The following is a 288,358-nucleotide window of genomic DNA, read 5'->3' as shown; positions in this document are numbered from 1 at the left end:
CGGCCATGCCGTTTGAAAGGAACCATCCCGGCATCTGCCTGAAGCGATTTAGGGAACTCACAGAAAATCTAAATCAGGATGATCAGATGCGGGTTTGAACTGTCGTCCTCCTGAATGCGAGTCCAGTGTGCTAACCACTGTGCCACCTCACTCAGTCAGTGGTTTGGCCCAGAATTGTTATGCTAGTGGTGTGGGGGGGTGTAGTGCACCACATGTAGTTTTTTTCTATATATTTTGAATATTTTAACATTGAAATCAGTGGTTTAATCAATTGTAAGTTATTACTACTACTAGTATTATTGTATATTATTAATATATAGTTACAATAATAAAACTTTATTTATGTATTAATTACTGGTCACATATGAGTTGTGAATATTGAGTTATACAACACTGACAATTTTTACGTGCAAAGCTATTGTACTGAAATGACTGAATACATCAGATTTACAACAAAGATCGATGTAATGTATGAAAACATAAAAACTCTAATTTATGTGTCATACATTTGCTTGTTATTGATTACAAGGCTGCAGTCAACAAAATATGTTTTTGGTGTAGACAGTACCATAACACACTCATTACGCAAATAAAACAAAATAAAATAAAATAAAATAAAAAATAAAATTCATGACTCATCTCCTTATTGACACAATCATCACACATTACTATGAAATGGTCCATACATAAATATCTGTCACATCTCTTGCAAGTATATTTTCTTTCTCAGTCTTCATTCCTTGGACATTTGACACAATTACTTTGTTTTTTCTGAATTTTGTTATAAGGTCGTTGAGGTAAAGATTCTATTGAATGTCATCGGACACTTGCAGTGAGTTCTGTAGGGAGATTCAAATTTTGTCTCTGATTCACTTGGCTCCTAATATGCTGAAGAGACAAATTCTTCAAGAACTTCCAACATATATATTTAGTTATTGTGTTAAAATCATAAATTATTTGAGAATTAATTCCTGACACATTCATTAGAGCAAAGAACGAGGTCAGTGGCCACTGCCTACAATTTCTTGATTTATCATATGAGGCAGAAAGTTAATTTACAACATCAACACCACATTTTGTAATATTGTAGAAATTATCGATTGCCGGCTGAGTCCTGTCACCTGTGGAATCATCAATGGCAGCATCATGGTGCACTGTTGACATCAGTAATACCACTTTATTCTTTTTGCGAATATACAAAACCGAAGTTTTGCCCTCATGAAAACCGAAAATGTTTGAATGAACTCTTCATCCTTGTGTGTTTACGAATGATGGTGGAATCTCTCTCTTGTTTTCCCATGTTGTACCAGCCGTTGTAAGTTTATGTTCCTTTAGAGGTTTGGAGGCAAGGCCGCAACTTGTGAACAACGTATCTGTCATAACATTCCTACCAGAACCCGAAATTAGTTGTATAAATCGTTCCACTAAGACTTCTGTTTTATTGATAACTCTGAAAGTCCCGTCTGGCTGCTGATCTACATTAACTTGTAAGTTCATGGTGTAACACACCCTGGCAACCACGCAACACTTCTAATTTTTCGTCTAGTGTGACATATTCACTGACGGAGAAATGTTTCTTACAGTTACCCACGGCCTGGGTAAGAATATCTCTAATTGGAGCCAATTTGTCTACTTCTTTTCTGGCTGCTCGAGTACCTTGGTCATCAAAGCTAAGGCACTGCAAGAGTAATCGGAATCTTTGGAGGGGCATAGTTGCCCGAAAAATCTCTATACCAGTTGCATCAGATGCCCAAAGATCTTCCAAATTCAACCTTCTTGCCTTTTGTGTCCCTGCTAAGTACTGGAGCCCATGTACTACATGTTTCGTTGCAGGTTTTAGTAGGTGTTCTTGTGAATACTTCCCTTTCTGACTCTCTATGCGCTTATTTGTACACAAAACAATTTGTTCAAAAACATCAGGGCATACGAAGAGACTGAAACATCCTAATAGTGTAGCACATTGCTTGGTATCACCAACGATGCCTGGAAGGTGGATAATAATACTGCGCGACCTTGTTTTAACATTTGATCATGGGAATTCTCTACATCATTTAGTAGTTTCGTCTTTTCCATCACTGACCTCATCTTTATAATTTTCATATTCTTCATGCTCTGATGATGTGTCGTGGTCACTTACATTAACAGCATTTTCTTCATCATCGGAATCGATAGGCCTCTCGTCAAGTACATCACCAATCAACGCTCGTAGTTGGTCTGTAAAAATATTTGCTAATAATAATTATACGATTAAATGTTTTATCTTACGGAAAGACGTTCAAAAATGCAATGAATTGTTATCTTCACTTTTCTTCTTGCGGGAAAACAGTGTGTGTTGGGGTTTTACAAACCCCAATCTGCTCCAAATTGTTTCAATAGCACCTCATGAAGACCTGTTCACAATTAAAATTATGGAAACTCACTTGTATTCCTCTACGGATATCTCGCGTCAGCTAACTGGAACAACAAAGCAGGTCGACGTGACATCTAGCGATTATCAACAGAAATTCGTTGTATGGGGTGCATCACACCCCTACACACTATTTCTGGGTTAAGAAAGTTTTGTTCCCGTTGCGAAGGGGAAGTTGTTCCCGACTTGCAACGGTGGACAGTTAAGGTATCCTAATGCAGCATGGCGCATACAAATGAAGATTAAGCTGTGTTACTTACTGAAATATAGTAGTAAGGAAGGGACTCTCGACTACTTTAACAACCTTGTTACTCTTCTCTGCGTTTGGAAGAGCCTGGGGCACGTAAAACCACGATGAAAGAAAACACTAGGCACCTACGCTCGTGACACACGTACAGTTATATAGGACGCTACATCGATCGTCTGTGGTGGATAAAAAACCCAATTGCCGAGCTGTGGACCGTACGTTGCATTATACACCCATGTACGTGCCAACATTCTTGCCGCCCGACGAACGTAGGGACAAGGTGAATTTTAAAATCTGAAGCGCAAAGACACTTATGCAAGTGCGTATTGAGGGTTTCTGGAGAAAAGAATAAATGTACCCACAGTAAAAGCTCGTGAGTTAACACAAAAGAAGAAATCTCGAGACTTTCCATACCTAAGATTACTGAGAATGAAATGATGATTTAATAAAGGAGAACGTACTATTTTTATATATTAGATAAGTTACAATGATTTTCTTGTGAATAAATACAATGTTGTTACTATAGTTGAAAGAACATATTACTGTAAAAACTGATATGTGAAAGAACCACGTACGTGGTCACCAAATATCAAAGAAACATGGACTATAATGAAACGAAGATTTTGCAATGCCCGAGAACACTCTGGCACAAATGAAAGACAGTATGTAACAAACATTTCGTGAAGTGAATCATTGGGCTCAGACGTGTGAGTGTAAACTGCCCGGCTTCGCCCAAAGGGGCAATGAAGCGTTACAATAATTAATTCCGTTGTAAGATGGAGTATTATGATCTCTGTAGAAAAACAGTACCTATGTTAAGGTTGACCTTGTTTTGTCACATTCTTCTATCTTTGCCATTTTAGCGTTGAATAGGACTTGGGCGCCGACCGGCGTGGCCGAGCGGTTCCAGACGCTACAGTTTGGAGCCGCGCGACCGCTACGGACGCAGGTTCGAATCCTGCCTCTGGCATGGATGTGTGTGGTGTCCTTGTTCTAGGGGACTGATGACCTCAGAAGTTAAGTCCCATAGTGCTCAGAGCCCAGAGCCATTTGAACTATTTTAGGACTTGGGCAGGTGGGAGCAATTCCTTTCGTTATCTAATAATAACCATTAAAGCGAAGAAATCGGTGTACACAATTATTATGATTGTCCGGTGGCATCTTTTACTGTAGAGAAGGAGAAGAAGTTTAGCTGTTCTTCGAGGCTGTAAGAGGAGGTAAGTGAAAGGATTAATTCCTGGTTGGCTTTCATTGTGTCAAAATAGCCTCTTGCACAGAACGTAAAAATTACGCGCGTATATTCTCACCCTTTTCAAGAGCTGGCAGTCTTTAACTTTCCGCTTTCACATTGAAAACATAAAAGGAATAATACTTTCCTCCAGGTCGGCTCATCAAAGAAGCCCTTTGCCTCCTGCCTATCATACCGATCTAAAGCGAGACAGGTTTTTCTTTCTTTTTGTTTTGTTTTTTAGATCGTAAAACTAACCACAATCATTAAATATGACACTAGGAAATAACCCGTTCGTACCTCTCTCGCTAATGTAAATCCCTTTTGGGTGCTGCGACTAACGATTCCATCGAAAATCATCCTCAAATTGTGGGAGTGCCTGATTTTCCAAATTATTAAATTATTTTTTTCTCACTAAACAGTCAACAAATCTTCTATCCCTATCAGCAAACGCAAGTAATGTAGAAGGGGATTTTACACAACCCAATTATTGTTGGTCGTGGCTTGAATCTACCCTCTACATGTTGGTATGGAAACGAGCGTTTGGCGTCATTGGCCGGGAGGCCCCTTGTGGGGCAGGTCCGGCCGCATTGGTGCAGGTCTTGTTACATTCGACGCCATTTTGGGCGACCTGCGCGCCGGATTGGAATGAAATTATGATGAAGACAGCACAACACCTAGTCCCTGAGCGGAGAAAATCCCCGAACCAGCCGGGAATTGAACCCGGGCCCGTAGGACGGCAAATCCGTCACGTTGACCACTCAGCTATCAGGGCGGACTATATGTTGCTGAAAATACATGTTTAAAGTCGGTGATGGACATAAAACGACGCCCGAACTCGTACTGAATGCTTTTCTAGAAAATTATATTGAACAATTAGTTCAGAAGCCCACTCTAAGTGTAAATGGTTGCGAAAACATACTTGACTAAATTACAGACCCGTATCACTAACATCGATTTTCAATAGGATTTTGGAACATATTCTGTCTTCAAATCTTTTGAACTATTTTGAATAATCCTGAGCAAATAGGGAGCATCATGATGGGTACCGGGATTGGTGACAACGAGGTCGTGTAGCAAGACTGAATACCGTAACATATAAAAATATGTTTAAAACAGCAGATAAGAATTCGTTTGACGCCTTGCTAAAAGACAGTCTCCGTTCCTTCTAATCTGACTAGGTAGGCGTAGAGCAGATGTGGCTTAAATTCAAAGAAATAGTGTAACTGAGAGATATATGACAAGTAAATTAACAAGAGATAGTACTGATCCCCCACAGCACAAAACAAGGTAGAACACTGTTGTACAAGCAACGTAAAAGGCATACCAAATTTAAAAGCACGCCAAATCCCCAAGATTAAGTTTTACAGAAGCTCGAAATTTAGAGCGATCTTCAATGCTAGATACTTTTAATAGCTTCCACGTCGAAACTTTATATCGAAATCTGTCAGAAAATCTCAAGAGGTTCTGGTCGTACATGAAGAACACTACCTTCTAGACGCAGTCAATATCTTCACTGCACGATAGCAATGGTAATGTTACTGTGACAGTGCTGCTAAATCAGAGTTACTAAATATGGTTTTTCGAAATTCCTTCACTAAAGAAAACGAAGTAAATATTGCAGAATGGGAATCAAGAACAATTGCCAGCAGAGGAGCTTGAACATAGACATCCTCAATATAGTGAAGCAGCTTAAATCACTTAATAAAGGCAACGCCTCCTGTCCAAATTATACACCACTTATGTCGCTTTCGGAGCATACTGACACAATAGCTCCGTACTCAGCATTAATATACAAACGCGCGCTAGTCGCAAGATTCTGGAAAGTTGTACAGATCATATCAATACTCAAGAAAGGAAATAGGAGTTACCTGCTGTACTACAGATCTGTATCACTAACATCTATTTGCAGTAGGATTCTGGAACGTATACTGTGTTCGAACCTTATGAATTACCTCCAATAAAACGATTTATTGACAGATAACCAACAAGGATTCAGAAAATATCGTTGTTGTGAAACACAACTGGCATGGACAGGGGATCTCAGATTGATTCCGTGTTTTCAGACTTCCAGAAGACTTTTGACTCCGTTTCTCAAGAGGGACTTCTAATCAAGTTGTGTGCCTACGAATTATTGTCTCCGTTCCGCAATTACATTGGTGATTTCCTGTCAGAAAGATCACAGTTCGTAGTAAGTTCCAGAAATTTATCGACTAAAACAGAAGTAATATTTGGCGTTCTCCAAGGAAGTGTTATAGACCCTCTGCTGTTCCTTACCTATATAAACTGTTACGGTGTAAAGTCAGCGCTGGCACGTCAGTCGAGAGCGACAGAAGAGGAGGCTGTGAGAAAAGGTCACCCAATCGTACGCTGGTTGAGCTCCCCTCCAGAACGACAACGTGGCAGCAGTGGCCCCTTTGTGAAGAGGACATACGCGCCGCGCCCGACTGGTGGCAGCCCACTTGGATAGCAGCTTTAACGTTAGCCACTTCTGAGCCATGGCTGGCTCATGTTATCCGTTGGATTAAACCTTGGTTGCTATTCTGTGTTTAGCCTCCCACGAGTGGCAGCAGCAATGTGTATCTATATTCGCACATTGTGCTATCTTTGGCCTGGCGCTTATACACTCCTGGAAATGGAAAAAAGAACACATTGACACCGGTGTGTCAGACCCACCATACTTGCTCCGGACACTGCGAGAGGGCTGTACAAGCAATGATCACACGCACGGCACAGCGGACACACCAGGAACCGCGGTGTTGCCCGTCGAATGGCGCTAGCTGCGCAGCATTTGTGCACCGCCGCCGTCAGTGTCAGCCAGTTTGCCGTGGCATACGGAGCTCCATCGCAGTCTTTAACACTGGTAGCATGCCGCGACAGCGTGGACGTGAACCGTATGTGCAGTTGACGGACTTTGAGCGAGGGCGTATAGTGGGCATGCGGGAGGCCGGGTGGACGTACTGCCGAATTGCTCAACACGTGGGGCGTGAGGTCTCCACAGTACATCGATGTTGTCGCCAGTGGTCGGCGGAAGGTGCACGTGCCCGTCGACCTGGGACCGGACCGCAGCGACGCACGGATGCACGCCAAGACCGTAGGATCCTACGCAGTGCCGTAGGGGACCGCACCGCCACTTCCCAGCAAATTAGGGACACTGTTGCTCCTGGGGTATCGGCGAGGACCATTCGCAACCGTCTCCATGAAGCTGGGCTACGGTCCCGCACACCGTTAGGCCGTCTTCCGCTCACGCCCCAACATCGTGCAGCCCGCCTCCAGTGGTGTCGCGACAGGCGTGAATGGAGGGACGAATGGAGACGTGTCGTTTTCAGCGATGAGAGTCGCTTCTGCCTTGGTGCCAATGATGGTCGTATGCGTGTTTGGCGCCGTGCAGGTGAGCGCCACAATCAGGACTGCATACGACCGAGGCACACAGGGCCAACACCCGGCATCATGGTGTGGGGAGCGATCTCCTACACTGGCCGTACACCACTGGTGATCGTCGAGGGGACACTGAATAGTGCACGGTACATCCAAACCGTCATCGAACCCATCGTTCTACCATTCCTAGACCGGCAAGGGAACTTGCTGTTCCAACAGGACAATGCACGTCCGCATGTATCCCGTGCCACCCAACGTGCTCTAGAAGGTGTAAGTCAACTACCCTGGCCAGCAAGATCTCCGGATCTGTCCCCCATTGAGCATGTTTGGGACTGGATGAAGCGTCGTCTCACGCGGTCTGCACGTCCAGCACGAACGCTGGTCCAACTGAGGCGCCAAGTGGAAATGGCATGGCAAGCCGTTCCACAGGACTACATCCAGCATCTCTACGATCGTCTCCATGGGAGAATAGCAGCCTGCATTGCTGCGAAAGGTGGATATACACTGTACTAGTGCCGACATTGTGCATGCTCTGTTGCCTGTGTCTATGTGCCTGTGGTTCTGTCAGTGTGGTCATGTGATGTATCTGACCCCAGGAATGTGTCAATAAAGTTTCCCCTTCCTGGGACAATGAATTCACGGTGTTCTTATTTCAATTTCCAGAAGTGTAGTTTCTGGCTGCGCTGTGTGCGACCAGTTGGTCGGTTGGCATAGAGCAGCGAGGAAATCTCTGCGGTACGTAGTTTGGCTGGGGCCGCTGGCGGCTTCTATGTGTGGTTGCAGTGCATGGTGCTGTTACCATTGCGATGAGGTCCGTGGCTCACCGATCCTGGATATGAAAGTTGAGTTTTGACTCAATCTACCAGCAAGTCACGACTGTTCACATAGTGTCATCTGGATTTTGTTTTCGGCTGTTGGGACATTACCGCGAGCAACAACGTGTGTTTTCAAGTTGGTTAATCTTAGCCACCCTCCGGTGGGGTTTAACTGTGTTTGGTTATTTTGAATTAAAATGCAGCAGCGGAATTATCTACCTTGTGGCCATTAACGTTCCGGTTACCTGCCCTGGCCGTTGATGTAAATTTAGGCAGTGTATTTTCCTCATCGTGTTGTCGCTGTCCAGCACGGTGTGTAGTTTGACAGCTCAATGTGTGATTGGTTGTGGGCACCAATACTTTCTACGTTGTTCCATTGAACTCCCTGTTGTGTGCTGGTCAGGTGGAGCGGCCTGCTAAGAAAGGACCACCTTGTTTACGAGTTGGCAATAATGCACACACCGATTGAGGGCAGTGTTCCGGAATAGGAAGCCCGTTTGTGCACTGCCATTCTTCAGCCAGTTGACGTCACGTCAGTGGTGGTGGGTGAGACAAGAGCGGCAACTAAAATTTGTTTGAGGCTATTAAAGGCCTTGAGGACACTATTTGTCTTTTGGAGGGAACCCAACCTAGTGACAGTCAGTTGCGTAGGGTGCAGGCACAGCTGATGAATTTAACTAATTGGATAGCGGATCTAAGTACATTAGATTTGGAAGATCATCACAAAAAATTAGCCATAGAGTTGGCAACTTTCATGAGCGCGTTACAGTTTAAGCTTTCGAATTGGATGGGAGGAAGGTTGAAGTTCGGGACTTGCGCTGTCAGGAAGAATGCCAGCCTGTCAAGTTAGATGCTGTGTTTGCCAAGGCTGGCCTATTTCTTCCGAGATATTACTAAATTGGTTGTGGAGCGACTCAGTCAGGTGGAAAAATTGCTGTGGTTATTGGTTCGTCTAGAACAACATGCGACCACCTTTGCGTTCCACACCAAGTTATTTTGTCGTCGTTGTACCCGTTAGCTAGAAGTGAGTTGCAGAACCTTCTCTCGCGAGCCATGGCGGAGGGGTTTTCTTTGCAGCAATTAAGGGAACTCGTAATGAGGCAAAGGTTGACCACTGGGGTTTGTAAACAGCTTGAGTGTCGTTACATTTGGGAAGTGCAGCGGAGTGAGGAGCAATTACATATGTCTATAGAGTTCAGACAGCCTCTTTGGCCTTGCTAATTGACTTACCTGGACAAGAATTGGTCTCTATCGTTCTTAGGGGAATGCGTGTGGTGGATAAGTCACATTTTGTCTTCCGTAAGCAGCCTTCAACCAGGGAAGAGCTCCGTGACATGGTCATAGCAGCATCCGCATTAACACTTGAGAATCATGTAGATCACGAGGTTAAGGGGTGAGACGTCGGCGCTAATTCCAGAGTATCTACATCCGCTGAAGTTATCAAAAGGGAACTTCGGAGTTGTTTCAGGTGCAGCAGTACGGCTCATTTGGTGTGCACTTCACCCTCGTGCACCCAGAGCCAATAGATCACACAGGGTTGGGCCACGAACTCAGGTTCGAGCATTCAGACATTGACGTACTCAGGTGGTCGCTCCGTCATCCCCCTTGCCTAACATTTGTTTTCGGGTAGGTGGCGAGCTGATTTGTGCTCTTTTGGATTCTGGTAGTTCCTTTTCGTTATTGAGCCTCGAGTGGTTTTTGGAATTTAGGCATCTTACGAAACTTCAGTCAGTTCCTTCGCCGGTGCAGAGATGTTGGGTGGCCAGGTGTTGCTTTTGGATGGTTGATTCTTGGGAAGTATATCGGTCGGCGATTTTTCCTGGCCTGGGTCCTTAGCCTTGGTTAAGGAACTGCCCGTTAATCTAATTTCGGAGTGTGATTTCATCAATAAAACTGGGTTGGTCTTGGATAATTCCGGACACACGTTTTCCTTAAAGTTCGCTCCTGAAGAGAAGTTCGGCCTTTGCGAATGCGCTAAACCTATTGTGCATCCAACTGTCGGATCGTTGGCTGTTGCTAACGAGTTCTATCTGGCCCATCTCTTGCCCCATCAGGCTTCTCAGTTACACAATTTGTTGCACAATTTTCCCCAGCTCCTTAGTGATAACCTGGGTGTGACTAACGTTCTTGATTATCATATCCGTCTGTCCGACAATATTCCGGTTAGACAGTCCCCATACCGCCTCTCACCCCCTAAGGTGAAGATACTTAAGGCTAAAATATCTCAGATACTCCAACAAGGAATGATTAGGCCTTCTGTATACGCTTATGCTTCCCCAATATTTCTTGTACCTAAAGGTCAGGGGTGTGATTTCAGACCTGTGGTTGACTACCGTCGTTTAAACGCCAAGGGTACCCCTAGCTGATCTGCATAATTCTTTTACTTGGTTTCCCTCCGCTAATTGGTTTATGATCCTTGATTTCAATCAGGCCCTATTATCAGACTCCATTGGCTGAAGAATGTAAAAATGTTACCGCAATTTGAACTGATTCGAATTTGTTTAACAGAGTTCCTTTTGGGCTAGCAACTGGAGCGGCCATGCTTACTCGTTTGTTGAATAATATCCTTGTCTGTGTTTATAATTATTTGGACGACTTGGTCATCTATAGTCATTCGTTTGAGGATCATTTGGTGCATATCCAGCAAGTTCTTTTGAGATTACAGGGAGTCGGGCTGACCGTTAAGCCTAGTAAGATGACGCTAGCCAAGTAGCAGGTATCTTTCTTAGGTCATATAGTGTCGGGTCAGAGTATTCGCATTGATCAAGAACGAACTAAAGCCTTACGGGCTTTGCCTGGGCCGACGGATAAGCGTTATTTCAGGCGTTTCGTACCCAATTTCGCTCAGTTGGCAGCACCCTTAAATCAGTTACGCCGGAAGGGCACCCGTTTTGAATGGCGACCCGACCAGGAGGCTGCCTTTGAGCATATTAAAACAGTGATAGCCAATCCTCCGGTCCTTGGGGTACCCGATTTTAATAAAAGGTTTATTGTTCAAACTGACGCTTCTAATGCTGGTATTTCAGCTGTTTTCCTCCAAGAGTTTGAGGGGCAGAGACGGCCATTAGCCTACGCATCTCGTCAGTTAACTGATGCCGAACTCAAGTACTCCGACTATGAGTGTGAGGCTTTGGCCATTTTATTTGCATTAGAGAAGTACCGCTTCTACCTTGAACTACGGGTTTTCCAATTAGAAACCGACAATCAGGCTTTGAGCTGGGTGTTGTCTAGGCCGCGTAAAAGTGGCCGTATTGCCAGGTGGGCAGTACACATTTCGGCATTTCAGTTTGAAGTTAAACATGTGAAAGGCTGTGAAAATATCCTTGCGAATGTCCTCAGCCGGATGTTCGCCGAAACTATACCTAGTGAGAGAAACCAGCTGGTAGAGGGAGACAGTCTTAATTGTATGGTGTTGGGAGAAATTCCCCTCTTGTTTGAAGATGTTGCTCAGCATCAGGATCAGGACCCTGTTTGGGGCCCCATTAAGTAACGTGTGTTGGCAGGAGAGCTGTCGGATGAGTATGTTGTTAAGAGTGGTGGGCGATACTAAGCAGTCTAAGATCTGTTTGCCTGTAACTTTGGTGCGCCCGGTATTTCGTTATTTTCATGTTTCGTTGGTGGGTGGCCGTACTTAAAGGACTTTCCAAAAAATGAAGGAGCATTTAACTTGGCCCTCCATGGACGGGGATGTGGGAGAGATGATATCCCAATGCCGCTTGTGTAATGTAGCCAAACCCAAGAATTCTCTTCATCAGGGTTTGTAGAGTTCTGATCGAGAGTCCTGTCCTATGCACAAGCTCTATATTGGTTATTTAGGACCTTTACCTCGTACTAAGAAGGGTCGTCGATATGTACTAGTTATTATCGATTCGTTCTCCAGATTTACTTCGCTGCTCCTAAGCCGTAACATTACCGCTGCCACCACTATTTATCATTTAACTAATGTCTTCAGTGTTTTTGGCCCACTCAAGCAGCTTGTTAGCGAAAATGCTCCTGCTTTTCTTTCGGCTTCTTTCAAGGCCTTCTGTTTTCAGAACGGTGTCAAGCATATCACGACCACCCCATATTATCCACAGGGGTCCTTTGCGGAGGGAGTTAAACGAAATCTTAAGTCCGCATTGATTATTTATCATCAGTCTTCCCTGGCTTAGTTTTGCCTATAATACCACCAGTTATGAAGCTTTGCAATTGCGAGCTACGCCCGCTTCCTTGATCCTTTCCTACTCAGTTAATTCCTCTCATTCGCACTTGTGGGGAAGACAAGATCTTATTCCAGCCGCTATTAGTCCTCGTGTTATCAAGGAAAACTGGAACCGGGCCAGGCGTAATACATTCAGAGCCCATTATAAAAAACCTGAGCGTTATAATCGTAATCGAGAAACCTTTAAGGGCAGGCCAGGGGATCAAGTTCATGTCCGCAATTTCCCCCCCTGCGGGTCCGGGGATTAGAATAGGCCCGAGGTATTCCTGCCTGTCGTAAGAGGCGACTAAAAGGAGTCCATCCCCCTCACGGGGGTAGTTAGCGCCTGCGTCCGGAGACGGACGGTTCCACGACCTATAATCGTGGTCTTTTTGGTTTTTCACTTCTCGTTTCTTCCTTCCTTTTGTTGGTTACTTTCTTTGCTCTTCTCCACCTCACTGTCTTCTTTACTCTTTCCCTTGACTTCTCCTTGCCTTCTCCTTGCCTTCTCATTGCCTTCTTCTCCTTGCCTTCTCATTGCCTTCTTCTCCTTGCCTTCTCATTGCCTTGTTCTCCTTGCCTTCTTCTCCTTGCCTTCTCTGGTCTCCGCCTCGGCGTTTGAGACAGTCTGTCCTCTTTCTCCCTCTCTCTCTTCTTTTTCCTCTTCTTCCTTCCTCCCTGTGCGTGCCTGAAGGCCGACCCACGCGTTCGCACGCGTAGCCGGTGACGGAGTAACGCGTAATTCCCCGCCCTGGGTAGACATGTAAGGCACGCGCGTACCCCCTGGTAAAGGCCAGGCCCGGGGAGGGGTGATTGCCTGAGCTGATACCTTCTGACCATGCCGATTGGTCCCTCCGTCTGTTTCTCGGGAGGTGTGACCTGAGGTGTAAACATTCACCTAAGGCGGAAGTGCCCTCTGAGAGGGTCCCCACAAGGAAGGAGCGCGCCATCGGAGACGCTGGCAATCATGGGGGATTCCTCCGCAATGGATTCTACTCCATCTCTCTCGACTTCTGCCCAAAAACGGAAACGTGACCAGCCACCAGTGACAAAAGTACTACCGCCTGCCCCACAGTTCCTCGTCGTTTCTCGATCTGAGGACGGAAAGGATTTTTCCTCTGTCAACCCTTTCGTTATCCAGAAGGGCGTAGATGCCATAGCCGGATCTGTCAAATCTTGTACCAGGTTGCGTAACGGTACCTTATTACTAGAAACTGAGAGTGCCTTTCAGGCACAAAAACTGCTTCGGGCCACACTCCTGTACACGTTCCCTGTCCAGGTGGAGGCCCACCGAACTTTGAATTCGTCTCGTGGTGTAGTCTATACTAGCTCCCTCGACGGATTGACTGACGAGGAGCTTCAATCTTTCCTCGCTGAGCAGGGCGTGACGGCTGTCCATCGGGTCATGAAAAAGGTCAACAATGACCTTGTACCGACCCGGACACTTTTCTTGACCTTCGATAGTGTTAAGCTGCCATCGCGCATCAAGGCGGGCTACGAGGTTATTTCTGTTCGCCCCTATGTCCCGACACCTACGCGCTGCTACCGGTGTCAGCGTTTCAATCACACTCGACAGTCTTGGTCCAATGCGGCTAAATGTGTCACTTGTAGCAGGGATGCCCATGAGGGTGACTGTCCACCTCCGTCTCCTCGTTGTGTGAACTGTCAGGGTGACCATGCCGCATCCTCCCGCGACTGTCCTGTCTATAAGGAAGAACGCTGTATCGAAGAAATTCGGGTCAAAGAGAAAGTGTCCACCTCGGCTGCTCGCAAGCTATTGGCTAGTAGGAAGCCCGCGCTGTTCCCAGCGGGGAAATACAGTACTGTCCTCGCCTCTCCTCGGACTACCAGGGAGGTAGCCACCCAGACATGCGATCTGACCTTCAGCACCACGGTCGTCCGTTCGGCCAGTGCTAAGATCGCACGGTCGACGTCTCCTCTTCCTCCCATCACCCCACAGACACCAGCCCCTTCATCAGCTTCTGCTAAGACGAAGACCCCGAAGTCAGATGCACGGGCCTTCAAGAAGGAACCATCCCGTGCAGACTTCATACGTACCTCGACCTCCCAGCCTTTGACCGGTACTTCCACCAAACGTCCTTCCAAAAAGGCTCATAGGAAGCACAGTTCTCCTTCTCCGCCACGGCGCATTTCTTCTCCTGCGCCACCCAGCGGTTGCCGCCCCAGGCCGTCATCCGTTTCGCCTGGCCGCACCGCTGGTGGCCGTACATCTGGCCGTTCACCGGCGGAGGAAGCTCCCCCTCCCGGCCATCCTCCCGAGATGCCCGATGAACCTATAGACCCAATGGACGATGACTGTCCGCCTACTGATAGCGGCGGCAGTGCTCGCTTGAAGCCAGGCCCTAAGCGGCCTTCGAGGTGACCCCTTCTTTCATCTTCCTTTTCTTACGATGGCACTTATTCACTGGAATATTCGCAGCATTCGCTCCAACCGAGAGGACTTGAAGTTGCTGCTCCGCTTGCACCGTCCGCTCGTCGTAGCCCTCCAGGAAACGAAGCTACGCCCATGCGATCAAATTGCCTTGGCACACTACACCTCTGTGCGTTTTGACCTACCCCCTGTGGTAGGTATCCCAGCTCATGGAGGGGTTATGTTGCTGGTCCGGGATGATATTTACTACGATCCCATCACGTTGTACACCGGCCTGCAGGCAGTTGCCATCCGAATTACTCTCCCCACGTTCACGTTTTCCTTTTGTACCGTTTACACTCCATCGTCATCTGCCGTTACCAGGGCAGACATGATGCAACTTATTGCTCAGCTACCTGCACCATTTTTGTTAACTGGAGACTTCAATGCCCACCATCCCCTTTGGGGCTCTCCAGCATCCTGCCCGAGGGGCTCCTTGTTAGCAGACCTTTTCAACCAGCTCAATCTTGTCTGCCTCAATACTGGCGCCCCTACTTTTCTTTCGAACACATTTCACACCTGTTCCCATTTAGACCTCTCTATATGTACTCCCCAACTTGCACGCCGGTTTGAGTGGTATGCACTTTCTGATACATATTCGAGTGACCACTTCCCGTGTGTTATCCATCTCCTGCAGTATACCCCCTCTCCGTGCTCATCTAGTTGGACCATCTCCAAAGCAGACTGGGGGCTCTTCTCTTCCAGGGCGACCTTTCAGGATCAAACCTTCACAAGCTGCGATCGTCAGGTCGCACACCTCACGGAAGTCATTCTCGCTGCTGCTGAATATTCCATCCCTCACCCTACTTCTTCTCCACGTCGCGTACCGGTCCCCTGGTGGACCGCAGCATGTAGAGTCGCTTTACGTGCTCATCGACGTGCTTTACGCACATTTAAACGCCATCCTACAGTGGCGAATTGTATCAATTATAAACGATTACGTGCTCAGTGTCGTCGTATTATCAAAGAAAGCAAGAAAGCCAGCTGGGCTGCTTTCACAAGCACCTTCAACAGTTTTACTCCTTCTTCCATTGTCTGGGGTAGCCTGCGCCGGCTATCTGGCACTAAGGTCCACTCACCAGTTTCTGGCTTGAAGGTCGCGAATGAAGTCCTTGTGGCCCCTGAGGCTGTCTCCAATGCCTTCGGCCGCTTTTTCGCAGAGGTTTCGAGCTCCGCTCATTATCACCCTGCCTTCCTCCCCCGCAAACAGGCAGAGGAGGCTAGGCCACCTAACTTCCGCTCCTCGAATTGTGAAAGTTATAATGCCCCATTCACCATGCGGGAACTCGAAAACGCACTTGGCCGATCACGGTCCTCCGCTCCAGGGCCTGATTCTATTCATATTGAGATGCTGAAGAACCTTTCTCCTGCGGGTAAAGGTTTTCTTCTTCGTACATACAATCGCATCTGGATTGAGGGACATGTTCCCGCATGCTGGCGCGAGTCTATTGTTGTCCCGATTCCTAAGCCGGGGAAGGACAAGCACTTGCCTTCCAATTATCGACCTATCTCGCTTACCAGCTGTGTCTGTAAAGTGATGGAGCGAATGGTTAACTCTCGATTGGTTTGGCTGCTCGAGTCTCGACGCCTACTTACCAATGTACAATTTGGATTTCGTAGGCGCCGCTCTGCTGTTGACCATCTGGTTACCTTGTCGACCTTCATTATGAACAACTTCTTGCGGAAGCGCCCGACCGCGGCTGTGTTCTTTGATTTGGAGAAGGCTTACGACACCTGTTGGAGGGCGGGCATTCTCCGCACCATGCATACATGGGGCCTTCGCGGTCGCCTCCCTCTTTTTATTCGTTCCTTTTTAATGGATCGACAGTTCAGGGTACGTGTGGGTTCTGTCCTGTCCGACACCTTTCGCCAGGAGAATGGGGTGCCACAGGGCTCAGTTTTGAGCGTCGCTCTCTTCGCCATAGCAATCAATCCAATAATGGATTGCCTCCCAGCTGATGTATCAGGCTCCCTTTTTGTGGACGATTTTACCATCTATTGCAGCGTGCAGTGTACACGTGTCCTGGAGCGCTGTCTTCAGCGTTCTCTTGACCGTCTTTACTCCTGGAGTGTCGCCAATGGCTTCCGTTTTTCTGCCGAGAAGACGGTCTGTATTAACTTCTGGCACTACAAAGAGTTTCTCCCACCGTCCTTACGACTCGGTCCCGTTGCTCTCCCAATCGTGGAGACAACCAAATTTTTAGGCCTTACATTTGACAGGAAACTTAGCTGGTCTCCACATGTGTCATATTTGACTGCCCGTTGTACCCGTTCTTTAAATATCCTCCGTGTTCTCAGTGGTATGTCGTGGGGGGCGGATCGAACCGTCCTACTTCGTCTATATCGGTCGATCGTCCGCTCCAAGCTGGATTATGGGAGCTTCGTATACTCCTCTGCACGGCCATCCATCTTCCGCCGCCTCACCTCCATACAACATCGGGGTTTACGACTTGCGATCGGAGTATTTTATACTAGTCCCGTAGAGAGTCTTCATGCTGACGCTGGCGAATTGCCACTCACCTACCGGCGCGATATACTGCTTTGTCGGTATGCCTGTCGGCTACTGTCAATGCCCGACCATCCGTCTTATCGTTCCTTTTTTGACGACTCTCTCGACCGTCAATACGAGTTGTATGTCTCTGCCCTGCTACCCCCTGGAGTTCGCTTTCGTCGCCTCCTCCAACACCTTAATTTTTCACTCCCTGCAACCTTTCGAGTGGGCGAGAGCCACACGCCACCTTGGCTCCAGGCTCAGGTCCGCGTTCACCTTGACCTCAGCTCGCTCCCAAAAGAGGTTACCCCCGGTTCGGTCTACCACTCCCGTTTTTTGGAACTTCGTTCGAAGTTCATCAACATGACTTTAATTTATACAGATGGCTCTAAGACCAATGACGGGGTCGGGTGTTCCTTTATTGTCGGGGCACAAAGTTTCAAATACCGGCTCCATGGCCATTGTTCGGTCTTCACAGCTGAGCTCTTTGCCCTCTACCAGGCTGTTCTTTACATCTGCCGCCACCGACATTCTGCTTATGTCATCTGCTCAGATTCCCTGAGCGCCATCCAGAGCCTCAGTGATCCGTACCCGGTTCACCCTTTCGTACACCGGATCCAACGCTCTCTTCAGCAGCTGGAGGTCGTTTTAGCCCGGTTAAGAATTGGACACTGCCGGTTCAGCCATCGCCATCTGCTGACGGCTGCGCCGGCGCCGTTCTGCCCATGTGGGCACTTGCTGACGGTTCGACACATTTTAATGTCCTGTCCAGATTTTAACACACTGCGCCTAGATCTTAACCTGCCAAGTACTTTCGATGCCATTTTAGCGGATGACCCACGAGCAGCTGCTCGTGTTCTTCGTTTTATCAATTTGACAAACCTCTCTAAGGACATTTGATGATGCTGTTTTTTAATCCTATGCCTGTCAGTCTGTCTTTTATCGTGTTTTCCCTTTTAGTTGTTGTTGTCAACTTGTGCCTCGCGGTGCATTCTTAGTCAGGGCGCTAATGACCATTGAAGTTGTGCGCCCTAAAACCACAAAAAAAAGTCCGTAATTTCCCAGGGAGGCAGGTGCATGGCGAGAATCTTAGTAAATTTACTCCTCGATTTCTGGGGCCTTGCACTATCGTGACAATTTTAGGCCCGGTAAATCTGTTGGTCAAGGAGAACAGTGCAGGTAAGCAATATCGGATTCACCTTAGCCAAGTTCGGGTAGCTCAGGGGTTGAATCACCCCCTCCCTGTGTTAAGTTTGAGGGTGGGGGGAGGGGGAGGTTGAACCATTGCTGGCTCATGTTATGCATTGGATTAAACCTTGGTTGCTATTCTATAGCGCGATTATTCTGTTATCCTCTCTCTCTGTGAGTGGCAGCAGCGGTGTGTATCGATATTCGCACCTTGTACTATCTTTGGCCTGGCGCTTAAGTTTCCAGCTGTGCTATGTGCGACCAGTCGGTCGGTTGGCGTGGAGCAGCGGGAAAATTTCCGCGGTGCATAGTTTGGCTGGGGCCGCTGGTGGCGTCTACGCGCGGTTGGACTGTGTGGTGCTGTTTCCATTGCTATGAGGTCCGTGGCTCACCGATCCTGGACACGAGAGTTGAGTTCTGACTTAATCTACCAGCAAGTCATCAATGTTCACATTGTGTCGTTTGGATTTCGTTATCGGCTGTTGGGACATTCCCGCGAGCAACAACGCGTGTTTTCAAGTTGGCAAATTTTAGCCACCCTCCAGTGGAATTTAACTGTACTTGGTTATTTTGAATTGAATTGAAGTGCTCCAGCGGAATTTTCTGCTTTGTGGCCATTAACATTCCGGTTACCTGCCCTGGCCATTGACGTAAATTCAGGTAGTGTATTTTCCTCATCGTGTTGTCACTGTCCAGCAGCTCAATGTGTAATTGGTTGTGGGTGCCAATACTTTCTAAGTTGTTCCGTTGAACTTCCTGTTGTGTGCTGGTCGGGTGGAGCGGAAGTTATCTTGTCGGTGGGTCCATAGACTGTCTGTCGGTTGGGTTGTCGTCAGATCGAGAATGGTTGGGCCGACTGCCTGTCTCACCTAAGCGAGCATTAGTGTTTGAATTCCAGACCGACCCTCGGAAACTTCTGAGCGCCTTTGGGTGTACTGTCTTTTCTTATTTCTTCTTGTTGTTTGTATTTGTATGGCTTCTAGACGATTTTTAAATTAGGGTTGTTTTCCCCTTAAAGCGTAAGACTTTTTGGGCCATCAGCCTAATTTAAAGAACTATTTTAAGTAAGGCCTTTGGCCTTTCTAAAAATTTAATTTTGTTGAGTCTTAAGTGATGGGCCTTCAGCCGATTTTGAACTGAAGCTATTTTGCTCTTAAGGTAATTAATGAACTGTTTTAAGGTAAGGCCTTAGGCCTTCTAAAAATTTATTTTGGTTTGAGTTTTAAGAGATGGGCCTTCAGCGGTTTTTTTTTTTATTTAAAGTTGTTTCGCTCTTAAGGTGTGAGATCATTTGGGCCTTGAGCCTAATTGAAAGAACTGATTTAAGATAAGGCCTTCTGCCTTTTAAATTTCCATTTTGGTTTGCGTTTTAAGTTATTGGCTTTCAGCCGATTTTAAATTAAAGTGGTCTTGCCCTTAAGGCATGAGTTTGTATGACGTATTCAGCTGGTTATTAAGTTCCAAAAACTAATGCTGTGTTTTTTTTAATTTTCTTGGATCTTGTAGTGTTTGGTCAAATAAATAATGTTGTATGTTCGAGTGTAACTGACAGCCGCTTATTTTGGCCCCTTTCCACAATTTAAACTACCTGTCCTATCCTGCAGGTTTACAGGGCGTCTCAACTTCCTTAGAAATCTTTAGGCAGCACAAACTTGTGTTTGTCTATACTGAAGACTGATTATTTTGTATGTCGACCTTTGCTTGCGACACGTCTTCCAATGTTAAGTACTGTAATTGTCTTTTGTAATAAAACTCATTAATACGAGTTGTTTGAATGTTTGTCTAGCAAACAGAGTATGCAGGATTCCTAGACACAACGTAAACAATTTGGAGACAATCTGAGCAGCCCTCTTATGTTGTTTACAGATGACGATGATATTTACCGTCTTGTAAAGTCATCAGATGATCAAAATCAATTGCAAAATGCTTTGAATAAGATATCTGTAAGATGCGAAAAGTGGCAATTGACTCCAAATAATGAAAAGTGTGAAGTCGTTCATACAAGTAGTAAAAGAAATCCGCTAAATTTTGGGTACACTATAAATCTCGCAAATTTAAAGGTTATGCGTTCATCTAAGTACTTAGGAGTCACAACCACGAATAACTGAAACTGGAACTATCACATAGATAATGTTGTGGAGAAAGCGAACCAAATACCGCTATTTATTGGCGGAACACTTAGAAAACGCAACAGGCCAACTAAAGAGATTGCCTACACTACGTTTGTCCATCCTCTTCTAGAGTAATGCTGCCTAGTGTGGGATCTGTATCAGATAGGGCAGCCGGAAGATAACGAAAAAGTTCTAAGAAGGGCAACTATCTTTGTATTATCACGAAATAGTGGAGAGGGTGGCACGGATATGATATGCGAATAGTGGTAGCAGTCATCAATGGCGTTTCTCTTTGCGGCAGTTGCTCCTCATGACATTTCAGTCCCTAGCTTTCTCTTCCGAGTGCGGAAATATTTTGTTGGCGCCCACTTACATATGGAGAAATCATCTTCATAATAAAATAAGAGATATCAGAGCTCGCACGGGAAGATTTCAGTGTCCGTTTTTCCCGTGCGCTGTTAATGTGTGCAGCGGTAGAGAAATAGAGTGACGGTGGTCCGATGAATCCTATGCCAGGCAGTTAATTGTAAATTGCAGAATAATCATGTACATGTGGAAGATTTTGTGCAGAAACTTTTAACAATCGGTCTTCTCGTTAGCTATTAATACAAGACCTTCATGTGGTCAACAGACGCATTGCCACAAACTTTACTATACATACCATTACATACTGAGATTGTTTACGAGATGTCGATAGAATCAAAATGCAACTTTTGATCAACAAGATTTCCATGTATTTCCAGTGTAGTCTACGTCTGTCCCTGGACTCTCTGTGTCTAACAATTATATAATCTCTCTGAAATCTTCCGATGGCCCCAGGTTTCTTCCACGTATACAATTGTTTTTCGCGACACTTATAGCAAGTGTGGGAAATAATGAAATTGTCTTCTGTGGAGAAAACATACCCTGCAACTACCCCTTTCATTCCTTCCCTCAGTCCCCGTTGTCCTAATTTTCCATCTCTTCCTCTCCACCCCCCCCCCCTCCTTCAACTCCCCCTGTCGCCCTACACCCTCCCGCCTCGGTACAATAAAATTTTCGTCTACTTCAACTATCCGAATAATTTCTTTTATTTCATCACACATTCTTTCAATTCCTTCATAGGGTGTATTGCAGCTGTATGCAAACACATTGAATAATTTTCACTGACATGTAAAGAAAGTCGTGCGGAGTTGTAGTGGGTTCGAAATACATTTGAATTAGTGAGAATTTTTGGAAATGGGACAGAATTAGTGAAAAAACTGCAAAAAATTCTGTTGGATATCGATGACACGAGATAATAAATAATAACACATTTGTATAACAAAAAGCACTGTAAGAACAAAGCCAAGAAAATAATGTAAAGAATTGCTGTATTTAGGAATCGAAACTATGAAATATAGATAATATGCGCCAAAGTGGCGTGATACGTGCATATAATAGTTTGAGAGTGAATACATCGAGAATGCAGAGAAAAGTCCAGAAATTAAAAACAAAAGCGCCAGCACATAAACCCGCGGCCTCTTGGGAGGAAAGCCTAGTTGGACAGTTGGAAGTTCATAGGACTGAAGGGATCAGAAAGGTCTCTTGAACCGCAGGGACACATTCTCAAACCTCCATAATACGGTCGGTTGTTTCCGACAGTCGTGGATTGCGTATTGGTATGACACTGGGCTGGTTCCCGGGAGGTTTCGGTTCAAATTCCCGCCCAGACATCAGATTTACGTTTTCTGGGGTTTCCCCTGTGACTCAAATAGTCAGGTGGGTTCCTTTCAACGGGACACGGCCGATTTCCTTCCCTATTCTATACGACTCCTAATTCGAGCTTACGCTTCTCCCTTAATGACCTCGTCATCGACAGGACTTCCTCTTTGTCCGAACATCGATATAACGCTGCTAACATGGTGTAGCATTAACGTAACATTCACAATGGGACATGTTTGGTGGAACCAGTATCCTCGATGAGAATTTGTATTTCTAGCCCTCGGTCTTCCCAAACGCTAATTTAATGAATATAATAAAGCTGTTTTATTTCATATTACTTATACTCAGAACGTTAAACGCAATAAAGTTGTTACACCAGTTGTCAGATAAGTTTTATGCGTGTTCTTAAGCCCAGGAGGTTCAGTTAATTTTACACTGTTTTAAGGCCAGAGCTTTTACATTCTTAAGAAGCAAGGAGTTCCTATTTAACAACGCTCTCGAAACTACTGCTTACCTTGCCTGAGGGAGGTGTTACACATAAGCTTTAAAGCTGTACCACCTCCTTTATGAGGTCCTGGGCACAAAAAGCTGACAGCCCTGATTTTATTGCATCGCTAACAACTGTAAGACACTTTTATACACTGCCAGTTGATGACCTCCCTGTTAACTTTCCTGAAGCTGATTCCATTTTTTGTACAGAAGAAATACACTCCTGGAAATTGAAATAAGAACATCGTGAATTCATTGTCCCAGGAAGGGGAAACTTTATTGACACATTCCTGGGGTCAGATACATCACATGATCACACTGACAGAACCACAGGCACATAGACACAGGCAACAGAGCATGCACAATGTCGGCACTAGTACAGTGTATATCCACCTTTCGCAGCAATGCAGGCTGCTATTCTCCCATGGAGACGATCGTAGAGATGCTGGATGTAGTCCTGTGGAACGGCTTGCCATGCCATTTCCACCTGGCGCCTCAGTTGGACCAGCGTTCGTGCTGGACGTGCAGACCGCGTGAGACGACGCTTCATCCAGTCCCAAACATGCTCAATGGGGGACAGATCCGGAGATCTTGCTGGCCAGGGTAGTTGACTTACACCTTCTAGAGCACGTTGGGTGGCACGGGATACATGCGGACGTGCATTGTCCTGTTGGAACAGCAAGTTCCCTTGCCGGTCTAGGAATGGTAGAACGATGGGTTCGATGACGGTTTGGATGTACCGTGCACTATTCAGTGTCCACTCGACGATCACCAGTGGTGTACGGCCAGTGTAGGAGATCGCTCCCCACACCATGATGCCGGGTGTTGGCCCTGTGTGCCTCGGTCGTATGCAGTCCTGATTGTGGCGCTCACCTGCACGGCGCCAAACACGCATACGACCATCATTGGCACCAAGGCAGAAGCGACTCTCATCGCTGAAGACGACACGTCTCCATTCGTCCCTCCATTCACGCCTGTCGCGTCACCACTGGAGGCGGGCTGCACGATGTTGGGGCGTGAGCGGAAGACGGCCTAACGGTGTGCGGGACCGTAGCCCAGCTTCATGGAGACGGTTGCGAATGGTCCTCGCCGATACCCCAGGAGCAACAGTGTCCCTAATTTGCTGGGAAGTGGCGGTGCGGTCCCCTACGGCACTGCGTAGGATCCTACGGTCTTGGCGTGCATCCGTGCGTCGCTGCGGTCCGGTCCCAGGTCGACGGGCACGTGCACCTTCCGCCGACCACTGGCGACAACATCGATGTACTGTGGAGACCTCACGCCCCACGTGTTGAGCAATTCGGCGGTACGTCCACCCGGCCTCCCGCATGCCCACTATACGCCCTCGCTCAAAGTCCGTCAACTGCACATACGGTTCACGTCCACGCTGTCGCGGCATGCTACCAGTGTTAAAGACTGCGATGGAGCTCCGTATGCCACGGCAAACTGGCTGACACTGACGGCGGCGGTGCACAAATGCTGCGCAGCTAGCGCCATTCGACGGCCAACACCGCGGTTCCTGGTGTGTCCGCTGTGCCGTGCGTGTGATCATTGCTTGTACAGCCCTCTCGCAGTGTCCGGAGCAAGTATGGTGGGTCTGACACACCGGTGTCAATGTGTTCTTTTTTCCATTTCCAGGAGTGTAGATATAACCAACTGGTAGAACATGCTCCAAGACGCCTCGTTAACGACGGTTTCATCATTAAATCTTGCTCTGAGACAGACAAATGCCTTATAAACGTGCCTAAAATCGTCACCTAAACTACTACGCAATGCAAAATGTGACTCGTTCTAATCGACTCAAATGTGTATTCTTAATCAAGCATTGTAATCATTACACAGATACACATCGTTATATAATAAATAAAAGAATTTCTAGAAACTGCGGAATAATATTTTAAATTAATGTCTTTTTCATCTCCCCATTCATTGGGTATAATGATAAAGCCCGGTGCACTGCAATTAAGGTGAGAGTGTATTTACATTATGATGTCACCTATAATTACAATTTAGTTATGTCTTTTGATTTTTGTAAATAACAGAGCCATGTCATCAACTGCTTAGATGTACAAAGTGAAGCACCTACCTGCTTCACCTCAAATGTTTTTGACCTGTCTTAAGGATATTGCTTAACTGTTTTCACCAAGGCGAAGAGTGACAAAAATTTAATCAAATAGCTAAAAATGTTTTTTCGTAACCTTATGAACTATTCACGTACAAGCTTCAACTTTTTTTTCTCAGGTACGACATACTCTGTCACTGGAACAACGGTGTGAAAGAATCTATGATAAAACTACAATCATACTTGTTAAATTGCAGCACCAGGATGTATGCATGAGCTGAAAGCAACATTGTACTGCGGATTAGCTACGTGACAAGACCCAAAAGACTGGAATTGTAGAGCTATTATGATCTCTGACATTGAAAATTCTGTATGTGATAACCAAACCTTCTAAATGACTTCGCCTTCCAGCAAGGAGCTGTTGAGAAGTTAGTTTCACATCATCAGTATCTTTATGATTTAAGGCATCCAGAATTACCTCCAACGCATTTCAGGAATACTTTCCACTAGAAAATAAAAAGAAAACTGAAAAAATCGGTCAAATATTTTGTGTAATCTACATGATTTCGAGGATCATTCAACGGCTCGTCAAATGCTATTTTCATTTATTTCTCACTTTTACACCAATCATTTCGCAAAACATGTGACAGATTTTTTTTTCAACTTCTTTAATTAATTTTTAAGTATTATTCAGAAATCAAGTTCCTACTTATACCTCATTTGCTTTCCTAGCGGCTTCCGTTCTCGAAATGTCTTGAATTTAGTACTTGATACGAGAAACATCATTCTGTCAATTAAGGATCACACTAATGTAACTTTTTGTGCACAAAATAGCTACGCCTTGAAAAAGATAAACTTTTTGACACCTCGTTAGCCTTTCTAGCATCTTCTATTGTCGAAATGTCCGAAATTTGGTATTTGATTCGAATGAAGTCATTTCGACAGTTAAATATCACAGCAACGCGATTTTTTTTTCCAAAAATTGCTTTCTTAACGAGATGAGCTTTTCTGGCACTTCATGTTCGCAACATCAGTAGCTGTTGGTGAAATATTTTGATTTTTCTTCAAATCACTAAATAAGGTTTTCTTCATTACCCTTATTACTTTCAAGCAATTAAATAAATTTTTGCAAAACTAGACCTCACGCTGGTTGGTTTTATATCGCACTTGTTGATTTCTCATTTTTCGTTTGAGTACGAAAATTCGTACAAAAATTTATCGTGTAATTTTCCCTCAAATTACAAAGTTTTTTTTATAAATGTAGTTACTTTAAAACAATTAAATATTTTCCTGTAAAAGTAGACTTCACGCTGGTCAGTTTGATATCCCATTTGTCTGTTACCCAAATCTTCATATGGCTCTGAAAATTTGTGCAAAACCGATTGTGTAATTTATATGAAGTCTTGTTTTGCTCTGCTCAAACATTTGATCAAATATAAAATTTAATTAAAAAATAATGAATATAAGCTCGTTAGTCTTATTTCACAGCAGATTTGCTTTTGACAGTATAAACCGAGAAAGAAAAGTCTTTAATGAAATGAATTATCTCAGTAAAACATGTTGGTTAGACTTCAGCACTTGGATCACTGTTGTTAGTCATCACAGCAGTTAAGTTTTCGCATTTTGACTATTGCATTTGTCTCGTCATCATTACAGTGAAGCTGTCGATGGTGGGAAGCTAAATGGTTTATAAGATTTCACCGAAATTGCTACAGAAGTGGCGATTTATTTTTATCAGTCCTGATACCCTTCCTTTTGTCAAAATACAGCACAGTCTACAAAACTTCACGTTGCCCACCTTATAATACAGTAGCAGTTAAGACTGAATCCTGAAACAGAGTGATTTATTGTCAATAACTTATGAGAAAAATCATTACCGGCATAAGAACACACGTGCAGTTTCTTCTCTTACACTGTTGCAATCCCTTAAAAATTACATTATAACATTGAAATAAATAATTAGTTCTATATCTCGCTATGTAAGAAAGTTTCACATTTTAATCATTTGACCAAATGTTCCTGTCTTTGTTTGTTTATCGAATCGTTTGAGAAGGATTGCAGAGCAACCTCCTCCAAGCGTAGCGAGTCGGCCACTACCAGCTGTGAAAGTGGTGAACGCCAAAGGATCAGTTCACACACGCGCCCCTAATGAATGGGTCATAATGCAACACATGCACTGGGAAAAATCGTCATCCCAAAAATGGGGAAGTTGCTGAACATGCATTCTCCTTAATGTATGATCACAAACTACCCAAATTTGATGCCCTCTTACCTCCCCTCATTCCTCCCACTCCCTTCCTCCTCCACCAAAGGGGGATATACACGCTTTTTCAAACGGTCAACTGCTATCATACTCCACACATTTACCTGTGGCTTACCGCCTTCCAGCTGCCAGATGAGTGGCACCTGGCCCACCTTAAGGTGACAGTCCAGCATCGGCCAACACAAAACGATGTGACGTCAATTAAACAATACGAGATAAACGATGGCCGCCACGCCCTGGTTGGGGCACAGCTGCTTAGGTCAAACCTACCCACCATCCCCCACACACACACTTATAATCAAACACCTGTGAAAAAGAAAAACGTAATTGTGACGATAATACAGGCTTATTACAAATGATTGAAGCGATTTCACAGCTCTACAATAACTTTATTATTTGAGATATTTTCACAATGGTTTGCACACACATACAAAAACTCAAAAAGTTTTTTTAGGCATTCACAAATGTTCGATATGTGCCCCTTTAGTGATTCTGCAGACATCAAGCCGATAATCAAGTTCCTCCCACACTCGGCGCAGCATGTCCCCATCAATGAGTTCGAAAGCATCGTTGATGCGAGCTCGCAGTTCTGGCACGTATCTTGGTAGTGGAGGCTTAAACACTGAATCTTTCACATAACCCCACAGAAAGAAATCGCATGGGGTTAAGTCGGGAGAGCGTGGAGGCCATGACATGAATTGCTGATCATGATCTCCACCACGACCGATCCATCGGTTTTCCAATCTCCTGTTTAAGAAATGCCGAACATCATGATGGAAGTGCGGTGGAGCACCATGCTGTTGAAAGATGAAGTCGGCGCTGTCGGTCTCCAGTTGTGGCATGAGCCAATTTTCCAGCATGTCCAGATACATGTGTCCTGCAACGTTTTTTTCGCAGAAGAAAAAGGGGCCGTATACTTTAAACCGTGAGATTGCACAAAACACGTTAACTTTTGGTGAATTGCGAATTTTTTGCACGAAAGCGTGAGGATTCCCTACCGCCCAGATTCGCACATTGTGTCTGTTCACTTCACCATTAAGAAAAAATGTTGCTTCATCACTGAAAACTAGTTTCGCACTGAACGCATCCTCTTCCATGAGCTGTTGCAACCGCGCCGAAAATTCAAAGCGTTTGACTTTGTCATCGGGTGTCAGGTCTTGTAGCAATTGTAAACAGTAAGGCTTCTGCTTTAGCCTTTTCCATAAAATTTTCCAAACCGTCGGCTGTGGTACGTTTAGCTCCCTGCTTGCTTTATTCATCGACTTCCGCGGGCTACGCATGAAACTTGCCCGCATGCGTTCAACCGTTTCTTCGCTCACTGCAGGCCGACTCGTTGATTTCCCCTTACGGAGGCATCCAGAAGCTTTAAACTGCGCATACCATCGCCGAATGGAGTTAGTAGTTGGTGGATCTTAGTTGAACTTCGTCCTGAAGTGTCGTTGCACTGTTATGACTGACTGATGTGAGTGCATTTCAAGCACGACATACGCTTTCTCGGCTCCTGTCGCCATTTTGTCTCACTGCGCTCTCGAGCGCTCTGGCGGCAGAAACCTGAAGTGCGGCTTCAGCCGAACAAAACTTGATGAGTTTTTCTACGTATCTGTAGTGTGTCGTGACCATATGTTAATGAATGAAGCTACAGTGAATTTATGAAATCGCTTCAATCATTTGTAATAGCCCTGTACACACATTCTTCCCACTAAGATAGGCGCAGTCCATTTTCTTTTAGTTTTACGAGCAAAGTGTATGTAACTTTTATGTTCGACTTCAGGATACAACTCGCATCTCAGTTTTTTTCGACATCCAACGAAGTGCACCACCGCCGATTACAAACGATCAGATTCCAGAGGCTATACATGTCCGCCCTGCATGAAATTGGGGGAAAAAAAGTTCCACTATTTTGCTGCGAAAACTACCAATAATCACACACTGTCATAATTATTTCGAGACCATCATCTAAATAAAGAAAAAGATAGAATCTAAACTCTGAAGAAAACATATTTATGTTGAGTAACTTTTTTCAGCTCGATGGACAAATTACACGACCTGAGAGCATCTCTCGCATTCAAATAAGTATCTGTAAATAAACTGTCATACACCTGTGTACTACAAACATTACAGAGTACAATCTTTCACATCATTTGGTCACATGTGGGACAAAAACACAATCATTTTATGTTTGACAACAAGCTTAATTCCGGAGTATGTTGCTGTGTTGTACACTACGGCAGGTTCCGTTTTACCAATGCTAAGCAACATCACACTGGAGTTTACGAAACAAATCGTGAGAGCCTGTCTTGTAATTGAAACTCCTACAAGATTTTACCATGTCTCTCTCTCTCTCTCTCTCTCCCGATACATCGAAACCAAATACCGGTAGTGTGGCTATATTTCACATTTTTTATGCATAACTCACCTCTACCTACCTGTCTGTAAAGTTTCTGTCATACAGAAGACAATGAATCGCAATAGCCGCAGATTCATGTGTTCTAGTTTTGTAAGCAATTTGATCTTCACAGCCTGTTCCACACAATATACTCATATGTAAGGAAAAACATTATGATTCTAGGTTCCACAGTGAGCTATAATTCAAATGGTGTGTTCTTTACAATTAGATTTTATAAAGTATGAAATAACATAGGACTTGCAGTAACACCTAGTTTTACACATGCAATCATGACAATAATAATAAAAATATCATGTTTCCACAAGAAGAGATACAGCAAATTTCCATTAGTTTTATGAGAAAAATTGGTGAAGTTTTGAGAGAACTATCTCCATACTAACTTTAACCAGTTATGCCTTGTAGTAGAACTTTGTATAAGATTTTACCACGTCTCTCTCTTCTCATCTATCGAAAAACAAATATCGTCTGCCTGTTGACATTGAGCATATTACATATAGACGTATCACTCCATTGAGGCCGGTGACAAGTCGTCAAAGTGGCCTGCACAGACCTGCATGAAGTTTTATTGACTGTACTGGAGGAAGACCATATCCAACAGACTATCAGTCACACAAGACTGTACCTGTATTGTTCCTTCTCAAGCACTTTAATACATTCCTTTTTTTTCGTGTGCAACATATCCAAGCCGTGTACGACTAACTACAGCTTTGTACACAACTACTCGCTTTGTTCTCTACCATGACTTCGAGCTCTGCGTCAGGTGCTAAAATGACATAACATGTTTCGATCCATTGGCTCTCACAGAAAACTGAACATCACATGGTTTAAACTACGCAACTCCCACAACACACAGATTGGTAGAAATAAAACACAGAGACTATGTTTCTCAGTGACAAAAATGTGGAAGATATCGTAACATATGGAAACTGGAAGAGTTTTTGGCACTGTAGAGCGTTTCCAATAGCTATCCGAAGATTATGACCTATACAGTTAATTTAATCTTCCACAGCAACAGGGTAGCAGATGTCTCAATGTTCAATTCCAGAGAGCATTTTCCCCCATTTTACAGTCATGTGCATGATTACTGTCCCGGTGTTGACCATTGTCAGAAAGTGCTGTTCACATCAAGCATAAAGAAGCAAAAATAAAAAGAGGTACTGTAATCTTATTGGTGAGAAAAAAGAACATGTGGAGGGCATCGCAGCATACGGAAACAGGATGAGTCTACAGAATTGAAACGCTACCAAACAACTATCTGAAGGTGATGACGTCTACATTTAATCCCATGCTCCACAGTGACAAGTAGCGGATATCCAGTGTTCCGTCAAGGCTCCCCCATCTCAACAAAGTGGTGTCAGTCAGTCATTATGTGGTAGTCAACAGCGCACCAGTGGACAGACGGGATTGAAAAGTCACCATTCATATGGGACGATGTACTCTAATATGAGCTGCATTTGATAGAGCTATCAATTTTTGCAATTTTACCACTTGTTCCATAACTTCAGTGCCAGCCAATGACACAGCAGATTGCTTCTCAGTGTCTGTATCATCGCTAAATCACCACTCTACTACTTTGCAAGTTCTTTATACTAGATTGCAAATACAGATAGATGACTGTACAGTACATCCATTTGGCCACATACACCAAAGTATACCAGACAGCGTCCTATACCGATGCAATTAGGTTACTTATACATTTCCAGCGCATCGACCATAGTGCAGATTTTATGATTACGACAGGCCACCTTTCCCTGTGTGGGTGAGTGTTACAGAGTATTCTCATATTCGTAGGATGAAGTCGAGACAGACAGACCCATCCCACATTGTCGTTGACCAATCCTCCCTTCAACATCTATTTTACCCACAGCACCCACTGAAATGCACTAGATCTCACCAGATGCTGTGTGTCAAGGAGGGCAGCACCATTTATCAGTGTGTAATAGACAGGAGAGTGTTGCAGCGATGTTGTTTCTGTATGATGGAGCCCATGAAGGATGAAGTTTAAACATTTCACGTAAATCAACCGTGCTATCAATTCAGAAGCATTATGCCACGGTCTGGAGTAAGTACCAGGAAGGTACCGGCATGAGAGAAATGATTGTAGAGCATAAGCAGACACTGCTCTGGTTATACGGTTCTCCACCTGAAAATTATATTTTGTTAAAACAATATGGTTTCCAAAGTGTCAGTCATGATGAATGCAACGCTCTTAACACTCTAATGCAGGATGTATTTGTCCAACATTAGACATACAACCACCCCGCACGTTCCTACCCCTATCACTATTGTGATAAACTTTAAAATGGTAATACTACTTCATTCTACACTATTCTGACGTCGTAGGAAGGCGTTGTCTGTGTATATCCGCCGCTCGATCTCGTTATAAATCAACCAGAACGAAGTCAGGAGACTGCTGTTCGGTCTCTTAGGAAATCAATGGATTTTATACGTATTTTTAAGCTGGAAACGTAATTATACCCAGTCACACTTCCCACGTCAACCATGCTCATCATTAGTAGTAATAGTATCGGTTTTGCGTATGGGCTATGTTTCACTTGGAAATAGAGCGAGGAAAAACCGATATGAATATTTCCGGTAACTGACACGCTGAGGTACCACCTAAGCCCTGCTGCACGAAAATGCACACGAAGAAGCAGCAGTTTCTTTCGAGGGAGTAAGCCACAATTGGTAGCCAGAGGATATGTAACAGTCTTGTTACTGTTTACAGTAGCATCACCACAGCTCTGGTATCATTCCTCTTGTACAAAGAAGTCCTAGTCTGGTGTTAGGTAGTTCAATATGTTGTTGTTGTTGTTGTGGTCTTCAGTCCTGAGACTGGTTTGATGCAGCTCTCCATGCTACTCTATCCTGTGCAAGCTTCTTCATCTCCCAGTACCTACTGCAACCTACATCCTTCTGAATCTGCTTAGTGTATTCATCTCTTGGTCTCCCCCTACGATTTTTACCCTCCACGCTGCCCTCCAATATCAAATTGGTGATCCCTTGATGCCTCAGAACATGTCCTACCAACCGATCCCTTCTTCTGGTCAAGTTGTGCCACAAACTTCTCTTCTCCCCAATCCTATTCAATACTTCCTCATTAGTTATGTGATCTACCCATCTAATCTTCAGCATTCTTCTGTAGCACCACATTTCGAAAGCTTCTATTCTTTTCTTGTCCAAACTATTAACCGTCCATGTTTCACTTCCATACATGGCTACACTCCATACAAATACTTTCAGAAACGACTTCCTGACACTTAAATCTATACTCGATGTTAACAAATTTCTCTTCTTCAGAAACGGTTTCCTTGCCATTGCCAGTCTACATTTTATATCCTCTCTACTTCGACCATCATCAGTTATTTTGCTCCCCAAATAGCAAAACTCCTTTACTACTTTAAGTGTCTCATTTCCTAATCTAATTCCCTCAGCATCACCCGACTTAATTCGACTACATTCCATTATCCTCGTTTTGCTTTTGTTGATGTTCATCTTATATCCTCCTTTCAAGACACTGTCCATTCCGTTCAACTGCTCTTCCAGGTCTTTTGCTGTCTCTGATAGAATTACAATGTCATCGGCAAACCTCAAGGTTTTTATTTCTTCTCCATGGATTTTAATACCTACTCCGAATTTTTCTTTTGTTTCCTTTACTGCTTGCTCAATATACAGATTGAATAACATCGGGGAGAGGCTACAACCCTGTCTCACTCCCTTCCCAACCACTGCTTCCCTTTCATGTCCCTCGACTCTTATAACTGCCATCTGGTTTCTGTACAAATTGTAAATAGCCTTTCGCTCCCTGTATTTTACCCCTGCCACCTTTAGAATTTGAAAGAGAGTATTCCAGTCAATATAGCCCCACAAAAAGCAGTCGCGTGTGTTCAGATCTGGAGAATATGGCGGCCAAACGAAACCCATGCCAGTGGGTTCTGGCTGCCTGAGAGCCAGAATGCAGTCGCCCTGCTTCGATGAGGTCGAGCTCCATCTTGCATGAACTACATCTTGTCGAAATCAGGGCCACTTTGGATAATGGCGATGAAATCGTCTCCTTGTACTTTCGGTAGTTACCCGTACTGTGCCAACAAGGAATATCACACCAGTTATTCCATGACTAGACATTGCACACCACACAGTCTCCCATTGAGGGTGAAGAGACTTCCCGATCGAAAAATGCGGATTCTCAGTCCCCCAAACACGCCAATTTTGCTTAGTGACGAACCCATCCAAATGTAAGTGCGCTACATCGCTAAACCAAACCATACATTGCATACCAATTCCCCCATGCCTGCAGCCACCCATGCAGTTTGAGCATCCAACGAAAACCGTTCACAAGTTGTGACGATTTCATTTCATATAGTTCAATAACTATCATCTCGTACTTACGGGAAAAAGTAGATCAACGAGAAGAGGGGAATTGTTAGGATTTTCTTGTAGTTGGTGTACATGACACACAAATATCCTCGTGTAGAATCAAACAACAAGCGGGTATGCTGCCAATGCGACCATATACATATGGAAAACTCTCAAAAATGGAAAAAAATGACACCAAATTGGTAATAATCGAGAAACACCTGGAACAATTACAACAACTTGATGGGAAATACGTAAAATTGAGGGGAATACGGTGAAACATGTAAAATCACGAAAAAAACTTCCAAAATTACGTAAGTTGACTGAGAATACATAAAATTAGAGAAATAGTACCATGAAGTGCAGGGAATTGAGGTGGGTTGGTAGTACCCAGACACTCAAGACAGAGAAAAGCTTAAAAATTATGCTCTGGCTGCATTCACATTTAACCCTCCCCTTCCCCTCTAAACTATGTGGGTTTTCGTAACACATACTTCAAAAAACGTGACATAAGTATTACACAGAAGCGCCATATTAAAGCAGGGAAAACGTACATATCTCAATCCAAACTGTGTTCTCACACATGCAGTCGAATATAGATATTACCGACTTACAGTTGGTTCTTACAAACAATTTTATTCCTTAAGCATTAAGGAGAAGAATCGATGCATTTTTTAGAGTGATTTGTAGGAGAGTGGACTGATGTCATTTAATAGTGTGAGGGGGGTGTACTCAAGAGTGTAGTGTTACGAGAAAATAGCTGTGTTATCCTACACATGAGCAAAACTACCTAACATCAGATTAGAACTTCTTTGTGCAAGTGGAGTGCTACCAGAGCTGTGGTGATGGCTGTGAGCACTATAGGACTTAACATCTGAGGTCATCAGTCCCCTAGAACTTAGAACTACTTGAACCTAACTAACCTAAGGACATCACACAACACCCACGCCGGAGGCAGGATTCGAACCTGCGACCGTAGTGGTCGCACGGTTCCAGACTAAAGCGCCTAGAACCGCTCGCCCACCACGGCCGGCTGCTGTGGTGATGCTACTGTAAACAGCAGTAAGACTGTTACATCTCCTCTGGCTACCGATCACGGCGCTTACTCCTTTGAAAGAAGTTGCTGCTTCTTCGTGGGTATTTTCGTGCAGCAGGACGTGGGCGGTACCTCAGTGTATCAGCTATCGAAAATATTCATGTCGATTTTTCCTCGCTCTATTTCCAACTGAGAATAGCCAAATACGTCAAAACTGATACTACTGCTCTACTACTAATGATAAGCATGACTGACGTGGGAGCAATGATTAGAGGGTACTTATGTCTCTGACTTAAAAAGATGTATAAAATCCATTAATTTCATAAGAGACCGAACAGCAGTCTCATGACATGGTTCTAGTTGGTTTATAACGAATAGAGCGGCGGAAGTGCACATGCAACGCCTTCCTAGGACACCAGACTAGTAGAGAATAAAGTACTATTATCATTTTAAAGTTTATCACCATAGTGATCGGGGTAGGAAACGTGTTAGGTGGTTGTATGTCTGATGTTGGATAAATATATCCTGTATTACGGTATTAAGAGCGTTAAATTCTGAATGGCTGACACTTTGGAAACCACATTGCTTTAACAAAATAGAATTTTCAGGTGGAGAACTGTGTAACCAAAGCAGTGTCTGCTTATGCTCTACAATCATTTCTCTCATGCCGGTACCTTCCTGGTACTTACTCCAGAGCGTGGAATAATGGTTCAGAATTGATAGTACGGTTGATTTACGTGAAATGTTTAAACTTCATCCTTCATGAGCTCCATCATACACAAACAACACGTTTCTTCTTAGCTGTCTGTTGTTTCACCGCAACACTCTCCTGTCTACTATACACTGATAAGAGGTTCTGCCCTCCTCGAAACACAGTATCTGGAGAGATCTAGTGCATTTCGATGGGTTCCTTGGATAAGATTGGTGTTGCAGGGAGGATTGGTCAAGAAAAATGTGGAGGGACCTGTCAATCTTCGATTTTATCCTATGAATGCAAGAGTATTCTGTGATGCCTATTCACACAGGGAATGATAGCCAGTCATAATCGTAACTTTTGCATTATGGTCAATGCGCTGTAAATATGTAGATAACCTAACTGCACCGGTGGAGGACGCTGTCTGGTATACTTTGGTGTACATGGGCGAATGGATGTACTGCACAGTTGTCTATCTGCATTCGCAAGCTAGTACATGGTACCTGCAAAGTAGTGGAGTCGTGATTTAGCGATGATATAGAAACTGGATAGCATTCTGATTTGTCATTTTCTGGCATTGAAAATACGGAATAAAAGTACAATTGCTGAAATTGGTATTGCTACCAACTGCCTTGCATATTACAGTACATCATCCCATATTGACAGTTTCTTTCCCATACCATCTGCCCACTGGTACACTATTGATTACCACATAACGATTGACTGGCACCACTTCGTTGAGAAGGAGGGAGCCTTGACAAAAAACTGGATATATGCTACTTGTCACTGTGGAGCATGGAATTATGATTCAAATGGCTCTAAGCATTATGGGACTTAACATCTGATGTCATCAGTCGCCTAGACTTAGAACTACTCGAACCTAACTAACCTAAGGACATCACACAGTCCATGTTTGAGGCAGGATTAGAACCTGCGACCGTACACAATCAAGGACACCAGTAGCTGTATTTGAAGAACAAAACACAACTGTCTCATTCCTTTCATCACTTTTAGTGCTGCCATCCTCAACAAGTAGTGGTCTTAAAGTCATATCTTCTTCTGCATGCAAAAGCATGAGGTCATTGTCACTAAATTTGGTAGGATTTAGAGGGAAAATTGTTTTGCTGAAGCCAGGGATACCCTTTTCACTATTTGCAATCCACATGAAATCTTTGCTAAAGATATGACAAATGTCATAGGGTGTTATTTTTATTTTCTGGTGGGGGTTGGACTTCATAAAATTGACACATTCTTGAATAAATGAAGCTTTCAAGCTGCTGAAAAAGGTGTAGCCTGTGATAGCAGTGAGGTGGTAGTGTTACCACTACTAGTCCATTGCCCTTGCAAAATTTGTAGGTTTCTAGTAACACATGGCTAGTGTGATTGTCTAAAATCAAAAGAATGGTATTGTTCTTAGATGCCTTGATAAAGTTAGCAAAATACTCCCAATACTTTGGAAAGAGATCTCCAGTCACCCAAACATTATTGCTACAACTTTGTGGGCCTCCTCTCTGTAAGGCAGGTGTCATCCAAGCTAAGGAAAAATAAACATGGGAGGTACATATCTCCTGCTGGCAATCACAGCATAGCACAATGTAAAGTTCTTCCAATGCTCCCAGCTTGTTTCTGAGCTAATTTGTGTAGCTTCTTTGGGTGCTAAGATTTTTCCTACCTTTTGAACTGTTGATATCGCTATGTACAGTTTCAATGAAATTCTAGAGGCATGGATCTTATGGATGTTCCTGACAGCAGTGAGCTTTGAGAAAAGGAGTTTAACTTCATTCACAATAAAAGCTGAGATCTGATGAAGACTGGTAGCCTCAGGTTTTCGAATGCAGAGTGACACATTTCTAGTACAAAACCCAGTGAGCTAATCCTTTCCAGCTGTTTTGAATAATTTACTAAATTTATGCTGAATATTATTTTCCTTGTTATATTCATATAAATCTTCTCAGCTCCACTGAAGATATTTCATAACAAAAGCACATGCTTAGCTGCATCATCTTCCTGTCCTTTAGAAAATGTAGGTTTTCTTCTTAAGCTTACTTTAGAACAGTCTACAGTTTTTAACCTATTTCTTAAAGCAGAAAAAGGTATTCCATACAATCTTGCAGTTCCTCTCTGTAGCTTTCCGGTTAATATAACATCATGGAGTGCGCAAGTCACTTCGTGTTCTGTCCACCCTTTCCGCCTTACAGTCATTCTGACTCTTTTTCTCCCCATCTGTGTTAAAAATAAATAAAAAATAAAATAAAAAAATAAAAACAACAACTTGTGAGATGGCATACATTTCCAAAAATCTGATTCATGAAAATACTACAACAAATTGCCAGATGAGGCAATAGAGTTTAGCATGGAAAAATAGTCTGCATCCAGAGCTGGGTTGCCCATGACAACATGACCCAGAATTTTTAATTCTGACCAAACAATCACAGTGTTTAACTGCTAACATTTGATGTTTAAAACAAGTTCAAGAAATGCATAATTAAAGCGAGCTACTTTAAATATTGTTACTACTAACATACTTCACTTACCTCTGCACTCACGATTTTATTACAAACAAGTCGAATTCAAATGAAATCAATTGTTAAATACAACTGACAGGGTCTGGGCTCTTTCAGTGGAAAAAAAGAAAAGAAAAAAAGAAGAAAAGAAAAAAAATTGACCCTGTGCAAGTAGGGCTCAGGCACTGAAAATACCATATGAAATTAATTATGGACATATAAAGTTTATCTGTTCCAGGAATCATGGATGTTTACAATTTTTGCCTGTTATGGGCATTGATGTTGGCAATATATTGGTCTCAAGGATTCCAAGACTTTCAAGAATGTTTTAATTTCATGTTTGGAGTTAGACAATAAATTACAAAAGAAATATTTTTTCATGTGATGTAATTACAAATTAACAATTTCGCCCTTTACTTGTACTATGAAATTTTGATTCTTACCAAAGTTCACAATTCTAGGTCAGTGGGAAGTACCCTATAGGTTTTGATGAAAGTGTTTCTGAGCATCAAACTGTGTGACATAAATAGCGATATTTTTAGTTGAATTGACTTAAAAGTTTAAAATTTTTCCACCACCAAGGGACATAAATTTGAACTTGATACATCTACTCATTCTGAGATAAAGGGCTCTTAACAGTCTGACACACAGAAAAACAGACAACAAATCAATCCTGTAATGATTCCATTTATATAGACTGATGCAAGGAATCCTAAAAAGGAAATCAACAAGTTCTACTTTTCCTAGACAATGCAATCTGCCACTAGAAAGTGAAGTTATTAAATATAAAATTGGCTTGATTCCCACCAGGTACAACCCATGGACCAGAGGGTTATTTACGCATCCAGGTCCCATTACAGATGGTTATTGATGCAGTGTCTTATTATTAGTGTTGAAGAAATCAAAAGTGCATTTGCTCTTGCAAGGTCAGTTTCTTTCATGGGTGCAGTAAATTGTAATGGACTGGCTTGGCAGTATGGGAAATAAAGCTCAAAACTGCCACCAAGCACTTCAACAAAATTTGGTTTGAAGGAGACCAACAAGATGGTTCTGTACTCTTTGAAGCTCAAAGAAATGCAGCAGCAATTGCTGAATTAATTCAAATGCAAAATATTTCATGTAGTCCAGATAACTACTTTCAAAATGATGACTTTCTGTTGACTCAGTCCAATTTTACTTCAGCAACAGATTTAATAGAAATCTACAACATAGAAAATAACGAGGTAGAAAAAGGAAGAAGAAGAAGAAGAAGAAAAAGAACAACAAAATGTTGTGCATAGCAAAATTAATACACCTAAAGTAGCAACTGCATGCATGAATTATGTCACGCAACATGCAGCACACACAAATACTTCCAATAACTAATATGTATGTACAACAATATACAAATTTAAAGTTACAGAGAAATACAGGCATGCTGTGTTATGCCTCATTTAGTGCAATGGGCCCAGTCCAGTGTTCTGTTGTACAATATACAGTAATTGAATGTCTATATGGAAGAGTAAAGGTGAGTAAATATGTTCATAATTACAAATTTATCCTTTTGAGCAAAGTGCTGCACAAATTTTATATATCCTAGTGTGTTTTGTGTAACCTGAAAACTAGTCCAATTTGGATAATTTTTTAAGTCCCATGTGGTTCCATTCTGAGCAAGTTTTATTTTTGTGCTCTATTACTAGTCCTCTTTATTACAAGGTCCATTTGTTGGAATGCCCTCCACCCAAAATCAAATCCCATCTATGCCTATGTGCTACATCATTTTTTTTAAATATCTAATTAACTTTGCCCCTCCATCATCCCCCTCCCCATGAACCATGACGTTGCTGTTGGTGGGAAGGCTTGCTTGCCTTAGCAATACAGACAGCCGTACCATAGGTGCAACTACAATCGAGAGGTATCTGTTAAAAGCCCACACAAACATGTCATTCCTGAAGAGAGGCAGCAGCCTTTTCAGTAGTTGCAGGTTTACCAGTCTGGATGATTGGCTGAACTGGCCTTGTATTATCAACCAAAATGACCCTGCTATGCTGATACTATGAACAGCTGAAAGCAAGGGGAAACTACAGCCGTAATTTTTCCTGATGTCATGCAGCTCTACTGTATGGTTAAATGATAAAGACATCCTCTTCAGTAAAATATTGTGGAGGTAAAACAATCCCTCATTTGGAACCCGAGCAGAGACTACTCAGGAGGACGACATTATCAGGAGAAGCAAAACTGGCATTCTGTGGATTTGAATGTAGTTAAGGTAGATGAAAATTTAATGGTCATGGAGAACTAGAATTCACCAGTAGGAGAAGGAAGAGATGGAGAAATAGTAGGTGGGGCTAAGGAATGGAAGGGGAAGCCGCATTGTAGAATTTTGCACAGAGCATAACTTAATCATAGCTAACACCTGGTTTAAGTATAGTGAAGAAGGTTGTTTATGTGGAAAAGACCTGGAGACACCAGAAGGTTGCAGACTGATTATATAATGGTAAGATAAAGATTTAGGAAGCAGGTTTTAAATTGTAAAACATTTCCAGGGACAGGTGTGGACTCTGGCCATAATTTATTGGTTATGAACTGTAGATTAAAACTGAAGAAACTACAAAAAGATAGGAGTTTTGAGGCGATGGGACTTGGATAAACTGAGTTAACCAGAGATTGTAGAGAGTTTGAAATGGAGCAATGAGGATCAATTGACAAAAACAGGAGAAAGAAATACAGTAGAAGAAGAAAGGGTAGCTTTGAAAGATGAAATAGAAGACAGCAGAGGATCAAGTAGATAAAAAGATGAGGGCTTGTAGAAATTCTTGGGTAACACAAGAGATATTGAATTTAATTGATGGAAGAAGAAGATATAAAAATGCAGCAAATGCAGCAGCCAAAAAGGAATATAAACATCTCAAAATGAGATCGACAGAAAGTGCAAAATGGATATGCAGGAATGGCTTGAGGACACATGTAAGGATGTAGACGCATATATCATTAGGGGTAAGATAGATGCAACCTACAGGAAAACGAAAGAGACCTTTGGAGGAAAGAGATCTACCTGTATGACTATCAGGAGGTCAGATGGAGAACCAGTCCTAAGCAAAGAAGAGAAAGAAGAAAGGTAGAAGGAATACGTAGAGGGTTTATACAAGGGAAATGCACTTGAGGACAATATTATGGAAATGGAAAATTGCATATGTTACTGCATGAAGAATTTGACAGAGCACTGAAAGATCTAAATCAAAACAAGACCCCAGAAGTAGGCAACATTCTGTTAGAGGTACTGATAGCCTTAGGACAGCCAGCCAGGATGAAACTCTTCCATCTGGTGAGCAAGCTGCATGAGGTGGTGAAATAACCACACACTTAAAGAAGAATATAATTATTCTGATTCCAAAGAAAGGAGGTGCTGACAGGTGTGAAAATTACCAAACTACCAGTTTAATAAGTCATAGTTGCAAAATAGTAACACAAATTCTTTACACACAAATGGAAAAACTGGTAGAAGCTGACGTCAGGGAAGATGAGTCTGTATTCCAGAGAAATGAAGGAGCACATGAGGCAATGCTGACCCTATGACTTCTCATAGAAGATAGGTTAAGGAAAGCAAAACCGACATTTATAACATTTTTAGCCTTAGAGTAAGCTTTTGGCAATGCTGACTGGAATACTCTCTTCCAAATTCAGAAGCTGCAGGGGTAAAATACAGGGAGCAAAAGGCTATTTACAACCTGTACAGAAAGCAAATTGCAGTTATAAAAGTTGAGGGGCACAAAAGGGAGCAGTGGTTGAGGAGGGAGTGAGGCAAAGTTGTAGCCTATCCCAGATGTTATTCAATCTGTAAACTGAGCAAGCAAGCAGTCAAGGGAAAAAAAAAGAAAAATTTGGAATAGGAATTAAAATCCAGGGAGAATAAATAAAACCTATGAGGACTGCTGTTGACATTGTAATTATGTCAGAGACATCAAAGGACTTGGAAGGGCAGCTAAATGGAATGGACAGTGTCTTCAAAGGAGGATTTAAGATGAACATCAACAAAAGCAAAATGAAGATAATGCAATGTAGTCAAATTAAATCAGATGATGCTGACAGAATTAGATTAGGAAATGAGACACTTAAAGTGGTCAATGAGTTTTGCTACTTGAGTAGCAAAATAACTGATGATGGTCAAAGTAGAGAGGATATAAAATGTAGTCAGGCAATGGCAAGGAAAGTGTTTCTAAAGAAGAGATATTTGTTAACATTGTGTACAGACTGAAGTGTTAGGAAGTCTTTTCTGAAAGTATTTGTTTGGTGTGTAGCATTGTATGGAAGCGAAACATGGACTATAAACAGCTTGGACAAGAAAAGTACAGAAGCCTTTGAAATATGGTGCCACAGAGGAATGCTGAAGGTTAGACGCGTAGATCATGTAACTAACGAGGAGGTGTTGTAGAACTGGTGAGAAGAGGAATCTGTGGAACAACTTGACTAGAAGAAGGGATTGGTTCGTAGAACACATTCTGAGGCATCAAGGGATCACCAATTTAGCACTGAAGGGAAGTGTGGAGGATAAAAATCATAGAGGGAAACGAAGTGATGAATGCAGTAAGCAGATTCAGAAGGATGTAGGTTGTAGTAGTTACTCAGAGATGAAGATGCTAAAACATGATAGAGTAGCATGGAGAGCTGCATCAAACCAGTCTTTGGACTTAAGTTCGCAACAATAGTTATCTCTGATAACAATTCCAGTCTCACCATTTTGTATATTTTCTACACATCATGTTCTTCAGTGACATATCTAAAAGTGGCAAAAATATCTATGGGAAAGTGGGGCAAACAAGATACCTTAACTTTGAATTGATTATTTTCAATCCCTTAACTTTGAATTAATTAATTTCAATCATCAGTAAGTTTGCAAATAAGATTATTCAGATCTCTCTCATATTCAACATCATATAGTAGTCCAGTTTCAGTATAAAATAAACCATTTCAGCATAAAACATATTAACCTCAGTAGCTACTGAATACTCAGTTTTGTCCTATTCATGTGGTAAAATTAGGTATGCATTTAAAAGAATAGTAGAAAACTGAAAACAAGAAATTTTTTTGTTCTGTTGTAAAAGACATATGCCTTGATACAGAAACCCTTAAATATACTATCAAGAGATGATATAAATCTGTTTTTTTTTACCAAGTCTGTTTATAGCTAAGAACTTCAAATTTTCAAAATCTTTATTGCTAAGCAACTAACCCAGGGCACAGTAACCTGGTCTCAGTTGCAGATCTAATGGCTTCCAAGGACAACAAAACTTTCATTTTCAGTATTTCATATAATCATTGCATGAATTTAAAAAGCTGTTATTAGCTAATCATTAAGAGATATAATCTTTCGTTACAGTTCAACACAGTAAGATAAGTATTACAGTTAGAAACTGTGGGTATGGCTTGAGGTAGCAGAACTCCCATCACACAAATACCCACACTACACTCATGCAATATTTCAGAATGAGAACACTTACCATCTTCCAACATAATTAACAAACAATTTCAAATGTTTATGCAACTTCTTCTCACTGACAGTCCCTTAAAATGAAGAAAGAAAGAAGTTTCCCACTTGCTGCTCATGCAGTTAAACTTCAGTGTTAGGTATGTGTTTCAATTTATTACTTTTTTTACTACCAATTGTATTCACAACACATTTTGCCACTGGCAATTTGTGCAAAATTTAATCAATGTGTTACAATGTGCTGGCATAGTCTTTTGACTTACAAGGTCAGTAATCATAACTAAGTTGTGTGTGTGTGTGTGTGTGTGTGTGTGTGTGTGTGTGTGTGTGTGTGTGTGTCTATATATATTTTTTTATGTATATAAACTGAACTTTTTAAATATATTTAAATTGCACAATTAATCATTTGATATTGTGAGGAATAAAATAAAATGAATGAATAAGAAGATGGTAGCTGCAGGAAAGTGAGCTGCCTAATCCCCAGTCAATGTACTCGTCGACTGAGCCACGGCACCATTTCCTCAAATGCTTCTAAAAAAATCTCTCATAATCTATGCTTGCACAATACTTTACACAGGCAAAATACTGACTTAGTACTGTGAGCAGCATAGTATCCATAGTAACAGAAGGGATGACATCACATCAGAGCCTGCACAGTTGAAAACAGACAACTGCATCCCATCTCCAAGTTGATTGTAGTGTGGCTGATCATAGTTTCAGCACTCTAGACTAGTGGTCAGAGTGCTACAAAACATGTTTTCATCCAATTTATTTGCATACTAACATGCATTCAAAGAGAAATGGCATAATTTTAGTGCAATATTTACAGATGCTGTAGCATATTACCTCATGGTAACTGACCGCAACAGCATTTTGTGAACAGTACCCCCATATACTATTAAATGTGCCTCCAAAATTATATCACTTTAAAACTCATAGTTTCCAGAGATACAACATCATGAACACTGAGATGCCTGAAAAACTAGATTCCACTTAAAATGGTGTGCAAATTACTCAGACTATACTGATCCAGTTTGATAATTAGAGTACTTAGTGGCTTCCAACAAACTTTAAACCTAATTTCAAGCCTCTTACATTTTTTCTCTCTTAAATGCTCAACACCAAATATTTAACACATTAACTGACTTGTAAAGTAATTATAATTATATGTTTATGCTGTTTATTGCTTGGGAGTTTGATTCTTTAAAGACAGAGGGTTTTACTTGTGTTAATACAAGCTAAGTTCAACATTATTAAAGGCAGGAATCACAGACAAAGTAGCTGTCTTCTTCCTTAGCATTGGAACATTGCTCATGAGCCTTGCAATGACCAGACACACACTGGATCCATCCTTCCTTCAATAATGAGTCTGAATACATTCCCTCAATAATGAGTCTTGAATACAGCCCGTTACAAAATATGCAAGCTTTGTCAGTTCCCCCTCCTCCTCTCTCCACGACCCCACTGGGCCAGTGCACCTAAATTAAATAAGGAATTTATTCAGTAGAAGTCAGGCGTAGCAATATTGTTACTTAGCTTCATGCTCTGTGTTTCATTGCTAGAACATTGTGGTATTCGAGAATTTCTGAGTAAATTCTAGAACCACTCAGCCTTCTACTGTCTCGAACACATGATATTCTGGATGTGAGTGTGGGATGGTAGATTCCTATCTGCTGTGCGTCACATGTTTGTGTGTGAGGGTTTACAATCAGTCGCAGGAAGAAGGTAGGCAAGGCGGACGAACGGCACAGTCCGCGCCAGGTATCTTCGTGACCGTTACTCTGCAACAGCTGGATAGGCACTGCGCATGCACAGAAGTGAGCAGCTCTGCCCAAATACATTCAGCTGCCCTCAGTGTGCCATGTGTGTCTGTTGTGAGTATAGTACAAGTTCCACCTTTGTGTTCTTTTTCAGTATTTGTATTACTAGTGCGCAGTGACTTCATACTGAATATGACGTCTATTAGTATTTCAAAACCAATAGGCATAAAACTGAATAGTCAGTCACGGGAGATTATACATAGCGTTTTAATGTTTATGGAGGCTGAGTCCTCTCAGGGGATGAACATTCCGGTGGTGCAAGCTCAGCTGTGAGCTGAAGTGGCCACAGGCGTTTCGTGTAGCACTATACAGAAAATTAAAAGGGAAGGCAAACTATCGGAATATCGTGGGAAAAGGAAATTTGAAACTCCAGATAAAAAAACGTGAACACAAAAGAATTATAAATGTTGACACTTTTGATGAGGCCATTGTTAGGAGAACTGTTTACAACTTTTATCTGGCTGAAAGAAGCAGTAGACTTTCAAGGTAGCAACACTAGTGTAAGGCGGCTAATAAAGAAATTCGGTTTCCGCTGGAAACAAGCAAAATCAAGTAGGCTGATACTGTTAGAGAGAAGCGATATTACAGAAAAAAGTATATCGTATTTTTGCAAATAAAACAATGTAGGGAAGAAAACAAAGACATTGTTTATATGTAACTGGGAAATCATGGAGTGATAATATTGCGCATGGTCTCCTCAAACCGGTATCAAAGTGACAACGCCTAGTAACAACTCATCCAGGTGGCGAAAACGGCTTTATTCCTCATGCGCTTTTCATGTGAAAGCCAAATCAAGCAACGGGAGATTACCACAACCAAATGAACCAACAAAAGTGGTTGACAGAAAAGCTGATTCCCAATTTAAAATCTAACTCTGTAATAGTTGTCGACAATGCGCCGTATCACAATCATAAAATAAACAAAGCTCCAACATCTCACTCAACTAAAGACGATATCAGAAAGTGGCCGACAAAGGAATGTCTCCCATTCTCGGATTACATGTTGAAGCCCGTTCTCTACGGATTCGTTCGAAGAACCAAGGCAACGACCGTCGAGTATTCCGTCGATAAAATCCTTGAAATTGCTGGTCACGTTGCTTTAGGCCTTCCTCCTTACCATCCAGAATTAAATCCAATGGAAATATTTGGTCGATTGTAAAAGGTTGGGTAGCTTCTAGGAACGTTCTCTGCAATGTAACGTTTGTAAAAAATTTGTGTGAGGAGAAATTTAAATCCACCAGTAAAGAAGACTGGATTCATTGTGCGAACACGCTAAAAAAATTGAGCGGGAATACACGCAGAAAGAAATATTTATCGACAATGAAATGGATAAAATAATCATCATAGATTTAGGTGGTGCAGACTGTGATTCTAGCTCTGAAGATGATGGAGAACTGGAAGGATTAGCTGTGCTACCTGATGATGACTGAAGGTAAGTGCTCGCATTCTACGCTGATCAGATTTCAAAGAGAAAAAACCAGGACACTTTTGTTTATACTTAACTTCATTACCAAGTTACGTCTTACTCTTATTTTTCGTACCAGGTACTGTGATATTTTGAAGCTGATAATAGGCCCATGATGATGCTACACTTGAAGAACTCAAAACAAGAGTGTATCTTCAATTTGTGAATTGGGATAGGAAATATATATATCTGATCTGTAATAAGACGCAAAGTAGATATTTTATCCTAAGATTTACCTTAGTAGTATATATCAGAAGAATGAATGGATTTATTGTAGCCGTTCCTCGTTAGAAAGAAGATATTTTATTATTGATACAGTAGATACTGTGAAATACATTTCTCTAATGTCCTGCTACTAGGGAATTTAATTCTCATGATTTTTAATTAAGTAAGAAATGTTACTGCACGCATTTTGTTTCTCGGTTAAAATTGGGACAATTAAGTGTCCAGAGTGATTATCTCGTAACACCGGGACATTTATGTGAAGCCGAGACCTCTGGTCAGCCTAGCGCAGTCAGTGTTCTCAGCTCAGTGTGCTTAAGCTTGCTCCGAGCTCCGCACCAGTCCCCGCTGTGATTTCATCCATGCTTTCAGATATCTGGCGCGGAGTGTACCTGTCGGACAATCCACAGATGTTTTATTGAGTGTGTTAGGAGGAACCATGGAGTTTATATGCAGCTCGGTGCTTATTGTGTCATTGACTATTGTTATTAAAAAAAATACAGTTGAAAAGAACTCTTGAAAACTCTTGACACAAACTTGCTATAGGCAAGACTTATTCCTTGATTCATGTTAAGGAAAGTTATGGTATCTAAGGCAACTTTCTTTCAACTGTAACTCAATTTGTTTCTGACGTTTGACTGTATGAGAGACTTACGGGAAGTTATATATTTATGTGGAAAGTGAGATTTTTATTGTGTATGAAGGTCAAATACATTGTTAACTGACAAAAAGTAAAGTTTGAATGTCTACTTATTTCATAAGTAGAAAGAGTCTAAAAATTCCTGTACCTAGCGCTATTTGACGTAGAAGAAGTCAAGAGGGTTTCCAGCAGCTGGCTAGCTAGTAAAGAAGAGTAACTGCAAGTTCCAAGTAAGTCACCTAATAAAGAAGTGGAAGGTGTGAAACAAAACTTGATTACTTTAGTATGGAGTTGTACAAGATACTGTTGAGTGAACTTTTATTGTGTAATTGTCATATTTAAAGTTGGTTTTAAATGCTTAAAATAGCTAAGGCATAATAAAGTATGGAAGGTATACAACAGGTTGGGGAAACTCAAGGCCCAGCTACGGCCACGAAAATTAGCAAAGAAGTGCCTGACTGGGATGAGTTGATAAATTTAATCAAAGCTCAGAGTCTTAAGTTAAACTCATTAAATTCTCAATGAAATACCCAGATTGAAGGTTTAAATGCTCATAGTGAAACTCTAAATATTCAAATGAAAATTCAGGTTTGTTAAACGCCAAAGCCGACTCTCTAAGCAAAGAATTTAGTAATCTATGCGAAGGCATGGGAGCTTTGAAGACTGAGTTCGACACTATAAGTAATGAAGTAGAGAATTTGAAAGTAGATTTAAAGAACAAATTGACAAATTCTTTGACCACTCATATAAATCATATGTTCACTGACCGTAGTTGGGAACAGAATGACACTTTTCAAGATTTATCGAAAAGGTTATAACTTAACATTGAGAACAAATGTAATAATCTAGAATACGAACTTATTGAAAAGTTAGGATATTTTGAAAACGTGTACAATATTAAGTATAATGATGTAAGGCAGGGGTTGAATACTTTGAAAGAGAGTGAAGATAAGCAGAATGAATTAATGCCAGTCATTCAGTCGCAAATTACAGGTATCAATACACACGTAGATAATGTAGAAAGAATTTTCAAAGAGAAAATAGCTAACTCTGATATTATAAAGGTAATTAGTTTGGAGAAACAATTTGGAGAAATTATAGTTCAAAAGGTTACCAAGAGAATAACATCTGGAAACATATGGCCTATTCTGTCTTCCGAACTCAATGATACCAGGAAGGGTATGGACAACCTGTGGAGAGAAATTAAGCTTATCCAAGATAAGTGGTGACTGATTTGCAATGGGGAGCTAATTCAGGTTTATCTAGACAATTCCTTAAATATAAGCCAGACAGAGGTACACACCTGACCCATTTTTTAAAAGGATTTAACCAAGCTTCACAAAAAAATTGGGAAGATTCCAGGAAGATCGAATTTGCTTTAGGGTACCTTCCAGGGGAACCCTCAGAATGGGGAACAGTAAATACTGAGAATTTTTCTTCTTGGGGTGACTTCCAAAGAAATTTAAAGAGAAATACTGGTCTGCCAGTGTTCAAGAAAAGTTAATATCAGATCTATGGGACCCAAAATATTATAATAATACTTGGGGTACTATGAGGAAATATTTCAATTGGCATTTAACATGAGCAAAGTATTTAGATAAGCCAATGGAACAAGAATGGTTAGTACATATTTTAATCAGATGAGTGCCAATCTATGCAAGAAAAGACATCTATAGTGAATAGTTTTTTATTCGTCTCATAACATACAATTTCTAATCATACGATTAGTGTACAGGAGACACACAAAAAAAATGGATAACACAACTTGGGCCTAATTGGTACAAAGAATTTTAACATTAATATAAACTTTTATTTTTCTTTCCTCCCTTTTGTGGAGGACAGCTACATTTACACACAAGACTATATGTAAATTTATCCTGCTCGAATGATCAGTTCATCCTTCATGAACTCCTCAACAGTGTAGTAGCAGCGTTTGACAAGTATATCATATAGCTTTGTTTTCAGTGTATCTAGGTTCATACTCAGAACATTCTTTCCTTTTAGCTTGTTACGAATTTTCATTGCCATATACTGAGGAGACTGCGCATATTGGTTTAAGTGATGAGTGGGAAGCATAAAATTGTCTTTGTTTCTCGTGTTATACACGTGATTGAAACAGTTTTTCTCGAATAACTTTAAATTGCTATGTGGAAAGATGATAATATAACAGATGTATAAGGAGAGAACTGATAATAACTGTTGTTTTTCAAATAGTGGTCGACATGATGTCCTTGGATGGGCAGTACACATGTTCCTTATTATTCTTTTCTGTAACTTTAGTATGCGCATTATGTTGCTTGAATTTCCCCCAAAAATAATACCATACCTTACAACTGATTGAAAGCAGCTGTGGTATTCAATTTTCCTTGTATTCATGTCTGTTGCACCAGCTAATATTTGCATAGCAAATGCAAAGCTACATAATTTGTTTAACAGGTAGTTAACGTGTTTATTCCAATTTAAATCTAGATTTAACCCTAAAAACTTCACAGAATCTACTTCTTCTATATCCTAATTTTTATGAGTTATTTTAATTTCTTGGGGGCTTTGACTGTTTTGTTCTGAACTGGACCATCTGGATTTTGGAGATGTTCAGTCTTAATCCATTCAGTTGGAACCATGTTTCTAGTTTGTTCATTGTGTTTATTATGTAAAGAGGGATGTTTTCTGGCTCCTGGTTTTCAATTAATACAGATGTGTCATCTGCAAATAAAATCGATGGAGCATTTATATTGTTCGGTAAATCATTAACATAGAACAAAAACAACATAGGTCCCAGAATCGAGCCTTGGGGGACACCTTGGGCTACTGTTTTCCATTTTGAATAGTAATTTGCTGCATTTGATGAGACAATCACTCTTTGTTTGCTATTTGATAAGTATGAAGTAAGCCAATTTAGAACATTACCCTTGATCCCATACTTGTCAAGCTTATAGATGAGCAGTGCATGATTTACAGAGTCAAAGGCTTTTGTGAGATCACAAAAGATTATTGCAACTTTATTATGGTTGTCTAATGATGTGCTGATCTTGTCGATAAACGTGTTAATTGCATCAGCAGTACTTTTGCCACGCTGGAAACCAAACTGGTTTTCCATAATAATACCATATTTCTCCATAAAATTTCAAATCTGCATAGCAGCAGCATTTTCAGAGATGTTTGATAGGACTGGAAGGAGGGAGATGGGACGATAATTCCCCATATCCTCTCTTGACCCTTTTTTGAGCAATGGTTTTACTTCTGCATACTTCAGCACCTCTGGGAAGGTTCCTTGTTCAATGGATTGGTTTATTATTTTAGATAGTGGGTATCCTATTATTTTACACACAAATTTAAGAACTTTTGCTGGTATTCCATCCCAACCTGCAGAATTTTTGTTTTTTAGTTTTAATATAATTTTTTCTACATCTGTTGTTGAAACTGTTTTGAATTTTTTGAGGCATTCAGAATTAAGATTTAGTCCAAAGGGACATACATTGTTCTCATAATCTGCTACATTAACCTCTGGTTTCACTACATTAATGAAGAACTCATTGAAGCATTCTAAAATTTGAGCCGGATTTACAATGATCTCATCTTCAAGCTTAATTGTACTAATTCCATGTCTAGAGGCTTTGATACCTAATTCGTGTTTTACAACTGACCACACTGCCTTTGATTTATTCTCATGTTTTAAGATTAATTTATTATTTGTCATTTGCTTTGCTGCTTTGACAGCTTTCTTAAACGTACCTTTGTATCGTTTAACATATTCAAGAAATTCAATTTTTTGTTATGTCTTAGTTCCTTATGTAGCTGCCTTTTCTTAGCACTGGCGACTTTTATACCTTTAGTGATCCATTTCAATTTTATCATTTTATTAAAATAAGTTTTTTGTGGAGACATTTCATTGAAAACACTTAGAAAATCCCTTAGAAATGCTTCAAAATTTGCTGTGCATGAAATATTTTTAACAAAGTGCCATTCTGTCTCCTTCAGCTTAACATGGAATAGAGTCAAAGTTTCTTGGTTGAAGATCCTTTTTACATAAGCTTTTTTACATGGGACTTCTCTAAATGCTCTGGGTAGCTCAGTGAATAATACTGAATGATCAGAAATTCCTCGATCTAGACAAAATTTATATCCATCTTCAAATAAGTAATTCATTAAAATATTGCCAATGCATGTAGCTGTCTGCGCATTTTCTCTTGTAGATTCAGAAAAAATTTAATTTGAAGCCATATTTTTTTATTAAGTCTGTAAATTTTGATACCTCACATGTTTCATCCAACACATTGACATTGAAATCAGCAGCAACTACAATTTTTTTCCTCTTTTCTTTACTGAGGTATTCTAACCAACTCTGAAATTTATGTAGGAAATGCTTAGTTGTCACCTTCCCTGGGAAACTATAAATTGATATTATAACAACATTTAAGTCCTTTAACTCCACACAGCAACCCTCAAAAATACACTCTCCATTAAAACAGTTGAAGTCACATCTTACATGGTAATCTAAATCAGAATGAATGAGTATGCATGAACCTCCTCATGACTTATTTATCCTACAAAAGCTGGTAGCTACCTTGAAGTTTTCAATTTAATTTAAGATTTTTATGGTATCACTACTAAGCCAGTCTTCATTTAAACAAATTACTTTACCATTTAGAATTTCAGATAAAAAAACTTGTAGTTCATCTAACTCAGAGCTTCTGTCACATGAGTATTCAGCACTTAAACCATTTATATTACAATGCATTATATAGTTACTACTAAGATCATCAATTTTATTTTTTAAAGACCTAATATTTAATAATGAGCCATCCTCACAAAAGGGTAGGTCTGGATTCTTTTGTAGCAGCCCATCAGCTTGCTCACTTGGCTTGTACATTTCTTTGTCATTTTGATATTGTGTACTTACATCCAAGGTTACATTCTTGATGGCACTGGATCTGGATGGTGCTGAAGTGATTTCCCTGCTGCCAGCCATAAAAAATCACTGTTCCTCTGTGGAGCTTTCCTTGTTCTGGAAGACACACGTACAGCAGCTTGTTTGTCTTCCAGTATTTTTGGAGCTTGCAAAATTTGTGCTTCATTTCTTTTTGGCTTGAACCATTTCGTAATTTGAGTTTGTTTCGCAGCTTGAATGTTACTTTCTGGCCAATTGGTTTTAAACCATTTCGTGATTTGACACTGATTGATGGCTATATTGTTCGCTGCATGAAGAGAACGCTTTGTTACTTTCCATCGATTTCCACTTGTCCTGGGTACTTCATTGCACCGCGAAATACGAGTGAAATTTTTTTCCGTAAGTACCTCCTTTCCTAATGCATTCAAATGAAGACCATGAACTGTATGGAGCCTTCACTCCAAACTGTTTATGTCAATAACGTCTGCATATACGAACAGACTACATACTTCACTGAAACTCTTGTTTGCGGCGTGAATTTCACTGTTTACACACAACCACCTTGGTAAATCGTGACGATGCGGGATATTTACAACGAATACATTCGTGTGAGATAAATTATTGAGGCATTTTCTCAATTCTATGCTAGCCTTGAATGACTCATCATTTGATCCTCCCAGCAATACAACAAAGTCATCCTTACACAATCTAGTTACTTCATGTAATTTTGTAAGGTTTTTCAGTTCACTTGTGTAGTGGTTGAAAAAGATAGAAGAGTTGTTGTCTTTTGTTGATGAACTGGATGAAATAAATAAGGACTGCAACGAAACTTTACACCAAAACAAAAGAAGTATCCACCTTCAAATTTAGATCTGGTGGCTTCTCAAGAACTTTTACCAAGTAACCATAAAACACAGAATGGGAATGTATATCTCGTTTCGGTAACCAACCCATAATTAGTAGTAATGAGGAAAACATTTTTCGATCTGGATCCAGGGCCAGGGTCCAGGTCATGAAGATACATCAGGAGGCCTTATTCCATATAAGTATGTTAACTTTACACACAAAATACCCACAAAGGAATGGTTGCTGCTTGAAGAACCAACCTATAATAGCAGGAACAGTGGAAACTTCCGAGGTTAACATGTTTATAGGTTTGGGGAGTGAGGCATCACTTATCTCAACGCATTTTCGAACTCGATACAGAATAAACAGCACTTACCGTTATTGCCAGTGACTGGAGTGTACATAATCGTGATAACGGGAACAAAAAGTAAACTTGTAAAATACGAAACTCAAGTCAACTGCAGTACTGGAAATATGTTATTTCGTCAAACGCTATTAATAGTAGAGGATATTAATAGAGATGTACTGTTTGGTTTAGATTGATTGTTAGAGTTTAAAGTCATCTTAAACTTTGACGAACATCTTCTTTGTTTTGGTAGAGGGGCCAGTAGTTGCTGGACATCATTTGTGCCAAATAGCCACACTGAGGACCAAACAACTGAGTGTTAGTGTCGACGATTAACAGCTACAGCAAAATTATCACCAAAAATCGATAATGTGGATCAAGTAACATGTAGAACTGATATACAAGACAAAGTTAATGAATCCCTAATATTAACTGATCTATAAAAACGAGATTTGTATAAAATTTTAATGGACTATGAAGTGGTGTTTTCCGATTGTCCAGGCAACATCAGCGACTATATCTCTAAGTTCAAAATCAAAGATGACACTCCATTCTTTTGCAAACCATATCCTATACCAGTGAGTTTGAAGGAAGCTGTTTGGGATGAGATTAACAAACTCTGCTTGGAAAATATGATTGACTAATGCTCATTAGATGACAAAGAAGTAGAAATTGGAGGAAGAAGAGTAGGGTGTTTGAGGTTTGCTGATACCATGGTCCTTCTAGCCACAGGGGAAAAAGAATTACAGGATGTGGTGGACACCATTGAAGCTAATGTTACTTAAAATCCGTCTTGATTGCAAATTTTTTTTTATTATTCATATGACCGGTTTCGGTTCATTCAGAACCATCTTCAGATCTGATATTTCAGTTACAGGAGTAACCTGTCCAAATCCAGCAACTTTCACATGCTACGTCACATATGTGACCGGTTTCGGTTCATTCAGAACCATCTTCAGATCTGATATTTCAGTTACGGGAGTAACCCGTCCAAATCCAAACGTCACGTAGCATGTGAAAGTTGCTGGATTTGGACGGGTTACTCCTGTAACTGAAATATCAGATCTGAAGATGGTTCTGAATGAACTGAAACTGGTCATATGAATAATAAAATAAAATTTGCAATCAAGACGGATTTTAAGTAACATTATAAAATCACTGACTGCTGTTATCCCATAAGACATTATGTCTGTTTTTGCAAAAAACCATTGAAGCTAATGGAAAAAATTATAGAATGAAAATTAACACAAATAAAACAAAAGTATTGGCACTAGAATGGAGAAATACTAGAACAAGTGCAAAATTTTAAGTAGCTTGGAAGCAGGATAGACACCGACTGGAAGTGCGCCACAGAAATTAAACAAAGGATAGCAATGGCAAAAGAGGCATTATATAAGAAAAGGAGAATTTTGTGCAGCGGTCTGGACAGAGAACTCAGGAAGAGACTCATAAAATGTCTTGTATGGGGTGTTCTTCCATATGGTGCTGAAACATGGACTTTCAGGAAAAAAGACAGAGAAGGGCTGGAGGCTTTTAAGATGAGGACATGACTGAGAATGGAAAGAATAAGTTGGGTGGACAGAGTAAAAAATGAAGAGGTACTGAGAAGAGTGGGAGAGAAAAGACAGTTACTAAATGTAATAAAAAGAAGAAAAAGGAATTTGATTGGGTACATATTAAGAAAGAATGACGAATTGATAAAAACAGCTTTAGATGGTTATGTAGAAGAGAAAAGGAAGTGAGGAAGGAAGAGATTTCAGATACTGGAAGACTTGATGGACAGTACAACATACAGCAGCCTTAAGAAGAAAGCAATGGATTGCAGAAAATGGAGAGGCAAATGACCTGCTAATATAGCAGAAAACTGATGATAATGATAGCAAAATGATTGATAATAATATTATAGAATAAAGTTCCAGTGTAATGAGTGGTGAAGAAAGCTACAGGCGGGATACGATTAGTCTTAAATGCTCGTACATTGAATCGACATACAGAAACGGTTAGAGAGCGACTGATTAATATCAACGAATTTTTATCCAAATTTGAAACGGCAAGATTCTTTAGCATTATGGACTTGACTGCGGGATATTGGCAGATAAAAATACATTCAGAATCCAAAAAGTATACAGCCTTTTTGTTTGATGGAAAATCATATCATTTCAATGTATTGCCATTTGGACGTAATATCTCTGTGTCTGTATTTATATGTGCATTAAATGAAGTAATAGGGAGAGACATGTTGATGGATTTGATAATATATGTAGACGATATCTTAATAATACCAGTTACTTTGGAGGAACATTGTCTAACTTTGCGCAAGATTCTGAAAAAATTTAAAGAAAAAGGTATTACAGTGAAGCTGTCTAAATCGTTTATTGCACGCCAAGAACTTAAGTTCTTAGGTCATATTACAGGTGTAAAGGGAATTAGACTGGACCCTGAACACATACAAGATATCAAAGAATGTCTGCACCCCAGAAATGTAAGACAATTAGAAGGATTTATAGGTATGGCCAGATACTATCGACAGTACGTACAAGGGCTAAAGTTAAATGATCCGGGAATTTTATGTTTATGTAGAAAGGGACTACCATTGACTTGGGATCAAGGTGCAAATGATGCATTTGAAAATGTTAAAAGAGCACTTGTTGAGGCACCTATATTACATCATCCAGTTATGGGCGAACCATTTAAATTTTCGACAGATGCATCTTATTACGGTGTTGCTGCCGAAATTTTCCAAGAAGAATGGGATCCAAGTAATGTAAAACACAGAACCATAGCTTTTGCTATCTGTATCCTAAATAAACATGAACTAAATTACACAGCTACCGAAAAGGAATTATTGGCGATTGTGTGGAGTATTCAAAAGCTTCAAACACTAGTATGGGGATGAGAAATCGATATCTATAAAGATCATCAAACTTCGTTTCAGATGAGTAGTCGGTTACTACACAGTAGGTTGATGCGATGGATGCTTTTCCTACAGGAATACGATATTGTTGTTGTTGTTGTGGTCTTCAGTCCTGAGACTGGTTTGATGCAGCTCTCCATGCTACTCTATCCTGTGCAAGCTTCTTCATCTCCCAGTACCTACTGCAACCTACATCCTTCTGAATCTGCTTAGTGTATTCATCTCTTGGTCTCCCCCTACGATTTTTACCCTCCACACTGCCCTCCAATACTAAATTGGTGATCCCTTGATGCCTCAGAACATGTCCTACCAACCGATCCCTTCTTCTGGTCAAGTTGTGCCACAAACTCCTCTTCTCACCAATTCTATTCAATACCTCCTCATTAGTTATGTGATCTACCCATCTAATCTTCAGCATTTCTGTAGCACCACATTTCCAAAGCTTCTATTCTCTTCTTGTCCAAACTATTTATCGTCCATGTTTCACTTCCATACATGGCTACACTCCATACAAATACTTTCAGAAACGACTTCCTGTCACTTAAATCTATACTCAATGTTAACAAATTTCTCTTCTTCAGAAACGCTTTCCTTGCCATTGCCAGTTTACATTTTATATCTTCTTTACTTCGACCATCATCAGTTATTTTGCTCCCCAAATAGCAAAACTTCTTTACTACCTTAAGTGTCTCATTTCCTAATCTAATTCCCTCAGCATCACCTGTCTTAATTTGACTACATTCCATTATCCTCGTTTTGTTTTTGTTGATGTACATCTTCTATCCTCCTTTCAAGACACTGTCCATTCCGTTCAACTGCTCTTCCAAGTCCTTTGCTGTCTCTGACAGAATTACAATGTCATTGGAAAACCTCAAAGTTTTTATTTCTTTTCCATGGATTTTAATACCTACTCCGAATTTTTCTTTTGTTTCCTTTACTGCTTGCTCAATATAAAGATTGAATAACATCGGGGTAGGCTACAACCCTGTCTCACTCCCTTCCCAACCACTGCTTCCCTTTCATGCCCCTCGACTCTTATAACTGCCATCTGGTTTCTGTACAAATTGTAAATAGCCTTTTGCTCCTTGTATTTTACCCCTGCCACCGTCAGAATTTGAGAGAGAGTATTCCAGTCAACATTGTCATAAGCTTTCTCTAAGTCTACAAATGCTAGAAATGTAGGTTTGCCTTTCCTTAATCTATTTTCTAAGATAAGTCGTAGGGTCAGTATTGCCTCACTTGTTCCAACATTTCTACGGAATCCAAACCGATCTTCCCCGAGGTTGGCTTGAACCAGTTTTTCCATACGTCTGAAAGGATTTCACTTTAGTATTTTGCAGCCGTGACTTATTAAACTGATAGTTCGGTAATTTTCACAGTCAACACCTGCTTTCTTTGAGATTGGAATTATTATATTCTTCTTGAAGTCTGAGGGTATTTCGCCTGTCTCATACATCTTGCTCACCAGATGGTAGAGTTTTCTCAGGACTGGCTCTCCCAAGGCCATCAGTAGTTCTAATGGAATGTTGTCCACTCACGGGACCTTGTTTCGACTCGGGTCTTTCAGTGCTCTGTCAAACTTTCACGCATTATCATTATCGAATCTCCCATTTCATCTTCATCTACATCCTCTTCCATTCCCATAATATTGTCCTCAAGTACATTGCCCTTGTACAGACCCTCTGTATGCTCCTTCCACCTTTCTGCTTTCCCTTCTTTGCTTAGAACTGGATTTCCATCTGAGCTCTTGATATTCATACAAGTGGCTCTCTTTCCCCAAAGGTCTCTTTAATTTTCCTGTAGGCAGTATCTGTCCTACTCCTAGTGAGATAAGCCTCTACATCCTTACATTTGTCCTCTAGCCATACCTGCTTAGCCATTTGGCACTTCCTGTCGATCTCATTTTTGAGATGTTTGTATTCCTTTTTGCCTGCTTCATTTACTGCATTTTTATATTTTCTCCTTTCATCAATTAAATTCAATATTTCTTCTGTTACCCAAGGATTTCTGCTAGCCCTCTTCTCTTTACCTACTTGATCCTCTGCTGCCTTCACTACTTCATCCCTCATTCCCCCATTCCTGCCAATTGTTCCCTTATGCTCTCCCTGAAACTCTGTACAACTCTGGTTTAGTCAGTTTATCCAGGTCCCATCTCCTTAAATTCCCACCTTTTTGCAGTTTCTTCAGTTTTAATCTACAGTTCATAACCAATAGATTGTGGTCAGAGTCCACATCTGCCCCTGGAAATGTCTTACAATTTAAAACCTGGTTCCTAAATCTCTGTCTTACCATTATATAATCTATCTGATACCTTCTAGTATCTCCAGGATTCTTCCATGTAACAACCTTCTTTTATGATTCTTGAACCAAGTGTTAGCTATGATTAAGTTATGCTCTATGCAAAATTCTACCAGATGGCTTCCTCTTTCATTTCTTACCCCTAATCCATATTCACCTACTATGTTTCCTTCTCTCTCTTTTCCTACTCTTGAATTCCAGTCACCCACGACTATTAAATTTTCGTCTCCCTTCACTACCTGAATACAGTATTAAGATACAATATGTAAAAGGTTCCGAAAATATTGTACCTGATGCTTTGTCGAGGCTACCCATAGGAATGGAAGAACGTAAACGTACAGAAGGGTCCAGCGTTATTTTTGCCATTAATTTTATATCAGCAGAATATCCGAACATCATGGTAAAGGAAATGGCTCAAAGAGTAACAGGGAATATCACTCATGATCCTTATTTCACAGAAATATTTTCTATCAGGATCCAGAACTCGCTACCTCCTAATCAATTAGGAAAATGGATCAGAACTTGTTTTGGAGAGACATCATAACATCACAGCATTGGCGCTTATGTATCCCGAAGGTGATGGAAGACGACCTTGTGTGGTATGTTCTCCCAGGATATAAACACTTCGGAATCAAAAAATGTATATCCCATATGAAAAATTTTTATTATTTCAAGAAACAAGGTCATGAAACAGCATCTTTGATTGGAACCTGTTAAACTTGCCAGAAAGTAAAAGAGAATAATACTCACATGAAATACAAATGTAACCTATTATTCCTAAGTCATTGCATGACCACATAGCGATGGTTTTTGTTGGACCAATTCCACAAGGAAGAGGAGGAGTATCATATTATTTGGTTATCATAGAATGCTGGTCAAATTATGTTAAATTATATCCTATTAAAAGAGCAAATACGCAGATGGTTATACACTGTTTACAACAATACTTTCTAGAAGTAGGTAAATCAAAATGGTTTCTTATGGATAACGGACCACAATTTGTGAGTAAAGAATTTAGAGAATTCCTAGCATGGGAAAGTATTTGACAAGTTTTAATATCCAATTATAACCCGTCATCAAATCCATGTGAATGAGTAATGAAGGAAATTGGAAAATTCTGTCATAATTACTGCCAAGAGAACCATACTTTGTGGGCAACAAAAATTAAGGGCTTTGAACTTATCCTAAATGAATTACCCCATTTATCAACTGCATTGACACCTTTAGAAGTTATAGGCAAATCTTTTATAGAAGAACCTCTAATTAAGTGTTTTAATTGGCCTAAACAACCTATTGTGAATTACAAAGCAAATGAGGAAATAGTTTCTAAGAATTTAATTGAAAAGGTGCTACAAAGAGTAAGTAAGTAAGCATAACGAGCAGGCTGTGGAACCTCAGTACCAAGTTGATGACCTGGTTCTTATAAAACAGCATCTTCACAGCTCAGCTCTGAAGAAAGAGACGTGTAAGTTTTTCCAAAAATATGAGGGACCGTACTGGGTACAAATGGTCATCCAGCCTAAGATGTTATTTTTAGTAGACCCACTACTGGATTAGAGAAGGGGAAATGCAATATGAAGGATGTAAAATTGTGTACTGCCCAGAGATGTTAACAATCTGAGTCAACAGGTGGAGTAACGACCATCGGATCCCGAGTTGTTTTCAGTGTTTTTTCCAAATAGTTTCCTACACCGAATTTCTTTAAAATCTTAAACTATCCTGTCATCTATCCCTCAGGGATGTTAACGTCCCGAGTTGACGGGCGGAGTAACGACTGTCGGATCCCGAGTTGTTTTCGGTGTTTTATCCAGAATAATTTTCCTGCACCAAATTCCTTTAAAATCTAGAACTATCCTGAAATCTTACTGCTTCGAAAACTGGACATGACTGTAAAAAGAAAAAGTGATATCTACACGAAATAAACTGAATTGACTATTATATTTGTGGAAAATATTATATGATGTGGCTAGTTGAACAACTGTTATACTCCAGTGTATATATTTTCTATTTTGTATAGAGTATTTTATACCTTTTATGAGATGTGATACTGATGTGAGGGTTTGTATAAATTTCAAAAGGAGTGGGTATTGTAGCTAAAAGCAAGATTTACAAAAACAAATAAATCATGACTAACACAAAACACACATCACATCTTTCAAATAATCCTCACAAACAAGTGTGCCTGATTTTTCATCATTTGTCATTTCCATAGGGTTGCTAGGATTTCCTTAGGGGACCTCAAAGGGTGAAAGTGGGACAAGTACATTCTGTAGGGGACGATTTAACACCAGACCTCCTCTGGCGTCTCACCCAAGTAACTGAGGGGTAGGGGTCTTAGGAAAGGGGGGTTGGAAGGGTTTCCTGTCTTTGGGGCTATCTTCTGTTTCTTCTTCGATCGTAGCATCTACATCTATTTTTTTCTTTTCTTACTTCTCATTTGAGGACCTGTCTATTTTTTCCCTCTTTTCATATTCACAAACTTCTATAGCTGAAGTCCTTCCTTATTTCCATGTTTACTAGAAACCTAAATATTATCTTTGGATAAGAAGGCCGAAAAGTCAGACTCCACAAACACACATCCACATATACACAAATATACACTTCTACACAAACATTAAATTACGTAAGACAAAGCCTGTCACAATGTGAGAACTGCCAGCTGTTGTAGGGGAAAATGTGTGTACATATGGAGGAAGCTATGACGGTTCTACATCGAGTGTACATAACAAGGGGTGCACATGACATTAGATTAGATTAATTATTCATTCCATAGACCAACAAAAGAGGGGATCCTCCTGGGTGTGGAACATGTCAGATAAACACATTACGAAACTGAAATTAGAAAAACTTGAGTTTCATTAATTTTAATGATCCTCAGTCAATAAACAGTAAAATGATGTACATGAATTAAAATTAAACTTCTACTATTTACAGGTTTAATACTTACATCTGCTTTCATTAAATCCATCATTCACACAGTAGCTAGTTACTTGGCTATTACAACCAAGTATTGTCAAAAATTAAAGTAAATTATTCATTTCAATGATCCTCAGTTAAGAACAGTCAAATTATGTACAAGATTTAAAATTAAACTTCCACTATTTACAGACTTAAGACTTATATTTGCTTTCCATACGTCCATCATTCACACAGTAGGTAGTTACTTGGCTGTTACAACCCAGTATTGTCAAAAATTAATGTATAATAAAACAAAGAACAGTGGCAGTTCTAAATAGAGATTGGAATAGGTACAATGAACTCATGCGCAAAGAGAGACAAAAGCATATAAGTTTATGGAACGAAAATGCTACATAATGAACAACTATAAAGTAGTAATGAGTAATGGATAAATAAGAAAGAGGTGTGAGCAAAGAAAGAAAACGAAAGCATGAGAGGAATTAGTCATGTTGATTATTAAGATATGTCAGTGTAATAAATACTCTAATGAATTGAACGATAGTGGGACGAAAATAGTATATGTAGATATAATATCTATTGAAAATATAGAAGATGATAAGTAGAGGAGGACTCTAGGGAGTAAATGATATATTAAAGAATGAATGCGAAGTTTAAGATAGATTTATATTTTTACTAGAGGATACTTAATTATGGTATACATAGAAACGTATGCTAGGGTAATGAACCATGAGGCCTACTCAGAAAGGATAAGGGGAGGCGTACCCAGCATTTACTAAGTATAAAGGGCAGGCGTGCATACATGAAGATAGGACGATCTGTGGTCTAAAAAATAGGGATGTTTTGTAAGGGGCATACCTACTAGAATGGAAAGAGGAAGTGCTCTCATAACGTCAACCCACAAGCAAGGAACAGGTGCTGATAAGTCACAAATTTTATAGGGATTATTTTAGGAAGTGTGAATTCTATGAACGACCAGCATTATTATGTTTTGTGGAAATAAATGAGTGTCAAAAGAACACTTTCATTTCGTCCAGAGTTCCTCCAAGCTACAAATAATGAAAATAGTACATAATAGGAAAAAGGTAGTACAAAAGATAAGAATAGAAAATAGATTACACGTGTCATAAACACCTAAATTTTGTGATTGAAAAAGAAAGCAGACTAAAACCACGAGTAAATTCTCATGTCTTAATAACAAAGTAAAATAAGAAAAGAGTAGAAAAACAATAAGCAAAAGATTGTTCAAGAGAGGACAGAGAATTTTTATTGAAAGGAAAGATGTGTATATAAACATAAGTAAGAAATGTAGACTGTTAAGATATGAAATGTTATTATGAGTGATATTATTTGCATAATGATTATGTATAAAGTAAATTCTAGAACCGACTCAGCCTTCTGCCATCTAAAACACACAGTATTCTGGATAAGAGTGTGGGATGTCAGAATCCTACCGACTGCGCGTCACATGTTTGTATGTGCAGGTTTAAAATCAGTCACGGGAAGAAAGTAGATGCGGCGGACGAACAGCATCGACAAGTACCTGTCGGGCAATCCGTAGATGTTTTAGTGAGTGTGTAAGGAAGAACCACTGAGTTTATATGCAGCTCGGTGCTTATTGTGTCATTGACTATTGTTAGTAAAACAAAGACAGTTGAAAAGAACTCTTGACGTAAACTTGCTATAGGCAAGACTTATTTTTTGATTCATGTTTAGAAAAGTTGTATCTAAGCCAACTTTCTTTTAACAGTAACTCAATTTTTCCACAGCTTGTCGTCTTGCGGTAGCATTCTCGCTTCGCAAGCACGGGGTGACGAGTTTGATTCCCAGCGGGTCAGGAATTTTCACCTGCTTTGAGATGACTGGGTGTTGTGTCGTCTTCATCTTCATCATTCATCCCCATTACGGTCGGAGGAAGGCAATGGCAAACCATCTCCGCTAGGACCTTGCCTAGTACAGCGGTGCGGGTCTCCCACATTGTCCCCTATGCTCTGTCAAGGAGTATGGGACTTCAACATCTTCATCATCATCATCATCATCATCATCAATTTGTTTCTGGTCTACGAGAGACTTACAGGAATTTACACATTTGTGTGGAAAGTGAGAGTTTTATTGTGTATGGAGGGTAAATACATCATTAACTGACAAAAAGTAAACTTAATGTCTACTTATTTCATAAGTAGAAAGAGTCTAAAAATTCACAAGTAGAAAGAGTCTAAAAATTTCTGTACCTAGCGGTATTCGACGGAGAAGAAGTCAAGAGGGTTTCCAGGAGCCAGCTAGCCAGTAAAGAAGAGTGGCTGCAAGTTCCAAGTAAGTCACCTCGTAAAGAAGTGGAAGGTGAGTCAGGGAAATAAACCGATATAACCGAGATTCACACTCATACTTTAAGTCATTAGAACGTCTCGCTGAGATACAGAACAAGTCAGTTTTACAATTACGTAATTCCTTCTCACCAGAAAATGGTGACATTTTTTAACTTTTTTAAGTAGCTAACTGTATATCTTGTAAAAGACTTAAATGACACATACCACTCCATGGGAGTGACGTGTATCCCTGATTACAGTAACAAATGATACTTGCAGCAAAAGTAATTTATTTAGTAAGAAAATTATAATGTGAAATAATGTCTAATATACTCGTAAACAGCCAGATACAGTGGTCTGGTTTTATTTTTTTGAATATCTGGGAAGCCATCTTGAGAGACAACATACATCTTCAGCATGAGACAGGATTTGCAGCAACGTAACATGAGGAAATACATGCTTGGCTGTGGAAATAAGAATGCGACAGATCACCTTCCTGTTCTGGAGGTGCAAAGACCTCCCCAGAACAACAATATGGACTGTACTGAGATGCTGTAAAGGAGGCTACAGGAACTTTTGAAAAAGACATAGATCTCATATTCAGAAGCATTACCATAACGTATGAGTTATCAATATATTTATATTATGAGAAGGAAATTTGCTACTCACCATATAGCAGAGATGCACACACACACACACACACACACACACACACACACACACAAAACTGCAGTCTCAGGCAACTGAAACTGTATTTGAAAGTACTAATTACAGATGATGATGTCAGAAGTATACGGTCAAATTACTGTTATACATTCCTAAGAGCAATGGCTAAATCACACTTATAGCACCCAGCTGCAGGACACTGTAATATAGCAGACCAGGACAACCTATAATGAAGTAACCATTTATGCAGTTATGATATTACATGATCGACATTTTGTTTTGTTCACAAATATGAAAGTAATTGCATGTTGATTATTGTAGTGTAACATATCGCTTTGGTAACGAGATATGGTGCACAGAATCTATAGTACTTGTACTTATGAATGATGGGCAATGCGATAAAAATATTTTTTAGTTTTAATAGTTATTTTAAACTTTTATATTGTTTTGGAGTTTTATTTGATTTGTGCACGTAATCTGATCTGGATGGATGCAGCATTTCTACAAAGTGGGTTGACGAGACTGCTTCAGCATGCTTTGTGGTAACTATTGGTAGGGAGGTTTACTCCATGCAGACCATTCCCAGCTCAGAGATGTACCATACAATAATGAGTACTGTCACATTCAGTGTTACATCAAAGTAAAAGAGGAAGCTGAACTGTATTTAGAATCTTAGAGATCTGTTGCTCATGTCAAATGGATGCATGTAATACTGTAAGGTATGTATTATTACAAATTATTATGATGTTTTTCCTGGTTGTAAAGAAGACCCAATATATGTTTCCAAAGAACTGGTTTAGCTCATTTAATAGAGCTGCAGAACTGAGAAAAACTTTTCAGCTACCAGTGCAGAAGAGGAAGCAGAGGCAAAGAAGTCAGCAATGGCTAAGAATGACACATGGTTATTCTGATCATTGAAGCAACAGGTAGAAGGTCAGAATTAATAATTAACAGCAATCATATGTTTTTATTCCATCACATACACATTTCACATACGAGTTGATGTCATTACATGTAAGGGGAACAAAATTGAAGGTAATTCATGTAAACGTTTCACTGAATATATAAAAACTAAATATGATTGCAATTAGTCCAGTCAAATACCAGATATACCTTGCAAAAGGTGGGGTAGAAGAGTTTATTTTTTCAATACGTTTATATGGTTAGAAAGATTAGAAAACCGAGTTTTGTCAACAAAATTTCACTTGGGAAAACTTTCTGCAGTCAAAAAATTTGGAAAATTTCGTCCTTTTTTCACTTTCTTCAAAATATCTCAGTTTTTTGCTCCTATCGCTTTAATGTCTATTTTCTTTTTTAAAGAGCACAAAATTCTCTAAAAATTTGATTCTTGCCATTTTTTTCTACTCCCAATATCTAAGGCGCTACAGCACCTCAAAAAATACCAATTTTTCAAATTTTGAGCATAGTGGCAAGATACCTTATTTTTGAACACTATTTTTTCACTTTCTGTTCGTGTAGTATAAATACATTATACATCATGTTATATGTTGGAATTTACCACCTCACTTTCAGGTATTCAATTTCTCTGTATGCAACATGAGGATTGCTGGGCACCCAACTATTGTCATTCTTACATCACTACCTGAAGTTAACTATGGGCCACCTCAGCCCTGGTATTTGTAAAACTATAAATATAAAAATACATCATTAAGACACACACACACACAAACACACACACACACACACAAAATAATCTGTCTCAGGAAACTCAACTATTATTAGCAACAGCAGGAGAACAGGTTACTATCACATTGTATAGTGGAGGTGTCAGCAGTTCCCACACACTAGACCATTTGCGGTACCAGCTATTCGCCAAGTCTGCCACAAAAAGCAAACTGAATCTTGCACCTAGGCAACCTAATCAGGTAGGTAATTATTCTTGTGGATAAAATCCACACAATTGACATTAAAAAGAAGTAGCTTTATTACAATTAAAATGCATTGTCAGTTACTAAAAAATGTTGACAGTTCTGGGTGTGTAATACTTGTAATTTCGCACTTTAGCGCACTTGAGACAGATATGAGCATCACTTCCAACGTTTTGATGGGCCAGGTTCCTCAGTGTCACCAGAAATACCTTGAGTTACGGATTCAGGGTCTGTACATAGAGTTGGACCCAGATTGACCTCTTTTTTAAACAGCGAGTCAGCCTCAGCAAGTTCGTTGATTTCGTCAGCGGTTTCCTCAACATCCTCCATAACATCTTCTTCACTGTCTTCATATAAAAATTTTGGCACTTTTTCTTGACCCCAATACATTTCTTGCAAATTGAAGAACATTTCAAACCCGCTTTTCTGCAGGAGCACGCTCCACCACAGTTCAGCTTGCATGAGCATGAAACAATGTGAAGAAGTGCTTCAGGTGCTGGATCTTGGCTCATTATAACGGGTATTGGACCGTGGTCACTGTGATTCCAGCCCCATTTCTCAGGAGGTTTCCAGTTTCCCATCCAACTTTGGACTTGTTGGTAAGTCCGCAACGAATGATGTTGTGCAGCATCTTGTGTAGGTGGCAACCGTGCAAGATTCAGTTTGCTTTTTGTGGCAGACTTGGCGAATAGCTGGTACCGCAAATAGTCTAGTGTGTGGGAACTGCTGACACCTCCACTATACAATGCAATAGTAACCTGTTCTACTGCTGTTATTATTTCTTCACGGGTAGCATGTGGTTTATTGAACATGCAAAGCGCTGAGATTAGGTGTTCATTTTTCACAAAAATATTGCAGCACTTAATTTTTCCTTGACCACAAAAAACGGATGTTGTATCCCATCCGCTAAAGGCGTTAGTGAACAGAATATATTCACTGTCAAACTTGTTAAGATGCAGTGGAAAACCACTTGTCTTCTGCATTTCCTCTTCCTGGCTTTAAGAAAAATAAGTTTTCAATGCCTTGCCCTAAACTGGTCATGAGCACAAGCAGGTCAACATCTTCTCCTACAATGACAACACTTCCAAAATCTTTGGTTCTTGAAGTGGCAGATGTTACAAACATAACGTCAGCATCTTCTTGTGCCTGGTGCACTTCAATGCTACACCCACAAATTCCTTTTTAAGAAGTGTGATCAAACGCATCTTGTTTCGTTCGTTGTACAAGAACATGTCCTGAGGGACTTGGTTCACCATCTCTGATTCAACCACAACGTCAACTGAAGCATCCTTTTTGGACCTATGAATCCTCTCAACACTCTTTGTGCTACATTTGTCTCCCTCACATGGATACCCATCAAATACAATAGCAAATTGAGATCCAAAATGATGTTGCAGGTAAGAAACATAGCTTTGGGCTATTGACTTGAAGCAAACATTTCGAGTCCAAGTCACTTTGTGGATAAGGTACCCTCCATCAATGACAAAAAATTTACTCGGCCCACCTGACTTCACATCTTCCACTGGAACGAAGGCATTGTAGAATGAAGATTTTGTTCCTTTTCGCATGCCTTTTTCTGAGAATAGGGACATTGTGTAAGGAGCAAGTTCATATTTCAGAAAAGCTTTTAACTCTTCTTCACTTTGTTTCATTAAACAAATCCTTTGGAAAAGAGTTAAAGGATAAACAGGAGTAATTTTAGTGCTCCCAGCTTTAACAGAATTGAACGCAGAAAGGAGAGTCACAACTTTATCTTTTCTACAGAACTTTACATCGTGGTAATTGTCACCAACTATCCTTTTCATGCCTTTTTCCCCCTCTTCATGACACATATGACAATTAACATCCTCCATTCCGCCAACACCACTGCTGATAGACATTATAAAATCACTTTCAGGGAAAGGATAGTGCATTGAAAATCAATCACGCAGCTTCCGCAAGTCTATGCCATCTCGTTCGATGTGACATCTTCTTGCATCTACATGCTGTTCTGATGTTACTGTGCTCACTTCGCAATACGACTCAATTTATTCACAAATGTTCTGCATGTGAATCATACCCAATGTCCATCTGGTTAATACACTATCCGTAATTCCTCGGCGAGAAGTAAGTCCTCCAGAACTCTTCATGGTTCTCATCAATGTTTGTTCTGTAGTCACGTCAGAAGGAACCCCTGACCAATACTTTTCTGATCGCCGGATTGTAAAATGTCTTTCGTTGTGAACTTCTCATATTCTGATAAATCCATTTTATCCTCGAGTCTCAACATATCCTGTAAGTAGAGGTGGCAACTTTTAGCGTACATAAAATGTCCAGCTGAACGGAAGTAGGGAAGCATTTTTCGCACGCTTTCAAGATGAAGTTTCCAATTGCCTGATCGATCCGCTTCAATAAATTGTTTCATGAGAGTGACCATCTTGTAGTACTGAACCCATAATTTTGCTGTGGGTCCCTTACTTTCAATCGTTTTCATGGCAGTTACAAATTTTTTTATGACTTGTTCCCTGAAAACACTGGTATCCTGGCTAACTGACAGTTCTGACTCACCACAAGGAGAAGACAAGTCATTCAATGTCCCACGTTCATCTTCTGTTAGCTCAATGTGATCCCACACTTCACAGGCCAAAGCAAGGTGACACAATAAATGCACCTGCACAGCTCTGGAATATGCATCTCCTGACAAAATCTTTTCAACGCTGTTTTCAGCGAACGACATAAGGAAATGGAAACCTCCAAGTCGGACCTCCACATTATGAAATTCAGGAAGGTCAATCTCCACAATATCCCTTGCCTTCCAATACAGAGGCTGATCAAATATGAAGAGGCATGTTGTCTGATTATGTCTTTTACATGCATCTCTAGCTATCATCAGAGCAGTATATATGGTGTCATAATGGGTTGGTGATGAATTAAGAAATGGAAGAGACTTTATTTCAGAACGTTCATATTCTTTGCCTGCCGTCAAGCGTTCCATGTAACCATTCCATCCTGAAACAACTACATTCTGAGACCATTTACAATATAACCACGTAATTTCCGCGGTTGAGATGACGATCTCACCTTTTGCAGGAGCAATTATGTCCAAATCTTCAATTTTTATAGCCTTCAGCCCTCCAACTTGTGTTCTGTGGAATGTCTGTATGCCATTTTTTCCAGCTTCACTAACAAGTTGAGCTGGGGGAGGATGATTCAACTTTTTAATATTTTTCTCAGGAAGCAATGCATCATGAGGAGTAACACACATTATACCTCCCATTGCATGAAAAGTACCAGTTCCATCTAGGGTGTTTACATTGAAATCTGCATTATCAAACACAAATTGGCAAAATGCATCACTTCGTTGCCTTTCATTGTCAAGCTGAAGGATTGAAGACACTTCCAATAGGGCAGCTCCAGTATAAGATGTTGCAAAGCCAGGGGAACACAAAACCTGGATGAGCTGTTTTGAGCCAAACTTCTGGTACAAGTATGCACTAATAGCAGTCAAAAGTGATGGAATAAATGAACGTTGTCTCGCATCACTTATGAGTGCATGAGCAAGAGAAACACATATTTTCCCCATTTTCTGGGAGACTGCTTATGTTTCAAAATTATAATTTCAAAGAGCAATCTTACAGATTCTGGTATGACAGACTCATCACATAAAAAATTGTCAGAGGGAGTGTACTGTTTTACGTCGTACACTACTGATCTTAAATCGTCTAATATGATATTTGCAGCTGCTTTGCGATTCGTAGTCTTTCTTGCTCAGGACCTGAATTTCTTTTGATGTACCAGTTTTCACTGAGTAGTTGGTGCCCAACATTCTTGAAACATACGACTGCTGGCTTTGAAGCTGTTTCAGCTATCACCACATCGTCACCATATTTCTGAAAAAGGTGAGCCTTGAAAGTTCGAATATCAGGACGAGGTGATGTGGGTATTTATTTGTTCTAACACATCGTCCATAGAAAACTGACATTCTTCCGTATTGGTTTCCAGGTAGGCAAATATAGCCTCCATGCCTTCATCTACTTGTGTTGCAGGTCGGTAACCTCGTTTCTCTCCAGTAGCTGAGACACGGTGAAAGAACTTTCTGTAGCAAAATTTGTGGTACCACCCATCTGCAGCAATCAAATCATTTACATTTTGAATCCGCTCTATCACTTCTTGACCAAATTGATCACCACGTCGTTTAGCCTGTTCTAATACTGTCGACTGCACTTCCAATTTCATTACTTTGTAAACAAAATTTCGTTTGGCATATGGCAATCTTAACTGCTTGGTTAAAAAGTCATCAGAATTCCCTTTTGCACATAAGAAGCATTTCTCTTTGAAACTGAACTGACCTTTTTCCTGTGACCGACGTAGCACGCCTGTTGGTTCCTGAGGATGTCGAAGGCTAGCTGCTATCATTCTCTCATTAATGTACTTCTTGTAGCATGCTTCATGCACCATCACTTCACTGAGCATTTTCAAAAAACTGGGTGTGAGCAGACTCCCTGCGTTTAGCACTACAATCGTTAAGTGTGCTCAGTCCTTTCTTTTTCACATTGCGTCCACCACTCACCACAATTTTTTTGCAAATGAAACACAAATTCATGTCACACATACTCATTTTCAGCACCACAACATATACTGAATTGAAGCGACTCCAAACTGTAGGACCCTCATTGTTGTGTGCTAATAGCTGTCAGCGCGCTGTGAACAATCACCAGAGATAATTGCCTTCTGCCCGCCAAAGAATAAATACGCTTTTGTCCGCTAAAGAACAATTCCTACATACTTTTTCTTATAACTGATAATTAACGTCAATCAACTGTAGAAAATGTATGGCACCTGCATGCAATCGTATTACATATTGTAACACAAATAAACTTCACGCAACCCGATGTGAATGTGTTCGTAGTTACTGAATATGATGCTGTTTGTCCTGGCCCTGCAGCAGAGTGAGATGGTAAATTCCAGTGAATAACATGATGAGTAATATGTTTATACTACACAAATAGAAACTGAAATAACAGTGTTCAAAAATTAGGTAATTTGCCACTTTGCTCGAAATTTGAAAAATTGGTATTTTTTTGATGCGCTGTAGCGCCTTAAATACTGGGAGTAGAAAAAAATGGTAAGAATCAAATTTGCAGAGAATTTTGTGCTCTTTAAAAAAGAAAATAGACGTCAAAGCGATAGGAGCAAATGAAACTGAGATATTTTGAAAAAACTGAAAAAAGTCCAAAATTTTCGAAGTTTTTGGACTGCAGAAAGTTTTCCCAAGATAATTTTTTTTGGCACAACTTGATTTTCTAACCTTTCCAACAATATGAACGAGTTAAAAAAATATCTTCTACCCCACCTTTTGCAAGGCACAGGCTTTTTTCTGACAGTTTCACTGGACTAAATGTAAAGAAAACAATATTTTCTGTTCAGATATAACATATGATGATGTCTTTCACATTATACACAACTAGTTCAGACACCATGTAATATAGGTACTAGTAACATTGGTCATTTAGTATTTGCATTGGTCATTATCAAATTACATTTAAATATTTTTATAGCCATGAAATGTTTCAACTTTCACTTTTTTTTATTATTCTGTGCAATAAATTCATGAATACTCATTATTTTGTTCACCAAATAGTTTGCAATTAATTTAAAGCAAAAGTTTGTAACCATAATTTATTAAAAATTGTAAATCCAATAATTCTTGCAGAAATCATGGTTGTTGAAATACATGTTGAAAATTGAAGTTATAAATGAGTACCTGGGTGCAACAAGTGTTAGGGGAAAATGCCATATTGTGATAAATGGCCTCAACATTTTGAAAGTTTAGGTATCATTTAATACAACACACACTAAGAGGCAGATTTATTATCAAGAATATGCAAATGTCTAATGTTTTGGCATAACATCCAGTCATGTTTAATGATGCAAATATATATATTGACATTTATAGAAACTTAATTAACACAGTTATGGCACAGAATACATACTATTCAGCCTCTTTGTTTTACAAATGTTCAAACTCTTATTTTTAGGGTTACTGCACAATCTTTAGTTCTCAGATTCTAATTCAACATCTGACATGTTAATTGGGGCATCATTAATAACACATTCCGTGTTTAGCACACAAGTAAGCGACTCAGCATTTCTAAGGTTTTTTTTTTTTTTTTTTTTTTTTTTTTAAACAAGATTTACTCGTGCTATAGGCTCATTTCTCAAATTAAGATCAGTGAAAAATAGAAAAGGGGAACTATGATTGAAGATAGTAAATGGTCGATATAGTAGCATATATGTATGTGATTCTGATATCACACCCCTTAGAGAATAGTGTAGACGATTATACTTCTGAATGCTAAATCTGTAACTGTTGGCATGTGGTGTCTTAAAAAACATTGCAGCAAGAGCTTTTGACCAGTCTTATCAGCGAAGCAGCATTAATGCAATTTAATGGTTTGGGGTACATCCTACTTTCTTCCATCATTTTTACATATTCAGTAGGCACTTCTAAATTTTCAACATTCTTTAGCAGTGCAGTGGCGGATACTTACGAGGGGACATGTGCTGCCTGCCCCCCCCCCCCCTCCCTGGTGAATCCGCACACATTGCCGCCCTCCCCCCCCCCTCCCCCCCCCCCCCCCCCCCCCCCGCCCCCCATCCCCCGTCAGTTGACTCGACCAAATTGAGTTGTCGAGTAGTTTTACTTTCCTATGCAGCATGCATGTCCATGTCATTGTACTTTATACGTTTCTGTCTGGCACATAGATAGCTAACACATACCTATGAGAAAAGTTGCGGTCATGTTATTCTGTCTAGCATTTGTTATTTTACTGTTTTCTTGAGGACTACACAAACACCCAGTCTTCTTGAGGCATGCGAAAATCCCTGACCCCACTGAGAATCGAACCCAGGAGACCGTGCTCGGGAACCGAAACCAGGAACCCATGCTCTGGAAGCGAAAACACGACTGCAAGACCACAAGCTGCGGACTTCTTGTACAGAAAACCTTCGATACATAGCATTATAAATAAGGATTATTTACTGAATAGGACGCTAGTTTACATTTAGAAGCAGAAATATTAAGACTCAAGAATGAATAAGTAAAAAGTCCTAGTTGCGGCAAGTGCCAGTGTGAAGATTAGTCAAGTGTGTGAGTGATCAGTTGATTGTGAAGTATTAATGTGGGTGCGCACTGTAAGACCTTCGGTACACACACCATCAGATTACTTGACTTGTCGCTCTAACGAAGTAGGCGAGTGTCAGCAATATGTCTCGTGGTCTTATCGTGGCATGTTTATCTCCTGCCGTTAGGTCAGACGATAGAAATGCCACTTGCACGCTTAGAGTAGCAGATTGACGGTGACCAACTTTAAACAGAAGTTGATTAATTTTCACACACATTTATTAAAATAATAAAAATCATAGATATTACGTAACTTGATTCTGGATGGTGTTTACAATAAACAATCTGAAGTTCCTTTGGTCTTGGTACGTTAATCTTATTCTCACATATCTCTGATACTTGACAAAGTGTCTATACATTTCGCTTCATGGCTATGTACAGGAATATGATAATCTTATTAGGCGCAGAGTGAAACTTGACTGTGGACTGGTACAGACTAACGCAGACTGGTGCAGATAAATGCAGATTGACTAACCGGAGGTCTGTACACTCGTTATAATACCTCGCGCGTTAATGTATCACTGCACGAGTGTGATCCACGAGGAGAAAAGGTTCTACGTTAGCAGCAATCTCATTGGCTGCGTTACATATTAATACACGGATCGGCAGAAGCAGAATTTGGTCCGTCTCTAAGCTAGTGCCATCTCGTAGTATTGTGCTTAGCGGGGCGCACTCTAGTGGGAAAGTTGTGTACACGCTGACTACACGGAACTATGTACACAACAATTAATAAAAGTAATGTCTCAGTAAAAATATTGTTACGAGACTTGTATGGGAAACTATTGATGCGTAATAGTGACTTTCGAGAAGATTTCTAAAACCACATTGTTAACCATAGACCCTCTATCAAATGCACTAGAAAGGAACGGAATCAACAATAAAAGTTCCACACACATAAATTGCTGGACGATGTTGTCATTGTAAACTCACCCTTATATTATACGTTGTAAGGAATACATTGGCTTGTCATTTTCACAGTAGGTACTTGTTCACTCTCCATAGAAGTCTGGAAGCGAACATTCTGGTAGCGAATGTTACTTGAAACTACTGAGTCACATATACAGGGTGTTTCAAAAATGACCGGTATATTTGAAACGGCAATAAAAACTCAACGAGCAGCGATAGAAATACACCGTTTGTTGCAATATGCTTGGGAGAACAGTACATTTTCAGGCGGACAAACTTTTGAAATTACAGTGGTTACAATTTTCAACAACAGATGGCGCTGCAAGTGATGTGAAAGATATAGAAGACAACGCAGTCTGTGGGTGCGCCATTCTGTACGTCGTCTTTCTGCTGTAAGCGTGTGCTGTTCACAACGTGCAAGTGTGCTGTAGACAACATGGTTTATTCCTTAGAACAGAGGATTTTTCTGGTGTTGGAATTCCACCGCCTAGAACACAGTGTTGTTGCAACAAGACGAAGTTTTCAACGGAGGTTTAATGTAACCAAAGGACCGAAAAGCGATACAATAAAGGATCTGTTTGAAAAATTTCAACGGACTGGGAACGTGACGGATGAACGTGCTGGAAAGGTAGGGCGACCGCGTACGGCAACCACAGAGGGCAACGCGCAGCTAGTGCAGCAGGTGATCCAACAGCGGCCTCGGGTTTCCGTTCGCCGTGTTGCAGCTGCGGTCCAAATGATGCCAATGTCCACGTATCGTCTCATGCGCCAGAGTTTACACCTCTATCCATACAAAATTCAAACGTGGCAACCCCTCAGCGCCGCTACCATTGCTGCACGAGAGACATTCGCTAACGATATAGTGCACAGGATTGATGACGGCAATATGCATGTGGGCAGCATTTGGTTTACTGACGAAGCTTATTTTTACCTGGACGGCTTCGTCAATAAACAGAACTGGCGCATATGGGGAACCGAAAAGCCCCACGTTGCAGTCCCATCGTCCCTGCATTCTCAAAAAGTACTGGTCTGGGCCGCCATTTCTTCCTAAGGAATCATTGGCCCATTTTTCAGATCCGAAATGATTACTGCCTTAGACGACACTGCGAACACCTCGTGGTTTATGCAAGATGGTGCCCGGCCACATCGCACGGCCGATGTCTTTAATTTCCTGAATGAATATTTCGATGATCGTGTGATTGCTTTGGGCTATCCGAAACATACAGGAGGCGGCGTGGATTGGCCTCCCTATTCGCCAGACATGAACCCCTGTGACTTCTTTCTGTGGGGACACTTGAAAGACCAGGTGTACCGCCAGAATCCAGAAACAATTGAACAGCTGAAGCAGTACATCTCATCTGCATGTGAAGCCATTCCACCAGACACGTTGTCAAAGGTTTCGGGTAATTTCATTCAGAGACTACGCCATATTATTGCTACGCATGGTGGATATGTGGAAAATATCGTACTATAGAGTTTCCCAGACCGCAGCGCCATCTGTTGTTGAAAATTGTAACTACTGTAATTTCGAAAGTTTGTCTGCCTGAAAATGTACTGTTGTCCCAAGCATATTGCAACAAACGGTGTATTTCTATCGCTGCTCGTTTAGTTTTTATTGCCGTTTCAAATATACCGGTCATTTTTGAAACACCCTGTATGAGGGAAGTAGAGATGCTGCCAGGTAGTCAGTTTGAACGCTACAATCGTCGCGATAGCTTGGAAGTGATAAAAAGTGAACAACTGCGATTATTGGCTACTACCACGGACGTCAGTCAGTGTTGTGCTTAGTGATAGAAATATGTGGTGTGTGACAGTGTGTGCTTTAGTGATACGTGTACTAGCGTTGCATTTTTCAACGCAGATAAAGTGTTCATTCGACAATAATTGGCATCTAATTTACCTACGTCGTAACAATATAAGAAAGTGGATTGTTATGTAGTAAGGAAAAGAAAAACAGAAACATCTGAAGATTCCGGTCACAATTCAACCGCAAAAACACCACCAGATGTACAGGCAGAGCCCAGCCCTTTGCCGAAACTTCCACAACGAAGTTCATTGACTGATTCCATTAATCCCATGGATATTGGCAATTACTTTTATATATAAGCATCAGGAAATATTAGTGATGATATAAAACACAGGCTTCTCACAACTCCAAGGAAACCCGAAAAAGGTTATATCTTTCCTACTTCTGAGCACAACAAGAGGGGACTGGTTGAACACAGACAAGTGCACAATAATCGCTTTGAACAGTATCCATTGCTGGTGTTCTGACACGTTAAAAAGGGACTTCTTGCATTACTGTTCGATTTTTGTGAATAATAAAATTGTTTGAGGAATGAAATCCATTATCACCAAGAAACTTGTGACTGAACTACTAACAAAGTTTGCCAAACTTACTGGTAAAGATAGTTACCTTGAGACCCACTCTCAGCTCAAGTAAGACGTTGAAGAGTCAACAGATGCAAAATTATTTTTGGTGACATGAGACAACCGCGAACTTGAGGTAGTAAATCAATTGTCAAGGCAGAGAATGGAAAGCATTAGAGAAAACAGAGACTGTTTATACCTATAATAAAAACAAACCTATTTCATGGAAAGCAAAATATTCCTCTGCGAGGGCATAGAGGTGATGGAAGTCTACTAGAAAATGAAAATGATCGTGAATGTACAGTGAGTAACGAGGGTAACTTTAGAGCTCTTCTAAGATTTAGAATTGACGCTGGAGACTTGCAACTAATAGATCACCTTGAGACCACTAAAGTGAACACCACTTACATAAGTAAAACAATGAGTAATGAACTTATTTCATACTGTGAAACAGTGGTGTCATCAAGAATAATGGAGGAAATCAAAGAGTCTCGTTATTACAGCATAATCTTCAATGAGACTACGGACATAGTGCACATTGCCCAACTGCATTTACGTGCAAGATATGTTGATGGTGATGGCAAATTACATGAAAGATTTTTCGGTTTCGTTGACATACATAAAAGCAATGATTACAGTGGAAACATTGATGATGAACCTCAAGAGAGTCATGATGAAGAGCGTAGCATTACTGGTGAAGTATTAGATACTATGATTCTAAGGAGAATGGAAAGCCTTTTGTCTGTCGCTGGAGAACTGTGTGGGTATAGGCTGTGATGATTGCTCAGTTAATATGTCAGAATTGAAAGGAGCTTTGGCTTCAATAAAAAAGAAAGCTATCAATGCGCAAGTAACACCGTGTCGAAGTCATCAGCTCAACCTCGCTGTCTCTTGCAGTTGCCAAGTTACAAGTGTGAGAAACTCACTTGGTACTATTGAAGAGGTAGTATTGTTCTTTACAGCATCTAGCAAGCAGTTTACAACATTTAAGAGTCACCTAAAAACAATTGCTGCAGTCACATTGTCAAACAAGATAGGCTGAGCGACATGATGCTGTCATTCAATTCACAGCTGATCTCCGAACAGTTTGCAAAGTTCTTAAAGAAATACAGTCTTGGGGGGATAGAACAACTGCTGCCAAAGCCAATATTTTCCTTAGAGTTCTCTAATTGCGAGTCTATTGTTACTCTGTTTACACGGAGTGACATATTATGACCATAACACATCCAGTCAGCTAAATCCTACTTGACCCTAGTTTGGACGTCGTGATGGAAAAAGCAAAATTAGATTCAATGCTCAAGGCGTACCACAACATGAGAGCTAATGCTGATAACCCCATTGCTTGCACTGTTGAAGAGGCAAAGGTAGTCATAGAAGAGTTATACATGGAGATGAATGTTCCTCGTCTTACAGGCAGACAAAGACATAGGGAAAACCACAATCATAATCATGATGCTACGACATATTGGAACAAGAACTGTTTTTATTCCAACACTGCTCCATGTTATGACTGAGATGAGAGAACGTTTTGCTGAAGAAAATATTTATCATTTAAATTTCAACATACTTTTGCCCTCACAACTACTGAAACATGACGGTAATCATCTAGCATATAAATTGAATCAGTGCTTAACTGAACTACCATTCTTTGAAGAAGAATCACTCTTTGTGACTAAAAAAAGAGATTAATGAGAGAGATTCTACAACATAAGCTAATGATTGTGATTCTGTTATGCAAGTGTTGTCTGTTTGTCCTAGATCTGATTATGATCTTCCCACTCGCTGTGCAAAATATTTGCTTACCTGCATCTATTGCTACAGTATAAAGAAGTTTTTCAACACTGCAGTGTACAAAGACATGGTAGAAGTCGACAATGAAGGAGGATCAACTTAATGGCTTAGTTCTGTTGAATACTCACTCTGACGATGATTGTCCTATTGATGATGTCATTAACTAATTTGTCAGGAAGAATAGGAGCACAGAATTCACCATTTAAGGAAGAGAACCATAAATGTAAGTTTTTTTTATATTGAAACACAGCATTGTCTTGTATATGTGTATAATCAGTTGAAATAAAACTTTCTTTTGAACTTTGGATGTGACCTGATTATTTTTTGTTACAGTCAAAGTAAAGATAACTGAAGATATCTCTAGCGCCCCCTCCTTGAGGTTTTTCTGTATCTGCCATTATATCAGCATACCATATTTTCCAAAATTTTTGTCACATTTGTTGTAGGAGTGATCGCTAACAGGGAAGATATGTTCAATTTCAATCTTAATATCTTTGGCCAGGCATAATGAAAACATAATGACAGTAATATTTTTGTTCTGTCCAACACAATTTTCTTCACATTCACATATATGGCCAACATTTTCTTATAAAATCATACAAACATGAACACACAGACTGTGGGCTTTCTGTTGCTTTTATTTCCAAGAAACAGTAGAAAGAGCCAGTACCATCATCATGGCAACGAATATTAAAATTATACAACCAAATAAGTTGTTTGTAAAACTGTGACGTTACATTCAATTTAGGTATGAACAAGTTCTGGGCATAAGCAAATTTTAGAAAAAGAATCCTATCATCAGAGACAAATTTAATCTGTCTTCAAAGATTGATATGCTTTGGCATGTGCCTTATGTATGTTAAGTTAACTTTACATTGGTCATCATGATCTTTTGCCAAAAGCACATCACACTCAGCACAAAAACCACACCTAAGAGAATATTTGTGTGTTTCCTCCAATATCCGTGATAAGTGGTTTCCCCTCCAACTCATAAAAATGTTGCCTAAAGCACAATAAAGTTTATGAATGGTTAATTTACGATTATCACAATACATCCTTTTAGTTCTGGCACGCTGTAGTGGGACTCCTTATGAAGGAACTGGGACCAATGTGATTCAACAACGTGCCAGACGTTTTTTCCTATCTTATTGGGCCGATTATGGTGTTTACCCATTTGGTCTTCAGGAATAGCACCTGGAACATAGGAGAACCACCCCAAATAATTTTTATTTAATCTGATTATTGAAGACAATATTACAGATCTTAAAACAATATTTGTGACATGGATAAGTCAGTGTTAACATAACATACCAATCTTTATTGTACTTTGTACTGATCTCAGCCTCATTTCAGAAATCTGCAGCACAGATCGTAAATATTTCTGGCAAACTATTTTTATGAACCCATTATGTTTTATGGTACATATCCAATAATAGTTCCTTTTTTGTGTGTCAGAATTGAAAGATGTAGGTTTTTCTTGTTTTGATATGTATCCCATCAAGATCGCGTCCTGTAGTTCTTTGTCACTATTATCCCAAAATGCAACACACAATTGCTTTTGTTGATCGATTAGTAAACTCTGACAGCACCTACAAAAGATTGCAACAAATATAGACTATGATACAAAATTAAGTAGAACTGTATAATACTAAACTTTGTCCACTTGCAGATATGGCACAGAAAAATGAACAAATAAAACATATACTTCTTTTTCAACTGGCTTGAACTTATTGGCTGGTATTTTCTTTCCAATGTGTACAGATATATACATTTTGCCTGAATTTTGAAGCTTCTTAACAACATTTTGTTTCCACCCTCCCAAATTGTGTTGTTTTAACCCTACACAGTTACTGTCATTGTCATCAGCAATAATTTCTACTTCCAAAGTAACACATTCATCACAAGCGTCCATCTTCACCATGTGGGTGCGCTGCATGTGTGAACAATTAACTAAAGTCGTGCATGCAACAAAATTGTTGTTGTATGTGATCTTCTTTCCAAATAGCTCCTGCCATCTAGTGACATGTCATATGGAACTAATTTCTTTGTAGACGATGTTCAAATGTTTGAAGAATGCAATGTGGACACTTAGGCAATAACAGAGTTAGCCATTTAATGCTCTTGTTGCACCTAGGTACTCAATTCAGAATGTGTTTTCACCTTATTACTATTCATGTGTGAGATACGACAATAATGGGACCAAATCAGTTTTTCGATTAAGAGCAATTTTTAGTTTCCCCACGTTATTGATGAAAAGAGTTGAGTATTATTAGTATGACCTGTATATTTCACTATGTCATATAAATAGTTGAGTTATAAGCTTCACCCCAGATAATTAATAGGAGCACAACATGAAATCAAAATTATCATATATAAAACTTTTACATAGATGGAATATTACAATGTGAATTTCAGAATAGATGGAATACTCTAACCAATAAACATGTTTTTCATGAAGAAGAGAAAGTAATTCCAGTAATAACTGAAACTTCCTGGCAGAGTAAAACTGTGTGCCTGACTAAGACTCGAACTCGGGACCTTTGCCTTTCGCGGGCAAGTGCTACACCATCTGAGCTACCGAAGCATGACTCATGCCCGGTCCTCACAGCTTCACTTCTGCCAGTATCTTGTCTCCTACCTTCCAAAGGTCCCGAGCTCGAGTCTCGGTCAGGCACACAGTTTTAATCTGCCAGGAAGTTTCATATCAGCGCACACTTCGCTGCAGAGTGAAAATCTCATTCTGGAAACATTCCCCAGGCTGTGGCTAACCCATGTCTCCGCAGTATCCTTTCTTTCAGGAGTGCTAGTTCTGCATGGTTTGCAGGAGAGCTTCTGTAAAGTTTGGAAGGTAGGAGACGAGATACTGGCAGAAGTGAAGCTGTGAGGACCAGGCGTGAGTCGTGCTTCGGTAGCTCAGATGGTAGAGCACTTGCCTGCAAAAGGCAAAGGTCCCGAGTTCGAGTCTCGGTCGGGCACACAGTTTTAATCTGCCAGGAAGTTTCATATCAGCGCGCACTCTGCTGCAGAGTGAAAATCTCATTCTCCAGTAATAACTATTCATTCCTTGAAATAAATAGAAAATTTGCATTTTGAATGAAATTGCAATGTAGGTTGTAAAGAAAGATTATATGTGAAGAACATTAAATAAAATTAACAGGTAAGTGTACCAAAGCAACTACGTAATAAGAAAAATATGTTTCTAATTGTGAACTGTTGTGAACATGTTGGGATGTCTATAGTAATTGCTTATGTTAAACTAAGCGATAAAGCTTTACAAGACTTTTGCACTGACGACCTGTAATTAGAGGTGACAGAGTAATATCCAACCGAAAATTTTCCAAAAGAAATCAGTGTGAAAGACAGACAGCGGATTATTGTAGTGGATGGTGACTAGTGAGCAAATGGTCACTATTCAGTGGTTTCCCAGATCCAAAGTCTATAATAGGGGTCTGGACACCAGTGTTACTTGTGGTACCACCATACTGGGGCACAAGCAGATGATACAGTGTAATATGGCTGAGAGAAATGTATTTGCTTTTGCAGTAGGTATCACCTTGAGGAGTTTTGAACTATAAATTGCACTGTCGTGTTTAAAAATAAATCATTGACATTATACCAAGCCATCAATAATAATATAGTTGTAGAAAAAGGAAAACCACAATATACATTTATGCCGAGAAATTTGTGTAAATGATCATGAAAGGGGAACGCTTGCAGGCGATTATATAGTTTCTCAGCTATTCACAAAAAATAAACTTCAAGTGTAACTTAGGAGTTTTATTGCATTTATATCCTTTAATAGAATATTGACATATCATTCACAAAAAGAGTAATCGATACCTGGCAAGTCAAATGGTCTCAGACTCATGGATAGAAAATATAATAAATAATTTTTTTTTTAATTACATCTTTACAGTCCTCAGATTAAATGGCACACATTTCACAGTTGTATGGGATCTGTGCCTTATAAAATATACTGCCCATGATCTTATAGGCATAGAATTCCAATACTTTTTATAACTCATAGTACTGTGGCTGAATTAGGCATTGGAAGACACAGAAGGATAACCTAAACAGTGAACCTCAACAAATATTCTTTTAGAGAAAGCAGAACAAACAATATTGTTAATGCAACAATCAAAGGTTTTTCTACCACTTGAAGGATACAGTTCACTGGCTATAACTTTTCCAAAAGCTGGAACAATATGCTATATATTTATTAAGATGGTATCTGTTCTTTCGGACATGTCCGAAAGAACAGATACCCTCTTAATAAACATATAGTTAAGGCTCACCGGCCACTTAACCATCTTCTTCTTCTTCTGTGTGAATGCACAAACAGAGCCCGAACTCTTGTGGGAATCGACAATGCGACGCGAGTAATGAGTATAATGGGCGGAGGCACTATGAATGTAGTGCGGGAAAATACGTTGAGAATGTGGGTTTCGTGGGAGGCGTACCAGAGGTAAATCCCTGTAGTCGCACTATCCTCTGTGGCTCAGATGGATAGAGCATCTGCCATGTAAGCGGGAGATCCTGGGTTCGAGTCCCAGTCAGGACACACATTTTCATCTGCCCCGTTGACATATGTCAACGCCTGTACGCAGCTAAGGGTGTTCATTTCATTATAATTACAATATGCTATTCCCAATAATTAGCATATTCCACGGAATTTCATAGGAATGGGATATCATTTTAACAGTTTCCTTCCCTCAGTTCTTTTCATCTTGAATGGTGGGTCTTCAAAGTAAAGTTTAATCAGATCGTATGTACTTATACTCTATGGAGAAACATTGTATTTTAATTTTGCCTTACAAAACTTGTATCCTACAAGTTTTTAACTATTTTGCTATCCAAATGTTTTCTGTAGGAAATCTGAATAGCCTGATCCCTTTTGCTCAGTTGCTGCAACAATTTGGTGCAACACAGCATCCCATTTCAAAGGTTTCAACACCAGAAATTTACTATCATTTTGCTATTAAGTCTCATCTGCTTCCAGGTTTCAATAATGAAGGATTAAATATAGAAATCAGTGATAAAATCAGTCGACTAACTTTGAAACTTGGTGAACAGGCTGAAGCAATTGGGAAAAACAAACTCTAAATTACATATAATGAATTCTAAGATAGAGAGTCACATAAAAAAGCTGCAGGGACAGATTGTGCAGTCTCGTCAGGAAAGGACTCAGATAACTCTAAGAATATAGACTTAAAGAAAAATGCATGTGACTTTGTTAGGAATGAAGTAGGTGAACAGTTTAATGACATTAATAATCAAAGAATCCACTGAATGGAAAATTATGGAAATGCAAAAGTAGATGTCAGACACAAGCACAAAATTAAATATTTTAGTATAACTTACAGGTCCAAATGAAATAGGTGTCTCATGTTCTACTTGCACTGTACTGGAGGAATGTATGATAGATTTAAATGAATACAAAGTTCGGCGAAAGACGGCAAGATCTGTTAGTTCACCTCATTCTTCGGGTGACTCCAAGTAAACAGAAAGACAGTTTCAAAAACTTTGGGTGGAGGTAGCAAAGGCTGCAGGAGATGTGAAACGAAAGAAATATACTGAAAATTGTGATATTCTGATAGAATAATCTGAAGAATTTTATTTAGAATCGAAGGCAAATTTAAATAAACAATTCCCTATATTTATATCTGAAGAGGATGCACACACTATTTACTTTCTAGAAGCATTTGCAAATTCATTACCAAGGTTTTGGAATGATGAGAAACAAGGGCATTTTGTTCCCAATTATTCGGAATCAGACTCTTCCAAGTGGGAGCTGCTTATTTGGAGGAATTCACTTTGTAGAATGACTGCCAAGGAAAGTTTAAAAGGTATAATGGACACCTAACACACATGAAAAATTAGCACTCCGGTTATTAGATCCTCAATATTATAATAGTAACTGGGATAGTTATAAGTATATACAATGGAACCTTACAATGTCGAAGTATTTAGAGAAACCCAAAGAGGAAATCATTTAGTAAAAATGTCGGCCTGTCATCTACTTTACCAGGGGTGCAAAAAGATTGGTGTCATGATTGGACAAATGTTAGTTACATTGCTACATTGACACCAGTCACCACATGCAAGTTAAGTGTTCAGCAAAATGTCGGCTGAGAAGGAGATAGAATTGTTAGCTCTTGTTATGCGAAGCAACAAGCCCTACCTTGGACGCAATAACATATTCCAGAGAATTGATACTGCAGTTAAGAGCTTGTAACAAACAAAGTGGACAGAAGACCACTGACCACTAGTGAAGAAGCAGGCTGCATTTGGTGATAACAAACAGAACTTCACATCATTATCTCCTGCCAGTCTTCATAAATAACATGGTTCTCTTGCTCTGAAAGTAGCCAATCATTAAGATCAGTGAAATTCGTACCAAAGCACTCGGTTCATGATTATCATGGTGTAGTGATATCCATGTGTTCCATATTCCAGCACTTCTTGTGAACACTCTCCACTCATGGGACTCTGCATTGCTGGCGGAGGACTGAGTATCTTCTAACATAAGTACATCCATAGTGCTTATTGCACTAAAATCATTGTCACGGCTGGGTAAGAAAGTCATCCGGTACTTGATTTCCTGATCATTGCTGCAGGCATTTCCAGATGCCAAGGGCCTATCTGTCTGGTGTTCTAACAATGTGGGGCATACTCACATGCTATGGGTTTTCCTGCAAACTGTGAGATGGCATTCTGCAACACTTTTACCAAACTACTGGACTAGCAGTCTTGGCGACCAGCCAGGCTCAGCCAGCAATAGGAGTAAGTGGAGAATTTCACTGTGGCGCTGATTCAAGGCGTCATGAGAGGCTTATGAGAAGATACTTGCTAATCACTTTTTATTAGTGCTGAAAGATAATATGTATCCACAACAACATCCTAGACAACATAGGAGTGTCCACCCTTGGCACCACTACAATTTGGCACCAGAAGTTGTTCTTCAGCAACATCAATATGATACTGATACCCAGGAGCAGTTGATGCAACAGGATTGGACGTCGCATTATAAGAAATAGCTACCTGACATTTCTAACACTGTCCACACACCTTAGCTACAACTGCAGTGTTGACACCTTAGCTACACCTGCAGTGTTGAGAGTCTAAAGAGCATTTTCTACTGGTCTTTTTATTTTTGTTGTTTCATATGGCCATGATTGGAAGTAGAGATTTACATGTGGCATAGGAAGTGACATTTGTCAAACCTGGAGATCTGCCAATTTAGAGAGTCTTGTTGTGAAACTTATTTGGTACTTGTGAGATGCGAGAATTGTAATTTAACTGATCATAGTGTGCCATTAGTAGAATGGTACCCACAACATGCACCACTTGTAGGAATTGTGGTCATACAGCACACGATTGTACCAAGTGACACTGGGCAATTATCAGATGTAAGGATTAGTTAAGATTATCTGTATGAGTTTTGGATGTGACTATGTCTGTTGAGTTTTTCTATTACTTTTAGAAATGGAAGTGTTTCCTTCATATTAGTCTTGTGAGTGTAAAAGTAATAAAAAATTGCACAAGGTGTTAGAAACACAGTCAGCTAATAAGAGAGACACTGTAGCTGCTCTGATGGAGCAGGTATCAAAATTGTTTGAGAGCAGTAAGCAGCAGAAGTTATATAATGATGAGTTAAGAAAGGAACTAGAAGCTTTGCAAGCTGTGCAACAATCACAGTCTTGTTCAGATGTGGTTATGGCAGTAGTGAGTGTATCATCCTCCTCTAAAGATCCTTCGGCAGCTAACATAACATCCTTCTTCTGCAAGACAACAGAGGAAAAGTCAGTATTCATAAATGATGTTTTAGGCACGGCTGAACTCTGAACTGAGTGGTTGGTCAGATGAGCATGTGGATGGCCATTAAACATCTAACAGGTGAGGCTAAAATGTGATGCATCACAAGACAGCAAAGCTCTCATATTTCAGCAATCAGAGGGTTTACAGCATAAATGCCATAAACAGAAAAGAACTGGATATTTTCAAGAGAAGTTAAGTGGATTAGTACAGAAAGGCAACGAAACTGTCAAAAACTTCTCATAGAATTAAAAAAGTGAACTTGCGGTTGTATGAGTCAACAGAAAATCCAAAAGAAGGTGCAGCCACGGACAGATAATTGCAAAATAGGGCTGCAGATGTCATTCTACAGAGAATTCCGTTAGAATTTTCACATACGGTCTGTATGGTATATGCAAATAACTTAGCTGCAGCACTTCGCATCGTCATGCCCTTCCAGGAAATCAACATGATATGAAAATATGCAGTGATCGACAAATGTTTGCTTCTGAAAAATGTTTCAATTGTGGGAAGAAAGGACATTTTAAGGCACAGTGTCACATCTACAGTGTTATAATTGTAAACACTTTGGCTGCAAGGCACAGGAACTGGAGTAGGAAATGACAACATGGAATCATTGGGGGACAAAACAACTCAGTTTTAAGATAGGAACTAATGGATTTCGTGACCACATACATCTTCCGACTGTGGGGTAAGGATATTCCGCGATTCTCATACTTGACTTCCTGGATTGGCATTATGCTAAAGCTGATCATTGGCAGCGTACAGTTGAACTTAGAAGTAATTCATTTACCAATGAGGCAACAACTACAAATGTTTTAGTGTCACTAGGCACACCAATTCTTAAGGTGTCACCAGCTGAACAGCTAACACATGCCTTACAGATTGTTTTGCATGTCAAAGTACAAACAGGTACAAGGAAGTTGATTTGGGCAACTGTGGATGTTGATGCACTGCAATGGTGATTCTGTGTGGTTGATACACTGCCAAATGATGAAGCATTTGATGAAGGGCATGTTTTATATGAAGAAGCATAGCATGTGCAAGCAATGTCAATGGAAAATTTATGGTTCCAGTAAGGCTGGATAATTCTGGGGTGAACACGAGTCTCCTGAAGTGATAAACAGTAGATATTCGATGAGGATGATATTGATAGATCAACAGAGGATCAAAGCCCTCAAGCAAACTGTCAATGCATCTGCACTATGTGCCAAGGTTCGTCACTTGAAAACTAGTGAATGGAAAATCATGGAAACATTGGTATTAAAATACCCAGACTTTTTTTAAAACTCAGATGGTCCATTGCCAGCAACACCTGCAATGAAACATTATATTCCAGTGGCAATAATATACCAGTCTACAAGCAGCCACATAAAATGCCAAAGCAACTACAACTGCTTGTAGATGAATTTACAGATCAACAGCTAACTGAAGGCATTATCCAACATAGCAATAGCCCCTTGTCAGCCAATATCACTGCACCAAAAAAGACAACCAACAGAATCAAAAATACAGGATCTGTTGTGACTCCCATTACCCGAATGACTGCACTATAACAGATATGTATTTTGGTTTATTGGCTTTTACGGTCTGACTTGAGAATATCGGAGAACAGACAAATAATAACAGGTAATGATAGTAGTATGTGATCGGAGTATAAATTTTTAACGGTGCATAATACAAACTTTGGGCACTTGACAATAGCTTTTTGGTTAAGGTCCATTCATTGTAAGTTTGACCACGAGTGACTCTTCTGAAAATGTTTATTTATCGGTCTTCGTAGATGTAATAATTCCTAAGTTTTGGCTCCTGCTGGACCGTTCATCAGATTTGTAACACAGATCCATTAGCCATGACAAGACACCGTTTAAATGGTACAATAACTTGCAACATAAATGAAATACAAGGTTAAATAACATCACTGTATTCACAAAATATTATACTAAATTAAATTACATACACACTTAAATTAATTCTGTTGCTGTGTGTAACTAAGAGTACACCTAGTGAGATTGCATCTCAATAAAATAGAATAATGGCAGTGTGCCAAATAATTATCTGCAGCGATGGCAGATATGCGTCCGATCTGGATCGCTACAAGAAAAAAGAAGGTGCCGTCTTTTTGATAAGACAAGTTGACTGCGTAATTATTCTAATGTTTCAGCGGTTTCATGCCACAATTGATACAATCACTTACACTAATTAGTATCTTAAGTAATTCTTTATTTATATTATCAACTTATATCTACATTTTTGCAATATATCAACACCCATCCTGTAAATGTGCCTTTAAATTGCCCTCTGAATTGTGAGGCAAAAGGATGCACCTGCAGGCGAGCAATTCACCCTAAAGCATATTCAGTGCATTATTAACACACATATTCAAATACAATTCATGGTATACAGTAGTTGAATGAGGTGCATGAATGTTGGCATTGCGGCTGCCGTGCAGGTGCAGTCGCGTGTATTTCAGTGTGGAAGTAGCTGTTAGAGTGTTAGTTGAACTCGCAACATGGTGATCACAGTTTATATATAGTTCCTATGTGCATGTGCGCAAGACATCACTGTGACAGCACACTCCATGAAGTTTTTACAAAAAAATATGCACTAACATCTAAAACCGGCACAATAATCTTAAAACTACTACATATGTTAAAGCAAAATAAATTTCATCATTGTCATTGTCTCTCATGGACAGTATTGCATTTAAAATGTCTTTCTGCTTCATATTAGCTGTCTTTGCATGACATGTCGTCGTTTTGCAGTTCATATTCATAATACATACAATAATAATGCAAAGGTAAGCATTGTTTTGGTAGCTTGCATAATGTAATTACTGCATGTTGACATCACTGTTCACAGATTTGACAACCAATATGTAGGCATGTTCACTTGTTGCACTGTTTATTTTCACTGATAACACTGTTCTTCATAGGTTATGCATCATGCGATTGAAGACCAGTTGATTTCCTTCAACATTAAGTTCCATGAAGGCATGGATGCAAGACTTTGGATGGCAAAATGCTGGCATCGATCCTCGATTTGTCCAGGTGAGAGTGGCTGTCATATTCCGAGAACATTACATTCCCTGAAGTCCCATCCAAAATTCCTTCACCCGTGGAGTTGTCTTCAATGCTTTTGTGCATTGAAACCTTAAGTCCAGTAGTTTACCAGTTCCTTACTTTGCACAGTTGCATAGCAGGAAATGTCATTAGGTGATGCAGTACAAATGTCAGTTCCACTGTGCTCACCGTTTATTTGGCGATGCACAAAGAATGTTTGTTAACAAGTTTTTACATAAATATTTCATTGCAATCATTCTCTGACGACACATAATGAATAGTTTTTAATAATTTTGCACACACACTTCATCTCGGTTGCAGGCATGGCGATGTATGTAGAATGTCTTTAAACTAGTCTCTTTTGCATAAATCTAGTGGTTTTACACATTTTGATACATATTACAAATTCTGATCACATTTACATACTAACATATTACATTCTGCTTTATATCAATATAGATAATTACACACAAATATATTACATTTTGGCTTTGTATGGTACAGAAGTATTTACATAATCTAACAAGCATTACAGATTTTTGAACCAAATTTTGCATTCAGGAACACCTGAAATTGAAAAGATTAGACACAACATCTGAATACATCAGCAAACAAGCCCAAGCACACATATACTAATGGACAAACGTCTACGCACTAAAATCAAGCCTACAGAATTCTTGTGTTACGAGTGTTTATGTGGCCTTGGCTTAACATAAACCTGTGTTATGCAGTACAAAGTGCATCTAATCCATTCCTATGTCATACTGTTTGGCTGTCAAGTGGTTTTACGTACACGTCGATCAGTCATGAATAGTCCTTCACCACCGCTACTGTTAGTCAATTATGTTGTCTCAAAAATATTTTCATCACACTTCGCGTAAATGGCGTCATAACATTTGTGTTAAAACTTAGGCTGATGATGTTTATGTATGTTCGGTGAAGTCGGAATCTCTTCTTCTGCTGCTGGCTGGATTAGCTGAAATGAAATTTCTTGTTGTACCTAATTTCCTTGCAGTAGTACTAAGAGGTACATGTGTTTTATAAATATACAGTTTACTTCCTCATTACTATAATTATGTGTTTACTACTAGGAATGAAATCCTCTTAAGGCGTAAAGCCTAATGATTCTATTTGTTACTGGTTTCTGCAACAGGTATGCACCAGGATGCTGTATGTTGATAGTTATATATGGACTGTCCCATAGCTTATGCCACTTCGCATTGTGCCACTTTAGTGCAGAAGATTTGTGGCGAGCATACAATAGTACTTGTATGCCTTGAATTCCTGCTTTCCCTTAAAAGTACTAGAGTAGTATGAATAGCATTAGCATGCTGCATCAGCGTAGTACTCCTCTTACTTATTCATCATGCGACAGCTGCTGAGGTAAAAGCTTTGGCAACAGATTGCTCCACTTATTTGATTCTTTGCGGTCAAACATCAGCTTGTTAGGTGTATAGGTTGTGTCATATATGTTCAGGTTGTTGTGAACTTCTTCAAATAGTGACAAGTAACTTACCCAATTCGAATAATGTGTAGGTATATATGTCCTCACGAATCTTCAGTTCTCTGAAAATTCATTTAGTAGGATTTGAATGTGGGCTTAACTTCGAGCTAAAGATGCTCTTAATGATATGGTCCTTTAAGAATTTACTCCATTTGTACACTGTGTAGCATGTGCCATTCTCAGATAAAATTGCCTTGGATTTCACTGTCTGATGATTGTGTTAGCAGTTGCAGATTTTATGGCGTGCAGCTTAACATGTTTAGAAAGTATGTCATAAAATGCTAAAATATACTTCACACCACCACTACTCATTGGATGTGGACCACTTATGTCCGTACTTACAGTATCCAGAGGTTTGCTAGGTAGCACAGATTGTATATGGTGATTATAATTAAAGTTAAAATTTCAAACTGCTGTAGAAATAACACTGCCAGTCAGAATGATGCCAAATTGCAATGGAATATTATCAGAGAAGAGGGAAAACATATGGCAGAAGAAAAATAAATAGTTACAAAATGTAGCAATAGGTGGCACTCTAATCATCATAATTTAATAGTAGTCAACTACAAATAACAACGAATCATATAACAATGCCTAAGGTGTACGTTTGACATATGAGGGCAAGTCAAATGAAAACCTTAAATGTTTTTTTAAATATTATTTATTGTGCAGAAGTGGTACAAAGCTGTATCACTTTTCAACATTATCTGCCCCCACTCAATGCAAGTCCTCCAGCACTTACAAAGTGTATAAATTCCTTTAGAAAAAAATTCTTTTGGTAGTCTGCGCACCCAGTCGTGCACCGCGTAGCGTACCTCTTCATCAGAACAGAACTTCTTTCCTCCCTTTGCGTCTTTGAGTGGTCCAAACATATGGAAATCACTTGAGGCAAGGTCTGGTGAGTATGGTGGATGAGGAAGACACTCAAAATGCAGGTCTGCAATTGTTGCAACTGTTGTATGGGCAGTGTGGGGCCTTGCATTGTCATGTTGCAAAAGGACACCTGCTGACAGCAATTCACATCACTTTGATTTGATTGCAGGCCGCAGAGGATTTTTTAGGAGATCTGTGTATGATGCACTGGTGACAGCGGTCCATCTAGGCATGTAATGCTCCAAAATGATGCCTTTTTCATCCCAAAAGAGAGTCAGTATAACCTTCCCTGCTGATGGTTCTGTTCGAAACTTCTTTGGTTTTGGTGATTGGGAATGGCGCCATTCCTTATTCGCTCTCTTTGTTTCTGGTTGGTGGAAGTGAACCCAGGATTTGTCCCCAGTAATTATTCTTGCAAGGAAGACATCACCTTCTCATTCAAAGCGCCAAAGAAGTTCTTCACAAGCATCAACACGTCGTTCTCTTATTTCAGGAGTCAGCTGCCATGGCACCCATCTTGCAGACACTTTGTGAAACTGCAGCACATCATTCACAATGTGGTGTGCTGACCCATGACTTATCTGTAAACATGCTGCAATGTCATTCAGTGTCACTCGGCGGTTTTCCTTCACTATGGCTTCAACTGTTGCAATGTTCTGTGGAGTCACAACTCGTTGTGCCTGACCTGGACGAGGAGCATCTTCCACTGAAGTCACACCATTTGCGAACTTCCTAGTCTATTCGTAGACTTGCTGCTGTGACAAACATGTATCACCATATTGAACCTTCATTATGCAAAAACCGAATAACAGAACGCTGTTCTTCCCTGGTGCAAGTCGCAAATGGGGCAGACAGCTTTATACTGATACTGCGATGGTATGTGTGCATCTGTATTATGCTGCCACCTACAGGCCATTCTGCACACTGTTTGTAGCACGCTTACCAACTCACAGGATAACGGCGCGAAATTTAATGTTTTCATTTGACTCGCCTTCGTACAAACTGTACTACTCAGTGTGCATGTGCGTACAGGTGTGATACTGTGAATTATGTAAGCCCAGCCAAATCCGATTATTAATTTCTATGTGACTGGTGTAAAACATGTTCAATATGCTGTCCACCATTTTCTGCAACAAGTTGAAATTGAGAAACAGCATTTTACAGAACTGCTTGAAGTGTTTCCGCAATAACATTCAGACTGTGTTGTGCAATGCGTGCCTTCAGTACAGCTACGTTTGCAATTGGAACACTGAATACATCATCTTTCAGATACCATCAAAGCCAGAAGTCACACGAATTAATATCAGGCGATCAGGACGACCAGGCTGCAAGGAAATGGTGGCTGATAATTCTAGCACTTCCCAAATAGCTCTTCAGCAGCTGCTTAACTGGATTTGCAATGTGTGGAGGTGCGACACCTTGTATAAAAATGATCCCATCCCCACTGTTGGAGAGCTGGAATGACGAGATTGTGCCAAAGACACTCATAGTGCTTAACAGTGATGTTACAGGTAACAGGATTGGAAGCACCTGTCTCTCTGAAAAAAATATGGCCCTATGATAAATGATGCCACAAGCCCGCACCACACAGTGACCTTTTCAGGATGAAATGGTGCTAGTTAATTTGCGCGTGGATTTTCCGTTGCCCATATATGACAATACTGTGTATTGAATTTCTTGTCAGATGGAAGTGGGCTTTGTCGTCTGCCCACAAAATCTTCCACGGCCAATCACTCTCCACCTACATATGAGCAAGTAATTCTAAAGCAAAGGTCTCCCATGCTGGCAGATCAACAGGAAGCAACTCAGGCACATGGGTAATTTTGAATGGATAGCAAAGAAAGATGTTTCGTAGAATTTTACTCACCTTGCTCAGGGATTGGTCCACTGTTCGACTGTTCAGGTGGCATGCGAGTGACTCAACTCTAGACTTCCCTTCTGTGAAGACTCATGAGAGGTACACATACAGCGCATCTTTGACAATAATGGCTACTCTTCCAAAGCCTTCTGTACACTGTTTATGTCAATCCAACACATCCAGTGGATGCTGAGAGATCAGATGCCAACTCCTGTGCAGTACGAAGGCAGTATTGTCACGCCCTTGCAGCCAAACAACGGTCCTCTCTTTCTGGTGAGATATGTGGCCGGGCCCTACCCTGGTCCTCGGAATGAAGTTTCAGTCTTCATAAACTGTAACCACATCTGAGAAACAATGGAATGATTAACATTAAACTATCGGGCCACATCAATTTGCGACTGTCCTGCTTCCATTCTTCCTATGGCAATCCATCGCAGAGAGCCCATTGGGTGTCTTCTCTGTGCCATACTGCACATTTGGGACAGTGTATACAGCGACTGCGAATGTGGGATTACACGGAAAACATTACCCCATTTAATAGGTTTCCTGGTGTTATCATTGGTGTAGCTGTCATTGACTGGAATGCCATCTTCCATGCAGAACATAATCGTACGGACATCTATTGATAATTTGTATGATTATATTGTGAGTTAGACACAAAATGGGGAAATTGTAGTTTGTTGCTCTAATTTTGGGCATCAATGTATTTAAAATTCAGATAAACTTGGTAGTGGGAACTGGCAGCTTTAAGTTTCCAATATCCTCCTCAATCTCCATGTCTTTAATTGTGTGTGTTATCTGTAGATTTACAAAAAAGTACAATAGCATAATGGGGTAAAGTACATAGGTCTAGTGGGGTAGAAACTCGCAGTGCATACTTTCATCCTATCAAGAAACTATTTGCAAACTTTTACCCAATAACTTGTACTTTTACTGATTTAATTCCCAGTAGAGTACTCAGCCACTTTTTATTGGTGTTTGTTTACCTTACAAGGGAACCTCCCCATCGCACCCCCCTCAGATTTAGTTATAAGTTGGGACAGTGGATAGGCCTTGAAAAACTGAACACAGATCACTCAAGAAAACAGGAAGTTGTGTGGAACTATGAAAAAAATAAGCAAAATATACAGACTGAGTAGTCCATGCACAAGATATGGAACATCAAGGATAGTGTGAGCTTAGGAGCGCCGTGGTCCCGTGGTTAGCATGAGCTGCTGCAGAACGAGAGATCCTTGGTTCAAGTCTTCCCTCGAGTGAAAAGTTTAATTTTTTATTTTCAGACAATTATTTTGCGAAGCTGCACAGGTACACAGAGCAGTATTGTTTACGTGATCATGTGTCAATTATCAAAGTTCACGCTCTCACACATAATCAACTTCGCTCTCCAAAATTGCAGGACATGTTCAGATTTGCTTGGAGATATGCAGGATTTGACAGTCTACACACAGAAAAATTTGGAAACGTTAAAAACATATGTTTTGACAGAGCACAGGGAAAACTGTAAGACTGTGAAACTGTTGCGTTCATTTGTTGCAGTTTATGTGACAAACTCTTATGTTTTCATCACTTTTTTGGGAGTGATTATCACATCCACAAGGAAACCTAAATCGGGCAAGGTAGAAGAATCTTTTTACCCATTCGCCAAGTGCACAAATTAGGTGGGTCGACAACATATTCCTGTCATGTGATGCACATGCCGTATAGAACATATCAGACATGTTTTCCTGTGGAGGAATCAGTTGACCTATGACCTTGCGATCAAATGTTTTCAGTTCCCATTGGAGAGGCACGTCCTTTCGTCTACTAATCGCACGGTTTTGCGATGCAGTCACAAAACACAGACACTAAACTTATTACAGTGAAGAGACGTCAATGAATGAACGGACAGATCATAACTTTGCGAAAATAAAGAAAGTAAACTCTTCACTCAAGGGAAGACTTGAACCAAGGACCTCTCGTTCCGCAGCTGCTCACGCTAACCACGGGACCACGGCGCTCCTGAGCTCACACTATCCTTGATGTCTATCTTGCGCATGGACTACTCAGTTTGTATATTTTGCTTATTTTTTTCATAGTTGCACACAACTTCTTCCTGTTTTCTCGATTGATCAGTGTTCAGTTTTTCAAGGCCTATCCACTGTGCCAACTTATAACTAAATCTGAGGGGGGTGCGATGGGGAGGTTCCCTTGTTAGAAGCCTCATTATTCACCTTAGAGAACTAAAATTAATGTTTCCTTTCTTTAGTTTTTCCAGTAGTGGTTTTTTCTCCCCAACATACCTAACTCTCAAACACACTTTGAATATAATTATATCTTCCATAGTAGTATTTTTTCATAAACCGACAGAACATCAACTCTACAGCCACTGACAAAGCTGCTAAAAATGTTGATTTTGCAGCACCAAAAGTGACTGGTCAAAGTTTTGATTGTGATTCTCTTGAGCTCAGTTACCTACACTTCCTAGTCACTGATGGAAATGAGAAGTTGAATCAACAAGAAATGAGAAAAATCACTGTAGAAGACAGGAAGCAGGATGATGGGAATCGTGGAGCAAGATCCGAGGGTCATTATTTCTGAACCAGGACCTTCAACTGTTTCTTCCATCATAAGTGGGTCACCTGCTCATCTTTTTTCTTCACACACCTCATCTGCTAATTGTCACGCTAGCTTCTCTCCCAGTACATCCTCCTTTTCTGCCAATCCTACATCTACTGAGCTCTTGCTATGAACAGAGGAAATAATTCCACTACTGAAAGTTCAAATAAAATGAACATTCAAAGTAGTATTCATCAAAGGGGTTACCTTCGACCCATTCTAAGGCAATCTCAGAGGCAGAATCTGCTGAAAAGAAGGCATTAGATGAGGAGGAGAAAGAGAAAGCCCTTATTAGACACAGTAAAAAGAAGGTGAAATTTTCTCCTGTTAAAAACGTCAAAGGAACCATCTCTCTGACCTACCATGAATTTTTCAGAAGATGCAGCTGATGTAAAAGATAGTAAGTAATAAGAAAAGGAGAATTCATAGTTGTATAAAAGTCCACAGAAAAACTAGAACTTCACTTTACTTTTGCCTATTCACAGTAGTTCATTCTTTTAGTCAAGGCTATGGGGCGAAAACTATCAAAATCAATTTAGAAACACTCTGGAAGATTTACCAACACTATCAGCTTTTCAGAACATATTTTTGGCTTACAAATTTGCTGAAAGAATCGTTAAAAAAGTGTGGATGGTAACCTGTGTTTTTTCTCCTTTCTTCATTTCTACTGAATTATATTAAAATTTCTTAGTTTCAAAATGCCTCTTTTCTGTACATTTCCAATGTTCAATGGAAGTAATTTATATTTTGTTTCATTGTCCTTACAGCTATGTCAGTATCCAAAGCTAGGTTCAGTAACCTTTGGTAGCCAAGTAGTTTTTAATTTATAAGGCTGTAATACATAAAAGGTTGTTATAAACTATTATATAAATATGTTAATGTGACATTTTTACAAAATAGAAAGTTAATAATTTGTTTTTCCGTGTATTTATTTCTAATCCTTACACACTATGTACTCTTGCCTCACACCAATGTACTGTTAGCCCACAGCATAGGAAAATAGTATGCAAAGTTACTCTTTAGGTAAACTATTATTCCTCCTCTAATAATAAGTGCATGACAATGAAACTTTTACACAATGCTATCAAGCTGTCAAACTAAGTGCTGCATGTATAACTGATACACACTGTCCAGTCACATTAATGTGACCACCTGTCAAAAGCCTGTCTGATCGCTGCAAGACTTGCAGGAAGAGCGTCACTCAGGTTCTGGGAGATATTGACAGAGATGTGGAGCCATGTAAACTCCAGTGCTGCAGCCAATGTGCTCATTTTCTCAGTTGACGATTAATGGCATGAACAACCCAACTTAGGCGGTCCCACAGACTCTTACCTGGGTTCAAATCTGGGGAGTTTGGGGCCTAAGGGAGTATGATAAACTCATACTGGTGCTCTTCAAAGGAAGCATGTACAATGTAACCTCTGTGACACATTGCACTGCCATGCTGGTGATGCCAGTGTGCCAAGAAAAACCAAATTTCATGTAGGGGTTCACATGATCCCTAGGGATAGGCACATACTTGTGTTGATCCACTGGGTTTTCTAGAGTGATGAAGTCACCCAGAGGGTGTACGAACATTTTCCCCAGACTTTAACATTCTCTCCTCTAGTGTGGACCCTTCTGACGATTGTTAAACAACATCGGTCAACTGTCCAATGGAGCATAAAACTTGAGTCTTCTGAAAAGGCCGCCTATTGCCATTCAGTGGCTGTCAAGTTGTGGTACTGGCACACGAATCCCAGCTTTTGTTGCCAACGAACGGCAGTCAACATGGGTCTTCTGCTGCAAAGGCCGATACACAGCAAAGTTTGCTGAACGCTTATTGAAGAGACACTGTTGACAGCTCTTTAGTTCATTTGGGCTGTCAGTTGCTCAGCAGTTGCATGACAATTTGCCCATACTCATCACAGCCGTCACTCTGTTTCCGCATTAAAGCAATGAGTGCATTGTTTCCTGTGTTCCCCTCGACACAATTTTATATAGCCACCACTGCTAGTGCTGCCACCTGCTGTCTGTGGGTGACTGACAATGAACATAGGTGGTGGACACAGTAACATGACTGGACTGCGTAATAGTGCTTCAAGTTTTTTTTTTCTTAATATTTAGTGAAACTAAAACTGCGTATTTTTACCCCCATCTGTCCTATGTCTTGTGGGCACCTGTTTAGGCAGATGCGAGTTGATCCTCCCAGTACATCTGTTGTCGAGTATCACTGAATTTGAAATTAATGAAGTTCTGTAATTTGCACAATTAATCAGCATTCTTAACACTTCCAACATACAATTTTACAGTTTCAACATACGCATTGTCACTGGATACAAAGTGTCACTATATCCATTCACCATGTACAGGTATGAACCTCAGATATCTTCAGCTTGCAGCTCTGGCATGTGAGTGCACATCTCATCCACACAGTCTCCATGTATTTATTGTCACCCCTTCGCAGTAACTGAAAGGAGAAATACTAAGCTAGTACATTGATTTGTACAACACAAATCAGCACTCTTTATACAAACAACTGAACAGTGCAAAATAGTGAATATGGTGATAATGTTGGATTTATGAGTTCTTTATAAGTAACACACTGTGCAATTGTAAGATCTAGTGCCTACCACACACAGCCACAAACTCTGGCCCCACCGACGAGCCCTGGGCACATAGGTGCCTTCTTTGGCACTTTCCAATCTCTCAAAAGTGACTTACTAATCTGTACAGTAGAATTGCAATCATCCTATGTCCAGCTGTCTGTCACCAATTATCTGGATCACTTTGAAGAAAAAGAAATTTGTACTGTATGGCTAAAATCTTTGATTTTGGTAATAGTTAACACAACATATAGTACACTGTATCTTTCTTTATTGTTCTAAAATAATTCTATAGTAAATGTATTAAAAGATAAAAATCTTTCTTCCAGTGAATAATGAATACAGTATGAACATTGGTATATGCAGCATACACACACGGTGTGTTTGTGGTGCCCGTCATTCAGTGCGGCCTAAATCAGTCTGTGTCGAGACCTTAACATACCTGCTGATTTGTTACAAGATGTTTCATCTTTTGTTTTGTTCTGTGTGTGCGTTTTAATTTACTGTACAGCATGTGTCTTCTAAAAGTAAATGCATTGTCTTATTATTGGCAGACAAAATAAACGTCCTTGAACAATTAGACAGAGGCATGAGTGCAAAGCACTTGGCTGAGAAGTTTAGCATGGGAACACACAGTTTCAGACACAAAAAGAAAACATGTTCTCAACTTTAAATTTTGTGTGTGTCCTTGAAATAAAGACAGAAGATCATCAAGAAAAGAAATAATAATAATAATAAAGGGGGGGGGGGAGACAAAGGGACTGAAGAGGCCATATTCAAGTGGTTTCTGCAGCAGCAAGCATTGGGAAGCTCCCTTTCAGGACTGACTGTTTGCAAAATCACAAAATTTCAGACAAGAATATCAACAGTTTGTGTTCATTTAAAGCTGGCTGCAGAATTTCAAGGCAAGGCACAGTGTTCAGGAGTTGAATTCAAGTAGTGAAAAACTGTCAGCAGACCAAAACGAGTAGAAAATTTTATTGAAAAATTCAAACTTAATAGAGAATCTTATGGCACTGAATTTTCATACAATGCAGATTAGATAGGCCTTGTTTGCAAGGCTTTGCCTGAGACAACTTTAGCTTCTAAAGGGGAAAGTAGTGCTCCTGGCAATAAGGTTAGTGGAAACCATGTTACCATGCTGAACTGTGCTAACTCTATGGGAAACCACAAAATACTACTCTGTTGATAAGAATATCTTTAACAAGAATCAACCAAAGGCCTGGATTACTGCTACTTTGTTTTACAAATGGTACAATTCAGTTTTCGTACTTGAAGTTTTTTTAAAAAAAAAAAAAATGCCAAAGCATCATAGGGAAGAAGTAAGGAAATTGATGTTAACTCTGGACAATGCATCCACTTATTGATCCACCCCACAGAAAGCCACCTTGATATACAAGACAGACGCTTCAAAACACTCTTTCTGCCACCAAACATAACAACATTGCTGCAGCAATAGCCCAACTGGTTATCGTAACTATCAAGAACATTATAGAAAACAACTGCTGAGGAAGCTTTTGAGACAAGATGGAAATGCAGAAGGCATTGAGGTGCATCACCAAAAACAGTTTTTTTTTTTTTTTTTTTTTTTTTTCATATTTGCCAAAGTCATAACCATAGAACACTTATGCATAAAAATGAGTTAAGAGTGACCACATGCCCAATCAATGGAAGGAAACAGACCTAAGAACTAGGACATCATATCGGAGAAAGGTCCAAAAAAATAAACTACAGATACAATGGAGGTCCTGAACTGAAGATTAAATGTCCTTTACCCTATAGCTATGACAGATACAAAGCAAAATGTGGTTGACACCCCCACGTAATTTGCTAAAACAGCCAATAACTCAATGGCAGACAGACAGTAGAATGTAAACAGTTAAAAAAGGGCATACGGTCAGGAAATGGCAGACCATCAAAGGTTGATTACAATGAGGATTAATGGTGGGGGATCACCACTAACAAATGGCAATGGCTAAAATGACAGTACCCAATAAGCAATCTATCTAAATGATCTCCTCACAGCGAGAGGGCCGAGAGGAGGTTGGCCAAGCTGTTGGGAGAGGTTTAATTCTCCAGAGCTTGCTTCCATGCAGAGAGGATCAGTGGTGATGCCAAAGTGACATCAGAGGCTGACAGGCGGCAACACAGATACCCTTGGAAGGAATGGAAGAGCTAGCAGGCCAAGTTAGGACGACTGTAGCCTTGGCAGTAGAGTCGGCAGCCTCATTTCCTGTCCAACCGATGTGAAGAGAAATCCACATAAATATCACAGCAGTTCCCTCAAGAGGGAGCAAGAGGAAGCCTTCTTGGATCCACTGCACTAAGGGATGGTCTGTGAACAGCACACAAAGATTCTGAAGGGCACTAAGAGAATTGGAGCAAAACCTTTTGTTGCTGGATGTACTGAGCAGCCTGATAGAGGGCAAAGAGGTCTGCTGTAAATACTGAGCAGAGTTCCAGTAGCAGATACCGAAAATGGGTGGTGTGAATGACAAAGACACACCTGACACCACGATCAGTCCAAGAGGCATTAGTGTACACGAAGGTACTGTAGCTAAATTACATGCGAAGTTGAGAAACTTACAGTGATACAATGAATATGGAGCAGTTTCCTTAGGATGTGAATGAAGTCCAAGATGAATATGGACTGGCGCATGAAGCCATGATCGTGAAGGGTTAACAGCAATTGGGAACGTGGCAGGTAGTGTGAAGTTAAGCCAGAAAAATAGCCGAAAGTGACTCTGGGAGGTAACAGACAAAATGGATGCATTCCATACTGGTGGTCAAGGGAGTCATCAAAGGAGGAGGCATAGGATGAGTGGCCGGGCATGGCATACGAACAGCATATGTATCCGCTGAGGAGAACATCATGATTCCCGGATAAAGGTGTCTGATTAGGCCAAACCATCACGTACCTTGAAAACTCAGTCTTTCAAAAATTCCTGAAGGAAATGGGGCAGGTGACCTCAGAAACCCCATGTGTATAGAGTACGGAAGATACCAGTCGTTCTGCAGGTGGTGTAGGCTTTTTCCAAATCAAAAAGCATGTCGACATTCTGGGATTTCCGCAGAAAACCATTCATGTAAAGGGTTGACAAAGTGACGAGGTGGTCAAGTGCAGAACTGCGTGCTCAAAATCCACATTGTGCAATGGTTAGCAGATTGTGAGATTCAAGCCACCATACCAAACGACCGTAAATCACATGTTCCATCATCTTGCAAACACAGCTGGTGATAGAAATGGGGCAGTAAATAGAAAGAAGGTGTTTGTCCTTAACGGGCTTAGGCACAAGTATGACAGTGGCTTCACGCCAGCATCTGGGAAATGCGCCCTCTGCCCATATGCAATTGTATGTACGAAGAAGAAAGTGCTTGACCGCAAGAGAAAGGTGCTGCAACATCTGAATGTGAACATCGTCTGGCCATGGGGTGGAGGTTCGGGATGAAGTGACAACTTTTAGATTAGTACCTGTTCCATAAATCATGAATACAACACTTCGTAATGATGTGGAACGTGTCAGGTTAATAAAAGGTGTCTATACGAGGTATTACATTACACAAAATATTACATCACACTAAATATTTTTAATACTTCTTTTTGGGTGGGGGTGGGGAAATTACCCACTTAATATATCCAAAAATTCATCTAATGAGTTGAAGGAGTTGCCAATCAGAAATTCTTTTAATTTCCTTTTACATGCTATATGGCCATCTGTCATACTTTTGATGCTATTAGGTAAGTGACCAAAGATTTTTGTGGCAACATAATTTACCCCCTTCTGAGCCAAAGTTAGATTTAATCTTGAGTAGTGAAGATCATCCTTTCTCCTAGTGTTGTAGTCATGTACACTGCTATTACTTTCGAATTCATTCGGATTGTTAACAACAAATTTCATAAGTTAATATATTTATTGTGAGGCTACAGTGAAGATCTCTAGCTCTTTAAACAAGTGTCTGAAGGATGATATTGGATGTGTTCCAGCAATTATTCTGATTACACACTTTTGTGCAATGAACACTCTTTTACTCAATGATGAGTTACCCCAGAATATGATTCCATACAAGAGCAGGGAATGAAAATAGGAGTGGTAAGCTAATTTACTGAGATGTATATTAAAAAAATTTGCAATGACCCAAATAGCATAAGTAGCTGAACTCAAACGTTTCAGCAGATCTTCAGTCTGTTTTTTCCAGTTCAACCCCTCATCAATGCATACCCCTAGAAATTTTGAATATTCTACCTTAGCTACCGATTTCTGATCGAAGTCTATATCTATTAATGGGTCATTCCATTTACTGTGTGCAACTTTATATACTGTGTTTTGTCAAAGTTTAATGAGAGTCCATTTGCAGCGAACCACTTAATGATTTTCTAAAAAACATCATTTACAATTTCATCAGTTAATTCTTGTCTGTTGGGTGTGATAGCTTGATCTAGCACCCTCATAGTAAAGGCAACAATGTAGCATTCATGATTCTGAGAGGAGAAGGGTGTATGAAATCTCTGCAAAATAGTGGCCTAAGGTGTTGGAGATAGCAGTAAGATCCAAAAGTCCACAATGGTGTCACCCGCTATGGTCAGGCCAGAAATTGGGGTCTGGACTTTGGTCCCAAAGAGCTGCTGGAGGTTGCCCCACAAGATGGAAGAGGCAGAGAAACTGTTGAAAGAACTAGCAACTGCAATCCAGCTAGCGTATCTGCTACCCCGAACTATTTGTAACAAATACAGTTCACCATTGTACAATGACAGTTCAAAATGTGAAGGGCATGACTCTGCCCATGAATCATGTTGCGGCATCCCTCAGTCCACCAAGCAACTGGGACATGGTGTGGTAAAGATGAAGTGCGATGTAGGAAACCTTCTGTGGTGGTAAGGATAACCTTTTAAGGCATTCTACCTGGTCATCAAAACTTGGGAACTGTTGTTCAGTGAAGGTTTCCAAGGAGTAGTACAGCCTCCAGTCAGCCTAAGAATGCTGCCAATTGAGTTTATATGTAGGTGGGATAAGAGTCACTAAATGGATATCACTTGGGAAATGGTCGCTCGAGTAAATGTCAGAGAGCTAACCACTTAAGACGATGGAGAAGCTGGGCAATGCTGAACAAGACGTCCAAATGGGAATATGTGTGCATGGAGTCAGAAAGGAACAATGAGTTGATTGAGAAGGTCAGCCAAGAGGGCACCTCTTGGTCAGGTTCTCAAAGAGCCCCAATGAGGATGGTGTGAATTAAAGTCTCTGAGCAGCAAAAAGGGAGTGAAGGATTTGATCAGTAAGCTGGAGGAAGTCTGCCCTAGAGACACCAAATGACAGAGAGGGATGTAACACTGCAAAGGGAAAAGGGGAAATGAGGAAGGGAAATGCGGACTGCAGTAGTGCACAGCTGAATGTTCATTGAGATGGTTTGACTACCAATGTCATTCTGGATGAGCAGCATGATTCCCCCATGAGATGGAGTGCCACCTTTGGGATCAAGGTCAAAGCAGATCAGAAGGAAATGCAAGAGGTCAAAGCAGTCACGAGAATGTAATTTTGTTTCTTGGAGGCAGAAAACAAGCAGATGCTTCGATTTCAAGAGCAGCCACGATTCTTCCTTACTGGATCTAATGCTGCAAACATTCTACTGGAGGAGAGTCATGATGGGAAAAGGGGAAGAGCGAACAAATGTCACTTCGGCAGCTGCTGAGTGTCAGCCTTCGAACACTCACTGGTACAGGGTCAGTGGCTGGAGGATCCTGTTCCACAAGATCTACAGAGACATCAGCATTTTCTCTAGGTTGGCCTGTGGATTCAAGGGCAGAAAAACAGTAGGCAGGGTGACTGGCAAAAATGGAGGCTGGCTGGGTGAGGGTATCACATGGCAACACCATTGAAGACGATCTCCGAATCAGGGAAGGAAAAGACCATTTGTCTTCAATTAATTTCTTTGAGCCTTTTTGACTGGCAGATGAAGACTCAGTTAATTGTCAGCTGGACGGACGCAACAAGTCTTCATGGGAGTGTTCCTCTTGTCCTTTCCTGCCAGTTGTGAAGCAGGAGATTTGACTGCTGGGGCGAAGATTTGGTGGCTTACTGCACATCTGTAGGAGAAGGAGACAGGGATTTTATGACTGCAATATGGAATTGGATGCCAGGGGTCAGTGTGGCCATGTCAGTTAGGGAGTAAGGCAAAGCAGAATTGAACTGTAAGTACCAAATTGTAAAACACAGGCTTTTGAATAGCCAACAACTTTCCAGCAACAGGGTAAGGTACATTTTTCCTTCACCTGAATCTCCTGGATGGCCTGCTCATTGAGGTACATGGGTCATTCCATGTCAGTTCAACCAGGGACTCCAGCTCATAGATTTGACTGAAATTCAGTACACTAATTCTACCACATGTGGAACACTCATGTACAAAGTATTAGTTTCCCCTGCCAATTAGTTCCAGAATTATGACTTGTGAAAGAAGGTTGCGTGACCCAGAAATTGCAACCCGCATCTGGCAATCTATCTTCAGACCCAACTTCAGGTCTTAATAACTTTGGAACTACTCCACACAGTCCAGCGAAATTTTTACAACCCAGTAACATCCATTTAGAGAACACACTCCATGAATCAAAACACCAGCAACATATTTCTGAGGGAAAATAAACATTCCAAAATGTGATTTAAAAAATGTAATACGTTAAAAGGTACATATTGTAGGTGCCCACTATGCCAAATATAATTCACTCAAAAGGGGTATAAATTTTTTGTGGTAAGCATAATATGGCCTAAACACACACAGAACTCATCATGCCCATATCAGTCACAAAAACTGAGTTACAAGCACACGAAAATATAAAAATTTGAAAAATTACCTGAAAAACATGGATTTTCGAAGTGTGGTAGCACTAAAGGGACAAGTGGTATCCAAGCCAAATTTCACACACTGCATAAGTAGACCATAATGATATATATCTCAAAATTTCAGCATGTTATTGCAAGACATTTGTGTACAATGGACGTTGACAGATGTATTTGGTGATGTGGCCATTTTTCTACAACACAATTTTGTAAAAACATATCGTAAACTGTTCTGCCTCTTCTTATCCTCTCCCACAACTGTTTAGTCACTAAGCAACAACATATAGACAGATTAACACAACATATCATTAATGTTTACTGCACTTTAACTGCTAAAAACCAGTTGATTGTGCTTCGAAGAGAAGTTCTCCCACACTTTAGCTACTGTACTCTGTACATTGAGTGGCAAATTTTACTGTCTTCCTGACAATGTGGTACGAACTGGAACTGTCATAAGAATATGTTCAAAAGGAATCCAACACCTGTCTGCCAAACATGGCCAATGAAATGATCTTGCTGGTCCTGCCAGTGCCATGAAGTTCACAAATACATCACATTCTGCTTCACAGCACTCTGAAACACATCCTAAGTACAATTTGTCATCATAAACAGCAATAACATAACAACCTGGTTGTATGTTGCTGCTTTTGCTTCTGAATCCTGAGTCAGACACACTGTGAAGACACATATTGTGCATGAACCTATGGTTATAACCGGACTGTCATCTCATCTGCACATTGTCAGAGTCTCCTGGAGAGAAGTGATGATGGCTCCTTGTACCTGCAACAGTTTGAACTTGTTCTAGTCTGCTTTTTAGCAACTCTTCAACTGATTTCACCTCATCTTTCGAAACATAGAATGATTGTATGCCAGATATATTTATCTGTACCCAGGTAAATAATTGAAGAGGTGTTAGAATGTGACCTTCTGTAGGGTGCTGCAGACCAGGTCGTGATGCCATGCACTTAATGGTACCACCAATACCATAACATACATTTTTACCATGAATTGTTGTGAAAAAATTCCATTCTGCGTGAATCTGAAAGTCACAGTAATGCATGCATAAATTTTTGAGATTTTTACAGTTTTTGTACTGACTAGCTCCCCCATCAGTGAAGTATTTCGCAAAATGTATGTGAGGCAGGTTGTTTTTCACATATGCCATGACAGTGAAAATGTGGGCATGAACTGCAATGGCATCTTGAATTAAACAGTCACGAAAAATGCACAGATTCATGACAGACACATCACATGATTCACCTCTAAAGTAAATTGCAAATGGCTGGAGAGTTGCTTAAATGTTGTCCCAATGATATCCTTGGATGGCATCTTGAACTATAAATGCATAATTTTCAGAAAAGTCTAGTATTACTATAATTTCATCTTGTTTCAAATTATCCTTACAAAACTGGAGATAAGCCGATTGTGCTGTTGCTGTGAAGCTGTGTGTGGTCAGTTTGTCCGTTTTTTGACAACACATTTCAATAAAATCTTCCACTGTACTTCGCTTTGTTTCAAGACTTGTGTGATCCATGTGTGTCCATTGTTTATAAGAAACAAGTTCATCGTCATCCATAAGGAGTTCACCATACAGTTTGTTATTCATGTGTTCTGCAAGATTTGCCTTACCAGGACACTTTTCACACCTGTGTATCATGCACTGGTAGGAACTGATGTCACACACTAGCAGCTTCATTGCACCTTTGTAATCCAGACCAGAATCCTTTATAGCAGTAAACATCAGCTTAGCATTTTGATGGGTCTCACATGCACAAACATTGTGTGTGCCCCTTGCACTTACAGGCACAACCCAGATTGAAAAAAGATGATAAACCTACTTTGGTGTTGGGATACTTTTCCTTGAATTCTACATATAGTTCTGATATGTTGCATAGCAACAGTCTTTTTTTTGCATCTGTACATGTACATTTACCATTTTCACTGTTACGTATTCTTTTTTTTTCCAGGCATTATTTGGCTGTAGTCATTATTTTCATAAAATTCCGACACTAGCACATTTATTTCTGAACTCAATTGCTTACCCTGAGCCTGCTGAAGTTGTGGAAGCACTCCTTGGGTTGCTTTTATTTTCCTAGCTTGCTTTACCATATGTGTAGAAACATTGAATTCCTTTGCAGTGTAGTCAATAGACCAGCTGGAAGGTGCAAGGGTAAGAATAGCTACTTTTTTCTGACGTGTGGATATGGCACATTTTTCTTTCAAATCGTGCACAATTTTGTCCAAATCAGAGCATTTCTGGCATGACTTCTGTTCCTTTGGAGCAGATAGTTCTTCCTCTTCTACCTTTAGTGTGTCAGCTATTTTGTGTTTTAATTCCATTTGAGCTTCTTGTAGTTTTCTTCTGCCATAGCTGGGCCTGTCTCTTTTCCCAACTTTGTGTGTCTTCATGGGAGAGAAACCAAGAGCAGTCACTGAAGCATTTAATTGCTCATCCACTGTGGTTGTAGGTGGCTGATACTTTTCGCCACTGTCATGTAAATTATCAGAATAATCTTCATTTTTTAGCAGTGTAACTCACCTGGAACATAACTTTTGTCCTGTTTTCATTTCTCTGAGGCTACACTTCACTATCTTCCTATGAATCCGAAATGGATCAAAACAACTTCATTGTAGGAAATAATACTTACCCAGAAAAACTTTCATATGATGATAACAAACACTAAAGTTTCCTGGAACTGTACTTCTTGTGCCCACAGGGTGTATCCCTGATCTCCATAGCAACAAATCTTGGTCCAATTCATCCAGATCATACACTACAAAGCAAATGCCACATTTCCTTCCATATGTTGTTTTATGACATTCAGATGCTTGTGCTCTACCAATACTGCAACTTGTTTGAACAAATGCACCACTAGTACACTCTTCTGCCTCCATACTGATTTTCCACAACAGTACTGACCAGTCTGAACTATAATCTTAAAAACATGAGTAACCTGTAATTGTTGCTTGTTTCCTTTGTTGTTCCTGCCTAACAATGACTCATTCTGTCCCAGAAAACTACCATTGTTTAACTTTGTGTTGCCTAATGATTCCCAACAATTGCTGCAGCTTTATCTGAAACAAGCTGTCTGCATCATCACTATTACTTGCTAAATCGTGTTAAAAGAAACGTAACCAAATACATATCTGTCAACTTTTATTGTACACAAATGCCTTGCAATAACAAGTTGAAATTTTGCCACATATTATATTATGGTCTACTTATGCAGTGTTTGAAATTTGGCTTGGATATCACTTGTCCCTTTTGTGCTACCACACTTCAAAAATCCATGTTTTACAGATAATTTTTCAAATTTTTGTATTTTCGTGTGCATGTAACTTTGTTTGTATGACTGATATGGGCAAGAGGAGTTCTGTGTGTGTTTAGGCCACATTATGCTTTTAAAAAAAACCTTTTTGAGTGAATTATATTTGGCATAGAGGGCACCTACAATATGTACCTTTTAACATATTACATTTTTTAATCACATTTTGGAATTTTTTATTTTCCTTCAGAAATATGTTGATGTTTTGATTTATAGAGTGTGTTCTCTAAGTGGATGTTACTGGGTTGTAAAAATTTCACTGGACTGTGTGGAATAGTTCCAAAGTTATTAAGACCTGAAGTTGGGCCTGAAGATAGATTGCCAGATGCGGGTTGCAATTTCCAGGTCATGTCACCTTCTTTCACAAGCCATAATTCTGAAACTAATTGGCAGGGGAACTTAAAATTTTGTACGTGAGTGTTCCACACTTGGTAGCATTGGTGTGCTAAATTTCAGCCAAATCTGAGACTATCAGCTGGAACATTTTCTCAAATTGCACCATGCCGTTGCAATTGATACAGCGGGGAGGAGGAGGTTGGCAATTACTCTTGTGAGCAACCCTACAACAAGTAACCAATTTGGCTCTGCTTTGACAGGACGTGGGAGTGTGTTTGCACCAGGCCTGGAGTGTACAGTTGGACCATGGTGACTTTATAGCCTGTTAATCTTTTTTTAATCTTTGATGGCAGCACAGCTCTATGAAACAGGAGAAAAAGAGTGCGTGTAGGCACCAAGTTTGCATCAACCTTTATCATTAACCGATGGACTGCAATGACGCCATGATCAGAGGGATAATTTTGGATTCCCCCCTCCCCCCTGTCAGACCATAAAGCAGCCAAGTGTAAATACTACTATGCGAAGAATGTAGCATTCGATGGGCCTCAACACAAACAGGACAGCCATGGAGTAGTGAAGCTGCAAGCAGTTGTTGGGCTTGAAAAGCACTATTTGTCTCCAAAAGCAGTTCTATTACGTAAACAACAGCAGTTTTCACAGGGCCTGCAACTGCATCAACACCTCTCTCAAAAATAAACGGATTAAGCATAGCAAAGGATTGACCTCCTTCAGTCCATGATAACACAAGGAACTGAGATGCAGCTGACAGAGTCTCTGAATCTTTAGCCTCTTTCCATTTATGTTTAGTAGACGAAGACTGAGATGGTGATTGGCTCATTGTGAGAAAATTCCCCATGATTGCTAGTGTCTCCAATGGCACACTACTTCTAACTGGGGTCCCTCAGAAGGGGGCTTACCTGCTTAAGGTAATTGTTTACACCTCATGTCTATTTCCCCAACTCCAGACAGAGAGACCAGTTGTCCCTCTCGGGACATGGCCTGTACTAGGGGGTACGTGTGAACCCCACCTGTTGACCCACGTCTGAGGATTATGCATTACCCAGTCACCTGTTAAGTGTCAAAAGCGTGAACCAGCATTCAATAGCACACAGGGAAGAATAAGAAATACAGGAACATCAAACGCTGTACATGAGGAAGGATAGGAGATGAAGAACCAAGAAAGAAAGAAAGAAACAGATGAGGGGCTGTTCCCGATGTCAGGCTATTAAAACCTCAGAACACATTCTGAAAAATATCCCAGACACATTCCCCAAGCGAGGGTAAAAAGAACAGAAGGGTAGACATGCAGCACAGAAAGGGAAGAGATCTTGTAAAGGCTGAGACCCTGTGGTGGCCAAGGAAGAACTCATCAAAGAGTGCAGAATTGGATTTAAAAGACTGCTCGTTCTTACATGGTGGTGTAAGCATAGGATGGTGAAGACAACCACTTTTTAAACAGCTTAGAATAAATGGAATGGTATTTCAAACAAAGATAAAAATAAGTGTGAAAAGGAAGAGGAAGAAAAAAAAGCAACAGAGGACAAAATGTCATATGTGGATGTAAGAAGGATTCTTTTGAAAATCACTGGATGTCCTATTTGCACTGCAGGAGATGTCGGTGAGTGGTTTGCTTGTAATTCTTTGGCCATCGGTGTCCTAACTCTCAGTGACAATGAAATCATTCAAAGTGTGAAGAAGAAACTAATCATCAGGAGGATGGCATTGACAATTAACTAGATGTGGGACCATCAGCTAGTGATGTGTTCGCATGGCTGGACACTGTGTTTAACACAGCTGGAGTAGCAGCCTGAGGTGACATATACAGCTGCTCACCATCAAGCAGATGTGAGACTTGGCTGCATGAAACCAACTGAAGAGAGTAAAACAGACTCTGACCAATATGCCCAAGAATTGACACTGTACAGTACTGTACAAAAAATTAAACAATATTGTTTTGTAGTCATCAGGATTAATATTACAGTAGAATGTATACACAAATTTAGATTTTTAAAAATAAAGAAGGGTCAATCCATATGAAGTGGTCCAGTGATGGTTGCTTGACCATTTTTAAATATTTTAATTTTTTTATATGTGATTGCTCTATAATTGAGAAGTTCAAAACAGTTTTTAAAAAATTTTACCTTTCACATTTACTGAATGGCAGCCATTTTCATTTGTAAGCGCATGATGACGTTTCGGTTTAGAGACGTTAGCAAAAATACAAATATCTCTGCACTTGGTGAAGTTACAACATTGAATTTGACATGATTGTTTTTAGAAAAGTGTCCTCTACAACATTGTGTATTACACAAAATCCCCTAAATTGAAAAATAATCAGTCAAAATAACCTCCAAAGTTTGGTATCCAAATTCTCACACATCAACTTTTTTGACCCCCCCCCCCCCCCAAAAAAAAAGAGTGATTTATGAGAGTACTTTTTTCCTATAGTTAGTTATCATAAACTACTAGCCTCATATAGAACAAGAACACTTACTAACGTTTCCTTAATGTTAATGAATTTCTGAAATTTGAAAATTTTCATTTTTTTGTAAATTTTTGGGTTAGTTATTTCAGGTGGGACTGAATATAAAAATATGATTTTTGCACAGTTTGTACACCTATATGATAGCAACGTACTGTAAAAATTTCATCATTGATATCTGACTGTGAACAAAGATATGAATTTTTGAAAATGAGGAGATAATTCACATTACTCTACAACTGATCTTATGGCTGTTGCCTATTTAAATGGTTCATTGTTTCATTGTAATAAAATGTAATTATGACATATATTTAGTTGACACTATCATCCAATATTCATTTAGTTTATTTATTTTTAATAATGCAATATTAAACAATAGGAGCTTTCAATTTTGTTCTATGGTAATAAAAATCCCATTTACGTTTAGGTTCACTGTCAATATAGAAGAACATTACTGCTGGGTGTGGCATTGTTGCAGTCAGTCTGTTCTGAAACCTCTGTTAGAGTGGATTTACATACTTCGTCGAGAGATTAGAATTTGTTATGTGCTTTGTTGTGTGTGTAATTTGTAATTAATTTTGAGAGAGATTAACTGGAATGCAATAACATGGATGACCAGTGCTCTTTTGTACAGATAGCAAGTGAAATGTGTCACAAAACAGTTTATGGTTCAGTTTCATTAAAATAGAAAAATGTCAATGACTTTGATGAAGTTAGAAAAACTTTGTTTAAATTTCAAGTAAGTTCTTCTGTAACTTCAGTGTGTGAGTATCATGAGAAGAAATATATTCTGAAATACAACCACATTTTTGGAAGAAAGTGCTGTGATCCACTTCAAGTTCATAAAAAGCCTATTACTAAAGGTTTGAGGGAAATAAAACTTGAACATTTGACCTTGTTATGTGAGACAAACAACTTCCAAAGTGAAACGTAATGCGAATCCTGGAAATTCCCTTTACCCAAATTGTTACTCAAAAATATTTGTTGTGAATCCAGAACCAGAATCATGTAACCTTGTTAATGACATTTATATTCCTAATGAGGAAGCTGCTAGCATATTGGATTTTGCTTGTTCTAATTTAGACGTATCTCCTGCTTCAAAAATAATAAAATTAAGTAGCAGGAAAAGAAAAGCAGCTATTGAAAATAAGGTACAACAAATATCAGACAAAATTAGAAAAAACTTGGACTCGTGCTTAAATAACACAAATACCAATATAATTTCTAAAGAAGAAAACCTACCACCAGCATCATCTGACACTGAATATTTGAGCTGAATAGAGAAATTAAAAATTAAATGTTCAGTGACATATAAATAGGAAAAATTTTAAATTTTAAGTTTGCTCCTTGACTCATGGTCAAGAGAAAAAATAGTTCATGAATTCAACATTTCTCACCGTTTGGTTAAACTAACCCGAAAATTAGTGAAAGACCAAGGCATTCTTCCATTTTTAGGAAAGAAGAAAGAAGTAGGTATAGGTGAAGAAACAATTGAAAAGATCCAGCAGTTTTTTTCAAAGATGTTGAAAACCATGGACCTTGTCGTCGGTGGGGAGACTTGCATGCCTCAGCGACACAGATAGCCGTACTGTAGGTGCAACCACGATGGAGGGGTATCTGTTGAGAGGCCAGACAAACGTGTGACAGCAGCCTTTTCAGTAGTTGCAGGGGCAACAGTCTGGATGATTGACTGATCTGGCCTTGTAACACTAACCGAAACGGCCTTGCTGTGCTGGTACTGCGAACGGCTGAAAGCAAGGGGAAACTACAGCCGTCATTTTTCCCGAGGGCATGCAGCTTTACTGTATGGTTAAATGATGATGGTGTCCTCTTGGATAAAATATTCTGGATGTAAAGTAGTCCCCCATTCAGATCTCCAGGCAGGGACTACTCAGGAGGACGTTATCAGGAGAAAGAAAACTGGCATTCTATGGATCGGAGCATGGAATGTCAGATCCCTTAATCGGGCGGGTAGGTTAGAAAATTTAAGAAAGGAAATGGATAGGTTAAAGTTAGATATAGTGGGAATAAGTGAAGTTCGGTGGCAGGAGGAACAAGACTTCTGGTCAGGTGACTACAGGGTTATAAACACAAAATCAAATAGGGGTAATGCAGGAGTAGGTTTAATAATGAATAGGAAAATAGGAATGCGGGTAAGCTACTACAACCAGCATAGCGAACACATTATTGTGGCCAAGATTGATACGAAGCCCATGCCTACCACAGTAGTACAAGTTTATATGCCAACTAGCTCCAGAGATGATGAAGAGATTGGTGAAATGTATGATGAGATAAAAGAAATTCAGACAGTGAAGGGAGACGAAAAATAGTCATGGGTGACTGTAACTCGATAGTAGGAAAAGGAAGAGAAGGAAACATAGTAGGTGAATATGGAATGGGAGGGAGGAATGAAAGAGGAAGCCACCTGGTAGAATTTTGCACAGAGCATAACTTGATCATAGCTAAAACTTGGTTCAACAATCATAAAAGAACGTTGTACACATGGAAGAAGCCTGGAGATACTGACAGGTTTCAGATAGATTACATAATGGTAAGACAGAGATTCAGGAACCAGGTTTTAAATTATATGACTTTTCCATGGGCAGACGTGGACTCTGACCACAATGTATTGGTTATGAAGTGTAGATTAAAACTGAAGAAACTGCAAAAAGGTGGTAATTTGAGGAGATGGGACCTGGATAAACTGAAAGAACCAGAGGTTGTAGAGAGCTTCAGGATGAGCATTAGGGAGCGATTGACAAGAATGGGGGAAAGAAATAAAGTAGAAGAAGAATGGGTTGCTTTAAGAGATGAAACAGTGAAGGTAGCAGAGGATCAAGTAGGTAAAAAGAAGAGGGCTAGTAGAAATCCTTGGGTAACAGAAGAGATACTGAATTTAATTGATGAAAGGAGAACATACAAAAATACAGTAAATGAAGCAGGCAAGAAGGAATACTAACGTCTCAAAAATGAAATCAACAGGAAGTGCAAAATGGCTAAGCAGTGATGGCTAGAAGACAAATGTAAGGATATAGAGGCGCATATCACTAGGGGTAAGATAGATGTTGCCTACAGGAAAATTAAAGACACCTTTAGAGAAAAAGAACCACTTGCATGAACATCAAGACCTCAGATGGCAACCCAGGTCTAAGCAAAGAAGGAAAAGCAGAAAGATGGAAGGAGTATATAGAGGGTCTATACAAGGGCGATGTTCTTGAGGACAATATTATAGGAATGGAAGAGAATGTAGATGACAATGAAATCGGAGATATTATACAGCGTGAAGAGTTTGAAAGAGCACTGAAAGACCTAAGTCGAAACAATGGCCTCGGAGTAGACAACATTCCATTAGAACTACTGACAGCCTTGTGAGAGCCAGGCCTAACAAAACTCTGCCATCCAGTGAGCAAGATGTATGAGACAGGCAAAATACCCTCAGACTTCAAGAAGAATATAATAATTCCAATCCCAAAGAAAGCAGGTGTTAACAGATGTGAAAATTACTCAGTTATCTGTTTAATAAGCCACAATTGCAAAATACTAACAAAAATGCTTCACAGAGAAATGGAGAAACTGGTAGAAGCTGACCTCAGGGAAGATCAGTGTGGATTCCATAGAAATGTTGGAACACGTGAGGCAATACTGACCCTACGACAGATCTTAGAAGCTAGATTAAGGAAAGGCAAACCTACATTTCTAGCATTTGTAGACTTAGAGAAAGCTTTTGACAATGTTGACTGGAATACTCTCTTTCAAATTCTGAAGGTGGCAGGGGTAAAATACAGGGACCAAAAGGCTATTTACAATTTTTACAGAAACCAGATGGCAGTTATGAGAGTTGAGGTACATGAAAGGGAAGCAGTGGTTGGGAAGGGAGTGAGACAGGGTTGTAGCCTATCCCCGATGTTATTCAATCTGTATATTGAGCAAGCAGTAAAGGAAAAAAAAAAAAAGAAAAGTTCTGAGTAGGAATTAAAATCCAAGGAGAAGAAATAAAAACTTTGAGGTTTGCCGATGACATTGTAATTCTGTCAGAGACAGCAAAGGACCTGGAAGAGCAGTTGAATGGAATGGACAGTGTCTTGAAAGCAGGGTATAAAATGAACATCAATAAAAGCAAAATGAGGATAATGGAATGTAGTTGAATTAAGTCGGTCAATGCTAAGGGAATTAGATTACGAAATGAGACACTTAAAGTAGTAAAGGAGTTTTGCTATTTGGGAAGCAAAATAACTGATGATTGAAGTAGAGAGGATATAAAATTTAGACTGGCAATGGTGAGGAAAGCGTTTCTGAAGAAGAGAAATTTGTTAACATCAAGTAGCCATGTATGGAAGAGTAACATTGACGATAAATAGTTTAGACAAGAGGAGAATAGAAGCTTTCAAAATGTGGCGCTACAGAAGAATGCTGAAGATTAGATGGGTAGATCACATAACTAATGAGGAGGTATTGAATATAATTGGAGAGAAGAGAAATTTGTGGCACAACTTTACTAGAAGAAGGTAGGGCATATTCTGAGGTATCAAGGGATCACCAATTTAGTATTGGAGGGCAGCGTGAAGGGTAAAAATGGTAGTGGGAGACCAAGAGATGAATACACTAAACAGATTCAGAAGGATGTAGGTTGCAGTAGGTACTGGGAGATGAAGAAGCTTGCACAGGATAGAGTAGCATGGAGAGCTGCATCAACCCAGTCTCTGGACTGAAGACCACAACAACAACGAAAACAGTAGAATGTGCCCAGGTTGCAAAGATAGCAAAGGAGTTGTTATAAATGGAGTTAAAGTAACAAAGCAGAAATGACTAGTGCTGTCAAATTTAAATGAACTTTATATAGCTTTCAAAAATTCTCATCCTGAATACAAAATTGGAAGAGCAAAATTTTGTGACCTCCGCCCTAAGTGGTGTACTCTGGCTAGATCCTCAGGGGAAACACTCCGTATGTGTATTCTTTATATCATCAAAATGTGAAACTGATGACTGCAGGTCCAAAACTCAGTGATCTTAACTATAAAGAGTTACTAGGTTTAATGGTCTGTGACACTAACAGTTATGGCTGCACGATGAGTTAGTGTAACAAATGCCCTGGTAAGGAAACATTTATTGAATTGTTTCATGAATATGATGAGGGAAAGCCAGACAGTATTACCTTCAAACAGTGGGTCACAACTGACAGGGCAGAAATGATAATAGTGGTTAAATGTTAGGGAGAGTACTTGGAATTTTTAATTGATAACTTACAAAAACTCGTTTCTAAAATTCAAAGTAAGTTTTTGAAGACAAAGAGCACAACTTCATGAAACTGAATGCATAGTGCTAGCTTATTTTGCAGAAAATTTTACATTTGTGATTCAGGATGCAATATAAGGGTACCACTGGGTCAATGACCAGGCAACAGTGCATCCATTTATTCCATACTTTAAAAATGAGAAAGATGAAGTTCGCAGTTCTTCAATTTGCATTCTAAGTGACTACTTGGAGCACAACACTTTGGCTGTACGTGTGTTCCAAAAGAATGTCATACATTACATAAAAGAAAATTTTCCGAAGGTTGAGAAGCTGATATACTTTTCAGATGGAAGTGGTAGTCAGTATAAGAACAAAAAGAATTTTTCAAATCGGTGCAAGCACAAAGTTGGCTATGGGTTGGAGGCTGAATGGCACTTTTTTGTATCTTGCCATGGTAAAAATGCATGTGATGGAGTACGAAGTACAACAAAACATCAAGTAAGTAAAGCCAGCCTACAAAGACCAACCACAGACCTAATTCTCACAGTACAGGACACATATGTCTTTTGCAAAGATAATATTAAAGGCATTACCTATTTTCTGATCAAGAAAGAAGAAATGGTTCTGCATGTGAAAACAACACTTCAAACCACATTTGAAAACTGTACAGCAATAAAAGGAAAAAGGCATTTCCACAAATCCCTTGGCATTGCAGAAAACTTAGTTCAATGACATGTAACATCAGAAACCAAAATTTATGAGGATAATTGAGTCAGTAAAATTACATCTCTGTCTTTATCGTTGAATGACATAGTGCCACGTGTGTATGATGGACAGTGGTGGCTTGCAGATGTTCAAAGAATAAGTTTTTACCACCCTGCTGGCCCAAGAACATCATTCAAGAAATCTACTAGTGACAAAGTTTGGATACCAATGAAAAATATTTTAAGGAAACTTTCAGTGCTTGAACTTACCACAGCGACTTGGAGGTCTTATTCTGTATCACAGAAGCGGTCTGAAGAGATAAGTGTTCTTAACACTCACTGTTTAGTAACAGTCACATCTCGAAGGATGTTAACTGAAAATCTTTATTCTGAGTATGTCAAAGTAATATACATGTTAAATTCAATGATGTTTCCACTTTCTGTATATAATTCAGTGTTTCCACTTTTTGTATATAATTCAGTACCTTACTTCAATAATAACTGATTACATCCTGCCAATATCGCACATAAATAGGCAACAGCTGTAAGATCAGTTGTAGAGTTATTTGAATTATCTCCTCATTTTCAAAAATTTGTATCTTTGTTCACAGTCAGATATAAATGTTTATATTTTTACAGTACGTTGCTGTCATATAGGTGTACAAACTGTGCAAAAATCACACTTTTACATTCAGTCCCACCTGAAATAACTAACCCAAAAATTTACAAAAATGAAAATTTTCAAATTTCAGAAATTCACAAAAATTAAGGAAACATTTCTAAGTGTTCTTCTTCTATATGAGACTAGTAGTGTATGGTATCTAACTAAAGAAAAAAGTATTCTCATAAATCACTTCTTGTTTGTTATTTTTGGGCCTAAAAAGTGGATTCTTGAAAAATTGGACACCAAACTTTGGAGGTTATTTTGACTGGTTATTTTTCAATTTAGGGTATTTTGTGTAATACACAATGTTTAGAGGACACTTGTCTAAAAACAATCATGTCAATTGCAATGCTGTAACTTAACCCAGTGCAGAGATATTTATATTTTTGCTAACGTCTCTAAACTGAAAGATCGTAGTGCACTTACAAACGAAAATGGCCACTGTTCAGTAAAGGTGAAAGGTAAAATTTTTTTAAAAACTGTTTTGAACTTCTCAATTATAGGGTAATCACCTATACAAAAATCAAAATACTTAAAAATGGTCAATCAACCAACTTAATTTTTATTGGACCACTTCATTTGGATTGACCCAGAAATAAAAAAATGACCTGTCTTCCTGATTTATCCTATTATCTAGATTGGGTACAGTCCCAAGTCATCTGGATAACTGTTTCAAGTTCTAAAATACTATTATTTTTTTCTCTTAACAGTAGCATTTGATGGAATGATATTAATTACATCATAATAAATTTTGTAAAGAATACTTGACATCAATCTAGCAGTGGTCCAAAACATATATATTTCATGAAAATAATGTAGTTTGATTTGTTATTAATTGTAAATGCCACAATCAAGCACAAAATTATTAATTAGTTTAATTAATATATATTAGCTTTACTAGCTGCAATTTGATAAATTGATCATGACCGAAGTCTTATATCAAGCACAGTATATGACTTGACATACTGAAAACATCTTAGCTCCTGTATGTTTAACATTTTTGAAGACAGCCTGTAACAGATAATGAAAACTTTTATCTTTTTGCATTTGGAACAATTAATCAGGAAGGAAATTACTCTAACAACAACTTCATCCATTCACCAGTTACACCTCCCCCCTCCACACACATTGATGCACCCATCCCCAGTCATTTCGGTAAATATCTAATAACATAACAGCCATTGTTTATGCTGAATCAATGTAACAAAGTTGTGTGGACTTTTGCTAGCATCTTCTTCATCTTCATCTACAGCAACATCTAGGTACATACTCTGCAAGCCACAATATGGTGCGTGGTGGAGGGCACCTTGTACCACAGCTAATCATTTCCTTTCCAGTTCCACTTGCGGATAGAGCAAGGAGAAAAATGCCTGTCTATATGCCTCCACATGAGCCCTAATTTTTTGTATCTTATCTGCATTGTCCCTATGTGTAATGTATGTTGGCAGCAGTAGGATTGTTCTCAAGTCAGCTTCAAATGCCATTTCTCTAAACTTTCTCAGTAGTATTCTTCAAAATGAATGTCTTCTGATTGAACCTAATAGTAAAAAATCTAGCAGCTCACTTCTGAGTTGCTTTGATGTCTTCTTTCAATCTGACCTGAGACAGACCCCAAATGTTCATGAATAGGTCACACCAGCATTCTACACTCCTGGAAATTGAAATAAGAACACCGTGAATTCATTGTCCCAGAAAGGGGAAACTTTATTGACACATTCCTGGGGTCAGATACATCACATGATCACACTGACAGAACCACAGGCACATAGACACAGGCAACAGAGCATGCACAATGTCGGCACTAGTACAGTGTATATCCACCTTTCGCAGCAATGCAGGCTGCTATTCTCCCATGGAGACGATCGTAGAGATGCTGGATGTAGTCCCGTGGAACGGCTTGCCATGCCATTTCCACCTGGCGCCTCAGTTGGACCAGCGTTCGTGCTGGACGTGCAGACCGCGTGAGACGACGCTTCATCCAGTCCCAAACATGCTCAATGGGGGACAGATCCGGAGATCTTGCTGGCCAGGGTAGTTGACTTACACCTTCTAGAGCACGTTGGGTGGCACGGGATACATGCGGACGTGCATTGTCCTGTTGGAACAGCAAGTTCCCTTGCCGGTCTAGGAATGGTAGAACGATGGGTTCGATGACGGTTTGGATGTACCGTGCACTATTCAGTGTCCCCTCGACGATCACCAGTGGTGTACGGCCAGTGTAGGAGATCGCTCCCCACACCATGATGCCGGGTGTTGGCCCTGTGTGCCTCGGTCGTATGCAGTCCTGATTGTGGCGCTCACCTGCACGGTGCCAAACACGCATACGACCATCATTGGCACCAAGGCAGAAGCGACTCTCATCGCTGAAGACGACACGTCTCCATTCGTCCCTCCATTCACGCCTGTCGCGACACCACTGGAGGCGGGCTGCACGATGATGGGGCGTGAGCGGAAGACGGCCTAACGGTGTGCGGGACCGTAGCCCAGCTTCATGGAGACGGTTGCGAATGGTCCTCGCCGATACCCCAGGAGCAACAGTATCCCTAATTTGCTGGGAAGTGGCGGTGCGGTCCCCTACGGCACTGCGTAGGATCCTACGGTCTTGGCGTGCATCCGTGCGTCGCTGCGGTCCGGTCCCAGGTCGACGGGCATGTGCACCTTCCGCCGACCACTGGCGACAACATCGATGTACTGTGGAGACTTCACGCCCCACGTGTTGAGCAATTCGGCGGTACGTCCACCCGGCCTCCCGCATGCCCACTATACGCCCCCGCTCAAAGTCCGTCAACTGCACATACGGTTCACGTCCACGCTGTCGCGGCATGCTACCAGTGTTAAAGACTGCGATGGAGCTCCGTATGCCACGGCAAACTGGCTGACACTGACGGCGGCGGTGCACAAATGCTGCGCAGGTAGCGCCATTCGACGGCCAACACCGCGGTTCCTGGTGTGTCCGCTGTGCCGTGCGTGTGATCATTGCTTGTACAGCCCTCTCGCAGTGTCCGGAGCAAGAATGGTGGGTCTGACACACCGGTGTCAATGTGTTCTTTTTTCCATTTCCAGGAGTGTATGTGTAATCACCTTTACAGATGAACCAATTTTCCTAAAATTCTCGCAATAAACTGAAGTCAACCATTCACCTTCCCTATCACATTTCTCACACACTTCTTCCATTTCATATCACTTTGCAATGCCACACCAAAATATTTAAATGATGAAATGATGTTACTTTGTCAATCAGGATACTACTAATGCTGCATTTTAACACTGCAGGTTTATTTTTCTTTAACTTTAAGAGCCAGCTTCTATTCATCACACCAACTACAAATTTTGTCTAGATCATCTTTTATCAACCTTCAGTCACTTATCTTTGACACCTTCCTGTACACCCCAGCACCGTCAGCACAACTGCAGATTGCTGCCCCCCCCTGTCTGCAGATCATTTACTTACATAGCAACAGTACTATCACACTTCCCTCGGGCACTCTGTCTCCAATGAACACTCGCTATAGACGGCAATGTACCGGGTCCCATTACTTAAGACGTACTGATTTGTGGATATGAGCTTTTCGGTCTCTAGGAAATTTATTATGTTTGAACTCAGAATACGCTCTCGAATTCTGAACCAATGTTAAGGATATTGGTCTGTAATTTTGCAGGTCCATTCTTTTGGCACTTTGCGCTGGCCAAGAGGTTTGTGATAAGTGCAGACTATGTAAGGGGCCAATCATGTAGAGTACTCTTTGCAGAACTGAATTGAGATTCCATCCATACCTGGTGACTTATTTATTTTCAACTCTTTCAGTTGTTTCTCTACTAGAGGGATGCTTATTACTATATCATCCATACAGGACTCTCTGCATTGGTTGAATGACAGTATGTTTGTACAATCTTCCTATGTGAACAATTTCTTAAATTTGGAATGTAAAACCTTGGCCTTCCCTTGGTTGTCTTCTACTACCAAACCAGACAGGTCAGTGGGTGACTGAATGGAAGCCTCAGACCCACTTAGCGATTTTACATTGGACCATAATTTTTTCCGCCAGATCTTTAGCCAAGGAATGACAGTGGTAGCTGTTGTATGCTTTGCACACAGATCTGTGAATCCTCCTTTGAACCGAGAGTGCAACGGCCTTTGCTTCCTCAGCATTTTCCAAATTTTGTTATTAAACCACAATGAGTCTTCTTCGTCCTTAATCCACTTACTAGACACATAATTGTCCAGAGCGCAATTTACAATCTGTTTAAACTTTGCACACAATTTCTCTAAGACCATAATTTAGGAACTATATGATTCCAGTTCAATGTCCAAGTGAGATGCTAACAATTATATATGAATATAGTAACTGTTCTTGAAAGAACAAAAGCCATTGATGACCGTGCAGCTTCTCTAGAATAAATGATAATTAATTGAAACCTTTAGCTGCAGACAGGTGTTTTTGATATACCTCGATGGGGACAGTTGACAATGTGCGCCCCGGCCGGGACTCGAGCCCGGGATCTTCTGCTTACATGGCAGACACTCTGTCCATCTGAGCCACCGAAGACATAGATGAACAGCGCGACTGCAGGGACTTATCCCTTGCATGCTTCCTGTGAGACCCACATTCCCAACTGTCCACAATCTACATACATACGTAATTTACTTAATAGATATTTGGCCACCCACTCATTACTGCAGTCACGCTATTCATTTGTGTCCTCAGTGGCTCAGATGGATAGAGCGTCTGCCATGTAAGCAGGAGATCCCGGGTTCAAGTCCCGGTCAGAACACACATTTTCAACTGCCCCATCGAGGTATATCAAAAACAACTGTTGGCAGCTGAGAGTTTCAATTAATTATCATTTATACTAACAATTGCTTATCTGCTCTTTCTAGCAGTAATACTCTCTTAACCCTCTTGACTGCTTTATTAACCTTCATAACCATATTCGCTTTGATGACATCATGATCATTAATCCCATCTCTATACTGACGCCATCGATACAGTCCCGCTTGCTTGCAGCTACACTGTCCAAGATACTTGATGCAATTGGTATCTGGTTTTTTAATCCTCTATATCTATCTATCAACAGACAGCAGATCTTAATGATTGATTGAGGGGGCTTTGGGACTAAATGGCGATTCAAAAATTACTTCCTTAAGATGGAGGTGTTCGCTAAAAGTGGACGGATCCAGTCAGAGGGGTCAAACTATAAAATGAGGAAGCTAAAAACACACACAGTAGAAGGCACAAAGGGGTAGGTCAAATCTAAAAATTGGAAAAACAGAAGGATAAAAGAGTGGTATGTGCAAGGGGAAGTGGTCATGGCTCTTAGACCCACAAAATGCGATGAGAGGTCCCAATCACAACCACCCTGCCCTGCTCCAGGAGTAAAGCAAAACCTTATAACGAAAAATAAAAACCATTTCATGGAGGAAACTAATGACCACTTCTACCATCCATGAATCATCTTCTAATATTTATGACGAAGGGAGAAAAGAAGGGGACATTCCACCAATATATGGGGTTCCATCAGTCTGGCTCCACAGCCACATTGTGGGGATGGCTCCATACACAAGAAAAAACAATGGGTGACCCTAACATGACTGATGTGTAAACGTTGTAAGACTGTGGACACCTTCTGAGAGGAGTGGAAGGTAGAGTGCCAAACTGCAGCTGTCTCCTAGACTGTGCAGAATTTATTACTGTGAGCAGTAGCACACCAAATGTCACTCCACTTCTGGGAAAAGAGAGATCTTCTGCATATCTGCACTGGGAATCATGAAAGAAAATGGGTCAAGTATCTGCCTCTCTAGCCAAACGGTCAGCCAGTTCATTCCTTGGGATGTCCACATGACTTGTGATCCAGAGAAAGACAACTGAGCCAATGCCAGAGAGGTGATCGTGGATAACAGCGACAAAAGGGTGATGAGAGTAGCATCGGTCAATAGTCCACAGACTGCTCATTGAGTCAGTACATAATAAAACACTGTGGAGGTAGGCATGAGTAACAAAATGGAGTGTCCTGCTAATGGCTATCACCTCTGCTCTGAACACAGTACATGATGCTAGCAGTAAATGGTGTTTCATCCCAGTAGGAGATGTAAAAGCGTATCCTGTCTTATCTATCATTTTAAATCAATCAGCATAGAAGATGGTAGCACCCTGGAACTCTTCAAGGCCAGAACATACAAGACACTGGAATATTGGATGGGGAACAGAGACCTTAGGACACTGGAATAGGTGGGTCCTAATCCATCGTATAGGCATCATTGAAGAGGAGGACGTGGGGTGGTGGGGCTGCAGGAGGAATTACATGGTGTACAGTCCAGTGAGTGGAGATCCCAACAAAGGGAAGTGAGACTCATTCAAACTGGCAATCCCACTCGAGGGCGGGTATCAGGAGGGAGACATCCTTCATGGGCAAAGATGAAGGGGTACATGGAATCGTTGAATGGTAATTGTTTAAGAACCTTAAAGTTGGCTCCATCCTATTTGTAGAGGGGGAATACCACATCTGAGAGGAGACTGTCAAGAGAACTAGTGCAAAAGGCACCAATAGCCACATGCCCCCCATAATGATGAACAGGCTCGAATAGTTTCTAAGTAGAAGCAGTCACTACGACGTAAGCCTGACAATCATAATCTGGTCTGGACAAAACCAGAGTGCAGTAAAGATGGAGAAGAGTAGCTCGGTCTGCACCCTAAGATGTGTGGGATAGGAGGCAAAAGCATTAAGCTTCCCCATGCAGGTAGTCTTCAGGTGGCGAATAAGGGGTAGCCACATTAGCTTTTTATCAAAAATAATGCCCAAGAAATGGGACTGTGCTACACTATTCAGGCACAGGTTGCCTAAATAAAGTTCTGGATTGGTGTGTACTGTGGGTTGATGGCAAAAATACATAACCTGCATTTTGGAGGGAGAAAACTGGAAGCCATGGGATAGGGCCCATGCAGAGGCCCACTCGATGGCATCTTGGAGCTGGCGTTCAGCAGGTGCTACTGAGTGGGAGCTGCACCAGATGCAAAAATTTTCAGCACACAACATCAGTATAACCAGAGACCCAACAGGGGTTACAAAGCCCATTGATAGACTGTGACACTTAACACAGAACCCTGTGGAATGCCATTCTCCTGGATCCGAAGGGTGCCGAGTGAAGTGCCAACTCGAGCTCCGAAGGGCCAGTGCGATAAAAATACATGGATAAAATTTGGAAGGAGGCTGCAAAAGCCCCAGTCATGGAGGCTAATTAAAATGTAATGGCACTAAGCCAAGTCATATGCCTCGTATGTCAAAGGTGGTCAGACACGGTGTCAGCATTTGGCAAAAGCCTGTCAGATTGCAATTTCCATTATGAGTAAATGGTCAGTTGTACATCATCCTTCTCAGGAACCACAGTGATATAGGGACAAAAGGCCCAGAGATTCGAGTATCCAACATAATCTAAAGCTAACCACCCTCTTGAGCGGTTTACGAAGGAAATTGGTCATGCTAATCGGTCGGTAGCTGTCGAGAGACATTGGGTTCTTCCCGAGCTTAAGTATGGGGATAACTATGCTGTCTTGCCATTGGAAGAGCCAAATGTAGTTGAAGACCCTGAGTAGAGTGAGTGTAATCTGGGCCTCGCACCAAGTTCTGTGAAGAGGTACGAGACTGCAAGAATTCCAATTCAGTGAAGGGTTCATTATAGGCTACAGTTTGGCATGGGTTGAAACAGAGGGGAGGGGCTTCTACAACTTCTTGTTTCTGCTGGAGAAAGGTAGCAGAATAGGAAGAGGATGCTGATGCTGCCCCAAAGTGTGTCGCTAGGTGTTCTGCAAGGACCGATAGATCAGCACACAGTGCACCTTGGAGGATAAGATCCAGAACGGTTGATTGTCACTGGTAGCCCAGAAGGCTATGGAGCTTGGACTAAACCAGGTAAGAAGAGGCATATGTCCCCAGGGAGGAAAGATAGTGCTCCCAGAATTCCTTTTTACCGTGCTTAATAAGTTAGCAAGCCTTAGCATGGAGACACTTAAAAGGTTAGTCTGTGAAGAGTGTCGTTTAAATTGTTGCAGCATCCTTGGTGGTTCTGGATGGTAATTGCTATGTCCTTGGTCCACCACGGTACTGGTCGACAACGAGGGGAACCTGTTGATAGCGGATAGCAATGCCAGCAGCATGAAGAATAGTGTCAGAGAGTCTTGCATGACTGCATAAATGCAGTCCATGAGAGAGGTGTTGAAGTGCACAGCAGATGTATATAAAGGCTGACTGGCTCTGCAGAATGCTCAATGAAGGGCCTGTCTGCCTGATGACAGGAGGAAAATGACAGAGTGGTCACTGTCACAAAGATCATCATGCCGTGACCAGTGCAGTGAAGCCATGAGAGCAGGGCAGGAGATTGTGAGATTGATGGCAGAAAAGGTGCCATGAGCAGCACTGAAGTGCGTAGGAGACACAAATTGAAGTGTGTAATAATCACAATTAGAAGACCCCTACTCATCGAAGAGGCACTCCCCCACAGAGGCTGGTGTACACTGAAGTCCCCAAGGGGGAGGTACGGGGGTGGGAGTTGCTGCACTAACGTAGGCAGTTCAACGTAAGAAAGTGGCCTACCTGTAGGGAGGTAAATGTTGCAGATGGTGATTGCTGGGGTCGTTTGCATTTGTATTGCTATTGCTTCCTTCCAGGTCAACACAAAGGGGGAGCCAGGCACTAATGACACTGGTGCAAACCAAAGTGCAGACCAGTCCAGGTACTGTCTTGGGGCTGGCACAGTTCCAACAGAATGCCCAATAACTATGAAACATTGAATAGTGGTCATCACAGAAGTGCATTTCTTGAATAGGAAAACAGAATGCAGAATAAGAGGAAACAAGTTGTTGTATTTCAGCAGGTGATGGTAATAACCATTGCAATTCCACTTGATTATCGTGTGGTGAGAGTCCATGTTACACATAAACAAGCTGAGGGGAGGTTACGTCATAGGTTCAGTGATCATCACTGACAAGGATGAGACGACATCCATAAAAACTGGGTTTGATTCAGAGTGAGTAGGGGGAGTCAAGCTCCACAGGATGCCGAGGAAGCCTCGTCCTTGGACTTGTGCTTCTTCTTCCTCTTCCTCGGAGGGATTAGTGTTATCAGTGAAGGAACAGACTGCAATAATGTCCTGACTGAACAGGAAGCATGCAGCTTTGGGGCTGAGTGTGGGTTCCTCGTCTGACCAAAGATTGTAGGCTTCCTATCTTGGGAACAGTGGGGCCAGAGAAGAGCATTTCATCTCTGGCCGAAAACGAGGAGGAGGAGGAGGAGGAGGAGGAGGAGGAGGAGGAGGAGGAGGAGTGGTTCCTTGATGGGAAGGGACAGGAGCCACAGGGAGGACTGGGAGGAAAGGGAAAGGGGAAGTGCGGAAGATAGGGAGAGGAGAGGGGGAAAGGACCATGGTAAGGAAGATGTGGAAGGGAGAAAGAATGTAACAGACACAAAAGTAGAGGACATCAACACAGGGTGGACTCAGTCATATTTTTGACAACTCTCAGTATATGAAAAATGATCAATGGACTTGTACTCTTAGATCTTCTTTTCTTTCTTGTAAGCTGGGAAACCTGGAGACTTTGGAGAGTGGCGGTCATGACAATTTACACAAACAGGTGGCTGAACACAGGGGCTTCCCTCATTGAATGGGTGTGCACAGTCATCACACAGAGGGTCTGCCATACAGTGGAAAGACATATGCCTAAAATGCAAAAACCAAATGCACCTCATGGGTGGTGGAATGCATGGCTCCATGCCACATCGGTATCACATAACCTTGATCTTCTCCAGGAGTGTATCTCCCTCAAAAGCCAGAATAAAGGCACCAGTATCAGTGCAGTTGTCTTTACAGCCCTTCTGCTGTTTGAGAACGGCCAGATATTTGCAGCTTGATAAGCTTCATGTGCCAAGCATCTGGCCTGACACCACCCACTCTGACCAGGGGCTCTCCAACTGGGTGCCACCCAGCCACAGCAAGGGCCGTCAGGCACAGCGGCCATTGCTGGGAGTTCCAGTGCTCCATAATGACGAACAACCACTCCTTGGCATAATGGGGACGCAACAGCTCTGGTATCAGTAGTGCAAACTGTGTGTTGTCGAGGCTCTCGGCCAGATGGGTACGTAACAGCCCAATGACATGGACTGTCTACATGTGCTAGTGACCTAGAGGGGTGGACGGAGGCTACAGTGAAGAAGTAAAGAGGGGAAGTAAAGAGGGGAGAGCAATCTACAGCACAGACTCTAGGGAGAGAGCTCTTCCCCAACTGGCTCACACTAAAGACAAAAAAAATTTAGAAGTGGAGGTCAAATGCCAAGGGGGGACCAAAAATGCTTAAAAAAGGGTGAGAGAGAACAGACCAGAAGAACAAAAGTGCAAGGAATGTAGGAAACCAGGTGGATAGCCAGGTTGACATAAATAAGAAAACAGAGAGAGGAAGGAGAGTGCAGCAGGAACGAGCAAGGATGAGAAGGGAGGGGCACGGTGAAGGAAAAGCAGCCCAAGAAGGAAGAACAGGCTGAAATAGCTGGGAGCCCCACGTGTGCCATGCAGGAACTCATGAATAAACCATGAGCCCCTTCGGAGTAGGGGGGCAGGTTGGAGTGAAAGATTTTACTATTTCAAACTGTGCGTCCCACTTGCTTTGTGTTGTATGCTTCTCCTTACCAGAAATGCAGAGTTACAAAATTACTAAATCTTTACTAAATCATGAGTAAGCACACTACATAAATGAAATGAAACCATTGGGTCTTACAACCAATTAGTTAGCCTCACACAAGCGGATTTCTGCGAACCTCTTCTGTGAATACTTTTGTTAGATTCAGCCTGCCAATCTCCAGCCCACTGTTTCCCATTAATATGCAGAACCTGCTCATCAGATCTAGTCTCCCAGATCCACCTGGTGGCCTGGTCCCTTCGTGTGTGGTTTGAACAGGTGGGTTTTTGGAATTTATCCAAGGCCCCAGGACTGCAAAGCTTGACTGACAGGTCAGAGGCCACAGGTAACTGATTTCAGGCCGGTGCTACTATGTCTTGCCAAAAGTACATTGTACACTGCAGCATTTTAGACATTATTTTACTGTGGCACATATTTGTATTTTAAAATTCATTCATATCACTGAGAGCAAGTTAGTACAGATGGTAGTAGGAAACTGTTGAGGTCACCTGCGGTTTTTATGCTACATACTTGTACAAGGTGTTTTAAAATCCCTATTAGAAGCTTCTATATTTTGTATAGTATACATAGTAGATAAATACTAGATAAGAGACACTTGTCTGGAAATGTATTGTTTGGATGTAAAATATGTTTGAAGGTCAAATCAGTGAAATCTCAAGGTACGGACACAGTGGAGACAATGATCTCTGACCTATGTGTTCTACACAAACCCATGGCACAAGCAATGTTTCTAGTGCTCATCATTGGGTTCTCTTGTACGTAATGAAGGACATCTCATTCTACATCATGAGCACTGCGTCCATGAAGCACCACAGTAATACTTGGTAACATAACAGTTTCTTGTAGACATTTTTCAGTTGATCAAAACTAGACATGATTGTCTTAATGGGAATTCCGCGATTGTTCATTAAATAAAATATGGCGTTTCAGTCTTTGATCGCTATTCTTTATTTTCAATTACCGGGTTTGGGCTAGCTGCTCATCTTCAGATCATATATTGCAGTTACAGAGTAACTTGTCCATACAGAATAATTGGTTCGCTGTCATAAGTAAAGTCTTACTTATGACAGCGAACAGATTGTTCTGTAAGGACAAGTTACTTTGTAACTGCAACATATGATCTGAAGATGGGCAGCTAGCCCGAAACCGGTAATTGAAAATAGAGAATAGCAATCAAAGACTGAAATGCCATATTTTATTTTTCAGTTGGACAATATTTGTATCTTATGTCAATTAAATCAGAGGCTGATGATGATGCCCTCTTCAGTTTGTGTTCATACCACGAAGAACAAGATTTTAGAGTGATTCCTCTTCTGTTTGTGTTCATACTGCATAGCAAAAAATCTGAAAGTGATTTGATCTTCAAAATTACTTACATCCAAATGATACATTTCCGGACATGGCTTCCTTATCAAAACTTAATCTAGTAACCCATAGAAGCCTAGAATGGGAATTGCGAAACATTCTGTATATTTCACAAAAGAAAAACAGCATGAAATGGGTGAAAAATGGATTGCAAAAGGTGAAATTCTAGTCATATGGCTCTGATTCAGAATCATTGGCATGCCTCTGAGAACTGTGAATATTGAATATACTAGCAAGAGGGCATTCTTGATCCTTTGCAGTGATGTGTGTGTGTGTAAATTCTAGACCCACTCAGTCTTCTACTGTCTCAAACACACGATATTCTAGATACGAGTGTGGGATGGTAGAATCCTACCTACTGCGCGTTACATGTCTGTGTGTGCAGGTTTAAAATCCAGTCGCGGGAAGAAGGTAGATGCGGCGGTCGAACAGCACCAACAAGTGCTTGTTGGACAATTCGTAGATCTTTTGGAGGAAGAATCATGGAGTTTTTATGCCGCTCTGTGCTTATTGTGTCATTGAATATTGTTAAGTGAAACAAGAACAGTTGAGAAAGTACTTTTACAGCCTCTTGACTCAGCCTTGGTAGAGGCAAGACATATTTTCTGATCGTCATGGTAGTCAAGCCAACTTTCTTTTAACTGTGACTCATTTTGTTTCTTATGTTTGACGTTTGGGGGAATAAATCAGTATAACCCACACTCACACTTTAAGTCATCAAAACATTTGTTTGTGTGTGTGTGTGTGTGTGTGTGTGTGTGTGTGTGTGTGTGTGTGTTGCTCAAGAGCACTCAACGGCAAGGTTATCAGTGGCCTTTACACACATTTAAAGAAATGAATGTGGATAAAATAACTAAAATGAGCTCATACATGCTAAGACAATGGGAAAGAATGAAAGATGCTATACAGTAGACTAAAACACAAGTAAAATGACAAAGTAGTTAAAAGGAAGGCACAGAAAAATGTCACTGGCTGACTGCTTATGTAAAATATGGGTGAGCCAGTCACCCTGTTAACCATCTCTCTAAAATCTTGGACAATCTTGGAATTGAAAACTCTAACGACATTTGTTTGAACATAACCTTAAATAGATTGCAGATCCATCAGCAAATCAGCAGTGGCCCACTGGTCAAAAAATATAATGCAGTCCAATAAAATTTGATGCACAGTGATCTGTGTACCACACACTAGAGGGTCTTCTTGCCAAAGCAAGAAACGAAGCGTCATAGGGCTGTGGTCTTTATGAAGATGAGTGAGGAGAACCTTGTCCCGTCTACATGGCTGGAAGGAAGTACACCACAGTTGCATTGTGGTCTTTACTAGACAGAGGCTATTGTCTGCCACTTCCAGCCATTCATCCTCCGATCAATGCAAGACTCTGAAGCTCAACAGCAAGATTATAGCTTACATGATGATGCCACCTGAAATATCAGAGGATCATGACATGCCTCCTTGGCTGCTAAATCTGCCCTTTCATTCCCCACAATACTCACGTGCCCTTGTACCCAACAGAAACACACTTCCTTCCCCAGTTTTTGTAGTTGGAGGAGAGTATACTGGATATTTAGGACTACTTTATCTACTAGGTACAAACACTGTAGAGAGTGAAGTGCACTCATAGGATCAGAACAACAAGAAATTTAGCACTGGAAGACTGTCTCATCTGCTCCAGTGCCCAAAAGATCTCATGTAACTCTGCATCAAAGACAGTACAGTCTTGTGGCAGTCGGACCTTCAGGGCATGATCTGGAAAAACAACAGAGCAACAAAAATGTCACCCTGTTTCGACCCATCCATAAAAATGGCTACATAGCTGCAGTGCTCAGATAAAACGTCATAAAATACTGCATTAAAAATGGAAGCATGAGTGCAATCTCTCCTGTACCACTCAAATCTAAAACTACTTTGGGCTTCTCCAGCAACGAGGACGCAGACGGTTAAAATCCTGGATTTTGTGTCGTACTTGCTTCACACTGAGTGATTCTAGCACACACTGCATGCAGATTCCAAATGGCATTGTGGCTCTTGGGTGATTGGCGTAAAGGTATTCCAGACACAGATGGGCAACAGTATGGTGTGCTAGTGAAGTCAAAGCTGCAAGGAAGTTACAGGTCTGATGCACCATGAGGAGCTGCTGCTGAAGTACGGTAAGTGGCAGTTCCCCAGCCTCAGCACAGAGGGTCGGTATGCTACTGGTCCTATAAGCATCTGTAGCCAGCCCAATTCCCTAATAGTGGGAAGCGTCAAAGATCTTCAAATTAGAAAGCCTTGCTGATCGATGCACTGCGCACCTATAGTCCTCTGCTAACACACAAAAGCCCTATAAAACTGGAGGAGACATGCCCTGTCTGGTCACAAAGACCTATTGTTACAGCACTTTATGATGTTTAGCGCCTTGAGAGATCCGACTTTCAGGTCTCTTATGCGCAGCAACCATGACAATTTGGAGTAAAAAATGAGGCCCAGAAACCTCAGCGAGTCTCTATAATGTATTTAGGATGGTGTCCTTCATGCGCAAGTCAGGTACATCTACCTCTACATCTACATGGATACTCTGCAAACCACATTTAAGTGCCTGGCAGAGGGTTCATCGAACCACCTTCACAATTCTCTATTATTCCAATCTCGTGTAGCTCGCGGAAAGAATTAACACCTATATCTTTCCATACGAGTTCTGATTTCCCTTATTTTATCTTGGTGATTGTTCCTCCCTATGTAAGTCGGTGTCAACAAAATATTTTCGCATTTGGAGGAGAAAGTTGGGGAATGGAATTTTGTGAGAAGATTCAGTCGCAACAAAAAATGCCTTTCTTTTAAATGATGTCCAGCCCAAATCCTGTATCATTTCTGTGACACTCTCTCCCATATTTCACAATAATAAAAACGTGCTGCCTTTCTTTGAACTTTTTCCATGTACTCCATCAGTCCTATCTGGTAAGAATCCCACACCGTGCAGAAGTATTCTAAAAGAGGACGGACAAGTGTAGTGTAGGCAGTCTCCTTATTAGATCTGTTACATTTTCTAAGTGTCCTGCAATAAAATGCAGTCTTTGGTTAGCCTTCTCCATGACATTTTCTATGTTTTCCTTCTAATTTAAGTTGTTCGTACTTGTAATACCTAGCTGTTTAGTTGAATTTACAGCTTTTAGATTAGACTGATTTATCATGTAACCAAAGTTTAACGAGTTACTTTTAGCACTCATGTGGATGACCTCACACTTTTCGTTATGTAGGGTCAACTGCCAATTTTCGCATCATTCAGATATTTTTTCTAAATCATTTTGTAATTTGTTTTGATCTTCTGATTAATTTATTAGTTGATAAACGACAGCATCATCTGCAAACAACTGAAGGCGGCTGCTCACATTATCTCCCAAATCGTTTATATAGATAAGGAACATCAAAAGGCCTATAACATTACCTTGGGGAACTCCAGATATCACTTCTGTTTTACTCAATGACTTTCCGTCAAGTACTACGAACTGTGACCTCTCTGACAGGAAATCAGAAATCCAGTCACATAACTGAGACGATATTCCATAAGCACACAATTTCATTACGAGCCGCTTGTGTGGTACAGTGTCAGAAGCCTTCCAGAAATCCAGAAATACAGAATCGATCTGAAATCTCTTGTCAATAGCACTCAACACTTCATATGAATAAAGAGCCAGTTGTGTTTTACAGGAACAATGTTTTCTAAACCCATGTTGACTGTGTGTTAGTAGACCATTTTCTTCGAGGTAATTCATAATGTTCGAACACAATATATGTTCTACGAGGGCAGTTCAATAAGTAATGCAACACATTTTTTTTCTGAAACAGGGGTTGTTTTATTCAGCATTGAAATACACCAGGTTATTCCCCAATCTTTTAGCTACACAACACTATTTTTCAACGTAATCTCCATTCAATGCTACGGCCTTACGCCACCTTGAAATGAGGGCCTGTATGCCTGCACGGTACCATTCCACTGGTCGATGTCGGAGCCAACGTCGTACTGCATCAATAACTACTTCACCATCCGCGTAGTGCCTCCCACGGATTGCGTCCTTCATTGGGCCAAACATATGGAAATCCGACGGTGCGAGATCGGGGCTGTAGGGTGCATGAGGAAGAACAGTCCACTGAAGTTTTGTGAGCTCCTCTCGGGTGCGAAGACTTGTGTGAGGTCTTGCGTTGTCATGAAGAAGGAGAAGTTCGTTCAGATTTTTGTGCCTACGAACACGCTGAAGTCGTTTCTTCAATTTCTGAAGAGTAGCACAATACACTTCAGAGTTGATCGTTCGACTATGGGGAAGGACATCGAACAGAATAACCCCTTCAGCGTCCCAGAAGACTGTAACCATGACTTTACCGGCTGAGGGTATGGCTTTAAACTTTTTCTTGGTAGGGGAGTGGGTGTGGCGCCACTCCATTGATTGCCGTTTTGTTTCATGTTCGAAATGATGAACCCATGTTTCATCGCCTGTAACAATCTTTGACAAGAAATTGTCACCCTCAGCCACATGACGAGCAAGCAATTCCGCACAGATGGTTCTCCTTTGCTCTTTATGGTGTTCGGTTAGACAACGAGGGACCCAGCGGGAACAAACCTTTGAATATCCCAACTGGTGAACAATTGTGACAGCACTACCAACAGAGATGTCAAGTTGAGCACTGAGTTGTTTGATGGTGATCCGTCGATCATCTCGAACGAGTGTGTTCGCACGCTCCGCCATTGCAGGAGTCACAGCTGTGCACGGCCGGCCCGCACGCGGGAGATCAGACAGTCTTGCTTGACCTTGCGGCAATGATGACACACGCTTTGCCCAACGACTCACCGTGCTTTTGTCCACTGCCAGATCACCGTAGACATTTTGCAAGCGCCTATGAATATCTGAGATGCCCTGGTTTTCCGCCAAAAGAAACTCGATCACTGCCCGTTGTTTGCAACGCACATCCATTACAGACGCCATTTTAACAGCTCCGTACAGCACTGCCACCTGTCGGAAGTCAATGAAACTATACGAGACAAAGCGGGAATGTTTGAAAATATTCCACAAGAAATTTCCGGTTTTTCAACCAAAATTGGCCGAGAAAAAAAATGTGTTGCATTACTTATTGAACTGCCCTCGTAAAATCCTGCTGCATATCAACGTTAACAATATGGGCCTGTAATTTAGTGGACTATTCCTACTGCCTTTCTTGAATATTGGTGTGACCTGTGCAACTTTCCAGTCTTTGGGTACAGATCTTTCTTCGAGCGACTGGTTGTATATGATTGTTAAGTATGGAGCTAATGCATCAGCATACTCTGAAAGGAACCTAATTGGTATACAGTCTGGACCAGAAGACTTGCTTTTATTAAGTGATTTAAGTTGCTTCACTACTCCGAGGATACTTTACTTCTACATCACTCATGTTGGCAGCTGATCTCGATTCGAATTCTGGAATATTTACTTCGTATTCTTCTGTGAAGGCATTTCGGAAGGCTGTGCTTAGTAACTCTGCTTTGGCAGCACTGTCTTTGATAGTTTCTCCATTGCTATCATGCAGAGAAGGCATTGATTGTTTCTTGCCGCTAACATACTTCACACATGAACAGAATCTCTTTTGATTTTCTGCCAGGTTTCAAGACAAAGTTTCGTTGTGGAAACTGTTATAGGCATCTCGCATTGAAGTCCGCGCTAAATTTTGAGCTTCTGTAAAAGATCGCCAATCTTGGGGATTTTGTGTCTGTTTAAATTTGACATGTTTGTTTCATTGTTTCTGCAACAGTGTTCTAATCCGTTGTGTGTACCAAGGAGGATCAGATCCGTCATTTTTTAATTTATTTGGTATAAATCTTTCAATTGCTGCCGATACTATTTCTTTGAATTTAAGCCACATCTAGTCTACATTAATTTGGAATGAGGGGAGATTGTCTCTCAGGAAGGCGTCAAGTGAATTTTTATCTGCTTTTTTGAATAGATATATTTTTGCTTATTTTTCAAGGATTTGGGGATTACAGTATTCAATCTCACTATGACAACCCTATGTTCACTAATCCCTGAATTGGTTTCGATGCTCGTTATTAACTCAGGATTATTTGTTGCCAAGAGGTCAAGTGTATGTTCACAACCATTTACTATTCGCGTGGGCTCATGAACTAACTGCTCGAAATAATTTTCAGAGAATACGTTTAGCACAATTTCGGACGATATTTTATGCGGACCTATGGAATTCAACATTTTTTTTCGCCAAGATATCGAGGGTAAATTAAAGTCACTACCAACTATTATCATATAAGTCGGGTATGCGTTTGAAATCAGACTCAAGTTTTCTTTGAACCTTTCAGCAATTGTATCATCTGAATTGGGAGATCAGTAAAAGGTTCGGATTATTATTTTATTCTGGTTGCCAACAATGACCTCTGCCCATACTAACTCACAGGAAATAGTTAGTTCAATTTTGTGACAAGTTAAACTACTTCTGACAGCAACAAACACAACCACCGTCAACCGTGTTTAGCCTATCTTTTCGGAACACCGTTAGGTTCTTCGCAAAAATTTCGGCTTAGCTTATATCCAGCTTTAGGTAAACTAAAAAAATGAGAAAGATTAAAATGAACCCACTCATACTTACCTGCAGAAAACCGAAAACCCGTCTTTGCAGCCTACTCTTCTAACATCCGCACTGTAAGTTGCAACTGACAGCTTGCTGTTGCAACACTGGAGGAGAACAGAACACAGCAAAATCATGCATAAATAAGGAGCACTGTAAAGGACTCCTTACATGGACATGATACTATTTATGGCTATGGAAAAGAGGGTAATACAAAACACTGTCCTGAGAGACACCATTCTCCTACTCAAATTGACCTGACAGCGTGTCACCAATTCGAGTCCTAAAAAACTGCTGAGACAGGAAAGACCATAACAAGATGGGGAGGTGGCCATGAAATCCTTCTTTGATGCAGTTGTGTGCGAATACTGTGCCTGTAAGTAATTTCATATCCCTTACCGATATCAAAGAATATGACAATACGGTGACAGCCTCCTCTAGCAGGGTCAGGTTGTTGATCATGGACCGAAATCTCCAGAATCTACACAGAGTGGCTAAGGAGTTGTCTGGTCTCTAACAGCGAAACCAGACAATGGTTAACCATTCGCTCCATGATCTTTCCTATACAACTTTCCTAATTTGAGGCGAGGCATCAAATGTGCCTCTCTCCATGAGTTGGGAAAGTTACCTGTCTGCCATATAAGATTAAAACATTCAAGGAGGATTACCTTTGATGCCACTGGCAAATATTGAAGTGTGCAGTACTGGATTTGATTGTGACCAGGTGCAGTGTCATGAGTCTCTGACAGTGTAAATTGCAGCTCCCACATGGAGAATGGCTCTGAGCACTATGGGACTTAACATCTATGGTCATCAGTCCCCTAGAACTTAGAACTACTTAAACCTAACTAACCTAAGGACATCACACAACACCCAGTCATCACGAGGCAGAGAAAATCCCTGACCCCGCCGGGAATCGAACCCGGGAATCCCACATGGAGAAAGGAGAACTGTAGGCCTCAGAACCGTCAGATCTGTAGTCCAATTTGCCTCTCTCTACAGTTCACAGTAGTGATGAAATGGCAGATCCTAGTTGCGTTAGCTGTAGTTTTTGCAAAATGATCAGCCAATGTTCGAGTGCTGTCTCTCGGTATTGTTAGTAGACACCCCTGTTTCTACAATGCTATCAGGAAGTGACTGTGTTTACTGGAAATCCTCCGGAGGGCTTCCCATACTTCTGTAGAACAAGTGGAATGTTTGTTCGAGTCCTGGAACACTTGCCATGAGCTTTTCTTGCCCTCCTTCATGACGCGTCAAACCTTGGCTCTTGTGACTCTACAGGCTGTGATGATGATGTTTGGTTTGTGGGGCGCTCAACTGCGTGGTTATCAGCGCCCGTACAATTTCCCAATCTTTGCTCAGTCCAATTTCGCCACTTTCCTGGATGATGATGAAATGATGAGGACAACACAAACACCCAGTCATCTCGAGGCAGGTGAAAATCCCTGACCCCGCCGGGAATCGAACCCGGGACCCCGGGCTCGGGAAGCGAGAACGCTACCGCGAGACCACGAGCGGCGGACCTCTACAGGCTGTGAGGTTGCTGTTGAGCAGCATTTAAACATCGAAGAGCCACATGCTGGTTCCAGGTTGCTGAACAGCACTCATCTGTCCACCGGCGTACTGGTCACCTCCTATGATAACCTGAAGACTGTGGTATGTGTAATTCAAAGGCATGATGTGACCCACCATTCCTCGATGCTGTCACAGTGTTGAAACGTAGCCAACAGGCTGGACAGTGCCAATTTAGCCCTGCTGATCATCCATTTTGGTGGTTTCTGTTCAAGCAATTCTCTATCCAGCAGGTAGGTGGATCCACAGTGTGAAGTGGTCACTGGAACAAAGGTCACCATTTTCTCTCCACTGTGCTGAGTGTGCAAGGGCTAGAGAGAAGAAAGAGAGGTCTATGGCTGAGGATGACTCAGTAGCAGCTGAGAAATGTGTGGGACTGCCAGTGTTGAGGATGCACGGCATCTGAGAACATCATGAGGTTCTCCAAGACTAACTCCTGGAACAGGTACAGTTTGAGCTCCATAATTCATTATGGGCACTGAAATTACCCAGTAGGAGAAATGGAAGGGGCAGTTGTTCAATAAGGCCTCGAAGAGCCCCAGAGTCTATTGCATCCTGTGGAGGTAAGTACCGGGAGCAGATAGTGATTGTCTGACTCGCATGAACTGCGGCGACTACTGCTTGTAGGTCAGTACCTAAGGGGAGAGTAGAGGAGTGTTGTGTGTTATTGACAAGATGTAAACAGTAATGAAATTCTAAACTCAGATTGGAATGTATACCGCAGAGACAGGCTGGACAGTGAAGGGGGAAGCGTGTTTATAGCGATAAGAAGTGAAGTAGTATCGAAGGAAATTGATGGAGATCCAAACTGTGAAATAATTTGGGTGAAGATCATGGTTAAAGCAGGCTCAGACGTGGTAATTGGATGTCTCTATAGGCCCCCTGGCTCAGCAGCTGTTGTGGCTGAGCACCTGAAGGATAATTTGGAAAATATTCCGAGTAGATTTCCCCACCATGTTATAGTTCTGGGTGGAGATTTTAATTTTCTGGGTATAGGCTGGGAGACACAAACGTTCATAATGGCTGGCAGGGACAAAGAATCCAGTGAAATTTTTTTAAGTGCTTTATCGTAAAACTACCTCGAGCAGTTAAACAGAGAACTGACTCGTGGCGATAACATATTAGACCTTCTGGTGACAAACAGACCCGAACAATTTGAAACAGTTAACGCAGAACATGGAATCAGCGACCATAAAGCGGTTACTGCATCGATGATTTCAGCCGTAAATAGAAATATTAAAAAAAGGTAGGAAGATTTTTCTGTTTAGCAAAAGTGACAAAAAGCAGATTTCAGAGTACCTGACGGCTCAACACAAAAGTTTTGTTTTAAGTACAGATAGTGTTGAGGATCAGTGGACAAAGTTCAAAACAATCGTACAACATGCGTTAGATGAGTATGTGCCAATCAAGATCGTAAGAGATGGAAAAGAGCCACCGTGGTACAACAACCACATTAGAAAACTGCTGCGGAAGCAAAGGGAACTTCACAGCAAACATAAACATAGCCAACGCCTTGCAGACAAACAAAAATTACGTGAAGCGAAATGTAATGTGAGGAGGGCCATGCGAGAGGCGTTCAATGAATTCGAAAATAAAGTTCTATGTACTGACTTGGCAGAAAATCCTAAGAAATTTTGGTCTTATGTCAAAGCGGTAGGTGGATCAAAACAAAATGTCCAGACACTCCGTGACCAAAATGGTACTGAAACAGAGGATGATAGCCTTAAGGCCGAAATACTAAATGTCTTTCTCCAAAGCTGTTTCACAGAGGAAGACTGCACTGTAGTTCCTTCCCTAGATTGTCGCACAGATGACAAAATGGTAGATATCGAAATAGACGACAGAGGGATAGAGAAACAATTAAAATCGCTCAAAAGAGGAAAGGCTGCTGGACCTGATGGGATACCAGTTCGATTTTACACAGAGTACACGAAGGAACTTTCCCCCCTTCTTGCAGAAGTGTACTGTAGGTCTCTAGAAGAGCGTAGCGTTCCAAAGGATTGGAAAAGGGCACAAGTCATCCCCGTTTTCAAGAAGGGACATCGGGGAAGGGACATCGAACAGATGTGCAGAACTATAGACCTATATCTCTAACGTCGATCAGTTGTAGAATTTTGGAACATGTATTATGTTTGAGTATAATGACTTTTCTGGAAACTAGAAATCTACTCTGTAGGAGTCCGCATGGGTTTCGAAAAAGATGATCGTGTGAAACCCAGCTCGTGCTATTCGTCCACGAGACTCAGAGGGTCATAGACACGGGTTCCCAGGAGGATGCCATGTTTCTTGACTTCCGCAAGGCGTTCGATACAGTTCCCCACAGTCCTTTAATGAACAAAGTAAGAGCATATGGAATATCAGACCAATTGTGTGATTGGATTGAAGAGTTCCTAGATAACAGAATGCAGCATGTCATTCTCAATGGAGAGAAGTCTTCCGAAGTAAGAGTGATTTCAGGTGTGCCGAAGGGGAGTGTCGTAGGACCGTTGCTATTCACAATATACATAAATGACCTTGTGGATGACATCGGAAGTTCACTGAGGCTTTTTGCGGATGATGCTGTGGTATATCGAGAGGTTTTAACAATGAAAAATTGCACTGAAATGCAGGAGGATCTGCAGCAAATTGACGCATGGTGCAGAGAATGGCAATTGAATCTCAATGTAGACAAGTGTAATGTGCTGCGAATACATAGAAAGAAAGATCCCATATCATTTAGCTACAATATAGCAGGTCAGCAACTGGAAGAAGTTAATTCCATAATTTATCTGGGAGTACACATTAGGAGTGATTTAAAATGGAATGATCATATAAAGTTGATCGTCGGTAAAGCAGATGCCAGACAGATTCATTAGAAGAATCCTAAGGAAATGCAATCCGAAAACAAAGGAAGTAGGTTACAGTACGCTTGTTCGCCCACTGCTTGAATACTGTTCAACAGTGTGGGATCAGTACCAGATAGGGTTGATAGAAAAGAGAGAGGAGATCCAACGGAGAGCAGTGCGCTTCGTTACAGGATTATTTAGTAATCGCGAAAGTGTTACGGAGGTGATAGATAAACTCCAGTGGAAGACTCTGCAGGAGAGACGCTCAGTAGCTCGGTACGGGCTTTTGTTGAAGTTTCGAGAACATACCTTCACCGAGGAGTCAAGCAGTATGTTGCTTCCTCCTACGTATATCTCGCGAAGAGACCATGAGGATAAAATCAGAGAGATTAGAGCCCACACAGATGCATACCGACAATCCTTCTTTCCACGAACAATATGAGACTGGAATAGAAGGGAGAACTGATAGAGGTACTCAAGGTACCCTCCGCCACACACCGTCAGGTGGCTTGCGGAGTACGGATGTAGATGTAGACAAACACAGCAACACCTCCCTTGGCATCAGTAGCTTTGAAGTATTTTGTGTAAACACAAGCAAAGGGGTTGTACCAGTGCCAGTAGTTCCAGTTCCTCCACATGAGTGCTGAACCCATTCATGTTCCACTATAGTATGGGAGCTATTTACTGTGGGGTTCGTACTTTCACTCTGTCTTTCCACTGGGGTGAAAACCCACAGCGGTTGAGTTTCAGGCCTGGGGCAGGATGGTTGCCCCGGGCAGACTTCACAATCCATTGGCTTTGAAGGAGAGCCATGAAGTTGAATGACATAGACATGGACTGATGGTCTACTGCCTGCTTTCGCCTGTGGCGGAAGCTTCCCATTTGCTTTCTTGGCCTGGGATGGCTTTGCAGGAACTACTGCTGCAGCAGCAGCAGCAGCAGCAGCAGCAGCAGAGGCAGTGCTGGATTTTTTTACAAGACTCTGCCTTTGGAAGTACCATTACCTCCACAGTGGTAATAACTCTGGCTTTCTATGATGTTCTCGGAGGGGTTATGGGCTCTGAAACAACTGCAGCTTGACAAGACACAGGAAACGGAGATACTAGTGCTAACACTAGCAACCTCCATTTGTGTAAAGGTGTTGGCTGTCAAAATAGGCTTTTTAAGGGCCACAGAAAATGATGTAGTGAATGCGCGAGGCTCCATGGCTTTATAGACCTTTTTGACCTCTCCATATGGGATGCATTTTGATGTCTTACTCCCCTGTATCTTTCGTTCTTCAAGGAAGACAGTGCAATTCCTATTCCAGACAGTGTGAGCCCCAGAAAAATTTACACACTCTGGATGGGAGGAGCAGCCAACTCCACAGGGTGGCCTTGCCACATTTTCCACAAACTGCTTCATCCGTACATGCTAAGGTGGTGTGTGCAAAGCGCTGGCATTTAAAACAGTGCACTACGTTGGGGACATATGGCCTTATTCCTAGGTGAAGTAAACCTGACTTGATATGCATTGGGAGTTTTGTGCTATTGAAGGTAAGGATGAAGGAGTCAGATGTTACCAAATCCCCATCCACCTTTGTCAGTATATTCTGCACATCAACGATCCCTTCATGTGCCCACTCATTTTTCAATTTGTTTTTAGCAATGTCTACCAGATCTCTACATGACATAACGGCTTTAATGTAGTTGGAGGTGTTACAGAGCTCCATTTCGAGGGCATATTCTCCAAGCCATTTAGCTTTCCAGAGGTTTTTTGCTTGTTGGGAACTAGCAATTTCAACTAACAGTGTGCCATTGTGCAATCACTTGACGGATTTCAGTATACTTGTGACGCCCTCCAAACCTTTCTGAATATAAAAAGGCAAAACTTTTTTGAAACTGCCCTCTTTCTGTTTAACAATTAAAAATACATTCTGACTGGCAGCATACATTCTGTTACTATTCATGGACAAATTCAGTGTAACCCCCGAGTCTGCAGGACTGGCTACATGGTGCCTCTTATTTGCTTGGGTGTTAGTACCTACCAGCGGCAAACCCCTTCCACTGGAAGGAGAAGGAGAAATCTTCGAGGGTTCCATTTTTATCACACAAGCAGCTAGGAAAATAAGTGTACACTCAGACAGAGTCCAATGTGCCGCAGTAAGCCTTATATGACTGAGCTGCGGCAGGGTCCCCAGAGATTGCCCGCTAATGACAGTTCCACCTCAACAGCCACACATCACATCAGCCCACAGCACATTATCCTCACAATCCAGGCCAGACAGTGGTCGCTGAAGCATGCCCAGAGTTTAGGGTGACATGGAACTGGTGGCACTTACAAGACCCCAGCTCAGGAACTCCGGGGTTGCCAAGCTCATATGCAGCAAATGAATGCTGAACCCCTGAGAGATTTGTAACGAATAATAATAATAATAATAATAATAATAATAATAATAATACCTCATAATCCAGTAAAACAATGGACAGAACTTAGATGAGGGTAATACAATAATGGACACAATAAAAATAACTTTTTCTTGCCGCTCTCACTCAAACATCTGTCTTTTCTGCTTCTTTCAGAAGTCTGTCTATTTCTGAGATCACTCCTGAAACTTGATTTCAAATTTTATGCCTTAGCTTTTATTACACATAGGTCCACAGCAGGAATAAAGTGTGGAAATGTTTCATCCACATCTTCATACACAATTTTTTACATTGCTGTTCATGTAATGTTGATACTGTCTTGCACAATACAATTATGTAACTACTCCGATGTGGTAACTGGTCCACTCCTTGAAGCAAATAAAACGCTGTCATGTGAAAACCACATGAAAACTTACAGATTTTCTAGAGATAGCCCATCACAGCAATATGCACATGTATGGCTGAGGAGCCAGATCACTGGTTCTGAGAATAGTGGGGTTAAGGACCTGAAGATCAAATCTCCTCTAATCCATAGGTAGGGCTTGGAAGCATTCCAGAATCTGTCAGAAATATCTATGGTCTGTCGCTAAAATCCCCTAATGTGGGGAAAGCTTATTAACTGTTTAATCAGATATTAATACTGCTGTAGCCACGAGCAAAGAATTACCAGAGCTCCAGCAGTAACTCAGTGGCAGATACCATATCGAGAACTGTCAGACCAAGCAGAGAGAGAGAGAGAGATTTTCAGTGACCAGGTTAACCATGACACTGTACCTGGCTATATTACTATTGTGGCCCTGAGTCTCGCTTGCAATCAGTCGATAACAATAACAGACACTGAAAGCTCGGTAAACATTTGTCAAATGGAGCTTCATAAACATTTGTCATCGACTCCCTCTCAAATGACTCGTCATGCCTCATGTGCCACACATTCTGTCTACTACTGTAATCCGAGAGCACCACTCAAGCCACTATCGGAGTTCTGACTACTCGAAGTGTTTATATGTGCAGTTTAAGACCCTAAATTGTAAGAAACTAACTTGGGACAGCTCCATCAAACTGGCCCATATAATTCTACGTAGAAAAATAAAAATAAAGTAACATTAATTTTTGTCTGTAATAATAAGCAAACTGGCATTTTCTGCTAATATTGGGTGTTGCATGAAACATGTGCTGAACAGTATTTATCTGGGCTGACCCTCCTACACATTGCAAAAATGAATTTGCAACCATCTACTGAAACACCAGAGAAAATTCACCTAAATGAGATAATATTATATAGTTAGCATTACCCTGGAGAGGGAGGAAATTTAAAGCATTTTCCCATATCTCCTGAACCACATAGGTTAGTATGGAAATGCATATAATGGATTGCTGGCACCATAGAGATGTAGTGAGCTGCTTCTTCACCAAGGCTCCAACAAGATTCAATTTCGAGCCTGTAACATAAAAAGGAACCCTTCCACTAAAACTGATATATCAGAAACTTTACTTTAGTGCTGAAAAATGAGAAAAAATGAATTCATGCCATGTGGTACAAAGTATACATTTAGCCAGATAAACACAATTGGTGTTATACAAACACAAATACAACTGCATCTGCACAAGGTGTCAAGTTACTATGTCTATTTCCATTTCATGAATGTGTGGTAGAATATCAGTCCTCCTTAATATGGCTCACGGTTCACCACCCTGCATACTGGTTCATTAAAATATTAGCTGGATTCATTCAAAATTCCTGGTTTGAACTGGAAAATATTTGAAACAGCAACTGAAAATAAATGCTCCACTGCCAGCAGTATTGAAACTAAAAATGCTGTCCTCCTGTTTCTTGGATGATGATCATCATATTCATAACATACATTTGCATTACAGGACATCAAACTTGGAGCATTAATTGCAGGCAAGTGTTCATTATAATACTCATTCATCATGATATCAAACATCACATTTCCCATCATAAATGGGAGCTTTCAGGTGTGCAGAATGAGTTACATATTAACAGGCAGATGCAGCCACTGCATTCTACTTCAGTAATGAAACTAAAAAGAAATTATGACAACTGCTAAGCTAATCATACTGTCAATTATGGGAATTACTTCTAGATTACTTTATTTCTACTGTTCAGCTGCTGTTTTTATCACTACTCCATACATAACATTTCCACAACTTCATTAATTTTGCAGAACAATATCACATCTACATACTTGAAAAGCTAAAGAAGACTTAAATTCAGAAATGAATATTGTATTAACAATGAACTATCACTGAACAGCTTAAAATTTGAAAAGAAAATTAATGTGTTCAAGGAGAAGAAATAAAAACTTTGACATTTGCTATGACATTGTAAGTCTGTTAGGGGCGGCAATGGATGGGCAGAGCAGTTGAATGGCAGGGATAGTGACTTGAAAAGAGGTTTTAAGATGTATATCAACAAAAGTAAAACAAATATGATGGAATGTAGTTGAATTAAATCAGGAGATGCTGAGGGAATTTATCAAGAAATGAAACAGTGAAAGTAGTAGATGAGTTTTGCTGGTTGGTCTATGATAAAGTAGAGGATATAAAATGCAAACAGCATGTAGCAAAGAGGACATTTCTGAAAGAGAAATTTGTTACAACCAAATATAAATTTAAGTGTTAGTAAGTCTGCTGTGCAGATATTTTCCTGGAGTATAGCTTGTACGAAACTGGAACATCGATGATGAAATAGTTTAGACAGGAAGAGCACAGAAACTCTTAAAATTTGGTACTACGCAATAACACTGAAGACTAGCTGGGTAGACCAAATAAATAATGAAAAAGTATTGAATCAATTAGGGGCAAAAAGAAATTTATAGCAGAGAATGACTAAAAGAAGGCATGGTTGATAAGAGCATATCCTGAGACAGCAAGGAATTGCCAATTTGTTAGTGGAGGGGAGTGAGAAAGGTAAAAGTTATAGAGGGAGATCATGGCTCAAATACAGTAGGCAGGTTTAAATGGAGGTACATTGCAATAGTTATGCTGAGATAAAGAGGCTTGCACAGGACAGACTAGAAGACCAATAAGACATAAGACAACAACCAAAGCCTAAAGCTTAATGTTATTCACGATTATGACAGCTAAATTTAATCACATAGGTTGGCAACAAACCTGCTACAATGACAAAAACTGCTCTTACTTCATCTATATTAAATACAGTAAAGCATCAATATTCTCTCTCACTCTCTAATCACCAGCCACGAGGCCGGGCCAGTTGGCAGCAGCTCCTCATTCCTCACACCTGTCCACCCTCCATTTCAGCTCTTAGTAAGAAGAACAATTCATACCCTCCATTATTTATACAATGTACTCTGCTCTGGATTTTGTAATTTCTGTTTTCAACTATTCCCTCCATTATTCATTTCAATAGACCATCATGTTGGAGCACATGGCTTATCAGCTGAGCCCTCCTCTTTTTTAGTTGTTTCATGAGGAACCTTTTGTCTCTAGTGCTAATGAAAACTTATTCATGATCCTCTTTTTCCTCTGATTTTCATCATTTTTCTGTAGTAGCATGTTTTGAATGTGTGTGAGTCTCCTCTCGTCTATCACTCCTATCATCCAAGCTCTACTGCTGTATGTTGCAATGCTCCACATGTACACTTTCAACATTTGTTTCTCCATGTCAAGGCTTATATTCTTTGTAGTGAAAATGTTTTTCTTCTTATTAAAAGCATTCTTGGCCTGGGCAATTCTGCATACTATCTTCTTATAGCTTCTTCCATCGCTTGTGATTTTACTTCCCGGTAATTAACTTCGTTCACATCCTCGATTCTTTTATTTTTCAACTTTACTGCTGTCTTGCCCTCTGTGTTTCAACTGCAGACTAGAGCTTTTGTTTGATGTGTGGTATGGAATTCTTCCTACATTATTCTATCAATTGTGTTCACAACTTTCTTTTGTAAGTCCCCATTTTATGCAATTAGGCAGATCTCAGTATATTTTCCTTTACTCCATGAATTGTTACTCCTATGCTTACTGCTGCTCCCACCCTGTTTATTGCTTTTTGGAAGCACACACTAAATATGTGTGGGGATACGGAGAAACCTTGTCATACGCCATTTTGAAAACTAGCTGACTCTTCTTTATTACCACAGTGAACAACTCTGATTTCGTGCATGTAGGTGTTATATATATATCTTCTCTTTTTAAAATTGATTTCCAAAGGATACTGAATAATGCATTCCTGTTGACATTGTCAAATGCCTTCTCAAGATCTACAAATGCTATGGATGTACTCTCACCCTTCTTCAGCTGTTTCTCTATCACTTGCTTCAGTGTCAATATTGCTCTTCTTCTTCCCATACCTTCCCTAAAATCTTTTGTTAATCTTCTTCCTTAAGCTCTTGTATTTATGCGTACCTTTTTCATCCTCTGAGTTTTTATACTGTCTTTCCTTCATCATATTCACAACTTCAGGATTTATCCATTCTTTCCTACTCTCCTATTTCTTTTTCCTGGTATCACTTCTGCTGAGTTTAAAATGCATTTCTTTCTTTTACTACATTTCTGTTCTATCCCCATGCGTCCTCTGGTATCCTCATTGGTATTATGTACTCATTTTGGGTAAACTCATCTTTAAGTTTAGATATCTGCTGCTGTTTCCTTTCTTTCATCTTTAATCTTTTGAACTTTAGTTCACAGAGCATGATAACTAGGTTACGGTGATTGTTGACACCACCTCCATGGTATCTTCTGCTGTCCTTCGTCTGATTCTCTAATATTTCTCTTTCCAGTATGTAGTCTACATGTGACCTACATATGTCTCCTGGGATTTCCCATCTATATCTCTTCCTTGGATTATGCTGGAATACAGTATGTGTTACTAACTATTTATGTCATATGCATATCTCTACAACACTCTCTCCTCTCTCATTTCTTTGGCCCAATTCAGATTTACCAACTGTATTTCCTTTGGTTCCTTCTCCCACTGTTGCACACCAATCTCCATTACTCCATTAGGAGGAAACACGTAATGAAGTTGCAATACTTACATTTTTAAAAGCAGTGTCCAACCAAATAGTTATATCGAATGGCAAAAGAACAATAGTACACCAAAAAAAAAAGAAGGAGAAACATGGTGAACGGTGTGAAGGAGGTCAAAATGCAAAGTTGTGCTTATATGTCAATAATAAAGTGGTAATGTGACCTCCAGACCAGCAAATCATCCCAATGATGCCTTAGAACAAAAAAAAAAAAAAAGGCAAAACACATCTGTGATAAATAAATAAGTGGCAGCAGGAAAAGGCGGTTTTTATTTACAAAACAAGTATTTCTATGCTTGCTGCGGAGGATGGCCATGCAAACAAACTTGTTAAGAATGAAGACTGTAAATTCGAAAAAAGCATTACTAATTTGCAATACAAACTTCACATTTATTTTAACTCAAAATTCGAGTTTGCCTAGAACATTATAAACGAACCAATTTTCAACAGTGTACTATTTTTCAAATGTACAACAACTTTTACGCAAAATCTTGGACTAAATTGATTATCTTCAATTCATTTTGTAAATTTCATTAAAGAACTATGTTTTTCAATTAATTTTCATAAATGTTACAAACAATGCCATATATATGTCACAGCCCACAAACATTTGTGGAAAATAAATAAATAAATAAATAAATAAATAAAGCAACATACAAATTTAGTTTGGTCAGGTTACGTAGTCTGAAGGCTGTGGGGTGATTTTAATCCTGGGTTTTCGACAGTCCCGTAACATAAATGGGGGAGCAAAGAAAAATGTAGTCCTAAGAAATCTACAAGGTATTTTGTGGGTTACATTTACCTTGACAGAATATCATATTAAGATACACCGCTAGTAAACACAGCAATAATACAAATATTTTCTGCAATGACCAAAAAGCTCTTTTACACTAAATGAAATATAAAATTTTTGTAACCTTGCTATCTCAAGTAACATAAAACCTGCAATTGCAGTTCAATCTACTCATGTATGAAAACTGATGCGACTATATGTAATATATGAGATGAACTTGTGCCAGTTCAATGTAGGTGGCATGTTAAGTCATAACATTTCATTTCATGTAAATGTCTTAAACAGTCCAGGGGGCTACGTGCCATCCCCTGTTGTATTTTTCCTTGTGAACATACTTGAAAAATGATTTAATATTTTTCTGTAATATGTGAGAAACGTTGACATTTTTTCGTGTGAAGCGCATCAACTGAAAATGACAAAGATAATAAGCATGGTTTCTTATCTGTGTACACAATGATTAAAAAAGACAATATATACTCTGGTAATTTTCATTTGTCTGATAATAGAGAAGACACTGTACCTTTTCAAGTAGTATCACTGAACTAGAAAGACGCACTCTTCAAATGTTCCATATTAAGAGGTCTATTATTAAATTGGATAGATAATAGATCTACTCACCAAGCGGCAGCAGAAAAAACACGTAAAAGACTGTTGTGATTGGCAAGCTTTTGGAGGTAGTGGCTCCTTCTTCAGGGATAAAGGTTGAAGCGGAAGTCAGAAGGGTGAAGGAGAGGTCTAGGAAAATGGGTAGATTTTGGGAATGTCACCCGGAACCATGGGTCAGGGGAGACTTACCATACAGGATAAGAAGGAAAGACTGATTGTTGGGAACTGCATCGGATGAGATTTGAAAACCTGAGAGCTTAAAGGTGGAAGAGAGGGTAATATGCAAGACAGAGATTACTACTAAAACATCATGCACGAGTTAATAAGACTGAGAAGCTATGTGCATCGTATGTAATGGAGGTGGGAGGGGGCAGTGAAAGAGACAGGAAAGACAATGGAGTGAAGCAGGTAGTAGTTACAATGAAGAAGGAAGGAATTAATGTAAATTAAGGCCAGGTGGGTCGCGAGAACCAAGGACATGTTGCAGCGCTAGTTCCCACCTGCAGAATTCTGAGGAACTGGTGTCTGGGGGAGAAATCCAGAAGGCACATGTGGTGAAACACATGCCGAGTTCACGAATGTCATGTTGTAGAGCATGCTCTGCAACAGAATATTTCGAGTTGCCAGTATATACCCTTGACCTACGCCCATTCATCTTAACTGATAATTTGGTAGTAGTCGTGATGATGTAGAAGGCTGAACAGTGTTTATATAATAGCTGGTATATGACGTGTAGTTTCAAGGGTAGCTCTCCCTTTGATAGTATATGCTTTGCCAGTTACAGGGCTATTACAGGTGGTTGTAGGAGGGTGCATAGGGCAAGTCTTGCAGCGGGGCAGTCACAGGGGTAGGAGCCATAGGGTAGGGAGATGGGTATAGAAGGAGCATAGGGTCTGACAAGGAGATTGAGGAGATTGGGAGGGTGACAGAAAGCTATTCTAGATGTGGTAGGCAAAATTGCACACAGAATGGATCTCATTTCAGGGCATGATTTTAAGAAATCATGGCCCTGTCAAAGTAGCTGATCGACACATTGCAGATCAGGATAATACTGAGTCAACAATGGTATGCTCTGACACTGTTTTGAGGAGGGATCAACAGTACCAGGATTGGATGTGATGGCCAGGAAATCTGCTTTTTAGATAGGCTGGTGGGGTAGTGCAAAGAAGGCTGAGGTAAGAATGGTGGTATACTGCTGTAAAGAGTCTGCATTCGAACAAATACGTTTGCCTCAGATGCCGGGGCTGTATGGGAAGGAATGTTTGACATCGAAAAGATAGAAACTGTCACAATGTAAGTACTGTTGTTTGTTGATAGGACTAATGTGGACGGAGGTGTATAGCTGGCCTTCGGTGAGAATGAGATCAACATCAAGGAAAGTGGCATGGGATTCAGGATAGGACCGTGTGAAATTTAATTGGGAGAAGGTATTCAGAGGTTCTAGGAAGTTGATTAAGATGAGTAGGAAGGATGTCATAGGTTTGGAATCAGGTGGGCGATGACCGAGGAAATGTCCAGCAGCAGGCAGATCAGAAGATTTCCTAAAATCATGTCCTGTAATGAGATCCATTCTGTCTGCAATTTTGCCCACTACACCTAGAATAGCTTTCCGTCGCCCTCCCAATCTCCGCTGTACTCTTGTCAGACCCTATGCTCCTTCTGCACCCGTCTCCCTACCCTTACCAGATATTATGTAAACACTGTTCAGCCTTCTACATTGGCATGACTACCCCAAAATTAACAATTAGGATGAATGGGCATAGGGTATATACTGGCAACTTGCAATATCCTGTTGCAGAGCACACTCTACAACATGACATTCGTGACCTTGGCACCTGTTTCATGACATGTGCCATCTGGATTCTTCCCCCAGACACCTGTTACTCAGAACTCTGCAAGTGGGAACTAGGACTACAACATGACCTTGGTTTTCGCCACCCACCTGGCCGTAATGTACATTAATTTCTTCCGTCTCAGCTTTTCTTCACTGTAACTACTCTTTGCTTCACTCTGTTTTAGTTTCCTACATCTTTCATTGTCTTTCCCATCTATTTTTCACCACCCCCTTCCACCTCTGTTATGTACAACGCACTTAGCTTCTCAGTCCGTTCAACTCGTGCATGATGTTTTAGTAGTTATCTCTGTCTTGCATATTATCCCGTCTTCCACCTTTAAGCTCTCATGTTTTCAAATCTCGTCTGATGCAGTCCCTAACAATCAGTCTTTCCTTCTCATCCTGTACGGGAAGTCTCACCTGACCCGTGGTTCTGGGTGACTTTCCCAAAATCTACCCCTTTTCCTAGACCTTTTCTCTAGTCCTTTTCCTTCACCCTTCTCCCTTCCACTTCAACCCTTCTTCCTGAAGAAGGTGCCACTGGTTCCGAAACTGCCAATTACAACAGTTTTATGTGTGTGTTCTGCCACCACTTGGTGAGTAGATTTTTTATCCATCCAATTAAATTATTTTATCAATAATTGATTGTTTTTGTTGTTATATTAAGAGGTCTGTAATAAGTGTAATGATTGTTAACTTATCTACATTTTTTTCAGAATGCAAAATGTTAATTTTTTACTACTGAAACCATCTTTCATTTTTAGAACAATTGAGTCCTTTCCTGCAATTATTAAAAGTTTCATTAATTACGATCTTACCCTAATGTTGCCCGGCATTATGGTCAGTACAACTGTTTTTTGGTAGTTATTGCTTTTCTAGCCTGGATATTATTGAGCTAATGTATTTAGTTTATGCATTTATGAAAGCAAAACCTACCTCAATCATCAATTCGATTTTCTGATGCAAATTTTGTCATACTGGGCTACAAATATCTAGTATGTTATTTTCCATGTAGGCACCATTACAGAGAAAGCTGAAACTAAATATGGTTCACAAAATAAAATCAGTCTGCTACTAATAAACACACATACATGCAAACCCTGAAGTGTCAACCCCTGAGACCAAAATAGGTCATGTTCCTATGTTGTGTTTGCTTTGGTGTACAATAACGTATGTGCACGATAATGTAACTTCAGTAAAAGAGAAGTAATTATAATCAATTATTTAGCATAACGAAGTGTTGGTGTAATAAGTCTTTGTTAACATATTGCATTTTAAAACATTGCAAGAAGATCTGTGATAAAAATAAACACAATTATCTGTTTAAAAGACATCTTCAGACAACAAGTTACAATTACATTACACACAGATCATTCATTTAGTTACAACACATAAAAAATTTCACTACAATGGGACATGGAGCAAATGGAACAGCATCTGCTGGTAGATGCTTTTCATCAAATCTAGAAAAGAAGTTTCTTAAAAAAAGAAAAAGCTATCTCACAGTGCACGTTTTCTCCGATTCTTGTGGGTCGCAAAATAAAAACAATATCATGAATCAGTGATATTAAGATTATGCGAAACAACTAAAAGTTTTTGACAAAATAGCTCATTACTTCCCAATCAGGATCACAGTTATGCCCACTGGTAGAGTATTTAGAAGGAACTCAGAGAACTTGAAACCATAACCTTACCATCATACTATCATGAAGTTCTGAGCCACCATGACATCTGTATGGTTTTGGGCAATGACTAGCATGTGCACGATTTCAAGGGCGCTGTTAATAGATTAATGAAGAAGATGATACCATTCAAAATGTCTGAAGTCAGAGGTCTTATTTATAGAAAAACAAAGGTAGTGCTATATGTAAAGTCAAAATAACATACTTTTCCTCTCCGATCATTGTTGAAATGAAGAAAAGTAACAGATGGTTTAAAGAACATTGATCAAGCACCTGTAATAAAAAACCTAGACACCTTTTAAATGACGAAGAACCTCATGATGTAAAGAAACTAATTTAGATATATAGGACTGGTAGCCAGTGATATCTGAAGTTGAGGCATGCACCGAAGTTTCAGTGCAGTAGATGACACGTTTACAAGGGAGAAAATTCTTTATCTTGGCATCTGGCATTCATTATGATGTAAGCACCCCTCGAGTTCATGATGTACAAAGATCACAAAGTTGAATTACTTAAATCCAGTTTATGGTCCCGTGCAAAGTTGGAGATATATCTGTGACAGAAAAAAATCTGTGGCAAAGAGCATGCTACAATTTATCGATAATTTAGGAAAACTATTATAGTTACATAATGAGCTACATTTTCCCCATGAAACTGAAATACATTCATCAAATAAAAGACTGAAAGCAAGAATGGAATTATACATTATTAGTGTACACTTGTTCCCACCTCACCTCACTTGTGTGCTGATAAGTGGCACTAATATATTTTACTTGTCACAGTTATGGCCATATGGCAAGGTAAATGCATTGGGTCAATGTGACTCATGATTAAGGAATAGAGTAGAAACTTTTTATAAGAGTGTGTGTGTGTGTGTGTGTGTGTGTGTGTGTGTGTGTGCGCGTGCATGCGCGCATGCTACTGTTGATTGAAAAGTACTGTGTTATACTAAGTTATGTACTAGCGATAAAGATTGCACAATGACAGAGTCTGGGACACTGGGTTTTGCCCCAGTGAGAAGTGTTGCGGTTTTCACCCCAGTGAGAAGTGTTGCAGTTTTCACTTAATGAAGTAGCACAGTCGAGGAGGGAGAAGACTCAGTTACTAGGACAAATTGCAGAAAGGGATGAGCAGTTAGTGGCAATCAAATGAACTAATCCTTTTATAGAACTAGCCAACATCTATTTAATAACTCCCTTTTCTGGCATGTGAGTCATGGATTTAATGGCTTTTTTGGGAGTGACAGAGTGACCAGCAAACTTTGCACATAACAAATCCCAGTTGGCAGGGAAGGAAAAACCTTTGTCAGATATAGAGAGGGGTTGGGAGTGGACAGACATTTGAAACAAGGTGTCCCACAACAGTATAAAATAAAAAATGGCTTTAGGTTTTTCCACACGTGTCACATACGAGTTAGTAAGAGGCATGGTGAGGCAATAGAATGTTTTGTGGATAGGATATGCAAAATTAATGTGTAGATATACGACTTGGGGGACAGCGACGAGACGAATATGATCACACTCCAAGACGTTGAACATAGCATACTAGACACCTTCCCGAGGGGCCTACCACACGATACGTCAAAAAGGGTTTGGACAGGTACCCCAAGACACCTACATGCATTGTCATGTTGGCTTCATTGTTTGAAGAAATTGACATGGAAATAGAAGTATGCAAATGCAAGGAGCGTTTTCCTCTAATGTAAGATGTTATAGGTGTGGACGGTTTGAGGCAAATCCAGGACATGTTGGCAGCCTCAGTGGGATAAAAATTGTGTGGATGGACACCATGAATGAGGTTACAGAAGTAACAATATGGTGGGAATGCACAGGAGGGCCATGGACAGGCATTAAACACCAGAGGGTACCACAAGTCTGCAGAGCAGCATTCCTGTTCAGTGCTGCAGATTTGTTTGCAGACGTGATGTGTGATATAGGAGGAATTGTGGGAAGCAGAGAACATCAAGTTTTTGTAGGACACAGGGATGCTTGTATCAATGGAAGATCTGGATCTCATAGGTCTGAAGCGAATGAACCCACCATGCTACTGATTGCTTATGGTGGGATACAGTAATGTGAAATCATTAGGTTGTATGATATTAAATTTTCACGTTGGGTTGGTTCAGTTTAAGCAGACTATGGAAGTAGTGCCTTGAGTAAGCAAAGGTTATTGTATGATCCTAGACTTAAGAGTTTCTGTTGGAACACCATGTCAAAATTGACCTTAGGTGATGTACGGTGGAGTTTAGCACGACAACATTCTAACTGGGGGAAACAGTTGCCAGTGAAGTACATTGCAAGGTTCATCTGTCAGAAGGGGCAAGCTAGTTAAACTGCAAATAAAAGTGCTCCAGCTCAATTCACTTGATACTGTGCTGGAAGGCAATGGAAAGTTGTTTTGGGTGAATGTAGAACTAGAGCTGCCTGTTGATATGTTGGGTATAATAGGGCCACTGGAGTAGAAGGATGTATTGGTACATCATGCTGTTTCGTGAGGACAAGCAATACAGGTAAGAGATGCTGGGAAAGTGGTACCCATGAATTTGGGTAACTTTGACACCAATGAGGTAAAGCTAACACAGTGGCTGTTAGTAGCAAACTGAGACATCTTAGTGGAGGACGATTGGGATGTGTCAAATGTGGACTATGGCTAGACACAGGCAACCAGTAAAATTGCATTATGTAAGAAGGTCAAGCATCTGGAAAGAACAGAAAGGGTGCCAATGGAGACACTGCTACTGGAGCTCAAGAATTTATTTTATTCTCAAGGTCCATTACCAGCAACACATGTCACGCAGTATCAGGTACCAACACAGGAATGAAGCACCAGTATATCAACAACCATACTGTATACCTCAGCATTTATAGCCAATCATGAGGATTTCATTAACAAACATTTAACTGATAGAGTAGTAGAGGGGAGCAATAGTCCATGGGGTGCTGCCATTATGGTTGTGCCAAAAAGTTGGCAGATGGTTTCATGAAGTACAGATTTAGCTGTGAATATTGCTACCTAATAGTAAAACAGTAACAGATGTGTACCCAATACCCAATACCACTGAGACCCTTGATAACCTGGGACACTGCCAATACTTCTCTACCATGGATTTAAGGAGTGGGCACCATATGTTGGAAGTGGTTCCAGAGGACTGGCTGAAGACAGCATTTTCTGTCTCCCAGCATCATTAGCAGGACCAGATTGGGATTAAAGAATGCACCAGCAACATTTCAATGATTGTTGGATGGGGTACTGATGGGGCTGAAACCTTGGTGTAATGACATAATTCTGTACTTGAGGGATATGAGGGAGCATGTGCATTGGTTGAGAGAAATTTTTTAAAAAGTTACATGCCACACATCTGGTTTTGAGTGTGGAGAAGTGTCATTTTGCCTTGATGAAAGTTGGTTACTTTGGGCACACAATTTGTCAAAAAGGGATAAAGACACGAGGCTGGTACATGCACTACAGGATTTTCCGGTTAAGTAGTACAGGATTTTGTGGTCAAGTAAGGAGCTACTTTTTTTTAGGCTCACCAATTATTATAGGATATTTGTGAAAGGCTTTACACATGTTGTGTAATCAGACACACAACCACTAAAGAGAGGTAGGAAATTCAAGTGGAAAAAGGAGTGTCAGGTCGCATTCAAGGGGTTAAAGAAAGCTTTGACTTAGAGCCCAGTGTTGATTTTCCCAGACTATCATAAATAGTTTGTGTGGTTGTAATACATCCAATCAGCCTGTGGGGTGTATTTTAAGTCATGTGGTAGAGGATGAGGAGTAACCTGTGGCTTATGCTTCATGACAATGGGATGAGGAGGAAAGGAACTATTCCACAATGGAAAAAGAAATGTTCTACTTAATATATGGAGTGACATATTTTAGACGTTATTTGTAAGGAAAGAAATTCTACATTGTAACTGACAATGCAGTTCTGAAGTAGTAGTTAGGGCTAAAGGATTCCTCTAGTAGGATCACTAGGAGGGCTTCATGACAGTTGAGTTTGACTATTAAGTTTTGCGTAAGCCAGCATCTAAACAAAGATAGCTTGAGTTGAAAGGTAGCAGTAGTACAAGCACTGTGTCATGGCCTTGCTGAGTGGCAAGCAGCACATGCCACTGATGCTAACTGGAAGGTGTCCATGGATGCAGCTGCGTTCAGCATGTATGGCGGTCTGTTATCTAAGTTACCTAGGTTGGGGCCTCACGTGGTGGTGGCAGCTAAGTTCAAGAGACAAGTACTAAAGGACACACATGCTGGGCAAGGAGATCATAAGGTAACAAACCAGAGGGTAGTGGAAAAGTACAGGTAGAAGGGGTGAAAGCAAACATAAACCAATACATAAATAATGGTGTACAGAGTGCAATATGAGCAGGCATGAACTTTAAGCAGTCACTATTACAAAAGTTAGCAAAGGTTACTAAACCCTAGGAAATTATGGGAATGGATACCCTAGGTCCATTTAATTGGATTCCAGAAGGAAACTGCCATCTTAATGATCATTAACCACTTCTCTTGGTATCTGGAGATTATTGCCATTCCAAATTAGGAGGCAGCTGTGGTGGTGCAAGCAGTGGCCAACAACTGGTTGCTCAGATTTGGTTTGCCTGAAATAATATTCACTGACCAAAGGACCAATTTCACGTGAGACTTGATGAAATAACAATGTCATTTGATAGATTGCTCTGCACCCACAAACTAATTGGAGAATATAGTGTGCGCAGTACTACTGGTAGGATGTTGAGTTACTATGTAAATTCTCATCAGAATTACTGGGATGCATATTTATTATTTATGATAGCACATAGAGCCTGAAGGTTCACACTAGTAGTATGCTGCCCCTCCATAAGGTGATGTATGAGAGGAATATACCTTAGCCATTTGATATGGTCAAACCAAAATTGGCAAGGATGGGGAGTCGGTTACAAATTTCACCAGGATGCTTAGGGAAGTATGGAGGTGTGTGTAGTGGTCAAACACCAACACCCTGGAATGTAAAGTGTTAGTGGAGAAACACACACAGGAAAATTACCACACACCGAGCGAGGTGGCGCAGTGGTTAGGCACTGGACTCGCATTTGGGAGGACGACGGTTCAATCCCGCGTCCGGCCATCCTGATTTAGGTTTTCCGTGATTTCCCTAAATCGCTCCAGGCAAATGCCGGGATGGTTCCTTTCAAAGGGCACGGTCGACTTCCTTCCCCGTCCTTCCCTAATCCGATGAGACCGATGACCTCGCTGTCTGGTCTCCTTCCCCGAAACAACCAACCAACCAAAATTACCACAATATAGTGTAGGGCAATGGGTAAGCCTGTATACCCTAAAGGACAAAACAAAAAAGTATGTCACACAGTACCAAGGGCTAACAAGTAGTAGCAACATCAAGCTTCAGTTGCCAACTAGGATGACAGTTCACATCAGACACGGAAGGAAACATTATAGTGAAAAGGTTGTAGGGAATAATTTTCTGGTGTACCACAATTACTGGAACTTTTATGTTGATGGATTATGAACCACCAGGTGACGAAGTATATGCAGACAATGGTTGATACAATGAATTGATATCTAGGAATTATACAGACTTTATGGATGCACTGAACATGAAAATAACTGCAATGCTGGGGCTTGCAGCCCTCCAGCATAACAATCCTGGACCATGCATGGCGTATGCCAAAATTCACAGGGGCTACAACAACAACCACCACCAACATTGTATTTTTTATTGCACACATAACTGACAGACTGCAGTGGCACCATTCCAAGAGAATGCTATCAGCATGGACCTACTCACTTCCCCAGGATAAAATGCTCAAAAATATGTCTCACCATATTCTGGTGTCTCGTACGTGTTTAGGTTGACATGCAGCTACAACTAGTCAGTAGTTATCCATGGATGAGGACTCTGGGATTTATGCCGACTGCTGCCATGGTTCCTCAGACAGAAGGTCAACTGAAGTCATCCTGTGCAACCTGTCGTCTGATATTGGTCTGCCTGCCTGGGATCTTTACCTCCAACACTAAATGGAACACAAACAGTCATCCTTGGGCCATGCTGAGACTTTGCTCCTACAAAGCAGACCTCCGGAACATTGGTATATTGGCATGATACAGTGGTTGTGCAACTAATGACAATCAGTTTTTTGTGAACCAATACTTTAACTCTAATAATTGTGATTCAGTTTTCTGTGGCTGACAGTCCACTGGATTTGTCTGTCTCTCTCACTTCAAAGACAGACTTAACTATTTCCTGTGTTGCGTAATTATGCTGCAAAGGAGGAAATTTGAAGCTTTACGTTCATTTCAATAAACTTGTTTTCATTGTCTACCTGGGCTTTAGTTCCTCTGCAGGAAATTATGCATGGGCCAATTCAATTGGAGACAAAGTTGTGTGTGGGCTCTCTCTGTATGCTTCACCTACATCCCAGTTAATGGTTCTTCACGTGTTTGTGGCGGACTAAAATTTGCTCATCATTCCAGTATGTCTACAACTAAGGATGTAATTACGCAAGTCCTATTGCTTCTACAAAACATACAATAGGCCCAGGAGCTAATGTCAGAGAAGATCGCTGCCATCATCACTGTGTCACCAGAAACTCCACACAGTTATTGCACAGATGGAGCCATGGGCCAACTTCAATAACACTTCATTGCTCATGGATCTCAGGTTATATCAAGCAGTGTGCATATATAATAGAGGGAAACATTCCACATGGGAAAAATATATCTAAAAACGAAGATATGACTTACCAAATGAAAGTGCTCGCAGGTCGATAGACACACAAACATACACACAAAATTCAAGCTTTCGCAACAAACGGTTGCTTCATCAGGAAAGAGGGAAGGAGAGGGAAAGACGAAAGGATGTGGGTTTTAAGGGAGAGGGTAAGGAGTCATTCCAATCCCGGGAGCGGAAAGACTTACCTTAGGAGGAAACAAGGACAGGTATACACTCACGCACACACACACACACATATCCATCCGCACATACACAGACACAAGCAGACATTTGTAAAGGTAAAGAGTTTGGGCAGAGATGTCAGTCGAGGCAGAAGTGCAGAGGCAAAGATGTTGTTGAATGACATGTGAGGTATGAGTGGCGGCAACTTGAAATTAGCGGAGATCGCTGGCACGTCAATAGACACACAAACAAACACAAACATACACACAAAATTCTAGCTTTCGCAACCAACGGTTGCCTCGTCAGGAAACAGGGAAGGAGAGAGAAAGACGAAAGGATTTGGGTTTTAAGGGAAAGGGTAAGGAGTCATTCCAATCCCGGGAGCGGAAAGACTTACCTTAGGGGGAAAAAAGGACGGGTATACACTCGCACACACACACATATCCATCCACACATATACAGGCACAAGCAGATATATATATAGAAAGAAACATTCCACACGGGAAAAATATATTAAAAACAAAGATTCCATGACTTACCAAACGGGAAAACGCTGGTAGATAGGCACAATAAAAAAGCACACAAACACACACATACAAAATTTCGAGCTTTCGCAACCCCCGGTTGCTTCGTCAGGAAAGAGGGAAGGAGAGGGAAAGACGAAAGGATGTGCGTTTTAAGGGAGAGGGTAAGGAGTCTTTCCAATCCCGGGAGCGGAAAGACTTACCTTAGGGGAAAAAAAGGACGGGTATACACTCGCACACACACACATATCCATCCACACATATACAGCCACAAACAGACATATACAGAGGCAAAGAGTTCTCTGCCCTGCTTTCAGGAGTGCTAGTTCTGCAAGGTTTGCAGGAGAGCTTCTGTAAAGTTTGGAAGGTAGGAGACGAGGTACTGGCAGAAGTAAAGCTGTGAGTACCGTACGTGAGTCGTGCTTCAGTAGATCAGTTGGTAGAGCACTTGCCTGCGAAAGGCAAAGGTCCCGAGTTCGAGTCTCGGTCGGGCACACAGTTTTAATCTGCCAGGAAGTTTCAATTTCCACCGTTGTCTTTATCAGGAGCAACTGACTGTCAAAATTGCTGCTGTGGTGGCCTTATATAGCCCAGAAACAGCTTCTGATTGATTGGTAGTTATGTCATGCTGCTGCAGACGTTGTCAATGTCTGCACTGGTGGTGCCGCAGGCCCTGCTGTAGCATAAACATTGCAGCATATATCTCTGGCTCTTCTCTGCACTGAGAGCTCACTTCCATGCACCCCTAAGATTATATGCACCACCACAGTTGAAGGTTCTCTCACGCATTCTTATTTCTACAGCCTATTAACTATAGAGTCCCAGTATGAGAGCCTAGGTCAAAAGTATCATTTCGTCAAACAGTATTTTATTTTTGCTTGTGAGGCTGCTCTCAGCAACTGCAGATTTTTCCAGTTCTCTATTTTTAATATGCCATTCATGTTCCACACAGCAGTCATAAACTGTGTGGAGGACTTATGGATATAATTGGTTCTGCACTCACATGGGATATTGCAAATCACAAGAACCCTGAGAACAAGACTGTCCTTAACAGGGCGTAGCATCTGCTTTATCTTCTTAGGAGGTCACAAAATAGGTTTTACACTTTGTTTCCCAGGACTCTGCCTATTCTGCCACAAAAGGGAAGGAATGCAGATGGTGGCCCATCATGTGAATGTTCAACATTTTCATGTTTCCTTTTCTTGGAGAATGCTGTCTTCATATCACATGACCCATAGCCATTCTTTCCGAACACATACTTCAGATGACTGATTTCGGAACCCAAGTGCTCCTCGTCATAAACAGTTTTTGTTCTGTGTACCAGCTACTCTCTTCTGGACTGAATGGTGAAAACTCTAGGTGTTAAGATATAAATCAGCGTGTGTCTGCTTGTGGTACAGTGAGTGGCCAAGACACCCATCCAACTTTCGTTCTACCAGGACATATGAAAAAGACATCCTTCCCTTTTCCTCTGTCTTGATGGTGGGTACATGCTGTTCACATATCCCTGTAAGTGCTCAAGAGCTTCTAAGCCGTGTGCCCAAACCATAAATGTGTTGTCAATGTAGCAATAAAATTAAGATGGATGAAGCAGAGCCAAATTTAATGCATGTTCCTCAAAATATTCCCTAAAAAAGTTGGCCAGTGCTAGCAACAACGGAGACCCCGCAGTATACCGTCCATCGTTTCATAAAACTTACTGCTGTACAAGACGTAGGCAGTCGTTGATGCAGAGAGGAGCCAGAGGTATTCGTTGCAATGTTTATGCTACGGTGGGAGCAGCGGCGCCACCTGCGCAGACGTTGACGCCATCTGCGACAGCATGATGTAACTACCAACCAACCAAACACCCTCTTTGGCTATGTAAGGCCACCACAGCAACAATTTTGACAGTCAGTTTCTCCTGACAAAGACAACAGCGGAAATTGTCAAAAGTTCGAGATATTACCTGGAACTGATGCGGCATGGTGCCTGAAAATGTTTTATACAATAGTGCCATTACAAAAGATTTTGTTCTCGTAATATGGAATCTTTCAACATTACTGTCAATTGGGAGATGTATCACCACATGGGCTTCCCCACTTTATGACCTTTTTCTGAGCAGTTGAAAAGCTATAGTAATAACACTATTAAGGTAAAGGTTCAGTTCAGTGCTCGGGTGATGTACCAAGCAGTGTCCCTGTCAACCTGCATCCTCATGGTTGACATGTTGGGGACCACACTGATTTTGGTTTTGAAATCGTTCATTGCCTTTGGTTTAGAAGTCCACAGTTCAACAAATTGCATCCAACCATTTATCCCACATTCCTACCAGTGGTACTTTTGTTCAAAATATGGCTCCATTTTCTCACATCCATAAACAGGCATCACCGACATTGAAGCACACATTTCTGTACTGCCTTTGGTGACACCCAGGATTTTAAGGCATGGAAAGTCCCTACTGCTTGCACGACAAGCTTTGTCTTGAGCTGCAAGACCTACAGGAAGAAGCAATTCTGGTCATAAGCACCCATTATAGAACCAGAGAATGCTGGGACCGCGAGGGTAAAAAACCGTTGTGAGGTCCGATACAAAAAGGAAGAAAAAACAAAGCTAAAACATCAAGATGCTATGGAAGAGTATCTAAAAGATGTCGACAAGACACCAGAGTCACCACGTAGAAATCAAATCTCTTTTGTCATATTACAGTTTTTAAAAAAACTTAAAACGCGAGACACAGCTCGCACATCATCTACTAAAATATGTCCGGCAAAGCAGGCGGCAGCCCGACCCTGAGACATAAGTGACTAAAATAGGGACAGAAGGACAGCTGAGTGCAGGGTCGCCGCTCAACAAGTGGCAGTTACTAAAGCGGCAATGCCCTATTCGCAACAGCGAGACAGCCAAGAGGAAGTTGTTGGGACAGGTTTGACTTCGCTGAGTTTATTCCCATGAAGGGAGCATCAATGGTCATGCCAAAGTGACGTGATACACCGATAGAGTAAAGTAGAAATATCTTGCGTAGGAACAGATTAAGAGGCGGGCTGACTGAGATGGACTGCAGCCTTGGCATCGTCGTTCCCAGGCACACCAACATGGCCCACGTGAACATCACTTGGGCACCCCCATCCGGGAAAAAATCGAGGCAGTCCTGGATCCATCGAATGATGGGGTGGACTGGATTGGGATCATCCAGACTCTGAAGGGCACTGAGGGAGTCAGAGCAGATGACACAGGGAGTGAGCAGGTGCTTCCGGATGTAGTGAGCAGCCTGATAGAGGGCAAAAAGCTCTGCTGTAAAAATTGTGCATAGGTCAAGAAGCCGGTATTGAAACTTATCAGCCCCGACGACAAAAGCACAGCCAACACCATGGATGGACTTGGAACCATCAGTGTACAAAAATATGCTTTCGGCAAGTTGTGAGCTAAGTTCGAGAAATTTGCAGCGATAGGTCAGCTTGGGAGTCGAATCCTTTGGGAATGAGCTGAGGTCAAAACCTGTATCTGAAGCTAAGATGGTGAAAGGCTCTCCACCATCTGGAAAGAGGCAGGAAGTGTGAACTGCAGCTGCCGAAGCAGGTGACGAAAGTGGACGCTGGGAGGCCGCAGAGAAGAAACGTACATCTTGTATTGACCGTCAAGAATGCCATTAAAAAAAAAAAAAAAAGAAAAAAGGGGGGAGGGGTCAAAGGTTGGGTGGCCTGGCATGGAAGAACGTCGACATGCATACCTACTGAGCAGGATGCGTGCCGGTATGACAGTGGTAGTTCACCGGCTTCTGCGTAGAGACTCTCAGCAAGGCTAGTACAGAAGGCACCAGTGGTGAGGCGGATCCCCAAATGGTGGATTGTATTTAGATGGCGTAAGATAGATGGCCGTGCAGAGGAGTAGACAATGCATCCATAATCCAACTTGGAGCAGACAAGAGATCGATAGAGGCGGAGGACGACAGTCCGGTCAGCTCCCCAAGAGGTGCCATGCAACACACAAAGGACATTGAGGGACCGGGTGCAGTGTGCAGCCAGGTAGGACACGTGGGGAGACCAACTGAGTTTCCTATTGAATGTAAGCCCTAAGAACTTCACTGATCCATGAACAGGAGAGCATTTTGGCCCAGTCGCAAGGATGGTGGAAGAAATACCTTGTCCCGCCAGAAGTTGACGCAAACTGATTTGGTAGCAGAAAAGCGGAAACCATTTGTGACACTCCATGAATAGAGATGGTCCAGACAATGCTGAAGACAGCATTGCAGGAGACACGTCCGCTCGGAGCTGCAATAAACAGCAAAGTCGTCAACAAAAAGAGAGCTGGAAATGCCAGCTGGAAGGCAGTCCATAATAGGGTTGACGGCTATGGCGAAGGGGACGACACTCAGTACAGAGCCCTGAGGCACCCCGTTCACCTGTGAAAAGGTGTGGGATAAGGGGGAACCCATACGTACCCAGAAAACTCGGTCTGTTAAAAATTCCTGAATGAAAGTGGGAAGACGACTGCGAAGGCCCCATGTGTGCATAGTACATAGAATGCCTGTCCGCCAACAGGCTTTTCGAGATCTCATGACTACAGCTTGGGGTGGTTCTATCTCACAAAGCTGACAGAGTTGAATGTCCAGCTGCATTTGTTTACAAGATTTTAAAACATTCACAGCAAAATTACAGTCAAATCAAAAACAAAGCCTTAACTATCATATCTGCATTGAATAAAGTTCACGATTATGTGTTTGGACAGCGATATATCTTATTAATGTGTCATAAGCCTTGTTACCATTGTTCTATTCCCATGCTAATATTCCGACCAGGATTGCCGCACGCTTACTGAGATGGCACTGTTTCTCTTGGGGTGTCATTATAATGTCAATTATTGGTCCACAGCGCAACATGCCAGTGTGGACCTCCTATAACATGTGAATGCTGGCATCCTATCATGCCTCCCGGTGAGACATGATACGAAATGTCTCGTCAGCAGCACAAGGTTGACGATATAAAGTCAGTTCGTAGTAAAAATATTTCTGTTACTGATAAATCAGATATATGTACAGTATTTAAAAATCATTTTCTGAGCATTTCTGGTGAATTATATAAAAGTTTAGTTTCTACAGGGAATCAGATAACTTCCTTAGCAAATGCCTTTCCAAGATTGATGTCTGAAATACTCCTCTGTGATACAGACAAGGGAGAGACTGAGTCAATAATTAAATCACTGCAGACTAAGGAATCTCATGGATATGATGAAGTGTCTAGCAGAATATTAAAGCACTGTGCTGCACATGTTAGCCCTGTACTTAGCCATATTTGTAAATTATCCTTTAGGAATGGTCAGTTTCCTGAACAATTAAAGTACTCAGTAGTAAAGCCCCTGTATAAAAAGGGAGAAAGGGATAATGTAGACAATCTCAGACCTATTTCTATTCCATCAGTATCAACTAAAGTTATTGAAAAGCCTGTTATGTAAGGATAATTGATCATTTTATATAACACTATTTGCTATCAAATGTACAGTTCAGCTTTAGAAGTCATTTAACAACTGAAAATGCTATATTCTCTTTTCTCTTTGAGGTACTGGATGGATTAAACAAAAGGCTTTGAATGCTAGGCATATTTTTTTTATTTAACTGAGGCGTTTGATTGTGTTGATTACAAAATATTGCTCCAGAAGTTGGAACATTGTGGAATACGGGTAGTAGCTCACAATTGGTTCACCTCTTACATGGACAGTATGGGCGGTTGGGAAGGTGGTGGGCATTATGGAATGAATAGGATAATATTTAGACAAAGGCCATTTATTGGCAAAACATGTTAAAAAGGGGTGACATAGCCAGGTCTAGGGAGGCGAGGGTGAGCCAGAGTCTAGAGTTTGGCAAAACACAGTTCGCAAAGCTAACGAAAGTTGGCGTCTGCCAATCAGGTCAATACAAGCAGCATGACTTCCTGTTGCTAAGCCATGGGCCAAAGAATTTACAGGCAGCCAACGCTGCCAGCCGTGGCTTGGGTGTAATTGAAAAATGAAGTTACCCCTGGGAGCTAAGAAAATAAATTAAAATTTCCCTACTGACTGGCTCATCCTTTACATACTTTAGCAACAGACAGCAAAAGGTCATTATTCACAATGTTGAGAATGGCTGCAATGTGGGGTCTGAGTGGGGTATGGTCAAGTGGGGGGTGCCCCAGGTAACAGTGTTGGGGCCACTCCTGTTCCTAATTTATATAAATGATATGCCCTCTAGTATTACAGTTAACTCTAAAATATTTCTGTTTTTGATGACAGTTTCTTGGTGGTAAAGGATATTGTGTGTAACATTGGCTTGGTTTCAAATAGTGCAGTTCATGACCTGAGTTCATGGCTTGTAGAAAATAAACTAACACTAAGTAACAGTAAGACTCAGTTTTTACAGTTTCTAACACACAGTTCAACAAAACCTGACGTTTCAATTTCACAGAATGGGCACAATTAGTGAAACTGAACAGTTCAAATATCTAGGTGTTCAGATAGATGATAAACTGTCTTGGAAAGCTCACGGTTAAGATCTTGTTTAAAGACTTAATACTGCAATCTTTACTATTCGAAGGGTATCTGAAGTGAGTGATCGTTTGACATGAAAATTAATCTACTTTGCTTATTTTCATTCGCTTATGTTGTATGGTATTATATTTTGGGGTTACTCTTCCCATTCTAAAAGGATATTTTCGGCTGACAAACGGGCGGTTTGCGCAATTAGTGGTGTAAGTTCACATACCTCTTGCTGACTACTGTTCACGAGTCTGGGTATTTTGACATTGGCCTCTCAATACATATATTCCAGACTGTCATTTCTTATTAACAATATTAGCTTATTCCCAAGAATAAGCAGCTTTCACTCAGTTAATACTCGGCAGAAATCACACCTGCATTTGGCTCGGACTTCCTTAACTCTTGTGCAGGAAGGTGTGCAGTATACTGCTGCATCCATTTTCAATAAGCTACCACTCGAATTCAAAAATCTTAGCAGTAATCCACATGCTTTCAAATCAAAACTGAAGAATTTCCTCATGGGTCACTCCTCCTATTCTATTGAGGAGTTGAAAAATTAAGCTGATTCTTGTTGTATTGTTGATTGTGTTTACTTAAACTTACGAATTGACTTTTTTCAGGTTCATAAGCATTTTACTATCTGTTATTACTTTTACGTTGTAATTTCATGTACTGTCACGTTCCATGACCTTGGAGATTTGCTCCTCAATTTAGTCCTACGGAACTCGGCGTGTAAATAAAATGAAATAAAAACAAGTCTTGCAAGTTTGATACAGCTGCTGAAGCCTGATTTGACACTGGTAAAGAAGCCAAGGCTTCAGTGGCCAGCATACTGACTGATGCTGCAGTCATTGCCTGCCAGTTGCTGGAGGAATTGGTCCTCCAGGAAGTCATGTAATAAGTGAAGAAAGGTTGACCATTGGGTTGCAAGATTCTTTGAGTGGTCATTGTGCAAGCACATCAACAATGCATCTTGACATTACTTAATGAAGGCCACTGGGAGTATGGTCCTCACCAAGTTGTTGGGCTATCAACATGCATTCTGGAGGGGCACCAACAAAGAAATAGAACACATAATTGCAACATGAATGACATGTCAAAGCAAGCAGATAGCACCAGCTCCTTGGTATTTTCCTTGGCCAGATGAGACATTCCTGTGGTCGCACATTGTGATAGATCCCAACAACAGTTTTCCATGTATTTCATGCATGTACAAAACACCATCAACAAAAACCATCCTGGCCTTATCTGGAATCTTCTCAACTGAAGGGCTCCCCAAAACCCTGTGGCATATACCAGTCTTCAGTTCAAGTCAGTAGAGGGTGACATAGCCTTGGTACATGTGGCACTATTTCACACTGCTTCCAATGGGCTGGTGGAGAGGTTTGTGCACACTTTTAAAACTCAAACGACGAAGTCGCACTGACATCACAATGTCAACAGAGCGCTCAGTTCATTTCTTGCCCCCCTACCACTCCTCTTGAGAGGATGGATACAGCTTGGCTGATAAGCTCCATGGTCAGCTGCACAGATCACAGCTGTCAATCATCCACCGACTCTCTCTCTCTCTCTCTCTCTCTCTCTCTCTCTGTCTCTCTCTCTCTCTCTCTCTCTCTCTCTCTCTCTCACGAACACGCGCACACACGCACCTGGCATTCGTGCCATCACTGCTATACCCTTCAGGATGTAGTTGGGCACTAGCTGTTTCTAGGTGTCAATAACATTGGGTACTGGCTCACATCACATATCTTTTGGGCAGAGGTATGATCAATGTCCAACTGCCTGACTGCTCTCATTGCAGAAAGCATAATGAAGTGCAGCGTAGCAGGGCATCGGCTGCCTGCAACTTTTTGTTCCAAAGTTCATTCTCTCGACACCCAGGGGCGTCTACCATGACTGCTGGCTGCATCAGCTACAGGAGTTGCAGGCCACATGACCCAGGGACACCAGCGTTCTCATAAGCGAAGCATCCACACCCACTGATGTCAATGCCTTGTGAATCATAGTGAAGTGAGTGACTTACACCACTATATTCCTAAGTTTCTCTCACAAATCAGAAAAACTACACTCTAGCTCCGAGGATAGCAACAGTAATGAAACGCATAATATACTTTGCAATAATGATGACAATAGACTACAAGGACTACAATCCTCAGCACATAAATGACTACTAATCAGGTCAGTATATTTTTATATGAAGTTGTAATAATAACAAAAAACAATGTTGCAGTGGACGAAACCATAGTATTAATGTAACTTTCACATTATTGAAACTGACACAAGAAATGAGTGTAAACATCACTGATTCATGGTTTCAATGCACTCATATCTGCCTAATGATGCTGATTTCCGTCACATAGAACATGCAGCATGAAATCAAATTGTCCTCGCCCCAGATGATGCTAGTAAGAATGGAAGGTGACAAGCTTCCGAGTGTCGAAAAATTGACAAAGGCAGTAACAAAACAAACAAAAAAGTAAAAAGTAAATGAAGACAAAGTGAACTGATTGAAAACAGAGTGGCTTTGCTTTGATTAGGAAAAGGAGTACTCTATCATACACAAGTTCATACTGAATGAAGAAATGTTATTTGAAGAGTTTTATATACAACTTGAGAAATGGGGTTGACGTCATAGCCTTGCTCCAACTGAACAAGAGAAATTTTACAATGGTCCATGAACCATGCTCTTTTTCAGAAATGTAAGAAGCAATCAAAATGAATAAGACAACAGCCCATCAACTAATGTAATCTCTGAGGAGAATAAAGAAGAAATTTGAAAGTAAGAAGTATATTAGGCTCTCAACAATATTTGTATAAATGTGTTATTAAACATAAATATCTTATGAAAATAATCTTTTTTTAATACTGAAACTAAATGTGGTTTAGGACATTTTTTATATGCCCAGCTGTGTAGCTCTGTATTTCCCCTAGAGGAAAATACATAATAATACAAAGGTTACAATAAAATGTTCCTGTTTAGTTTAGAAGATAAATTTAGTATGTAACTATTAAAAAACTACCAACAAAGTTACACTCCACAGTTTAGTTTTTTTTATAGTGTCAAACGCAAAACATTCATTATTGAACAAGTAGCTATTTTGACTTATGCCACTATGTTTTCCTCAGCCATCCAATTCTTAGCCAATAGCTTTTGGGGTGAGGGAGTAGTAACGCCAAGTTTACAAGAAGCCTTTCAACCATGCGGTATATGGACAGCTAAATCCAGCACTGCAGCAGTACCCTATCAGTTTACAATAGAAGTTATCACCTGACTCGGAACTCAAACCAGGGCCAAGCAAGCAGAATTTACCACTGTACTATCATGCTGCAAAATACTAACGCGAATTCTTTACAGACGAATGGAAAAACTGGTAGAAGCCGACCTCGGGGAAGATCAGTTTGGATTCCGTAGAAATGTTGGAACACGTGAGGCAATACTGACCTTACGACTTATCTTAGAAGAAAGATTAAGAAAAGGCAAACCTACATTTCTAGCATTTGTAGACTTAGAGAAAGCTTTTGACAATGTTAACTGGAATACTCTCTTTCAAATTCTGAAGGTGGCAGGGGTAAAATACAGGGAGCAAAAGGCTATTTACAGTTTGTACAGAAACCAGATGGCAGTTATAAGAGTCGAGGGGCATGAAAGGGAAGCAGTGGTTGGGAAAGGAGTAAGACAGGGTTGTAGCCTCTCCCCGATGTTATTCAATCTGTATATTGAGCAAGCAGTAAAGGAAACAAAAGAAAAATTTGGAATAGGTATTAAAATTCATGGAGAAGTAGTAAAAACTTTGAGGTTCGCCGATGACATTGTAATTCTGTCAGAGACAGCAAAGGATTTGGAAGAGCAGTTGAACGGAATGGACAGTGTCTTGAAAGGAGGATATAAGATGAACATCAACAAAAGCAAAACGAGGATAATGGAATGTAGTCAAATTAAGTCGGGTGATGCTGAGGGAATTAGATTAGGAAATGAGACACTTAAAGTAGTAAAGGAGTTTTGCTATTTAGGGAGTAAAATAACCGATGATGGTCGAAGTAGAGAGGATATAAAATGTAGACTGGCAATGGCAAGGAAAGCGTTTCTCAAGAAGAGGACTTTGTTAACATCGAGTATAGATTTAAGTGTCAGGAAGTCATTTCTGAAAGTATTTGTATGGAGTGTAGCCATGTATGGAAGTGAAACATGGACGATAACTAGTTTGGACAAGAAGAGAATAGAAGCTTTCGAAATGTGGTGCTACAGAAGAATGCTGAAGATAAGGTGGGTAGATCACGTAACTAATGAGGAGGTATTGAATAGGATTGGGGAGAAGAGAAGTTTGTGGCACAACTTGACTAGAAGAAGGGATCGGTTGGTAGGACATGTTTTGAGGCATCAAGGGATCACAAATTTAGCTTTGGAGGGCAGTGCGGAGGGTAAAAATCGTAGAGGGAGACCAAGAGATGAATACACTAAGCAGATTCAGAAGGATGTAGGTTGCAGTAGATACTGGGAGATGAAGAAGCTTGCACAGGATAGAGTAGCATGGAGAGCTGCATCAAACCAGTCTCAGGACTGAAGACCACAACAACAACAACTATCATGTAGCAACAGTGGAAGTCAGGATGGACCAAGCATGACAATAAGTGCTGCTCGAGTTCCCGCTTGGTAATGGTCATGTATGATTTACATGTTTCACTGTTGACCCCTACCCACTAAAGTGGGAAACCTCAGAAAAATTCATTAGGGTAAGGACAAGAGAAATATTGCTAATATCAGAGGATGGGGATATGCATGCGGTAATGGCACTGGAAAAACTCTTAGGACTGTCAGTGTGAAAGGATTACAATACACCCAGCCAGAGTGATTCAGACTGCCAAAGACACATGCAAAGTTCAGCCGTTCTTCGGTAAAATTAATGTCCAGGGTTGTTTGTGTGATATCCTGGAACCTCAACCCTACTTTCACCAAGGAGTACCACACTGGGTCCATTCCATGGTGTATCACCATAGTGGTGGGAGCAAACTGCTCCAAGCAAAGTAGACTTTTAGGAGTGCTACTTCAGCATTATGATTAGTGTCATCTTAATGCTGAAGTTAGGTACATTAATATGGTGCTTGAGAGTACACAGATGAAAGAAGGCAGACCTCACATTGCAGTGGCGTCAGCTGAATCTACCAATACATTTGGCTTCACTAGGCATGGCCCGCATCACAATAGGTATCGGAAAGGTAGGATGGCAAAGCTTGTAGTTGAGAGTGTAAAGAGGGGGAGGGTATCACTGTTCGAAAAATTTCTGTAGTGAATGGAGTCAGCTGATAGGTATCTCTGTTTAATGGCAGTCTCTCTAGCAAAAGAACCACCTTCAAAAAAGGCCAGGCATCTGAGTAATGAAGGAATTAACATATTTCATCAGAATATAAGAAACAGTAGAGGTAAAGTTAATGAACTGCTTGTTTATGTTAACTCCGAAATTATCAGTGTATCAGAGCATGACTTGGACAATGTGACAATTCAGAGACATTCTATGCTGGGATACAGAAGCTTTTGCAACCCACGGTTGCTTCATCAGGAAAGAGGGGAGGAGAGGGAAAGACAAAAGGATGTGGGTTTTAAGGGAGAGGATAAAGAGTCATTCCAATCCCGGGAGCGGAAAGACTTACCTTAGGGGGAAAAGGGATAGGTACACACACACACACACACACCCCCACACACACACACACACACACACACACCGGCACACGTGTGTGTATGTGTGAGTGTATACCTGTCCCTTTTCCCCCTAAGGTAAGTCTTTCCGCTCCCGGGATTGGAATGATTCCTTACCCTCTCCCTTAAAACCCACATCCTTTCGTCTTTCCCTCTCCTCCCTCTTTCCTGATGAAGCAACTGTGGGTTGCAAAAGCTTGAAATTTGTGTGTGTGTTTGTGTTTTTTATTGTCTTCTACCAACATACCAACGCTTTCGTTTGGCAAGTTACAGCATCTTTATTTTTAGATATATTTTTGCCACGTGAAATGTTTCCTTCTGTATTCCTTCTAACTAGAGTGCAGGACAACAGCAACACAACTACAGACAACATTTCTGTTCAGTCTACATAACTACAGGGACATTCTGTTGATAACAGGATAAATGGCCTTTCAAAACATGACACACACAATCTACATTAACAGGAATTTGTATGCCCCCCCCCCCTTTCCCTCCACACAAACACACACACACACACACACACACACACACACACACACATTAAATATAATTACAAACTACTTAGAAATGTTAATCCAGTGGCAACAGAGGCTTTTTTTAAACCTCATTAAATTTACACGAGTTGTAGGGAGTTTATAGTGCAGATAACAGGCATAAGTACAATGCTTTGCTCAATACATTTCTCTTGCATTTCAAAAGTTACTTTCCACTAGAATGTTTATAACAGGGTACTGGCACTAACAGGCAACATGGATGGCTGACTCTGGGATAAGGAGATAACACAGATCAAAGCAGGAATTATATGAAAATGTTAGATGTAGTGACAACCAAGCTGCAGTAGTCCATTAGAGTCACTACTGTTAGGAGCTTAAAATGTCATTAGGAAGGCAAAGGGCATGTGGGATGCAAATAGAATAGCTAATTATCAGGATAAAATTAAAACCATTTCGTCAGTCATGAATAAAGTCTCTGGCCAACAGTTCAAGTCTGTAAGTAGTCAAGATTTTTTTCTTTTACCAGTAAGTCAGATATATGTGCAGTATTTAACAATCACTTTCTGACTACAGCAGGTGAATTAAATATAGCTTTTTGTTCTGTGCAAAATAGGGATAACTTCTTTCCTTTTTTTTTATTCATTTGCTGATTCCTTAAAAATCTATGCATTTTTTGTTGCTTTTCTGTCTACAAAGAAGCCTTTAGATCCTAAATCAACCTGTATAAATGATAGCATGATTTTTTAAATTAGTCTTTTGTGTCTCCAGAAACATTTATAAATTGTGAGTTATCTCTTTTCTATACTGAGGTTTTCAATTATTGACAGTGGGAGATTAGACATGTTAGTTGTAAGAAAAGGCTGCAGCCAGATGGCTGAAAGCTACATGGTCAATTCACACCCACTGAAGTTTGTCATTCAAGCTGTCTAGTACTCAGAGAGAAAACTGTAAATATTGTAGATTGTTGTCCACGTATGATGAGTTCTGTTGCAGACCGCTCTACGGTAGAGACACCCAGGGATTGGGTCTCCTGAAGGAGTGATGTATTGAAGATCTGTCACTGTTTTTTTGGGCATTTCTGTGGGCATAGCAGCTCAGCCATGGGCATTTCTTTGGACATAGCAGCTCAGTCACAGTAGATGACAAAGCCATGAGCAGCTAGTTAGTGCCAAGGCACTGTCATGCCACTTGCGGCAACAGGATTGTTTCTGCACCGCGAGAAGACCAGGCCGAGCACTACCTTCCTATTAACGTGGTGGAAACATGGGGCTCTTACAGGACAGCATCCCTCAAGTGAAACTCAGCTTGCTTTTTTCTCATACCTTGTAAATTGTGGATGAAAATCAACAGGCAGATTCCGTATTCCTATATTTCTGGAAAACATTTGATACACTGCCCCACTGCAAACCACTAACGAAAGTACACTGTTTGCTGACGATGCTGTGGTGTATGGAAAGTTGTCATTGTCAAGGGATTGTAGGAGGATATAAGATGACTTACATAAAATTTGTAGTAGATGTGATGAGTGGCGCCTAACTCTAAATAACGAAAAATGTAATGCAGAAGAGTAGGAAAAGCAAACCTGAAATACTGGAATACAGCATTAGTAGTACTGTGTTTGAAAGTCATCGATTAAATGTCTAAGCATAACTTCACAAAGTAATATGAAATGGAATGGATGTGTAAAGAAATTTTAGTAGGGAAGGCAAATGGCTGATTTCCATTTATTGAGAGAATTGTTGGAAGGTATGCTTGATCTTTACAAATTATTGGAAGGTATAGTTGATCTTTACAGCAGGCCACATATAGGTTACCAGTGACCTATTCTTGAATATTGCTAGAGTGTTTGTTTGGAACACCCCGCCAGGTCAGAGTAAAGGCAGATGCTGAAGCTATTTAGAAGCAGGCTGCTAGATTTGTTACCAGTAGGTTTGAACAACATGCAAGTATTACAGAGATGCTTCAGGAACTCAAATGGGAACTCTTGGGAGGAAAGGTGATTTTCTGTTTGAGGAACGCTACTGAGAATTATTACAGAACCAGTAGTTAAAGCTCACTGCAGAATGATGTTACTGCCACCAATGTACATTTCATGTAAGGATCATGAAGATCAAGGAAATTTGGGCTTGCATGACACACAGGTATACAGACATTCATTTTTCCCTTGCTCTATTTATGAGTGGCAAAGGAAGGGAAATAAATGACTAGTAGTGCAATGCACTCTCACCAAGCACCATAAAATGACTTACGGAATACGTATGTAGATGTAGACAGGCCAAGTGGTTTCCACACCCCCGGCCACAGATACATTGTTCCGCACATGGTTAGAAGTAGTGTGTCGGCACAATAAACGAGGTTCCAACCCATATAAATGAACACAAATTTTAGCAGTGGTATTCACAGTTCGGCAGCACCTACCACAATATGAGGACGTCAACACGCAACCATCATGGGGAAGTGGCTCTGTCATCACTAGACCAACTTCTAGCTCACAACCCAGCCCTGCTCAGAAGCGATTCTCCAACCAGGGCCACTTCACCACACAGTTTAACTAAACCTCAAAAACAGGGCCATGTCAATTGGTAGAGTTGTTGTGCCAGTATGACAAAGCATATACTAATATCTAATTTCCATACCCGTGGGAATCCAATAGGACACATTTGTAGAACATATCATTCTCGGTGGGCCAGCCTGATGCACAAAAGGATTATCTCCCCTACAAATAGCAGGCAAGAAAGTAACAGGGGAATGCCTAGTATCAGTATTAATACAGCCCACGAAAGAAATGGATATACTGAGTTGTGTTATGCACAATCATTTGATTCATGCAGGACAAAGACTGGGTAAACGTAATGAGAAAGTAGGAACTGGCATTTCAAGTTGGGGATCTTCTTATGGTCAAAAACCTCCTGTAAGTTCGGTGGGGGGGGGGGGGGGGGGGGGGGGGGGGAATGAAAGAATTATTTTCATTTCTATGAGAGTCCACAAATAATCCACAAGATGCCAAAGCTTTACCCCTACAAGAAACAGTTTGTGGAGTTTCCAGAAGTCTTTATAGTGTGGATCCAGTCAAATCATTCTTCAAAATAAAAGACAAAGAACGAAATATGTGTGATGCTGTTAAAGCGCTCTCTTTCTCTCTATCTCTCTCTCAGGCTAATAGAGTACTATCTTTTATATAAGTATTTTTAAGTCCTTTACTGACTCACAGTGGTAAGTCCTCTTCTGACTAGTAGAAAAATTATGACATTACTGCTATAAACTTGAAAAAATGAATGAGAATGTGATAAGATCAAAACTTAAACAATAGCATGCACAATCAATGTCAAAAATTGCTTCCCGTTACCAGCATGAGGTACAATACCGGAGATAATTATAAAGAGAATGTTAAGTGAAGTATTGTGGTGCTTGGCCACAATAATGAATGAAAGGCAAACATTCTGATTACGGTGTTACTTCGACCAAAAGTTTAGGTTACTTTTTGTAGTGAGAGGGGCAGGGGGGGGGGGGGGGGGATATGGAGATATTGTAAGTGGCTGCATGGAGGTATTACATACATGCTGACAGCTAGGGGCTGCTGTGGGATAGCAATGCTAACTGAAAGGTACATTACATGCTCCACATATTACACATCTCACTGATCTGGAGTGATATACAAGTATACAAAGTAGCATTTTATTCCATACCGAGGCCCCATGGAGTGTTAGCTGTATGCCGCTGCCTTCCAGCCATTTGCGCAATATATTATTGTTGTTCAGAAGAAAAGTTCATGCAGGGCTGTTGTATACTAGTTGATGTGCATCAGAATTAAGAATATGCAAAATTTACAAGCTGTAATTAAAATTGGTTATGTGTCTATCCACATGGTTTCCGAACACTGGAATACTGGTCTCCCAGTAAGAACATCACAGATAAGTTGGCACAGTTGTGGACGATGATGATGATGAATTACAGTGGTTGACCTCATTGGAATAATGACACAGTGGAAAGATAAGCTTTGTAAGCTTTGTTGTAGTGTATTGCTAAATAACTGGTGATGATTGATCTTGTTTGTAGGTTCTACTAAAATTAATATGCGTAAATCTTGGAGGCACAAAAATTTAAAAATACATGGATGTACCATTTTAATAATGTATAATTAAGTATATATACATACTGAGTGTCAATAATATAATCTACAGAAATTTATAAAATATGACACTGCATATGTTAGTTTTTTTGTTATGCCTCATGTGCTATCAGGCATATGGTTAGGTAAATAACTAGTGGTAGAGGATATAATGGCTCTAAGCCAGTAACTCTATCATTTCCTAAAATGAACATAGGTCTTAAAACAAGCCTGTAAGCATTTAAATTTAAGTAATATGCAAAAATAAACAGCATCTTTGACTTTTATTGGCAAAATCAGTAATTTCACAAGGAAAAAAGAAAGCAAAACTTCACCTATTAAGCCTTTCTTGATGAGCAAATCTGCTAATTAGCTACAAATTGAAACTAGTTGATTTCAGTTCAGGATTTAGGTGTTGGTTATACGTTGATAGGAAGAAATCTGAGCACAGCCAGGATGATTAATTGAAAAAAGCACTATTTGAATTTTAAACACCAGAAACTTGGCTGTAATACCACACCAGCCAACTTCTTTCAGTTTTATTTTAGCCCAACCTATGTTGATGCTTCAACTTCTTTGCTTGAGATGTCTTTCTGCCATTAAACTAACCCAATGAATTCAGAGTTGTTCTTGGTCAGTTCTGAGTGAAATTGTGCATGAGACTGAGACTGTATCACAGAGAAGCATCAGTTACTTGTGTTTGTACATGCACTGGCTAAAATGCCACACAGCTACATTCATGAAGAATATGCAGATATGGCTACACGTTTATGGGTACTGTGATGGTAGTGTTACTGCTGCTTTCTAAGAATATTGTCAGTGCTCTCCAACACATCATCAAATTCCTAATTGTGGAGTGTTTTAAGAGTTTCCAGCACACTGTGTGAAACTTATTCCCATTTTTCTTCTGAATGTGTAGTACAATAACTTGTGCAGAAACAGTTACACATTGTTGAAATGATGCAGTAGAGTTCTACTGCCAGCTCACATTGACTTTCTGCACATATCAATGTCCTATGAACATGTATATCGTTAACATTACTTGTGGGTGGAGAACTTTTACCCATTTTACATGCAACACATCCACAATCTCCACATGAGCTACAATGTCACATGGAGTGATTTCTGCAAACTGTTAAATGACTATCATAATTTTCTTCCATTAGTACTATTCACTGATGAAGCCATGTCTATACGGAATGGAATCAACGACACATGTAATGATCATTGATGATCGCAGGAAAACCTACAGGCTACAGTGGAAACCAATTCCAAGTTGTTCTTTCAATCAATGTTTGGTGCTGCATGACCAGTAACATGTTGGTAGGTCCATTCATTTTATAAGACCAAATCACAGAACACAATTACTCGCACTCTGTGGAAAATTAATTTGTTGAACACCTTGAGGATATTCCTTTGGCCACATGAGGTGCAATGTACTTCAATATAACGATGTGACTATGCATTTTACGAGATGTGTAAGGGAACATCTCAACCGCACTTACCCAATTGTTGGATCGGTTGAGGTAGTACAACTTACTGCCCACAAAGACTGTCAGACCTTACGGTATTAGATTTTTGTTTATGGGGCTGGATGAAATCTCAGGTGTACAAATGATAGGTGACACGTGAGATGAACTGCTTCATCACATCATGGATGCTCTGGTCCTCATTAGGAAGACACACTCAGACAAGCAATCCAACATGTTCCCAAGGAGGGCACAAATGCATTGAAGTCGATGATGGGATATTCATTGTGAACTGTACCACAGTTGTAACGTGACATGTACAATAATGCTTAGAAATGAATGTGTTTTAAGATATGTATTTTTCAATTGGATAAACAAAAAACCTACTTACCAAGCAACAGCAGGTGAAAACATGTGTACAGGTTAAAGAAATGTGCTTTCAAGGACAGTGTCTTTTTCTTCTTCTTCTTCTTCTTCTTCTTCTTCTTCTCCTTCTTGCAGAGGGGTAGAACAGGAAGGAAGAGGGATGAAGGGAAAGGACTTGCAAGGTGTAGGAAATGGGAGAGTTCAGAGAAGTTGCCCAGAACACCGTGTCAAGGGAGACTTACTGGAAGGAATAAGAAGGAAAGATTGGTTGTTAGGGACTTCACTGCTTGAGATTTGAAAACCTGAGAGCTTAAAGATGAAAGACAGGGTAATAAGAAAGACGGGTTACTGATGAAACATCACATAAGAGTTAATAAGAGCTGAAAGCTAAGTGCATTTATATTTGGCAAGGGGGAGGGACAGACAGGTCAGAAAATAAAATAAAAGATGTAGAAAACTAAAAGGGAATGAAGACAGTAATAGTTACTAGAAAGACATGCTGCAATCAAGGAAATTAAAGAAAATAATTAATGTAAATTAAGGCCAAGTGTATGGCGACAACCAAGGATATCTTGTAACACCAGTTCCCACCTGCAGATTTCTGAGAAACTGGTGCCTGGGGGAAGAATCCAGATGGTATGTGTGGTGGAACAGGTTCCGAGGTCATGATAGTCAGATGGAGAACATGCTCTGCAATGGGATACTGTGTGTTGCCAGTATACACCCTCTGCCTGTGCACATTCATCCTAACTGATAACTTGGTGGTAGTCACACCAATGCAGAATGCAGAACACTGTTCACATACCAGCTGGTACATGGTGTATCATTCCACAGGTGGCTCTCCCTTTGATAATACATCTTTTGCCAGTTACAGGGCTCAGGGGAATGAGTGCATAAGGATGATAGGGTCTAAGCAGTATATTGCAGAGATGGGGGAGGAGGGGGTAGGGGGAGGGGGAACTATTCTAGGTATAGTGGACAAAATGTCTGACGTAATGGACCTCATTTCAGGGCATGAGTTTAGGAAGTCTTAATCTTGTCAAAGCAGCTGATTAATACATTTGAGGCCAGGACATGCTGGGTGATGAGAGGAGTACTCCTAAGTTGTTTTTTGGAGGGATCATCAGTACCAGAATTGAATATGATGGAGAAGGAAATCTGCTTTTGAATGAGGCTGGACAGGTAATTATGTCCAGTGAAGATGAGGTAAGAATGATGGTGTATCAATGTGAAGTGTTTGCATCTGAACACGCATGTCCGCCTCAAATGCCAAGGCTGTATGGGAGGGAATGTTTGACATGGAAAGGCAACTATCAAAATTTGAGTATTGTCTGTTACCAGAATGAGATTTTCACTCTGCAGCGGAGTGTGCGCTGATATGAAACTTCCTGGCAGATTAAAACTGTGTGCTGGACCGAGACGCGAACTCGGAACCTTTGCCTTTTGCAGGCAAGTGCTGTACGTAGGAGAAGAGGTACTGGCAGAAGTAAAGCTGTGAAGATGGGGCGTGAGTCGTGCTTGGGTAGCTCAGTTGATAGAGCACTTGCCCACGAAAGGCAAAGGTCCCGAGTTCGAGTCTCGGTCTGGCACACAGTTTTAATCTGCCAGGAAGTTTTATTGTCTGTTAGTAGGTTTACATGTACTAAATAGTACAGAACGATAGCGTACATTAAATGTGTTCTATCTTGGAAATCATTCAGAACATGACATTTGCCCAAATAAAGCTTTTTGCTTCAAATGATCATTCCTGTAATAGCCCTAAATATAGACTATCGCTCTTGTGACAACCTGTATACCATATTTACTCGAATCTAAGCCGCACTTTTGTTTCTGGTTTTTGTAATCCAAAAAACCACCTGCAGCTTAGAATTGAGCACAAAGTAAGGGAAATTCTGAAAAATGAAGAAGAAGAAGAAGAAGAAGAAGAAGAAGAAGAAAAAGGGTAGAAGACGAGCTCTTTCCTCTGCCCCGAGTTACCACTGTATTTTCCTACATTATCCAAAGTAGTAAATAGAAATTCCATATCATTCATCTTTGAATGTAGCAGCCTTTCAAATTTTTGTAGCAACAAAAATAAATTTCTTTACACAAAAACAGCAACAATGCACAAGGCTTTAAGGATTACTGCACGAGTTGATACGCTGGGGCTCATTAAGATTTCACATAGCGGCACCGATTGCTTCATGGAATTTTGTGAAGTGCTTGTTGGTGTTAGTGAATCATAATGAAGCACTTTCATTATAGTGCCAAATTCAAGAGGGGAGTTATTTCTTTTGCGGAACAAAGTTCTAATCGTGCTGCAGGTCTGCGATACAGGATTGATGAGAGCAGCATCAGGTGATGGCAACTGCAGAGAGACAAATTATTTGAATGTTCAGGTAGCTGGAAAGCATTTAGTGGGCCAAAGTGTGGCCAATATCATGCACCTGAAGTGATTTTAAATGAATTTGTTAAGGAACAGCGTCAGAAATTTCTGCCTGAGAATGCTGAAATTTTAAAAATTAAGGCACATGAAATTACTAGAGAGCAAAAAAATCGAAAATTTTAAGGCTAGTCGCAGCTGGATTGATCTGTTTATGAAGCGCTGGGGTTTTTCACTTCGGAGGTGAACTTCAGTTGCACAGAAGCTGCCGAAAAATTATGAAGAAAAACTTGTGGAATTTGAGTGCTTCATAATTAGGTGGCGCACAGAAAAGCAATACCTTCTTGGTCAGATAGGAAATGCTGACAATACTCCTGTATTTTGACATGCCATATAATTATACAGTTGATGCCAAAGGTAAGAAAGACGTAAGTGTTCTCACATCAGTGGGCGAAAAACAGCGGATGTCCGTCATGCTTGCTTGCACAGCAGATGGACATAAATGACCCATATTCTTAGTTTTCAAGCTAAAGACTTTACTGGAATCGGAAGTATTTCCAAAAACTGCAATTGTACGAACAAATGAAACTCTTATCTCCCTCTCCCGCTCTTTTCCCTCTCTTGTATCTTGTACATGCTCTGACCACTCAGAGTTTCGTTATAGAGCTAAGTCATCTGCCTTTCCTGCTCCTGCCTCACACCATCCCACTACTCCCTCTATGCTTCATGCACCCTTTCCTATTCCCTCCCCACATCCCTCAACCCAGACAACTGCTTTTAATAATTAGTAAACAATTATCATTAATAAGTGTCGCTACAACTGTGGTAGTGTGTGGTTGGGAAACTGTGTGTAAATTTTTGTACTTTCTGTTCAAGGAAGATCTAGAGTTTGATTGCAAGTGAATATTATGGTCTGTTATAGCTGTTTATGCACCAAACATCAGTCCGTTACAGGTGGGAGGCTGCCTTTCTCTTATTTTATGAATTTTAAAGTAAAATACTTTGAGAAACAATAAAATGATTTGTACTAAAAATGTTTATCTTTGCTTGTTTTATTAAAAAAGTTAAAGGGCATCCTACATGCAAACACTGAACAACTTAGTTAGTTCCTGATATATTTGAAACTGCCAAAACAATAAATTACGTGTCTACCTAGGGCCATAAAAAGGTTACTGACCTCCCACTTTCAAACAAGTAAACCAGTCATGTGCATATTCAGACGTTTGTGTATGCAGGAGTGTGAGTGCCTACGCATTTGCATGTGAGGAGAGAGAGAGAGAGAGAGAGAGAGAGAGAGAGAGAGAGACAGACAGAGAGAGAGAGAAATAAGGCACTGTTCCCAAAATTAATGTGTGAAGACAGTTTACAAAATGTAGCCAGGTGCAAGTAGGACTTGTACACTGAGGGTTCCCTACAAGTTTAATAATATATATAGACAGGTCATCCATTCTGGAAATCAGGAAGGTCTACTATTTTTGTCCGTTTTGAAACTAATATTGGGAAGATATTGGTCAAGATTTCTGAGAGTGTTTTAATTTCAAGTTTGATGTTGGATAACAAATAAAAAAAATAATTTTTTTAATGCTGTACAATTACAAATTAACAGTTTTTGGGCTGTTCCTTTACTTGTACTGTGAAACTCTGCTTCTTGCCAAATTTCATGATTCTAGTCAATGGAAAGTACTCCTAAAGGTTCTGATGAGTTTGTTTCTGAGAGTATCAAATACATGACATAAATGGCCGTATCTTTTTCTTGCATTAACTTAGAAGCTTAAATTTTATTACATCACCAAGGGACTAAAAACCTTAGTATGTGACAAATTTCAACCAGAGATGTCTACCCAGTCCTGAGAAAAAGGGCTTTTAACAGAAAGACAGACAGACAGACAGACAGACAGACAGACAGAAGGACAATGAAGTGATCCTATAATGGTTCCATTTTTACTGAACGAGATATGGACCCCAAAAAAATGGCAGAAGTGATGCTATGTGTAACATTTGAATTAAAATTTAAGAACTGCTGGGAGCAGATGCTTCAGATATAAGGGCACTTCAAAAGTCACTTTTACTACATAATAAAGGAAATGGGACCACACTTGCACTGTGCAGTGGCACTTGACTCAGCAGAAATATCCACCTACTTGTCAACTCCCACAACTGTCCATCACAGAGCAAATCCTTAAGAGGTATGGAAGAACCTCAGATATTTAAACCTCATATAATGTTTTAGTAAGACAGTACTTGAATATTTTTTGATTTCTATCCTGACTGAGTAGCAATTTTCAAAAGTTGACTCCACTATCACTGAGAAGCAGAAATGCTTTCAGTGTCAAGTACTTAATACAGCTCTTGCTTTGAAAGGAGAGTGTCAAATACATTGGAAGTAAGCATCTTTCACATGTTAGTGTAATTATGTGACAAAAATTGTGTACCATTCGCTTTCAATAAAGAGAAAATGAGCTTATAAAGGCAGAGTAACAATATCTCTCTTTTAAAAGTGGGTCTCTTACAATTTTTGTTACATGTTAATTAGAAGAGTAGGCATATTCTTCATTTAATGATTTTCTGTTGGTACCTAAATTTTTACAATTTTTCCATATCATTCCTTTGAGTCAATATTGAACTAAGTTACTACACACCAGTTTAAAAATGTTAGTTTTGCTATTACTCAAATACTATTTTCAATTTAGAAGGCCACTGATACCTGTATTAATATAAGATCAACACAATACATCAGCTCCATTAAACTTCCTCAATTTAAAAGCCAAGGAAACCTTAAAGCATTTTTATAAAAATATGACAAATTTCTTGTTCAATTTTGTGCATTAATCAATACAACAGAACCCCCAAAGTAGAAATTTAAGTAAGAATCACTCTTTCTGATATGTCAAAAATCTAATATACTGGGAACTTCTATAGTTCACATCTGATACATCATCAGCAGTGACATCACTCAGATGATTAATCACAAAGTAAATATACTGATACTACTGGAAGTTCTGCCACTTCTGTTCACACTAACTGGCACAGCCACAAGAACAATCAGCTACTATGCTCCACCTGCAATATATGGCAGCCCCACAGGAGTCAGGTGGGGATTGCCATATTACCTCGACATACAGAATACTGAATGCTTACACTTACTTTTCCAGATTTGTGAGTAAATAGATAAACTGGAAGGCAGCAGCTGTGAGCCCACCACAATCAATCAATGTCAGCTCTCGCAGTTGAGGACACCCCGTTGAGATGGCTATCACTGTATCATCTCCTAGATCAGAGATTTGTGACAAATGAAGATATTCAAGTTTTGACAGGCTTCCGCTCCTGAAACACAAATAATTATCTGCATCATTTGTGCAAAGGTTCTTAAAGGATAGTGTGAATCACTTCACCGGTAAGAGCATACTGTCCACCACTGCTGAGAAGAATACAGGCAGCAGGAATATGGCAAAAGGTTGACTGCATAGTTCTAAACTCACCTGTCTAATTAATGCTGTGTAACTGGCTTATTTTCACACAAGTGATCTAAATATATTAAACTGTCTCGCCCTTTTAGTGTACTGATACTTGTGAAATAATAACGCTCAAATTTTTCATTTGCCTGGCTGTATTATCAGTAATTGCTTGATAAACAGTGTATTAATTATGGTACTGTTCATGCAACTACTGAAATGAGCTTCCTTTTGTCACAAAACACACATCATATCATGCACTTAAAACACATGACAGAGAGGTGGATATCTTATCTGTTTCTTGTTTACAATGAGGATTTGAAGTCTGCATGCACATTTCCTAAGTATGTTCATCTTTGGCTCCAATTCTGTAGTTAAAAATGTGCAAAAAACCAAGGTTAGGGGTAAAATTTGAGTGAAATGTGCAAATAGGCAACATATCATTCTCTCGGTGAGACACAGAACGTCTCCACTTATAATTTTTAAGTTGGAAATGGTGTGTAATACATAGTATCACTTTCGTGCAGTGATGTGTTGCACAAGCACCTACCAAACTGATGAGTGACAACTGCCAACATAAAAAAATTTAGTTAAGTAATGAATCGGCATAGTCTATTGTTCAGAAGTTTGTTTTCTTTATGTGTAGTAGCTAGGGTGGGTGGACATGGTGTACCTGCAAGCCGGAACAATGAGAGCAATCTTACTACATTTACGATACCTGCTGTTTCCGTCATTTATTACATGTTGTCATATCATAGCTTACAGATATGAAGTGAGTCATGGAAGAACAACAGCCATGACAATCCCAAGAGAAAAACTGCTATCTGTATACTAATTCGGTACCTGTTAACTAAGACAAACCATTTTGAACATAGTCCATAGTATTTGTGACTTTCTGAATAAAACTTTTTTACACATGGTCACTGTAATTGAGAGTACTTATACGACACAATGTTCCTGCATCATATTTATTTCGAGAATCTGGATATTAGGTTTTCTCTTATCTTTCACCAATAACTACAGCAGTTTGAGAAATGAGGTGCGATGAGAAATGAGGTGCGACTAAGAGATATTGGCAAGTGTGAAGAAATTACAAGGTGAGCAAGTGAATAATAGGAAACTGTAGCTCCCAAACTTTGCATCCCCACTCGATATCACAATAATCAGTACAGAACATCACATGTGGGGGCCGTGACAGGACCCAGAACAAATGCTGTCGGGGATGAATAAAACTGATGAAGATTATTAATAATAACCAGAAATTTAAATAGTTAAAGAATATTGGTAACTTTTGGACACAGATTTATGCGAGTTGACAGTTGTTGTCCTTAGCAACGGAGGTCAACAACCAAGATTATGATGCAATGCAAAAGCAATTTGTAGCACTGCAACTTAAAAACTTTGAAGTTATCTGAGTCTGATGAATAACTATTAAACCCTCTGACTACAATTACAACAAAGAAAGAAACTGATCCTCGAGTAGTAAGATCTCTTGGAAGGCTTCAATTGCACCATTAGTCCCACAACAAGTTTACAGCAGCCTTGTGAATCACAGTTGCAGCTTATCAACCAACAGTAGTAGCAGCAGCGTCAGCTACATACAATCCAAACATCATATCAATCCAGCTTCCCGTTGGCATCTCAACATGGCAAGCACGCAAGGCCATTTGGTGAGCATTATAAAATCCAATTCGGTTAGTTTCGAATTCTTTTCAATGGTGGAGTTTGTGTTGTGAAGTAAAAACAGCTAGTGAATTCACAACCAGAGTTTTTTAATGTGCCACAGTGCTTTGGCCAGTTTTGTAACAGTATTAATGTAAGTTTAATTACATACATATTATTACAGATATTATATGCCACTGGTGACAAGAAGTATGGATATGGAGGTGCCACAATAGTTTAGAACTTTTAGTGTGTTAGTAAGTGCTAATATATAGAAGTTAACTGCTAGTATAAATAACAGTAAATAAGAATTAAAAAGTGAAATAAGAACATCAAATGCCATGCTCAAGCCAACTGCTGCCACTGTGGTGCCAAATAATACCACACACTAGTGGCACATCAAGTCCCATCACAAAAACAAGAGACTCACAATAAAACATCGCAACTGCAAATGACACTTTCCGTCTTAGTAAGCAGTTACTTCAGTTTGTAATGAAGTCAAAGAGCAATTAGAAGATTTGAATAATGACTTAAAAACAATTACAAGAATTAACTGAGCAGGGGTCTAACATAGTTCACAAACAAATCTTAGGCTGATACGTAAAGTTAAGGGTGTTGGACTAAAGCTATCATTTAGGGATGGCTACTATTTCAGGCTCTACTTTTGCTAGCTTGGAAGAGCATGTAGTTGATTTAATACATCATAAAATACAGGGAAAGACTGAGTCATCTGTTGGTATGCCTCATTCTAAGACAGAAACGGGGGTAGTGGGGAATGAATTACTGAAACTAAGTATAAATAAAGTAACTAAGGAGTCCAATAAGTAAAAATTGGACATATATAAAGATATGGGTAAAATTACTGAGCACCCAAAGAAAGAAGTTTGTGGTAATATTGCCACATAGAAGAAGGTGTAATTAGATGAATGATGAACACACTAACTTCACTTAACGAAGGTTTATTCAGCACTTGCACATACAAGAGTGCAGAGCGAACTGCCTCCGACCAGAACACATACAGTATATATACAGCTACAGAACATTCCAGTACAATGATTCTTGACATTTGTGGATACTTCTAGAATGTACTCAAACTGAATATAGAAATTAAAATTGTACAATCCAGGTGAGTTTTGAACTCATGACCCTCCATGCAACAGTTTAGTATCATAATCACTACACCATGGAGCTACTCAGCTGCTTCTGCGACACTGATCCCTCCTTAAGAAAACAGCATCTCTGTGTTATGTCCTCCTAGTCCGGGAACGAGTCATAGGTCCTGCATAGTCCAACACCTGATGACTGATTCTCGTCCTGGCGGTGATGTTCTTAGAACTTCTTTTTTAGCTACACTCTTCTTCACCTTTCCGCTTGTTGCCTGGAGCTTTGAATTTACTCCGGGTTGTAAGATCCTTATCCGGGTTGCAGGATCCTTATAGGGCTTCATTTGAAGAATGTGGACCATATCTCTGATCTTTCATCTTCTTGTGTGGGGGTCGAAATCTTCAACTTCATAAGTAACATAAGACAACTGTCTTACAACCTTATAAGGTCCAAAGTAGCACCTGAGGAGCTTCTCCGACAGACCAACCTTCTGAACAGGAGTGAAGATCCAGACGAGGTCAGCAGGCTGGTAGACAACAGGGCAGTGGCTTGCATCATATCTTTGGTGATCGTTTTCTTGCACCTGCAGCGTGCAGTCGAGCTAACTGCCAAGCTTCCTCAGCTCTGGTTAACACCCGGCCAATGTAGTCGTCGTCGTCGTCCACATCATCAGGATGCAATGAAAACACAGTGTCAATCATTGAAGTCGCCTCATGCCCACGCACCAGGAAAAAGGGCGAAATCCTGTGGTGTATAGTTTGGCGGTGTTGTAGCACCACCAACTCTATAGAAGGCCCTGGCGCTACGTCATCAGTCGTTAGTGATGTCACAATACCTAGGCGTGCCACATGGCGTATGAGCGTGAGTGGTGGTTGTGCGGTGCCGTTACTTATTGTGTTTTCTCGACTACAGCAGTTATAGTGAGAGTTTTCACCATGGTGTACAAGTGTTGTGTTCCTCGCTGTAACAGGAATTATCCACATGGACCTAAGGCCCCATGTGTTTTCGTTTCCTAACGACAAAGACCTTCATCGCAAGTGGATTGCCGCCATTCACAGGAATGCATTTTCACCAACCAAACATTCCAAAGTAAGTAAATCTGATAGTGTTCCATGTTGTCAGTTTTTACAGTTCTTTATTCTTTATTTATACTTTTTGAAGACCTGTACGATATTGTACCCAGGCACCACTACTGGTTTTGCATTGTCAGTCTTACGTAGTAAATGAATTCTGACCGGTCAGTTCAGCAATTAGTATTCACACTTGAATAGAAGAAATCGTATTTTCTACATTACTTTTTATTTACTCGAAGGCATGATTTATTTGACCTGCATGTAGGCATAGACTGCTTTTCAGAGTAAAGGTCATACAGTTAGCTGTGTTGTGCCAACTCAGATTTTCGCAAAGATTTCCATTGAAAATAATAGTACGATGTGTACATTCAAAGTTATGAGCTCTAATACAATGAAATTAGTGTTCAATTTCAGTCATTATTTTCGAAATTATTTTCAGGTATGTGAACTACATTTTCCAAAAGAGGACGTTCTGAAACAAACAGAGTGCTTTGATCAGAAAACTGGACGGAGAATAGTGGCTCCACTCTACACACCGCGACTTAAGAGGTCAATCTGTGCCATCAATTTTTCCCAACTGCCCTCAATACCTGACAGTGATACAGAATAAACGAGAAGGCCCAGAAGCAAGAAGAACAAGATTGGACAACAGCGCTGTGTCTGCTGCAATATCTGAATCCTTGTGTACCTATAAAATGTTTGAGGAAAGGAGAAGATTCACATTTAGCAAATTTTTGGGCTGTTTGGAACGGGAAACATTTAGTGAATGTTGGACTGTGGTGAAGAAAAAGGAATGTGTATTATTTGATTTTATTGACACTTCAAATTTTGTGCCATTTTTACCAGTGTCCGCTTGTATAACTTGTGATTTAGAGATAAATGTTTTTGAAGAACAAACAGCCTTAAAAACTGTAGGGAGAGTCACATTCTCCCAAAAAAGATTCAGGATATTGGTCAAGTGAATGATATTTTGGAACTACTTCTGTCCGTAAGTGTCAATGTTCAAAGCGCACAGGACAACATTAATATAATCTGTGATGTGTTGCAAAACATTAGTGAAGTTACAGAACAAAAGGAGAGAAATATAGAATTTCTAATGGAACAAGTTAGACCGTTGACTGTAGCCCAAGAATGGTTGAGGTTTTCTGTCCCATATTATTTTCAATTTCCCCACATGCTTATAGGTTTATGAAAAAGTCTCATTACATGTTTGTGTCACATCCTCATACGCTTCAAAAGATATGTTTAAAGTTTGGTGCAAGCCCTCAGAAGGAACAGGTGGAAGATAACTTTCTTGCTTATATTTAACAGAAGTTTAGTTATTTAAAGACAGAGGACCATGTTGTCTCATTAATAATAGATGAGATGCACATCAAACCATACTTGAACTATAAGCGAGGCAATATTCTAGGGACTGCATTCAATGGTGCCACTGCAGCTAGCTCTGCATATGTTTTTATGATCCAGAGCCTTTTGCCTTCATTTAAAGAAGTTGCACATATTTTGCCTGTAAACACTCTTCAGGCATGTGATCTTTTTACACATGTTAAAAATGTTATAACAGGCTTGCACAGTATTGGTTTTAAAGCGATTTGTGTTGTGACTGATAATTCCATAAACAGAAAAGTATGGCATATTTCTCCAACACCACCAAAAACAGAGTGTGATTTATCCCCATCCTTCAGACCGTTGTTCACCATTATTTTTTATCACTGATAGTGTGCATGTGTTGAAATGCATTCGGAAAAATTGCATCAACCAGAAAAGTGCCCAGCAGGTCCTCACATATCCAAATTTTGAAAAGATAGACAAAACTTTGAGATTAAAAGTTGCTTCATTTTCTACTCTGAAGAAACTCCATGCCTTGAAAAGTAAAACAATCATTAAGTACTCTTGTGGCTTGTGTATGAAATCTCTCTGTCCATCAAATTTTGAAAGGCAGAATGTAAAATATGCTTTAAATGTTTTAAATCCGTATGTTGTACAGGGGCTTCTCACTTTAGGCGAGGAATACAACTTGTATGAATATCAGAGTACTGCAGATTTTATTAGTTTAATTGAAAATTGGTGGTCAGTGGTGAAAGTACAAACAAAATACAAAGGTGAACATTTGAAAAATTCACTTAAGCATCCACTGACTGACAGGAAACGAGGATTGGCTAAATGTTTGGGACCAGATGGGGTTAGATTAAATTAGATTAGATTAATACTAGTTCCATGGATCATGAATACGATATTTCATAATGATGTGGAACGAGTCAAATTTTCCAATACATGACATAATTAAGTTAATTTAACAACATACTTAAGTTCATATAACAACTTTTTCATTTTTGTGTTTTTTATTTTTATTTTTTATTTTTTAAATATTTTTTTGTGTTTTTTTTTTAATTTATATCTAAAAATTCCTCTGTGGAGTAGAAGGAGTTGTCATTCAGAAATTCTTTTAATTTCTTCTTAAATACTTGTTGGTTATCTGTCAGACTTGTGATACTACTTGGTAAGTGACCAAAGACTTTAGTGCCAGTATAATTCACCCCTTTCTGTGCCAAAGTTAGATTTAATCTTGAATAGTGAAGATCATCCTTTCTCCTAGTATTGTAGTTATGCACACTGCTATTACTTTTGAATTGGGTTTGGCTGTTAATAACAAATTTCATAAGAGTATATATACTGAGAAGCTACTGTGAATATCCCTAGATCCTTAAATAAATGTCTGCAGGATGATCTTGGGTGGACTCCAGCTATTATTCTGATTACACGCTTTTGTGCAATAAATACTTTATTCCTCAGTGATGAATTACCCCAAAATATGATGCCATATGAAAGCAACGAGTGAAAATAGGCGTAGTAAGCTAATTTACTAAGATGTTTATCACCAAAATTTGCAATGACCCTTATTGCATAAGTAGCTGAACTCAAAAGTTTCAGCAGATCATCAATGTGTTTCTTCCAATTTAATCTCTCATCAAAGGCCACACCTAAAAATTTGGAATATTCTACCTTAGCTATATGCTTCTGATTAAGGTCTATATTTATTAATGGCGTCATACCATTCACTGTACGGAACTGTATGTACTGTGTCTTATCAAAATTCAGTGAGAGTCCGTTTACAAGGAACCACTTAGTAATTTTCTGAAAGACAGTATTGACAATTACATCAGTTAATTCTTGTTTGTCAGGTGTGATAACTATACTTGTATCATCAGCAAAGAGAACTAACTTTGCCTCTTCATGAATATAGAATGGCAAGTCATTAATATATATTAAGAACAACAAAGGACCCAAGACTGACCCTTGTGGAACCCCATTCTTGATAGTTCCCCAGTTTGAGGAATGTGCTGATCTTTGCATAGTATGAGAACTACTTATTTCAACTTTCTGCACTCTTCCAGTTAGGTACGAATTAAACCATTTGTGCACTGTCCTACTCATGCCACAATACTTGAGCTTATCTAGCAGAATTTCATGATTTACACAACCAAAGCCTTTGAGAGATCACAAAAAATCCCAATGGGTGGTGTTCGGTTATTCAGATCATTCAAAATTTGATTGGTGAAAGCATATATGGCATTTTCTGTTGAAAAACCTTTCTGGAAACCAAACTGACATTTTGTTAGTACTTCATTGTTACAGATATGTGAAGCTACTCTTGAATACATTACTTTCTCAAAAATTTTGGAGCTATTACACAGGAGGCTGAGAATCTTACTTATCTGTTGAGAACAAGCTTTTAGTATTTTGCTGAAAATGCCATCAATTCCATGTGAGTTTTTGCTTTTAAGCAAGTTTATTATTTTCCTAATTTCAGAGGGAGAAGTGGGTGAGATTTCAATTGTATCAAATTGCATAGGTATGGCCTCTTCCATTAACAGCCTAGCATCTTCTAATGAACACCTGGATCCTACTATATCCACAACATTTAGAAAATGATTATTAAAAATATTTTCAACTTCTGACTTTTTGTTCGTAAACTTTTCATTCAATTTGATGGTAATACTGTCTTCCTGTGCTCTTGGTTGACCTGTTTCTCTTTTAATAATATTCCAAATTGTTTTAATTTTACTATCAGAGTTGCTGATTTCAGACATGATACACATACTTCTGGATTTTTTAATAACTTTTCTTAATATAACACAGTAGTTTTTATAATGTTTGATAGTTTCTGGGTCACTACCCTTAAAGTATAACTGCCTTACACGAGACACCCACAGGGCACTATCAAACGCCACTCATGGTCTAATTGAAATGACCAAGTACTGTATTAATGAACTTGGCTTCAAGTACTTTTCACCAGGTAAAATACAGACAGATGCTCTTGAGGCAAGGTTTGGCAATTACAGAACATATGCAGGTTTGCAATACTCAGTATCATAAAGACAAGTCTTTGAAACTGAATATAAGGTAAGACTTCAACACCTTCTTCCATTGCAATCCAGTTTCTTTGGGAATGTAACTGTTTCTCTTGCAAATACTGATGAAAAAATCTCCCTACATTTCCAGTTGATCTGGAAACCACTACTGGATCATCTACATCAACTGTTAGTGACAATTCGTATTGAATGAATACCTACAGATGTAAAGGAGGTTGAGAAACTGCTTCCTCTTCTTACATATTTGTCTGGATACTGTACGTGGTAGGTTGTTTGAGGTTTAAGGGACCAAACAGCAAGGTCATCAGTCTCTTGTTTCAAATATGGTCCATTCCGCTAATGGGACATCTCAGGAAAGTCAGAACAATAAAAGGGAAAAGCTAAAAACGTAAAAGGGCAGGCATGTTGTCAATGGTAAAAACAAAATGAGGGAAGTCAGCAAGAGAATGAACCCAACGCTATGCTGAAGCAGCATAGGCAAAACCACCTGTGACTTAAAAGGTGCAACTGCTAGAATGTAGAAGCACATATGGGAAAACGAGACTAACCAATCCTTAAAAAAGGGTAAAAACAGAGTAAAAGGAGAAGAAAAGAGGATCTCGGCCAGGGAGGTGAATCGGGACTCTCCGAACACGGTTTACAGTGGGAGACACCCAAACACTCACCGCCCTGCCCCAACACCAGAGAGAGATTAAAAACCTTAAAACTTAGAATAAAAACCACTTTCCCGCAGGAAACCGAGAACCAGAGAGACCATCCGGGAATCGTCAGCCAACATCAAAGGTAAATTGTGGGGGAGTCTGTACTTAGCACGCAGAGCCGAAAGAAGGGGGCATTCAACCAAAATGTGGGCTACTGACTGGAAGGCTCCACAACCACAAAGTGGGGGTGGCTCATCACGCAAAAGAAAACCATGGGTCAGCCTGGTATGGCCAATGCAGAGACGACACAGTGTGGTCGAGTCCTTTCAGGAGAGGCGAAAGGAAGAACACCACGGGCCTGGTGTCACCTTAATCGCACGAAGTTTATTAGACAGGGGAGTACCCTCCCAAGAATTGGCCCGTGACTGTGCGAAGTGGGATTTGATGTGAAGCCGTAAATCCGCTGCAGGAAGGGTTACAGAAAACGGGGGTAAGTGACTGCTCCCCCAGCCAAACGATCAGCAAGCTCATTACCCGGGATACCCACATGGCCAGGGACCCAAAGGAAGTCAATGGAACAAGCAGCATGGTGAATATCAGCGAAATGGTCATGGATGGCAGAGACCAACGGGTGGTGCGAAAAACACCGGTCAATAGCAAGAAGGCCACTCATCGATTCTGTACATAACAAAATGCGGTTGTGTTGGAACTGTTTAACAAAGGTAAGGGCCTGGGAAATTGGCATCAATTCTGCAGTAAACACCCCACTTGTAGGTGGCAGCAGATGATTTTCCATTCCAACAGAGGACGTGAAGGCATACCCCACATGATCAGCAGATTTAGAGCCATCAGTGTAAAAAAACAACAGCATCCCGAAACTCCAATAAAACTTGGCGGAAAAAGGAACGGAACACCACCGGGGGGTGGAATCTTTCAGACCTCGGCGGAGATCCATTCGAAGTCGAGGCCGTGGAACTAACCAAGGGGGGGGGGGGGGGGGGGGGGGGGGGGGGGAGCGAGGAAGACAGGACAAAGAAGGAAGATGAAAATCACGGCAAAGAGACGCAAGGCGGAGCCCAACCGGTAAACCCGCCCGTGGGTGGGAGTCGGGTGGGCGACGTCCATGGTCTGGGAACAGGATAGAATAGGAAGGATGAGTGGGAGAGGAACGGATAGCGAGTGCATAAGACACCAGAAGCTGGGACCACCCAAGAGAAAGAGGGGAGGGGGATCCCAGCTTCTACCAGGAGACTATCAACAGGGCTAGTAGGAAAGACACCGGTGGCCAAACAGATACCACGATGGTGGACTGGATCCAGCATGTGCAGTGTGGAAGGAGCAGCTGAACCATAAACTTGACAACCATAGTCCAAGCGAGACAGAACTAGAGTACGATAAAGACGGAGGAGGAGAGAACGGTCCGTACCCCAAGAGGAGTGGGCAAGGAAGCGAAGGACATTGAGTTTACGGAAACATCCTACCTTCAGGAGTCTGATATGGGGCAGCCAAGTGAGCTTGTTGTCGAAAAGAAGACCCAGGAAACAAAACCGTGGGACCACAGGCAATCGTTGTGCATCAAGATAGAGCTCTGGATCAGGGTGGATCGGAGTATGGCGACAGAAGTGGACTACCCACGATTCTGAAGGAGAGAATTGAAACCCGTGTGAGAGTGTCCATGCAGAGGCATGCCGTATAGCTCCCTGGAGCTGCCGTTCTGCAAATGCCATTGAGGAGGAACTAACCCAAATGCAGAAATCATCCACATACAGGGCAGGGGCAACCAAGGGACCGACAGAGGCCACAAGTCCATCGATAGCAATGAGGAAAAGAAGGACACTCAAGACAGAACCCTGCGGGATGCCCATCTTCTGGGTCCATGGAGAACAAAAAACAGTACCAACTCGAACTCTGAATGACCAATGGAACAGGATCTGGTGGATAAAAATCGGGAGTGGGCCCCGAAGACCCCACTGATAAAGGGTAAGTAAGATGTGATGGCGCCAGGCCATGTCATAGGCCTTGCGAAGGTCAAAAAACACTGCAACCAAATGGCGGCGCTGGGAAAAAGCCTGCCGAACTGCGGATTCCAAGCAAAGTAAATGATTGATTGGAGACCGTCCCTCTCGAAAGCCACACTGGTAAGGGGACAATAGATCCCAAGATTCGAGGACCCAATTGAGCCAACGGGCTACCATCCGTGCAAGTAACTTACAAACAACATTGGTCAAACTAATTGGCCGATAGCTGTCAACAGAGAGGGGGTTCTTACCAGGCTTAAGGACAGGAACCACGATGCTATCCCTCCACTGAGAAGGGAAGTCACCCTGGAGCCATATACGGTTAAACACCCAAAGAAGATGTTGCCGTTGTGGAGAACTGAGACGTTGAAGCAGTTGGTTATGAATGGAATTTGGGCCAGGGGCCGTATCATGAGAAGAAGATAGAGCAGAAAGAAATTCCCATTCAGTAAAAGGTTCGTTGTAAGATTCTGACTCACAAGGGGTGAAACATAAGGTGGAAGCTTCAGCCCGCTGTTTTTGGTGAAGGAAAGCAGCTGGATAGGAGGCTGATGCTGATGCCACTGCAAAATGGGTCGCAAGATGTTCTGCAAGAACTAATGGGTCCGTACAAAGGCCATCTGGGAGGTGAAGGCCTGGGAGGGTGGACTGCTGATGGCAACCTTGGAGAGAGCGAAGTGTAGCCCATACCTGTGACAGAGGGACAGTAGAACCAAGGGAAGAAACGAATCGTTCCCAACATATTCGCTTGCTCTGTTTGATTAAATAACGGGCTTTAGCGTGGAGGGGTTTAAAGGTAGTAAGGCTGGCTACGGATGGGTGCCTCTTACAGTGTTGCAAAGCTCGACGACGATCACGGATGGCAATGGCAATGGCCGTACTCCACCATGGGACTTGCCGGTGACGAAATGGCCCAGATGAGCGCGGGACAGCAAGGCTAGCAGCGCGAACAATCGCGCCAAACACGTCACGTAGGACGTCATCAATAAAACCCGACAAAGAGGGAGAAAACACGACCTGTGCAGTGTATAGAGGCCAATCAGCACGTTGGAAAGACCAACGAGTTAACCTGTCCATCGGGGAGCGGGAAGGGAGCGAGATAATCAACGGGAAATGGTAACTATCACAAAGGTCGTCGTGTGGCGACCAGTGTAATGAAGGGAGGAGAGAGGGAGAAGAAAGAGAAAGATCAATGGCAGAAAAGGTACCATGACCGGCACTGAAATGAGTAGGGGAGCCATCATCAAGAAGGAACAAGTTGTGGTCTGCAATAAATCGATCTATAAGAAGACCTCGTCTAGATGGAAAGGCACTGCCCCACAAGGGATGATGAGCATTAAAATCCCCAAGGAGGAGGAAGGGAGGAGGAAGTTGCTGAAGAAGGGCAGTTAAGGCAGCAGGTGTAAGAGTCCTGTCAGGAGGGAGATAAAGATTGCAAACTGTGACCGCAGAGTCTAAGTGGACCCTAACAGCAACCACTTCCAATATAGTTTGAAGAGGAATCCACGTGCTAGCAATGTCTGTACGGACCAATGTACAAACGCCACCAGAAGCCCGCAGGGGTCCGACCCGATTTCGACAGAAAACACGGAACCCATGGAGGGTCGGTGAGTAAGCATCATTAAAATGAGATTCCTGGAGAACCACACAAGCTGCAGAGTAGGACGAAAGAAGGGATTTAAATTCCAGAAGGTGACGATAGTATCCATTACAATTCCATTGGAGAACCACAGAACGATGATTTAAATGGGGGCTGAACACGCTAAAGCCAGTCATACCGCCGGGTCCCCACCCTGTGACCGACGAGGAGGGGGCGACATCCATGAACGACAGGTCAGAATCCGGTTGTGAAGTCGGGGAAGGGACCTCCGGTGACACCAGAGGCTCTTTGTCCCAGGACTTATGTTTCTTCTTCTTTTCAGGCTGAGATTGAGGAGGGCTGTGTGGCATAAAGGAGCCAGCTGCAGCAAGATCAGGAACAGAAAGAGACTGGGCGACCTGGGGGCTGACAGACCACGGCTCTCGCGGTCGTCGCGCGGCAGCAGACCTTTGGCCTGGAAGGTGCCGGGAAGGGGCATCCCGGGAGAGGCGCCCTTGAGCGGCAGACGCCGAAGGAGTGGGACACTTCTCCGGCTGGGGAGGGGGAGCAGCGCCCAGAGGAGAAGGTGTGGGAGCCGGAGGGGAGGGGGGGAGGAGAGGGGTCTGGAATGGGAGTAAGGAAGGGGAGGGGGAAGGGGGGAAGATGTAACAAGGCGTAACTAGATGTCATGGACACAGGGTGGACGTGAATATTTCTTACGGGCCTCTGTGTAGGTTAAATGATCGAGGGACTTATACTCCTGTATGTTCTTTTCCTTCTTATATACTGGGCAATCTGGTGAACGTGGAGAATGACTACCATGACAATTTACACACACAGGAGGGGGAACACAGGGACTCCCCTCATGGAGTGAACGTCCACAGTCACCACAGAGAGGAGCCTGTGAACAGCGGGAAGACATGTGTCCAAAACGCAAGCACTTAAAACACCTCATAGGAGGTGGGATGTACAGCTTCACATCACATCGATAAACCATAATCATAACTTTCTCAGGGAGGGTATCCCTTCAAAGGCCAGGATAAAGGCACCAGTATCAATGCGATTGTCTTTAGGACACTTCTGAACAGGCCGAACAAAGTGAACACCCCGCCATCTGAGATTGTTCCGAAGTTCCTCATCAGTTTGAAGGATGAGGTCCCTGTGAAAAATCACACCTTGCACCATATTTAGAGACTGGTGCGGGGTAATAGACACAGGAATTGTGCCAAGATGGGTACAGGCACGAAGGGCCGCAGATTGGGCAGCCGAAGCAGTTTTGATCAGCAACGAACACGACTGCATCTTGCTCAGGGAGTCCACTTCGCCAAACTTGTCTTCAATGTGTTCCACAAAGAATAAAGGTTTGGTATTGGTGAAAGTATCTCCATCAGTCCTGGTGCAAACTAGATAACGTGGGAAAGGTTTCGCCCCTAGCCGATGGGCCTGACCCTCTTCCCGGGGGGTAGCCATGGAAGGGAAGGCCGAAGGGGCAAGAGAAGCAGCACTTGAGGAATCAGTTCCACGCAGAGAGACGGCCACAGAAGATCGGCCAGAGTCCTGGACCCGTATGCGTTTCATTTGCATAGCGTCCGCCCTGATACCACTCACTCCGAACAGGGGCTCTCCTCACGGGCGCCACCCAGCCACAGCAAGGGCCGTCTGGCATGGCGGCCATTGCCGGGAGTTCCGATGCTCCAGGATGACAAGCAACCACTCCAAGGCATGCATGAGGAGGTCACAGCTCAGGTATCAGAAGTGTGATCCCCGTGTGTTCAGGGGGCTCAACCAAAAGCGTACATAACGACCCCACCACACGGGCTGGCTACCGTGCTGGCTATGCACCCTAGCATCAGACAACATGAAAGAAAAGGTGGAATGTACTAGGAGGGTGCACGTCGGAGACACTAGGTAAGGTGCTCTTCCCCAAATGGCTCCCACTACGGAGGAGAAATTTTGTAATGGAGGTCAAACCCCAGAGGGGGACCAAGGAATGCCAAAAGGAGGAGATGAGTACGCAACAAAGCCGAATTGTAAAACCAACAGACCCAGGAGGATAATGGGGGCCAACATAAGCAAGGACACCAAGAGAGGGAGAGGAGAGGGCGACGGGAAAGGAGCAAGGAGTGGAAAGGAGGGGAAGGGGAAGGAAATGCAGCCCTGGAGAGAAAGAAGGCTGCAATAGCTCGGGGCCCCGTGCTCACCACGCACGTATCCACAAAAGAGTTGTGGACCCGCTGGGGCTGATACTGTACGTGGATTGCTTTAAAGAGACTTAAGTGAGAATTTTGTACTTTAGTCATGGTTTTGGACAGGGAAGCATTGCCTGAAGATAGTGCTTGTAATAATAGCAGCTATGGACAGGGGAGGCCTGCTGTACCCACACATATGGTGAATGCTGTCATGTACAACTACATAACAGTACAGAAGCTAACTGAAAGTAGCAGAGAGACTGAATTCCTGAGACACAGCAATCAGAGAGGACTTGTAATTAATTTGACAACTAACAGGGTAAACACATTAGGTTTCATCCTACCACACTTCACTTGTAAAAAAGGACATTCTAAAGATAGAGTACTAAGTGAGCTGTCACTTGTTTCTACAAATATTCTCCTCAATGATTATGTGAAGAAAATTGATGCTATGAATGTAATTGTAATTGTGTTATTATTATTAAAACAAAAGGAAATTGCTTTTAATTTTTTTTTCTAAACTCTTACCACTCAGGGCACTGAAAATGTCATAGATGGATAGAAGATTATGTTAAATATTTGTAAATGAGTGGCAGGTCAAAAGTTGAAATTTATTTGAAGTACTAGGACAAACAAATGTCTGCTTCTCTTTTACAGAAATGATTATTGTCCTCACAGACAAGAAAATGAAACTTATGCTGTACTACACCATAAGTGTTCAACACATACTGTTCAAGCAGTACAGTATGCAATTCATTAATTCCCTTGTCAAAGCATATACTGCCATGTTTAAATTTCATAGTCCAACACCAACAGAGCTGTTGCTGTTTATACATTATTAATACATTTTATAAGGAAGTTAGTGTATACTGTGTTGTTTCTGCAATACACTATGGCCACAATTAGTGTACTTCTGAACTTAAATTTCCACCTGTTTTAAGGACTGACATACAAGAACAACTTCATGGCCCAGCACCAACAGAATTCGTGGTTCTTTACCTTATTTGTACATCTGAGGAAGTTACGTTTGTACTGGGTTGCTTTTACAAGAAACTGAACATATTGGTGCTCTTCTTTAGGTATCTTGGTTGACTATGGGATGAGGAGCACTGAATGTTAATGAATAATCAAATATTTTGCGATTGTACATGTTGGGGGAAGAGTTGGGGGACAGAAAAAGAAGCTAGAGAGAGATACTCGTTTTATCAAATAAAATTTTATCATCTTATAAACTTTCTCCTTTCAGTTGCAAGAGGGGAATATTTATCTTTTCTAATGTGCATGTTTAAAAATGTTTAAGCTCAGCAGTATTTTCGATGTAAGAAGCTATTTTGTTTCCTGTTTAGAATTCCTTTCGTTGAAAACAATTGTGATCTAATGACTGGCAACAGTTGGACATTTACACATGTAAATTAGTCCACATTTCCAGTGATGATGTCAAACGAAAATAAATAAATAATAAATAAATAAATAAATAAATAAATAAAAGAAACTAATTCATTGTAAGGGGGTTGGGTTAAGTTTTCATAACAAAATGGATTAAGTAAATATAGTTACTTGAATGTAAAATTTCCAAAGCTTGCGGTGGGGCAAAGCATCTTCTCATACTGATTTACATTTGTTTCAACAGGATTCAGTAATACAGAACTATGATCTTCATTTGTAGCTTTACAATAGTAAGAAAATCTTTCATCTAAATAAAACTGCAGAATCCAAAACAATACCAAACATTTTGTCCAAAAATAAGAGATTTATAATGATAATCACGCCCGGGTATTTCTGCCTGCAACAGACCTGGCGTTCGCTGTGCCTAGCTGATGTGACGTCACGAACAAGTGCCGAGGCCTTCCTTTGAGTGGGTGTTGGTTGTAGGCAAACGTCATGAAAGATAGCACATTAGCCCAGTTGCTCTGCTCAACAGTCATGGGACTCGATTGAAAAACTTTCCCTCGATCCATAATTAATGACCTTGGGGCACAGTGTTTTAATACAATGTCTTCCACAATGAATTTGGGTACCTTGGATGCTTCAGCTGTTTTCACGCCTTTTCTAATGGCACAGCGTGTCAGATAATCAGTGCAAACAATAATCCATCTATTGCCACTAGCAGACATTGGAAATCATTCAAGGAGTTCAATCCCAACATGCTGGAAAGGCGTTTCGGATGGTGGAATTGGTACGAGTCGGCCAGGTGGTTTCTAAGGAACTGCCTTTCTCCTCTGGCACTCTCGACAGTGTGACACACACTGGCAGACACTCCTAAATAAACATGGCCAGAAAAGTCTCTTGCAGATTCTATCATATGTCTTAACGAATCCTAGATGTCTGGCATCAGGTGTGTCATGGAATTTCTGTAAAACATCAAAGCGCATGTGTTTAGGAATCACTGGTAGCCACCTCTTCCCAAACGGATTAAAGTTTTTCTTGTAAAGTAATCCATTAACTACCTTAAATTGTCCTTTCACATCCTCTGACCGATTTAAGGTAAACATAATTTGCGATATCTTGGTGTCATTCTTCTGTTCAGCAGACAGATCCTGGAGGGCAGTGAGACAGTCACAATTTTCATCAAAGTCTTGATGGTCTTGCACAGGGATTCTTGAGAGACAGTCGGCACCTTGGTGTTCTCTTCCACTTTCGTACACTATGGTCGTACTCTTGAAGACGTAGTGCCCACCTGGCGAGTTGTCCTGTTGGATCCATAAGACCTGTTGGCCAATGAAATGAATGATGGTCTGTAACAACTGTGAATGGCCTTCCATAGAGATACTGTCAAAATTTGCACATGGCCCTGGTCACAGGAAGACATTCTCCTTCTGTAGTTGAATAGTTTCTCTTGGCTTTTGTAAGTGTCCTAGAAGCATAGGATATAACCTTCTCTTTTCCATCGGAAATTTGCATCAGAACACAACGATCCCATACCCACTGGCATCTGTGTGTAGTTCTGCAGGTGCTCTCTCATCATGCAGACTAAGTACTGGGTCGTTCAGTCAGAGCTTTTTGCAGCACATAGAAAGAATCTTGTTGAGCAATAAGAACATAATGTGAGGAAGTTTCTCACATATCTAATACTTTTAGGAATAGGAAATTTCATTATAGATCTCATCTTTTCTGGGTCTGGCCACAAACCTTCGTTTGGCACAAGGTGACCAAGCATTTTGATTTCTTTTGCTCCAAAGAGACACTTTCTTGGATTAAGTTTATGTCCGCCTTGTTGGAGACACTTAAGAATGGCCCTCAGTCCTTTTAGATGTTCATCAAATGTCTGTGAGAACAGTATACCTTAAACTCATATAGGCCCTCAGGGGTGATGAATGCAGTTTTCTCACAATCAGCCTCATGTATTTCGATTTGACAGTATCCCGAGTACATGTCCATGGTTGATAAAAACTTAGCCCCCTTCAGACAATCTAGTGTATCATCAATTTGTGGAAGAGAGTCAATGTCCTTTTTAGTAATCTTATTAAGCTTCCTGTAGTCAACACAGAAGCACCAACTGCCATCCTTCTTCCTGACGAGAACCACTGGTGAGGACCATGGGATCTGTGTCTGCTGAATGGTATCATTCATCATTATTTTCTCTACCTCGTCATGAATTATTCAACGTTCCTTTGCTGACACACGGTATGCTCTCTGTCTTATCGGTTGATGGTCTCCAGTGCTACCCCGGTGCTTCACTGTCGATTTGTCTGTTTTTGCTCTTCACCTGCGGACTGAAGCAATCAGAGAACTCTTGAAGAATGGCAAGTAGCTCCTTCTGTTGTTCCTTAGTGAGGTCTGGTGATAGTCAAGCTTGTGGTAACACTAATTTCGCCCACAGACGCAGCATGTGAGGTTTCTGTGACACTCAGTTATTCTTCAATTAACAGTTCAGTGTTTGCTATGCACATGTGTCTTGGAATGATCTGCAGTTGTCGGTGACAGTTAACTATCCACAATTCACCGAATCCGTTCTTAAACGAGATGACAGAGGCTGGGATGACCAAGTGATTCTTCAGTGGTATGCTTCTCTTACATTCCACTACAAGATCCATGGGTTGATGCATGGCATGACACATGGCAGTTACCTTTCTAGCACTGACTGCAGCAAAGATCACATCCTTCAGCACACAGTCTCCACACACTCGGATGCGCATATTCCTGTCCACAGTATCTCTTCTCGTCTAGCATAATCTTAGAGTGACAACAATCTAAAATTGCCTGAGAAGCATTCAAAAAGTCCCATCCGAGAGTGACTTCACGACTACACTCTTCAAAGACGACGAATTCTAAGGATTGCGTATGGCCACTTATACCCACATGAATGGTACACCTTCCTGTAGGTTTTACATATTTCCCATTAGCCACCTTCAGCAGAGATGTTTTGTTGTCAATGAATACGGTTTTCTGCAACTGGCAACGGTATATCTCCGAAATGACTGAATGTGAAGCTCCAGAGTCCACAAGAGCTTGGGCTGGTTGGCCATCCATGAGGATATCAATGTAGTTTCCTATCATTTTTGTATTGATTGACGGTGGAGGATATTTCTCTTCAGTGGTCTCATCTCAAAGGAAAGTCGCACCCTATAGTTTTCCAGGTTGCAGTGGTTAGGTGATCGGCTGGAGCTTCTAAAGAGCGATGGAGACCTCGATCAGCATGTTGGGGAGCGTCCTCTCCAGTGGCTAGCTTGCGGCGATGGTGACCTATGTCGTCCTGCACCCAGATCATCTTGTTAATCTTCTAGGATCAACTATTTTACACAGCTCCTAGACATCTTGAATGTAGGATGCTGTAATTCATGCTGGACGCTGTGCCCTGCACTTTAATTTACCTTCAGCCTAGCACTTCTGTCATCGTGTGTCACCGTAATATTTGTGCAGTTCTGCCTGGAATACTTCCCAGTTTGTGAACTTCTCCTTGTTGTTTTCATACCATTGCTTGGCAGTGCCCTCCAAGTAGAAAAATACGTTAGCCAAACACATGGGCCGGCCGCTGTGGCCCAGCAGTTCTAGGCACTTCAGTCTGGAACTGCGGGACCGCTACAGTCACAGGTTCGAATTCTGCTCCGGGCATGGATGTGTGTGATGTCCTTAGGTTAGTTAGGTTTAAGTAGTTCTACGTTCTAGGGGACTGATAACCTCAGATGCTAAGTCCCATTGTGCTCAGAGCCATTTGAACCAAACACATAGTGTCATCCCGTTTGTTAAATTCGGCTATACACTCATATACCTTCAGCCACTTGTTTGCATATTGGTCATCGTCACTAGAGAACCTGGAAGGATGGCTCATTTGGTGGCACACAGTTGCTGTCATCGTAACATCCTCTTCTTCTTCTGTCTCCAATAGAATGTGATCTGTTGAATACGCCTCGAACTCTGGTTTCTCATCACGTAAACGGCGGCTCTTTCGTGGCCTGATGGGAGCCACTGTGTCATCGATGATGTGCACTATCACAAGCTCCAATACTCAGTGCATCCACCAGAATAATGTCACACAGAAGAAGGTGTAATTAGATGAATGACGAACACTAACTTCACTTAACGAAGGTTTATTCAGCACTTGCACATGCAAGAGTGTTGAGCGAACTGCCTCCGGCCAGAACACACACAGTATATATACAGCTACAGAACATTCCAGTACAATGATTCTTGACATTTGTGGATACTTCTAGAATGTTCTCGGACCAAATATAGAAATTAAAATTGTACAGTCCAGGTGAGTTTTGAACTCACATGCAACAGTTTATTATCATTACCACTACACCACGGAACTACTCAGCTTCTTCTGTGACAATATCGACAACATAGCTAGAGATGAATTTCTATCTTTCAGTGAGTGTGTTAGAATGTATGATGATCCTAAGCCTGATAGTGAGGCATATTTTAACTCTAGTGAATACTTAAATGAATGTTTAAGTTTTGCACACGTTGTGGGTAATGTAAGATTGGAAATTACAGGTAACAGTGTTGGTTTTAAGCACTGCGTTGACAAATATTTGTACCTGAACAAGTGTTCAACTTAACAGTCAAGTTATGAATACATAGCACTTAAGCTATGTAAGTTTATTGTTATTAGCTACATGAGAGGCAGTTCTTGGTAGCAAGACTAGTGAGGGGTGAGGCATGCTAAGTGACATATGTATTGAATATATTATAAATTACTGGATTACTTAATGGAATTTCTGAATGGAGAGAGAAAGTCTGTTCATACCCCAGATCAGGGCCCAGATAGTATTTTCTTGTGGAGAGCACCAAAAATCATATATGGTGTATCTCACAATAAACAAGAATGTGGCTGGTGAAGCCCAAGGATTACATAATACTTTGTAGTCTTTTACTGCCTAAGTTTAACAGGGAGGGTTTTTTAAAACCTGTGTCCACCTCCATAGCTGAGTGGTCAGCAATGCTGACTATCATGCAGGGGGGGGGGGGGGGGGGGCAGTGTCCACTTGGGGCTGGGTGTTGTTTGTCCTCATCACAGACAAACAAGTCACCAAAGTGGCTTCAAATAAAATGACATGCACTAGGTGGCCGAACAACCCCAGATGGGGTCTCCTGGTCAATCAATACATTTTTACTGGTTTATTAAAAATATAAAGGAAGTAATTAATAATGACTTGCAAGAAAATATAAGAAGGCATCTAAAACAACAAGCAGAATGTCAAAAGAAAACGTAGAAAGGGATCTGAAACAAAAAACAGCATGTCAGGTACAAGAATGTAATTTTAAAGCAAGGGGACAAAATTTTAAACTGAATGACACAATGCTAGTAGAAGCTTTTTATCCCAGTTCACAATGAAAAAAAGGAACAAGCTAGTACCACAAAGAGCCTTGTGGAACTTCTGCTGTTGTCTACTAGGAACTGCAAAGATGAAATGACACTAGTGTTATATAGCCTGTTTCTGCAAGTCAATCGGCATTGCCCTCCGTAATTCTCAAAAAGCCATCAGGAGGTTTACATTTGTGTAGTGTCTTTAAAGCAATAGTAAATCAAAAAACCATTGTGGATTCTTATCCTCTCCCATCACAGGAGGAATTAATAGAAACACTGGGACAGGGAAAATTCTTTACCACGACTGATTTATTTTAGGCATACTTGCATCACTGCTGGATGAGCAGTCCAAGCAATATTTTGTAATAAACACTCAACTGGGTTTGTTCTACTTTCAAAGACCTTCGGAAGTGCTTCAGCTCATGCTATTTTTCTGCAGTTCGTAGAACTATTAACAGCAAAGGCTCCCTTCTTGTATTTGGATGATATTGTGGTCACAGAGTGTACACCTGTTGAACATTTGACAAATTTTGACTGTTTAAAGTTCTTTGACCCAGTAGTTTAGAGTGCAACAAGGAAAAGTGCTACTTACTCCAAGAAGAAAATGAATATTTAGAACACACAATAAATACACAGGGAATTCATCATGCTACTTCACATTTGCATGCAATAAAAGATTTGCCAGCACCCCGTAACATTTAACTTAGAGCTGTCATGAGGTAGTTTACCTAGAAAAATTTCTTCACTAATGCTGTGCAAAACTGGTGCTCCACTGAACTGGCTGTACCAGTAAAATGATTCTTTTTTGTGGTCCCAAGAATGTCAGGACACATTTCAGCTATTAAAGGATGCATTTTAAGTCACTGTCATTCAATTAATTTTAATCCAACAAAACCTGTTGAGTTAGCTGTGGATCCATCTTCTTACAGAATCGGAGCAGTTCTCTACTACGGAACTGTTTCTTCAAATAGACCTACTGCTTTTGCCTTGAAAACTTAACAAACATGGTGTGAGTACAGTCAGTCTGAAAAGGAGGCACTCACCATAATCTATGGTGTTATCAAGTTCCACCAATATTTATATGGTCAGAAGATTTATTTCATTGCAGGTCATCAGCCTTTCATGGACTTGTTCAATCCTTTTAAGCCTGTACCTCCTCACACAGTGCAATGTTGGGCACCTATATGGTCTAATTATTAGTAGGAGGAGTTGTACAGGCTACTGCACAACATTTAAATGCTGATTTCTTGTCTCTGTTACCAGTTGGTACCAATGCAGCATTTGATTCATCTGAGAAATAATGTTTTGAAATTGATGCTCACGACTTTTAAAGTTTTCCAAAGTTTCTGATTGTTTTGGGACATGGGTGGCATAGTAGTTTGAAAAGAATTCTCCACCCAGTGAAGCATTGCTACGTTTTTCATCATCATGCACTCTCTGTGTGGTCAGCTGTTGTGCTGTTGCTTACAGCAAATGACTGTGTGTGTTGCAACTCATCTACATCTACACTTTGCAAATCACATTTAAATGCCTGGCAGAGGGTTCTCTATTATTCCAATCTCATATAGTGCACGGAAAGAATGAACACCTATATCTTTCCGCAAGAGCTCTGATTTCCCTTATTTTATCCCTATGTAGGTCAGAGTCAACAAAATATTTACGCATTAAGAGGAGACAGTTGGTGATTGGAATTTTGTGAGAAGATTCCGTCGCAACGAAAAACGCCTTCCTTTTAATGATGTCCAGCCCAAATCCTCTATCATTTCTGTGAAACACTCTCCCATATTTCGCAATAATACAAAACGTGCTGCTCTTCTTTGAACTTTTTCAATGTACTCCATCAGTCCTGCCTGGTACGGATCCCACACCGTGCAGCAGTATTCTAAAAGAGGACGGACAAGCATAGTGTAGGCAGTCTCCTTAATAGATCTGTTACATTTTCCAAGTGTCCTGCCAACAAAACACAGACTTTGGTTAGCCTTCCCCACAACATTTCCTATGTGTTCCTTCCAATTTAAGTTGTTCGTAATTGGAATACCTAGCTATTTAGTTGAATTTACAGCTTTTAGATTAGACTGATTTATTGTGTAACCAAAGTTTAACAAATTCCTTTTAGCACTCATGTGGATGACCTCACACTTTTCATTATTTAGAGTCAACTGCCAATTTTTGCATCATTCAGATATTTTTTCTAAATCGTTTTGCAATTTGTTTTGATCTTCTGATTAATTTATTAGTTGATAAATTACAGCGCCATCTGCGAACAACTGAAGGTGGCTGCTCAGATTGTCTCCCAAATCGTTTATATAGATAAGGAACAGCAAAGGGCCTATAACACTACCTTGGGGAATGCCAGAAATCAATTCTGTTTTACTCAATGACTTTCCATCAATTACTATGAACTGTGACCTCTATGACGGAAAATCACAAATCCAGTCACATAACTGAGACAATATTCCATAAGCACGCAATTTCACTAGGAGCCGCTTGTGTTGTACAATGTCAAAAGCCTTCCGGAAATCCAGAAATACGGAATTGATCTGAAATCCCTTGTCAATAGAACCCAACACTTCACTTCATATGAATAAATAGCTAATTGGGTTTCACAAGAATGATGTTTTCTAAACCCATGTTGGACCATTTTCTTCGAGGTAATTCATAATGTTTGAACACAATATATGTTCCAAAATCCTGGTGCATATCAACGTTAATGATATGGGCCTGTAATTTAGTGGATTAATCCTACTACCATTCTTGAATATTGGTGTGACTTGAGCAACTTTCCAGTCTTTGGGTATGGATCATTTGTCGAGCGAACGGTTGTATAGGATTGTTAAGTATGGAGCTAATGCATCAGCATACTCCGAAAGAAACCTAATTGGTATACAGTCTGGACCAGAAGACTTGCTTTTATTAAGGGATTTAAGTTGCTTCACTACTCCGAGGGTATTTACTTCTACATTACTCATGTTGTCAGTTGTTCTCGATTTGGATTCTGGTGTATTGACTTCATCTTCTTTTGTGAAGGCATTTTGGAAGGCTGTGTTTGGTAACTCTGCTTTGGCAGCACTGTCTTCGATAGCATCTCCATTGCTATCATGCAGAGAAGGCATTTATTGTTTCTTGCCGCTAACAAACTTCACATACAACCAGAATCTCTTTGGATTTTCTGCCAGGTTTCGAGACAAAGTTTCACTGTGGAAATCGCATTGAAGTTCATGCTGAATTTCGAACTTCTGTAAAAGATAGCCACTCTTGGGGATTTTGCATCTGTTTAAATTTGGCATGTTTGTTTCATTGATTCTGCAACAGTGTTCTAATCCATTTTGTGTACCAAGGTGGATCAGCTCCATCGTTTGTTAATTTATTTGGTAGAAATCTCTCAATTGCTGCAAATACTATTTCTTTGAATTCAAGCCACATTTGGTCTACACTTATATTATTAATTTTGAATGAATGGAGATTGTGCCTCAAAAAGGTGCCAAGTGAAATTTTGTTCAAAATGTGTGTGAAATCTTATGGGACTTAACTGCTAAGGTCATCAGTCCCTAAGCTTACACACTACTTAACCTAAATTATCCTAAGGACAAACACACACAACCATGCCTGAGGGAGGACTCAAACCTCCGCCGGGACCAGCCGCACAGTCCATGACTGCAGCGCCTTAGACCGCTCGGAAGTGAATTTTTATCTACTTTTTTGAACAGGTGTATTTTTGGAGGATTTGGGGATTACAATATTCAATCTTGCTACGACAAACCTGTGTTCACTAATCCCTGTATCGGTTTTGATGCTCGTTATTAACTCAAGGATTATTTGTTGCTAAGAGGTCAAGTGTGTTTTCACAACCGTTTACAATTTGTGTGGGCTCATGAACTAACTGCTCGAAATAATTTTCAGGAAATGCAGTTAGCGCAAATTCAGATGATATTTTATGTGTACCTCCAGAATTAAACATGTATTTTCACCAACGTATTGAGGGTAAATTAAAGTTGCCACAAACTATTAATGTATGAGTCAGGTACATGTTTGAAATCAACCTAAAGCTCTCTTTGAACCTTTCAGTAACTGTATCATCTGAATTAGGAGGTCGGTAAAAGGATCCTATTATTATTTTATTCAGGTTGCCAATAATGACCTCTGCCCATAATAACTCACAGGAAGTATCTACTTCAATTTCATGACAAGTTAAACTACTTCTAACTACAACAAACACACCACTGCCAACCACGTTTAGCTTATCCTTTCAGAACACATTAGGTTCTTTGCAAAAATTCCGGTTGAGCTTATATCCAGCTTTAGCCACCTTTCAGTGCTTACAACAATTTCAGCATCAGTGCTTTCTATTAGCACTTGGAGCTCTGGTACTTTCCCAACATAGCTACGACAATTTGCAGCTGTTATATCAATGGTTCCTGTATCTAAGTTTTTCCTGTGTTCAGCCTGCACCCTTTGTGACTGAAGCCCTTCTTGTGTTTTCCCTAGACCCTCTAACCTAAAAAACCACCCAGTCCACACCACACAGCCCCCGCTACCAGTGTAACTGCGTCCTGCGTACATTGGACACTTGACCTATTCAGTGGAACTGGTAACCCAACCACCTTTTGGCACAAGTCGAGTGCTCTGCAGCCTACACGGTCGCAGAACTGTCTGAGCCTCTGATTAAGACCCTCCACTCGGCTCTGTACCAGAGGTCTGCAATCAGTCCTGTCGACTATGCTGCAAATGGTCAGCTCTGCATTCATCTTGCAAGCAAGACTGGCAGCCTTTACCACTTCTGTTATTCGCGCAAAACCAGAGAGAATCTCTTCTGATCCAAAGTGACACACGTCATTGGTACCGACGTGAGCAACATCCTGCAGCTGGCTGCACCCTGTGCTCTTCATAGCATCTGGGAGGACCCTTTCCACATCTGGAATGACTCCACTCGGTATGCACACTGAGTGAACATGGGTTTTCTTTCCCTTCTTGTCAGCCAAGTTCCTAAGGGGCCCCATAACACACCTAATGTTGGAGCTCCCAACTACCAATAATCCCACCCTCCTTGATTGCCCGGATCTTTCAGGCTGAGTGGTTTCCTCTGAAACAGTACAGGCGACAGCATGTGGCTCGGTGACAGTGTCAGCCACAGACAACACCTGGAACCTGTTTGTCAGACAGACCAGGGAGGCCTTACATGTGGCCGCCGGACAGGTCTGTCACTGCCTGCTTCGCCCCGGGGCGACATCCCACTCAACCACAGGTGAGGGGTCAACCTCAGTGCGACCAGCAACTGGGTTGGCCACCAGGGAGGACCGGGAAAGACTCAGACGTGCTGGATGTCCGTTGGATCACCACGGCCAGCCCACAATAGTGGTGCCCATCCATGGCAGCCCCAAGCTGTGTTACCAAAGCTGTGACAGCCTGAAGCTGAGAGCAAAGTGTCACCAACTCGGCTCACATCCACACACAACAATTGCAGTCCGTGGCCATACTAAAACCATGGAAAACTAAATTATGCAGATACACGGACTATCGGCACGCGCTGCGCAACTCTACTGTAGACCCAGACGAAAATGCAGGAACTGCGTCTAATAATACGCAGACATTCAAAAACCTAACTACCGAAGCACTCGGGTGAAACTAAATAATTCGCCCCTGATTAGGAACTTGTAATATCTCATGAAATCAGTTTACTTTCTGAAGCAAACAAAAACGCGAGAACTGTGGCTATTTGATATTAATTTTATGCACAGAAACTCAGGAAACTAAACTATTAATGTACACAGGTGATATAATAAAATTCACTCCTGCTTAGTAACTCATAAATGTCTGAATGTCACAAAAGCAGGTACTTCCCTGTTGCTGCATCAGTCTCAGTCGGCTACTACTGCCTGACTGACTGCCTGCCTGCCTGACTAACGGCAACAAGTGGTCACTAGTTTTCAAAACAAGCAAACAAATGACTATTGACTCGTGCTACGGAAATCTACTGCAGACCCCGATGAAAATGCAGTAACTGCATCTAATAATACACAGATATTCAAAAACCTAACTACTGAAGCACTCTTCGCTCCCTGCATTGGGAAGCTTTGTATTTATTGAATCAGGCTCATTTGAGTCATAGTTTGCATGAAGCAACTTGCAAGACTTCATTATACTTCACAAGGGATGGACATCCAGATTGCGCAAATGACCTTCCACAGCAAAGTGAGTGCGGAGCATCAATCAGCTCCATTGCATTTCTTTTTTGAGTGGCCACGTCCGTCCAGACTATGGCAATGCATCCATACAGATTTCGTGGGTCCCTTCTGAAATGTGTGATTGTGTTTGGTGGTAGATGCATACAACTCCCTTTTGTTGTTCCCATCACATCCATCACTACCTTGAGTATGGTATCAGCTTTGTCTTCTGTTTTTTGTACTGAAGGTCATCCCGAGTTCATTGTCTCAGAAAATGGACCAGAATTCATGTCAACCAATTTTCAAGTTTTGTGCTGTCAATGCCATCCACCATGATTTCGGTCTAATAGTGAAGCTGTACAGTTCATTCAGATGTTCAAAAGTCACATGGAGAAACACCATTCCTCCCACACACCGGAGCAAGCCTGTCCTCCCACCACACCTTGCCACATGACAAGAAGTCACCAGCAGAATTATTACACAGTCGTAGACACTACATCCTGTTACATCTTCTGCAGCCACTGTGGAAATATTACATTCCACCTGGTCAAAGTTTCAGCCACAGGATGAAGTATGCTGTGAAGTACCTGGCAACAAGCAATGCTGGGTGCATGGTGGCACTACAAAAGCTGCTGATCATAGTTCTTGTATCTTACAAGGTTCCATTGGGCCGCACCAGTGTCACCACAACCTGCTGTTGTGTGATTCCGCATGTGACAGTGATTCTGTTCCAGAATTTTTTTCCTCACAGAGCCAGCATACTGCTGGGGTCTGCACCAGCAGTCACCTCTGCTTGTCCACCAGTTGTGGCTGGCACCATTCACAATGGTGCCCATGGAGGCCAACACCATGCTGCGGCAGCAGCCACAGATATCAGCACCCACCCTGCAGCCTGTAAATGTGCTTATGTCCATTACAGAACAGTTTTGTGACAACATTATGGTGGTTATAGTCTGTGATCAATTGGATGGCCAACTGTAATCACAGTAGGTAATTTCTGTAACATTAAAGAAGGTATTTAACAGTTATTTACTCAGAAAATTCCCCAAGTTCACCTCTGCAAGTAACATCATCCAGGCAGAACTACCATTTCTCCTACAAGGGAACAAAAATGTTACAGCAAGAGAAATATTGGAAAAAATTGGCCAGGAACCACTGGTAACAATTTCAAGAAAATATAGTTCTTTGACTACCTCATACACATGGGAACTGGCTGACATTAAAATGGTTGTAATCATGGATGAGCCACCTAGGATACTGCACCAGCCGTGTGCAAATGATTTTACACTACAGAACGTGATATAAAACACAAAATTGCTGGGATTTTTGACAAAAATGGAAACATGTGATTACCTAACATCACTTGGGGGGTTGAGCTAAAATATCATATTAAGAATATTTCATTTTACATTGTACGGAACATAGCTCTGCCAAATATCCGCCGAATCTGTTTGCCATGTCTGAGGCCTTCCCCTTGTCAGTGACAATCATATTTACAATGAAGTGCCAAAGAACCTGGTATAGGTATGCATATTCAAATACAGAGATATGCAAACAATATGGCGCTGCTGTCCGCAACACCTATATAAGACAGAAAGAGCCTGGCACAGTTGTTTGATTGCTACAATGGCAGGTTATCAAGATTTGAGTGAGTCTGCATGTGATGTTATAGTTGGCACATGAGTGATGGGGCAGAATCTCCAAGATAGCGATGAAGTGGGGATTTTCCCGTGCCACCATTTTATTAGTGCACTGTGAATATCAGGAATCTGGTAAAACATCAAATCTCTGACATCACTGTAGCCAGAAAAAGATCCTGCAGGAATGATGCCTGAAGAGAATCATTCAACGTGATGGAGTGCAATCTTTCTACAAATTTCTGAAGACTTCAATGCTTTGCCAGTATGCAAACAATTCAACGAAAGATCATCGGTACGGGCTTTTGGAGTTGAAGGCCCACTTGTGTACACTTGATGACTGCACTACACAAAGCTTTATGCCTCGCCTGAGCCTGTGAACACCAACATTGAACTGTTTATAACTGGAACTATGTCGCCTGGTCAGATGAGTCTTATTTCAAATTGTATCAAGCAGATGGATATGTACGGGTATGAACCGAACCTCATGAATCCATGGGTCTTGCATGTCAGCAGAGAACTGCTCAAGCTGGTGGAGGCTCTGTAATGGTGTGGGGCATGTGCACTTAGAGTGATATCGGACTTCTAATACATATAGATACAACTGACAGGTAACACATACGTAAGCATCCTGTCTGATCACCTACATCCATTCATGTCCATTGTGCATTCCAACAAACTTTGGCAACTCCAGCAGAACAATGTGACACCCTACACATACAGAATTGCTATGGAGTGGCTCCAGGAACACTCTTCTGAGTTTAAAGACTTCCGCTAACCAGCAAACTCCAAGACATGAACATTATTGAGCACATCTGGGACGCCTCGCAACTTGCTGCTCAGAAGATATCTCCACCTCCTTGTACTCTTGGGAATTTATGGACATGCCTGCAGGATTCATGGTATCAATTACCTACAGCACTACTTCAGACATTAGTTAAGTCCATGCCGCATCATGTTACAACACTTCTCCATGCTCTTGGGTGGCCTACATGTTATTAGGCAAGTATACCAGTTTGTTTGGCTCTTCAGTGTATATGATGTGAACTACTGAAGAGCCATCAAAAGAGCTGCTGTGTTGTATTGAACAGTGTTGCACAATTTGTCTACAAGGGCTGCTACAAAATGTGAAGACTGACTGGCCTAGAAGTAAAAAAATAGCTCTAAGCATTATGGGACTTAACATCTGAGGTCATCAGTCCCCTAGAACTTAGAACTACTTAATCCTTTAAGGGCAGTTATGTGTATTGACAAAAATAACTACTACAATGAAGACTGTAAACTGATACTGTAAAAAGAACAGGCCACTGCAGATGTGCAAGAAAGGCTTACAAATTACTTTCATCACAGTGTATCGAAGATTTGTATATGACTGGGGAACTCAAGGTATCAGCATTTTCTGTAAATACCTATAGAAAGTGACTACACATTGGAGTACTCACAGAAAATTATGCAATTGAGGTGGTTTACTATGCTAGACGTACACAAAAAAATTTGTTTATAAACTTCTATAAACATTTGTAACTAAATGTGGTGAACTGGAGACTGTGTCATTTGCAGAGTTCAAAACCAATGGAATAATGGTCAGTTGTTTACAAAAGTTGTGAACTTAAGGTTCTACAAGGAAATTCTGCAAGCCTGCGGAGGAGAAGAGTGGAACTATGTACTAAGGGTATAACGTTGGGAATAAAATGCAAAACTAAAATCCCCAAATGCTCTGTGCTAGAAGAATTGCAAGAACAAATGGAGTTACTTGTTAATGGGATGAAGAAGATAATTGATAAGAAAAAAATTAGATGAATATTCAAAGTCAAGAACATACCTACCTTTTATTTATCGAATAATTGGCTGGAAAATGAATTAAACGATCTGGACACAGATTTATAATAAAAGTTAAAAACTAAGCTGGATACTATTAAAGCCACACCAAAGGTAAAGAAATAATTGTTTTCCGTGTGAAAATGTTAATGCATAAATCAATCAAGATTTTATACAAGGATATATTTTCTTATTTATTATCCTGTGAAGACTTCTAAAAAAAAAAAAAAAAAAAAAAAAGTCTCTTATACACAGTACCTACATGCGTCTTTTGACCTTAATTGTAGTAGCTGGAAATAGGTTGGTGGGCAACTCTGAAAAGTAGCCTAAACTAGGTAGCTAGAAACATTTCATGCCTCATTTCATACATATATTACTTTAATGTAGGCCAAATCCCTTTGTGTCTGCCCATTCTCTCCTTTTACCCACTACTTACATTTTATTGAAATTGGTCTTTATGATCCTCTACATTCTATTTTAGACACATTATTATGTCCCTTTTGCACACGTGCAACTACATTAAACACAAAGAAAAACTGTGCAACCGGACTAGATACAGAAACTAGTAAGTTTTACTGTGATGTGACTGACACTGGGTATGGCCACACTTTAACTTTCAACAAAATTACAAAATTGAGTACACAGACCACAGAAAACAATAATTCAAACTATTAATAAGTCTCTCAAAAGATTTCTGATGTACTGAATGGATTACAGTTTATAAAAACTTACTATACAATGATATGGATGCTGATCACACAGGTCCAAATGCAGATAACAGTTTGAAACTCAGCTGACAGTTGTCACTACTCACCTGAATGGCAGAGCAATCAAATGAGGAGACACTGGCTTGTGCCCAGCAGTCAAGCACAGTACCCGCAGGTTGTGAAGCTTCCCCAGTACGTGGAATGCTACCATAGCTTCCACTTCATCAATATCATAATACGACAGATAGAGAGATTCCAACATTTTGGCATGCCACCTGAGCACAGGAACGATGCACCTGTGTAACAGAGGAATGTAGTTACAGGATATTGCCAGATTCATGCACAAATGCACGTGAAGTGGTAATATTCACTTGTGGCATTTTATCCTACTCATGAGGTGAGGCCAGAATGTGTGACACATTGATTTTGGACACTTTTTTTCTAAATGCACACCAGCAACTTTGAATGTTTGCCCTTGGGCTTTATTTACGGTCATTCCAAAAGCAATTTTGAGCGGGAATTGCAATCTTTTGAACTGAAAAGGCAACTCCATCAGTACAATGGGGAAAAGAGTAATCAAAATACTTTCTCCTTTAGCTGAATGCTTATGATAGTAGCCCTAACAATATTTTGGTACAGATGTGCAATTTATAAGCACATATAGTTACGCAAACTGGTCACATCAAGATTTCTCATTAACAGGACTGCAACACCTCAGTTTATGAAAAATCACACCTGACAATTCCTAAGACTTAATAAACTCTATAGCATAAGAGATGACTTGTTCAGTGTCTGTATTATTATTGACAGAGATACATTCTGTAGTATCTCCTCCTACTTGCGGCATTACTTTTTCATTTATCTGTTTATTAGGCAGTGCAAAACTTGCCTTTTCACGCAACCATTCTTTACTTCCCATATATACTTGCAATTAAAGATAATCTTTGCTCACCTACTCTTCAGTACAGTGAACAATATTACATAGTTCACGATGTAATCGTACCATCACTAAGATCTTTGCTGATTTTCAGAAGAGCATCTGCATATTGTCCAGATTGTGTGTCATTGTGCAGTTCTGTGTGGAAATTTTCTGACATGTTGCCATAAGGAAGATGCCTTTAAACTTGCATTTACTTCAGCTGCCAGTGTGCCTTTAGTTATTACAGACAGAGTGTGTCTAAAAGAAACCAAATTAGTGTAGGAGGGATGGATGTATTATGAGCTAATGATTTTAATATCTTGCACAGTACGATTTAATGCTTCAGTTACTCTTTTGGAGGACACTGTACATTTGTCCCAAACTAACATCTTACACTATTGCAACATCTCCTGGCAATCACAGTTTTTTTTATTGATGTTATAAATAATTGTTTCTTCATGAGCTAAGTTCAATGGCAGCTTAAGTACTGAATGCACTGTTCAGTTACCACTGAGTAATGATGCAGCTATTCCAGGAGGAGGCCACTGCAACAGCAATTCTTATTCTTCTGAATTTGGGTTCTATTTCATTTATTTGTAAAATTGGACTTATGTTTTTCGGGCATATCATAGTAATTTTAAACATAATTCCTGTGCTTACTGTTGGATTGTATCATATAATCTTCCTCAGGGTTCAACCTAACTCCACACCAAATTTCACCAAAATCTGTTTATCAGCTGTTTAGCCATGAAAGTGAGACAGAGTTACTTTCGCATTTACAATATTAGTGTGGATCTGGACTTTAAACCAAATAAATTTTGTTGTGAACTAGGAAAGTAAGAGATCTATTTTAAATTCCTGTGAGTACGACATTCTGAAACCCTGTGTGTGTGTGTGTGTGTGTGTGTGTGTGTGTGTGTGTGTGTGTATGCAAACCGAGACATGACCAGTTATGAACAAGTAACACCTACCCCCTCCAATTGCACAATTCTTTAAAGAATCAAACTATGTATAAAAAAGGTTTAAACATCTGCTAACTTTACAAATGATGATGCGTTAAGTATTTGACATAAAAACTTCATGGCTGAAAATGCAAAACCCTAATTATGATGGTTTTATGATTAGGTTGGTGCGTAAGTTCATAGTGTTTATGTTTTGCATGTTGGTATTATGGTTGCTATGGGTTTGTCATTTTGTGTGTGTTGTTCACTGTTGCTGTTTGAATTTACATAAATTTACATATTGTGATTTGGAGACAATGAGTGGAGCTTTAGACACTAGAAAACAGAGTTCAAAATGGAGAAATCTGAACACTTCTGACATTCTTCTGAGAGTTCATTAGGGGGATAACAGCAAGGAGGCAACCAGAAACATTTACACCAAGTACAAGGATAATGCCATTGGACAAAGCACACCAAGAAAATACACCACATATTCAAAACTATCCAGATAAACCCGAAAACATATGTTTTTTTCTATTACGTGCATTGTGCTGCCACCTACTGAGATCTTAGTAGTTATTAGACATCGTGAGAGAGCAGAATGGGGCACTCTGCAGAACTCCCAGACTTCGAATGTGGTCAGCTGATTGGGTGTCATTTGTGTCACATGTCTGTAAGCAAGATTTCCACACTCCTAAACATCCCTAGGTCCACTGTTTCAGATGTGATAGTGAAGTGGAAGCATGAAGGGACACATACAGCACAAAAACTTACAGGCCAACCTTGTCTGTTGACTGACAAGAGACCACAGACACTTGAAGAGGGTCGTAATGTGCAATAGGCAGACATCTATCCAGACCATCACACAGGAATCAGGATCCCCTGCAAATAAAATGACAGTTAGGTGGGAGGTGAGAAAACTCTGATTTCATGGTTGAGCGGCTGCTCATAAGCCGCACATCATGTCGGCAAATCCCAAACGACACCTCCCATAGTGTAAACGTTGGACAATTGAAGAGTGCAAAAATGTTGTGTGGAGTGATGAATCACCATACACAATGTGGCTATCCGATGGAGGGTGTGGGTATGAAGAATGTCCAGTGAAAGTCATCTGCCAGCATGTGTAGTGCCAACAGTAAAAATCGGAGACTGTGGCGGTATGGTGTGGTGGGGTTGTGTTTTTCATGGAGGAGGCTTGCACCCCTTGTTGCTTTGCATAGCACCATCACAGCACAGGCCTATGTTGATGTTTTAAGCACCTTCTTGCATCCCTCTGTCGAAGAGCAGTTCGGGGATGGTGACTGCATCTTTCAACACGATCGAGCACCTGCTCATAATGCACGGCCTGTGGCAGAGTGGTTACATGACAATAATATCCCTGTAATGGACTGGCCTTAACAGAGTCCTGGCCTGAATCCTTTGGAATTTCAACTTCATGCCAGGCCTCACCAACCGACATCAGTACCTCTCCACAGTGCAGCACTCCGTGAAGAATGGCCTGCCATTTCCCAAGAAACCTTCCAGCATCTGACAATGTATACCTATGAGAGTGGAAGCTGTATTCAAGGCTAAGTTTGGGCCAACACCACAGTGAATTCCAGTATTATCGATGGAGGGCGCCATGAACTTTTAAGTCATTTTCAGTCAGGTGTCCAGATACTTTTGATCACATGGTGTAGTTCTCGTTTTAAGGAGGATCATTTTGACATTAGTGACTACATTCAGGGAGGTTTGATGAACATTTAAACACATTAATCCACAATCATCTACATCAGATTACTCGAGAAATGGCAAATGTGTAGTATGTGACACTTGCACGCAATGGGGGATGGTTCAGAAATCAGGTGTGTGTGCATCACTGCTAACTTGTCAATTGGCTCATGAACAACACTGACCATTCCTATCCTGTATTTTACTGGTGATGAGAAATATTGTCTTTATGCTAACAGAAGGAAAAGAAATGAATGGCTGAGTCCAGACCAAGCAGCAACCTTCTGTACAAAGAACTGCATGCATCCATGAAAGATAATGTTTTGCAGCTGGTGGAACAGCAATGGTGTAGTGTACTACAAATTGCTTCCCCAAGATGTAACCATCACTGCTGACATTTACTGTCAACAAATCAGACATCTTGTAGACACTATCCAAGAACAACGACCAGCAAGACTGTGTGAAGTAATGCTACTCCATATTAAAGCCTGCCCGCATTCTGCTATACTGTTGAAAAACGCTATACAGGAGTTCGGTTGGGATGTCATTCTGCACCCACCTTATTCACCTTATCTTACACCCTCAGACTTTCACCTTTCCCACTCTATCGAACAAGCTTCCAGGAACTTCCTTTCTGGATGAAAATGCACTCAGCACATGGCTTGACAAGTTCTCCATCTCAAAACCATATGATTCCTACAGTCGTGGAATCAAATAATATTGAACAGGAATATATTACTGAAGATTAAAGTCTTTGTTATACATACCTGTTGCATTCAATAAACTTACGGAAAAATTCTATGCACTTATACACCAACTGAATGGTTTCAGCTTATTGAACCACAGACTAATGAAAAGCAAACATATGAATTTATGTTTAAATATTTGTTGTAAGTCACTAAGTGCTCTCATTATCAGGTACTGGTTGAGTATAATAAGGATAATCTATCCTTCAATTCAAGAAAAGCTAGTTTTCTATGCATCACAATGTTTATGATACGATTTGGAGGAATGTCCAGCGGCATATGTCAATATTGTCTGCAAAATGTGTTGCATATAGAGTTAGTAGCACATAAGTAATAAATTAAAACATTGTGTCTCATATTGAAGTCTTATAGCTTAAGCAGCGAAAATGTAGTACACAATAAACATTTTTCCTTTCATTATTTTGTGGCACAGTATCAAAACGTAAAGTTTAGAAAAGATTTGGAATTATGTGTATGCCTACAGTTTATGGGAAGTTACTAAGTACCCTCATTCTGAAATACTGGATCAGTATAGTCTGAGTAATTTGTGCACCTTGAGCTACACCACTCACGACATGCAGATGAACTACTTATATACATGTCGGGCCTGAGGGTCTAGCAGTAAAGTGCTTGCCTGGTTACTACGAGGTCACAGGAACAAATCTCAAGTAGGGCCACAGACCTTTTAATCTTCGTTTTAACCTAGCCTTCAGCTCTCAATGATGTGAGAAGTCGCCACAAATGGTGTGTGTTTCAAATTCCATGTTTAACTGTAAATGCCCTTAACTATGTAAAACAATTCAAAAACTTCTTGATGTTCTTTTTTTGCTTTGCCATGGCATGACCTCAAAGTTGGTACAACTGAAAATATGAAGCTCAAGGTTTGATTTTAAAGTCTCGTCAACACAATTGTTATTTCACACTGTGAACTAACTGAACTAGAGCTGGTGGTGGTCACTGTCATTGACCCTTCTCCCTTCCAGTCTGATTACTCGTTTAATGCAGCTCACCACAACAGTGTATTCTGTGAAAGCCACTTCATATCTGAACAACAACAAGAACAACAACAACAACAACAACAACAACTGAACCACCTTTACAAAAATGGCTCTGAGCACTATGGGACTTAACTTCTGAGGTCATCAGTCCCCTAGAACTTAGAACTACTTAAACCTAACTAACCTAAGGACATCAAACACATCCATGCCTGAGGCAGGATTCAAACCTGCGACCGTTGCGGTCGCGCGGTTCAAGACTGTAGCGCCTAGAACCGCTCGGCCACCCCAGCCGGCGAACCACCTTTACAATAATTTTCTATTATTCCAATCTCATACAGTGTGCGGAAAAAAAAGAACACCTATATCGTTCCGTGCGAGCTCTGCTTTTCCTTATTTTATTATGATGGTCGTTTCTGCCCATGTAAGTCGGCATCAACAAAATATTTTCACATTCAGAGGAGGAAGTTGGTAATTGAAATTTTGTGAGACCATTCCACCACAATGAAAAATACCTTTTTTTTAAATGATGTCCACCCCAAATCCCGTATCATTTCAGTGACACACACTCCCCTATTTCGTGATAATACGAAACATGCTGCCCTTCTTTGAATTTTCTCAACCCTGTCTGATAAGAACCCTACACCACATGGCAGTATTCTAAGAGAGGACAGACAAGCATAGTGAAGGCAGCCTCTTTAGTAGCTCTGTTATTTTCTAAGTGTCCTGCCAATAAAACAGTCTTTGGTTAGCTTTCCACACAAAATTTTCTGCGTGTTCCTTCCAGTTTAAGCTGTTCCTAATTGTAATTCCTAGGTACTTAGTTGAATTTATGGTCTTTAGATTTGACTGATTTATCATGTAAACGAAGTTTAACTTCCTTTCTACACTGATGGGGACGACCTCACAAATTTCATTATTTAGGGTCAATTGCCAATTTTTGTTCCACAGAGATACCTTTTCTAAATCATTTTGCAATTTTCTTTGATCTTCTGATGACTTTACTAGACAGTAAATGACAGCATCATCTGCGAACAATCTAAGATGGCTGTTCAGATTGTCTGCTAAATTATTAATATAGATAAGGAACAGCAACCTTGGGAAACGCAAGAAATCGCATGTGTTTTACTGGATGATTTTCCGTCAATTACATTGAACTGTGACCTCTCTGACAGGAAATCACACATCCAGTCACATAACTGAGACGGTATTCCATAAGCATGCAATTTCACTTCAAGCTGCTTGTGTGGTACAGTGTCAACAGCACTCAACACATCGCTGAGTGTTGTGTTTCACTAGAACAATGTTTTCTAAATCCATGTTGACAGTGTGTCAACAGACCATTCTCTTTGAGATAGTTCATGTTTGAACACAATAAATGTTCCAAAATCCTGCTGCACATCAATGTCAATGATATGGGTCTGTAATTTAGAATATTACTTCTACTACCTTTCTTGAATATTGGTGTGACCTGTGCACCTTTCCACTCTTTGGGTAAGGATCTTACGCTGAGAGATGTACACAATTGTTAAGTATGGAACTATTGTATCACCACACTCTGAAAGGAACCCAACTGGTATACAGTCTGGACCAGAAGACTTGCTTTTGTTAAGTGATTTAAGTTGCTTCACTACTCTGAGGATATCTGCTTCTAAGTTACTTGTGTTGGAAGCTCTTCTTGATTTGTATTCTGGAATATTTCCTTCATGTTCTTTGGTAAAGAATTTTGGAAGTCTGTGTTTATTAACTCTGCTTTGGCAGCACTGTCGTCTATAGTATTTCCATTGCTATCACACAAAGAAGGCATTGACTGTCTCGCCGCTAAAAAGATCCCCAACCTTGGAGATTTTGCATCCGTTTGAATTTGGCATGTTTTTTACATTGTTTCTGTAACAGTGTTCTGACCCCTTCTGTGCACCAAAGAAGATCGTTTCTGTCTTTTTGTTTTATTTCTGTCATTTATTAAATCTGGTCTACACTGGCATTGTTAATTTGGAAGGAGTGGAGACTGTCTCTCAGGAAGGTGTCAAGTGAATTTTTATCTGCTTTTTTGAATAGGTATATTTTTTGTTTATTTTTGGAGGATTTGGCAGTTACAATATTCATCCTCACTATGACAATCCTGTGTTCACTAATACCTGGGTGCATTTTGATGCTTGTTATTAGCTCAGGATTATTTGTTGCTAAGAGGTCAAGTGGGTACACAACCGTTTACTATTCACATGGGCTCACAAACTAACTGCTCAAAACAATTTTCAGAGAATGCATTTAGCACAATTTTGGGTGAGGTTTTATGTATACCTCCAGATTTAAACATGTATTTTTGCCAATATATCGAGGGTGAATTAAAGTCACCACAAAGTATAATTGTACACTTTGGGTACATATTTGAAATTGAACTGAAGTTTTCTTTGAATGTTTCAGCAATTGTATCATCTGAACTGAGAAGTCAGTAAAAGGAATCAATTATTATTTTGTTCTGGTTGCCAAGAATGACATCTGCCCATAGTAACTCAGAGGAACTATTTACTTCAATTTCGTAACAAGATAACCTACATCTAACAGCAACATGCCAACGTCACCTGTTTAGCCTATCCTTTCAAAATACTGTTATGTTCTTCGCAAAAATTTTGGCTGAACTTACGTTCACCTTTCATTGCCTATAACAATTTGAGCTTCAGTGCTTTCTATTAGCACTTGGGGCTCTGGTAATTTCCCAACACAGCTATGGCAGTTAACAACTGTTATAGTTCCTGCATCTATGATCTTTCTGTGTTTGGCCTGCACCCTTTGAGACTGAAGCCCTTTTTGAGTTTTCCCTAGACCCTGCAACCTAAAAGACCGCCGAGTCCATGCCACACAGCCGCCTCCTGTGTGCAGTGGACTCCTGACCTATTCAGTGGAACCCGAAACCCAACCACCCTATGAGGCAAGTCAATGAATCTGCAGCCTACACGGTTGCAGAACTGCCTGAGCCTCTGATCCAGACCCTCCACTTGGCCTGTACCAGAGGTCCGCAATCAGTCCTGTCGCTATGCTGCAAATGGTGAGCTCTGCTTTCATCTCACAAGCAAAACTGGCAGCCTTTACCACTTTTGCCAACTGCTGGAAACCAAAGAGAATCTCGCACATCATTGGTACCGACATGAGCCACCACCTGCAGTTGGCTGCACCCTCAGCTCTTCATGACATCCGGGAGGACCCGTTGCACATCTGGAATGACTCCACTCAGTACGCACACAGAGTGCACATTGGCTTTCTTCCACTTCTTGGCAGCCATGACCCTAAAGGGCTCCATAACATGCCTAACACTCCATTACTCTTTCTGGTTCACAAAGAGATCTACCAGCAGATCCCTTCTTTTGGTAAGGCAGTGTCAAATTTCTTTCTTCCCCAAATTACCACCTCAAAAGTTATTTGACATACACATTTAATAATTAGTATTCTTCAGTACCATCATATTTGAAAAGCTCATATTCCCTTCTTGTCTGTATTGTTCATCATCCATATTTCACTTCGCTATAGAGCCTAGACTCCAAACAAATACTTTCAATAAGGCCTTTCTAATATTTAAGTTTATACTTGATGCTAACATTATTTCTCTTTTTTAAGAAAAAGATTTCTTGCCATTGATGGTGCACAATTTATTCTGCCGTCAGCAGTAATTGTTACCAAAATACGAGGGTTGACTGAAAAGTAATGCCTCCACCTTCTTAACTCTTCAACAGTTGGCAGCATCGGTATGTGGCAGGTACTGGCTTCTTCCACAGCCTATTCTGTACAGCTCCAGTTGGCGGGAAACCTTAGCACCGAACGGTTGTGATGTTACAGTGTAAAGTATGGAACCCTGGGCAGACAGTCGGTCAATGCGATTTAAGCAACGTGCAGTCATTGAATTCTTGACAGCAGAAAGCGTCACCCCAAGGGTGATTCACCAGAGAATGAAAGCAGTTTATGGTGACTGTGTTGATATGACAACTGTGCATCGTCGGATGAGTAAGTTTAAAGATGTTGAGGGGGGGGGGGGGGGGGGGAGATGCAGCTCTCAGCTGGAAAAATCATGGCCAAAGTGTTCTGGGATGCAGATAGTGTTACCCATGCTAATTTCCTTGATCTTGGAACAACAATAAATTCAGAGCATTACATCACAACACTAAGAACTCTGAAACGACAGCTATCAAGGGTCCAAAAGGTAAAGGGATGTGTTTTCCTGCAGCATGATAATGCCAAACGACACACTTCATGTGCCACCACAGCAGAACTTCAGAGACTGAATCTCACCACCGTACGGCATCCTCCATACAGTCCACATTTAGCACCATCTGACTTACATCTGTTCCCAATAATGAAAGACAATATGCAGGGACATCACTATGCTTCTGATGAAAACGTTTAAAGATCTGTGAGACTGTGGTTGCGGAAACAGAGTGTCTACTTCCTCCATGCCGGCTTCAGAAAACTTCTTCATCATTGGCAGAAACATATCCAATTGGTTGGTGCCTATGTGGAAAAGTGAATATTGATAATTAAACAGGGTGTATATGTGGACAAGGAAAAAAAATTCAGGGATTTTTCCCAGTTAAAAACACACTTTCTCCCAGGTGACAGTATATTTTCCCTTATCAATCCTTTGAATGGTTATGGTTTTATACACGGGCCTACAATTTTCCGGCACTTTAGAAAACGAAACTCAGGGAAAAAGACACGTTTGGAAATATCTTTGATGTGCAGCAACATGTACGCTGCGTATTTTCATATTACGACAGCACACAATGGAATTCCACCAAACACCGCATGTTACTTTCCAAATCATTGAAATCAAGATTTCGATGTACTTTTGTAAGTCGTTCGTAGCTCATGTCATCTGATCTTGCCAGCCGATGACAGCAGATATTCAGAGCACAGGACACGTGATGTAGTCAGCCAGCAGCAACATCACTGTTAAGTAGCACGAACACACAAACAGGGAAAGTTAAAAGTTTAAATTAACATACATAGTGCTGCTACAAGATAAAGCAAAGCTTTCACATATAATATTGGTCTGAAGCTGCAAGAGAAGCTAAGCTTTCTTATATCTTTTTTGTGAGTGTTACACTTTGAGCTCTATCAAACAAATTTGACAGTAAAATTTTTAATAATGACACAAATGTCTGATCTTCAGTGTTTGAAATTCTTCTAAATGGCTCGTCATCAAGGAGTTGATTTTTAAATGAGAGTCAAGCGCTCTGTGATTTAATAAATTCATAGTACATTCTTGCACATTGATCAACTTACGTAAAAGAATATTTACTTTGAAAGTAACACTTTCCAAACCACCATTCGCAATATTTTTACGCGACCTGTTAGAAACAGGTTCGTTTCAGCAGTTGCCAGAGAGTGCACATAACAGGCGACACCGCGCTTTGATATCTATCATGATGTAGGAAGCCCATATGTACGTACGTGTAAAACATTGAAAGATCATACATTATGTCACAAAAGAAACAAGACATCAGAGGATACTGCAAGAGCATCGGAATTTCTTGAACCATATTAAAATGTGCACATTTAAAGTGCATACCTAAAGGGCACATTCATATGTCCAGATTCCTAATGAAATAGGCCTCGACCTGATATTAAGCTTTTCAGTGTGGTTTTCGAGATGTAAATTTTCTTGGAGCACCAGTACTGTATGTATTACATCATGTTTGGGTCTTTATTATGGCATAATGCCATACATGCTAGAAAATGAAAACGTGCACTTGAAATGCAGTGAACAGTTGAAACTAGCCAGTACTGTGGAATTAAACATTTCGTTTCAAATACATTGACTGCCTCTGCGGAAAAGGTTAACAAAAGCCTAATTTCTTTAGCAAACGGACAAAAATAACTTCATTGTTCCGCAAGGCGATTTATGCTCGACAGTCAGAAAGGTGGAAATTAAATAAAATCTGAAACTAATGACATATTTCAGCCTTCCGTAATTATGTGAATGTGTTTTAATTCACTTGATAGCTCCCGGCCACAGATATCCATTTTGTTTTCATTTGATGTGAGAGTAAATGAAGGGGAAACAGCAAAAACACTAAATGTAAACACGGGTCACGTGGAGACTACGCACTATAGCTCAGACTGCTCTGCACATCAGCCCCGGATCTACATTTGCGAACTAGGTCAATATTTAAAAAAATCGATTTTTCAAATTATGTTCATCTTGTAGCGCACATCTTTCTGAAAAGTGTGAAATGTAAAACATATGTATTTGAGGAAATGTATGACATATTATTTGGTCCTAAGTATGCCAAAGAGCAGTGCCACACCTCTTCATAAAGCATTTTTCTACCGCATATCCAAACTATATTCAGGAAGATAATAATTCATTGTTTTGTGTGACATAAAATTAAATATAGGATATATAAAACCAATACTGACAAGAGATAAGCAAGAAATTACACATTTCTTCCAACCTTAGCTCCTAGCGTTTTTTTCTCTCTAATCTTGCTACAGCTTTACATGCGTGCTTTCTTTCTGCAAAAGAATCTATTTACCTCAGCAAAGTACATCAAACGTTTTGCTACATGAAAAATCGAAATGTCATTATCTAACACTAAAAAAGCTGTTAATACAAGTAATACCCAAGACTGGTGTAGTTTCTTGATCTGATTAAGTCTATTTTTTAACTAGATAAAACAAAATAGGCTTTCTAATGTTGTAGCAATTGTAACAAGCATCAAATAAACCAGGCTGTTTTGGCACAATGGTCATTTTTATAACACGACAGAATATAATCCAATAAGTACCAATATCAAATCCTATTAGGCCTACTACAAGCAAAAAGCTTTATGTTAGGAAATAGTTTCACATTTCATTCTCATACGCACCAGCTTCTCAAGCATGAGATCGAAAAGTAGTACTACGAAATTTTTATATAAATTTGGAATCGTCTTATTCTTCCATAATTTGTGCGATGTCCCTGTTTTTCCTTCCTCGACCTAACAGACAATCATGTCATCACCAATTCTATAGCTATTGCTGCAACTGTCAAAATTTGTTCACCGATTAACTTTAAAAACCCTACCAGAAAAACAGGTTTAGTTATCACGCGATTATTTTCCGGTTAGGCGTTATTACGTGTTCGAACAACACGTTTTCCGCGTTACTTCCAAGCTGCTAGCCGGGGATTGGACTAATGGTCCTTACTAGCGTAGCGATCTGGCCAAAAATTTTCTGTCAAAATTTCGTTTTCTTGGATACACCGCAAAGATAATATGTAACCTTTCTCACCTGTTATTTCTGTCAGTCGTTTATTTCCACTCTGGTGGTCTGAATCTATGGATTTTGCTAGTAATTATAACAACGCTGATCATTCGCAAACACAGTAAACCACATAATCAGACAGCGATTGGCATTCATCCGTTCGGCTTTACTCCCTCAGCTCGTATAGCCCCGTCCCCTTTTGTTTGTGGAAAGTTTATTTCTAGATGCGACGAGGATTCTCCTGACAGAGACATCATGTGCACTATGCATGCATTCAAAAGTCAACTTATGATTCATTCAGAAATCAACTTAAAATGTGTTCAAAAACCAAAAATGATATGAATAATCGATAGCCAAACATGCACTGGATGCTAGGTGCTTTGTGAAACAAGTTGTTTTCCTCAAGAATATGAATTTGGCGCCCCCTTTTCCCGGTAGCATCTAGCTGCAACTGCTTACACAGCCAACAGCCACATTCCTGTTGCCAGAAGCGGGAGAATCTACTACTCAAACGTGACTCAACTGCGCATGCGCATGAGCCCGCGCGTAACTGCTAAATCAAATCGAATGTAAACAGTTGCGACTTCACGCTCATTGGAGGCAATTTGTTGTTATGAAGCACTGCATAGTTTTCCTAAAGCCTTTGACACATTTTCAATTGGCAGACGCTTGCATGAGCACTGTGTGTTGTCGTATATGGTACATTTCCTTTGCAATTTAAGTTATTTTCATTTTTTTCTCTTGTTTATGTTTTATTGTTGAAGTATTATTCTGCAGTAGCTGGATACAGTAATATCCTTTGTTAGAGTATCAGTTCTTACCAGTCAAAAATTCAAAAATTTAACTGAAAACTAAAACAATGAAAAATTCCCGGAATTCTAAAAATACCCCGGGGTTTTCCCGGTTTTCTCCCGGATGAAAAAATTTCCGGGTTTTTCCCAGATCTCCCGGTTGTTCTGGGTCATATACACCCTGTTAAAGGTAACATTCTAAGGATTATTTCTGTATTTAACTTACTGAAATATTCCCATCCAAAACCAATTAACAAAGGTGGAGGCATTACTTTTCAGTCAACCCTTGTAAATAAACATAACCTCTGCTTTTGAAGTCATTTCCTAAGCTAATCCCCCAGTGTCACCTGCGTCAGCTGAAATACATTCTATGGGCCTCATTTCAATTTTGTTGTCACTCTTTTCAAGAGTACTCATTTCATTCAACTGATTTTACAAGCCCCATGTTGTCTTTGACACAATTACAATATCATCATCAAACAAATGTTTTTATTTTTTCTCCCTGCACTTTAATGTGCTTCACAGATTTTCCTTGGTTTCCTTTACTACTTTCTCAGTATATATATCCATACTGAATATCACGGAGCATAGGCAGAAACCTCTCTCAACCTCTTTTCAACAAATTGCTTCTCTTTCATGACCTTCAACTTGCATAACCACAGTCTGATTTTAACACGTTGTAGATAACAATTTTCTGTGTCTTACATCCCTGCTATCTTCAAAATTCCAAACATATTCTAGTCAACACTCTCAAAATCTTTCTCTAAATCAACAAATGCTATTAATGATTATTTGGGAAATCCAGGATGTACTGTAACAATATTATAAAAAGGAAAGTTGCCACTCACCATATAGCAGAGATGCAGAGTCGTAGCATCCCTACACAACTGGTGCTCTAAATGCCTTACCTCATGGCTCATTCCCATGAGAAAGACCTAGATGCGAGCCTGTCATATACAACCTCTCACCACCACCTACTCCAGTCCAGCGACGAATATCACCTACCCCATCAAAGGTATGGCTAACTGTGAAACCAGCTAAGCTCCAACCACTACGCTGCAGTCTATGTGGGCATAACAACCAACAAGCTGTCTGTCCACATGAATGGCCACCGACAAACTGCAGCCAAGAAACAAGTGGACCACCCTGTTGCTGAGCAAACTGCCAAACATGACATCCTTCATTTAAATGACTGCTTCACAGCCTGTGCCATATGGATCCTTCTCATCAACACCAGCTATTCTGAATTTTACAGGTGGGAACTTTCCCTGCAATATATCCTATGTTCCCATAACCCTTCTGGCCTCAACCTTTGTTAAGTCATTGTCCTCACCCATCCAGCCCCTTCTCTGTTCCATTACAGCACTACGCGGCCCTCATCCTAGCATCACACCCAGTCTTTTTACTTCTCTCCTTTTCTGTCCCCTCTGCACCTCTCACCAACCCTCCGTCTAACCTGCAGCACTTCACTGTCCACCACCCCTACCCTGCTACCCATCCCCCTCCCCACCCCAGCCTCCTCCTCATCCCCAGCCAGTCGCCACTACCACCATGCACTGGTGCTGCTGCCCGTAATGTGGCTTCTGCAGTCATGTATGTGTGAGTTGTGTCTAAGTGTGAGTGTGAGTGTGAGTGCGAGTGTGTGGTCTATCTTTGATAAAGGCCTTACTACCCAAAAGCTTTATTTGTGATAGTCTTTATGTTGTGCCTATCTGCAACTCAGCATCTCTGCTATATGGTGAGTGGCAACTTTTCTTTTCATAATACTGTAATGATGATTTGCCTTTCTTCAACCTATCTTCTAAGGTAAGTCACAGGGTCAGTATCATCTGGGATGTTCCTACTATCTTTCTATGGAACCCAAGCTGATCTTCTCTTAAGTCAGCTTATAGTAGTTTTTCCATTCTTCTGTAATGAATGTGTGTCAGTTTTTTTTTCAATCATGACATATTAAATTGATAGTTCTGTAATAATCACACCTGTCAGCAGCTGCCTTTTTAGGAATTATAATTATTACATTCTTTCTGATGTCAGAGTATTTCACCTTTCTAATATACCTTACACACCAGGTGTAACAGTTTTGCTATGGTTACCTTCTTCCAAAAATCTTAATAATTTGAGACAATGTCATACACTCCGAGTGCCTTGTTTCAATTTCTCCTTGTAATACCACATCTCCCGTCGTCTGTTTTCACTTTCCCCCTTCCATTTTTCGGTATTCTCTTCTTTGTCTAGCCATCTGAGGTCTTTCGGCTGGGGAACCGGGGAAGAAATATGGCATGGCCAACCTGAGTTTCAGAGTGGGGAAAAAAACTGTGTAACATGAGACTGCATTGGCATCTTGCAAGCCAGATGCATTAAGGGTAGCTGTTTTAGCATAGGTGACTGTTGAGAATATGTATTGTTACCTGGCAAAGTGAACTGGTTACCCAGCCATGATGCTATCACCCATGTTTAGGCTCAAGAAGCAGGGAGGGCAGGCATTAACAGTGGTGTATTCACAGGTGAAGCGATGCCATATACTACAATTAGACAATTAAATGTAGATCACAACTTTTGTTTGACTATACTCTTTGGACACTGTCACATTGCCAGTATTTATTTGTAAAATAATAAGTAGGAATTCAAGTTCTATCTAAATAAACCACTGATCACTTTCATTCTTACGCTTCACACCTTTTGTAAAAATCTAATGTAGTTTGCTTGTTTTTTTAGGAACTATTTTGTCTCATTTACAGATGCTAACTTTGTTTAGGAGCAATTTAAAAAAAGAAAAAAAAGAAGAAAACAGAGAGAACAATTTTTCTTACAAATATATTTAATGTGTCGGAGGGTGAATCAAGAGAACGGACTGAATGGTAATGTACCTTCAGCTACCAGCTGGTGAGCCTTCATACAGAAGCTTCACCCTCAATAACTGGACAAGGTCAGTTTGCCTACCATCAATTACAATAGTAATCGCACTAACAATGGTGAAACTGTCTAGTGCATATAGTATCAGACTGATGTGCTATAGGTTACAGGTTTGATGGCTACTGTATAATAATTTTTCATGTCTGTTGGCTTTGAAGTGCATTGGTGTACAAGAGTGAATTAAAATTAGGTGCTTGTTCATGACTGCAAAGATAATACATCAGGGTGTATACAAGGACAAGAAAAAATATTCTTTGGATTTCTCTGTTAAAAACATACTTTTCTCTGCATAAAAAAATACTTTTTCCCCAGGTGGAAATGCTCTATACCCCAGGTGAAAGTACATTTTTTTCGTGTCATGTGACACTATACTTTCTCTCAGAGATGTAAAACTTATCAATTTTTTGAATGGTTACACTCTTATACACAAGTGCAAAACTTCCCAGCAGTTCAGGAAATGAAACCCAGCAAGAAACAACACATTTTGGAAACATCTTTGATGCCCGGCAACATGTACACTGCATATTTTTGTAATACAAAAGTATAAATATGAAATCTACAAAATAGAGCATCGTAGTTTTCGAAGCACTGAAATCTAGATTGTGATGCACTTTCATCAGCTAGTCATAGCTCACATCACATGATTTGACAGCCAATGACAGGTGATATTCAGAGCAAAGGACACGTGATGATGTCAGTCAACAGCAGCAGGACTTAAGTAGCATGAACACACAAACAGAAAAACTGTCCGCCGCTCGTGGTCTCGCGGTAGCGTTCTCGCTTCCCGAGCACAGGGTCCCGGGTTCGATTCCCGGCGGGGTCAGGGATTTTCACCTGCCTCGAGATGACTGGGTGTTTGTGTTGTCCTCATCATTTCATCATCATCCAGGAAAGTAGCGAAATTGGACTGAGCAAAGATTGGGTAATTGTACGGGCGCTGATAACCACGCAGTTGAGCGCCCCACAAACCAAACATCATCATCATCATCATCATCATCATCATCATCACAAACAGAAAAAGTTAATGGTTTAAATTATTACACAAATTGTACAGCTACAAAAAAGCTAATCTTCCACATATAATTTTGGTCTTTTGTAGCATGTGTTACCCCTTAACATAAATCAAAAACGAAGGTGCTCTCACATACTAGCAAAAATCGCTGGTCTTCCAGGCCCAAAATTTTTCTAAGTGGCTGGTCCTCAAAGTGTTAAGTGTTTTGAATGAGATTCAAATGCTTCATGATTTAAGAAATTCATCACACATTCTCACATGTGACATAGTTCAATCTGCGTAAAAGGAAATTTACTTTGAAAGTAACGCTTCTCATATCCCCATTCACAACATTTTCCTGCAACATGTTAGAAATGTAAACAGCTGTGACATGATGATCAAAACCAGTTTTCTGTTATGAAGTATTGCATAGTCTTTGTCCTAAGGCCTTTGACATATTTGTTGTCACCAGATGTTTGTGCGTGCACTGTCTATTATTGCTGTAAATGGCACGTTTTCTTTGTAATGGGCTAAAGTAAAATTCTTGTTAAGAACCAGTTCTATATCAGTTCTTACCACTCAGAAGTACAAAATTTAACTGAAAAATTCCTGTACTTCTCAAAAATTCCTGGATTTCTCAAAAATTCCTGGATTTCTCAAAAATTCCTGGAATTCTCAAAAATTCCTGGAATTCTCAAAAATTCCTGGAATTCTCAAAAATTCCTGGGTTTCTCCAGGGTGAAAAAGTTCCCACTTTTTTCTCTGATTTCCCAGCTGTCCCAGGGTGTAAACACCTTATATATGAGAAACTAATACTGCAGAATGTTCATGGTGTGAGTTTCCTTCTAAATTTATTGAACAAAATAAATAAATAAATAAATAAATGCACCCGTGGCATGTTGTCATTTGTACAACATTCATGGTGTGAGAACAGTTCACTTTACTGCTGTTTGTATGATGACATCACTCTAAAAATTGTAATCCTTATATAATAAATGAACATGTGTGTGAGTGCTGCATATTGAATATGAAGTAAATTGAATTTTCCCTCTTTTTCAGTTATTTTATATCAACACAATGAAAGTGGTTATCAGCTGTAATTGAATGTGAAATAAGAGAGAGAATAAAGAAAATGAGAGAAGAAAAATAATTCAATTTGTAGTACGACTGAAGCCAAGAAATTCAGAATACTAGCTTATTACCTTGCACACTACGCTATCTTGCTACTTCACAATAATTTTAATAGACCATAAGACAATACATCTCTTTAAGGAATGCACACTACGGTTAGTAGTTTCAGGGTAAGATACCACACATTTTAAACAACACCATTGAGTCTGTTCTCCAATCCCCATCCATGACTCCAACCCTCTCCTTGCCAGAGTTAGGTTGCTAGCTTTGAAGTCTGGTACAGTACAACATAAGGTGTTAAGTTCTAGCAACATTGGTATTTTCTTGCACTGTTCACAATATCACAGAAATTCCTGTGGAATAAAACATTTCTCCACACTGTCAACACTGATATACTGTTCGCACCTTGCTGCATTTTTCTTGGGATAAATACTTTAATTCCATTCGTCTCTGCATGTCAAATCTGCCATAAATTTTACACCATCAATTTGCTTTGCTTAAACATTTTACTTGCATGTTCCATCATCTTTTTGGTCTGTATTTTCTCTTTCTCATCAATAAATTTATTTCTGTTAACAGCAAGCTTCCATTACCTGTTTACAATGCACACTAATCAGAGCATGGTTGTACCTTCTCAAGTGGCCAAGTTAACTCCTGTCACTGCCACGTATATGTTCTGGTATGTAGTCTTAGGTGTGTCACTGTTGATAATTAGCAAGCGGAGAGAGTGAACCCTAGAGCTAACACACAGCTGTCGGTTGGAACCTGAATAGTGAACAAATCCCCCCCCCCCCTCTTCCCTCCCCACAAATGAATCCTGAGACAGCTTTGATGTGGCCTGCCACGAATTTCTTCCCTGTACCAACCTCTTCATGACAGTGTAGCACTAACACCTGGTGTCTTTGTTGTTTATTTCCCAGTCTCTGTCTTCCCCTATAGGTACCTCTATGGTACTATGAAAGATATTCCTTTGTGTCTTACCATATTTTATGGACTATAAGATGAACATTTTTTTCAAAAAATTGCCTCCACAGTTCATGTGCATCATTCTCGAAATTAATATAAAAATGTCCATTATTTGATTTAAAATTCCTGCCAATCTTAAAAATGGCCATCTATTTGATGCTGCAGGGAACATATCTTTATCTGGCAACTTTGGATTCAACTGGCAGCAGCAGCGCACTGGTGCAATGAACATGAGTTGCAGGGATTCACAAGCTTGATAACACTGTCATCCTCCTGCTCTGCCATCACAAACCGAGAACACTGTCTAGCATATGACGCATAACTGCAGTCTACAGTGCCAGTGAACTTGAATGTAAAGTAATTTGCCTTATTGGTAACAATACAACATTTCTGCTAGTAGCTAGTTTTGTAAGGGGGGGATAAAGATATTCATATGATGCAGACTATAAATTTAAAGTAACAGCATATACAGCAGAACATGGAAGCAGAGTGAAACTGAGATATCTGGTCAACCTAAAAAAGTGGAAATATGAAAATAACGCTAAATGACAAGATGACATGGAATTTCACCATCTCTGCCAGGAATTTGGGTCTTTAAAGACCGTTTTTTCAGTTATTTTGGAGAGAGTACACAATGTCATTTAATTGAAAATCTCAAACACTGAAACTAGAGAAAGCCCATAGGTTAAAAGGAATTTTTTTTTAGACAAGCACATTATTTTATGTTAACTGATTCTTCTATCGCTGCTTGGAAAAGCATTATTTCTAACAGAACACTGTCTATGGTAGAAACTATTTGCTTTATTATTTGCTATAACTACATATTTCAAAAAATAATAATAATCATTAAAACATGGATTTATACAAACAAAAAAAAAAAATACAAACTGAAAAATATTGTCAACACTGTGTGCAAATTAGTGTGAGCTACAGGTCAATCATCAATCGTCTACACTGAAACTTTTGCCTTCTCATACATTTCTCTAGCCGATCTTATACTTTATGGCCCTTGAGACAAGTAAAAACAAAACCAAAGGAGGTATAAAGAAGCGGCAGTTTACTTAAACCATTTCTCCTAATGGGACTCCAGTGATATGGAAGTTAATTTTGTGAAGAATGTGAGTGATGTGACACGTGGTACCAGTGTTTATTTAATATTGCTTGTCAAGTATGCACACTTGGCCTAACAGTCTGAAATCTTAAATTTTAATATGACATGTATAGTCTGTATCCGATTACTAATATTACATAGTTTTTAGGATTACCAAACTATGCCTAAGTACCTAGTAAGTGACTAAACATTGCAGAAAATATACCAGGTCATTACAATAAAAGAATACGTATCATTCTCTCTCATTTCTGAAGAAAAGTATTTTATTTGTGTGTGATGTACCTACATTTTCCTTTCCAATTCACAAAATGAAGATACATTCTTGCTATGAGTTTTCAGCAGTTGCATCATCATAGGCCTACTATTGATTTCAAAATATCATGATAACTGACAAGAAAGCTAAATGTAAGTGTAGTAATGACGTTAGGAATAAAATACGATGACAAGTGTCCTGATTTTTTTCTCTTCGAATTCTGGTCTGCCTACACTTTTTTTCATTTCCTCGATGTGAGTGCAAATAAAGGCAAGAGTTGATCGTCGTGAGAACCACTACTCACGTTTACTGAACAGTAGCTGAGTCGCTCTCAATGAGCACCATTCGACAACTGGATCGCTATACCCTGCTTGCGCTCTGTTTGACCACAGCTGACTGCAGCAGGCAACAGGGTGTTCTGAGCACATGGGAGCCTGCGTTCTGTTTGACACAACCTTACTCTCTGTGTAATCACGTAGCCTATGCGATCTTGAGTGTTGCATGTTCAATTCTTCATCCATTCATGATTCTGTTACTATCACACACATAATCAACATACAAGACTCTCTACTATCCAGCTAGTGACTACCCGGCTTCCAGATTATCCAATGTACTTAATACTACTTCTCCATAATAAAATGAGGATTAATATATTGTACATACTGTGCTTTTCCAAAACTTTAGCAAGCAGACACTGGCTACAATGCTGTGTGGCTTTTCAAAATGCTTTATACATCTTTTTTGCTTCTAAACCTTCCGGAGTCACAATTATATTATTGAATAAACTATGGGAACTGCTCTTCAGAAACCGATACGTGGAAACGCTCACAAACAGCAATGAACATGTGTAGAGTGTAACTCTCTTTGCAGCCTCATATTCTTTGTTTCTTTAGTTGCGTATCAGATGGCCAAAGTGAATGTATTACTAAATTATTTTGTGTGGTCCTTTGTGTTTTAATTGAGAGTCCAAAATGGATGGTAATTGAAAAAGGCTTCAAGTGCCTACTGAAGATTAAAAAACATGGTGTTGCTGTTAAAAAGGGTGTTTCTAATAGTATTACTGGGGTGGAAGAGAGAATTTATAAAGCTTGTGTGTGTGTGTGTGTGTGTGTGTGTGTGTGTGTGTGTGTGTGTGTGTGTGTGTGTGTCCGTCCAGCTTGACCTTTTGTCACATTAGGCTGATAGTCGGGACTCTACTGTGTGTTCAGTTTCCAACACTCTACATCACAAATTTTTCCCTCTTCAGTCCACAGTAGCAGTATGGATGGATGATCTAGGTTGCATGGTGCTGCATATAGAAAGAAAGCTGAAGAAAAAAGACAGATGGATAGTCATCTATGGAAAATAGTGAGACATGAGTCATAATTTAGTGGTAAAAGTGAAAGTGAACCATGTAGCTCCAATCATCAGGGGAAGCAGCAGTTCGAAGCAGTAACAATGACCAGTGTAGCTCTGTAGATGCATACAAAATTATGAGTTCTAAATGGTAAACAGAATGCAGAAGCTCTAACTTTTGGAGTTCCAGGAGGATGTCAACAATCTACACGCTCTACAGCAGAGGATTTTCCTCTTCCCAGTAATGGCCCATTTTATTGGGAAGACAATGGTCAGATACTGCATTATTTGGTTAAAAATGATATTAATCAAAACAAAAATGCTTATTTTTCTATGTCCTCATGGTGATACGATGAAGGATTCAGCAATTTTGCAGCAAAAAATTGTTCCAGAGGGCTTTGGTGAATGGGGAAATTATCAACTGTGAATACCTTATATATTATCCTAGCCAAGTATCATTGCTCTGTGCGCGTTGTAAATTATTTGGTGGTGCATCTCAATTGGCAATGTCTGGTTTCAGTTATGCAAGTCATGCTGGAATATGAACAGCTGAACGTGAAAATTCTGCCTCTCACAGTTTCAGCTTATTTGAACTAAAAAACAGAGGAAACTGAACGAACAGAACTGACAAAGGGCTGCTCACTCAACATGAACATGAAATGGAGAAATGTGCTGGAAAGAGTTGTTTCTGTAGTTAACAAGCTAGCTTCTAGGGGCCTAATATTTCGTGGTGACAAAGAGGTGTTTGGCTCTGTGAAAAATGGAAATTTCATGACGTGTCTGGAATAAAATGTTGAGAACAATTCTTTTTTGCTAATGATATAGCAAAGTCTGGTAACCCTGGAAAAGGATTTACTTCAACTTGTCACCAGCAACTTATGAAGATTTAATTCATCTTATGGGGAGGTCAGTGACCCAAATAAACATGTAACAAACTTATTTCTTCTTAAAAAAAATTCAGTCACAGTAGATTCTACATCAGATATATTCCATATTGACCATTTAAGTGTAATAATTATATACAGTAATAAAGGTGGGCTCTCAGTTTTAAAATTCCTGTGTTTTATGAAAAATGCAGGTCACACTGGACAGAAGCAGTTTTCAATTCTTTGGAACTACATGGACTAAAATATGATGACTGTAGAGGTCAGTCATATGGCAACACAGCTACCATATCTGGTGCATACTCAGGCTTGCAAGCAAGACTCAAGGACTGAAACACGCAAATTTTTTTTCATTCGGTGTTGGCTCACTTGCTGAATCTAATTTGCTCACGAGCTGCACAATGCTGCACAGCTACAGCCTTTAGGCAAAGGTCCCAAGTTCGAGTCTCTGTCCGGCACACAGTTTTAATCTGCCAGGAAGTTTCATTTCTACTTCTGTTGAAATGTATGACACTTTTGCAATGTCTTTAGCTAAGCTTCACACATCTTTCTCAATTCACAAGGATTCATCTCAAAAGAAACTTACGGAGATCAGGATTTCCGACTCCGTTCCACTTCCTTTAGCTGCTGGGAATCAAAAAAGGAAACATCAGATTAAATACAAGAGATTCTTTGATGAATCATCTGACTCAGAAGATGAACACACATGCCCTGAAGAAGGAACTGGGTCACACTGTGTTCAGACCTGAAGAAGAATGAAAATGTCATGTTCAAAGATTGTGCAGACTCTTCAGTACAAGTTACAAAAAGAGTTAATATCTAGAGAGAACATGACTTAAGATTTTCATTTCTCTCAAATATCAATGATCTAGAAGCTGATCAGATTTATGATGCTGCAGAGAAACTTGGAGCCATCTATAATTCTGACATAGATAACAACGTTGGTGACAAATGTACTTGTTCCAAAAGGGAAGTGTTAGCTATGAAGAAAGAAGATGGTGACAAGTTGTCCTCTCTTACATTTATCTGTACAATGTTGATTTGAAACAAAATTGGTGATGTCTGACCAATTGTTTATCAGTACTCAAGATTTTCAACAACACACTATCAACAAAATGTTCAGCTGAAAGGTCCTTTTCTGTTTTAAAATGGATTAAGAACCACCTATGGACAACAGAAAATCAAGAATGACTGGTCAATTTTGGAGTACTAGCCATAGAATAAGATGTACCTGTCAGTCTGGATTTTCAGAAAGTGATAAATGGATTCCCAAGTACAGATGTGAGAAGAAAGTCATTTCTCCAAGTTCACTATATTTTGGAAAAGGTCAGTTAAATGATATTGTATCATGTACTAGTTATTTTATTATTTTTTAGTATTTATGTGCTTTGTGTAGTATATTTAAATACTTCAATAAAGTTTAGAATTGAAGTTAATGATTACACAACTTTACTGATTGTAGTCCATAAATGAATAGAAATGCTAAAATATAGGAATGAGTGGTGCGAAATAAATTACTACACAGGGGCGTCTCTCACCCTAAATAGTGCCCTGCTCTCACTGCTTGAGCCCTTTTAGTCAGGCTATCTGGAAAGCAATCCAGATTTAAAATTTACACCACTGTAATGTAAATTTAGACTCATTCAAAACATACATTTATGGGCCTCCAGCTGCGTTGACAATTCAAATTTTGTACAAAATTTTTCAGTTACTGATCCAGGACACCACATCAGTTATTAGACATGACAAAGAGGACTCTACAGCTGTCATAGTATTGAGCCTTAAAAAAGAAATAGTAACAATTTGTCAGCCTTTCCTGACCACAGGCTGTTCCAAAACCCAGTCCCCCCCCCCCCCCCCCCCCAAATAGTGCCTTTTGGAATTAATTATCTACCCAGCTGCAGATTGAGCAGAACTTAGGAAGGAAGGAAGGAAGGCAGGAAGGAAGGAAGGAAGGAAGGAAGGTAGGTAGGTAGGTAGGCTGATTGATGAAATGGACCAAACTATGAAGTCATCAGTCCCTCCTACCTGGAAAAGGCAAGTTAACAAAATTACACGCCAAAGAAACCCAAGGAAAGAAAACCCCAAGGTCAATTGTAGGTCCAAGAGCAAGGACCAAAGAAGAAGGAAACAGATGAAAGGAAGAAATGTGAGCAAGATGTCCCATGCAGGGAGCAACTGTAGGCACCCAATGGCAGAAAGTGCTATGGGCAACATACCCTCCATCACTTACCAGAGGCATCCCACCCAACAATACCTAGAAATGAGTAGCTACATGAACAGGGCAAGAGAAGCACAGGGAAATAGGAGAACACCACCAAATCAAAGATAACAAATAAGAAGGGGAAAGAAGAGAAAAAGAGCTGGTAGGACACTGGCTGGGGCAGCCCATACAGCCACTGCCCATTTGAGGCAGAGGAGGCAACATGGCTTCTTGTCAATCCCTCAATGGGCCGATGATGCAGAGAAGACACCCCCCCCCCCCCCCCCCCCCCCCCCGAGATAGTAGTAGAAACCCCCTTCACGAATAACCAGGTCAGCTGCTAAGTCATCATCTGCTAACACTATGGACAGTGAGTCAGGAAGATTTAAGAGCCCACCACAGGGCAGTTAGGTTAGGACAGTCCAATAACATGTGGACCACTGTCAAACATCCACCACAATGACAGCAGAGCAGACATTCGTGATGGAGGAACTGATCATGGGTCAGCCAAGTATGGCCAGTGCAAAGCCAGCATAGTACAATGGACTCCTTGCAAGAGGGCCGCATGGAGGATCTTCAAATATTTGTGGTCTCCTTTATTGCCATAGTGTGTGGAGGAAAGTCAGAGTATACCATTGCTTATTCCAAATCCTTAGAATATCGTAGTGCAATACCAATCAAAGCTCTGATTCCAGAATATCTATCTCAAGAGGCAGCTTGCCAGTAAACAATTTGGCCAGCCTGTTAGCGAATTCATTCCCTAGGATCCCAATGTAGCCTGCGGTCCAGACAAAGACCACCCAGCATCTACATTGTTTGAGGGTGAAAATGGAATCCTAGATAGTCAGGACCAAGGGATGGCGAGGGTAACACTGATCAAGAATGTGTAAACTCAGACTCGTTACAGGCGAGGAAGGACTCTTAGGTGCAGGAACAGATATGCTCAAGGGCACAAGAGATGGCTACCAACTCTGTAGTGAAAATACTACAGCCATCTGGCAAGAAGCACAGTTGATTACATCCTGCATGAATGTAAGCGAAGCCAGCTTGACCAGCAACCATCTAGTCACTGTTACATACTACTTCTGAATGCCAAAAAAATGAAGAATCTGCAGTGAACCACTTCAGGATGAGCTGAGTGTTTCGGACCTTGCAATAGGTCAAGGCAGAGCTTTGGGCGGAGGGATGCACTATGTAGGTGTGTGAGCAGGCCCAGCCCGGAGAAGAGATGGTAGGGGGGGAAAGCTGAGGTTCAGAAAAAAAAGGACGGACTGCAGATGGTGATCATAGCCCCCAGAACTGGGCTGTGGTTGCAAGAGGTGGATCTCCATATCTAGAATGATGAAAAGGGAGTTTGGGTGCCCTGGAAAATAGCATATGAGTATGCAAAAGCAATCAATTGTTCCACAATGGTGCAACCCTTGCCTCCACTTAGAGGCTATCAAAGGGTTAGTCCGAAAGGCACCAATTGCCAATCACACTGCAAAATGGTGTACTGGGTCCCACATTAGTAAAGTCAAAGCTGATTCCAAGCTATATGTGAGACTACTGAAATCTAGATAGTACTTGGCCTGTGCTGTGTAAGCCATACCAGAGCAGAGTGGTCAGAGCCCTAGCTGATGTTGCTGGGGCATCAAAGAGCATTGTGGTGTGACCAGCATGTCTGCTTTAGTTGATAAAGATGAGGAAGCCATGTCAACTGGGCAACAAAGATCAGTCCAAAAAAATAATGACTGTCCACCACATACAGGAACTGCCCATCGAGGTACAGATCCAGATGGGGATGGACTGTACCGCAACAATATAAAAGCATAATGCAGATCTCGGCAGCGGAAGAATGGAAGCCATGAGTGAGAACCCAAGATTGTCCTCAGTGTGTTGCTCCCAGCTGCATTAAGCAATGTCCACTGCAAACTAACAAATATAAATGCAAAAATCACCAGCATACAAAGAGGGGCACACTAGGCCCAACAACAGCCACCAGACCACTGATAGCCACAGAACCCTGTGGAACCCCATTCTCCGGCAGACGAAGGTGCTGTGGGAGGCACCAACCTGTACCTGGACAGTACCACTTGAAATAAAAGTTCTGGATAAAAATCGGGAGCCGGCCACAGAGGCCCCATTCATGTACAGTGGCAAGGATGTCATGGTACCATGCAGATTGCAGAAAACTGCAACAAAGTGTTGACATCAGGCAAAAGCTGGTTCAGATAGCAGACTCCAGCTGGACTAAATTACAAGCAGCAGAGTAGCCTCAGCAGAAACTGAGTCATTCCAGATGGTGTTTGAGAAGACAGAAAATGGGCAGATAGTAGACCAACACCGAGCCCTGTGCGGAACGCCAAGCAACATACCCATCAATGGAGTCAGGACTGGTGAGGATAACACCATTCAGGGAAATTACTAGGGTACCTATAGGAGAATGGTGGTCAAAAATGTGCCTGATCTTTACCTGTACCTGCAAAGAGGGAGTAAGCACCCCTGTGGCAGTGATATATCATTCCCAACAAATCCATTTCTGGTGTTTAAGATGATAACGGACCAAGGCACAAACCCATTTAAAGGCCAGGAGGTGGCCAAGGGGTGGATACCATCAATACCATTTGGAAGGCATGATGACAGTAATAGCAGCAGCAACTTCTTTTTCTTCTTTTCCTCCTCCAGAGGGTGAGGAGGTGTGGTCGGGAAGAGAGCAAGTCACAGTAATATCAGGATCTGAAAGAGAATGATCAATCTTGAAACCCACAGTCCTTCGGTCTCGCATCTGCCTCAAAGTAACAGGCATCTTGTCCTGGAAACACCAGGATGAGGGGTTGCTGGAGGTAGCTCCCTCCCAGGTGGGTTCCAGAGAAGAGGATTTGTTCTCCAGCTGAGGAGAAGGAGGAGTTCCACGAGAGGAGGGGAAAGGAATCGTGAATGAGGAGGAAAGGGGAGGAGGGCAGAATGGAGGGAAGGAGGAAGTAAGAGGAGGAAATGACGCAACAGAAGCAAAGGCACAGTCTTCTGTCACGGAGAACCTGAGGAACAAGGAAGCACTGAAGCAGCTGCTGAAAAGATGGCGTTGGTCAAACTCTATTGTGTGGAGGTAAGGCTGTGATGGCAGTCAAGGAAAAGGCATCTCAATCTGCATTAGCAAAGGCCCACCTAGGAGGACATCTATGCGAGTGTTGCTGGAGAAAAGACAAGACGATCGGAAAATGATCACTGTTGCACAAATAATCACGAACTCCCCATTGAGCAGAGGGGGACAATCCAGGGCTACAGATGGAAAGATCAGTGACTGAGAAAGTGTCATGTGCCATACTAAAAGTATATGGTGCTCCAGTGTCAAAGGGGCAGAAATCAAGCCCTGCCAGCAGGTCTTCAACAATCCTGTCTAGGTCAGGGGTCACAGTATCACCACACAGAGGGTTATGGGCATTAAAATCCCCAAGGAGAAGGAAGGGGAAGTAACCATTACAATTCCATTGAGGGAGAGTAGTGTAAGAGGCTGGACAGATGATGAACTGGCCAGAATTGGTCACTGTGCTGAGTCACTGGTAAGGATGGAGTGACATCCATGAATTTAAGATCTGACCTCAATTGAGAAGAAGGGGCAATGCCTTCTGGGATGTCAGGGGTGCCTCATCCTGAGACTTACACTTCTCCTCCTCCTCCTCCTCCTCTCCCCCCCCCCCTCCCCCACCCCGAACCTGAAAGAAAATTAGCAGCCTTGAAGCCCACAGTCTGTGGGTCTCACATGTGACTCAAAGTAACAGGCATCTTGTCCTGGACATGCCTGGGAGAGGGGATCCTAGAGGGGCCTCCATCCCTGGACCATGAGAATTTCTTCTCTGGCCAGGCCGAGAAGGAGCAGCTCCATGAGAGGAGCGGAGGGGAATTACCAAGGAGGCATAAAGTGGAGGAGGACCAGATAGAAGTAAGGAGGAAGGAGGAGGAGGAGGAGGAAAGGATGCAACAGAAGCAAAGGTAAACATTAAAGATACCAGGTGAAGATGGTATAATTTCAGTCAGACCTCAGAGAAGGATAGGCAGTTGAGAGTTTTGAATACCTGAATCTACATTTCCTTTTTATAGATAGATTGGGCAATCCGGTGAGTGAGGAAAATGTTGGCCAGAACAGTTCACACACTTGGGCAGCGCGTTGTAAGGACTTCTCACATGGAGAGGGCAGCTGCAGTCATGGCAAATAAGATTCCTCTCACATTGCCAAGACACATGGCCAAAACCAAGACACTGGAAACAGCACCATAACTCTGACTTTTTTCCGTACGGGTATCCCCCCCCTCACAGCCAGGATGAAAGTGCCAGTATCAGTGCAATTATCCTTGGGACCTGCCTGGACTCGTTGGACAAAGTGAATACTGCACATTTCCAGATTATTCCTGAGGTCCTCTTAAGATTGAAGGAGGAGGTACTTCTGGAAAATAATGCCCTGGGTCTTATTTAAGGACTGGTGAGGAGTAATACTCACCAGGATGTTACCTAAGTGCTCACAAATACAAAGGGAAGTTGATGGACTAGCGGAAGAGGTTTTAATTAATAGGGAACCACACCACATCTTACTAAGAGAGTCAGTTTCACTAAACTTCTCTTTAATATGTTCAACAAAGAAGAGTGGTTCAGTAGGGGCAAAAGGCTAAAGTCTCCACATCTGTTCTGTAACAAACCAAGTAATGGGGAAAGTGTTTACAGAAACAAAACTTAGAAAATGAGGTCAAACCCCAAGGAGTAAAAACAGAGAGAGAGAGAGAGAGAGAGAGAGAGAGAGAGAGAGAGAGAGAGAGAGAGAGAAGGGGGTGTATGGGGTAGAGTGAAAACATGAGGCAAAAAACAGAAAAATAATAGCAGAACCAAGAGAATAGCCAGGCTGTCATAAAGGGAAACACTGTGGGAGAAAGGATGGGGATGGGCAACAGGGAAAGAAGATAGGATGGGGAGGAGTGGGTATGTGGAAGGAAATGCGGTCTCAGAGAGAAGAAAGGCTGCAATAGCTCGGGGACCTGTGTGCCCACACATGTATCCACAAATGAGCTGCAGGAGCCAGGGGAATGGAGGGGGAGAAGGAAAGATCAATGTAAGAGAGATTATTATTTCTTGTGATAGTGTAGTTTGCTAATAAAGTTTCCATTTCAACTCAAAAGTGTGTTTATGTATGTGGTAAGACAATGCAGATGGTCTGCATTATCACAAGAAATAACTAGATAATCATACAGTTACCTTAACACTAACTTGTTTTGGCCCAAAACGTCTCAATGACTTGCTACAGGCTACAGTATTTATAGCAGACACATCCTACCAGCACCTAATATGTTGATACAACTGTGGCATTAGCTGTTGCTTACTGTTTGCTATCACAATTGTCTAATGCCTTACAAAACAGTTGGGAACACTATCTAAGCAGTGAACTAATACCTTTGATGGAGTCCTGTTCTGGACATAAGAGCAGAAAAAACTTTGTTACATTAATACTATCAGTTACTGTGATGACTGTTGCAAAGTATTGAACAACGAGTGTAAAATGTGCTGCAAAAGAAAACAGATGGTTCTGGATATGTTCACAGACAATGGTTTTTACATTTATTCTGGTTCTGTAGTGAATGAAGATCTGACAGCAATTAACACTGGAGCCCACATGTGGCTGACCGAGTTTGAGAGAAGTTTACTCGTCCACTTTTACTCTAGAAGGTCCATCTGGAGGCTATGGCAATGAATCTGCAAGAAAATGAAAGTTTATAAGAACAAGCCAAAAGTCTTCTAGGAAGGAACTTTAGTGTTTGTGAATGCAAGCAGGAGAGAATCTTCTTTCACAAAATACATGCTACTTATAGATTGTGTTTTGTTCTACAAATAGTGGAAAGAAAAAAGATGACCGCTCACCATGTAGTTGAGGCACTGAGCCAGCCTCCCTCCCTCCCAGAGCACTGTAGATCAATTGAGGAGATAGGTTGTGTCCAGTGGAGTGGTGGGGAGGTGAGAGGAGTAAGGGGGGGGGGGGGGGGAGGGTAGCACTGCTGAGAGCTGAGATGGAGCAGAGAGAGAGAGAGAGAGAGAGAGAGAGAGAGAGTGTGAGTGAGTGAGTGAGTGTGTGTGTGTGTGTGTGTGTGTGTGTGTGTCAGACAGTGAGGAGGAAGAGAGGGTTGGGAATGGGAAACAGAACACAGGAAGAGGGAGACTTCAGAGAGGAGGCAGGGGGCATGAAGGGAGTGGATGGAGGTTGGTGTGGGACAATGGCTAGCGAAAAACTGCATAACGAAGCACTGCCGGGACTGGAGGACATGTTGTGAGGACACTTCCATCTAGATACTTCACAGAAAGTGTGTTCTGACACTGCGTGACAAACTCTGCTATTGCTCACAGTGTTTTTTTGCCATCGATTCAAGTGAACAGTACATCGGCAGTCGAGCCCACTTGCGACGCTGTGCAAAGGATACAGCAGAGCTGATATATGATACAGCAGAGCTCATATATGATACACAGTTGTCACAGGCTGCTCTGACTAGTGCACTGGTATATGCGCTTGACAGAAGTGGAGTAGGATGGGCTGTGTGGATGCGTAGGCTGTCTCACACCTGGGTCAACCACAAGGATATAAACCACGTGCAAATGGTTGATAGCAGGTGTCATATTTTGTGTGCAACACAAAGCTTCCTCTGCTGCTGCTCCCACACTTCTTTCCCTTTCCCACCCTCCCCCCCTCCCCTCCTCCACCCTCTCGAATATCATGTAGGGTTCATTAAACTATGTCTTTGTCAGATGAATGGTGCATGGTTCCTTTAGTCCTCCCACTGGTTTATTTCCACTGAGGACATTCCCAAGTCACATTTTTTCATTCTTTTCTATGAAGAAATTCCAGAAATAAACGCATACTATGATCTGGCAGTTGTGGGACAAAAAGTGCAACCTGCTGCAATGATTTCATTTGCTGTAAAGAGATTCTGTTGTTATACATGTCATATTCCGTAATGTAAAGTTAGGTACATATGAACATAGTTCAGGAAGTAACCAAAGCAAATACATTTTGAAACTTGAGAAACAGAGAAGGTATTAAATGGAAGGTGCTTAAAAAAATGTGCAGCAAGAATAGGCCAAATTTTTGGGGTATCCTCAATTACACCAATTCAGGCAGAGGTTAAGACTAAACTCACCTTCCTTCAGTTGAGGTCCACCTAACATACATATGCTGGAGTGGCCATTTCCTAGAACGGATAAAGTACTCCATGTCAGCCATACGGTAGTGTAAATTTCCAATGTCCAGAACGTGCAGGAGGGGACACTTATCAGAGAGAAGTCTGAGGCACAGTGACAAATCTAAGTTGCAGGATGGATGCAGATGCAGCGTTTGCAACTGTGAAAGCTGCGCCACTGCTTTTATGAATCGCTGGCCAACTGTCAGCCCGCGATCTAAAGTACGTAGAGTACTGATTTTTTTGCAGCTATGAAAAAGGTTCTTAGCTACCTGCAATAAAACATTAAAAATGCCAATTAGCATCTTAGTACACCTTAGCTAATTGCAAGATGGGTTAGGTACGATTTTTCAAAAACCAAATTATAGATACAATAAGTGAGACTTTCTAACCTCTAATGCTGATGTGACACACACGATCTAAACCAAACCTAAAGTTTGGAGAAGAAGCAATTTAATTGAAACTTTTAATTAAAGTTGATTATTTAATCATAGGTGTGAATAGGTACAAGTGATTGCGGCCAGTTTAAACTCTTACAGGCTATCTTAAAATAAAGCAGGTGAGTTTGAACACCACAGCACTTAGTATAGTAGAGGCAGGAAAGGAGATCCCCAACAGACAGCTGCACTACTGCCAGCTTTCCACTGGCAGGTGTAAACAGGTGTGGGAAAAAACCACAGCAGTCTATAGAGCTGTAACAACACTAAGGCATTGCCATAGAAAATGTACAAAATTGAACAATGTCACTGTTTTAGGTAGACGTGCAAAGCAGCCACACCAAGCCCACAAACTATAAGGGATCTTCTTTCACCAGCTCTATTACAAGCATGGTACTACTATAGGTAGTATGTTCTTACCTTTCTCTTTTGAGATAATAGGGCAGATCCTCCCAATATATTATGCTCTCTTTACTCCAATAAATAACCAATTTTTATATTATTTTCAACACATAATCTGTTGGCGTGTAAAATTTACATAAAAATCTCAATACTTTATTTAGACTTACTTTAACTTGAATTTATTACTGAAATTCTTAGTTTAAGTGTTTGGATTTCATTTGTGTAACTAGTTTTCATTATGGCACTGTTAAAGTTACAGATAATTAACTAGCACAGTAGTCCACTACATGCAAAATAAAAACCATGTGCTAATACTTATATCTGAGAACACTGACCTACACCATTTTAAAGCTTGAAGTTCCCACTTTCCTGCAAGATATTTTAAATTATCTTCCACAATAACAAACATCAAAGTTCATGGCTAGTACAATTTTCCACCAGTGATTTTGTAATAACTACTGTTAGGTCCAGCACTTCAACTATGTACTTTTGTTACCTTAATTTTTTGTACAGTGACACACAGCATTAATCTATTAATTCACTAATTAATAACTTCATGTAATATGTTATAATTTGTAATATGGCACTTTTACATGAAAATAGGGAATACATATTGAAGATGAAAAATAGTGTCCATGTATTTTTCCAAATTTATGACTAGCAACATTTTTTTATAAATGAAATCACACTGTTCTTACAGTTTATGAAAAACAGTAAAATCCAATCTAGTCTAATTTCAAAGCACAATATAGTTTCCAATATAACATATTGTTCTTTTGCACATATATAAGTAAATGGAGGTAACCCAAAATTAGCAGGCTGTGGTTTGTACATAAACGAGTAACATCTATGTCAGTCCATACTTGTTATTGAAATGTGCTACACACAAAAAATACATGCTTCAGCAACTGCAAAACTCAAGAGCTTTAATGTCTGATTACTTTCAAGTGACCTTTGTGACCTAAATTAATGAACATTGGAAATGAACTATGTTGTAATTAGCAAGAATGTTAAATGCAATTGTTATCTAAGTGAACTATTGTTGAACTCAAGTGTTGTGTGTTATAAACAGATTAAAATGAAGTACCAGAACATTACTGTTGGAACAGGAATTGTGTTAAGTGAGAACTGTTACAATTATACATAAATTTGAACTGTTTATTTTGTGCCACCACCGAATACATCATGACTAGATAGTTACTGTTAATCATTTTGGGAAATTATTCTAGAAAACTACATTGGTGATTTTTCATGATGTGTTAACTGGTCACCATACTTAATAAGTGAGCTTCGCAAGGAATAAAATGTGTGATTTAAAGTAATTTAAAATATGTCATGTAATCAATGAGTGAAAGTAAATTGTCACCCATTCTCACTGTCACTCACAAAATTACACAGTTTATATAAATGTTCTCAGGCTGAGAGATAATGTTCAGTGTTAGGTACAGTCAGACATAAAACCTGGCCACTATAGGGACTAAGTCTGTGTCGTTCACTTAAGGCATCAATAGAACTGGCTGCCCCTCATAATTCTAAGTCCAGCCATCTGCATGATCCAGCAACACAATAGGATGCAGAAGTGTTGGCTTTCACTCGAGGCATTAGTATTTTATCAGCTTGTGGTCTAGTGGTGCACATTATGAAATGAGGACAAGTCCCAAGTTTGAGTCCACTCTTTCCTTTATTCTATAAACTGCATTTTAGCTCTCTGCTAAATGTAACAGTCTGATAGAACTTCAAAGATAATGTGCTCCACTTACTAATCTGCCAGTAATGGCAAAACTTCCTGCAAGATATAGATTTTTTTTTTAAGTAGGAGTTGGCAGGAGTGCTTATTAACAGTACAGTAGAGTACATACAAGGGTTGAAACTTCAATAGTAGCAACTATTTATTCACAACCGATACAAGAGAGTTACATGTTTGCACCTGTTACTGTCCTTCGAAGTAGTCACCAGTGTTGTGTAGAACCCATTGCCAGGGACGTAGAAAGCTTAGTATACTGTTAGCTGAGCCTGTTCTGTTGATGGTGCAAATGAAACAATCTACTGCCTGTTGAATCTCTGGAACAGTTGTGAAGTGATTGGTACAAGTGGTTCCTTCACCTTCAGAATCAAATCAAAGTCACAAGGACTTACGTCCGTGGAGTATGGTGGATGGTACAGTACTTCCCAGTCCCATCAACCAAACAGAGCAGCCACAGCTTGCACTGTATGCGCCTGTACACTGTCATGCAAAATGATGGGTGGGTTGCACAGAAAGCATTGCTGCTTCTTTTGCAAAGCTGGACACAGGTGGTGCTGCACATTGACGGTCTGCCATGGAGGAATGTAACGTATTTGTATAACAGTACTACAGTTGTACATGAGAATCACAATAACTTTCACCATACTGGGGCTCTGAGGTACTTTCGACTTTTGTGGCGACCCATAGTGACGCCATTCATTGGATTGTTTCAGTTTTGGCTAATAAGATGTGGCCCATGTCTCATCCAGTGTTACAATACGGCATAAGAAAGCCTCTCCTTCGCACTCATAGCTCTCCAAGTGCATCTGAGCAGCGTCGTAAAGCATCCATTTCTGCATTTCCGTTAAGTCATGTGGAACCCATCATGATGCAGTTTTTCACATGCCCAGGTGTTCTTTCAGGATGCGAAGCACAGTTGTACGCACTAATCCAGTTTTGTGGGTGGCCTCACAAATCGTGTGGAGTCGATCACTGTCCACTAACGCAGCAACAGACACACTAGGACAACCTGCCGATGCATGTCTGCCAGTTTGCTGACCTTCATTGAAGGCTTTTACCCAATGTGCCACTGTTCTGTTGTTCTGTACAGCAATGCCGATCCCCTCCCCCACACACCTCTTTAAAACCTTGATGACACTGTCATGCTGTACGACCTCTGGCACATTCAATCTTGATCCAACTCCATTGTTCCTGCTTTGAAAACATAGTGACACCGTTACAATTCACCGCTCACTCAGGGAAACATTCCACGTGGGAAAAATATACCTAAAAACAAAGATTCTGTAACTTACCAAACGAAAGCGTTGGTACGTTGATAGAAACAACAACAAACACAAGCACACACACAAATTTCAAGCTTTTGCAACCCACGGTTGCTTCATCAGGAAAGAGGGAAGGAGAGGGAAAGACGAAAGGATGTGGGTTTCAAGGGAGAGGGTAAGGAGTCATTCCAATCCCTGGAGCGGAAAGACTTACCTTAGGAGGAAAAAAGGACAGGTATACACTCGCACACACACACATAACCATCCGCACATACACAGACAAGCAGACATTTGTAAAGGTAAAGAGTTTGGGCAGAGATGTCAGTCGAGGCAGAAGTACAGAGGCGAAGATATTGTTGAATGACAAATGATGTACGAGGGGCGGCAACTTGAAATTAGCGGAGGTTGAGGCCAGGTTGGTAACGCAAAGAGAGGATATATTGAAGGGCAAGTTCCCATCTCCGAAGTTCTGATAGGTTGGTGTCAGTGGGAAGTATCCAGATAACCCGGATGGTGTAACACTATGCCAAGATGTGCTGGCCATGCACCAAGGCATGTTTAGCCACAAGGTGATCCTCATTACCAACAAACACTGTCTGCCTGTGTCCATTCATGCGAATGGACAGTTTGTTGCTGGTCATTCCAACATAGAAGGATCACAGTGTAGGCAGGTCAGTTGGTAAATCACATGGGTGCTTTCACACGCGGCTCTGCCTTTGATCGTGTACACCTTCCGGGTTACAGGACTGGAGTAGGTAGTAGTGGTGGTGGGAGGGTGCATGGGACAGGTTTTACACCAGGGGCAGTTACAAGGGTAGGAGCCAGAGGGTAGGGAAGATGGTTTGGGGATTTCATAGGGATGAACCAAGATGTTACGAAAGTTAGGTGGACGGCGGAAAGATGCTCTTGGTTGAGTGGGGAGGATTTCATAAAGGATGGATCTCATTTCAGGGAAGGATTTGAGGAAATTGAATCCCTGCTGGAGAGCCACATTCAGAGTCTGATCCAGTCCCGGAAAGTATCCTGTCGGGGGCACTTTTGGGGTTCTTCTGTGGGAGGTTCTGGGTTTGAGGGGATGAGGAAGTGGCTCTGGTTATTTGCTACTGTACCAGGTGGGGAGGGTAGTTGCGGGATGCAAAAGCTGTTTCCAGGTAGTTGGTGTAATGGTTCAGGGATTCAGGACTGGAGCAGATTCGTTTGCCACGAAGACCTAAGCTGTAGGGAAGGGACTGTCTGATATGGAATGGGTGGCAGCTGCCATAATGGAGGTACTGTTGCTTGTTGGTGGATTTGATGTGGACGGATGTGTGAAGCTGGCCATTGGACAGATGGAGGTCAACATCGAGGAAAGTGGCATGGGATTTGGAGTAGGACCAGGCGAATCTGATTGAACCAAAGGAATTGAGGAAATTCTGGAGTAGTTGTTCACTGTGAGTCCAGATCATGAAGATGTCATCAATAAATCTGTACCAAACTTTGGGTTGGCAGGCTTGGGTAACCAAGAAGGCTTCCTCTAAGCGACCCATAAATAGGTTGGTATACAAGGGGGCCATCCTGGTACCCATGGCTGTTCCCTTTAATTGTTGGTATGTCTGGCCTTCAAAAGTGAAGAAATTGTGGGTTAGGATGAAGCTGGCTAAGGTAATGACGAAAGAGGTTTTAGGTAGGGTAGCAGCTGATCGGCGTGAAAGGAAGTGTTCCATCGCAGCAAGGCCCTGGACATGCAGGATATTTGTGTATAAGGAAGTGGCATCAATGGTTACAAAGATGGTTTCTGGGGGTAACAGATTGGGTAAGGATTCAAGGCGTTCGAGAAAGTGGTTGGTGTCTTTGATGAATGATGGGAGACTGCATGTAATGGGTTGAAGGTGTTCATCTGAAATGGCCAAATGTGAGTACACAGCATGGTAGGCATATAGCTATTTTTGTTGTGTGTGTATAGCAAATAGCTGTTTTTGTTGTGTGTGTGTGTGTGTGTGTGTGTGTGTACGTACACACACACACACACACACACACACACACACACACACACACACACACACACAAACAACAACAACAACAACAACAACAACAACAACAAAAATATCTATATCCCTACCATGTTATGTACTCACATTTGGCCATTTCAGATACACTTGATAATGGTCTGATATAAATACCGAAACCAGTTTGGCTTTTCATTACCTAAAATATCAGAACAGTTTATAATTGAGTGTTTCCTTACTCTGCTGATCACCACCACCAGCTGCTTGATGATGAGAGCCATTCAGCTGAATGATTGAAGTGCAACACATGTCAGTCACATTTCTACTCTCAGATTGGTAAGAATAAAATCATTTCTTATTTTAGTTTTTATTTTCTGCACAAAGTAACTTCGATAAACTGAGTGAACACCATGCAGTTACACACCATGCTTAGGTTGCTATGAGTTTATCAACCATCATTTTCTTAAATGAAGCTCTAGTATGCGTCTTGCAGTTACGTACTGCTTTCTGCATACTTCAGTCTTACAAAAGTTGTTTAAGTATTACAAAATGGAGTCACGGGTGGGAAAAAGTCGAACATTTGTGCCATATTGTTTCCTATATTTAATAGAGGCATGCAAGCACCTCAAAGCATTTGTTTTGTGTTTGGAGTGACTGCTAACAGACAAATTGCATTAGAAAAAGGATTTTCTCGTTTCAAGGAAGAAGACTGGCCTGAATGATTTTCCACATTCAGGAAGTCTTGATAACTGACATGTAATGGACTGTGACATTTTTGTTCAACAGGTTACCTCAAATTCAAAGCAACAAAAATCCAAGGGAGTGGTAATTACTACATTTCTGCTTGAACAAAACAATATGTGGATTTGTTTGGCAAGTCATCCTTCCTGTGCTAATTCACCTGAACTTGCACCCTCAAATGCTTACCTTTTCTGTTCCTTACTGAATGACCATCAAGAAAATTAATTTCTGGACCAAAATGCTGAATTGAAACTTGAGTTCACAATATCTTTAACTCTGAACAAGTAGGTTTCTAGAGGTGTGGAATCAGTGAACTACCTGAGCATTGTCAGACTGTTTTAAATAGTGCCAGGTAATATATATCATTGATTATTAATTTCTCCCTTATGTTTACTGTTGTGTTCCATAAAGTAATGTAAAAAGACTACTAAAATAAACTCTGTACTAATACAAATGAATTGAAACTTACCAAGATAATGTTATGGTGAAAGTCTATTTTAATGAAACAAAGTATTGTAATATATGCATAACTAAATCAGCATGAATTATTAATATATCACACCATTTGGACTTCAAATCTGTGTGTGCTGTCCTATGTCATATTGAAGCTCATGTAAGAAATTATTCAATGTCACAATTTCGTAAATACATTTGTTTAATCACAGATAAAAAAATAAAAGGATTATGTCAGCAGACGCAGCAAAAGACATTATCGAGTGTGCAGTATAGCAAGGTTTTCACTCTTAAGCCTAGTTTACACAACAACATCGGGTTGCGCCATTCGCTGCTTGGAATGAGTTGCACACAAATGGTTTCATATTTGACTGTAGACATGGCGAAATCAGTATATACTTCAGTTTCATAGTTTTGTGGGTTCCTGAGTCATGTCCAAAATGAAAGTTTTGGCAGCTGCACTTCGCACGAGTTGTAATGGAGTTAAAGCTTGTTTCTTGGAATCACTGCTTAAGATAAATTCTCAATAATTCTGACATGAATATTGTGGTGGACATGAGGTCATTCACATGAAACCAACAGGGATTAAATAACACACCGGTCTGATTAAAGTGTTGCATAGAAAATTAGCACTATGTCAGCTTGGTGAATCTACTGTTCACGTTCTGTCGTAAGCTTGCTGAAAGCTAAAAAGCTCTTCAACATAAACGCTTTCTCCTTTTATTGATAAAACATCAGCAGTGGTTATATTGTAATTATTACAAGTAGATGATACTTGTCATTCTTTCCATATTTATTGAATGAATGACAGTTTTGCTTAAGGATGAATTATTTCAGACATTACTGTCCACCTTGTGTGTTCTTGTCAACAATTTGATGACAACTGCTTCTCCTTTCACATTAGAAGAAGCTGCAATGAAGCTTGCACTACATACATTTGCTGGATTCATTTTGTTATTTGTAGCTTATGAAGTGTGTATGAGCATGTTTACATTGTGTAATTAATGTGTAATGTGTTGTTTCAGTTGTGTTCCTGTGTTTTGGGGATAGTGCGACTTACAGCATTCTTAAGAGAAACATTTTCTAAGCCTATAACAATCAAAAGACATGGTTTCTACTCGTGTTTATAGAATAATGATTGGAGAGTCTGCAAAAATGTGAATCGCTTCTGGTGAATCAGATTTTCAGGATTCAGTATGCTTAAGACAAAGATTAAAAAGAAAAAAAAATGACAGTTATGACTTAGTTTGCAGTTGGCCTTTTGACTATTTTTAGTAAGTGAACTAGTCTCTAAACCTAGTTATAGAAATAGGAATAAAACTCATTTTATTTTGGTATACTGGCCCTTGGCTGCCACATCTTTCAGATGCAAGTTGTAGTTACAGAAGCTGGCGCAAAAGAATTTCTCCTGCTGGTAATATAACAAACTCTGTAACAATGTAGAATATGTTTGGCAACTGTGTAACTTCATATATTCCCTGTATGGCACACAAATATCCTGCTAAATTCACTTGATATTTTCTTGTAATTTTTGTAGAATGAACAATCATTTTCACTTAAGGCACTGGGCCATCAATTTATGGTTGTGTGTCCAGGAAGGTCATTCCATATTATCACTGCAACTAGTCTCATCTTTTATGTTGTGATTTATCTGCTTTAGCCACTAACGTGTCAAGAACAGAAAGTTGAATGCTGCAATTCTTCACTGTTTGAAGTACTGGGGTGTTGCTGTGAGGTGAAGACAGCACTGGGTTCAGCTCCAGTCTCAACAGTGGCTAGTTTTTTTTTTTTTTTTCTAAACTATGACAGAGCTACAAATAGACATCTCAAAAATTTACAATGAAGTCTTAAGAAATTAACAATGCAGTCTCAATCACAAGTCCTCTCCCTAACTTCAGTACCCTACACTATAGAGGTAAAAACCTTCCGACACTGACACCTAACACCTTTTCCTTTTTCTACCAACATAATTTTATGTTTTTGTGAATACAGAGTTTTACTTATTAGATTGTGACACTGCGTAATTTCTTAAATGGGTTTCTTTATGCGTCTACTTAAACTGCCAAATTTCCGCACTTCAGTGTAACGCAGGAAAGCACATAAACAGTTTTGAAGTCCAAATTTATGCATACACAACTTACAGATACCTAATGTTTTTTTTATTTGTCATAAGATTATTGTGGTAGACTTTACTAGCTGTATTACTACAGTGCATATTTTAATAGCGTTTCTCTGTTAGTTTATTGAAGACAACAATAAAAGTAAATGAGAAATTAATCAATTCTCTAATATTATCTAAACTAGTCTTACAATGATCAGGTAGTTGATTGATTCCATGCCTATAGAAACCTACTCATTTGGAGTTAAAAATGTCATCAAGCCACACTAAGTACATTTTCGTCTGGAAGGGAATTTTGTAAGAGTGTGTTATAGTGTAGCAGCAACACTTGATGCAATTTTTTGGTCATTTTTCTTGTGCTGCAACTGAAAGCTATCTCAGTTATTAGAAAAGAAATGCCTGCTATAATGAAAAACACCTGTGGAAGGCTTTCATGGAGCACAAAAGCCTTTTGTGCCACTACATTCAGGATATTGTCTGTTCTCACACCTTGTGACAAAGCAAGCTGGGATTATTTGGATTTCTTGTTTTGCCATCTGCCTCCTTAAATTCATTTTTCACTGTTAACAATTTACCATTAACATACATGAATATAAACTGTATTTTCATAATATTGAAAGGTTGGCCCACAATTTTAAAAAATACAACACCAGATCTAATTTTGTGTTTAGTTTTAGGTATGTAATTGATTTTCTAATTTATTTTAACTATTACTAGTTAGTATCTTCCATTATAAGGGTGAAATCAGTGATTGTTTCATAACTGATTCTATATATAAACGAATATAAATTCTATACTAATTATAAACATTTGGAAGACTAAAAACTAGTATTCATAAAGTATCTGTTTGGCTCTGGTCGAAAACGTGTTAGCAAAACCAGTCCTTCATTAATTCCAAAGTAATTAACAGTTGTCAAAAGTATTGTTTGTGTAACTATATTTATTAATTTCATGATTTAAGCAAATAATTCGTCTTAATCCTTGCAGTAGAAGAAACTGTTAAAAAGACGCAATTTTTCAATGTATTCAGTTAATTTAATGAGTTAAGTTTTAATTGTAATTTCTGTAAATTAAACTTTGAACAATGTGAAGTTTCAGTGCCTATTATTGTGGTGATATATAAGGGCTCGATTTTTGGTCTTGAGTCAGTCAGTCCACAGCAGAGTTTCAGACAAGGAGCCTGTGTTGGTTATAATGACAATAATAAATCAAGTTAACAGTGAAATAAGTGTTATACAATTAGGCCGTGTGTTAAAATTGTGACAGTGTGCTTCATACATACCTGACTATTCTTCAAGAACTGTGGACTTTGTGGTTAGGTTTTTACTGCTCGTAAATGTTCAACCGTAGACTATTATAGCAGTATGTGCATGGTTCGCATGCTAACTATAAATGAGGCTTATGGAAAGCTAAACAATAGTGCACTGGCCATATTAAATGTGTATATGGGAGGTTGTGAAAAGTAATGGTAAAAACCAGTGTAACAACTGAGCATCTGTATGCTACATTTTTTACCATAGTGTCCAAATTACAAACCCCCTTTTTTCCGCCAGCGTAGCAACGCAGTACGTCGACACCGAGGACAACAAACGAAATAAAGTAGGTGGAACTGCTAGGGGATGTCGCAGCCATTAATTCCTTGTTATACAGTTCACAAAGATGTCATAGCTCACTGGCAATAACATTGTGCATGAAGGCTCAATAAGTGAACTGATGACGTTCAAGCAAAAATGGAACCCAAGTCCCCCCACTCTGAGTTTTCCTGTTTTGAATTAAAGCATGCAGTACTGATAACCCAGTCCTGCAACTAGCCTGTTGAATGCCAATGGCGCATTCCATCACGTCAATTATTAACACTTATTGGATGTGCATGGTTTCCTTTTATTGAAAGTAACTAAATAATTTTTTTTTTCAATAAACATACTGGGAGTTTACAATTAAACTGACAGCGTTCCAAGTGCTGCAGTGTGGCTATATAAATGGCAGGATTTTGAAACATAATATTTTCATTAATCAGTGCACTTGAGGAACATGCAAAAAAAAAAAAAAAAAAAATAAATAAAATAAAATAAAACAAAATAAAAAAATCACTTTCTGCCACAAGGTGCAACTACAGTGCTGTAAGCAGGCAATGCGGCGTGGGTGCTGGAAAACATAAAGACTGATCAAACACGTCACAACTGGGGTGGCCATCTTGGTGAAAATAGACACATGGACACAGCTGCTTTCTTGCAAAGCTGGAATCACTTGTGAAAGGAGGTCCTTATGTGCAGATGTCACTGTACACCTAACTGGTCCATAAGGTATCATCTTCTCAAAGAAAAATTGACAGGAACAAAGGAGCTTTTGAAATCATACCACACAGACACACAAGCTGAGTGCAGTGTATTTTCCTGCAGATGTGGCTGAAAAACCCCACTGCAACAGAGCATTGACACCACTGTGTGGAGTAAAATGTGCCTCATCCATACAAAGAATATTCCCTGGCCACATTGTCATCCATTCCCACATGTGCCAAAAAACGAAGGGCAAAGTCACGGCATTGCAGCCTATCATGGGGCCTCATTTGGCATGTAATCAGTCTTGTAGGGATACCAGTGTAAAATGAGCTGTAAAATCTTTTGAACTGTTGACCAGATGAGAGAGAATTCCCACGACACAGCTGTAGTGCTGGTTGCAGAATCTGAGGCATGTGATGCACAGAAACTTCAACAACCACCATAGGAATGAGCCACCTCCCTCTCCCTGCTGCACCCCCTAAAATTTATCTCTTTCTTCAAATTTCTTCATCATATTCTTCAGCCCATTTAGTGACACGAGGCCTTATCACAACTGCTTCTATCAGCAATATTCCTGCAGTGCAGCCCCGCTATTTGCTGCCATTCTAACAAAGCAACTTTTCCAGCAGTGCACAGTTTTTCTTCTCAATAGTCATAGCATTTCATATGGAAAACTTGAAACTTCTTAACCCTTTACACTAACAGTTACTAGAAAAAATGGTTTAGGTGAGTACTCTTAGTACGCAGGATTTTGGGGTTCAAATCCTTGCCTGTAATTGATTACTAGTTGTCATTGCAGGTTCTGTACCTGCATACAGGATGTGATCAGTAAGTAGTAGGACTGAAATTCTATAGTGCAAACAGAGCTGTGGAGGAGGACTGGACCCCCTGGGTATGATAGTGGGGAGCCTTCCACAGAGACCGATATTTTTTCCAGTCGTCTGCAGGGAATCAGACAGCAAGAACGTCGATTTTTGTGGTCCTCTATTCAATAGTGCGGTCATGTTTCAAGATGAAGAAAAATCTCTAGCAGCACTCTATGCCATCAAATTCTGTGTGAAATTCAGGAAAACTGTGACGGAGACCCTCAGAATGATTAAGGACACCTACAGGGATGTTGCCCTGAGTTGCCACGCTGCCTCACCCTCCCTATAGTCCAGATCTGTCACTGGCAAACTATTTCCTCTTTCCCCAGTTCAAGCAGGACCTCAAGCAACACTGATTCGGCTCCGTAGAAGACATCCATAATGTCATGATGGTGTGTCTAAACAGGATCACAGAAACCAAGTTCTAGAAGGCGTACATGCAGTGGGAATCGCGTTACATGCTTTGTGTCGAAAAACCAGGGTGTAACCTTGAAGAATGCTAAGGATTTGTACCAGTTGGTTCAATAAAAAAATTGAAATTAATTCAGTCCTACTATTTATTGATCACACCATGTACCATGTAGGCCTCAAAAGATGTAAAAAACATTCTCTAGATGCAATCAGGGCTGACCACTGAAGACAAATCCTCCTGCTTAATGCATTACTCCTTTAATGTCTCCCGGTATACAAAGGGATGAATGCACTCATGAGCCAAAACATTATGACCAACTGCATAATAACATGTTGGGATGCAATACAGCAGGGCTTCTGCTTGGCAGGGGTTCAACAATTCCCTGTGGCAGGTTTGCAGTGGCTTGTGACAACAAATGTCCAACCATAAGTCATGCAATTCTCATAAATTGCCAGCTGGTATTTCGAGTCCGATACCATCTCAGATGTGTTTCATCATGTGCAGATCAAGCAAATTTTGTTACCACAGGTCAACGATGAGTTCACTATCAGTCACCTCGAACCACTATATCATGATTCTGGCCTGTAAGATTCAGCCATCACCACCAGGGAAGGCATCCAGCATAAACTGACCCTAGGGACCTGTAATCTTCACCTGGTCCACAGCTGTCACAGTACCTTCAGTTACCATCACAAGTCCCGTGGAATCCAAGGTGATTATCCCCCAGAGAGTAATACAGCCTCCATTGCCTATATACACGGCAACACGCATGTTTCGAACAGCCGTTCATCTGGATGAAGATATGCCCAGATAAAACTATTGACTTCGTGTAAAAAGAAATATGAGTCATTCAACCAGGCAACAAATTTCGTGATCAACAGTCGAATCTCAATGATCCCATGCCCACTGAAATCTTAACTGATGATGTCATTGCATCAACTTGGGAATATAAAGTGTCACATACTGTGGACACTCATATCCAACAAATGCACTCTGAACAGTGGGCTCCAAAATACTCATACCTGCACCTGTGTTGGTTGTAGCCTATCATCATCAGATCTATCAGACTGCACCCTCCCAGCTTGATGGAACAGGCAGCCTCTGACCATGTTCTGTGATGAGGTGTGGACATCCAACACCTTGTCACCTGCTCATGTTTCTGAGATGCTTACTCCCATGCACCAGGCGATAGCCCTTTGCCAAATCACTTACAATGCATTTCCCTGTTAGCAGCTGTAACAGCTGTACTGCCACTAGAAAAACTCCTTATTTGTCTCTATTCCACTAATACACTTTCCTTACTGTGACAGGAGCCTGCAATAGCACCAGGTGGTATTCAGTCTCAAAGTGGACAGTGGTTATAATGTTCTACCACACCAGCATATGTTGAACCTACTATGTTTGTCGCAAACTAAGCTTCTGAAAACTGAGCAGTGAGGAAGAGGGGTTTAAGCAAGATAAAAAGCCTGTGAAATGAAATTTGACAGAAGAGCTGTGGGAGTAACAAATATGGATGGAATAAAAAATGAATAGATCAAGGAGATGATACAGGAAGTAGTACTATTACGACAGTGGAAGAATCAGCAAGGCTTATCTGATAAAGACCTATAAAGAGAATGATGTGTGGTAGAATAACTAGGAAGATACATGGAATTCATGATCTGAAGCAACAGACGATGTTGAAGTCCGAAGGATCATTTGCTGAAAGGAATAGAGGAGATCATTTGGAGACGAAAAGAGGATGGGAACAGGGTGATGGAAAACTGCTCGAGGTATAGCAGCGGAAGACAGAGTCTTAAGTGCAAAACAGACCCAGCAAGTCACTGGTAATTGTTTGTGGTGGTAGTGGTGGTGGTAGTGGTAGTGGTTCAATATATTCTGACAGATTTGTTGACTCATGGTGCCAAAAAACGTAATGTTTTAGCTGAGAGCCAGTGACTACAAGACAATGACAGCAGTGTTGTCAAGGTGTCCAACTTCCTTTATTGTAAAAATAAAATGAGTGAAATGTGTGTCCATTGTAAACCAAGATTGTAATGATGAGCAGTCTCAAGCCATTCTGGAGCTGAAACTTATTTTTTAATAATCAAATCCAATTAATCGTGGATGAAAGTCTTGTTTACACCAATCAACTTATTTTTTATTTGAACACTGTAGGAAAAAAAGAGATTGCTACTTACAGTACAGAAGACACGGCAAGCTGCCAACAGCCACAATTAAAAGGTGGGCTTGCTTTGCGTGTGTGTGTGTGTGTGTGTGTGTGTGCGTGTGCGTGTGCGTGTGTGTGTGTGTGTGTGTGTGTGTGTCTCTCTCTCTCTCTCTCTCTCTCTCTCTCTCTCTCTCTCTTTCCCCTGACGAGGGCTGTGGCTGAAAGCTTTATGTAAGTGTCTTACTCATGCCTGTCTGCAACTGATTTTATTTTTTATTTGAGTTACAAATTTAATAGTAACTGCAAGGATCAAGCAATCTTAATATTCTCTATATTCTAATTGGGTTTTTGTGCATGTAATGGTAGATTTTTTGCCTGTATGAGCAGGGGTCTTGAAAAGATTGCAGTTACCCAGAGCATGCAATGTGAACCAAGATGCCTCACAATGTTTTTCTCTGGGGAGCAGGAGTGGCTTTAGACGAACTTGCTACCAGGTGGGAGGAAGTACTGATCTAACTGGATGCAGCAGATGAGCTGCAGGCCATATAGTTTCAGCCCAGATGTCAGTCTTGGCACCTGTAGTAAAATGTTTCTGCAAGCTTCAGAAAATAGGACAATAAGAGAGTCCAGCAGAATGCCAGAAGCTGTGACTCGCAGAGACTCACTCCAGCATATAACGGGACTGTCAGCTAGGTCCTAACATTAAAGTGCTTTGCCCAGAGAATTCTCAGGAGGCAGGTGGAAAGGAGACATTTGAACAGATCACTATCTGCCTTCCTCTCCCAAGAGCAGCAACAAATTTCTGACTTTTTTCACCGTTTGGTGAAACTACATTGTGTCAAACTGATGCCATGACCTGGTGAGAGGAGAGATTTTTTTCCACCCACATTTAAGAAAGACATACATTTGGCGTTCTTAAAAATAGCTACAGTGGGAGGCCTGGAGCTATTTTCTGAATTTTTGTACATGGAAAAACAATGGACTGGTGGAATAAAATGCGAGACGACAATGTACACTTGCGAGTCTGAAATTCTCTGAACAGCACATGTGAAGAGTCAGCCAAATGGAGAATGATTCTTACAGTTTCTGATAGGAGAAAAACAGTAACATAACAATTATGCCATTGGCTAGACCTGGATGAACTTTTTCTCATTGGTGGGTGATTTTTGGATACAAACTCTGAGCAGAGTATGCTCAGGAGATGTACAGACTCAGAGACTCTTTCTTGCAGTAGGAAACACTTTGATTTGACTTTGGGGTGGAGACTCAACGACGCCACTTCTGTGCAGAGTGATGAACATTATACTTGCACTTAGACTTCTCCCTACTTGGAAGGCAGCCTGAATTGCTGGATGAATTCCAGTGGTATCCGTATGCAGTCTACTTGTTAGCACACAGCAATGATAGTGAGCATCTGGCAACACCAGTTTATTAGGACAGAATGAAATTAGGGGTTTTCCAATATTTCAGTAAACTGACATAAGCTCATCCATGACCAGCCAGACAGGCACAAGTGCATGTTTAATTTCACTTCTTTTATCAGTACAATCACACAATCACTGTTGAATTAATGTGTTAGGAAGTTGCTTTCTACCAACACCATTTCTTGTCAAATAACTGACAGATTTATCAGTACTTATAGTTATTTACTTTCATGTTATTAATTAAATGTTCTTTGTTGTGTGTACTACTAAATTCTCTGTACTGTCCTTATTGATATGTGCACACTGAATATTTTTTAATAAATAATTGGGTTAACTTGTGCCAAGTTTTTAATGTCATAGGTAATGAAACCCTTTCACGCAGTTTATTAATATTGAATTGTGGAAGTGTCAGTACCCAAGACACAGTACTAGGACCACAGGTTTTTTTATTAATAGTGTTAAACAAAACACACTGCATAAAATTTTTCTTGGTTATCTGAGCTCTTCAGGGAGCGCCATTCCTCTCAGCGGCCCTGCTGATGAAAATCATTGTGCCACTCCAGAAGGACGACCCAGCTTATTTGGAATTTCAGCATACTACATAAAGAAAATGTTAATATTTGTCTGCCAAGTCAAAAGGTGCAGAATGATCATTTGTAATGTCCCAGAAGTGCATCAGTTAAGCATTTTCCTCCAATATAAAGTATCATTGTAAGACTGATTACTTCCTACACATTTTGGATGATTTGTACTTTAAAATATCCAGTGCTTGGTGTGAAGAGAATTATGAAGATTACAGATGGTATGCCTCCCTAGTAACACTTTGGAGCTTTGTATACACAGTTGTGGCAGGTCAAAGAGTGTTCCATAACAGTATGCATCATTAGAAGCAGGTCTAAACTGTGACGTGGGCTTGTAAACAATGGGCTGCACTCGCGTGGATTTCTGAGGCACAAATTTATAGCATTCAAGTTTCTCGCAAGCATGATGGTTGTAGATTGCCTTGGCAGAGAAGCCAACTCTGACAACACTTTGCCACAGCACAATAGTGACGAATTGTCACTAATTTCGGATATGAAACAGATCTGCGCCACTGTCATCGCCAACAGATTTCTCCACAATATTGTTGCAGAAACCATAGTGTAGTGGTTAGATACTAGACTGTTGCATGGAGGGTCGTGAGTTCAAAACTCACTTGAACTGTAAAATTTTAATTTCTATATTCAGTTTGAATACATTCTAGAAGTATCCACAAATGTCAAGATTCATTGTACTGGAATGTTCTGTAACTGTATATATACACTGTGTGTGTTCTGGCTGGAGGCAGTTTGCTCCGCGCTCTTGTATGTGCAAGTGCTGAACAAACCTTCATTAAGTGAAGTTAGTGTTCATCATTCATCTATTTACACCTTCTTCTATATGACAACATTCTGGTGAAGGAGCTGGGTACTGGAACTTGTGACAGCTCACATTATTTATGACACAGTGGCTCCCTTCAGGCTACAACAGAGACGCCGTTTACGTGGCGAGAAACGTGAGTTCAAGACATATTCAACAGATCACAATCTATTGGAGACAGAAGAAGAGGAGGACGTTATGATGACAGCAACTGCGTGCCATCACATGAGACATCCTTCTAGATTCTCTGGTGATGACTGCCAAGATCCAAACAAGTGGCTGAAGGTATATCAGCATATAGTCAAGTTTAAAAAATGGGATGACACCATGTGTTTGGTCAACTTATTTTTCTACTTGGAGGGCACTGCCAAGCAATGGTATGAGAACAATGAGGAGAATTTCACAAACTTGGAAGTATTCCAGGCAGAATTGCCCAAGTATTTCGGCAACATACGACAGAAGTGCAAGGCTGAAGATAAAGTGCTGGGCACAACGTCCAGGAGAAACTACAGCATCCTACATTCAAGACGTCTTGGAGCTGTGTAGAACAGTGGATCCTAGAATGAACAAGGAAGATAAGTTCACATACCTCATGAAGGGTGTTGCGGAGGACATGTATCAAGCCCTACTCCCAAAGGAGGTTTCGACAGCAGACGACTTCATAAAATGGTGCCAGTATATCGAGACAATGCATTTAAAAAAAAAAAAAAGAGTTGGACACAAGAAGTTTGAATGGCTCCCGAATGTCTTATCAATGTCTATGATGGAGGAAGAAACTGATTTCGCAAGCGTTCTTCATCAGATAGTGAGAGACGAAGTTCAGAAGGCAGTTTGATTGCACGGCAGGCAAAAAAAACCGAGTGTCCTTCATTTCCCTTTAAGGGGCTCCGGAACGCCCTATACTCGCAATGTTAAAATAACGCTTATAAATTACATCTTTCCTCACAAAGTATTTGAGGTAGGAAGTTGAACTTTTTACAGATTATTTATTGGAATATGGGCTACAACTTAACAAAGGGATTTTACAAAATTTTAGTTCAGTTATTAAAGATGATTTTTTTTTCAATTGTAATGAAAATTCACAACATTTTTTTGCAATTTTTTATTTATATATTCAAAAATATACAGTTTTTTTGGAAAAAGGCTGTGTTAAATTATGCAGAAGGTACTGTGTAACATTTACTGAAAGTTTGAAACAAATATGTTTGGAAGATCCTTAGAAAACATGTAATTAGTATGAGAAAATAAAAGTTTTGGGAATCGAGCAACAAAGATTGGATTAACTTTTTAGTGCATTCCAGGTCCATAGGATGGATTATCTTCATCCTCTGCAAACTCCTCCTCCAGCTTCCTCTTGTTCCTCCTCCTGTTTACTCTTGCTTGTATTTCTAGACTCTTTACAGTCCTGTCTGCAGCCCGAAGGCGTTCCTTGTCTAAAGCAAGCATCGCACGTACCATGTTAGAACCTATCTTTAGTCCCATATTTCTAAATACCTTGCACCTTACAATGTTGCCATCACTGAAAGTCGCAACAGCATCACACACACCAAAGTGAAGTGTTTCTATTCCAACAAATTCAGTCTTGGGGATTCTCGAACATATAACACTATTTACACTTTCATTGGGGTTTTGAGTTTTTCCATGAATACACTTTTTCAACAGTTCAGGTGCTGCTAAGTCTCTGAAAATAGGTTTTATCACATCCATTATTGCATGAGGCAGACTATGCTTATGAGTGTACACTTCACCAGTTAGCAATCCTTTGTTATATTTACACCAACTGTCTTCTTCTTTCGGACACAAGCTATGTTGGGGATTTTCATCGGGTGAAGAAGTATGAAAAAAAAAAAGAGCCCAAACAGCCTTCTTCATTTCGTCGACACTTTGTGTATTTTGCCTAATAGCCTTTACTTTTACTCATTATTATACTTCAACAAAACAGAGACTCAAGAAACAGAGTTAATTACGAATATTTTCGAGATAACAACAGAGTAAATAAACATGAAACAATCGACAATCACACCAGCGATATATATTGAACCATCACAGGTTAGCCACAACACATACTTTATCTCACATCACTAAAATGTACCTGATGAACACTGACGTTAATAATAACACCATCTGACAGCAGTTTAACAGCGCCACAGTGGGTCACGCCCATGTAGAACACATTTCAAAAAAAATTTAAAAATAGTTTTAGTCTTCGGAATTGAATAAATTATATATCTATTAAAAGGTAATAGTATGCAGATTCAGAAAACGCAAAAAAGTAAAAATTGAACTTTTCACGATTTTGAGCCTTTCCGGAGCCCCTTAGAAAAAGTTGATTTCTCCACAAGTTACGTTACTACAATGAGGCATAAGAAACCTGTTTGGGCACCGAAGAAGACTGATGTCTGGAGAACCCAGGATAACCAACCAGTATGTTTCCACTGCAGACGACCGGGACATGTGGCGCGCTATTGTCGAGAAATGTGGCGGATATTTGATGACACCCGTGCCGCAAGACAGCAGACCGATCTCAGCCAACGCCAACTACGGAACGATGATGATGAACAAGAAGATGTGGGTGCAGGACAACATAGGTCACAATCACCACAAGCTAGCTGCTGGAGAGGACGCTCCCCAACATGCCAATCAAGGTCTCCATCGCCATTTAGAAGCTCCAGCCGATCACCTAGCCAACGCAACCTCGAAAACTAAAGGGTGCCACTTTCCTTGGAGGTGAGGCCACCGAAGAAAAAAATCCTGTGCCGTCTATTACTACAAAAATGATAGGAAACTACACTGATATCCTTATGGATGGCCGACCAGCCCATGGATTCTGGAGCATCATACTCAGTCATTTCGGAGAAATACCATCACCAGTTGCAGAAAACCATATTCGTCGACAATAAAACATCTCAGCTGAAAGTGACTAATGGGAAAAATGTAAAACCTACAGGAAGGTGTACCATTTGTGTGGGTATAAGTGGCCATACACAGCCCTTAGACTTAATCATTTTACAAGAGTGTAGTCATGAAGTCATTCTCGGATGGGACTTTTTGAAAGCTTCTTAGAAATTTTAGATTGTTGTCACTCGAAGATTATGCTAGACGAGGTGAGATACTGTGGACAGGAAGGTGCGCATCTGAGTGTGTGGAGACTGTGTGCTGGAGGATGTGATCATTCCTGCAGTCATGCCATCCACCAACCCATGGATCTTGTAGTGGAATGTAAGAGAAGCATACCACTGAAGAATCACTTGGTCATCCCAGCCTCTGTCATCTTGTTTAAGAACAGATTCGGTGAATTGTGGATAGTTAACTGTCACCGACAACTGCAGATCATTCCAAGACACATGTGCATAGCAAACATTGAGCTATTAATTGAAGAATAGCTGAGTTTCACAGAAACCTCACATGCCGTGTCTGTGAGCAAAATTAGTGTTACCACTATGAGAGAAGATCTTCGAGCTCGACTATCACCAGACCTCACTCAGGAACAACAGAAGAAGCTACTTGCCATTCTTCAAGAGTTCTCTGATTGCTTCAGTCCGCAGGTGAAGAGCAAAAAACAGACAAATCGACAGTGAAGCACCGGAGTAGCACTGGAGACCATCAACCAATAAGCAGTGTGTCAGTAATGGAACGTCGAATAATTCATGACGAGGTAGAGAAAATGATGATGAATGACACCATTCAACCTCCACAGAGCCCATGGTCGTCACCAGTGGTTATTGTGAGAAAGAAGAATAGCAGTTGGCACTTTTGCGTTGATTAGAGGAAGCTTAGTAAGATAACTAAAAACGACATTGACCCTCTTTCACAAATTGACACTACACTAGATTGTCTGAAGGGGGCTAAGTTTTTCTCAACCATGGACTAGTACTTGCGATACTGGAAAATCGAAGTAGATGAGGCTGATTGTGAGAAAACTGCATTCATCATCCCTGAGAGCCTGTATCAGTTTAAGGTAATGAAATTTGGTTTGTGTAGTGCACCAGCAACTTTTGAACGAATGACGGATAATGATCTAAGCCTCCTGAAGTGAATGATGTGTCTTTGTTATTAAGATGACATATTGTTCTCAGACATTTGATGAACATCTTAAAGGTCTGAGGGTCTTTCTTAAGTGTTTCCAACAAGGCGGGTTGAAACTTAATCCAAGAAAGTGTCTCTTTGGAGCAAAAGAAATCAAAATACTTGGACACCTTGTGTCAAACGAAGGTGTGTGGGGCCAGACTTAGAAAAGATGAGATCTATAATGGAATTTCCTATTCCTAAAAGTATTAGAGATATGAGAAACTTCCTCACATTATGTTCTTATTGCTCAACAAGCTTCTTTTTATGTGCTGCAAAAAGCTCTGACTGACCAACCCAGTAATTGGTCTTTATAAGAACCACACACGGATGCCAGTGGGTATGGGATCGGGTGTTGTTCTGGTGCAAATTACGGATGGAAAAGAGAAGGTTATAGCCTATGCTTCTAGGACACTTACAAAAGCCAATAGAAACTATTCAACTACAGAAAGAGAATGTCTTGCTGTGATCTGGGCCATGTGCAAATTTCGACAGTATCTCTATGGAAGGCCATTCACAGTTGTTACAGACCGTCAATTACCTTGTTGGCCAACAGGTCTTATGGATCCAACAGGACAACTCGCCAGGTGGGCACTACGTCTTCAAGAGTATGACCATAGTGTACGAAAGTGGAAGAGAACACCAAGGTGCCGACTGTCTCTCAAGAATCCCTGTGCAAGACCATCAAGACTTTGATGAAAATTGTGACTGTCTCACTGCCCTCCAGGATCTGTCTGCTGAACAGAAGAATGACACCAAGATATCGCAAATTATGCTTTCCTTAAATTGGTGAGAGGATGTGAAAGGACAATTTAAAGTAGTTAATGGATTACTTTGCAAGAAAAATTTTAATCCATTTGGGAAGATGTGGCTACCAGTGATTCCTAAACACATGTGCTTAGATGGTCTATAGAAATTCCATGACACACCTGATGCCGGACATCTAGGATTTATTAAGACATATGATAGAATCCGCAAGAGATTTTTCTGGCCATGTTTATTTAGGAGTGTGTCACCATGTGTCGCACTGTTGAGAGTGCCAGAGGAGAAAGGCAATTCCTCAGAAACCACCTGGCCAACTCATACCAATTCCACCAGCCAAAATGCCTTTCCAGCATGTTGGGATTGACCTCCTCGGACAATTTCCAATGTCTGCTAGTGGCAATAGATGGATTATTGTCTGCACCGATTATCTGACACGCTCTGCCATTACAGAAGTCATGAAAACAGCTGAAGCAAACACGGTGCCGCAAGGTTGTTAATTACGGATCAAGGGAAAGTTTTTCAATCTAATCTTGTGACAGAGATAAACCATCAGTGCCACATTACTCATCAACTGACGACTGCCTACCACCCACAAACTAATGGACTTACTGAACACCTTAATAACACTGGCCAACATGTTATCCATGTTCGTCAATGTTGAGCAGAGCAACTGGGATGAGGTGCTACCTTTCGTGACATTTGCCTACAACACTGCCAAACATGACACCGCAGGATTTACACTATTTTTCCTGGTGCATGAGAGTGAGGTGACTATGATGACGGACACGGTTTCCATTACATCCTGATGACATGGACGATAACTACATCTGCTGGGTGTTAACTACAGCTGAGGAAGCTCAGCAGTTAGCTAGACTCCACATGCTGCAGGCTAAAGAAAACGATCGACGAAGGTATGATGCAAACCACCGCCCTGTTGTCTACCAGCCTGGTCACCTTGTCTGGATCTTCACTCCTGTTCAGAAGGTTGGTCTCTCTGAGAAGCTCCTCAGGCACTACTTTGGACCATATAAGGTTGTAAGACAGTTGTCTGATGTTACTTATGAAGTTTAAGATTTCGACCCCGACAAGACGACTTAAGATCCAAGACACGGTCCATGTCCCTCGAATGAAGCCCTATAATCATCCTGCAACCCAAGGTAAATTCTAAGCTCCAGAGACAGGCTACAAGCAGAAGGGTGATAAAGAGCGTAGCAGCAAAGGAAGTTCTAAGAAGATCACCGCCAGGGCGAACATCTGTCATCGGGAGTCCGAGTATGCAGAATCCATCACTTGTTCCCAGACTAGGAGAACGTAACACCGAGACGCTGTTCTCTTAAGGAGGGAGCAATGTTGCAGAAACCGTGATGTAGTGGTTATCATACTAGACTGTTGCATGGACGGTTGCGAATTCAAAACTCCCCTAAACTGTAAAATGTTAATTTCTGTATTCGGTTTGAGTACATTCTAGAAGAATCCACAAATGTCAAGAATCACTGTACTGGAATGTTCTGTAACTGTATATATACCGTATGTGTTCTGGCCAGATGCAGTTCACTCCACTCTCTTGTATGTGTAAATGCTGAATAAACCTTCGTTAAGTGAAGTTAGTGTTTGTCATTCATCTAATTACACCTCTTCCTATGTGACAAGATTACAACACTCGATGACACCAGCATCACGGGACTGTAAGATGGCCACTAAGAGTGGTATGTAATTTCAACTAAAAGCCCAATTGACATACTTTAAAACAGTAATTTTTCTGTAATGTAGTGCTGCCTATCAGTCCAGGTAGTTTGCAGTAGACTAAATTACTGATCTGTAACATTACCCAATTCCAGAATTCCTGTTTGGATGAGAAATATCAGAAATATGCAACAGAGTTACACTGAGGTGACGAAAGTCAGTAGACACCTCTCCGTATCATGTCCAATGTCCTTTAGCCCAGCGTAGTGCAGAAACTTGACATGGCATGAACTCATGAAGTCATTGGACTGCAGAAATATTGAGCCATGTTGCCTTCATAGCTGTCCACAATTGCAGAAGTATTGCCAGTGCAAGATTTTGCGCATAAATTGACCTCTCAATTATACCACATAAATGTTCAAAGGGATTCATGTTGGGTGATCTGGGAGATGAAATCATTCACCAGAATGTCCATCACAAACAATTTTGGCCCACTGACATGGTACATTGTCATCCACAAGAAGTCTATCATTGTTTGGCAACATTTAGTCCACGGATGGCTAGCAATGGCCTCCAAATAGCCAAACAACCATTTCCAGTCGCTCATCAGTTCAGTTGCATGGAGGATCCAGTCCATTCCATGTGAGCACCGCCCACACCATTACAGAGCCAACACCAGCTTGCACAGTGCCTTGTTGAAAACTTGGATTCATGGCTTTGTGGGGACTGCACCACAGACGAACCCTACCATCAGCTCTTACCAACTTGATTCAGGACTCATCTGAACAGGATATGGTTTTCCAGTCATCTAGGCTCCAACTGATATGGTCACGAGGCCAATAGAGGTGCTGCAGGCACTCTTGTCTGTTTGCTGCCATAGCCCATTAATGCTAAATTTCACCACACTGTCCTAAACAACACATTTGTCATACACCTCATACTTTGATTTCTGTGGTCATTTCACATATTGTTGCTTGTCTGTTAGTAGTGACAGGTACTACCTGAAATTTCGTATTCTCAACACTCTTGACACTATGGATCTTGGAATACTGAATTCCCTAACAATTTCCAAAATGCAATGTTCAATTAGTTCCAACTGCCAGTTCACATTTGACATCTCTTTCATTTCAATCGTGCCACCATAATTATGTTGGAAATAGTTCCACCAAGCACTGTCCTTTTTATCTTTTTTATATAATGTTACTGCCATCTGTGTATGTGCATATCATATCCAATGACTAAGTCATCATAGTGTACAGCTAAGTCTGTGCCTTTGAAAAAACCATAACTATCTCTAAATTAACTAACAGTCAGTCTGCACAGCAACAGGCCATCAATCTAGTCCTCTTTTATTTGAAAGCAGTTAATTGACTTAATTTGAATGCTGGCATTAAACAAACATAGAAGGCAATTTGCTTTTGCTTCTGTATTATTGTGTGTTGATCACTTAATGTGCAGTATTTCAGTGTTGTTCCAACAACTGATATTTCACATGAAGTTTCAGTGGTTTTAAATTATTTTCTACTCTCATTAATACACCTAAAATAAATTTGTGAAGGTTTACAGTATGTTTTATTTATTAACAATGTTTTCTCACAATTATTAAGCAGTGTGATTCAAGCATTCTAAATCCAGAAAATGGAGACAATATTTGCATCAGCAGGCGCAATACAAAGCTGCATAATCAAGTTGTGCACACAATTGTAGACACGTGTGCCATGGCCGTGGTGGTGGTGGTGGTGGTTACAGAAGTTCATTCCAAGCCAATAAATCATTCACCAGTACAAATATTTATTTCTATGAAAGAACATTAACAACAATTTCAGCCCTTTTTTCAATACTGCTATACAAAGGCAAGTCATCCTTTAACATTGTTAGCAAAAATCTGGGAATGTACTAGATCAATTTGCTTCAAATGTTTACACGATACACTAATAAATATTCAAACAATGGAAAATCCAGGAGGGAATAATGACACTATTATGAAAAGGACAGACTGCTACTCACCATTTGTGCAAATGGTCACATGTGAAAGAGCTGCATTTGTGTGAACGTATGTGCTTACTTGTGTTTTTTGGCCAAAAGCTTACTTGTTTAACAGTCTCTTGTGTCTGTCTGGACTCAACATTTCCACTAGTGAACATTCAGACAGACATAGGCTATATATTTTTTAAACAATAATGTACAGCAAGAAAGAAAATGCTGTGCTGTGCTATCAAAATGTGCAGTTTTGTTCTCTTTCATGCAGTCAGTTTTCACAAAAAACAAACAAGTTGCATTTATGACTTGTTGGTTTATGATTATAATAGTACTACAGAAACTGAGTCTGCAATACCTATCAAAAAGGCTGAGAGAGAGAGAGAGAGAGAGAGAGTGTGTGTGTGTGTGTGTGTGTGTGTGTGTGTGTGTGTGTGTGTGTGTGTGTTGGTTGGGTCAAAAGAGGGGGAAAGGACCAAACTACAAGGACATCAGTCATTGGTCCCTGTTCTGTAGGAAACAATGCCACAATAAGACAACAAGACAACACAAAACAGAATGAAAGGAAAAACCACAAAACAACTGAAGGGCAACAAACAAATGGACAAAAGGGGACAAGAAAACCATGAAGACACAAGAAACAGGTAGAAGAGGTTAAAACAAGAAAGCAGGTTACCATGGCGGCTGACCATGATGATAAAAAGGTAAAGCCAGCCACTCTGCAACACATTAAAACCCCACCCTGAAAGCACTAGGGTGGAAGACACACAGGGATAAAGGACATGTGCAAATGATAAAACTAACCCTCATGAATAAAACTTAAAACTAAAGCTGCTGTTGACGCATTGTCACCAATACTGAAGGTAGGGTGCTAGTAAGATTAAAAGTCCGATGCAGAGCAGCTAAAAGTGGGCAGTCCAACAAGAGGTCGACAACCATCATTCATGAGCCACAGCGACACCAAGGTGGGTCGTCATGACAGATGAGGTAACCATGCGCCAGCCACGTATGGCCAAAGCGGAGCCAACAAATAACCACAGAGGCCCTGCAAGGGGCTTGCACGGAGGTCTTCCAAACATTCGTAGTTTCCCTAATGGCATGCAGCTTGTTGTGCATACTAAGGTTATGCCATTCCACCTCCCAAAGCCGCAAAACCTTCTGGCATAATACTGAACACAAGTCAGTTTCAAGGAAGCCATTCTCCGTAAGTGGTTTCTGCATAGCCTGTTTGGCAAGCTCGTTGCCTGGGATTCCGATGTGACCTGGAATCCACTCAAACACCACTGAATGACTGGACCATTCCAGGGCATAGATGGACTCTTGGATAGTCACTACCAAAGGATGATGAGTGTAGCACTGGTCAATAGCTTGTAGGATACTCAAGGAGTCAGTACACAGGTGGAATCACTTGCCTGGGCATAAGCGGATGTGATCAAGAGCACGAGATACGGCCGCCAGTTCTGCAGCGCTGCAGCCATCTGACAAGGAGTGCCGTTCTATATGTCCTTGGTGAACACAGGAAAAGCCAACATGACCATCAGCCATTGAGCCATCAGTGTAAACCACTTCATAGCCCCGGTACATGTCGAGAATCTAGAGGAAGTGACAGTGGAGAGTCGCAGGGTTAACCGAGTCCTTAGCGCCATGTGAAACATCCAGGTGTAGCTGCTGCCTAGGTGTACACCATGGAGGTGTTCATGAATGAACCTCAAGTATAGATGGTAAAGGCAAGGACTCCAGTTCGGAGAGAAGGGATTGCACACAAACTGCAATTTTAAGCCCTGCCCTGGGCCCCCAATGCGGGAGACAAACCGCTGTGGGTGGGAAAAGGACATGGTAATTCAGATGTGCAGGAGAACTATGAACCTGTGCAACATAACTGGAGAACAATTGCGCATGCCTAACCTGCAATGGAGTGACTGCAGCCTCCACCAGCATGCTGGTCACCGGACTCATCCTAAAGCTCCTGTCACTAGGCAAACGCCACAGTGGTGCACAGGGTCGAGTAAACGCAACACTGAGGGTGCCACTGAACCATAAACCAGACTCCCGTAGTCAATGTGGGATTGAATACGGGCTCTGTAGAGCTGCAGCAGCGTAGAGCAATCTGCACCCCAGTGGGTGTTGCTCAGGCAGCGGAGGGCATTGAGGTACCGCCTACACTTCCCACTTAAGCTGATGAAGGTGAGAAATTCAAGCCAATCCGGAATCAAAAACCAGTCCTAAGAATCCATATGTCTCCACTACAGTGAGTGGATCGTCATTAAGGTAGAGTTTTGGTTCCAGATGGATGTCACGATGCCGACAGAAATGCGGAACACATGACTTTGCGGTCAAAACTGGAAACCATGGGCTGGAGCCCATGACTGCGCCTTGTGGATGGCTCCCTGCAGGCGCTGCTCAGCAACACCAATACTGATGGAGCAGTTTGAAATGCAGAAGTCATCTGCATACAGAGACGATGAGACAGACGGCCCTACAGCTGTTGCTAGACCATTAATGGCCACTAAAAATAGAGAGACAATACAGAGCCCTCCAAGACTCCATTCTTCTGGATATGGGGGCGAACTATGGGAGGCACCAACTGGGACATCCGAAGTACAATGCGACAGGAAATTTTGGATAAAAATTCGGAGCTGGCCCCTGAGACCCCACTCGTATAATTTGGCAAGGATATGATGTCACCAGGTCGTGTCATATGCTTTTCGTAAATTAAAAAAAGACAGCAACCAGGTGTTGGTGTCTGGAAAAGGCTGTTCAGATGACAGACTTGAGGGACACAAGAATATCAGTGGTAAAGCGACCCTGACGGAAGCCGCCCTGACATGGAGCCAGTAGGCCACATGACTCCAGGACCCAACCCAACCGTCGACACATCATACATTCCAACAGCTTACAAAGAACGTTGGTGAGGCCGATGGGCCAATAGCTATCCACACCAAGTGGGTTTTTACCGGATTTAAGCACAGAAATGATGGTGCTCTCCTGCAATTACAATGGAAAGACACCATCGCACCAGATCTGGTTGAAGATGACGAAGAGATGTCGCTTGTAGTAAGATAAGCGCCTGCCCCTGGATCCGATCTGACCCAGGAGCTGTGTCGGGGCAATGTGCAAGGGCACTGAGGAGCTCCCACTCTGTAAATGGGGCATTATAGGGTTCACTGGCGTGTAGCAAATGAGAGGACTTACTTTCTATTCGCTGTTTGAGGGTGTGAGAGGCTGGAGCAAAGCGCCCGGGGCAAGCAAAGCGCCCGGGGCAAGCAAAGCGCCCGGGGCAAGCAAAGCGCCCGGGGCAAGCAAAGCGCCCGGGGCAAGCAAAGCGCCCGGGGCAAGCAAAGCGCCCGGGGCAAGCAAAGCGCCCGGGGCAAGCAAAGCGCCCGGGGCAAGCAAAGCGCCCGGGGCAAGCAAAGCGCCCGGGGCAAGCAAAGCGCCCGGGGCAAGCAAAGCGCCCGGGGCAAGCAAAGCGCCCGGGGCAAGCAAAGCGCCCGGGGCAAGCAAAGCGCCCGGGGCAAGCAAAGCGCCCGGGGCAAGCAAAGCGCCCGGGGCAAGCAAAGCGCCCGGGGCAAGCAAAGCGCCCGGGGCAAGCAAAGCGCCCGGGGCAAGCAAAGCGCCCGGGGCAAGCAAAGCGCCCGGGGCAAGCAAAGCGCCCGGGGCAAGCAAAGCGCCATATGTGTTAATGCCAGGTGCACCTGTTGGGGTCTGGTACCCAAAAAGATGTCTGATCTTTGTCCAGACTTGGGAAAGTGACGTATGGCATCGAATGGTCAAGATGTATCTCTCCCAACACTCCTGTTTCCGTCTTTTGATAACCTGGCGAACACGGGCACGGAGCCGCTTAAAGGCTATGAGGTGCTCGAGGGAAGGGTGTCACTTATGCCACTGTAGAGCTCGCCGACAGTCCTTAATTGCCTCTTTGACTTCTGGCGACCACCAAGGAACTGCCTTTCACTGGGGGCACCCAAAAGAGTGAGGGATGGCGTTTTTCACCACATTAATGATTGTTGTTGTCACCTGCTCAACCATCACATCAGTGTTATTGTGTGGGGAAGAGTCAATAGTGACCGCAGAGGTGAAAGATTCCCAGTCTGCTGTGTTTAAAGACCATCTGGGCAAGCGTTCGTGGGCCTGATATCGGGGCAGTGACAGGAAGATGGTGAAGTGTGTGACTGCCCCAGTTTTAAAGAGGCAGAGGTCGAACTGAGACAGGAAAGTTTCAACATCTCTGCCTCCTCCAGTAAGTACAGTGCCACCCCAAAAGGGGTTATGGGCATCAAAATCTGCCAATAGTAGCAAAGGTTTAGGGAGTTGATGAATCAGTGCAGTACCCCTGAATGGATTAGCGGCACTATCTGGAGGAAGATATAAATTGCAGACCTGTTACTTCCTGCATCACCCTTATTCTAACAGCCACAGCTTCAAGCAGGGTTTGAAGGGGCACAGTTGCACTACAGACTGAATTTAGGACATAAATGTAAACTCTACCTGCCACTATCATAGTCGCTACAGTTCCTGTGGTATCCCTTATAGCCACGGAGAGCAGGGGTCGACAATGGCGGGAACCAGGTTTCCTGGAGGGCAATGCAGAAAGCAGGTGTGAAGCTTAACAGTTGCCGTGGATCAGCCATGCGGTGGAAAAAACTGCCGCAATTCCACTGTAGGATGACATCGTGAGGCTGGGAAGGCATGGAACATTCAATGAGGCAGTTTATGCCCCAGGGTCAACTGCTGCAACCAAGTTATTGCCTGAGCAGTCTATATCCATTGTGTCTGAGGGTTCAGCAAGATCTAGGTCCTCAGTGGACGACAGAATCTCTACCTCATTCCCAGACGCAGAGCTTGTACAAGGCGGTGGTGTCAGTGCCACTGCAATTTTATTGGCCTTAGGTGTCTTCTTTTTGGACTTACCTAGCTGATCTTTGGGTTCCTCTGGCTGGGAGGGCTTCACTGATTCAGTCTCTGGGTTGTGAAGCCCTACAACCAGCTGCTTTTGGGCACTTCATTCCTGGCAGGTGTCATCTTCGCCACTAGCAGAAACCTGGAAAGGGGGTGACCACTTCCTGGCAAAATGAGTTGAAGATGACTTACTTTCTCTGGCTGGGAAGTGGGACTGGTGTCCCCGACTGTTTGAGGGCGGGGCTTCTGGCTCAGAGCTGACTGGAATTCGTGGAACTGATGGAGCTACAACAGTTCTTGTAGCAGTGGAGTATGAGGCTGTCATAGCCACAGGACATAGGTGCTCATATTTTCTCTTAGCCTCGGTGTAAGTCAGTCGGTCCATGGTCTTGTATTCCATGATTTTCCTCTCTCTCTAAACTCCTGCAGTCTGGCAAACAAGGTGAATGATGCTTGCTGCAGTTGACACAGATGGGAGGCAGGGCACATGGAGAATTGGGATGTGATGGACGTCCACAATCTCAACATGTGACGCTGGAAGTACAGGGGGAAGACATATGGTTGAACTTCCAGCACTTAAAGCACCGCATCGGGGGAGGGATATATGGCTTGACATCACAGCGGTAGGCCATCACCCTCTAAGGACAAAATGAAGGCACTGGTGGCAAACCGATTATCCCTATGACTGTGATGGATGCGCTGGACGAAATAAACATCTCGCTGCTCTAGACTGACGTGCATCTCCTCATCGGATTGCAAAAGAAGGTCCCTGTGGAATACAATACCCTGGCCCATATTTAAGCTCTTATGTGGTGTGACAATAACAGAAATATCCCCCAACTTGTTACAAGCAAGTGAAGCCTGTGACTGGGCAGAGGATGCCGTTTTTATGAAGACTAACCCAGAGCGCATTTTGGACAAACCCTCCACCTCCCAAAACAACTTCTCTAAATGCTCTACAAAAATCTGTAGCCTTCATCAAAACAAGATTGTCCCCATTAGTTCTCATACATACGAGGTACCGGGGTGGATAAGGTTTGCTGCCATCCTTAGCCCGGCGTTCTTCCCATGGTGTGGCCAGGGAGAGGAATGATTTAGGGTCGTACTTTCTTGCACTGTACCGAGACTTGGAATGCTTAGAGACTGCTGGTGTTTGATCATCAGCAAGTGATGACGTACGCTTCATCACGTGTCATCCACCCTGATGCCACCCACTCTGACCAAGGGCTCTCCCCACGGGTGCCACCCGGCTGCAGCAAAAGCCACCTGGCAGGATGGCCTTTGCCGAGAGTCCCAATGCCCCAGAGTGACAGGCATCATACATGGAGAATTAATAGTGCAGGCATCAGCAGAGCGATCCCTTTGTGGTCAGGGGGCTACAACCAACAGGACCCACCACAACAAACTGGCTACCATGCTGGATATGAGGTGCAAAAAAGCCCATGGTCATTGTCGGTGCAGAAAGTGACACTGCATAGCGCATGGTGGAAAACGCACTCAGGAAGGTGTCCTCGCCCAAGAGATGGAGAATGAGCTGGACTGCAATGCGATGACCAGAAAGTGGGCTAAAGATCTCAATGCACGATGGACATGATGCACCGTGTAAGGCACTCTTCCCCAATTGGCTCGCTCTTTGGGAAAATTTTGAAAACTGGACGTCAAATCCTACAGGGGACCATCACATGAAGGCTGAAACGTGTGAGATTCTTTTTAGTCACCTCTTACAACAGGCAGGAATACCTCGGGCATATTCTAATCCCCAGACCCGCAGAGAGAGAGAGAGAGAGAGAGAGAGAGAGAGAGAGAGAGAGAGAGAGAGAGTGAGTGAGTGAGTGTGTGTGTAGGGGGAGGAGGATAGAGCAACAGGAGAGATGGAGATCAGTATGAATATCAAATTACCATACATATTTAGCAACTGCTAAGCATTGCTGGGTTCACTAGTTTATTAATAATTCCATACCAAAAATATTGTAGTTGAATGAGTTTTCATTGCCATTCTTGGCAGAGAGTTTCCTACATTTCTCCACTTCAATTTGACAGTATTTGTAACTAATAGCCCTGCTTAAGAGAACCATACATACACCCCCGTACAGTCAAGTGGTTTAACTGATCCCAGAGGGTAAGTGATGTACCTTCCTGGAGATGCTCGCAATTTCAAGACCACCTTGGTTGACCCCCTAGCACACACTGGTGAGCCACCAAAGAAACAAAATTATTGACGGGACTGCAAACAAGTGCTCGGCCTATAATGTAACCTGCATTATTGTTGTCCAATCAATGTGTTCAGTGCTACGCACAAGCTGTACTTCATTGTACACACATTTCTCTATGAAGTACTACATTCCATAAATCACATTTGTTCTTGCTATAGCAGTGAGTATGTTAGACATTCTATTGTCTAAGAGCTAGTGAAAGCAACTGCTTGTAAAATGGTTAAACTGTGATTCACAATGGTATACTGGGGGAAGAGGGGAGGGGGTGGGGGAAGAAAGTAGAAGGGAGTGTTCTTATCTGAAGAGCTTATATATTTTACAGAATTTAATTTACAGGCATTTCTGCAAAAATGAATGATTAGTATTTTTAAGATGTTATGAGTCTGGGAGAATATGTTATAGAAATGTACTGAACAAAGCTGTAGGAACTGTTTGAAATACTTTCTTCTTCTGCACAAAATCAGCCTGTCAATTGCATACCCACTCATTTCAACTTTGAAAAACTGTTATTTCACAATAAATGCACACAGTCAGTGGGATTATGAAACTAATTAATAGTGTGTTCAGAATATCTGAGTTACAGGTTGTCTGTTGGAAACAAAAGTAAAAATTATAAACTCCCCTGATGGAAAAGTGCTTGTATACCAGAGAAACTTTCATTTTCTAGTTCACAAAATGACCTGCAAAGAAGTGGACTGCAGCTGTTGCAACTTCCTAGGGTGACTGCAAGAATAATTCAACAAAGATCTGTTTTCATCCATATACACTGATTAGCCAGAGCATTATGGCCAACTACTTAACAGCCAGTATGCCCACCTTCGCATAGATAACAATGGTAATGTGTTATGGCATGGAAGCAGTGAGGTCTAGATAGGTTGCACACACAAGTCATGGAATTCCTCTAAGTTCCAGGGAGGGGGCAATGAGCTCTGACGACACCACGTTCACTCACATCCCAGATGTGTTCAATCACGTCCACACTTGGCAAGTTGTGGTGGTGGGGAGGGGGAGCAGCAGCACATGAACTGGATATTGCCACTGTGTTTCTCTAACCACTCCATCAACACTCCTGGCCTTTTAACGTGGCAGACTATAACGTTGAAATATGCCACTGCCATCGGGAATCATGATTTTCATGAAAAAAAAGGGGGGGGGGGAGAGTATGTGGTCTGGAACTGGTGTACAATACTCCTTGGCTATCATGGTACCTTACGCGATCTCCACTGGACCCATGGATGCCCAAATGAATGTTCCCCAGAGCATAACAAAGATGCCCCAGCATGTCTCCAGCATGCAGTACAGGTGTCAAGGAGTTGTTTAGCCTGAAAGATGACAGATTCTCATCCGCTCATCGGTATAATAGAGAGGGTATCCTGATGCATCAGATCATTCAACACTCCGTCACTGTGCCAACATCCGGTGTCGATAGTCACGGGCCCCATTTCAGTCATAGTTGCTGATGTCGTGGAGTTAATATTGGCACATATATGGGATATCAGCTGCAGAAGCTGCTCACTGGGAATGTTCGCTGCACTGTGTGTTCAGACACTTACTCTGCCCACCATTAATGTCTGATGTTAGTTCTACCACAGTTCGCCGCCTGCCCTTTTTACCAGTCTGCCAAACCTACGTCTGACATCCATAATTAGGGGTGGTCGCACAGCCCCCCACAAAGTCCTGACTTCACCACATGTTAAAGACACTCACCACAGAACTCCTCAAACACCTGACAACTTGTGCAGTTTTTTAAATGCTCATGTCAATGCTCCGAGCCATCACAATCAAACTCGGATCGTGCACCTTCCCCATTCTACAAATGTACACCACATTCACTGATACTACAGGCATTGTGTCTGTGAGACTAGCTATTATTCCTTGCCACATGTGTATTCAGAAATCATTTACCTGTCTTCAGTCCTCCGCTAGTCTCTTCGGCTATGTGTAAATTCACAACTTGTTTTGCTGGTTGACATATTTTAGTCTGGTTTTCCCTTTGCTATCCTTACCTTCTAATGTCCCTTCTGAAACTATCAGATCTTCATGCTTTAGTATATGGCCAATCAATGTACGACTTCTCCTAGTGAAACACCTTCCACACGCCTAAACCAGTTTTTACTGCCAACCGACAAGACAGCTTCTATGGTTCCTCTGTCTGCCCACGATATTTTTAGCATTCTCCAGTAATACCACAACTCAAATGCTACAATTCTTTTCTTTTCTGCTGCTCTAATTGTCCACATTTAACTTCTGTATTGCATTATCCTCCATACAAATGTCTTTACTAAAACCATTCTTATTTATTTTTAATGTCTTTTGATGCAAACAATTTCTTTTTCTTGTCAAAAGCTGATTTTGTTTGCCACGTTCTAGTATTGATTTCCTGTTACCATTAGATGTTATATTGCTTCCAAAGTAGCTTACTTGTGCAACAATTTCCAGGAAAATGTTACCTAAAGTTAGCTTAGGTGTTATTCTCATTTCTCTCACTTTGAGTGTGGGTGTTTTACTCTACTCTTGTTTCAGATTTCATCCATTCTCATCTGAGCAGGCATTTGATGCTATTGGATCAATCTCTCTCTCTCTCTCTCTCTCTCTCTCTCTCTGTCTGTCTGTCTGTCAAGACCATTATACCATCGCCAAAACAAAATGTGTATTTTGTGAACATGACTAATAATTTCTGCTTCCATAAACTAATAAAATTTCCATGATTCATTTGATAATAGCCTACCAGCTGTGGATAGAAGAGCACTGCATAGTATTATTGATCCTCAATTTTACACAGTCATGGTCGCAAATTTCTTAAAGGCATAATTTGGAACAGTCATAACTTGGAACTGCAGCACTTACACATCTGGTTCAGAAAGACAGAGCCACAGCACAAACTGTCAGGATATCAGTGTTAGTGACAAGACATCCATCCATTTCATTATGTGGAAAAGTCGGGTGTCGAGCTGATACCCTGAACCTCATCCCAATGATATTTTTCTGTAGGAGTTACCTTAGAGCTATGGTATGCAAGCAATAAACACAAACTATGAACAACCTTGAGACAGCCGTTCAGTAAGTGGAGCAGTTGGAGTCACAAATGATTGTGGTCAAGTTTAGGTTCATTCTGCGCACCTGCATCACACATTCTCTGGCAGCCAAAAAGTGTCAAGTAGTGTTCTGAGTGCTCTTCTGTAAATATCATATCAAATATGAGCACTGAACGAGATCGTATCAAGTTATTTAGTGAATTTTTATTCCATTTGTTCCAAACTGTCATGGCTGATGGTGGTGGTAAGCAACAAATGCTAAATACGCAAGTGAGAGACATAATTTGTAGGATAGACAATTACATCAAGCACAAAGCATGTGTATGTGAATACCTCGGCTGCTGCTTTGTACCAGCAGCAATGCAGTCCCCAAACACTTCTTGACCTGCGAGAACTCCCATCGTTCATGGATCCAACTATAGCAGCATGAGATCTGACAGGTCAGATGAAGAAAGCTTTCAGAAGATGTCTTCAAATATGTGTTGCCAGCAATGGACACGATTTGACAGACAATTTTTAAAAAGTCAACTGAAAACTAATATTACCTTCTGATACTTTCAACATGTTTCAGTCTAAGACTTATTTTTTGGTTATCCTTTGAAATTTGGAGGTTTTATTGGGTCATCCTGTACAGTTAAACAACTTTAATATGACCAGTGTATGTTTGCTGTGAGATCCAAGAGAGGTGACTGCCTTTCTGATGAAGGAATTATTTTATTACAAATTCTTTAACAGAATAAGTAATCAATTAACTACTTGTAAATGACCAGCAAGAGCCATAAATTTATCTTTTAATGAATTTATGTAATTTTTGTTCAACAGACGTTTCTCACCACACTATTTATTGGAAAGTGTGTTTTTTTATTAATTAAATTATGACATTTCATGTTCCATTAACGCCATCTTGAAGGAGAGCCTTCATGAATGTGAAATGAGAAACTTCACGTTAACAGCCAAATACAATACAGCCACAGCAGTCCTCTTCTATAAAGCAAATTAACAATCAATTGTGACTAAGGCTAATCTATTAACACTGAAAATTATAGGAATTACATTTAGATTACTTTATGTGACAGCAAAACCACAGTTAACATGGGAAAAAAATTTACAGTGGACTTCTCTTACACAATTCCCCTGTTTTATACCTAACCGTTTATTATAAACATTTACATTAAAATCAAATAATGGAAACTCCAGGCAGGAATATGAACAATGTAGGAAAAGACAGATCGCTACTTATTGAAAGAAGGCACATTCAGCTGCGGACAGGCACAATTAAAAGGCATTTACATAAATATTTCAGCCTCAGTCTTCAAAATTAAAAGAAAAAGACACCATTCCTATACACAAGCAAGCACACCTATGCACACATGACCACCAACTCCAGCATCTTGGGCTAGGATGCTGGAGTTGGCACTACTGTGCATAATGTATGTAGGAATGGTGTGTGTCCCTCTTTTACAGATGGAACACTGTGGCAAAAAGGTTTATGTAAGTGTCTAAATTGTGCCTTTCTGTGACTTAATATGTCTTCTTTACAGTAAGCAGCCTTCTGTCTTCTCTTAACTTTACTCATTTCAGTACCACTATGCGATGTCTTTTATGCTGCTTTGTATGAATATTAACGCTAAGTGGCATTTCTAAGACTAAGCGCAAAGCAGGCAGACTGAACTTTTCGGTTATCCTATCATTGTGCTGATGCCTCCTCAGTTACCATAGATCTGAATGACAGGATTTTCATTCATAGAGCCTCACCCAAAAGTGACCACTGATCTCTACTTCCGATAATTTTTTTTTTTCCTTCAAATAGAACGATGGTGTCTTTGTAAGGCAAAAGGTTAATTATTTGAATGTGTGGTGTCTGTTCTCTTGGACATGTCCAAAAGAACAGACACCACTCATTCATATGACTGATTCACCTTGGTGGACAGTTTACATCTACATCCAAACTCCGTAAGCCACCTGACGGTGTGTGGCGGAGGGTACCTTCAGTACCTCTGTTGGTTCTCCCTTCTATTCCAGTCCCTTATTGTTCGTGGAAAGAAAGATTGTCGGTATGCCTCTGTGTGGGCTCTAATCTC

General features: G+C 40.8%; 1 protein-coding gene across 1 annotated transcript; it reads right to left on the bottom strand.

The window, feature by feature from the left end:
* Positions 1 to 98,941: 98,941 nt before the first annotated feature.
* Positions 98,942 to 217,919, bottom strand: LOC126095415 (uncharacterized). The gene is made up of 4 exons (XM_049910213.1): positions 217,765 to 217,919; positions 185,637 to 185,816; positions 145,465 to 145,611; positions 98,942 to 99,031 (listed from the first exon to the last, which is right to left on the bottom strand). The coding sequence occupies exons 1-4, from the start codon at positions 217,917 to 217,919 to the stop codon at positions 98,986 to 98,988; spliced, it is 528 nt and encodes a 175-aa protein (XP_049766170.1). The 3' UTR covers positions 98,942 to 98,985.
* Between the last annotated feature and the right edge of the window lie 70,439 nt (positions 217,920 to 288,358).

The sequence above is a fragment of the Schistocerca cancellata genome, chromosome 8, assembly GCF_023864275.1.
Source record: "Schistocerca cancellata isolate TAMUIC-IGC-003103 chromosome 8, iqSchCanc2.1, whole genome shotgun sequence".
NCBI classification, from domain to species: domain Eukaryota; kingdom Metazoa; phylum Arthropoda; class Insecta; order Orthoptera; family Acrididae; genus Schistocerca; species Schistocerca cancellata.
This window is presented reverse-complemented; position numbering and strand designations above follow the sequence as displayed.

Bases quoted from the DNA above. Each gene is read 5' to 3' on its own strand.
- LOC126095415 (XM_049910213.1), bottom strand. From the start codon at position 217,919: ATGTTGGAATCTCTCTATCTGTCGTATTATGATATTGATGAAGTGGAA. The intron at 185,817-217,764 runs GTGAGTAGTGAC...TTTGTGTTTCAG, and splicing joins TTGATTGCTCTGCCATTCAG to GAGCGGAAGCCTGTCAAAAC. The intron at 145,612-185,636 runs GTAAGTGTAAGC...TTTATGTTACAG, and splicing joins TTACTCACAAATCTGGAAAA to GCTCGAAATTGAATCTTGTT.